At 33.8% G+C, this 282,568-nt stretch overlaps 9 protein-coding genes and 2 long non-coding RNA genes across 24 annotated transcripts; 1 reads left to right on the top strand and 10 right to left on the bottom strand.

Annotated features, from left to right (window-relative positions):
• Window positions 1-42,206: 42,206 nt before the first annotated feature.
• LOC127704622 (uncharacterized) lies at window positions 42,207-58,289 on the bottom strand. The gene is made up of 4 exons (XM_052208739.1): window positions 53,956-58,289; window positions 50,078-50,307; window positions 46,503-46,704; window positions 42,207-45,428 (listed from the first exon to the last, which is right to left on the bottom strand). Exons 1-4 carry the CDS (start codon window positions 54,176-54,178, stop codon window positions 42,475-42,477), a joined length of 3,609 nt encoding a protein of 1,202 aa, XP_052064699.1. The 5' UTR covers window positions 54,179-58,289; the 3' UTR covers window positions 42,207-42,474.
• An 18,479-nt stretch (window positions 58,290-76,768) lies between these two features.
• Window positions 76,769-218,155, bottom strand: LOC127705510 (titin homolog). Its single transcript, XM_052209837.1, has 9 exons — window positions 214,983-218,155; window positions 103,819-104,776; window positions 92,710-94,459; window positions 90,378-91,096; window positions 88,222-88,330; window positions 84,843-84,902; window positions 83,516-84,424; window positions 82,880-83,308; window positions 76,769-76,776 (listed from the first exon to the last, which is right to left on the bottom strand). Exons 3-9 carry the CDS (start codon window positions 93,986-93,988, stop codon window positions 76,769-76,771), a joined length of 3,513 nt encoding a protein of 1,170 aa, XP_052065797.1. The 5' UTR covers window positions 93,989-94,459; window positions 103,819-104,776; window positions 214,983-218,155.
• Window positions 84,855-183,994, bottom strand: LOC127706963 (uncharacterized). 9 transcript variants are annotated; one of them, XR_007984674.1, is made up of 5 exons: window positions 181,703-181,743; window positions 118,310-118,716; window positions 111,293-115,465; window positions 88,222-88,330; window positions 84,855-84,902 (listed from the first exon to the last, which is right to left on the bottom strand). XR_007984674.1 is itself a non-coding variant. In XM_052211702.1 (4 exons), exons 1-4 carry the CDS (start codon window positions 183,945-183,947, stop codon window positions 105,633-105,635), a joined length of 1,566 nt encoding a protein of 521 aa, XP_052067662.1. In that variant the 5' UTR covers window positions 183,948-183,994; the 3' UTR covers window positions 105,448-105,632. The 9 variants fall into 9 exon arrangements, 4 of the variants coding, with proteins under 4 accessions (XP_052067666.1, XP_052067662.1, XP_052067663.1 ...); XR_007984676.1 differs by lacking the exons at window positions 118,310-118,716; window positions 181,703-181,743 and adding exons at window positions 115,591-116,809; window positions 135,837-136,310 and having other exon boundaries at window positions 111,293-112,996; XR_007984677.1 differs by lacking the exons at window positions 84,855-84,902; window positions 88,222-88,330 and adding exons at window positions 102,184-102,856; window positions 183,588-183,994 and having other exon boundaries at window positions 114,625-115,465; window positions 181,703-181,811.
• On the bottom strand, window positions 135,324-140,830 carry LOC127706967 (splicing regulatory glutamine/lysine-rich protein 1-like). The gene is made up of 2 exons (XM_052211711.1): window positions 138,171-140,830; window positions 135,324-135,552 (listed from the first exon to the last, which is right to left on the bottom strand). Exon 1 carries the CDS (start codon window positions 139,443-139,445, stop codon window positions 138,747-138,749), a length of 699 nt encoding a protein of 232 aa, XP_052067671.1. The 5' UTR covers window positions 139,446-140,830; the 3' UTR covers window positions 135,324-135,552; window positions 138,171-138,746.
• LOC127705508 (putative uncharacterized protein DDB_G0271982) lies at window positions 187,385-191,844 on the bottom strand. The gene is made up of 4 exons (XM_052209835.1): window positions 191,478-191,844; window positions 189,490-189,894; window positions 188,836-189,081; window positions 187,385-188,109 (listed from the first exon to the last, which is right to left on the bottom strand). The coding sequence occupies exons 1-4, from the start codon at window positions 191,842-191,844 to the stop codon at window positions 187,385-187,387; spliced, it is 1,743 nt and encodes a 580-aa protein (XP_052065795.1).
• LOC127705506 (transcriptional regulator ATRX homolog) lies at window positions 198,805-199,728 on the bottom strand. Its single transcript, XM_052209834.1, has 2 exons — window positions 199,410-199,728; window positions 198,805-199,145 (listed from the first exon to the last, which is right to left on the bottom strand). The coding sequence occupies exons 1-2, from the start codon at window positions 199,726-199,728 to the stop codon at window positions 198,805-198,807; spliced, it is 660 nt and encodes a 219-aa protein (XP_052065794.1).
• Window positions 201,420-202,370, bottom strand: LOC127705505 (transcriptional regulator ATRX homolog). Its single transcript, XM_052209833.1, has 2 exons — window positions 202,052-202,370; window positions 201,420-201,787 (listed from the first exon to the last, which is right to left on the bottom strand). Exons 1-2 carry the CDS (start codon window positions 202,368-202,370, stop codon window positions 201,420-201,422), a joined length of 687 nt encoding a protein of 228 aa, XP_052065793.1.
• Window positions 204,222-238,194, bottom strand: LOC127706965 (uncharacterized). The gene is made up of 5 exons (XM_052211707.1): window positions 238,108-238,194; window positions 235,374-235,515; window positions 223,227-223,286; window positions 209,887-214,265; window positions 204,222-204,831 (listed from the first exon to the last, which is right to left on the bottom strand). The coding sequence occupies exons 2-4, from the start codon at window positions 235,384-235,386 to the stop codon at window positions 213,283-213,285; spliced, it is 1,056 nt and encodes a 351-aa protein (XP_052067667.1). The 5' UTR covers window positions 235,387-235,515; window positions 238,108-238,194; the 3' UTR covers window positions 204,222-204,831; window positions 209,887-213,282.
• On the bottom strand, window positions 204,294-205,016 carry LOC127705504 (DNA topoisomerase 1-like). Its single transcript, XM_052209832.1, has one exon. The coding sequence runs from the start codon at window positions 205,014-205,016 to the stop codon at window positions 204,294-204,296; it is 723 nt and encodes a 240-aa protein (XP_052065792.1).
• A 772-nt stretch (window positions 238,195-238,966) lies between the features above and the next one.
• On the bottom strand, window positions 238,967-240,745 carry LOC127706973 (uncharacterized). Its single transcript, XR_007984685.1, has 2 exons — window positions 240,673-240,745; window positions 238,967-239,841 (listed from the first exon to the last, which is right to left on the bottom strand). It is a non-coding gene; the product is annotated as an uncharacterized LOC127706973 (long non-coding RNA).
• A 4,426-nt stretch (window positions 240,746-245,171) lies between these two features.
• On the top strand, window positions 245,172-247,496 carry LOC127706970 (uncharacterized). Of its 6 annotated transcripts, none has more exons than XR_007984682.1 (4): window positions 245,172-245,461; window positions 245,797-245,964; window positions 246,133-246,586; window positions 246,922-247,065. It is a non-coding gene; the product is annotated as an uncharacterized LOC127706970 (long non-coding RNA). The 6 variants fall into 6 exon arrangements; XR_007984678.1 differs by lacking the exon at window positions 246,922-247,065 and adding an exon at window positions 247,140-247,496 and having other exon boundaries at window positions 245,173-245,461; window positions 246,133-246,468; XR_007984681.1 differs by lacking the exon at window positions 246,922-247,065 and adding an exon at window positions 247,258-247,496 and having other exon boundaries at window positions 245,173-245,461.
• Window positions 247,497-282,568: the final 35,072 nt, after the last annotated feature.

Genomic DNA, 282,568 nt, shown 5'->3' with positions numbered 1-282,568 from the left:
TCTATCGTAAAACGTGATAATTTATGTTTTAATTGTTTAGGTAATCATCATGCTAATGAGTGTCAATCGAAACGAACGTGTCGACACTGCAACCAGAGACATCATGCCAGCCTATGTAGTGCAAGTAGCAATGTTAACAGCGAAGGTTTAGCATTCATTACAAGCAATACAAATAAACAGATTCAATCTACACCCGTCAATCTTATAAATGACACTGAAAACGAGGAAGATACTAAAGTTTTGCATCCATCGACACAGATGCGTACAAATGTGCTACTGAAAACGGCTGTAGCTCCTGTATGGTCAGGTAATATATGTATGGATACGAATGTTTTATTTGATGAGGGTGCACAAAGATCTTTTTTAACAGATGATCTAGCGAAGAAATTGAATTTGAAAACTGAAGGAGCTGAAGTTGTACACCTATCGGCATTTGGAAAGGACAACACAAGCACGAGAGAACTACGCAAAACCACCGTATTTGTCGAAACCGAAAATAGTCGTAAATTTCCTATTGAAGTCATTATTGTTCCTACTATAGCAGTTCCAATACATAATCATATGCGGTACGTAAACCGAAATATGGATTATCTCAAAGGATTAACACTCGCTCATCCAGTTACTCAGGACGATTCTTTTGAGATATCGTTACTTATTGGTGCCGACTACTATTGGAACTTTATCGAAGACGAAGTAATAAGAGGAGATGGACCGATCGCGGTTAAGTCGAAGCTTGGATACTTACTATCAGGACCCTTACAACCAGAAAGGCTACGTTCGTCTACGACATCCAGCATCTTGAACGTACTGGTTTCGAATAAATCAGAGGAATTTGGCTTAAAAGAAATTATAAAGGAACAGACACGTCACGGATTTATCGAAAGAGATGAGGAAGCAGAACCGACAGGGAAAATATTAAAAGATGGACTGAATGATACATATCTAATGAACTGTTGTGACTTATTATGGACTGTTACGAAAATGTTTGATTTATTGACTTACTTTCAAATTCCTATAATATGATACTATTTCATCGAAAGAAGGAACAGGTGCGCGAAAAATATAGACACTGTTATCTGTGTACGTAATAGACTCATTGTGATTTAACTAGAAGATAACTAATCTGGAAGTTAGTGACTGTGCTAAAGTTATTAAGTTCAGGGGCGGATCCAGAACCTCGATGTCTGGGGGGGGGGCACCATGAAACCAAATTTAAAGATTTGTATAGAGATGTAGATATGGTGGTGGTGCCATGTATTGGGGATGATGGTGGTTTGTGGGGGGGGGGGGGGGTTCAGGTCTTCATTTCTATATCTTTTAATTAATTTTGGGTCCATTTCTTTCTACTCTTTTATTTGCTGCATAATGTCCTCTATTCTTTATAGTTCAACACCCTTAATCTGTTTTCTTTATTTTTTGGGCCCATTTTTTTTCTAGTCTTTACTTTTTGACCATTACTAGTATTCTCTAATCTGTAAACCCCATTCATACCCTCATTCACGGTAAACCATTCATACCCTCATTCACGGTAAACCATTCATACCCTCATACACGGTAATTGAAACAAGAAAAAATATACAAATATTACTGTACAATAAGTAGGTTTTCAAAAATACAATATAATTTTATTGATGATTATATATCAGGCACAGACCATTCATGTTTTGTGGAAGGGGATGTTTTTTTAAAGACAAATCGATGGTTTCCGTAAAAAATATGAGGAAAAGAAACACGACATTTGAGTTTAAATAAAAATGTTGTATGCATTGAAAAAATTGTTTGTTGTTTAATAAAGTTCGAAAAAGACTGTTCTGAGAAAGACACATTCCCCAGAAACCGTATACAATGTGAGTGTTTGGTAATAAAGACGTATATCTCATATCGATACTAACCTTCTTGACACTAAACATCTATTTTTACATATTCTTTTAAGACCGATTTTAGTTGGTAATTTCTTTCCTGATAAGAAGATTTCACTTGTTAATCGATATTGATCCTGTTAATATATTCGTATTAATTCCAACCAGCATGTACATGTACATGTAGTTTACATAAATGCTTTTGGATATAGACATTACACAAAGGTGTCAATATTTACACACCCATCGATAACTTGTCATAAATCACGCATGTTGAAGCTGGGGTTAATTAATGACCAGTTTAGGAAGTCAAATCAAGCTGTGTCTTGATTTTCTATCTAGATATCTAGATAAGCAGATACAGTAGCAATAAAACTATGTGAGAAAATTTTTTTGGTGACCTCGACTGGGGGGCACGTGCCCCCTGTGCCCCCCGGTAAATCCGCCACTGAAGTTTAAGTTTTGAATTTGAGAGACAGTAATTTTAATTCATTTTTACTTTATTGTAATTTAATTTTAATATTTACTTTTAGCGGCCCGGAGAATGTTGAGAATACCGCGGGAGTTAAGACGTCGCGTTTTACCAATTGTATCTAGGGTTGACGTCAATGCGGGACGTAGCCTTAGCAGCTCGGATATATATGAAGTAAACGTTAAACTGTATGGTTGTGTTCTTTCTGTATAACGATAGTTGAGTTAGCCCCGACAATACTATAGTCAGCAATCGGACTTCCAATTACAAAAAATCAAATCTGGAGCTGTGGACAGTAAACTGGTGCTTTTCAGTAATATTTTTGTTCCAAATTTTGTTCCCTTCTATCTTCAAACCAATCTTACCAAAAATATAAAAAGTAAAATTACACAACTACGTATCAGTGCTCATTGTTTAAATATAGAACGGGGTAGATATAATAAACTCAAAATTCCAAGAGAACAACGTTTTTGCAAATTTTGCACTGAAGTAGAGACTGAAGAACATTTTTTGATATCTTGTGATAAATATAAAGATATAAGGCAAACTTTTTTCCAATCTTATGGTTTAGATTTAAAAGATTTGTGTAATGATTATTTTTCAGTTTCTAAACTTTTAAATCCACAAAATATTACTGAATGTAATTATTTATACAAATTTATTAGAGATGCATTAGAAATAAGAAACAATTCTTAAAAATATGGGTACAATCAAGGATTTGTATAGTGAGACTCTCTATACAAATCCTTGGTACAATTGTATTATTTTATATATATATATTACATGTGAAACTTTGAAATGTTGTTTTGTATATTATTATATGATTTGTAATGGAGAACACTAATGTAATATATGTTATCTCAAGGAATTGTATATTTAAAAGGAATGGAAACGCGGCCGACTTCAAAGAAAATTGTATGATGCATCTCTGCCTTGGGTGGTGTGTTAATTACATCCCGTCGCTCTAACTGGCTAATTACTTATTTGGCAGTAGTTAAACTTGGTCATTTAATCATGAAATGAAACAAGGAATTGTCTATACTAAATCACCAGGCTGAAACTAGCGAACAATAACTAGCGAACAATAAGGCGATATACCTAAAAACCGAAAAATGAATAAGACAGCAACGGCCGTTAAATGGAAAATATTTAAACAGACAGAAATTCCGTCCAAATATTGCAATTTCAACTCTATCTTGAAATGGTATTTATCCCATCCATTGATAAAACAAGTCACTCCCTTTTTAGGCTAATATTCAGTTCCACAGTAAATCTGCATCTGTCAACGGATTATTTGTAGGTGTAAGACCACCAATGCACCCACTTCCATTTAGAACGTATGTAAAAGTAGTCCTTCCCTGTAAAATACAGCACCTTTGATGTCATTGTTTAATTGAACTAAGATACACATTTGCAGAAATGGGGATTGGCCTATTCCATAGCTTCTAGAGAAAAATAATGAGGGGTGTCGCGGGGTATGACTATATAGGTCTTGTAGAGGAGAAACAGGCGCATCTTTTGCGAAAGGTATCGAAGGGCGCTATGTTCAAAAACCTGAAACTAGAGCTCAAAATTTGAAAAAAATTGTTAAAAACAGGGGGTTGGCCTATTCCATGGCTTCTAGAGAAAACTAATGAGGAGTGTCACGGAGTATGACTAGTATAGGTTTTTGTAGAGGAGAAACAGGCGCATCTTTTGCGTAAGGTATCGAAGGGCGCTATGTTCAAAAATCTTAAACTAGAGCTCAAAATTTGAAAAAAATTGTTAAAAACAGGGGGGTTGGCCTATTCCATGGCTTCTAGAGAAAAATAATGAGGGGTGTCACGGGGTATGACTATGTAGGTCTTGTAGAGGAGAAACAGGCGCATCTTTTGCGCAAGGTATCGAAGGGCGCTATGTTCAAAAATCTGAAACTAGAGCTCAAAATTTGAAAAAAAAATGTTTTAAACAGGGGGTTTGGCCTATTCCATGGCTTCTAGAGAAAAATAATGGGGGTGTCATGTGTAATATACCTGACTCTATAGGTTTGGGGGACTAGAGACAAGTATAATATAAATAAAACGAAGAGCTTTCAAATTATGATCCTTTTACTTTGGAATCAAACACAAAAAGAGGCTGATACAAGTAATAATCACACCAATCACGGACAAGGCAATGCAACAGTTCCGGAAAGTACGGATTCAACATACAGATATACAACATCCCCGCCCAAAAATGAAAAATTCCCATATTTTTCGAAAATGTTGAATTCGTACCCCAACAAAAATCAAGTTTTCATTTATATATGACAATACAACATACAAAATAACAGGCACCTTTAAGCTTCATCATCTTTTACTATTACTAGTTTTATATATACATGTAAATAACTTCAACATACGTATGACCAAATGCTGGTTACTCTTTAACTTCAACATAAATATGATGTAGCGAAATCTTATAAAGTATAGCATATCATCATTTTACTGAATTTTAGTGTGCTTGTTAAAAAGTGGTAGATATACAGTACGAGATAAGATTCAGTGGAGTCCCTGCTCCTGGCTAATGGTTAGATACACCTTATAATGAACAAAATTTATAGGTTACACTATGAGAAAAAAAAATCTACTATTGCGCCAACTTTCACGGTATACCATCCCTATCATACACACATGCTCTCGAGTAAATAAAACAATAAAGTGAAACAAATAACTTTCAGCAGAACAAGACTATCAACCAGGGTTATTTCTGAGTCATCTTTTGCACCACTAACACACAAATCAGATTTCTTTTCTTACTGTACACAGACAGATTTAAAAATTTAATGCTCAGATTTCCATCCAATCAGTCATACATAACGTTCGTTATCATACCAAAACAAATCTTCATTAATATTTACTAACAAGTAAATTTAAGTATCTCCGTACTTCATTTCAAAACTTTAACTTCTACCTCTATGATTTTTCAAAATATTTCACATGTTGAGGTATACAAAAAAAAACTAACCATTAGAAACTCAACTACTTAAAAATACAACAAGAAATCCTATAATATAGCTGTCCTATCTAGTCTAATCAACATATGTACATGTGGACCAACAAAAAAATCATTAACATAGTGAACTTTGACGGTATTTTCGCACTCAGTGTATTTCAGAAAATAATTAACTGTTCCGTTTAAATCTTTAACAATTAAACAAATTAACTGTCTAAATGAGCCGAAACAGAAAGTTTTATGAAAATTGTAAAATGGAAGTTCTCAAAATGAAAATACTTTTCTCAAAACTTTATGTACCGTAATATTCAAATTAGAAGAAAAAAATAACAGTTCTGTGACAAAAAAAAAACATCTTTGAACATATGTTTGCAATAAATGGTATATACTAATCATAAAATTGTTAACACATAAATAAAATGTATCAATAAAATGTATCTTCAAAACAGTTCAGGTAACTTTCTAACAGTAATCAAATAGTAAATCGTGTTTTGTAACTTTCGATATGTCCGATATGCGTGAGATAAATCTCACAGCAAAATATTTCATATACAGCCTTCTTATTGCGATGTCATGAGATAAATCTCACAGACATAAATCTATGGTATAATTGGAGGTGGTCTTGACTTTAATAAGGCACGCGCCTTCGGTCCTAACTGATTTTCATCGATCCAGATAGCGTTCTGTGCCGGTTCCCCAATTAAATGTGCAAGGTAACGAATATTTCCATCGTGATTTTTCTTTGCTAAAAATCTTTTCACTTTCAATAATGTCCCGTCTGACGCAGAACTTGTATCGGTGCCTGATAAAGTAACGAAACTGTCATCTCTAAAGCGAACAGGTTTTTGTCTCTGTCTTGTTGGTCGCCGTAGATTTGGCACTTCTGGAGCTTCGTCGGTGTTTGTGCTAGATTTGTCACTTGTAGAATTATCACGACTTGTTGACGCAGTATCCACGGTGTCTTGTTTGCTTATGACACGATCTATAAAATATTCACATGGATTTGGTACACGAATATAAGCTGGCTTTAAACGGTTAATGTGAACTGGTTGTATAATAACTTTGTTTGTTTTGGGTTCCATTAACGAATAAAGATGAGGACTGTCTATGCGATGAATAATATACGGCCCTGCTTGTTTAAGCTTAAACTTCTGACCAGCCCCTCTGGGATCTTTTCCTAAATACACATAATCCCCTTTTTCTAGAGACAGATTATGAGCTGTCTGATTAGCCCGTTCAATCATTGATATTTTAGATTTTTCTGAATTTTCACGCACTTGATTTCGAATAAATTCAAGTTTGTCAGCAAACTCTCGAATATAATTGTGATAATCTTTTGGAATTTCTGAAAATGCGGTTTTTGTTACACACGATAAGGGAAATGATGGCCTTTGTCCATAGATAATCTCAAATGGTGAATATTTTGTTCCTTCATTCACGGAGTTGTTCATAGAAAAGACGATACTTGGAATAAAATCCTCCCAATTTGTATTGGTCAACAAATATGGTGTAAATCGCTCTGCTAAGGTTCTGTGTGAGCGTTCGCAAGTTCCCAAACAGTGATGTGTAAAACTTGGAGTGAATTGTTGTTTGATATCTAAAAGTCTACATATTTCTTTTGTGCATTTTCCTATCATCTCAGATCCATGATCGCTAATAAGAGTATCAAAAACACCAAACTGAGTGATTATTTTATAAAGTGCATGCGAAACAGTAATTGGGTCAGAATTTGGTATAGGCTCTGTAAAAATAAACTTGCTAAACATATCGACTGCAGTACACACGTAACTGTTGCCTGACTTAGACACTGGAACAGGACCAAAAAGGTCAATTTCCCAAACTTGAAAAGGACGAATTGGAGTCTGAAAAGCAACAATGCCGGCTTTAGTCTTTCTGGTAGTCATTTTACGACACTGGTAAGCATGACATGATTTTATGAAGTCGGACACTTTTCCTGCTAAATTTGAAAAATAATAATGTTCCCTTATCAAATCTACTGTATGCTGAATCCCGCCATGGCCTCCAAGTGGTGAATCGTGGTAAAGCGAAATAATTGTTTTTACGGCTATTTCAGGTAATGCAAGCTGATACTGACAAAATTGTTGTGTTCGCTTAGATCTTGCGACTCTAGTGTGAAAAAGCAAGCCATCGAATAAAGAAAAATCTCCTGTTTCAAGTAGAACTTTACGAGCTAGTTTTTGTGATTGTGGTAAATCACCTTTTTCTAAATATCGGAAAATATTGCAAAATTGCGGGTCATTAATTTGTAACTGTTTTATACTTTTCGGACTGAAATCACAATTTCTGAAAATTTGCAGCGATTCTATTTTCTGTTGGACAGTTTGCTCATCAGAAATAAAATTAACATCTGACAAATCGTCTACAGTTGCCGAAACTAGGCTATCACTATCGGGTATATCTGTTGAGCTTAATGCCGATTGGCTCTCCTCGACGGTATTTGTAATAAATTGATCATTACAAGGACTTTCGCCTGAAGTGTTCATCATAAGGTTCTCATCACTAGTCTGAGAAAATCTTATTTCCCCATTGGAAGATTGTATAGAATTTTCTTTTTCGGAAACTTTTGCAGTTGAGTCGGACATGTCAGACGCCACCGGTTTCTCGGCTATTGATAAGGGTTGATTCGTACGAACTCGTTTCTTTGTAAATTTGCGAGAAACACAATCATCGTTTTCCTCTGTATCGCCATCATATTCAAAGTCAGTTTGTTTGAAAGATTCACTTACTGGCCTACTAAACAAATTCTGCAAAATATCAATATTATTAAGCTGTAGCTCGTCGGTGTCACTTGATTTGTCACTACACAATAAGCTTGTAAAAGGCATTCCATTCGGTGTAATAATATTTCCGACATTTTCGGTGTGATAGGGGAAATATGGATCAAGCTGGTCCGGACTTTCAAATCCTGTTGTTGACGATTTGTTAGGCGCACGTGACAGAGCGTCGGCGACTTGCATGTCTTTACCCGGTTTATATCTCAATTCAAAATTAAACTGCTGTAATATGGCGATCCATCTTTCATAGATTGCTCCTTTTAACTGTTTTTGAAAAAGTGGCTTAAGTGCTTGGTGATCGCATTCAACTATGAATTTTTGTCCCCTTAATTACATTGGACAGTCTAATATTGCTGTTACCATACCAAGAAGCTCTAATTTCGTGGGACCGTAAGACCTCTGCCATTTACTTAGAGACTTAGAACCAAAACGAATAACGCGTAATTCTTCGCTAGTATCTTCCGTTGGGTGGTGTTGATATAACATATATCCTATTCCTTTACACGATGTGTCAACTGCAAGGTAAAACGGCAGGTTGTACTTCGGGAACGCAAGAACTGGAGAGTTCACTAGTAATGACTTAACTTTCTTAAAAGCCTGTTCCTGTTCGATTCCCCATTTAAATTTTACAGATTTTTTCAGTAACTTGGTCATTGGGTCAACTTCCGCACTAAAATTTTGAATGTACTTTCGAAACCAGTTGAAAAGTCCAATGGCTCGTCGTAAATCTTTAACTGATGTTGGCGATGGCATATCAAGTACTGCACTAACACGATCGGCGGGAGGTTGAATTCCGTCTTTTGATATCAAATGTCCAAGAAAAACACAAGAACTTTGTGCGAATGAACATTTCTTCGGTCCGAGTTTTAATCCGGCAGTGGCAAGACGATTGAAAACTTCATTTAAATCACCAATATCATCTTCAAATGTTTCAGAAACTATCAGTATATCGTCCAAGTAACATAAACAAGATCGAAATGTTAAGCCCTTCAAAACTTTGTCCATCAATAGCTGCATGGATGCTGGAGCAGAACTTAAACCCATTGGTAAACGGAGAAATTTATATGATCCAAAACAAGTGTTAAATGCAGTATATCTTTGACTTTCCTTTGAAATAGGTAATTGGAAAAATCCAGAGCTCAAATCTATAGATGTAAGAAAAACGGGTTTTCGGTCAGAAAAAGATTCGGTTCAGTCTTGTAAATCAGGAATTGAATACCGGAAGTCTTGACATTGACTATTTAAGTACCTAAAGTCACAACAAAATCTAAACTTTTAAGCAAATGTTATGTTTAACAAGTTCTGTATATCCTAACTTTGGATTTTCATCGGTTACAAACAAATCTTTATATTGAATTAAAAATTGTGATATTTGCCGCTGTTCATCGGTTGATAAATGTTTCGGCAATTCAAAGTGTGACAAAAACTTGGACTCAGTTCCTTCACCTGTAGTATGACTTTTATTATCTAATTGTACATTTTGAACAAAGTGTTTGTCCTTTTCATCTGCATTAATTAACATGTAGTCTTCCGTGAACGGTTCAAAATTAGCAATAACGTCTCCACGAGAGATACGAATTTGGTCATTAGTAGGATTTAATAACTTGATCGGAACAGTTTTATGGCTATTTACAGTAACTACGGCTTTCGAAATTAGAAGTCCGCTTTTCAACAAGTGAGAACTATTCTGACACATTCCTGTTTATTTATGAATAAATTGAGATTTGAAACTAGTTAAATTTTCATCAGTAAATTCGCAGTCTTCAGTATCAGTGCAATAATTAGCATAGTTTATTTCTTCACGTTGACGACTTTGAGGCGGACTCCTTTTTCTGGCACCTATGGATGAACGCCCGAGGGGGCGTGCCCTGTGACCCCCGGGTTCGACTGGTTTCCCGGATTACTATGATGGTGACACTGAAAAGCACCATGTCCAAATTGCTGACAAAGTTGACACTGCAGAGTTGGACTTATTTCACCGTGACCATTCCAGTTGCAATTTGCTCGAAAATGACCAGGAGCCTGACAATGAAAGCACGTTTTTGGTCGGTTATTTCCTACCTGACTTGAAAAGTTATTGTTGTAACGAGGGTTGTTGTAACGAGGGTTTTGATATTTTGGAGGCATTCCTGGTTTGATATCGTTACTTTGTGATTTTAATTCTGATAATGCTTTTGTGAGCTCTTTAACTAGGTTTTGTAACTCTTGAACCGGATTATTATCATTAACAACAATTGGCTTAGCAGCTGCAACACAAACTACATCGTCCTTCCTATACCCATAGGCTTCGCCCATTTTAGCTGCGGACAATGCACTAGCACTGTCTTTATATGTACCAGCCCTAACAAAAAACGCAAGCTGTTCCGGTAAACCCTTGATAAACTGAGAGAGAATTTCGTGGTCCTTCTTTTTCAAAATCTGAGCTTTCTCAACTATCTGTCCATAAAAATCTTCCAAAATTTGACCCCTACTTAATTTCATATTTTGAAAATTTTCGCTCTCAAGGAACACGGTCGGACTTTGCCAATCTAACGCTATATACTTTTCATCAAAAATTGCAAGAAATTGTCTCCATGTGCGTTTGCTTCCCGCATCTAGTGAATTAAACCATGTTAATGCAGGGCCTGTTAAGTTAAGGTGAAAAGCGGCAATCATTCTTTGATCATCGGCATGGTCAATTTTGTGAAGAGTTGCAAATGAAGTAAATTCTTTCATAAACACCGACGCATTTTCGTGGGGATAACCCCCAAATTTGCGACAAGCAGCCAATTTTTCCATTATTGCATCTGAATCTCGAATGAAAATACCTGGTTGATTTGCCAATGGCACAGAAATTTTGGGAGTGTTTATTGTAGGAACTAAAGAAAGTAATTCGTTAAATTCGGCATCCTCAGATTCGTAATTTTGTGGCATATAAGTGTCATGAAAAAGAGCTAGATTGTCGTCACTATCATATCGGTTCATGAGTAACACTCGATCTTCTTGTCATAGAAAGTTCAAATGTAATGAGATAAATCTCACATACATTAATAAACAGTTTTATTCAAATATACAGCCATTTTCTGCCCTCACGTAACGTTGTGAGTCAAACCACGTGTTTTGTACTGTTGACAATTATTTCAAGGCTTCATTTTAATGTTTCATATGTTCATTTTGTATATATCAGGTACCAATTGTTCGATTTTAGGGTTCTCCACCATGTAATATACCTGACTCTATAGGTTTGGGGGACTAGAGACAAGTATAATATAAATAAAACGAAGAGCTTTCAAATTATGATCCTTTTACTTTGGATTCAAACACAAAAAGAGGCTGATACAAGTAATAATCACACCAATCACGGACAAGGCAATACAACAGTTCCGGAAAGTACGGATTCAACATACAGATATACAACACACGGGGTATGACTATATAGGTCTTGTAGAGGAGAAACAGGCGCATCTTTTGCGCAATGTATCGAAGGGCGCTATGTTCAAAAATCTGAAACTAGAGCTCAAAATTTGAAAAAAAATTGTTTTAAACAGGGGGGTTGGCCTATTCCATGGCTTCTAGAGAAAAATAATTAGGAGTGTCACGGGGTATGACTATATAGGTCTTGTAGAGGAGAAACAGGCGCATCTTTTGCGCAAGGTATCGAAGGGCGCTATGTTCAAAAATCTGAAACTAGAGCTCAAAATTTGAAAATATTGTTAAAAACAGGGGGATTGGCCCATTCCATGGCTTCTAGAGAAAAATAATGAGGGGTGTCACGGGGTATGACTATATAGGTCTTGTAGAGGAGAAACATGCGCATCTTTTGCACAAGGTATCGAAGGGCGCTATGTTCAAAAATCTGAAACTAGAGCTCAAAATTTGAAAAAAAATTATTTTAAACAGGGGGGTTGGCCTATTCCATGGCTTCTAGAGAAAAATAATGAGGGGTGTCACGGGGTATGACTATATAGGTCTTGTAGAGGAGAAACAGGCGCATCTTTTGCGCAGTGTATCGAAGGGCGCTATGTTCAAAAATCTGAAACTAGAGCTCAAAATTTGAAAAAAATTGTTTAAAACAGGGGGTTGGCCTGTTCCATGGCTTCTAGAGAAAAATAATGAGGGGTGTCACGGGCTATGACTATATAGGTCTTGTAGAGGAGAAACAGGCGCATCTTTTGCGCAAGGTATCGAAGGGCGCAATGTTCAAAAATCTGAAACTAGAGCTAAAAATTTGAAAAAAAATTGTTTTAAACAGGGGGGTTGGCCTATTCCATGGCTTCTAGAGAAAAATAATGAGGGGTGTCACGGGGTATGACTATATAGGTCTTGTAGAGGAGAAACAGGCGCATCTTTTGCGCAAGGTATCGAAGGGCGCTATGTTCAAAAATCTGAAACTAGAGCTCAAAATTTGAAAAAAAATTGTTTTAAACAGGGGGTTTGGCCTATTCCATGGCTTCTAGAGAAAAATAATGAGGGGTGTCACGGGGTATGACTATATAGGTCTTGTAGAGGAGAAACAGGCGCATCTTTTGCGCAATGTATCGAAGGGCGCTATGTTAAACAATCTGAAACTAGAGCTCAAAATTTGAAAAAAAATTGTTAAAAACAGGGGGGTTGGCCTATTCCATGGCTTCTAGAGAAAAATAATGAGGGGTGTCACGGGGTATGACTATATAGGTTTTGTAGAGGAGAAACAGGCGCATCTTTTGTGCAAGGTATCGAAGGGCGCTATGTTCAAAAATCTGAAAGTAGAGCTCAAAATTTGAAAAAAAAATGTTTTCTACAGGGAGATTGGCCTATTCCATGGCTTCTAGAGAAAAATAACGAGGAGTGTCACGGGGTATGACTATATAGGTCTTGTAGAGGAGAAACAGGCGCATCATTTGCGCAATGTATCGAAGGGCGCTATGTTCAAAAATCTGAAACTAGAGCTCAAAATTTGAAAAAAAATGTTAAAAACAGGGGGGTTGGCCTATTCCATGGCTTCTAGAGAAAAATAATGAGGGGTGTCGCGGGGTATGACTATATAGGTTTTGTAGAGGAGAAACAGGCGCATCTTTTGTGCAAGGTATCGAAGGGCGCTATGTTCAAAAATCTGAAACTAGAGCTCAAAATTTGAAAAAAAATTGTTTTATACAGGGGGGGTTGGCCTATTCCATGGCTTCTAGAGAAAAATAACGAGGGGAGTCACGGGGTATGACTATATAGGTCTTGTAGAGGAGAAACAGGCGCATCTTTTGCGCAAGGTATCGAAGGGCGGTATGTTCAAAAATCTGAAACTAGAGCTCAAAATTTGAAAAAAAATTGTTTTAAACAGGGGGGTTGGCCTATTCCGTGGCTTCTAGAGAAAAATAATGAGGGGTGTCACGGGGTATGACTATATAGGTCTTGTAGAGGAGAAACAGGCGCATCTGTTGCGCAAGGTATCGAGTGGCGCTAAGCTGCATTTTTGTACAACCTATATTTTTTGCACTGGGTAAATGCAGCATTGAAGTAAATGACTGGATAGCGTTGAACGTTGACAGTTACGTGGATGTTTCGCAAACTCCAAGCTGAGATTTGGGTACTCCTGTGTACGATGTCCGAGAGTAGCACGTTTAGCTGCATCGAAATGTAATGTATCTGCAAATTAGGAAATTGAGGAGGCAGTGCAGATAGTGGTAAGACTACAAGGAGGTCTACATTCGACTTGGTTGACTAAGAAGCAGTTTTTTCTCTTACCCTTTTAAGACTGATTTAAAGACTCGTTTAGATCACGACTAAACCTTGTTTGTCAAGTAGTTATTGTAAGTTACTAGATTTGATGCTATGCTTTTCATCCTGGAATCCTGGAACTTCATGTGAAGTGTTTCATGCTGCTTGGAATAGGCAATAATTAGTATAACAAACGTCATTTTATGTAAAGCGTTTGCAAAAACTCCCATAAGCGTTTGAAAGCGTTTTAGAAAACATCATCTAGTGTTTAATACCGTAAAAAAATTTAGCGTTTAATGGTGACAAAGCCGTAATGCTCAGACCAGCATGAAGTTTTGACCAGGTGACCGAACGGTGAATGTGTCTGGAAACTCTGGTTGTATTTTTGAAAGAAATCTTGACAAAGTTGGATCGTCTTGCGCGAGAGTTTCAAGCAGTTTTCACAGAGATAGAATCAATCAGCGTTGTTGAGTCCTACTCGGACGTAGAAGTCTTCGCACTATTTTGCTTACTCAGCACCAATTCATCAAAAACCACCAAGATTTAAGCGTCGGCTTATAACGGCTTACGGCAGTCTGAAGTGTAAGTCGAATACAAAGACAAACAGCCGCTTCGAATTAACGACTAGCAAGGGGCGACGACGAAGGGTTGGATTGAGGATATTCCACTTTATGAGTACAACCAGTGGATGTTTCAGGAAGCTAAAAACCCGCCCCGATCGTTTGTTGCACAACTTCACGGGACCTGGTACTAAGCTGAAAAAACGATTACATACAGTAAGAACCCCAAACACCTTGGTCCATGAGTCGCTCAAGCTGTGTATCGTCATGATCTCTGCTTTTTGTACACTTCTTTGGTCCAACGGAAGATGTGTATTTCTTATCAAATGTACCTAAATTCTTTGTGATTCCAACCTTGTCATCCACGTTGCATACCAAACATTCATCACCTTGTCCTCTGCCATTTTATTTTCGTGAAGTTAACTAATCAAATGGTTCTGCATGTTTGAGTTTGTGGTCACACTTGTCCAGCTTGTCCATTATTTTTTTCTCATGTTCTTTGATTGCTGCATCATATTCTATCTTCATTCATTTTATATCCGTTTAAATCTGGTCGCACAAGGTTTCATACGTGCTGTCTTTTACTTTTTTAATGACCCACCATTTCATTACAGCATCCGAACTGGCCCTCGGAGCTTTCAGAATGGTGATATGGTTGTCGTTCATGTTCCAGTATTTGAAGAAACTACCCATGATCATCCCTCTTTATCAATGGCCCTTTGTGTTGTTCCATTCCCTGAAAAGTGCTATTCGGAGATGGGCGAGCAATTCCAATGGATTTGGGCTCTTTCTGATGGGTTGTCCAAGTTCGTCCCAAAGATGTTCCATTGCCGATAATCTGGAGACATTGCTGGCGACGGCAACACACGAATGTGATTATTCTCCAAAAGATCATTGAAATGTGTGCCACGTGACAACGGCCGTTGTCCTGCTGAAAAACTTGGTTAAAACGATGCTTTCGGAGAAACGGGAGAACGAGTGGAGCCAGAATTTCGTTCTTATACCTTTTTGCATTTAGGTTACCTTCAATAATTGTCAGATCGGTGCGTTCCTGGTAGGTTATTCCGTCCCATACCATAATTCCCCCACCCTCAAACCGATCCGTTTCCTGTACGCACGCATCAGAAAATCATGCATTGCACCTCCGGTAGACCCTGGCTTTGCCGTCGCTAAATGTCAAGTTGAATTTCTATTTTGATAGTTCTTTGACTTTTTTTTAGAAAAAAAAACAAAGTTTCGTCTTTCATGTGTCCATTGTCCTAGAACTCAATTTGATAGTTCTTTGACTTTTTTAGAAAAAAACAAACAGGATATGTTTTGTCATAAATACAAAAAGGAACGCATATATATAAAAGGGGGCGTCCCCTTGCCCACTCCCCCAGTAAATCCGTCTCTCGACTCTAGTTTAGCCCTTTTGTTTTTCTCAATTAGAATAACCAATAATTATCAAGTTCAAGGCCGAATCCGATACCGATACTAATAGTACATGTCATGTTACCTAATCTGTACGTTCCACCCCTTTCCGGCGCATCACCAAATGAATTATTTGGGATTTGCTATATTCACGGGCCGTAATCACATCTGAACTTCGTCAGTATACCGGGATTGACACTACTGAATTCAATCATTGAACAAAACATGTATCTACAAGTAGTTTCTGGTTGTAATAAGAAAACCTGAACGGACTCATACAGAAAGATTTTGAAAGCAGAGAAAATTGTGCACCTAATAATCAGCATGGCTTTATCAAATGACAATACGAATAATAAAAAACCAGGATGAAAATATGGCATAGGTACTTTCATTCAGTCACGGACCAGCGATGTCGCGGGTGCGTTCTATTGTAATAAATACAACAATACAAATACAAAGATTTTTATTGTCAATTATGACGCCCAATAATTTGAGCAGTACAATTAAGTTCAATTTCATACAAGTGATTACATATTGATTACATTGATTATTAACAATTAAACAAAATCAAGTCTTTCTCAGCAGAATAATTTCTACAGGAATAATATGTATAGTTTTACAATATAATATAGATGGACAAACTACCGATGACCAAACTGTATCTAGAATTAAATTTCTCTCTTTGAATAAAGTACACAATAATAAACTTACTTTCTTAATTATAACATTATCCTCAGATGACATTAACCATATTAATTTTGATTTATTTGGGAGGCTTTTAAAGTTTTAGTTAACCTTATTTAAGTAATTTATATATTCAGATCTTTTATTTTCTAAAACAGGACACTGAAGAAGAAAATGAAATACTAAAGAAATTTATCCTGTTGAACTTACTTTAAGGTAGCACAATACAAAGATTTTTTTACTTCCAATCTCCAACCTTTAAAATGATGTTACTTTCTTATGACTGCATACAAATTAATAAAAGAGGTATATATAGATAGATATAATCTTTTAAATGAAGGCAATATTGTTGTTATGCAATCATTATGTAATCAATTATTATGCAATTAATGGCAAAATCTTGGTCAGTTCACTTGAATGAATTTAGCTCTGACATCTCTATAACTACACAAGAAATTTTAACGTTATCTTAATCAACACAGCAGGAGCTACAAAAGGGTGTCTCAAATTATCGCTATCGTATTCCATTCTCTCATAAATCTGTAATTAGTATAAACATCCTTACCACATAAAAGTAGAGATTATTTGATTAGGTGTAAAATTTGATCTATACATTCTATCCAAAATCTGAGACACCCTTTTGTAGATAATGGCTCTAGGAACAACATATTATAAAATCAACCCTCTCGGGGTATCCATGAAGAAGCTAATTTCAATTGAAAGTGGAAATTTCTTGTAAAATTTTGTAGACACAGTTAAAATTATAATTAATTACATAATTGTTGTATAATACTAACATTGCATTAATTTGAAAGAGTAATCTATTAGCTATCCATAAATACCACTTTTATAAATTTTCAAGCATTATAAAGAAAGTTACAGCATTTTAAAACTGGGGAGTTGGAGGTATAAAATCTTTGTATTGTGCTACCTTAAATAAAGCTAATACTAACAATGACCACTGCCCTTTTCCTCGATCTTGATATCTATATCATTAACGGAAAGCTTAATACTAAAATATATGATAAAAGAGATGATTTTTCATTTCCTATCGTTAATTATCCATTTTTAGATGGTGACGTTCCCTTGTCACCATCTTACGGTGTTTATATATCTCAACTTGTACGATTCGCTCGTGTATGTAACAATGTATTAGATTTTAACGAGAGAAATTTATGTATTACTGAAAAATTATTACACCAGGGTTTTCGATATCACAAACTAGTCAAAACATTTACTAAATTTTATCATCGGTATACGGACATCATTCGTAAATATAGCTCAACATGCAGACTTCTTATACGTTCAGGTATTTCACATCCAATTTTTTATGGAAATATTCTTTATAAAGCACAAAAATGTCAGTATTCACCTCTGAAGCTAACAAAACCTTTAAATAGACTTATTAAGAAGGGATATAGTTACGATACTGTTGTCAGGTCATTAAAGATTGCATATTTTGGCGTTAATATTGATTCACTTATATGGTCTTTGCATCGGCACTAAACACATTTATTTAAAAACCAGTTGTTGGCATGACACGGGTTATGTTCTTCTCATATATGTTATGATGGTATGATACTAAACCCCTAACGGGAAGGATTGTGCCTGATATTCATATGATGAAGACATAATCTTTCAATCAGTTTAATTGAAGTCTGGAGCTGGCATGTCAGTTAACTGCTAGTAGTCTGTTGTTATTTATGTATTATTGTCATTTTGTTTATTTTCTTTGGTTACATCTTCTGACATCAGACTCGGACTTCTCTTGAACTGAATTTTAATGTGCGTATTGTTATACGTTTACTTTTCTACATTGGCTAGAGGTATAGGGGGAGGTTTGAGATCTCATAAACATGTTTAACCCCGCCGCATTTTTGCGCCTGTCCCAAGTCAGGAGCCTCTAGCCTTTGTCAGTCTTGTATTATTTTTAATTTTAGTTTCTTGTGTACAATTTGGAGTTTAGTATGGCGTTCATTATCACTGAACTAGTATATATATTTGTTTAGGGGCCAGCTGAAGGACGCCTCCGGGTGCGGGAATTTCTCGCTGCATTGAAGACCTGTTGGTGACCTTCTGCTGTTGTCTGTTCTATGGTCGGGTTGTTGTCTCTTTGACACATTCCCCATTTCCATTCTCAATTTTATTTTTTACAGAGTTTGTCTTTAGTGCCGTGTGGAGACAGTAGAGTGCCTCCCCGTGCTTCAGGTTTATGCTCTTATAATATACTAGATTATGGAGTGTGTGTCCGAGCGAGAACTTCTCTAGTTCATTACTTTAGGAATATTTATCAAAAAGTAGTATTTCAATATTCAGCCCCATTCTACTATTTTGTCAGACGTCAGTCGCTACCCTGATATACCCTTTCTTTTTCGGGTAATTAATACGGATAGCGTTTGACATCTTTAGCCGAACAGATTTATCATTTTTACCTAATTTAATTCATTGTATGCTGGTTCATATTCTGGACGCCAGTCTTTGCTCCTTTCTAATATAATTCACAAACAAAAAACAAATATGAAGCTTAGAAATGGAAAAATATTAAATACTAAACTCGTTCAAAGGGTATCTACACGTCTCAATCTTCAAAATCGCTTATCTAAAAATACTACCATCGCTAACATTTTTAACAATAAAAATCGTGGTTACCCTTCTATCGATAAGTGTCATGCCAAAAAATGACTTACATGTCCCCGTCTTTCCACCAACAATACGGTAAGGTCCACGTTTAATGGACGCACATTTTCTTTAAATTTTGAAACTGATATAACTTGAAAAACACACAGTATAATTTATTTACTCACATGAAACAAACCGGGATGCGGTATTCAGTACGTAGGTGAAACTGGACGATATTTATCTATACGCACTCAAGAACATTTGTATCGTTTTAAAAGACCCAATAAATTCAAAAATATCATTTATCAACACCTTAAGAAGCACAATCATCCTATTTAATATTTAGCAGTTCAACCTTTAGAAGTAGTAAATAAGCAGCCTGGTGAATCTTATTCAAAGTTTGTACGATCGCGGAAAATAATTGAATTAAATTGGATTAAAAAATTACAGACAGTCTACCCTCTCGGTCTTAATGATAATATCATGGGAATTGGTAATATATCAAGAACCGATTCTGTTAACATTTTGGATATAGTTTCTAAAACTGTTCGTAAAAACCGTTCTCATGGTCGTAGAAAAAATCGCAATCAAAGAAAATTTCGGACCAATCATACCAATATTTCGGACCTAATTTCTATTTCAAAAAACAACGGCAGACATTATCTGTTAACAAAGCTCTGTTCATTACCGGTTAATAAGTTGAATAAAATTTTAGAGGATTGCAACACAATTTCATATAGCAGTCCTAAGTATGAAATCGTTCAAATTATAACGGCATATTGTTATTCTAAACTGTTTCCCAGGAGATTTGGGTACTCCTGTGTACGATGTCCGAGAGTAGCACGTTTAGCTGCATCGAAAGGTAATGTATCTGCAAATTAGGAAATTGAGGAGGCAGTGCAGATAGTGGTAAGACTACAAGGAGGTCTACATTCCACTTGGTTGACTAAGAAGCAGTTTTTTCTCTTACCCTTTTAAGACTGATTTAAAGACTCGTTTAGATCACGACTAAACCTTGTTTGTCAAGTAGTTATTGTAAGTTACTAGATTTGATGCTATGCTTTTCATCCTGGAATCCTGGAACTTCATGTGAAGTGTTTCATGCTGCTTGGAATAGGCAATAATTAGTATAACAAACGTCATTTTATGTAAAGCGTTTGCAAAAACTCCCATAAGCGTTTGAAAGCGTTTTAGAAAACATCATCTAGTGTTTAATACCGTAAAAAAATTTAGCGTTTAATGGTGACAAAGCCGTAATGCTCAGACCAGCATGAAGTTTTGACCAGGTGACCGAACGGTGAATGTGTCTGGAAACTCTGGTTGTATTTTTGAAAGAGATCTTGACAAAGTTGGATCGTCTTGCGCGAGAGTTTCAAGCAGTTTTCACAGAGATAGAATCAATCAGCGTTGTTGAGTCCTACTCGGACGTAGAAGTCTTCGCACTATTTTGCTTACTCAGCACCAATTCATCAAAAACCACCAAGATTTAAGCGTCGGCTTATAACGGCTTACGGCAGTCTGAAGTGTAAGTCGAATACAAAGACAAACAGCCGCTTCGAATTAACGACTAGCAAGGGGCGACGACGAAGGGGTGGATTGAGGATATTCCACTTTATATCCTCATGTTCTTTGATTGCTGCATCATATTCTATCTTCATTCATTTTATATCCGTTTAAATCTGGTCGCACAAGGTTTCATACGTGCTGTCTTTTACTTTTTTAATGACCCACCATTTCATTACAGCATCCGAACTGGCCCTCGGAGCTTTCAGAATGGTGATATGGTTGTCGTTCATGTTCCAGTATTTGAAGAAACTACCCATGATCATCCCTCTTTATCAATGGCCCTTTGTGTTGTTCCATTCCCTGAAAAGTGCTATTCGGAGATGGGCGAGCAATTCCAATGGATTTGGGCTCTTTCTGATGGGTTGTCCAAGTTCGTCCCAAAGATGTTCCATTGCCGATAATCTGGAGACATTGCTGGCGACGGCAACACACGAATGTGATTATTCTCCAAAAAATCATTGAAATGTGTGCCACGTGACAACGGCCGTTGTCCTGCTGAAAAACGTGGTTAAAACGATGCCTTCGGAGAAACGGGAGAACGAGTGGAGCCAGAATTTCGTTCTTATACCTTTTTGCATTTAGGTTACCTTCAATAATTGTCAGATCGGTGCGTTCCTGGTAGGTTATTCCGTCCCATACCATAATTCCCCCACCCTCAAACCGATCCGTTTCCTGTACGCACGCATCAGAAAATCATGCATTGCACCTCCGGTAGACCCTGGCTTTGCCGTCGCTAAATGTCAAGTTGAATTTCTATTTTGATAGTTCTTTGACTTTTTTTTAGAAAAAAAAACAAAGTTTCGTCTTTCATGTGTCCATTGTCCTAGAACTCAATTTGATAGTTCTTTGACTTTTTTAGAAAAAAACAAACAGGATATGTTTTGTCATAAATACAAAAAGGAACGCATATATATAAAAGGGGGCGTCCCCTTGTCCACTCCCCCAGTAAATCCGTCTCTCGACTCTAGTTTAGCCCTTTTGTTTTTCTCAATTAGAATAACCAATAATTATCAAGTTCAAGGCCGAATCCGATACCGATACTAATAGTACATGTCATGTTACCTAATCTGTACGTTCCACCCCTTTCCGGCGCATCACCAAATGAATTATTTGGGATTTGCTATATTCACGGGCCGTAATCACATCTGAACTTCGTCAGTATACCGGGATTGACACTACTGAATTCAATCATTGAACAAAACAATATATCTACAAGTAGTTTCTGGTTGTAATAAGAAAACCTGAACGGACTCATACAGACAGATTTTGAAAGCAGAGAAAATTGTGCACCTAATAATCAGCATGGCTTTATCAAATGACAATACGAATAATAAAAAACCAGGATGAAAATATGGCATAGGTACTTTCATTCAGTCACGGACCAGCGATGTCGCGGGTGCGTTCTATTGTAATAAATACAACAATACAAATACAAAGATTTTTATTGTCAATTATGACGCCCAATAATTTGAGCAGTACAATTAAGTTCAATTTCATACAAGTGATTACATATTGATTACATTGATTATTAACAATTAAACAAAATCAAGTCTTTCTCAGCAGAATAATTTCTACAGGAATAATATGTATAGTTTTACAATATAATATAGATGGACAAACTACCGATGACCAAACTGTATCTAGAATTAAATTTCTCTCTTTGAATAAAGTACACAATAATAAACTTACTTTCTTAATTATAACATTATCCTCAGATGACATTAACCATATTAATTTTGATTTATTTGGGAGGCTTTTAAAGTTTTAGTTAACCTTATTTAAGTAATTTATATATTCAGATCTTTTATTTTCTAAAACAGGACACTGAAGAAGAAAATGAAATACTAAAGAAATTTATCCTGTTGAACTTACTTTAAGGTAGCACAATACAAAGATTTTTTTACTTCCAATCTCCAACCTTTAAAATGATGTTACTTTCTTATGACTGCATACAAATTAATAAAAGAGGTATATATAGATAGATATAATCTTTTAAATGAAGGCAATATTGTTGTTATGCAATCATTATGTAATCAATTATTATGCAATTAATGGCAAAATCTTGGTCAGTTCACTTGAATGAATTTAGCTCTGACATCTCTATAACTACACAAGAAATTTTAACGTTATCTTAATCAACACAGCAGGAGCTACAAAAGGGTGTCTCAAATTATCGCTATCGTATTCCATTCTCTCATAAATCTGTAATTAGTATAAACATCCTTACCACATAAAAGTAGAGATTATTTGATTAGGTGTAAAATTTGATCTATACATTCTATCCAAAATCTGAGACACCCTTTTGTAGATAATGGCTCTAGGAACAACATATTATAAAATCAACCCTCTCGGGGTATCCATGAAGAAGCTAATTTCAATTGAAAGTGGAAATTTCTTGTAAAATTTTGTAGACACAGTTAAAATTATAATTAATTACATAATTGTTGTATAATACTAACATTGCATTAATTTGAAAGAGTAATCTATTAGCTATCCATAAATACCACTTTTATAAATTTTCAAGCATTATAAAGAAAGTTACAGCATTTTAAAACTGGGGAGTTGGAGGTATAAAATCTTTGTATTGTGCTACCTTAAATAAAGCTAATACTAACAATGACCACTGCCCTTTTCCTCGATCTTGATATCTATATCATTAACGGAAAGCTTAATACTAAAATATATGATAAAAGAGATGATTTTTCATTTCCTATCGTTAATTATCCATTTTTAGATGGTGACGTTCCCTTGTCACCATCTTACGGTGTTTATATATCTCAACTTGTACGATTCGCTCGTGTATGTAACAATGTATTAGATTTTAACGAGAGAAATTTATGTATTACTGAAAAATTATTACACCAGGGTTTTCGATATCACAAACTAGTCAAAACATTTACTAAATTTTATCATCGGTATACGGACATCATTCGTAAATATAGCTCAACATGCAGACTTCTTATACGTTCAGGTATTTCACATCCAATTTTTTATGGAAATATTCTTTATAAAGCACAAAAATGTCAGTATTCACCTCTGAAGCTAACAAAACCTTTAAATAGACTTATTAAGAAGGGATATAGTTACGATACTGTTGTCAGGTCATTAAAGATTGCATATTTTGGCGTTAATATTGATTCACTTATAGGGTCTTTGCATCGGCACTAAACACATTTATTTAAAAACCAGTTGTTGGCATGACACGGGTTATGTTCTTCTCATATATGTTATGATGGTATGATACTAAACCCCCAACGGGAAGGATTGTGCCTGATATTCATATGATGAAGACATAATCTTTCAATCAGTTTAATTGAAGTCTGGAGCTGGCATGTCAGTTAACTGCTAGTAGTCTGTTGTTATTTATGTATTATTGTCATTTTGTTTATTTTCTTTGGTTACATCTTCTGACATCAGACTCGGACTTCTCTTGAACAGAATTTTAATGTGCGTATTGTTATACGTTTACTTTTCTACATTGGCTAGAGGTATAGGGGGAGGTTTGAGATCTCATAAACATGTTTAACCCCGCCGCATTTTTGCGCCTGTCCCAAGTCAGGAGCCTCTAGCCTTTGTCAGTCTTGTATTATTTTTAATTTTAGTTTCTTGTGTACAATTTGGAGTTTAGTATGGCGTTCATTATCACTGAACTAGTATATATATTTGTTTAGGGGCCAGCTGAAGGACGCCTCCGGGTGCGGGAATTTCTCGCTGCATTGAAGACCTGTTGGTGACCTTCTGCTGTTGTCTGTTCTATGGTCGGGTTGTTGTCTCTTTGACACATTCCCCATTTCCATTCTCAATTTTATTTTTTACAGAGTTTGTCTTTAGTGCCGTGTGGAGACAGTAGAGTGCCTCCCCGTGCTTCAGGTTTATGCTCTTATAATATACTAGATTATGGAGTGTGTGTCCGAGCGAGAACTTCTCTAGTTCATTACTTTAGGAATATTTATCAAAAAGTAGTATTTCAATATTCAGCCCCATTCTACTATTTTGTCAGACGTCAGTCGCTACCCTGATATACCCTTTCTTTTTCGGGTAATTAATACGGATAGCGTTTGACATCTTTAGCCGAACAGATTTATCATTTTTACCTAATTTAATTCATTGTATGCTGGTTCATATTCTGGACGCCAGTCTTTGCTCCTTTCTAATATAATTCACAAACAAAAAACAAATATGAAGCTTAGAAATGGAAAATATTAAATACTAAACTCGTTCAAAGGGTATCTACACGTCTCAATCTTCAAAATCGCTTATCTAAAAATACTACCATCGCTAACATTTTTAACAATAAAAATCGTGGTTACCCTTCTATCGATAAGTGTCATGCCAAAAAATGACTTACATGTCCCCGTCTTTCCACCAACAATACGGTAAGGTCCACGTTTAATGGACGCACATTTTCTTTAAATTTTGAAACTGATATAACTTGAAAAACAAACAGTATAATTTATTTACTCACATGAAACAAACCGGAATGCGGTATTCAGTACGTAGGTGAAACTGGACGATATTTATCTAAACGCACTCAAGAACATTTGTATCGTTTTAAAAGACCCAATAAATTCAAAAATATCATTTATCAACACCTTAAGAAGCACAATCATCCTATTAAATATTTAGCAGTTCAACCTTTAGAAGTAGTAAATAAGCAGCCTGCTGAATCTTATTCAAAGTTTGTACGATCGCGGAAAATAATTGAATTAAATTGGATTAAAAAATTACAGACAGTCTACCCTCTCGGTCTTAATGATAATATCATGGGAATTGGTAATATATCAAGAACCGATTCTGTTAACATTTTGGATATAGTTTCTAAAACTGTTCGTAAAAACCGTTCTCATGGTCGTAGAAAAAATCGCAATCAAAGAAAATTTCGGACCAATCATACCAATATTTCGGACCTAATTTCTATTTCAAAAAACAACGGCAGACATTATCTGTTAACAAAGCTCTGTTCATTACCGGTTAATAAGTTGAATAAAATTTTAGAGGATTGCAACACAATTTCATATAGCAGTCCTAAGTATGAAATCGTTCAAATTATAATGGCATATTGTTATTCTAAACTGTTTCCCAGGAGATTTGGGTACTCCTGTGTACGATGTCCGAGAGTAGCACGTTTAGCTTCATCGAAAGGTAATGTATCTGCAAATTAGGAGATGGAGGAGGCAGTGCAGATAGTGGTAAGACTACAAGGAGGTCTACATTCCACTTGGTTGACTAAGAAGCAGTTTTTTCTCTTACCCTTTTAAGACTGATTTAAAGACTCGTTTAGATCACGACTAAACCTTGTTTGTCAAGTAGTTATTGTAAGTTACTAGATTTGATGCTATGCTTTTCATCCGTGAATCCTGGAACTTCATGTGAAGTGTTTCATGCTGCTTGGAATAGGCAATAATTAGTATAACAAACGTCATTTTATGTAAAGCGTTTGCAAAAACTCCCATAAGCGTTTGAAAGCGTTTTAGAAAACATCATCTAGTGTTTAATACCGTAAAAAAATTTAGCGTTTAATGGTGACAAAGCCGTAATGCTCAGACCAGCATGAAGTTTTGACCAGGTGACCGAACGGTGAATGTGTCTGGAAACTCTGGTTGTATTTTTGAAAGAAATCTTGACAAAGTTGGATCGTCTTGCGCGAGAGTTTCAAGCAGTTTTCACAGAGATAGAATCAATCAGCGTTGTTGAGTCCTACTCGGACGTAGAAGTCTTCGCACTATTTTGCTTACTCAGCACCAATTCATCAAAAACCACCAAGATTTAAGCGTCGGCTTATAACGGCTTACGGCAGTCTGAAGTGTAAGTCGAATACAAAGACAAACAGCCGCTTCGAATTAACGACTAGCAAGGGGCGACGACGAAGGGGTGGATTGAGGATATTCCACTTTATGAGTACAACCAGTGGATGTTTCAGGAAGCTAAAAACCCGCCCCGATCGTTTGTTGCACAACTTCACGGGACCTGGTACTAAGCTGAAAAAACGATTACATACAATAAGAACCCCAAACACCTTGGTCCATGAGTCGCTCAAGCTGTGTATCGTCATGATCTCTGCTTTTTGTACACTTCTTTGGTCCAACGGAAGATGTGTATTTCTTATCAAATGTACCTAAATTCTTTGTGATTCCAACCTTGTCATCCACGTTGCATACCAAACATTCATCACCTTGTCCTCTGCCATTTTATTTTCGTGAAGTTAACTAATCAAATGGTTCTGCATGTTTGAGTTTGTGGTCACACTTGTCCAGCTTGTCCATTATTTTTTTCTCATGTTCTTTGATTGCTGCATCATATTCTATCTTCATTCATTTTATATCCGTTTAAATCTGGTCGCACAAGGTTTCATACGTGCTGTCTTTTACTTTTTTAATGACCCACCATTTCATTACAGCATCCGAACTGGCCCTCGGAGCTTTCAGAATGGTGATATGGTTGTCGTTCATGTTCCAGTATTTGAAGAAACTACCCATGATCATCCCTCTTTATCAATGGCCCTTTGTGTTGTTCCATTCCCTGAAAAGTGCTATTCGGAGATGGGCGAGCAATTCCAATGGATTTGGGCTCTTTCTGATGGGTTGTCCAAGTTCGTCCCAAAGATGTTCCATTGCCGATAATCTGGAGACATTGCTGGCGACGGCAACACACGAATGTGATTATTCTCCAAAAAATCATTGAAATGTGTGCCACGTGACAACGGCCGTTGTCCTGCTGAAAAACGTGGTTAAAACGATGCCTTCGGAGAAACGGGAGAACGAGTGGAGCCAGAATTTCGTTCTTATACCTTTTTGCATTTAGGTTACCTTCAATAATTGTCAGATCGGTGCGTTCCTGGTAGGTTATTCCGTCCCATACCATAATTCCCCCACCCTCAAACCGATCCGTTTCCTGTACGCACGCATCAGAAAATCATGCATTGCACCTCCGGTAGACCCTGGCTTTGCCGTCGCTAAATGTCAAGTTGAATTTCTATTTTGATAGTTCTTTGACTTTTTTTTAGAAAAAAAAACAAAGTTTCGTCTTTCATGTGTCCATTGTCCTAGAACTCAATTTGATAGTTCTTTGACTTTTTTAGAAAAAAACAAACAGGATATGTTTTGTCATAAATACAAAAAGGAACGCATATATATAAAAGGGGGCGTCCCCTTGCCCACTCCCCCAGTAAATCCGTCTCTCGACTCTAGTTTAGCCCTTTTGTTTTTCTCAATTAGAATAACCAATAATTATCAAGTTCAAGGCCGAATCCGATACCGATACTAATAGAACATGTCATGTTACCTAATCTGTACGTTCCACCCCTTTCCGGCGCATCACCAAATGCATTATTTGGGATTTGCTATATTCACGGGCCGTAATCACATCTGAACTTCGTCAGTATACCGGGATTGACACTACTGAATTCAATCATTGAACAAAACAATATATCTACAAGTAGTTTCTGGTTGTAATAAGAAAACCTGAACGAACTCATACAGAAAGATTTTGAAAGCAGAGAAAATTGTGCACCTAATAATCAGCATGGCTTTATCAAATGACAATACGAATAATAAAAAAACAGGATGAAAATATGGCATAGGTACTTTCATTCAGTCACGGACCAGCGATGTCGCGGGTGCGTTCTATTGTAATAAATACAACAATACAAATACAAAGATTTTTATTGTCAATTATGACGCCCAATAATTTGAGCAGTACAATTAAGTTCAATTTCATACAAGTGATTACATATTGATTACATTGATTATTAACAATTAAACAAAATCAAGTCTTTCTCAGCAGAATAATTTCTACAGGAATAATATGTATAGTTTTACAATATAATATAGATGGACAAACTACCGATGACCAAACTGTATCTAGAATTAAATTTCTCTCTTTGAATAAAGTACACAATAATAAACTTACTTTCTTAATTATAACATTATCCTCAGATGACATTAACCATATTAATTTTAATTTATTTGGGAGGCTTTTAAAGTTTTAGTTAACCTTATTTAAGTAATTTATATATTCAGATCTTTTATTTTCTAAAACAGGACACTGAAGAAGAAAATGAAATACTAAAGAAATTTATCCTGTTGAACTTACTTTAAGGTAGCACAATACAAAGATTTTTTTACTTCCAATCTCCAACCTTTAAAATGATGTTACTTTCTTATGACTGCATACAAATTAATAAAAGAGGTATATATAGATAGATATAATCTTTTAAATGAAGGCAATATTGTTGTTATGCAATCATTATGTAATCAATTATTATGCAATTAATGGCAAAATCTTGGTCAGTTCACTTGAATGAATTTAGCTCTGACATCTCTATAACTACACAAGAAATTTTAACGTTATCTTAATCAACACAGCAGGAGCTACAAAAGGGTGTCTCAAATTATCGCTATCGTATTCCATTCTCTCATAAATCTGTAATTAGTGTAAACATCCTTACCACATAAAAGTAGAGATTATTTGATTAGGTGTAAAATTTGATCTATACATTCTATCCAAAATCTGAGACACCCTTTTGTAGATAATGGCTCTAGGAACAACATATTATAAAATCAACCCTCTCGGGGTATCCATGAAGAAGCTAATTTCAATTGAAAGTGGAAATTTCTTGTAAAATTTTGTAGACACAGTTAAAATTATAATTAATTACATAATTGTTGTATAATACTAACATTGCATTAATTTGAAAGAGTAATCTATTAGCTATCCATAAATACCACTTTTATAAATTTTCAAGCATTATAAAGAAAGTTACAGCATTTTAAAACTGGGGAGTTGGAGGTATAAAATCTTTGTATTGTGCTACCTTAAATAAAGCTAATACTAACAATGACCACTGCCCTTTTCCTCGATCTTGATATCTATATCATTAACGGAAAGCTTAATACTAAAATATATGATAAAAGAGATGATTTTTCATTTCCTATCGTTAATTATCCATTTTTAGATGGTGACGTTCCCTTGTCACCATCTTACGGTGTTTATATATCTCAACTTGTACGATTCGCTCGTGTATGTAACAATGTATTAGATTTTAACGAGAGAAATTTATGTATTACTGAAAAATTATTACACCAGGGTTTTCGATATCACAAACTAGTCAAAACATTTACTAAATATTATCATCGGTATACGGACATCATTCGTAAATATAGCTCAACATGCAGACTTCTTATACGTTCAGGTATTTCACATCCAATTTTTTATGGAAATATTCTTTATAAAGCACAAAAATGTCAGTATTCACCTCTGAAGCTAACAAAACCTTTAAATAGACTTATTAAGAAGGGATATAGTTACGATACTGTTGTCAGGTCATTAAAGATTGCATATTTTGGCGTTAATATTGATTCACTTATAGGGTCTTTGCATCGGCACTAAACACATTTATTTAAAAACCAGTTGTTGGCATGACACGGGTTATGTTCTTCTCATATATGTTATGATGGTATGATACTAAACCCCTAACGGGAAGGATTGTGCCTGATATTCATATGATGAAGACATAATCTTTCAATCAGTTTAATTGAAGTCTGGAGCTGGCATGTCAGTTAACTGCTAGTAGTCTGTTGTTATTTATGTATTATTGTCATTTTGTTTATTTTCTTTGGTTACATCCTCTGACATCAGACTCGGACTTCTCTTGAACTGAATTTTAATGTGCGTATTGTTATACGTTTACTTTTCTACATTGGCTAGAGGTATAGGGGGAGGTTTGAGATCTCATAAACATGTTTAACCCCGCCGCATTTTTGCGCCTGTCCCAAGTCAGGAGCCTCTAGCCTTTGTCAGTCTTGTATTATTTTTAATTTTAGTTTCTTGTGTACAATTTGGAGTTTAGTATGGCGTTCATTATCACTGAACTAGTATATATATTTGTTTAGGGGCCAGCTGAAGGACGCCTCCGGGTGCGGGAATTTCTCGCTGCATTGAAGACCTGTTGGTGACCTTCTGCTGTTGTCTGTTCTATGGTCGGGTTGTTGTCTCTTTGACACATTCCCCATTTCCATTCTCAATTTTATTTTTTACAGAGTTTGTCTTTAGTGCCGTGTGGAGACAGTAGAGTGCCTCCCCGTGCTTCAGGTTTATGCTCTTATAATATACTAGATTATGGAGTGTGTGTCCGAGCGAGAACTTCTCTAGTTCATTACTTTAGGAATATTTATCAAAAAGTAGTATTTCAATATTCAGCCCCATTCTACTATTTTGTCAGACGTCAGTCGCTACCCTGATATACCCTTTCTTTTTCGGGTAATTAATACGGATAGCGTTTGACATCTTTAGCCGAACAGATTTATCATTTTTACCTAATTTAATTCATTGTATGCTGGTTCATATTCTGGACGCCAGTCTTTGCTCCTTTCTAATATAATTCACAAACAAAAAACAAATATGAAGCTTAGAAATGGAAAAATATTAAATACTAAACTCGTTCAAAGGGTATCTACACGTCTCAATCTTCAAAATCGCTTATCTAAAAATACTACCATCGCTAACATTTTTAACAATAAAAATCGTGGTTACCCTTCTATCGATAAGTGTCATGCCAAAAAATGACTTACATGTCCCCGTCTTTCCACCAACAATACGGTAAGGTCCACGTTTAATGGACGCACATTTTCTTTAAATTTTGAAACTGATATAACTTGAAAAACAAACAGTATAATTTATTTACTCACATGAAACAAACCGGGATGCGGTATTCAGTACGTAGGTGAAACTGGACGATATTTATCTAAACGCACTCAAGAACATTTGTATCGTTTTAAAAGACCCAATAAATTCAAAAATATCATTTATCAACACCTTAAGAAGCACAATCATCCTATTAAATATTTAGCAGTTCAACCTTTAGAAGTAGTAAATAAGCAGCCTGGTGAATCTTATTCAAAGTTTGTACGATCGCGGAAAATAATTGAATTAAATTGGATTAAAAAATTACAGACAGTCTACCCTCTCAGTCTTAATGATAATATCATGGGAATTGGTAATATATCAAGAACCGATTCTGTTAACATTTTGGATATAGTTTCTAAAACTGTTCGTAAAAACCGTTCTCATGGTCGTAGAAAAAATCGCAATCAAAGAAAATTTCGGACCAATCATACCAATATTTCGGACCTAATTTCTATTTCAAAAAACAACGGCAGACATTATCTGTTAACAAAGCTCTGTTCATTACCGGTTAATAAGTTGAATAAAATTTTAGAGGATTGCAACACAATTTCATATAGCAGTCCTAAGTATGAAATCGTTCAAATTATAATGGCATATTGTTATTCTAAACTGTTTCCCAAAATTGATCGCCCTGAAGATCATAAAAAACAGTTTATTAAAATAAAGTATGTCAATAAAGGTTTTGATTTTGTAAATATTGCCGGTATTTTTAATGACCATTCTGTTAAAGAACAAATTCCGGGATATTTTGATAATACTGAGCTCCCTCTTATTTGTTATATTTACAAGAAATCTACCCGGAAATTTGTGTTTAATTATAGCCAATTGTGTAAAGATGTTAATATCAGTGAAAATACACCTACTTCATGTAATTGCAGTAACTCCGAATACATTTATGGACCCATTTCCCATGTTATAACTGGAGATCTTAACATCGTTCAAGACCGAGAGTTAAAATCATTCCTCAGTAAAGGACCTAAATATAGTCCCCCGTCAATTATTAATTGGAATGAGTGTCGTAATATCATCCACGACTCACTCCATACTTACTGTTTGAAATGGATAAAATGGGAAAAAGCTGACAAAAAATCTTTGGACTCTTTTTTTAAATCAGTAATGAACATAGTTGATATACGTATTCAACATTTTAAAGAACATTTTACTCTTAACAATAACCACAATAAACCTATTTCTCGTATCAAACATAAACTAAAAGAACTAGCCAAGGAATTTGTTTTTGTCCCGGTCGATAAAGCTGCTAATAATATTATTATTGTTTGACGTAAATTTTACATTGAGATTCTGAAAAAAGAAATCACCAATTCACCAACATTCCAACTGACTCCATTTTCAGAAAACGACATCTGTAACAAACATAAACTTTTAGCTACCGCTTTACAAGCAGAACCAAATACAATGAAAGTCCCAACTATGTATTGGCTTCCGAAGCTACACAAAACACCTTACAAATATAGATTCATTTCGTCTTCAAGTCATTGTTCCACTACTAAATTGTCTATTCTTCTTACCAGTACACTTGGTAGAATCAAAAACCTGATAATAAATTGTTCAAATAAGGCCTTCGAAAATAGTGGAATTAATTACTTTTGGAGTGTCAAGAACTCGTTGGAAGTACTTGATAAATTGCATGCATATATTGGTGATTTTGAATCTGTTCAAAGTTTTGATTTTTCTACCCTATATACCACATTGCCTCACATTCTCATTAAGAAAAAATTCACACACCTAATTAAATGGGCATTTAAAAAGTCAGAATGTGAATATATATGTTCAAACTCTTTTAGGTCATTTTTTAGTAGCAATAAACAAAAAAACTATGTCAATTGGACATGCTTTGATACTATATATGCCCTTGAATTTTTACTAGATAACATTTTTGTTCGCTTTGGAGATTCCGTATATCGTCAGGTTATCGGAATCCCAATGGGAACTAACTGTGCACCACTTATTGCGGACCTTTTTTTGTATTGCTATGAGTTACAATTTATGACAAAAATCAGCAAAGACCCATCGAAACAACATCTGATACACAAATTTAATAATACTTTTAGATATTTGGATGATATTTTGGCTCTCAATAATGACGACTTCAGTATGTATACTAAAGAAATTTATCCTGTTGAACTTACTTTAAATAAAACTAATACTAACAATGACCACTGCCCTTTCCTCGATCTTGATATCTATGTCATTAACGGAAAGCTTAATACTAAAATATATGATAAAAGAGATGATTTTTCATTTCCTATCGTTAATTATCCATTTTTAGATGGTGACGTTCCCTTGTCACCATCTTACTGTGTTTATATATCTCAACTTGTACGATTCGCTCGTGTATGTAACAATGTATTAGATTTTAACGAGAGAAATTTATGTATTACTGAAAAATTATTACACCAGGGTTTTCGATATCACAAACTAGTCAAAACATTTACTAAATTTTATCATCGGTATAAGGACATCATTCGTAAATATAGCTCAACATGCAGACTTCTTATACGTTCAGGTATTTCACATCCAATTTTTTATGGAAATATTCTTTATAAAGCACAAAAATGTCAGTATTCACCTCTGAAGCTAACAAAACCTTTAAATAGACTTATTTAGAAGGGATATAGTTACGATACTGTTGTCAGGTCATTAAAGATTGCATATTTTGGCGTTAATATTGATTCACTTATAGGGTCTTTGCATCGGCACTAAACACATTTATTTAAAAACCAGTTGTTGGCATGACACGGGTTATGTTCTTCTCATATATGTTATGATGGTATGATACTAAACCCCTAACGGGAAGGATTGTGCCTGATATTCATATGATGAAGACATAATCTTTCAATCAGTTTAATTGAAGTCTGGAGCTGGCATGTCAGTTAACTGCTAGTAGTCTGTTGTTATTTATGTATTATTGTCATTTTGTTTATTTTCTTTGGTTACATCTTCTGACATCAGACTCGGACTTCTCTTGAACTGAATTTTAATGTGCGTATTGTTATACGTTTACTTTTCTACATTGGCTAGAGGTATAGGGGGAGGTTTGAGATCTCATAAACATGTTTAACCCCGCCGCATTTTTGCGCCTGTCCCAAGTCAGGAGCCTCTAGCCTTTGTCAGTCTTGTATTATTTTTAATTTTAGTTTCTTGTGTACAATTTGGAGTTTAGTATGGCGTTCATTATCACTGAACTAGTATATATATTTGTTTAGGGGCCAGCTGAAGGACGCCTCCGGGTGCGGGAATTTCTCGCTGCATTGAAGACCTGTTGGTGACCTTCTGCTGTTGTCTGTTCTATGGTCGGGTTGTTGTCTCTTTGACACATTCCCCATTTCCATTCTCAATTTTATTTTTTACAGAGTTTGTCTTTAGTGCCGTGTGGAGACAGTAGAGTGCCTCCCCGTGCTTCAGGTTTATGCTCTTATAATATACTAGATTATGGAGTGTGTGTCCGAGCGAGAACTTCTCTAGTTCATTACTTTAGGAATATTTATCAAAAAGTAGTATTTCAATATTCAGCCCCATTCTACTATTTTGTCAGACGTCAGTCGCTACCCTGATATACCCTTTCTTTTTCGGGTAATTAATACGGATAGCGTTTGACATCTTTAGCCGAACAGATTTATCATTTTTACCTAATTTAATTCATTGTATGCTGGTTCATATTCTGGACGCCAGTCTTTGCTCCTTTCTAATATAATTCACAAACAAAAAACAAATATGAAGCTTAGAAATGGAAAAATATTAAATACTAAACTCGTTCAAAGGGTATCTACACGTCTCAATCTTCAAAATCGCTTATCTAAAAATACTACCATCGCTAACATTTTTAACAATAAAAATCGTGGTTACCCTTCTATCGATAAGTGTCATGCCAAAAAATGACTTACATGTCCCCGTCTTTCCACCAACAATACGGTAAGGTCCACGTTTAATGGACGCACATTTTCTTTAAATTTTGAAACTGATATAACTTGAAAAACAAACAGTATAATTTATTTACTCACATGAAACAAACCGGGATGCGGTATTCAGTACGTAGGTGAAACTGGACGATATTTATCTAAACGCACTCAAGAACATTTGTATCGTTTTAAAAGACCCAATAAATTCAAAAATATCATTTATCAACACCTTAAGAAGCACAATCATCCTATTAAATATTTAGCAGTTCAACCTTTAGAAGTAGTAAATAAGCAGCCTGGTGAATCTTATTCAAAGTTTGTACGATCGCGGAAAATAATTGAATTAAATTGGATTAAAAAATTACAGACAGTCTACCCTCTCGGTCTTAATGATAATATCATGGGAATTGGTAATATATCAAGAACCGATTCTGTTAACATTTTGGATATAGTTTCTAAAACTGTTCGTAAAAACCGTTCTCATGGTCGTAGAAAAAATCGCAATCAAAGAAAATTTCGGACCAATCATACCAATATTTCGGACCTAATTTCTATTTCAAAAAACAACGGCAGACATTATCTGTTAACAAAGCTCTGTTCATTACCGGTTAATAAGTTGAATAAAATTTTAGAGGATTGCAACACAATTTCATATAGCAGTCCTAAGTATGAAATCGTTCAAATTATAATGGCATATTGTTATTCTAAACTGTTTCCCAAAATTGATCGCCCTGAAGATCATAAAAAACAGTTTATTAAAATAAAGTATGTCAATAAAGGTTTTGATTTTGTAAATATTGCCGGTATTTTTAATGACCATTCTGTTAAAGAACAAATTCCGGGATATTTTGATAATACTGAGCTCCCTCTTATTTGTTATATTTACAAGAAATCTACCCGGAAATTTGTGTTTAATTATAGCCAATTGTGTAAAGATGTTAATATCAGTGAAAATACACCTACTTCATGTAATTGCAGTAACTCCGAATACATTTATGGACCCATTTCCCATGTTATAACTGGAGATCTTAACATCGTTCAAGACCGAGAGTTAAAATCATTCCTCAGTAAAGGACCTAAATATAGTCCCCCGTCAATTATTAATTGGAATGAGTGTCGTAATATCATCCACGACTCACTCCATACTTACTGTTTGAAATGGATAAAATGGGAAAAAGCTGACAAAAAATCTTTGGACTCTTTTTTTAAATCAGTAATGAACATAGTTGATATACGTATTCAACATTTTAAAGAACATTTTACTCTTAACAATAACCACAATAAACCTATTTCTCGTATCAAACATAAACTAAAAGAACTAGCCAAGGAATTTGTTTTTGTCCCGGTCGATAAAGCTGCTAATAATATTATTATTGTTTGACGTAAATTTTACATTGAGATTCTGAAAAAAGAAATCACCAATTCACCAACATTCCAACTGACTCCATTTTCAGAAAACGACATCTGTAACAAACATAAACTTTTAGCTACCGCTTTACAAGCAGAACCAAATACAATGAAAGTCCCAACTATGTATTGGCTTCCGAAGCTACACAAAACACCTTACAAATATAGATTCATTTCGTCTTCAAGTCATTGTTCCACTACTAAATTGTCTATTCTTCTTACCAGTACACTTGGTAGAATCAAAAACCTGATAATAAATTGTTCAAATAAGGCCTTCGAAAATAGTGGAATTAATTACTTTTGGAGTGTCAAGAACTCGTTGGAAGTACTTGATAAATTGCATGCATATATTGGTGATTTTGAATCTGTTCAAAGTTTTGATTTTTCTACCCTATATACCACATTGCCTCACATTCTCATTAAGAAAAAATTCACACACCTAATTAAATGGGCATTTAAAAAGTCAGAATGTGAATATATATGTTCAAACTCTTTTAGGTCATTTTTTAGTAGCAATAAACAAAAAAACTATGTCAATTGGACATGCTTTGATACTATATATGCCCTTGAATTTTTACTAGATAACATTTTTGTTCGCTTTGGAGATTCCGTATATCGTCAGGTTATCGGAATCCCAATGGGAACTAACTGTGCACCACTTATTGCGGACCTTTTTTTGTATTGCTATGAGTTACAATTTATGACAAAAATCAGCAAAGACCCATCGAAACAACATCTGATACACAAATTTAATAATACTTTTAGATATTTGGATGATATTTTGGCTCTCAATAATGACGACTTCAGTATGTATACTAAAGAAATTTATCCTGTTGAACTTACTTTAAATAAAACTAATACTAACAATGACCACTGCCCTTTCCTCGATCTTGATATCTATGTCATTAACGGAAAGCTTAATACTAAAATATATGATAAAAGAGATGATTTTTCATTTCCTATCGTTAATTATCCATTTTTAGATGGTGACGTTCCCTTGTCACCATCTTACTGTGTTTATCTATCTCAACTTGTACGATTCGCTCGTGTATGTAACAATGTATTAGATTTTAACGAGAGAAATTTATGTATTACTGAAAAATTATTACACCAGGGTTTTCGATATCACAAACTAGTCAAAACATTTACTAAATTTTATCATCGGTATAAGGACATCATTCGTAAATATAGCTCAACATGCAGACTTCTTATACGTTCAGGTATTTCACATCCAATTTTTTATGGAAATATTCTTTATAAAGCACAAAAATGTCAGTATTCACCTCTGAAGCTAACAAAACCTTTAAATAGACTTATTTAGAAGGGATATAGTTACGATACTGTTGTCAGGTCATTAAAGATTGCATATTTTGGCGTTAATATTGATTCACTTATAGGGTCTTTGCATCGGCACTAAACACATTTATTTAAAAACCAGTTGTTGGCATGACACGGGTTATGTTCTTCTCATATATGTTATGATGGTATGATACTAAACCCCTAACGGGAAGGATTGTGCCTGATATTCATATGATGAAGACATAATCTTTCAATCAGTTTAATTGAAGTCTGGAGCTGGCATGTCAGTTAACTGCTAGTAGTCTGTTGTTATTTATGTATTATTGTCATTTTGTTTATTTTCTTTGGTTACATCTTCTGACATCAGACTCGGACTTCTCTTGAACTGAATTTTAATGTGCGTATTGTTATGCGTTTACTTTTCTACATTGGCTAGAGGTATAGGGGGAGGTTTGAGATCTCATAAACATGTTTAACCCCGCCGCATTTTTGCGCCTGTCCCAAGTCAGGAGCCTCTAGCCTTTGTCAGTCTTGTATTATTTTTAATTTTAGTTTCTTGTGTACAATTTGGAGTTTAGTATGGCGTTCATTATCACTGAACTAGTATATATATTTGTTTAGGGGCCAGCTGAAGGACGCCTCCGGGTGCGGGAATTTCTCGCTGCATTGAAGACCTGTTGGTGACCTTCTGCTGTTGTCTGTTCTATGGTCGGGTTGTTGTCTCTTTGACACATTCCCCATTTCCATTCTCAATTTTATTCATCTTCAACTTCAGTGTTACATAATTTACATATTCTATCCTCCACTCGAAGCCCAACATATCTGCCTCTTTCAATTTCTAATTTATGTGCACTGACTCTGAACTTAGTGAGCAGTCGCCTATCATCCTCATTCAAAATTAATAAGTATTTTTCCATACAAATATTTTCTTTAAATAATCTGTAAGTTCTTAGTTTATTTCCATGCTGTTTATTTTGTCTATCATTGTAAAGTTCAGATTTCCAAATACAAGGATATTTCTGTTTTAATTTCCGGTAAATTAGTGATTTTAAATCCATCTTTGAATTTTTAACAAGTTTAAGATCTATATCAAGATATTTCATAAGAATAACAATACAACTATACCAACTATTTTTGTTTAAACTATTTAGTGATCTAGAGACATTCAGAGCTTCAGAGAGAAGGATATCATCAGACTTTAATACATATTTATAATATCTAAACATATTTAAAATTACTTCAAGAAATAAGGGATATCTTTCCATTTCACCCAATACAGCTATATTTGTAGATTTCTTACCTAAACCCATAGAAAATTTACAGAATTTGACATGAATACTTTCTTGTTTCATGTCCTTGCATAGTTTAAATAGATTATGTTCATTTTTATTTAGTTTATTTATTACTGAAGCTCCCCATATTTCACTCCCATATAACAACACAGGTTTCACAGTACAATCAAATATATGTGAAAGTGTGTTAATTTTAGGTTTTTATAAGTTAAAACTTCTTTTATATTTCAATAAAAGCTTTTAAATCCCATTTTATATAAATCTTCTTTAGCCTCTGTAAAGCTTCCACTTGCACTTACATAAATTCCTAAATATTTATAACCCCTAGCCCTTTCAATAGGTACATTAGTAACATTAAATATTTTTTCATACAGTTTTCCTGTTTTATTAAATACTACTGATTTACTTTTCTTTATATTTATTTGGAGCCCCATTTATCACAGTAGTTATATAGTTTATCAATACACTTCTGTAAACCATCGCTGTTTCTGACATCAATACTTAGTCATCTGCATACAATAAGCAATTAAACTGTAAGGAATTTAAAATAGCAGGTTTACAGGTCTCTTCAAATGAGTCAAGAATATCATTTATAAACATTTTAAATAAAGTGGGACTTAAATTATCCCCTTGTTTGACTCCTATGTTAGATGTAAAGTTTTCAGTCATAGAATATTTGTATACCTTTACACAAAGTTCAATATTATTATACATATCTTTTAGAGTGTTATAAAATAAATCACTGACTCCAATATTTCTTAGTTTATAAAAAAGTCCATCATGACTAACAGTGTCAAAGGCTCTTCTTAGGTCAACATAGCATGTAAAGAATTTTTTATCGTCTTGTTGAGTATACTTTTCTATAAGAGTTCTCAAAACTAAATGATGATCACTGGTGCGCTTGCCTTTACAGAAACCAATTTGTTCCGGTTTAATAATATTTCTACTTGCCAAAAACTTCTTTAAACGAATATTTAAAATTTTCACAAATAACTTGCCTAAACAACTTCCAATGGTAATTCCTCTATAATTTGAAGGGTCGTCTTTTGAACCACTTTTAAATAAAGGAACTATATATCCTTTTGCCCAAATTTTGGGAAAATTTCCTGAGTTTAAGACACTATTAAACAATTTTTGAAAACAAGGAACTTAATATATTTGACTGGACTTTAACATTTCATTTAAAATTGAGTCAAAATCACTGGCTTTTTTATTTTTTAGTGTACTAATCGCCTTTTCTATTTCTGTTTTTGAAATCAAATTATCAAGTTCAGTAAATATTTTTTTCTCTTTCCATATCTTTTAGCTTATCTTTTAATTATTTACAGGACGCATTGGTCTCTTTTTCATTTAAATTTTTAAAATAAGAAAACCAAGCATCTGTTGACACATCAGATGTGGAATTCTCCCTATTTGTATCTGATAACTCATGAAGCAGTGCCCAATATTGACTTGGATTATCGTCTTTTTAATTATCTAATTTATCTATTAAATCTTGTCGAAAATCCCTTATTTTTTTCTTTCTTGTTTTTCTGTAATGTTTTAAAAGACTGAAAAAAGATGACCTTATTACTGGATCAAAAGGATATTTTTGTAACAATTTTTCTTTATCATTTAGGTTATTTTTTAATTTAGATAATGAAGCATCTCACCAATTGGGTTTTTTCTTTACATTTTGTTTTAACTTGCTTGTTGATTTTTTAGTAGGCTTTTGTTTTAGTGATAAATTTGCAGCTTCATAGAATATAGTATTAACACCTTTAATCATATTATTAATATCAGAATGGTAATCAGTTTTATTTAAATTCAAAATTTTTTGTTGCATACCGCCTGAAGATAATGCTTCCTGAAATAATTCAGTATAGTTCTCATTCCATTTATAACTTTTAAGAGACATCTGAGTGTGACATGTTTCTCCTTTTATTTTACACTGTATGTTCAATAACACAGAAGTCTGACAATGATCAGAGAGATCGCCCAATAAGTTATGGACTTTAAAAAAACATACCTTTGATAATAAATTTTCTGATACAATAAAATAGTCTACAACGCTACATCCATTTGGAGTATAGCATGTTAATAATATCCTTTGTTTCTATTTCTCATAAAAATCTATAGTCTTGATATTTATTGTACCCTTTACTTTTAAAACCATTTATATTCCAGCAACTGATATGTAATTTTGATTTCTTTGTGAATAAACACATTTTTTATACTTGACACCAAGTTTTTATACTATGTACAAAGAAAATTATATACCAATGGCTAACAAGAACAATTACAATTTTATACTACATGTAATAAGAAAGATAACTCTTGTAATCTTATATATTGACTTGTCTGAATGTACTGATAATTATCAAAGAAAAAATTTAAAACTTCTTACACTATACATCTAAGCTTTTCACTTTGTTTATGTACATACTTTCATAGACTTTCTATCTGATAATTAGGCTTTTATCAAATGTTTTAGATATAGTCTATACATGTATCACTTTACTTTAACTGACTTCTTATGAGTTATAACATTTATCATTATTATTACCAAACATGCTTAATTTTTAACATTTTTTGGCAAAAATTATGTTTTCAGTCAAGTGAATCTCCTTTATAAAAATAACAGTCAATCAGTACAGTCATGACATTTAATACCTCAAAAATATGCAAAACAACTAATCAAGAATAAAACTTAAATTCAACATGTGATTCTTTAAACACTGTATATTCATATTTAGTGTGTATAGTCATGACAGTATACCTTGTATATTAAACATAGAAAATGTACTATTTGTTCTATTCACGATTGTTCTACCCAGGCCTATTATACATGGAGCTTGAATATTGATAATAAAGATTTAAAGTCAGTTCTGTCGGTACATATTCATGGAATTTAATTTTATTATCGTTAGAAAGGTAACGCCTAACGGTCAGTGTTATTATTTTTTTCTGATTACCAGAATTATTAAAAACGGATATCTTCTGTGTATTTCTGTCTTCATGACTGGAACATGTCTGCATCATACTCATTCAAAAGTGAAATAATCTGTTTCAGGATATCATATTTGGAATTCAGATATCTCGCCTCATCCACATCACCCTTTTCTATATAATAGTTGCGTTGTTCCTCAATGGATTTCAAAGTTTCTGAAGATATAAGAAGAGACGAGTTTCCTTCGTTAACTTCTTCAATACTATCGACATGTATCCCATATATCTTGGTTATGTACTTGTGGCTGAATTTACAAGCTAAATGCAATGGTGTCTAACCAGCATTATTACGTAAATTGGGGTCTGATTTCTTCGAGGAAAGTATTGTTTTTACCAGTTCATAATCTCCATACCTACATGCTTTATGTAAAGGAGTTTCTCCTTCATTGTCTCGTGCATTCACATCTGCTCCATAACCAATTAGTAATTTGACTATCGACTTGCATTTCGTTGATATGTCCATGACAAACATAGGAGAGTTATTGATCTCGCGTTGGTTATATATCGAGAAGTTACATCTCTCACAAATTACATGAAGGGGAGTTTTTCCGGTGCTATCACACAATTTTAAGTTTGCTTTATTTTTAAGCAATATTTCAATGATATCGATATCTGGTCTAATTCTCCTCTCACAGGCGAAATGTAGAGGTGACCTGTTATGATAGTCTCGCATATTGACATTCGCTTTGTTGCTTATAAGAAATTCAATTAAAGAAAACGAAACATTTTGACAGGCTAAATGTAAAGGTGATACTCCATTATTGTCCGGTTTGGAGATGTCTAACTTATTTTGAATCAACAGACTTATAACAGATTTGTGATCTTCATTATCACGAGAAGATTCACAGGTTGCATGAAGTAATGATTGGCCAGTATCGGAGTATTGAAACACACCAATACCTTGAGACAGAAAATATTGAACTGTCTTTATATTTCCTCCTTTGCATGCTAAATACATAGACTCATTTATCAAACTATGGCCTTCTTCACCTAAAAGAAGATCTGCGTTTTTCATAAATATTTTTACAATGTCTGTGCAACCAAAAAACGAGGCCGTACGCATAGAAAACCACCTGTCAAAACAAGAAATTTGGTCGCTACATTTCTGTAATAACATCTGCATAATATTAACTTGGTTACTTGCGCAAGCAGCAGCCAAGGGTGAATTTACGCTTCTATCCCATTCATATATATCTGGATATATATCTGTATCGCTTTCCAGTAACATTTTCACAATCCCTGCATGTTCATTTTCACAAGCTATTAGCAGAGGCGATTTGCTGGGTATTGTTTTAAAAACCTCAACTTTGTTTTCTAGTAATACTCTAACTATATCAGCATAACCACCCTCGCATGCCAAACTCAAAGGAGTGTCATGGAATTTAGACCGACTGTTTACATCTGCATTGTTTTCAAGCAACAGTTTCACTACATCTAAATGGCCCGCTTTACATGCCATCTGGAGAGGACAATGATTCATCCAAATATCGGTGGCATTAACGTCAGCTTCATTCTGAAGTAGAAGTCTCACTATATTTATGTGTCCTTGCTCACATGCTATGCGTAACGGTGATACATAGTGTCGGTCAAATTTACAGACATCAACATTTTTAGCAAGAAGCAATTGCACAATAATATCATTTCCTGCTTGACATGCCATATGTAATGGAGATGATTCGTCTTCATGACACAAAGAAGGGTCGGCACCATGGTTTAATAAAATTTTGACAACATCATGAAATCCGCCTTTACAAGCTTTATATAAGGCTGATCTATCAAAGCTGTCTATATGATTTATATTACAATTCATTTTGATTAGGAAGTCAACAATATCAACATACCCCTCGGTAGCTGCTTCTATTAACGGAAACGTAATGTCCCTTACTCTACATTCATCGTTCGTATCGTCAATGTCAGATTCATCCCAAAAATGGACTTCCCCCACATCCAATTTTAAGCCATTCTTGTCAATTAGGTTGAACGAATCCTTCAAATCCTCGGCATTGTTGTTAAGATATCTTAGAAATTTTTCTCGAAATGATTTGTGGACTAATTGTTTATTATGTAGGGTGCTGTAGACATCCAGTTGTTTCAAATCGTCTACAAGTCTTTGAAAATAATCTTCTTCCATTTCTGCCGAAAGTACAACAAGGTCATCAGTGGGATTTGTTTCAATCGATTCAAATATATATCTATCGCCGATAAACTTTCCATTGGCAAATCTAATAAAACATTCTTTAAATGTCTGTGCGCATACAACGGATGCAATATCGTATATTTTGTCATGAATTATGCTGTACTTTGTTCCATTTTTCTTCAGAAACGTTCCCAATAATGTCGAAAATCCGTTTTCTAAAGATCGTCTTTCGAGTTCTCTTTCCAAATCAATGTTACAGTTTAAAGCGATAAGTTTTTTTCTTGATGTTATAGGACTCGTTTTCACTCTACTTTTAAGCCATTCCTCTTTAATTCCTTTCTCAAACAAAATACATAAAATTAAGGCACATAATTGGTAGTTTTTTCCCGATTCTATCATATATTCAATATCTTCTTTTATTGTTTTAATCGGTGATGTGAAGAGCAGTTTTAGTTTGTCAAATGACAAGTTTTTGGACATTTTACACAGTAGTGGGAAGAAGTCAAAATCGCACAAATGATCTATCACATGATTAATTTGTTCGCTTGTTAGATATTTCTGTATTATCAATTTTCTTTCATCTCCGAGAAGACAAAACGATTCAGATACAAGATTAACAGCATTTTCAGTAAATAGTGATAAACATTTGAACTGTGAGTCATTAAACACTTGAAGCCTACAGGAAATTAGAAGTTTTGCACTTATTGTTTCTTCTGTTTCGACGGAATATGATTGGAATACAGATTTTAACTTTTCTTTGAGGTCTTTCCATATATTTACAAACTGCACATTGATTGTTCCTTTACCACATATATCATCAATTACAAAAACCTGATTTCTAATTTTACTCTTATAACGAATTATATCCGAAGGCGCCGTTACAAATGATAAAGGTATTATATCAAAATTTTTCTGACGATGTAACTCTAAAGCAACATGGTGGATGAGAAATGATTTTCCTGTACCGGAACTCCCTGTTAAAACAGCTATATTACATTTTGAAAGCCACGACATTACATGTTCTGATGCTCTTGTTTCTACAAATGTCTCATCATCTCTTTCCCAGTCTCGAATGACATCTTCATGGTCATCTAAAAATTAAAAATATTACAAACAGATTAGAATAATGCAAATAATGGCATTTACTGTTTGACATTGCATTGGTGATACCATTAATGAATAATGTTGGAATTTGTTTCGTTTATCAAGATGTAATACATTAAATTGTCTTTGCTTGGGTTTCATATATAGGCACTAGCTACGATTACCCGCAAAAATGACAAATGACAAGGTTACAACCTAAAATCAAAGTATTAATCTTTAGTATTTAAGTTTAACCGACCTCTACAACCCCATTTTCATTTAAAAATTACATGATCTGTAAGTGTAAGCTTCTTACTTTTCAACAATACAAGTCATCTTCTTAATATTTTTCTAACATTAAAACAGAGCAATTTTTCCTCATTGGGTCTATTCAAAACTACTTGCCAATGCTTCAAAACTGTCTTTCACTTCCAACGCTACAAACACACCTTTCAATATTCTGATATCTAAATTCTACAACCTTAACTTCTAGTTTTATCTTTGGGACAAAGAACTTGAAATCTATGTCGCAATCCGATGCAACAACTTGACCTCCCATTATCAACCAATTCGTCAACACGACCTCCCTTTATTTACCATGATTACCATTCAAAATTGTACCCCTCAATACAATGAAACAGAAACTAGTTTTGCAGGTGTTCGAATTAAGCATTCAATGTTTTTACCTAGAAAAATCTTATGATACTGGATTTCCATTCGACAAAAAGCGTTTATTCATTTATCTTCATCGTTTATGCACAAGAACAAAAGATGTGAAAGCTAGATATATATATAAAAAAAAAATGCACCACAGTATAAATACTAAAAGGCATAAGGGGACTACACGTTTTAAGTTGTCAAATTTACTTTCAAATAGATGTCTTGCACATTCCAACATGACTTCCATGAATTGACATTCAAAAGTAAAATCCAGATCTCTTAGTTTGTATCTATCAACCTGGCCTCATTTATTCATTTATACAAATAACAGTTGCATATGCGTTCGCTGGAAATGCCTTTATCAGGACGCCAAAACCTAAACATTTGAAAGTGTTCCAAGGTACATAAATTACGATGTTTACCTCTCACATTCCCTAGTATCGTGACCTGCTGAGAAATTTCAATCTCTTTCTTTAGACTTTCCAAGGACTGTTTTAGGTCTCTGATTTCATCCTTTGAACTTTTGATTTCCAACATTATTTCGTGGCTGGTTTGATCTAGAGGTTTGGTTTTCAAGTTATCACATTCCAGCCGAAATTGATGCCCTCCTACTCGACCTATCGCCTGGAATGTATTTTATGTATTAAGAATTAAACAGGCAAGATTATAGAATAGAGGCATTAAGTTAAACTGTTTATGCAAATGCAAAAATGTAAGGGCTGCACTTAAAGACTTTCAAATAGTTCAGTTTTATAGAACATTCAACTGTAGAAATGAAAAAAATTGCGCAATCAGACTTTCCATGCTCAATGATAATCGTGAAGGAGTGAAGAAATGTTTGAACAAAATATTTGCCAATTCTGAAATATTATAAGGTTACCTTAAGCGATATGAATATGTTAAGTTAAGTCTGTTATCATTGTAACAGCATAAAAGCGGGAGGTTTGGCATGCCACAAAACCAGGTTCAACCCACCATTTTCTTTCTTAAAATGTCCTGTACAAAGTCAGGAAAATGGCCATTGTTATATTATAGTTCGTGTGAGTGTTACATTTTAATGTTGTGTTTTTGTTGTGTCGTTGTTCTCCTCTTATATTTGATGCGTTTCCCTCAGTTTTAGTTTGTAACCCGGATTTGTTTTCATCTCTATCGATTTATGAGTTTCGAACAGCGGTATACTACTGTTGCCTTTATTTAGTAACTTCTTATCTATATTGACATAAAAAATTAAACAATTAAACAAAACTCAGCTTCTTCCAGTTAATTATCGTAAGTATTAGTATAATTGATACATGAAAGTCATTTATTCTCATACTATAGAGCAACATGGACCCAAAGAATCTTCAGGAGTATTGTTCCAACAGACAAATATTTGTGAATTCGCAAAGGCATACATATTTGCTATGCATTATTAGTTGTCGTTGATACATCTCATTTCCCTGGAGATTATTTGGTGCACCCTCAGACATGGTCTATTGACTTTGAAATATTGCATACTAGTAATTTATATGTTTAAATTTACAATAACGTCAGTTTAAAGGGAACAGTTTGAGTGGTGATATTTAGTAAACAGTTGTGTTAGCATTGGTACATCTCCGCTCCATGAAGATAGTTTTCTCTTACACCTTCAGGTCAATCAATTCGTGTTGGTGCCTTAAAACTCTGTTGGATCAATTTTTTTGCAAGGAGAATACCCCTGTTAATGAAGTCAGGATAATGTTGAAATGCACGAGCTTAAAGTATCAACTGAGTTATGTAATACGATGAATGAAAGGGTATGCGACTGCTGAGAAATGGGAAGTTGACTTTTTGGATAGTTGAAATCTTTACGTTTGTCATAGATTCTACTTTGAAGTCGTCCATTCGTGTCAATGTCGAGGAAAAAAATCAAGATCATAAACGACCTTCTATTTTCAGTAGTCTTTTTAATCTTCATAGATATAAGAAGATGTGGTATGAGTGCCAATGAGACAACTCTCCATCCAAGTAAAAATTTATAAAAGTAAACCATTATAGGTCACAGTACGGTCTTCAACACGGAGCCTTGGCTCACACCGAACAGTAAGCTATAAAGGGTCCCAAAAAATTACTAGTGTAAAACCATTCAAACGGGAAAACCAACGGTCTAATCTATATAAAAAACGAGAAACGAGAAACACTTATGAACCACATCAACAAACGACAACTACTGGACATCAGATTCCTGACTTAGGACAGGTGCAAACAAATGCAGCTTAAGTTCACTAAGCTATATTAGAAGTAAGCACAGTGTCATTCATTAGAATGATGGTTATATTGGTTTACAGAACATCATCAAAATTCCTTTTGTCCTTGAGAAGGTTCTGTTTGGAATCTGCTTTGTATGAGTACAAAAACAACCTGGGCAGTAGTTCAAATTTTAAAACCGAATGTCTGCTGAAATGTCTTCAATTTAACAAATATGTTGTAGATCAAATAGATAGTAATTTTTCATTACGCTTCCCCATGATGTGAATGGCTTTGTTTAATGAGACGAAATAGTCTAATAAAAGTAGGACCATACACATATACATGCAGATAAGTTGTCAGAGATATTAAAAGATTTCTTTATAATAACCTTTTTCAATACCCTATCACTCAATTTTGAATTTCAATATTAGAAAAAGAAGTCGATGATGTTTCCATGGAATTAGTCAAAAGATATACCTTTATCATATGCATTATTTATTAATAACTCATTTGCCTGAGATTTAAACAGACTCCTTAATCAATTGTTTTCGAAATATATATAATAGATCAGACCTGAATCGCACAAAAATAAAATCTAACGATAGAATCGATCGTAAAGTCAGTTAGATGACAGGCAAATCTAATTTAAATTTGCCATTTGATTGGGGACTTTCCGTTTTGAATGTTCCCCGGAGTTCGTTATTTTTGTTATTTTACTTTTTTCAAAATAAACATCCTAATGATTGCTCTGCCAAGTAATGTCCTGTCGGGTTCAATGATTTTATTTGTGAGTAGTTTCGCTTACGCTTTAGTACTTCCGGGCATTGATAAGTATATTACATGAGAAAACTTCAAGTGGGCAAACAAACATAACAATGCGGGTATATTGGTTTTATTTATACAAGAGAACCATTTATATTGTAGTTCTATTTATAGGGGATAAATTTTGTCCCCGAGATGGTTTAAAATGAGAATTTGATACCAATTGATTCAATGATTTCAGAGGACTCAATTCTCAGTTTCTATATCAATGGACATGATCTATGAGATTATATATTCTGTTTTCAAAATCTTTAGACATTCATTTCCTAAGTGGTTTCAGAAGAGACATGGTAAATTTTATTATCTCCTAAAAGATGCTTTGTATTTATGTCAAGAGGTTCTTGGAAAATTTCTATTGTCGTAAAAAAATGTGGTTAAACAAAAAACCCTTCTCTCATAATAAACTCCTTAATGGAATAGAATGGTTGCACATAAGTTTTCTCCTGGACATTTGTCATCAAATTGTTTCTCGATAAAAAAAAAAGTATCAAAGACTTATAAATTTGTACACGTTTCGTCTATAGAGGACTAATCACTGGCAATATAAACAAGCCTGTCAGGACAATACTTCGCAGTGTTTATTTTCAAAACACTAAAATGTCAAGTCAAATACAAATTTCAAGTGCACTACAAAGCAGAAATGCCTTATACATTTGAACTGCTAATGGGTTCTTTGAGACTCACTGTCTTATATTTGAATTCGAGATTTGTATGAGTGCCATTTGAGTGATAAAGGCTCACTGGAACCACTTTAGTCAATCTTAAACGCAGTCCATAAAAATAGACATTGTCACTAATCTCAATTTTGATTTTCAACGATCCAAGAATTTTAAAAGGAAAATAATTTAAAAAAGGTAAACAAAGAACAGAAGTCAGATGTCTAATGATGAGATACATTTCTGGTCTATACATGTAGTTGATGTATATGATAATATGATAGATATATATACAGCATTACATTACATACATCCGTTACATCCTCCCAGTAAGTAATGAAGGAATCGTGGTCTATATTTGCATCATCCAGATGAGCCAGGCGATTTCTGTAAAACTTTATTCTAGCTAAATCAGCACCTAGTGTAGTCTCTGTAGCTGTTGGTAAACAATCAAAACCACCCATAGGAGGAATCATACGAGTCAGATTTCTAAGTAATGTTATCATCAAAGTGATGTCAAATGTTTTTGAATCAGGAACACCTAGAAATTATGACATATCGAAATAAATACTGCAGTATCCACTTTATATACTCACTTAAAGTTTTACTAAAGGGGCATTCATCGTAGATAAATTACTTACCATTACATAAATTAAATTCAAAAAATAAAAAAGCAATGAATGAGGTTGTTATATTTGATATATGCCTTTTTGTGCTTCTTTGTTAAATATTTGTTTGTTTTTATTATGATTAAATACTTGTGGTACTTGTACATCCTGTCATTATGTTATTGTTTATGATTATTCTCGTATACATCCCGTTATTGTGCTATTGTAAAACATGTATGTATGCTTGTCTTTCATTTTTGCTTTGTTTATATGCCTTTTTATGTTTCTTTGATACATATATGATGTGGCTCTGTACTTATATATCCCGTCATTGTGATATTGTACTATGGTAAATTTGTGTATTCTTGTCTTTAATAATTGCTAATATGCATGGTCTATATGCCATTTTGTGCTTCTTTGTTACATATTTGTTTGTTTTTTTTAGTGATTAAGATTATAACACAATGTTGACTGCTGTACCCCTGTTTTTGACATTTTTACCAATTATGTCTGTTTGTTTTGTTCACGCATCGTTGTCAATATAATGGAATTTGATGCGACTGTCATACAAGTGAGAGGTTTAGCTAGCTATAAAACCAGGTCCAATCCACCATTTTCTACATAAGAATATAACTGTACCAATTCAGGAATATGACAGTTGCTATCCATTCGTTTGATGTGTTTGTGCTTTTGATTTTGCCATTTGAGTAAGGACTTTCCTTTTTGAATTTTCCTAGGAGTTCAGTATTTTTGTGATTTTACTTTTTACTAGTTTAGCGTAATTACATCTTATTTATGTTTTTGCATTAACAAAATCATGGAAGTATATTACAAAACTAATCAAATTTAGCAATAAGGATAATATTTTGGTTATTGGAAACATAAAATGTAAATTCAGGCGCTCGTAGTTTACTGCTGTTAAAATCCGTAGATCCGATGAACGATTTGAATTAATGGTGGATAGACACATGTTTTACGAACGAAGTCTCTCCGAATATATATAAAGCGTGGAGACAGAAATGACAATATTGTTTAACTTGTGGAATTAACAGTTCATGCTGTCTGTTGGAAGTACCAAATATTTGTTTATTCCAGAAACAATATGAAGGTGTACAACTGTTGATTGTCAAAGTCCTGTATATGTGGTAGACTGTATTTTATAGGTTTTACAGTAATTGTGTATATTTTTATAGTTAGTTTATAGTGTTGTATTTTGTTTATTATATGACTTATATTGATTAATTGAAGGTATAAGTATATTTATTACAGATTGTAATTAATTGATATGTATATTTATTTGCTTAGTTTATTTTATTTGCTTATTTGACAGTTGGACTTATTGACAGACGACATTTTCTACTGGTTTGGGTAACTTTGGTTTCACTGTATTTTACTTCAAAGGATTTCTTTTCATGGTTCATTGGACCGCACACTTTCTTTATTTCTATTGGTCATTATGTTTTGGCGCTATATTTCTTTTGTTCTTTATGCTGGTCATCACGTTTTGATATAATGGTGGACATAGACATATGTGTTTGATATTGTTCTAAGTTTGAGTAATCTTTCTTAGTGTTCTATATTCTATAAACAGGTCAGTTATCTTTCTCTGTTACTAATTATATGTTAATAGTCCCGATATTTATTATTTTACCTAGAATGAATGTTAAGAATGAAAGGCCGATGCGTAAATGTTGAATGCAAGATGAATGCTTTAAAATGATATAAAATAGATAAAGTACATTAAAGTATTATCTGTTTGACTAAATTGTTTAAGAGACGTTATTTTCATATTTTCATAAATAAAGTACTTTTAACAAATTCGGTAAATAATTAATCTAATACACATAGTGACAGAATTCGAGTGTTCCGGAATGAATGCGTTAAATACTTTTAAAGGTGAAGATTAAACATAATAAAAGTTATGTGGTATTGATTGATTATTTTAACTAAGAGTACATATCGTAAACAGGTGGATTATTACAGTAAAGCATGGATTACAATTTGTTTATTTGTTATACGGTTATATTTTTAGTAATCCTGGGAAGATGTGATTAAATTCCAATTAGATAATTCAGGAGGCCTTTGCACCTCATGCGAGGTAAGATAAGTGTTATTTTTGTAATGTTCGTATATTTGTTCGTTGCTATTTTATGCCTACGGCATTTATACAGCATGCAGTTTTGCCTTTAGTTTTGTTGATTTGCTTATGTTAAAAATTGCGTTAACCGCTTTTGTCATTGTTCGTATATTAGACTTGTTTATATAATATGAGTCGTTAAGTGCATATGGACTAAACTTTGTCAGATACTTTCAACAATATAAGCATATTGTTGTAAATACATGCAGAACAGATTTATTTCTATTTCTATTAGTAAAACATTTGTTAATCATATTACATGGATAGAAACCTATGTACCAGATTATTTACTTGATAAACGGTCAGAATCTTACTATTGTATTCATTTTGCAGGGTATTGATTTAGTATTTGTTATTATCCTGATTTTATCAAGAAATAAAACGAATCCACCTCAGAAGAAAGTATTGTGTTTTATTAGCCCTAGAAAGTGCTACTACATATATGTACTTTTATCGCGAGTACTTATTTTCGCCAAATTAGTTTTGCTTATGAATGCACGTGAATCTAATTTTGCGATATTTCAAAAAATCTTAAAAAATTAAAAATTGGTTTAATATTTCAATGTTCAATAATCTAGTCTTTTTTTAAAAAAAAATATAAAAAATTTCTTACAAAGACTATTCAATGAAGTCTATTCATTAGAGGTTATTACCCGATTGATTTTTTTTGGATTTTTTTGTTATTGACTTTGGCTTGGGGCATTATCTATTACTGTTTATCTTTAAATAATTTTCTGAATGGATCACTGGTGTGATTTTAACAGTTGCACACTTTGATTCGGGTTATTGTAAGATAAACAAAGCAATCATGCATGTTCAGTTGAATATTCCGGTGATACGCATTCAATGGTATTTATTATGCATGTATAAACTGCATTTGTACTCGCGTGTTCTAATTTTCTCTCGAAAATATACCTGCCGCGACATTGTAGAAATAAAAACATGGCAAAAAAGTACATATACAGTAATTTTGTAGGGTAACATTAAAATCATGTATAAACAGTTATTGGATTCTGAGACAGTGATTACTTGCATTGACGAGTGTACTTTCTTTACAGGTAGATATTTGTAATTTCTGTATCTTTTCTTTAAATTGTTTCGTACGAGGGCGAGGTAGATCATAATAAATCATGTAGGAATTTGTTTAATTTTGTAAAAATACGCTTACCTTGTTTTGCATACCACTGCCACATAATCCTTTCTCTTATTTCAATATATCACACATCTTCACTTAAATGGTTTTTTTATACGGAAACACAAGCAGGGGAACAATTGTTTTCTATTAATTTCTCAACAATTTTTTAGCAAAGATACATGTATGAACATTCGATAAAGGATTCAGATGGACAATTGAATGTTCTCTTAGCACTAATTATACATCTATGTTATTACCTTAACGCATGGGGTTTAATTGTAAATTGATATCAAACAAGTCTGTGCTTACCTTGAGATGGCGGGAACAGAAGATCCCATTGTTTCTGACTAATTCTATGTTGCCTTTTAAGCTCATTTAGTTTGGTGTATTCTTTCTTCAATGAAGAATATAAACATTGCGGAGAAAATTCACGATCAAAACAGACTCTAACTGCACGTGGAGAAATTCCCGTAAGGAGCAGACTCATCCGTACATAATTTTCTTCCTCTACTGGCAGAATCGCAGTCGCCATTTTGTCGAGCTATCTTAATGAGGGATCGTAGCTGTATGTGTTCATGCATATAGTTCCGGATATATCGTCTGCATACAAAAAATCTTTGTCTTTAAACGATTGCAGTCATCATTTATTTCATTGTATTTTCCACATTTAAAAACATTCATTTGAAAGGTAGGTCAAAGTTATTCCTACGTACATATATTTTATTGTAACCTTGTACTTGTTTGCCAACATCAAACGGATGATTGGACAATCAAGTCTTGATATTTTTAAATTTTTAAATAGATCTGTATGTAGCTCTAAATTTAGCAACGATATTTAAACAAGTAGACCAATAATCAATAGAAAGACTTTGTTCTTCACTTTTTTGTCACACTGCTTTTGGTGTTCATATGAACAATTGGTTCGACATATCACTATAGAAGCCTTTATTACCCTTTTTATGTTTGAGGAATAAAAATTAAATCAGTATCATATTAAGATTTAAAAGTAGATATAATAGAAAAAGAGACAAAAACATTGGATTACAATTTCTCATAATGAAAAAAAAAAAAAAAAAAAAAAAAAAAAAAAAAAAAATCCGTCCTCGGTTTCATTTCAAACATATTTGTAAAGTTAAATATGACGTGTCCCCTTTTAACCATATTTGCTTGATTAACCAAAAAAAAAACAACAAAAAAACAATCAAACAACACTGTTATAATAGTACTTGTAAAACTTATAAGCACTGAGTCAATAGATTAGAAATCTATCCAAACTACTCTTGTCTGCATAGAGTCGCACATAATCGGTTTTAAAAAGTTAGTTCGATTCCAAGCGACGTGAAATAACAATTACGAAAATGAAAATACGTTTAAGATAATTCAGAAAAATACAAGAAGTAAATATGAACAGCAATGATCTACAATAGGCAAAAAAAAAAAAAAAAGGAAGAGCGAAATGGTTTGTTTACTCCTTATATGGATTAAATGAAAAAAAATTTGTTGCCATTTTTAGTGTTAACCTTAAATCTTTATAGTTATTATAGATATACCAAAAGTTTGAATAGCAATTAAAGACAAGACAAAGAAAAATATATATTTATTCCAAGTATAGGTATCCCGATGAGCAAAGTATTTTATAACAATGATATTTTCATAATTGAGAGATACAAATGATTTTGACAATCTTATATAAATATGAATATAATAAACTTTATTGTATGATCTTAAGCCTCGACCAGACCAGAGCCATACACATATGTGTTAAAACAGTAATTAAAAAGATTATGTAAAATGTTAACAGGAAAATTTTCCTACATGGGTTACAAATGAACATATCTGTATTATATGGATAGTTTTAGGAGCTCATAACATTATCAATATAAGTTCCAAAAAGTTTGAATACCACCAGGTTTCCCTGAACATGAAGTCAATTGAACTTAGCACTTTTGTTTTACACTTCATAATTTTTACAACTTATAAAAAACTTATCATAGAACTATTTTCTCAAAAGATTATAAAGGGGACGTTCACATATAAAATGTTGTTCATCTCCAACTTATCCAACATGCATGTTATACATAGCCTTTGTGATTTATCTATAAATCTTTTTACATATCAGAGTCTATGTTAGGAAGTATGCGCTTATTCTGATCTTGCATAGTGCTTACCTATTTTAAAATTACTTTTATTCAAAATATATTTATGAATTCATAGATATTTAATCAATAAATTAGGGGCCTCGGTGGCCAAGTGGTCTAATTAGTTTTACTACTGTAATCACTAGCCAGTCAACACTGAGGTTGTGAGTTCGAACCCCACTCCTGTGGGTGCACTCGACTCCAATCTTAATTGACTAGGATTGTCCGTTTTCCTTTCGAAGGTCGGTGGTTTTCTCCGGGCACTCAGGCTTCATCCACTAATACAAACTGGGCGCCACGAAATAGCCCAAAAGTGGCGCTTAAAAGTGGCGTTAAAACACCAACAATCAATCAATTAATAATTTAGCCAAGAATATTCAATCTAAACTCTTTCCAATGATCCAGAAAACATTCACAAAATGTGTCCTTAATTATTTTACATAATCGGCCAACACTGACATTTTAGTTTGATAAGCATAGTTCTTTCATTAACAAGAGTGCACACGCTGAAATGTCTCGCCTTCTTTACTAATCATTGATATTATGTTGATAGTCCTAAATATAAAGCTTTACTACAACTATCACATACACTTAACATGATCCAAGAAAATGAGGTCAAGGTCATATAAACCAAACAAGAAATACATGTACACCTTACAATCATTCAATACACTAAATATAGTTGACCTATTGTTTATAGTTTCTAAGATACAGACTTAACCAAGAAAACTAAACATTGACCAATGAACCAAGAAAATGAGGTCAAGGTCAGATGAACAATGCCAGGCAGACATGTACTACAGCTTGCAATCCTTCCATACAACAAATATAGTTGACCTATTGCTTATAGTATTAGAAAAACAGACCAAAACACAAAAACTTAACACTGAGCAATGAACCGTGAAAATGAGGTCAAGGTCAAATAAAACCTGCAAGACTGACAGGTACATAATAAAATATTTCCATACACCAAATATAGATGACCTATTGCATATAGTATTAGAAAAAAAGACCAAAACTCAAAAACTTAACTTTGACCACTGAACCATGAAAATGAGGTCAAGGTCAGAAGACACCTACCCGCTAGACATGTACACCTTACAATCATTCCATACACCAAATATAGTAGACCTATGGCATACTGTATAAGAAAAACAGACCAAAACACAAAAACTTAACAATAACCACTGAACCATGAAAATGAGGTCAAGGTCAGATGACACCTGCCAGTTGGACATGTACACCTTACAGTCCTTCCATACACCGAATATACTAAACCTATTGCTTATAGTATCTGAGATATGGACTTGACCACCAAAACTTAACCTTGTTCATTGATCCATGAAATGAGGTCGAGGTCAAGTGAAAACTGTGTGACGGGCATCAGGACCTTGCAAGGTACGCACATACCACATATAGTTGAACTATTGCATATAGTATTAGAAAAAAAGACCAAAACTCAAAAACTTAACTTTGACCACTGAACCATGAAAATGAGGTCAAGGTCAGATGACACCTGCCCGCTAGACATGTACACCTTACAATCATTCCATACACCAAATATAGTAGACCTATGGCATACTGTATAAGAAAAACAGACTAAAACACAAAAACTTAACAATAACCACTGAACCATGAAAATGAGGTCAAGGTCAGATGACACCTGCCAGTTGGACATGTACACCTTACAGTCCTTCCATACACCGAATATACTAGACCTATTGCTTATAGTATCTGAGATATGGACTTGACCACCAAAACTTAACCTTGTTCACTGATCCATGAAATGAGGTCGAGGTCAAGTGAAAACTGTCTGACGGGCATGAGGACCTTGCAAGGTACGCACATACCAAATATAGTTATCCTGTTACTTATAATAAGAGAGAATCTAACATTACAAAAAATCTTAACTTTTTTTCAAGTAGTCACTGAACCATGAAAATGAGGTCAAGGACATTGGACATGTGACTGACGGAAACTTCGTAACATGAGGCATCCATATACAAAGTATGAAGCATCCAGACCTTCCACCTTCTAAAATATAAAGCTTTTAAGAAGTTAGCTAACGCCGCCGCCGCCGCCGCCGCCGCCGCCGCCGCCGGATCACTATCCCTATGTCGAGCTTTCTGCGACAAAAGTCGCAGGCTCGACAAAAAGTTAAAACTTGAAAATCATATTGTAATGTTTTTCAGATGGAAATCGTTATTATAAATATATGCGTTACATAATAAACTTTTGTTTTATCCCACCTGTGAGCATATTTTAACACAGCCAATAAAATTATATATATATATATATATATATATAAGTAATCTTCAAAACTTTAGATAAATTAGCAGAATTAAGTGAGAGGTTTAGGCAGCTATAAATCCAGGTTTAATTCATCCTTTTCTACATAAGGAAACGACTGCACCAAGTCCGGAATATGATAGTTGTTTTACATTCGCTTGATGAGTCCGATATTTTTGTTGTTTTACTTTTTACTTGCATTTGTGTATTTCATAAAGTTGTTATGTGATATTTCCGATATGTAATTCGAGTAAAACTTTTCTAAAATGTAATCATTTTTCTATTAACATAAACATGAAGTAGTTGAAAATATTCCCATACATCACTGCTATACATTTAAAAAAAGGTTTAGTTATTTAAAACTATTTTAAAACTGGCATCTTGTTAGACATTTAGGCTTATAAACTGAGTTTTACTGTGCGTATTGCTGTGTGTTTGTATTTTCAATCTTGGCTAGAGGTATAGGTGGAAGGTTGAGATCTCAAAAACATGTTTAACCCCGCCACATTTATGCGCCTGTCCCAAGTCAGGAGCCTCTGGCCTTTGTTGCTCTTGTATGATTTTTAATTTTAGTTTCATTCATATATTTCGGAGTTATGTATGACGTCCTTTATCACTGAACTAGTACACATTTTTGTTTAGGGGCCAGCTGAAGCACGCTTCCGGATTCGGGATTTTCTCGCTGTATTGAAGACCCATCGGTTTCCTTCGGCTGTTTTCTGCTCTTTTTAGTCGGGTTGTTGTCTCTTTGACACATTCCCAATTTCTATTCTCAATTTCATGGTGACCCTATTTTTTACCACCAGTCATCCTTGAGGTATATAAATAAGGATATGCCATTACAATGATGAAACTAATTTTTAGGTAAAAATGTCGATTGATTCTAAAAAGACAAAAACATAACATGAATGAATTAATGAATACTTTATTTTCATTTTTTTTAAATGTTACAGATAACATTGTAACATAGGAACACGTGCAGACACATAATCGTTTTGTCCATTTTGTCTGATGGTCGATTGTTTATAATAACTTGTGAAGTAGAGGTTTTCATGGTGCCTATCTAATATTAGGAATATCGGACCATTGTTAATCTAAATAACGATATAATGCAAAACTGTCCCACTGTGACTGCAAAATAGACCCATCATTCATCCGATTCGAAACTTAGTATAATTCTATTGAATAATAATGTTAGTCGTTATCCCTTTCATTATCCTTTACAGTAACATTCATGCTGGAGCAGTTGTTAAGGACAATACATGTATATCTACAGATAAATCGCTAATATAAGTGCAATAGTATATCTTGGGTATGATAGGTCGTTGATACTAATTAGAACAAAAAAAACTAAATGAGCCTATAACACTCATGCTACGTACATTTATTTTCAAAGAGGAAATTGTGACAAAGTACTTATACTGTCCTACCCCCATGCAAATATATGCTTGTCTCTGCTGACAAACAATTAGGTTTTACAAAACATTATCTTTAAACACGTGTAAACATATATACATTCGTAGCAAATATATATAAAATTCGTAAAGGTTCCGCGGAACCCAGTGTCTCGCCTACTTTTGCTGTTAATCACAGGCTCAACAAAAATGAGGGAAAAAATTAATAAAAATATTCCTCTCTATACTATCTTTTGATTGTAAGTAGCTTCTGTCCAAGTTTGGTAAAAATCCAGGATAGTTTATGAATCTAATAAATGTTTTAAAAACTTAAACTGCAGACTGTATGTAATGTTAACTGGAAGAAAAACTAAGTCCATTTATAAGTAAAATACGGAAAAAATGGAACAAAATTTTAACAAAATTTCCTTCTAGATACTAGCTTTTGATCATAAACAAGCTACTGTCCAAGTTTGGTACAAATCCAGGATAGTTTAAGAAAGTTGTTAAAATTTTAAAAAACTTTAACCACAGAGTGAATGTAATGTAAACTGGCAGAAAAACTAAGTCCATTTATAAGTTAAATACAAATAAACTGGATTTTTTTTTTAAATTTACTTCTGGATACTATTTTATGATCATAAACCAGCTTCTGTCCAAGTTTGGTACAAATCCAGGATAGTTTAAGAAAGTTGTTAAAATTCTAAAAACTTTAACCACAGAGTGAATGTAATGTTAATTGGCAGAAAAACTAAGTCCATTTATAAGTAAAATACGGAAAAAATGGATTTTTTTTTTACAAATTTACTTCTGGATACTATCTTATGATCATAAACAAGCTTCTTTCCAAGTTTGGTAGAAATCCAGAATAGTTTAAGAAAGTTATTAAAAGTTCAAAAACTTTAACCACAGAGTGAATGTAATGTTTCCTGGCAGAAAAACTAAGTTCATTTATAAGTGAAATACGGAAAAAATGGATTTTTTTTTACAAAATTTACTTTTGAATATTATCTTATGATCATAAACAAGCTTCTGTCCAAGTTTGGTAGAAATCCAGGATAGTTTAAGAAAGTTATTAAAATTTCAAAAACTTTAACCACAGAGTGAATATTTGTGGACGCCGCCGACGACGACGCCGACGGAATGTAGGATCGCTATGTCTCGCTTTTTCGACAAAAGTCGAAGGCTCGACAATAACAATATTCTTTATATCTGAGAAAAACTGTCATGTATTATTTTTTTTCTGCCCTCGAATATAAAACTTTATCGTCTGTCGTAAAAACAATCTTTTGTCGTCAAATTTGTCGTACTAGGTTTCTTTATTTTCATTTCCACAAGCAACGTATATATATGATGGAATCTTCTTAGACTTGCAGTTTGTAACGGTGTCATTCTTTCCAAATCACAATAATCATAGTCAGCTCCTTTAGCTATCAACATCCTTACAATCTCAATACGACCGAAATGACAAGCAAAAAATATGGGTGACCGGCCCAAAATGTCAAAATAGTTATAATCTGCTCCTTGATCTAACAAACGCTTCACTATTTTTTCACTACCGTATGCACAAGCCATCATAAGCGGTGACATATCTTTATCGTCATATATATTAAAATTTGATCTATCTTTTACAAACAGTATAAAGTTATTTTCTATTATGTTCAACCTGAAAATGTAATCTGAAGGAACGCATATCATGAATTCGTTAAAAAATTTCCCTGAATTAAGCAATTTAAGTGATTTAACATTCCGTCCACATTTATTACAATCTGCTCCTTTGTTTAAAAGCACTCTAATTATTTCTTCATGTCTTTTTGCTCAGGAAATCCATACTGGTGACCTGCCATATTTGTCACATTTATTAAAATCTGCTCCTTTGTCTAACAACATCCTGATTATATCTGTACAACCATATTCACATGCAATTGATAGAGGTGACCTACCTTCTTTGTCGCATTTATTATAATCTGCCCCGCTGTATAACAATATCCTTACAATTTCTATATGACCATATGTACATGCAAGATATACTAGTGATCGGCCATAATTGTCATATTGGTAGCAATCGGCTTTTTTTTCTACAATCATCCTAACTATATCTGTATGCCCATGGGAAACAGAAACCCATAAAGGTGTCTGACCATCTTTATCACAGGTATAACAATCTGCTCCTTTGTCTAACATCATCCTGAATACTTCTGTATTACCTTGTTGGCATGCAAGGAATACAAGTGATTGGCCATTATTATCCCATTTATTATAATCTGCTCCCTTTTCTATCATTATTCTTACTATTTCTGTATGACCTTGTTTATAAGCCACCATTACCTGGGACTGACCATTTATGTCACATTTATCCAAATCTACTCCTTCGTTTAACAGCATAACATACTACTTCAACATAACCTTGTTCACATGCAACAAATAAAGGTGACTGATCAGTATTGTCACATATAGTAAAGTCTGCCCCGCTTTTTAAAAACATTCTTATTATTTCTGTGGGATAATATGTGAGTGCAAATATGAGGAGCGAATTGGTCATCTTTTCGCATTTAATATCTTCCACTGTTTTTTGTACTACCAATCCATCCCTTTTTCTATCAAAAATCTTACTAGTTCTGTGTGACTTTGTTCACAAGCAATTATAAACGGGGACTGACCATTTGGCCTACAGTGATTAATATCAGCACCGAGTTCACAACACCAATTGGTTAAAGAGATATCGCCATTTAAACAACATTGTAACAAGGGTGTATCTGTATTATATCTATCATTGGTATGCACCAATTGTTTCTGGTAAGATTTATCAAGGAAATTTAAATGACACAGGAACTGATCTTTGAATTCAGGAAGTTTCATATTGGTGTTACATACTACGCCTTGTACTTTTCCTTTTGACCAGTCATCAATTATCCTTCGGAAGTACAAATCGTAATATCTATTCGGTATAACGGTGATAAATTGGTCTATACATATGGCAAGCCGTTTATATATTTATTCAATTTCAAGATATCTTATAAAGTAAATAAGATATCTTATAAAGTAAATAAGATATCTTATAAAGTATATAAGATATCTTATAAAGTATATAAGATATCTTCTAATGTTTATAAGATATCTTCTTTAATTTGAATCTAATAAGATATCTTATTTATTTTATAAGATATCTTATTAACTTTTAAAGATATCTTGTATAGTTTATAAGATATCTTAAATCTTTTTAAAGATATATTTTAAGCAAATACTTTATAAGATATCTTTAAAAGGATATAAGATATCTTATTTACTTTATAAGATATCTTATTAACTATATCAGACATCTTATTAGTTATACAAGATATCTTATATGATTGATTTATCAGATATCTTATTTAGTTAATAAGATATCTTATTTAGTTAATAAGATATCTTTTTTAGTTTATCAGATATCTTATTAACTATATAAGATATCTTATTTAAAATAGCATTTGTAAATAAATTCGACAATGAACGCTCCCTCTTGAACTACGAGGCAGTAAATAGATCATGTGATCGCACTTTCAAAATGGCAGTTGAGAAGAGTCGGTTATTAATAAATATTCGAGATGTTAATATCCAGAAAGCATATGGGTGTATTAGAAATGACAAACTGCGACCTGAATTAATTCTTTGCATCGAGATTAATCACGCTACAGAAACGTTAGCTGTTTCAAAAAGTGTATATTTACTTTTGCAATCAGAATACAAACGATTTTTTGGCGTCCTAAAGTATGGTTCTTGAGCTCTCTTGTATAGTTTATGTTTTATGTGTTTGAGCTTTTGATTTTGCCATTTGATTAGGGACTTTCCGTTTTGAATTTTCCTCGGAGTTCGGTATTTTTGTGATTTGGCTTTTTTCAAGCTATTTGAAATATGACATATTATCTATAAAAAAAAACAAGTTACTGTATATAAAATCTGTTGACTTTGATACAAGTGATAATCAAGGAAAGATCGTGATGAAAAACACCATCAAAATATAATAACCGTAAGCTTACAAAACGTTTTTTGTCATATTTGGATAGAATAAAAGAGAGGTATGGTTAAAAGTATATAAAGTATGTTTATAAAAAATGTAGATCAAATATGACCATGCCAGCACAAGCGACTGCTTTAAAGAATTTGAAACATCCCCTAGTTTTTGTATCATGTCAGTTTGTGGACTAAGTCTCATTCCTGTTACTATTTCTGGCTGCCGAATTCTGAAAGGAAGAACATTTTGAATTTATCAAAGAAATCCCCCCCCCAAAAAAAAACCCAAATAAACAACTGGAATTTCATCAAATATTTTAATTCTTGATAATAATTTCGTAAATTCTTATTTCTAGATAAACAGAAAACAGATTGAAATGAGATTGGCAATACATTTTAAGTAAGACTTATATAGATATATTTCATTTTAAATAAAATATCTTTTACAGTAATTAAGATATCTTATATATTAAATAAGATATCTCATTCATTAAATAAGATATCTTAATTATTAAATAAGATATCTTTATTATTAAATAAGATATCTTTATTATTAATAAGATATCTTAATTATTAAATAAAATATCTTATATATTAAATAAGATATCTCATTTATTAAATAAGATATCTTAATTATTAAATAAGATATCTTTATTATTAAATAAGATATCTTAATTATTAAATAAGATATCATATTATTATATAAGATATCTTATATATTAAATAAGATATCTGATAAACTAAATAAGATATCTTATATATATTTCATTTATCAAATAAGAATCTACAAAACAATAAACAATTATAATTAACTCCTTTTGATATTTAAAGCAGGATTACCTAGAAAAAAGGACAAAAGAAATGTCCCTGTTTTCTTATTGGGATTTTCTTTGCTGGTAGTAAACTGTTATTTTCATATCATTGCAATTTTTCCTGCTTGAAGCACATTAAACAAATTTCATTCATATTGATAGGGAACAAGGAATTGTATGTCAACAACAAGCCCTTCCATTAAATACAGCCGTAAATAAATGTTTGCCAATAAAATTTAAGGCTTAATTGATAACAAAAATGGAGAAAACCAGTATTGAAATAAAGCTTAAGTGCACAGTAATTATTTTGACAGAATGCGGATGATCAGGGTTGGAATATCCACAGGTATCATCAGTTGTAGTCAAATCAAATAGACCGTTGTTAACCAATTAGAAATTTTGGTTATTATATGGGTGCAAGCGAATTAAAATGAAAGATAATTTTCTCTTTTTATTGTGAAATTAAATATTAATTTTACATAACGGTGGCGAAACAGAAGTCATTTTTATTGATTTATTATTGTCTATTGAGTGGTGAAGGACACTTAATTTTTTATTCTACTCCATTGGAGGTGTGCCTACACTGGCAGAATCTATAATACGGATACAGATACAAATTAGAAATCTCGATCTGAATTGCTATTGATTTTATGATTGGTCAATCATTTTTCAAAGATAAAGGGATACTTTATTTCAATTCTTAAAAAGAAAGGAAGATATCTTATTTAGTTAATAAGATATCTTATTCAGTTTAAAAGATATCTTATTAAGTTTATAAGATATCTTTATAAGAAACTATATATAAGATATCTTATATAGTTTATAAGATATCTTTTAAACTAAATAAGATATCTTATTAACTAAATAAGATATCTTATTAACTAAATAAGATATCTTATTAACTAAAAAAGATATCTTATATGTTAAATAAGATATCTTTATAACCTGTTCAATAAGATATCTTATTTAACTATCAAGATATCTCAATTCATTTATAAGATATCTTATTTAATTATAAAGATATCTGATTTAACTTAATAAGATATCTTGAAAGTGAATAAATATAAAAACGGCTTGCCATAGGTTCTTCATCAATATCTTCTGTCAATAATATCTTCAGGCATTCTGTTGTTGAATATGACACATAAAGCCAAGGCACAATATTTACCAAAATGTCCTTTCTTGTGTAGTTTTTCAACCTCTTCCTCATCAACCAAAATGGGATTCTGGAAGAGGTCTCTGATACTAAGTGTAGGATAAACATGATAACATTTACATAAAAGCGGAAAACAATCATATAAATCACAATCTCACATGCTTCTGATTCAAGTTATACCTCAGCTATCGATTGTTTTTCAGGTTTTAACAATCAAATGCTGTCAGACAACATATGACAAACACATGACTTAAATATAGAACAGATATCAAACTTGTTATATTGGCACACTTGTAATCTACATGCGACAATTATTTTTGGTTTTTTTATTCTCAATAACTTCTTCTATATCATCAATGACTGATTCCCAAGCATGAATGTTGGTCTGGTTTACAGAAAACTTTCCACAAAAATCATCAATAACAATCAATGTTTCCTTATTTGGATTGTGCAACTTGACAATATCACTAGAATCTGCCACTAGAAGTACTTCATATCCTTCCTCTGCCATGAGTAATGCTAGATGTCTGAGGGTGGCTGTCTTTCCTACACCAGAACTAGCAGTAATAGTTACACAACTTTGCATCTTTATACATTTAAGAACATGCCTGGCAGCTCTGGTGTTTATAAACATCTTATCTTGGTTTTTCCATTTCTCTAGTTTTTTTATAACTTGTGCTGAAATATAAATTATAAAATGTTCTTGAATGTACATTTTGTATCTGTGTCTCATTTTTACATAGTATTGTTGATGTATTTAAGTACAACAGATCATATAACTTCTTCTTCGTGTAGATCATATCAATTAGTTTATATCTATAGTTTAAAAAAGATAATAATAAGGAGATTTGGTATCATTGCCAATGAGACAACTATCTACTCACGTTCAAATGAAATGGATGTAAGCAATTATAGGAAACCGTATGACCTTAAACAATGAAAAAACCATACCGTATAACAAAACAGATTTGACAGACATGAACCTGAACTACAGGATCCTGATTTGGGACAGGCACAAAAAAGATGATGGCGAGGTTAAACATGTTTATGAGCGCTCAACCTCTCCTAACCTGGGACAGTGTAGTTACAGCCAGCATAACATAAGAACAAACTAAAAATAAGTTGAAAAAGGCTCAACTCATCAGATTAAAACAAATATGTTTACTTGAAAATATTCTATTTTATGTTCCTTATACTGAAAGCACAACTTCAAAAGTATCGTTTTAGCGCACTGCCTGGTGGCTGCAGCCAACATCTTTACAATAAAGGCTTCCAAAATATTTATTTTCTTAAAATAGAACTAGAGGCTCTAAAGAGCCTGTGTCGCTCACCTTGGTTTATGAGCATATTAAACAAAGGACACAGATGGATTCATGACAAAATTGTGTTTTGGTAATGGTGATGTGTTTGTAGATCTTACTTAACTGAACATTCTTGCTGCTTACAATTATCTCTATCTATAATGAACTTGGCCCAGTAGTTACAGTGGAAAATATTTTGTAAAAATTTACAAAAATTTACAAAATTTATGAAAATTTTAAAAAATTGACTATAAAGGGCAATAACTCCTTAAAAGGTCAATTGACAATTTTGGTCATGTTGACTTATTTGTAGATCTTACTTTGCTGTACATTATTGCTGTTTACAGTTTATCTCTATCTATAATAATATTCAAGATAATAACCAAAAGCTGCAAAATTTTCTTAAAATTACCAATTCAGGGGTAGCAACCCAACAACGTGTTGCCTGATTGGTCTGAAAATTTCAGGGCAGATAGATCTTGACCTAATGAACAATTTTATCCTGTCAGATTTGCTCTAAATGCTTTGGTTTCAGAGATATGAGCCAAAAACTGCATTTTACCCTATGTACTATTTTTTAGCCATGTCGGCCATCTTGGTTTGCGGGCGGGGTCATCGGACACATTTTTTAAACTAGATACCCTAATAATGATTGTGGACAAGTTTGGTTAAATTTGTCGTAGTAGTTTCTTCAGAGAAGATTTTTGTAAAAGATAACAAAAATTTACGAAAAATGGTTAAAAATTGACTATAAAGGGCAATAACTCCTGAAGGGGTCAACTGACCATTTTGGTCAAGTTGACTTATTTCTAGATCTTACTTTGCTGAACATTATTGGTGTTTACAGTTTATTTCTATCTATAATAATATTCAAGATAATAACCAAAAACGGCAAAATTTCCTTAAAATTACCAATTCAGGGGCAGCAACCCAACAATGGGTTGTCAGATTCATCTGAAAATTTCAGGGCAGATAGATCTTGACTGACCTGATAAACAATTTTACCCCATGTGAGATTTGCTCTAAATGCTTTGGTTTCAGAGATATAAGCCAAAATCTACATTTTACCCCTATGTTCTATTTTTTGCCATGGCGGCCATCTTGGTTGGTTGGCCGGGTCACCGGACACATTTTTTAAACTAGATACCCCAATGATGATTGTGGCCAAGTTTGGTCAAATTTGGCCCAGTAGTTTCAGAGAAGATTTTTGTAAAAGTTTACGGACGACGGACGCAGGACGCAGGACGACGGACGCCAAGTGATGAAAAAAGCTCACTTGGCTCTTTGGGCCAGGTGAGCTAATAAAAAAATTAAATGGAGAATCTGGTTAAGAATGTTAACTTCAACTCAAGACGTCTCTATATTTTAAAACATGATAAAAAAAAGTTTAAGTATCCCAAATCGTTCGCTATACCCGCGTCTGTAGGATGTTATAGATTTCAATTATTATAAGCTATGTATCATTGGTAAATTATTAAGTAAGGGATTTCGTTACCACGCATTACTTGAAACATATACTAAAATCTTTCATAAATACAAAGATTTAGTTTAGAAGTTTAATTGTCAAAGCAAATCACATCCTCATTTTTGCAGTGGTATTGTTTATAGAGTTGCAAATTTAGAAACGAGCCGTGCAAACTTGTCAATCAATTCTTTTAATTTGAAATATTTCAAAAGGTAATCGATGAAACCCTGTAATATGAGATCTAATTAAGAATATTGTTTTTATTGGTACAAAGATTAAAACCCCCTCATATTTACTGTGATGTTGTTTATAGAGGTCCTATGTTTAGATACGATCCGCATAAATTTATCAGTTCTTTGAATATACTTTTTTTAAAAGGTAACAAAGAAAAACATTGTAGTAAGATCTTTGAATATTGTTTTATAGGTACAAACATTAAATAAAATTGAGAATGGAAATGGGGAATATGTCAAAGAGACAACAACCCGACCAAAGAGCAGACAACAGCCAAAGGCCACCAATGGGTCTTCAACGCTATATAGATACGATTCGACATCCAATGTTCTGTGGATACTCTTCAACGCAATATAGATACGATTCGACATCCAATGTTCTGTGGATACTTTTGATTTGGCATTGCATAATAACGTGTGTTTCTCTTACTTTTTATGACGTCTTTCAATAAATAATTTTTTATGCACTGGTTGTTATATTAGTCTTGGGTATATGATTTTATAAACGTTATTGGCTTTGAAAACTAGATTTTAGTAACTGCATATACTCTCATGTCGGTACTTTGTACCTTAAATCTTGTTGTTAGTTGTTTTGTCTGCTTTATGTCAATCTGATGTGTTGAGCCTTTTTTCAAATCATTTGTAAAACTTATTCTTATGTTGTGCTTGTGTGCCGCTGTTCAAAATTAAGGTTCGTCGCCCATAAACATGTTCAACCCTGCCATATTCTGTCTCAAGCCAGGAGCTCAGCCTGTTATTCAGTAGTAGTCGTTTGTTGCTGTATATCATATTTGTTTAACATTTATTGTTTTGTACTCATATTGGGACTTTTATAGCTTGATATATCACCGTGGTATGGGGCTTGCTCATAATTGACGCAGTTGTCTCACTGGCAATCACAACACATCTTCTTATCATTATATCAATCGACAGTACTACTTTTATTAATATCAAATCAGAACAATGTACAGTTGTACCTTGAGTATTAACTTTTTCCGGCACGAAACTAACCTCATAGAAACACATGAAACAGATAACACATCGTCATGATTACATGTCAAATAACTCTAACTAGTATAAACTTCATCAGGATGTGTTTAGATGCTTAGTTTGGGAAGCCCAACTCAGGAGGACTAATTAAAATTTTCACAAATAGTAAGGCCAATCTGCTTCAGGCCAACGGTGCAACTTTCAGAAGTTTGGTATTATTCAGTAATTTATAACCTGCAAGTTTCGTCAATGTTTTAAATTATTAATATCAATTAAGAAATACTGGCAACTAAGCAGATGGCAGCAGCACCGACATAGTTGAAAAAAATGAGTTGGTATTCTCAGGAACAAAACATTCGGAAGTCACATTCGTTTTTATAAAATGTTCATAAAAATTGGGAAACTTATATTTTTTCTTCTCGAGAAATTATTGAAACGAAACTACACAGTTTGTATTGCTAATTTTCATCCACTCCATAAAGTTATCATTCAATTCCGGTGTGACATAATTTTCAATTTTTTACAGCACTGGGTCGATACCTCTGCTGGTGGACTATCAGTCCCCGAGGGTATCATCAGCTCAGTAGTCAGTACTTCGGTACTGACATGATTTATAACAAACCTTTCTAAAATTGTCCGTTTATAAATTTTGAAATTATAAAGAAACTAAGGTTTCAACTCCCTCAGGCAAAGTTGGCCTTAGATGAATTTGGCTATTTTTTTCAGGTATTTTTGTCATAAAGCTCTTCAACTGTTTCGGTACTTATACATCCTCGGATTTCAAATGTTTGGCTTTGAGCGTTCCTGATGAAGGTAAATCCAGAAAAGTGCTTCGGACGCATGAAATTATCAAACGTGTTGTTTTCAATTTTTTGAGATGACAAAGAGAACCATCAACCTTCAGTAGGAAAAATGACAAAAATCCTAGTCAATTAAGATTGGCGTATATTGCACCTGCCACGTGCTGGATTCCAAATCACAACCTGAGTGTTAACAGGCTAGGGATACAGTAGTTTGGCTATAAAAATTTCGAAAAACACAAACTAGAAAACTGAAGACTAAGCGACAGGAACCTAACCAAAATGTGAGAGGGAATAATTGATCTCATATGCCCTGGAAAGGTAAGCAGGTCTTGTTCCTCTTGTGTGGAATCCTATGATATTCCAAACGCACCAATCTTTCCTATGGTAAATTTGTCAACTTGATATTCATAGAAAGTGGATCCTGCTGAGAAATGTCAATCTGTTTCTTTAACCATTGCAAAGGCTGTTTCAGTTCTCTAATTTCATCATTCGAACTTTTGATTTCCAGCATCATTATTTTGTGGCTTGTTTGATCTAGATGTTTGTTTTTTTCTTCAAATTATCACATTCCAGCTGAAATTGATATCCTCCTATTCTTAAAAGTCCCTGGAATAGATATATGCAGATGTTTAAGTCCAGATTAATGGATGTACTAAACTAAACAGCATGTGTAAATTATAAGCTGTAAGGGTTGAACTTAAACATGTTTAGTATTTCAGAACATTCAACTGAAGAAAGAAAGTTCAATGTTTAATATTTTTTGGGAAATGTGTACTTTTCATTCAAAGTACAGCTAAATTTAACTTTCTCATAGCTTATAAATAGGTTTTCAATAAATAATGAATCTACTTTTCATTTGAACATATTTCTTTCTTTTTTGTTTGATGTCACTGGTCTGTTGTGAAAATTGGATATTAGGTTTTAATTCAGGATTCATATTCTCTGAAATTATCAAATCAACTGAAAAAAAACAAGAAGCTTTTTTTGGAAGAAATAATACAGTTATAACAGACAGCATTCTTAAAGCAGTCAAACTGAAAAAAAAACACACTTTGTCAAGTGAAACCAATTTCAATTTTGATTTAAAATATCAAAGTTCAAAGAAGATGTATTAAAAAAAATATCCAAACGGACAGAAAACGGATGCATAGTGATGATAATTTTAAAGTTCTCTCTGGTCATTTTGTACAGTTGATTTATATATTTTTCAGATAAATGAACAGCATAACATACACTAGTAACATCATTCCAGTCAGTTATGAAGGACACATAACCAATTTGGCATCGTCCAGATGAGCAAGGCGATTTCTGTAGAATTTTAATCTAGCCAAATCAGCTCCTGGTGTCGTCTCTGATCTTGTTGGTAAAGAGTCAAATCCAGCAGCAGGAGGAGTCAAGGGATCAGATTTCTAAGTAATGCTATCATCAAAGTGATGTCAAACTGTTTTGAATCAGGAACACCTGGAAATTATGAAATATCGAAATAGATTCGCAAGGGTGGAATTTGTTGACTCACTACGAATTAGTAAGACCTGTTTAAGGATAATCAAATCCGAATGAAAACTCAAAATAATTCATTTGTTTTATTTAGGATTACATGATGACAGTCTTTAGCTATTTAACATGTTTAACAACATCTGTAGATTGTCAGTCATATACATTATCCCTTTCACTGAAGATTATCGCATTGACAAATTTGATTTGTAGACGGCTTCTCTATACCGGAGGTAAAAAAAACTCGAATAAAACGAAAAGAAGATATTAATTTTACTAAAACACCAATTTTGGTGTGATAATATCATTTATGAACTATGATCGCTAGGCAATTTTAAATTGCCAAAATTGATCTTATGAAATTAAGTCAATGGTTCGTTTTCGGGAAATCTAAGAATGCAAATCTGCTGAAAGAGTTGAAGGTAAATCCAGAAAAGCGCTTCGGACGCATGAAATTATTAAACGTGTTGTTTTCAATTTTTTACATCACTGGGTCGATACCTCTGCTGGTGGACTATCAGTCCCCGAGGGTATCATCAGCTCAGCAGTCAGTACTTTGGTACTAACATGATTTATAACAAACCTTTCTAAAATTGTCTGTTTATAAATTTTGAAATTATAAAATTATAAAATTGACCTTAGATGAATTTGGTTATTTGTTTAAGGTATTTTTGTCATATAGCTCTTCAACTGTTTCGGTACTTATACATCCCTCGGATTTCAAATGTTTGGCTTTGAGCGTTCCTGATGAAGGTAAATCCAGAAAAGCGCTTCGGACGCATGAAATTATTAAACGTGTTGTTTTCAATTTTTGAAATAATTGTAGATGACGACACGTGACCGCGGCGTGTTGTAAATACAAAGTCTCTCAAAATATATAATGCGTAGATTCAATTATTTCTTACGTTGTGCATTTGCCTTCCTGTTGGGAGTACCAAATATCTGTTTAATCCAGAAACACTATAAAGTTGTAAAAGTTCTCATTGTGTGAACTAAGTATATCCAGTTAAATCTGGATTCTACCTAAACTGTAAGTGAAATTTAAGATCATTTAAGAAAGTAATTTTGGGCGTATACCTTGTTTCTGGTAGATATATCATACTCATTGAATTGTTTATTTATTGTGTTTTAAATTCCGAGGAAGATAAAGCCTTAAATATCACAGATGAATTTGTCTTTTCTAAGTGATTGTTAATCTGTATTTTCCTTTCTGTGTTGTTCGTTTGATCTCTGATTCAAATATATCTCGGACCTTCTTTTTGTTGTTTTTTCCTCCGAGAACATGAGCAGGTAAAACAAATGCTACCAAAATAAATTATAATATTTTGGATCAAATATAAATGTGTAGGAACACTTTAAAATAATCAATATTAAGTGGAGATACCATGAAGAGAAATTACCGTCAATGCTACTCGATCGAAGCACGTGGTTTTCACATCGTTGTTAATATAATGGAATTTTCAAGTTATGCGACTGTCATACAATTTAAAGGTTTAGCTAGCTATAAAACCAGGTTTAATCCACCAATTTTCTACATAAAAATAATTGTGTACCAAGTCAAAAACATGATAGTTGTTATCCATTCATTTGATGTGTTTGAGATTTTGATTTTGCCATTAGATTAGGGACTTTCCGTTTTGAATTAACCTCGGAGTTCGGTATTTTTGTTATTTTACTTTTCCCTAGGTAAATGATATCAATCACATCTGTACTTACCAGGAAATGGTGGGAGCAAGCGGTCCCACTGTGTGTGACTAATTATATGTTGCCTCTTAAGCTCTCTCAGTTTGTTATACTCCTTCTTCAAAGAAGAATATAGACATTTAGGAGCAAATTCACAATCAAACAAGACTCTTACTACACGTGGAGAAATTCCAGTCAGAAGCAGACTCATTCGAACACAATTTTCTTCCTCTAGTGACAGAAACTCAGACGCCATTTTGTCCTTCTATTTACAAGACGGATTTAGTTTTGTCTTTAATATTAGACAAAACACTCGTATATAAACAGAGGATCAGCAAAGTATCCTGGAATATAATATCAATTTATCAAAAGGGAGGCGAAAGATACCATAGGGAAATTCAAACTCCTATGGTAAAAATAAACTAGTTTAAATATCGCCCTAGCTTGGGTTTCTTTGTTCTGCCTGCTTTCCTTTGTTCAGTAACATTTTGGCGGGAATGTCAAATTTATACTAAAACTTAGAAATATTTATACGGAAAAGACTATAACTATCAAAATTTATGTTGAAAAATTCAGTGTCTATGCTTGGAATCGAACTCAAGACGTTCTAAACTAGATTTTATGAAGCGTAAATGGTTTTTTATCTAATCTAGAACAGCTAGGATGTAAAATAGTTATCCCATTCTGACTTGGTGTGTCAGTGTTAGATCACCCTCTGGCTTCCGGCCATCGGGACGATCTTGCACTGACACATCAAGTCCTCATGGGATAACTATTACGGAAAACCGTGATTTAAATATAGCACAATATACATTACAAAGATTCTTTATGAAACCAGTAGACCATGTTGGATAGTTTACAGTTTACGTGAATCGATAGGAAGTAGTAACTTTTCCCCGCTTCTGTTACCCTGCGTTTGGCGTCATGAATGAAACAATCGCCATATTAATACAGAAGCCTTTATTTCGATATTTTGTTTGAGGAATGAAAATTAATTCGAAAGCTTATAAAAAATATGAAGAGCTTATTATTAGATTAAGCAATATTTATATAGAAAAAGAGATAATAACATTGACAAAGTACAATTATGAATGTAATTAAAATATGAGATTCGAATCTAAGTTTTGAAAGAAGAGAAAAAAACTGTCCTAAATCCGGACCCGTCTTCCGAAAAGCAAGAGACATAGTATGATTGTCAATTAGACAACTATGCAACGAAGACTAAAGGACAATTATGTTAATATACCTGCAAGTCACTACAAGATTTTAGAAGCCTCGATTCTAAAAAAAGAAATCATGAAAATAAATAGACTGGCGGAACGGAAATTGCCCAACAATTTTTGATATATGTGTATATATATCCCGAATCAATTACCATATATTTCTGGCATAACAAACGTACAATCATTTGAAGACATCATCTATGAATATACTATATAAAAGAATAACATGGTTTATGAGTAATAAAACGGGTTACCTTATCTACTTTTCTTCAAATCTTTCGCACATACATTCCTCTTTAATTAGATTTTTGTTTTTTTTCTGTAGAGTTGTATTCATATATATAATGGTTTTATCATTTGCATATGTAATTTAGATCAACAGTATTCAACACCGAACAAAGTATGTTATTTGAACGTTTGTTTAATATTTGTCAACGAGACAGAAGTTTGCTTTGAGTTTGTTTGCATAAACCAGTTTATGGAAGAGTGACTTTTAATAAAACATTCATGCAATGTGAAAAATTTTCTATAAGACACTCAATGTGAAAGTTTTCTATAAGAAATATAAGCCCTCTAGCACATAGTTGCGGCAGCAGTAGGGCTTTTGCGGCTTTGTTGCCGCATCAATGCAGCTATAGCGTATTTCGTATGCAAACTGGTTTTCTGGTGCCATAACAGCGGCAATATTCTGGCATCATGTTGCGGCACCAGTATTTCGTATGCAAATTAGTTTTCTGGCACTATGTTTGCGGCACTATTACCGCTATATTGCGGCACTATAGCGGCTATATTCTGGTACCAGAACATATGCCATGATCTTTTCCACATCAGCATGCATGCAGCCATTCACCATACTTATAATGCGCTGGTTTGCAATTTGTGCAACCCGGCCAAAAATGAATTAAAATCATAAATAAACTAAACAAGTATTATATTACTACGAACTGAAGTTATGAACCGGACAAGATTGCAGTGATTTCTATATTGCTCGTTGTCATATTTTTCACAAAATTTTATAAAACAGGGTAGGGGTTCAAAACCATGAACGGATATAATGGTGAAATATTTATTTTGCGACACAAACAAATTTCAGTTTAGATATGATGAAAATCATTAAAGATAAACAAACATAATAAATTTTAATAAACTATTTTATATGTGAAGGTATTCAAAATACAATGCAAATAAATGTTCTCATAATTTATTTTTTTTACATTTTCAAAAATAAATGTATTTTATTTGATCTTTAAACTCTTAGTTTCATAGGTAAATTATATCTGCGATCAAATAACCCAAACTAAGTATGTTTAAAAACCACGAATAAAATCTTCCCGAGCACTTACAACTAAACAACTTCGATCATCTTTATGACCTTACAGGTTATTGCCATGTTCACTTTAAGACTAAATTATGTACTCAACGCTCATTAAATCAGCAATACTTTTTACTGCACCAGATGACATTTTGACAACTAGAGTCTTTTCAGTGATTATCTCGTTCTAAGTATTTTAAAATCCGAAACATAATAAAACGCTGGAAAGCTTTCAAACATGCGTGAGGGAGTTACATTCCTTAATTAATGATTCCCCGATTTGAATAATAGTAAATTTTAATTAAACAATATAAATTGCATTTGCAACAACAAAATATGTATTATGAAATTATGTTTTAGAACAAAGACAGCTTGGGATGCCACATGTGGAGCCTAACCCCCTTCCCCCCCCCCCCCCCCCCCCCCAAGTTTTTTGGTTGCGTTCGTGAAGTCTTTAGTTTTTCTATATTGTGTTTTGTATACTGTTGTTTGTCTTTAGGTCTTTTTCCCTTTTTTTGCCAAGGCGTTGTCAGTGAGATTGAGGTGTAATACCACCAAATCATCCGGTTGTTACGAAAACGGGTCGAAAAAAATATTCCCTTGAATTTCACAATTGTAGGAAATTAATCCTAAATTTCATTGCAGTAAAAAAATTTGGAGTCATAAACATATATCTTGGGTGTTTCAAAGCACCATTATGTTTTTATTTGGTGTTTCCAGAGACATATAATACAAGTAGAGTATTATATGTCTCTGGTGTTTCTATAGAATATTTTGGAAACGTGAGGGGTTACATGGTTACTATTTAGCTTGTACACAAGGGGTGAAAATTTGATTGGTTAACTTCCTGTGATGGTTATTTATATGCAATGAAATGTAATGTGAAATTTTGTCCATAGTACCGGACAAGATAAAACTTTACTCATGCCAAGTATTTCTTTATTTGAAATAAAGCTAAATTCTGCATAATTTTTTGAAAAGTGCAAATTTAACAAAGACTAATAGGGGAAAATCAAAGGTGGTATCACACCTTGAATGTTCCTTTGGTATCTTTCGTCTCTCTTTTATATCTGTAATGTGTACTAGTCTTTTGTCTTTTTGTGCTTTGTGCCAATCTATTGAATGAAGCAATCAATTTTCATATATATTTGTCATCGATTCTAGTTTGAAGTCGTCAATCTGTGTCAGTATTTAGGGAAAGATCAAGATATGAAGCAGACCTTGTTCTAGTTGTATCCTCAATATCAAGCTCACTAGGATATATGGGATGTAAGCACTGATTGAAATGTGGGTTATTGAGTGACTGAACATCAATACACTAAAATATATCTGAAAGTTATATTTAATAAAATTCTCCGCTGGGCGCAGCTTGATACGACCGCAGAGGTCGAACCCTGAACAGTTGAGGCAAGTATGGACACAACATTCAAGCTTGATACCCCCTTATGAATCATCACCCCCAAATTCAATCCCAGCCTTCCCTTTGTGGTATGGTACCTTGCAGTACAATTTCAGAGAGATCCATACACTTGAACACAAGTTATTGTCTGGGAACTAGAAAAATGATTACTTTTGGCCCCTTATTCCTTAACATTTTGGGTAATTACCCCCAAACTCAATTCCAGCTTTCCCTTTGTGATATGGAACCTTGTAGTACAATTTCAGAAAGACCCATACACTTACACACAAGTAATTGTAATGAAACTAAAAAAATGCTTGTTTTTTGCCCCTTTTTTGGCTCCTAATTCCTAAAATTTTGAGGCAATTACCCCTAAAATCAATCCCAGCATTTCCTTTGTGATATGGAACCTTGTGGTACAATGTCAGAGAGATCCATACACTAACACACAAGTTATTGTCTGGAAGTTACAAAAATGCTTATTTTTGGCCCCTAATTCCTTAACTGTGGGTACCATAACCCCCAAAATCAATCCCAACCTTCCTTTTGTGGTATTGAACCTTATGGTAAAATGTCATAGAGATCCATACACTTAAACTTAAGTTATTGTGCGAAAACCAATGCGTCTTCGGACGACGACGCCAACGTCATACCAATATACTACCACAAAATTTTTTTGCGGTCGTATAAAAACTTTGACAGACACTTTTTTCTTTTGTCTTAGAGAAGGTCCTGTATGAATTTCTGCTTCATGTGAGTACAGAAAAAATATGGTTTGTAGGTTGCACAGTTAGAACTCATTGTGAAACCGACATCCAGCTGAAATATTAATCCATCAACAACTCCACAAATATGTTGTCGATCAAAATTGGGGCTTTTGATTTTCTTGTTTGAGCTCTTTCACATTTTGGCATTCCGGAGTTGACAGTTGTACGGTGGTAACCTATAGTTATTTGACATCCACAGCATTTCGACTCTGATGGATAGATATCTCATTAACAATCATATCACATATAATTATTTAATATACAGTCTCAAACAATTAACGTGTGTCAACACTATATGTCATCCAATAAATTGGACTGACATTTGCCACTTTGTTGACCAATTTTTTTATCGTTTCTTGCCCATATGGCAAACAAACCTGATAAAAAGGCTATTAAATGGCAATAACCCCTATAGGGAGCCAATTGACAATGTCATGTATGTTGATCTATTTGTACATCTTGTCTTGCTGATCATTGTTGCTTTTTAAAGTTTCTATCTTTTACAGCTTTCAAGATGATTAGCAAAAACGCTAAAAATTGTGTTTTAATGACAAAACATATAAAAAGTCGACTTGTAACCATGACATCTTATTTGTGGATCCTTTTTTGTTGATTATTTTTGCTTTTTTAAATTTCGATCTATGTGTCATAATTTTCAAGTTGTAGGCAAAAATGCAAAATATCATTGTAAAATAAATGATGAAAACATAATCTTTCGATCAGTTTACTTGAGGTCTAAAGCTGGCCTGTCAGATACTGCTAGTAATCCTTTGATTTATGTTGATTGTTGTCATTTTGTTTAGTTTCTTCTGTAACTTATTCTTACATCGGACTCAGACTTCTTTTAAACTGAGTTTTACTGTGAGTATTGCTGTGTGTTTGTATATTCCACATTGGCTAGAGGTATTAGGGAAGGGTTGAGATCTCACATGATGTGTTTAACCCCGCCGCATGTTTGCGCCTGTCTCCAAGTCAGGAACCACTGGCCTCTGTTAGTCGTATGTTTTTTTCAATGTTGGTTCATTTATATGTTACAGAGTTTGGCGTGGTGTTCATTTTGCTGGACTAGTTTATATTTTTGTTTAGGGTCCAGCTGAAGCCGCCTCTGGGTGCGAAATTTTCTCATTGCGTTGAAGACCCATTGGTGCCTTGTGCTGTTTTCTGCTCTTTTTTCGGGTTGTTGTCTCTTTTTCCATTCTTAACTGTATCATCATTAAAGCGCGAAAACTTCAATTTGGGATCGGTTGACCATTTCAGCCATGTTGACCTATTTAACTGAGATCTTGTAATGCTGATAATTTTTGTTAACAAAAGTTTCAACCTTTCTATTCTAGTTCTCAAAATAATAGGTAGAAAATTTAAAGAAGAAAAAATTAACTGTAATTCAGCAATTGTCGTTGGTTCGTGTAGGCCCTTTTTTTTTTTTCTGAACATGTTTTGTTACTACTTAGCCAACACGGCCACAGAGCTCCTGTACATTTGGAACTATATGATATAGATCTTTATTTTCTAGCCACTTAAAAGATGGGCTTAGATGTGTTTTGTTTTTTTTTTGTTGTTTGCTTGCTGTCTAGCATATGTATATCCCACATCTCCTTTTATTTATATACAATAAAAGAACACTTTCGATATATAATGATTTAATATATTGCAAGTTTGAAATCCATACAACTGTATTTACAAATGACAAACTTGTCTGCATAGTTTGATCTAATAGGCTATTCAAGAAAGGAAGGGGGCTTTCATTAAATGAAATACAAATTTCCCATCCCTTATCCAACGAAACCTCAATAAACAATTTAGGTATTTCCCTTCTTAAATATTTGTTTAAGTAATGTGACCTCTCATCATCAATACATAATTCAGTTTTGAGTCTTTTAACGAACTCTGCCCTCACAAACTGTTTTTAAGGTAAATTGGGTGTCTTTTTCTTTGCATCCCTTCTGGGCATGTTGCAAAAATGCTATTTTGGTTTAAAAATGTTTTTCCCAATATCATTCAATATACAACAGAAACATCAAAATCTTGAAATTTTAAGATTATACTATCAAACAATTAAGGATGTTAGCTTCTCTGTTTCAAAATAACAAGCTTTTTAAAAAACTGTTATAAATTGATAGTATACAAATATATGAGCTAAAAAAGCATAAAAAAATGAAGGATGCGTGTGATTGTTTTCGAGATATAAACCTTTGAAAATTTGGCTGGTAATGATTCTCTCTAGAATTTCCCTACATTTAACATTGAGGCCTTTTTTCTTTCAAAAACTATGAAAAAATAACAAGGATTTTATAAGATTTTCAAATATGGCTTTTTAAACTATATGTAATAAAATCATGAAAAGAAAAGTAGGGTTAGCAGGCAAAATTTGTTAATGGCAGTACATGAATAAAACCAGAAGATTCCGAAAATCTGGCAAATAATTCAAAAACAAGAGGGGCAACATCCTTAAGTGTATCTAAATTTTCAGAAAAAAAATCAATTTAAAAATCAAGGGCATATAATAAAACTGAGTTTGAAAGAACAATTTGTGTTTCATCTTTTATTTTTTAAGATAATAATGCATGTGACTCCCTATTTTAATTTCATATCTGAAGTATTTATTGAAAGAAAATCTCTCATGGAATTTTAACCAATTCTATCGTTTAATGTTTCCTCATTAAGGAGAAATTAAGTTTCTTCTATATAACTGTGTCAGATACCTTTAATTTCAATGCATTTCAAAGAAAAAAAAAGGTCAGTAACCCCCTATTTTTATATTGAAATTTGAAAGTACACTGACCCAGAGGTCCTTTAAAGTCTAAAGCTAATGGTACAATGTATGTAAATGGTAGTCCAGTATTCATAGGAATATAATCTGAAGGTGAAAATGCTTGTTTCAGGTACCGGTAATATAACTATTGGTTTACTACAGTTCCATCTGAGCGATTCTATATTCAAACACGTGATATTTCTTAAAACATTCCTAAAAGGAAGATTTTATACACACAGAAGAAGAAGTATACTTAACAACAAAATTATTTTCATTTACCTGTGTATAATATGACGCAGGTTTTTTCAAAAGTGATGATTTTCTAAATATTGTTTAAAATTTCACAGTGGTATCATACTTGAACTTTGTTTAAACCTGTTTATTTACTTTTGACCTTTATCATTTATCCCTTATAATTTTTATTAACTATGTATTTGCATTCAGATATCACAGATCAAAGTTATTTGTTCATTGTGTGTTAATTAACGTTTTTTGATTGAGTTAAGCCTTCCAATTGATATTTTATGTCTTTCTATGTTGTGATGTTATACTATTGTTTCAGAAAAAGGGAGAAGGTTTGGTACCATTAAAACGTTTAATCCCGCTGCAAATGTTTGCACCTGTCCCAAGTCAGGAATCTGATGTACAGTAGTTGTCGTCTGTTTATGTAGTCCATACATGTTTCTTGTTTCTCGTTTTTATATAGATTAGACCGTTGGTTTTCCCGTTTGAATGGTTTTACACTAGTAATTTTTAGGGCCCTTTATAGCTTGCTGTTCGGTATGAGCCAATGCTCCGTGTTGAAGGCCGTACCTTGACCTATAATGGTTTACTTTTATAAATTGTTACTTGGATGGAGAGTTGTCTCATTGGCACTCATACCACATCTTCCTATATCTAAGTACTTAAGTTACAGTGGATTCATTTTTATTCATGGTGTTCCAATTTTCGTTGATTTCGTAGGTAAAGCAAGGTCAACCAGGATTTAAAATATTATGTACACTGATCATGTGCTTTTCTAATGCTGATTTAGAGCTATGAGCAACATTAACAACACTATCAATATCAAATTCACTGAAATTGCCCCACTGGTCACTATCTTCTAAACCTTTTTGCATTGCCATTTGCATCAAACCTTTAATAGGTGAACTATTAGGCTCCTTTTTAATGTTGACAACTGTTTTTTTTTTAACTGGGGAACCAGTCTGGGATCCAGTAATTTCTGTCATAATCATTTCTGTTTCAATGTCTCTGTACGACCTATTGAACTTCCTTGGACAAATCTCAGAGTTCCTATTAATAGTATGGACCAAGGAGTCAATGTCGAGGATGTCAGGATGTTCTGTCTTGATCTGGGATGGATCAATTGGCACGACTACTGATTCTTCGCTCTTTTTCCTTTCCTCCATTCTTTTACTTTTTCTAAAAATATCTCTTTCAGAGTTTTTGTTTACATCAGTATTTTCCACGGGAAATGTCGGAGTCATGATACCAGTAACTGAGCTTGTTTCACTGTTCAAGTCATCTTCAGATAGAAATTTTTGATGTCATCTGTGATTTTGGTTGTTCCTTCCTTTTTGTCACTTACATGACTTATTGCCAATTTTTCTCTCCTTATTTTAGATTCTACTGTTTCTATCTTTCCTTTATGTTCTCTTATTTTTGTTTCTGTCTTTCCTTTTTGTTCTCTTATTTTTGTTTCTATTGTTTCTGTCTTTCCTTTTTGTTCTCTTGTTTTTGTTTCTAATGTTTCTGTCTTTCCTTTTCCTTCTCTTTTATTTGTTTGGACTGTTTCTGTGTTTCCTTTTTCTTCACCACTTTTTTTTTCTTTCCTCTTTGTGCGATTTGATATGTTTGATCAAAATAGACGTTGTATCAAAAGATTGAGTACAAAGTTTACATCCAAATCTTTTACGGCTCAATTTGATATTATGTACACTGATCATGTGCTTTTCTAATGCTGATTTAGAGCTATGGATTTCTTTACAAAGTTTACATTTCATTGTCAATTCTATAGTATTAGAAGCATTACTTAAGCTTCCCTCCAATTTCTTCGATGGTTCATGCAGTTTTTTTTCCTTTTTATTTTCTTTCTTCTTTACCTCAACAGATATCATTTTAGTCTCAGGTCTTTTTATGGAATCTTTCTTTTTGTCGCAGTTTTCAGTTTTGTCATTGTGCTTTGACTTTTTACTGGCAATGTTTTCCTCTTCATTTGCTTTCCTCTTTAGATTTTTTGATGATTTTATTTGCTTGTCATCATCTCCTTTTTTGGAACCACTTTTATCAGGAAAATTCTTGTACTTTTCAGAATTTTCTCCTTTGACTTCTTTATGCTTTTCTGAATTTCCATGTTTATGCTTATCTGATTGTCCATGTTTAGATTTTTCTGAATATCCATGTTTATGCTTTTCTGAATTCCCAGGTTTATGCTTCTCTGATTGTCCATGTTTAGGTTTTTCTGAAATTCCATGCATATGTATTTCTGAATGCGGATGTTTAGGTTTTTCTGAATGTTTATGTTTGTCTGAATATTCCCAACTGTCATTTTCATGTTTTCTGTCCTGTTTTCTATTTCCATCTGTAGAAGATTTTATATGTCGACTCTCATTATCTGATCTTTCTTTTTCTTTATTCTCTACTTAAATTTTTGTCAGTTTACTTTCACTTTCAGATTTTTCTATTTGTTTAGGACGAGATTTCTCCTTTCTCCTTTCATTTTCAATTTCTAACTTTTTTGTCACTTCTTTGTCAATCTCTTTATCAGTCTCATTTGCTTCCAGATTTTTATCCAACCTTGATAAATTCAGTTTCAAAACTTTGGCTTTGTGGTCAATAACACATTTAGACTTTTTGTGATCTTTTACTTCATCTTTGTCTTGTCTTTTCATGCATTTTGGACCAATTTTGGGTTTCTTTGCAACATTTTTAAAATCAGAAATGTCTCCACTTCTCTTTAAATCATGTACACTACTGTTCATGTCTTCCTTTCCAGACTCTGCATTTTTCTGTAAATTCAGCAGTTTAGACTGAATGTCTTTATCAGTGTCCAAAACCACAGAACAGTCTTTTAATTTATAGTTCTTTTTCATTTTTGGTGATAATGATAAAGAGTAATCTCCCTTTTTATTTGGAGATTTACTTCCTTTGTTGTCATCTGTCAGTTGCAGGCCAACAATTGTTTTAGGTTTAGCTGACAATGATGGCTGTTGAGGAGCATTGTTCTTCGAAGTACTGACTGAATGCGATTTTCTATTTGTATAATGAACAAGAGCTTCAATATCATCCATCTGTAAATATGCCTCTTCCTCTAGTTGCCTCCCCTGTATTTCTTCTTTCACAATAGTGATATTACTATCTTCTAGTTCTCTCCCATGGTTTTCTCTATTCACAAAATTTACAATGCCATCTTCAAGTTGCCTTCCTTGGTCTTCTATTTTCACAATATTTACATGACAATCAGCCAGTTGCCTCCCCTGGTCTTCTACTTTCACAATATTTACATGACAGTCTGCCAGTTGTCTCCCCTCGTCTCTTCTATTGACAACATTAACAACACTATCAAATATCAAATTCACTGAAATTGCCCCACTGGTCACTATCTTCTAAACCTTTTTGCATTGCCATTTGCATCAAACCTTTGATAGGTGAACTATTAGGCTCCTTTTTAATGTTGACAACTGTTTCTTTTTGAACTGGGGAACCAGTCTGGGATCCAGTAATTTCTGTCATAATCATTTCTGTTTCAATGTCTCTGTACGACCTATTGAACTTCCTTGGACAAATCTCAGAGTTCCTATTAATAGTATGGACCAAGGAGTCAATGTCGAAGATGTCAGGATGTTCTGTCTTGATCTGGGATGGATCAATCCGCAGGACTACTGATTCTTAGCTCTTTTTCCTTTCCTCCATTCTTTTACTTTTTCTATAAATATCTCTTTCAGAGTTTTTGTTTACATTGGTATTTTCCACGGGAAATGTCGGAGTCATGATACCAGTAACTGAGCTTGTTTCACTGTTTAAGTCATCCTCAGATAGAAATTCTGTATCATCACCTGAAAAAATAAAAATAAAAATATATTTATTATTGTTCGTATATCAATAAATGATATATCAACTTACATTTGTTTATATAGTACGCCATTTTAAAAATCTTTATTTTTTATTCTGCACATTGCCAAACAAAAATTGTGAAAATTAAAGAACCTTAGTGAGCGCGCTCACATACCCCACATCCCCACATTGTCATTGGAGAAATAAAATATGTGTAAGAAAAAAAAATTGTATAAGAAAAAAAAATTGAATCATAATTTCCTGTCAATATGGAACCCCCCCTTTTTTTTGGACGATCAATGCATTTGAATGGGGACATATAGTTGGAACCCCCCCTTTATCCTGGGTTGGGAACCCCCCCTTTTAAAAATGGCTGGATCCGCCCCTCTGGTATAATAACCAATGAGACAACTCTCCAATAGAGACCATATGATATATAAGTTATTAAGTTCATGTCATCGTACAACATTCAACAGTGAGCAAAACCCATACTGCATAGCAAGCTTTAAAAGGCAGAAAAATAACAAATGTCTAACAATTTAAACAAGTAAAGAAACTGGCCTGATTTATGTACAAAACAATAAAAATATGATACTGTATATGAAACAACAAGCACACTGAATTACAGGTCCTAACTTGGAATAGGGACATACAGAATGTAAAAAGGTAAAACCACACTGAATTACAGGTCCTAACTTGGAACAGGCACATACAGAATGTAACAAGGTAAAACCACACTGAATTACAGGTCCTAACTTGGAACAGGCACATACAGAATGTAACAGGGTTAACATAAAAATAAGAAGATGTGGTATGATTCACAGATTGTCAATGAAACAACTCTCCACCAGAGACCAAATAAGGTGGAAGTTAAAAACTATAGGTCACTGTACAGCCTTCAACAATGAGCAATGAGCAAAACAAGTTTGCATGTAGCCTTCTCTCCCATCTAGTCTTAGACAGTGGTGTAACAGCAAACATAAAATCAAATGATAAAAATATGTAGAAAATGTGGATTGTGTCCACATGTGGACACAGATGATGCCCCCGCTTACAAATCATATAGTTATAAAGGGACATAACTGAAGAACGGTAAAAGTGATGCTACCCAAATTTGAACTTGATCTGAGTTTTGTGGTAATAAGCATTGTGTGTAAGTCTCATAACGTTTGGTTGAGGCTAACTTAAGAAGAGAACAGAAACTAAAAATTCAGCAATTTTTCTATTTGTAAATACGCATAACTCTAAAACGGTTGTGTATAAGTTTTATAACATTTGGTTGAGATAAACTAAAGTTAGAGAACGGAAACCAATAAACTGCTTCGCTGAGTGCAGCTAGATACGCCCGCAGAGGTCCAACCCTGAACAGTTGGGGCAAAAATGGACACAATATTCAAGCTTGATTCAGGTCTGAATTTGGATTGTAATTAAATATTTGACATATTATGGGTTTCTGAATAAATGTAGTCAAAGATCTTGAAATTGGTAATATGAATTGAATTTATATTCAATTAAAGATTTCTTGCTGTTGTGCAATACTTAGTAAATCTGTTGTCAGACTATAAACAAATAAAGTTCAATTAATTCTCAATGTCATATCAGAAATTTATGAAAATAAAAAGGGAGCTTACATCAATAGATATAAACAATTCACCAAAGTTTCATGAGAATTGGTGACAGCATTTTTGAGTTATTGTCTGAAATTTGGAAAATCACCCCTTTTTTTAATATATAAAACCCCATAACTCAGAAATGTAGAATGTAAAATTTATAAAACTCTAAAGGGAGCTTACATCAATACATAAAAACAATTCACCAAAGTTTCATAAGAATTGCTGAAAGCATTTTTGAATTTTTGTCCGAAAACTGGAAAATCCCCCCCTTTTTTATGAATAAAACCCTGTAACTCCGAAATGTAAAATCTAAAATTTATAAAAATCGAAAGGGAGCTCATGTCAATAGATATAAAAAATTCACCACAATTTCTTGCAAGTTGGGGAAAGCATTCTTGACTTATTGTCCGAAAACTGGAAATCCCTTTTTTTAATGAATAAAACCCCATAACTCAGAAACATAAAATCTCAATTTTATAAAAAACGAAAGGGAGCTCACGTCAATAGATATAAACAATTCACCAAAGTTTTATGCAAATTGGTTAAAGCATTTTTGAGTTAATGTCCGACATGTTGACGACGGACAGACAGACAGACGGACAACGGTATACCAAAATACGTCCCGTAAACGGACGTATAAAAATTCAGCAATTTTTATGTTTATAAAGGGACATAACTCAAGAATGGTAAAAGTGTCGCCACCAAATTTCATACTTAATTTGTATTATGTAGTAATAAGCATTGTGTATAAGTTTCACAACATTTGGTTGAGGCAAACTAAAGTTAGAAAACGAAAACAAAAAATTAAACTGAGTTTTTTGGTAAAAAGCATTATATATACATTTCATTACATTAATTTAAGACAAACTAAAGTTAGAGAACGGAAACGAAAAAGTCAGCAATTTTTTCATTTGTAAATAGGCATAATTCTAGAACAGTAATCAAAGTGCTTGTAAGCACTGAATGGTAAAGATTGCTTTAATTTATCAGTAGGAAGTAAAATTGAATATTGCATTGTATAAAGCATTGGTTGTAGTTGATTCAACTACAATTATGCACAAAGAAAGATAACTCCAATTTTCAAAAAAGACTTTAAAATATTTTTAGAAATGAAGGGTAAAAATGCTTTAATTTATCAGTGGAAGGTAAAATTAAATCATGGACAAAGAAAGATAACTCCAATTTAAAAAATACTTGATATTTAGAAAAAAAAAATGAAAAATTCTGGATTTTTTTTCATTTGTAAAGGGCATAACTCTAGAACAGTAAAAGTTACGTCACCAAAATTCCAACTTGATCTGTATATTGTGGTAATAAGCATTGTGTATAAGATTCATAACATTTGGTTGAGGCAAACTTTAGTTAGAGAACGGAAACGAAAAATTTAGCAATTTTTCCATCTGTAAAGGGGCATAACTCTAGAATGGTAAAAGTGACGCCACCAAAATTCAAACTTGATCTGTATTTAGTGGTAATAAGCACTGTGTATAAGTTTCATAACATTTGGTTAAGGCAAACTAAAGTTAGAGAACAGAAACCAACTTTGGGACGTACTGACGGAAGTAGACGGACAAGGGAAAAACTTAATGCCCCCTCCCCTACTGTGGGGGCATAAAAATATGCTATTTTGACATTTAACTACATTAAACCTACCTATATTTTCAAGCCCCCTTCTAACAGTCCCCTTTCACATAATAAAGCTACTCACAGTGTGTGATATATCTTGGTGTATTTTCAGGCAATTGCTGCAGACCTAAATCTTCCAGTTCGTCATCTGAATCTGGTGATGTTTTAGTTACCAAACAACTGCTAAAAATCTGTAAATACATTTATGTAAATTATGATCATAAAAAGGTCATATTTATATATATATTTATACACAAGGTAGGTCAGATGTCATAATCCCTGTCATTTTAAATGGCATCAACTAAAAGGTCAAGATTAGATCAACCAACATTTGTTGACAAAAACATAAACAAGTTTACGTGGTTGGACATATAACATAATTAAGAAATAATTTATGCAAGCCATAGATTTGTTGGAAAATTTCACACGGCCTGGCCATTATGTTTGGATTTTATCTCGAGCGTTAGCCACAGGCCATGTGGAAATGATAACAAATCTATAGCTTGCATGAATTATTTCGATTCTAACGGGACAAATATGGTTATTTGAAAAACTGAAGTGAAGGTAAGATTGCCTTGTGTATTGCAGTTCTATTTTACCCCCTGTAAGATAAAAGCTAAAAATTTCAAATAAATCCAAGGCTTGCATGAATTATTTCTTAAATAACCACTAGAAATAAACTGTTATCACAGAGATATGTCTCGCCTTTTTGTAATTTCGATAATGCAAATGTTGAAATTAAAATAGCAATACTTTAACATGTAAGTTATGCAAATATTCAAAGTCGATGAACCATGACTGAATGCACATGGTTAAACAATCTCCATGGAATGAGATGTGCCAATGCTAATACAACTGCATACCAAATACCATTGACTTATCATAAGTCATTCCTTTTAAACAAACCTAAACACAAACATTAACTTGTAAACTATGTAAAAGTTTCAAAGTCAATGAACCATGATCAGGGGTGGGGCTATATAATCTCCATGGAAACGATATGTGCAAATGCCAATACATTAGCATACCAAATATCACTGACTTAACATTAGCAGTTCATCTTAAACTGATCTAATCACAAACTAATACATGTAAACTAAGCAAAAGTTTCAAAGTAAATAGACCATGACTGAGGGGGCGGGGCCAAATATTCTCCATGGAAATGAGATGTGCTAATGCTTATACAACTGAACACCATTAACATCTGCCTACCACTAACATGACTAATGGTTCCCCTTGAACTGACCTAATCACAAACTAATACATGTTAACTTAGCAAAATTTTCAAAGTCTATAGACCATGACTAAGGGGGCGGAGCCAAATAATCTCCATGGAAATGAGATATGGCAATGCTTATACAACTGCATACCATATATCATTAACCTACCACTAGTGGTTCCCCATAAATTGACCTAATCACAAACTAATACATGTAAACTATGAAAAGTTTCAAAGTCAATAGACCTTGACTGAGGGGGCGGGGCCAAATAATCTCCATGGTAATGAGATGTGCCAATGTTAATACAACTGCATACCAAATATCATTGACCTACCACTAGTGGTTCACCATGAACTAGACCTTATCACAAACTAATACATTGTTGACGTCGCCGCCGCCGATTCCGGAAACATCATACCTATGTCTCGCTTTTTGACTCCGTCAAGGCAAGACAAAAATGTGTTCAATCCTTATAATTCTTAATCCAAATATTTTTTTCGTTGGCTATTTACTGTCAAATCCACAGTTGACATGTTGTAACTATGGAGTGACACGCCATGTTGAATTGCTGAAATCCAGGAATATAGGCAACAGTAGTATACCGCTGTTCAAAAGTCATAAATCAATTGAGAGAAAACAAATCCGGGTTACAACAGAAATACTGAAGTGCAACAAAAACAAACGCCAACATACATAGAAATGAACTACATGAATGTGTGAATGATGCAATAGAATAGAAAATGAAACAACACCTACCTCCAATTTCTTCGATGGTTCATGCAGTTTTTCTTCCTTTTTATTTTCTTTCTTCTTTATCTCAACAGATATTATTTTAGTCTCAGGTCTTTTTATGGAATCTTTCTTTTCGTCATAGTTTTCAGTTTTGTCATTGTGCTTTGAGATTTTACTGGCAATGTTTTCCTCTTCATTTGCTTTACTCTTTAGATTTTTTGGTGATTTTATTTGCTTGTCATCATCTCCTTTTTTGGAACCACTTTTATCAGGAAAATTCTTGTACTTTTTTAGAATTTTCTCCTTTGACTTCTTTATGCTTTTCTGAATTTCCATGTTTATGTTTATCTGATTGTCCATGTTTAGATTTTTCTGAATATCCATGTTTATGCTTTTCTGAATTCCCATGTTTATGCTTTTCTGAATTCCCATGTTTATGCTTCTCTGATTGTCCATGTTTAGGTTTTTCTGAAATTCCATGCGTATGGTTTTCTGAATGCGGATGTTTAGGTTTTTCTGAATGTTTATGTTTGTCTGAATATTCCCGACTGTAATTTTCATGTTTTCTGTCCTGTTTTCTATTTCCATCTGTAGAAGATTTTATATGACGACTCTCATTATCTGATCTTTCTTTTTCTCTATTCTCTACTGAAATTTTTGTCGGTTTACTTTCACTTTCAGATTTTTCCTTATGTTTAGGACGAGATTTCTCCTTTCTCCTTTCATTTTCAATTTCTAACTTTTTTGTCACTTCTTTGTCAATCTCTTTATCAGTCTCATTTGCTTCCAGATTTTTATCCAACCTTGATAAATTCAGTTTCAAAACTTTGGCTTTGTGGTCAATAACAAATTTAGACTTTTTGTGATCTTTTACTTCATCTTTGTCTTGTCTTTTCATGCATTTTGGACCAATTTTGGGTTTCTTTGCAACATTTTTAAAATCAGAAATGTCTCCACTTCTCTTTAAATCATGTACACAACTGTTCATGTCTTTCTTTCCAGACTCTGCATTTTTCTGTAAATTCAGCAGTTTAGACAGAATGTCTTTATCGGTGTCCAAAACCACAGAACAGTCTTTTAATTTATAGTTTTTTCATTTGAGGTGATAATGATAAAGAGTTATCTCCCTTTTTATTTGGAGATTCCTTTGTTGTCATCTGCCAATTGCAGGCCAACAATTGTTTTAGGTTAAGCTGACAATGATGGCTGTTGAGAAGCATTGTTCTTTGAAGGACTGACTGAATGCGATTTTCTATTTGTATAATGAACAAGAGCTTCAATATCATCCATCTGTAAATATGCCTCTTCCTCTAGTTGCCTCCCCTGTTTTTCTAGTTCTCTCCCATGGTTTCTCTATTCACAAAATTTACAATGCCATCTTCAAGTTGCCTTCCTTGGTCTTCTATTTTCACAATATTTACATGACAATCAGCCAGTTGCCTCCTCTGGTCTTCTACTTTCACAATATTTACATGACAATCTGCCAGTTGTCTCCCCTCGTATCTTCTATTGACAACATTAACAACACTATCAATATCAAATTCACTGAAATTGCCCCATTGGTCACTATCTTCTAAACCTTTTTGCATTGCCATTTGCATCAAACCTTTGATAGGTGAACTATTAGGCTCCTTTTTAATGTTGACAACTGTTTCTTTTTGAACTGGGGAACCAGTCTGGGATCCAGTAATTTCTGTCATAATCATTTCTGTTTCAATGTCTCTGTACGACCTATTGAACTTCCTTGGACAAATCTCAGAGTTCCTATTAATAGTATGGACCAAGGAGTCAATGTCGAAAGATGTCAGGATGTTCTGTCTTGATCTGGGATGGATCAATCGGCACGACTACTGATTCTTCGCTCTTTTTCCTTTCCTCCATTCTTTTACTTTTTCTATAAATATCTCTTTCAGAGTTTTTGTTTACATCGGTATTTTCCACGGGAAATGTCGGAGTCATGATACCAGTAACTGAGCTTGTTTCACTGTTCAAGTCATCTTCAGATAGAAATTTTGATGTCATCTGTGATTTGGTTGTTCCTTCCTTTTTGTCACTTACATGACATATTGCCAATTTTTCTCTCCTTATTTTTGATTCTACTGTTTCTATCTTTCCTTTATGTTCTCTTATTTTTGTTTCTGTCTTTCCTTTTTGTTCTCTTGTTTTTGTTTCTGTCTCTCCCTTTTGTTCTCTTGTTTTTATTTTCACTGTTTCTGTCTTTCCTTTTAGTTCTCTTGTTTTTGTTCCTTTTGTTTCTGTCTTTCCTTTTTGTTCTCTTATTTTTGTTTCTATTGTTTCTGTCTTTCCTTTTTGTTCTCTTGTTTTTGTTTCTAATGTTTCTGTCTTTCCTTTTCCTTCTCTTTTATTTGTTTGAACTGTTTCTGTGTTTCCTTCTTCTTCACCACTTTTTTTTCTTTCCTCTTTGTGTGATTCGATATGTTTGATCAATATAGACATTGTATCAAAAGATGGAGTACAAAGTTTACATCCAAATCTTTTACGGCCCAATTTGGTATTAGGTACACTGATCATGTGCTTTTCTAATGCTGATTTAGAGCTATGGATTTCTTTACAAAGTTTACATTTCATTGTCAATTCTATAGTATTAGAAGCATTACTTAAGCTTTCCTCCAATTTCTTCGATGGTTCATGCAGTTTTTCTTCCTTTTTATTTTCTTTCTTCTTTACCTCAACAGATATCATTTTAGTCTCAGGTGTTTTTATGGAATCTTTCTTTACTTCACAGTTTTCAGTTTTGTCATCGTGCTTTGACTTTTTACTGGCAATGTTTTCCTCTTCATTTGCTTTCCTCTTTAGATTTTTTGATGATTTTATTTGCTGGTCATCATCTCCTTTTTTGGAACCACTTTTATCAGGAAAATTCTTGTACTTTTCAGAATTTTCTCCTTTGACTTCTTTATGCTTTTCTGAATTTCCATGTTTATGCTTATCTGATTGTCCATGTTTAGATTTTTCTGAATATCCATGTTCAGATTTTTCTGAATATCCATGTTTATGCTTTTCTGAATTTCCATGTTTATGCTTCTCTGATTGTCCATGTTTAGGTTTTTCTGAAATTCCATGCGTATGCTTTTCTGAATGCGGATGTTTAGATTTTCTGAATGTTTGTTTGTCTGAATATTCCCGACTGTCATTTTCATGTTTTTTGTCCTGTTTTCTATTTCCATCTGAAGAAGATTTTATATGTCGACTCTCATTATCTGATCTTTCTTTTTCTTTATTCTCTACTGAAATTTTTGTCCGTTTACTCTCACTTTCAGATTTTTCCTTGTGTTTAGGACGAGATTTCTCCTTTCTACTTTCATTTTCAATTTCTAACTTTTTTGTCACTTCTTTGTCAATCTCTTTATCAGTCTCATTTGCTTCCAGATTTTTATCCAACCTTGATAAATTCAGTTTCAAAACTTTGGCTTTGTGGTCAATAACAAATTTAGACTTTTTGTGATCATTTACTTCATCTTTGTCTTGTCTTTTCATGCATTTTGGACCAATTTTGGGTTTCTTTGCAACATTTTTTAAATCAGAAATGTCTCCACTTCTCTTTAAATCATGTACACTACTGTTCATGTCTTCCTTTCCAGACTCTGCATTTTTCTGTAAATTCAGCAATTTAGACTGAATGTCTTTATCAGTGTCCAAAACCACAGAATAGTCTTTTAATTTATAGTTCTTTTTCATTTTTGGTGATAATGATAAAGAGTAATCTCCCTTTTTATTTGGAGATTTACTTCCTTTGTTGTCATCTGTCAGTCGCAGGCCAACAATTGTTTTAGGTTTAGCTGACAATGATGGCTGTTGAGAAGCATTGTTCTTCGAAGGACTGACTGAATGCGATTTTCTATTTGTATAATGAACAAGAGCTTCAATATCATCCATCTGTAAATATGCCTCTTCCTCTAGTTGCCTCCCCTGTATTTCTTCTTTCACAATAGTGATATTACTATCTTCTAGTTCTCTCCCATGGTTTCTCTATTCACAAAATTTACAATGCCATCTTCAAGTTGCCTTCCTTGGTCTTCTATTTTCACAATATTTACATGACAATCAGCCAGTTGCCTCCCCTGGTCTTCAATTTTCACAATATTTACATGACAATCTGCCAGTTGTTTCCCCTCGTCTCTACTATTGACAACATTAACAACACTATCAATATCAGATTCACTGTAATTGCCCCATTGGTCACTATCTTATAAACCTTTTTGCATTGCCATTTGCATCAAACTTTTGATAGGTGAACTATTAGGCTCCTTTTTAATGTTGACAACTGTTTCTTTTTGAACTGGGGAACCAGTCTGGGATCCAGTAATTTCTGTCATAATCATTTCTGTTTCAATGTCTCTGTACGACCTATTGAACTTCCTTGGACAAATCTCAGAGTTCCTATTAATAGTTTGGTCCAAAGAGTCAATGTTGAAGATGTCAGGATGTTCCGTCTTGATCTGGGATGGATCAATTGGCATGGTTACTGATTCTTCTTCCTTTTTCCTTTCCTCCATTCTTTTACTTTTTCTATAAATATCTCTTTCAGAGTTTTTGTTTACATTGGTATTTTCCACGGGAAATGTCGGAGTCATGATACCAGTAACTGAGCTTGTTTCACTGTTTAAGTCATCCTCAGATAGAAATTCTGTATCATCACCTGAAAAAAAAAAAAAAAAAAAAATTTATTATTGTTTGTTTATCAATTAATGATATATCAACTTACATTTGTTTATATAGTACGCCATTTTAAAAATCTTTATTTTTTGTTCTGCACATTGCCAAACAAAAATTGTGAAAAAACAGTAAACTGCTAATCTCATCCAACTTATCAATTTTAGGTCACAGTGACAGAGTTTTTAAGAAATTTACCTACAGTGATTGCTATTCTCTTAGCTCTGAGGTTGTGAGTTTAACAATGTCAAGGTTAATTGGACTTTGATGTTAATTGACAAGAATTGCCAATTATCCCGCCCACTGTCTACGGTACCATGATTTTAATTGACAAGGTTTTTCAACTCTCCTGCCCAGTCTGCATGTTCTTTCTGGGTACCAGGGTTCTCAAGCTATCAGCACCAACAAAAACCATGTTGAAACCAAACAGTGGCATTAAACACCAACAAACAAAATTGTAAAATCACTCATACAAAATTTTGGAAGATGATGATTTTTATCAAAAAATGATCGTCACCTCTCAATCAAACAATTACCCTAATTTGGACATTAAGTGGAAAATTGAAACTAAATATAAAAAAGAAGATGTGGTATGATTGCCAATGAGACAACTCTCCACAAGAGACCAAAATGACACAGAAATAAACAGGTATAGATCACCGTATGACCTTCAAAAATGAGCAAAGTCCATACTGCATAGTCAGCTATAAAAGGTCCCAAAATAACAATTGTAAAACAATTCAAACGAGAAAACTATACCCATATATGACTGGCCCATTTTAATTTTTTTTTAAAATGATTTAGATGAACACAATTTTTTTCAATGCAACTACCTCGTATTTAAAGCTGTGATACATGAATCAAAGGAGCTATGTAGATTTGTATAAATATATGATGTGGTACAGTGGCAGATCCAGAGGGGGGGTTCAGAACCCCCCCTTTATTTGGACAATCAATGCATTTGAATGGGGACATATAGTTGGAACCCCCCCTTTATCCTGGGTTGGGAACCCCCCCCCCCCCCCCCCCCCCCCCCCTCCCTTTTAAAAATGGCTGGATCCGCCCCTCTGGTATAATAACCAATGAGACAACTCTCTACCAGAGACCATATGATATATAGGTTATTAAGTTCATGTCACTGTACGACCTTCAACAGTGAGCAAAACCCATACTGCATAGCAAGCTTTAAAAGGCACAAAAATAACAAATGTCTAACAATTCAAACAAGTAAAGAAACTGGCCTGATTTATGTACAAAACAATAAAAATATGATACTGTATATGAAACAACAAGCACACTGAATTACAGGTCTTAACTTGGAACAGGCACATACAGAATGTAACAGGGTTAACATAAAAATAAGAAGATGTGGTATGATTCACAGATTGTCAATGAAACAACTCTCCACCAGAGACCAAATAAGGTAGAAGTTAAAAACTATAGGTCACTGTACAGCCTTCAACAATGAGCAATGAGCAAAACAAGTTTGCATGTAGCCTTCACTCCCATCTAGTCTTGGACAGTGGTGTAACAGCAAACATAAAATCAAATGATAATAAAATGCTCCACTGGGCCCAGCTTGATACGACCGCAGAGGTCGAACCCTGAAAAGTTGGGGCAAGTGGACACAACATTCAAGCTTGATACAGCTCTGAATTTGGATTGTGATTAAATATTTGACACAGCATAGGTTTCTGACACAGAATGAATGTGGTCTAAGAACTTAAAATTTTTTAATTTACCTATTATGGTCCAATATCCAAAATTTAAATACATGGTTAGATTCAGCATATCAAAGAATCCAAAGAATACAATTTTTGATGAAATCAAATAAAGTTTAATTTTGGACCCTTTTGACCTCAATGTGGACCAATTTGATAACGGGGCCCAAAAATCAAAATACATGGTTAGATTCAGCATATCAAAGAACCCCATATATTCAATTTTTGTTAAAATCAAACTAAGTTTAATTTTGGACCATTTGGACCTTAATGTAAACCAATTTGAAAACTGGACCCAAAATTTAAAGTCTAAATACATGTTTAGATTCAGCATATCTAAGAACCCCATATATTCAATTTTTGTTAAAATCAAACTAAGTTTAATTTTGGACCCTTTGGACCTTAATGTAAACCAATTTGAAAACTGGACCCAAAATTTAAAGTCTAAATACATGTTTAGATTCAGCATATCTAAGAACCCCATATATTCAATTTTTGTTAAAATCAAACTAAGTTTAATTTTGGACCATTTGGACCTTAATGTAAACCAATTTGAAAACTGGACCCAAAATTAAAAGTCTAAATACACGGTCTGATTCGGCATAACAAATAAATAAATGTGGTCAAATATTTTACAAATCTAATGCGCCATACTGTGCAATTAAAGATTACTTCTTGAAATTTTTCAATATTTGAAATTTGAAAAAAAATAAAATGCTCCGCTGGGCTCAGCTTGATACGACCGCAGAGGATGAACCCTGAACAGGTGGGGCAAGTATGGACACAACATTCAAGCTTGATACAGCACTGAATTTGGATTGTGATTAAATATTTGACACAGCATAGGTTTCTGACACAGAATGAATGTGGTCAAAGATCTTAGAAATTTTTAATTTACCTATTCAAACCATATCATTATTATTTGCTTTTATATATAAATCAGAAATAACCAATTTAAAATGGAAAATTTTAAAGAAAAAAAAGGGAAAAAAAAAATCCCCCCCCAAATTTTTTGAACCCCCTTATGATTCATCACCCCCAAACTCAATCCCAGCCTTCCCTGTGTGGTATGGTACCTTGCAGTACAATTTCAGAGAGATCCATACACTTGAACACAAGTTATTGTATGGAAACTAGAAAAATGCTTGTTTTTTGGCCCCTTTTTGGCCCCAAATTCCTAAACGTATAAGGCAATTACCTCCAAACTCAAACCCAGCTTTCCTTTTGTGATATGGAACCTTGTGGTACAATGTCAGAGAGATCCATACACTAACACACAAGTTATGTCTGGAAGTTACAGTAAAATGCTCCACAGGGCGCAGCTTGATACGACCGCAGAGGTCGAACCCTGAACAGTTCGGGCAAGTATGGACACAACATTCAAGCTTGATACAGCTTTGCATTTGGATTGTGATTAAATATTTGACACAGCATAGGTTTCTGACACAGAATGAATGTGGTCTAAGAACTTAAAAATTTTAAATTGGACATTCACCTATTATGGTCCAATATCCAAAATCTAAATACATGGTTAGATTCAGCATATCAAAGAACCACAAGAATTCAATTTTTGATGAAATCAAACAAAGTTTAATTTTGGACCCTTTTGACCTCAATGTGGACAAAGTTGATAACGGGGCCCAAAAATCAAAAATCTAAATACATGGTTAGATTCAGCATATCAAAGAACCCCATATATTCAATTTTTGTTGAAATCAAACAAAGTTTAATTTTGGACCCCGATTTGGACCAACTTGAAAACTGGGTCCATAATCAAAAATCTAAATACATGTTTAGATTCAGCATATCAAAGAACCCTAAGAATTCAATTTTTGTTAAAATCAAACTAAGTTTAATTTTGGACCCTTTGGACCTTAATGTAGACCAATTTGAAAACGGAACCAAAAATTAAGAATCTAAATACACGGTTAGATTCGGCATATCAAAGAACCCCAATAATTTAATTTTTGATGAAATCGAACAAAAAGTTTAATTTTGGACCCTTTGGACCTCAATGTGGACCAATTTAAAAACGGGGCCCAAAATCCAAAAACTAAATACACGGTTAGATTCAGCATATTAAAGAACCCCAAGAATTCAAGAATAAAACCCCATTGAAATTGGTCAAGAAATAAGCAATTTATACGAAGTATCTTCTTTTGCACAATACTGTGCAATTAAATATTTCTTGCTATTGCGCAATACTGTACAATTGACAATTTCTTGTTATTGCGCAATACTGTGCAATTGAAGATTTCTTGCTATTGCGCAATACTGTGCAATTGCAGATTTCTTGCTATTGCGCAATACTGTGCAATTGAAGATTTCTTGCTATTGTGCAATACTGTGCAATTGAAAATTTCTTGCTATTGCACAATACTTATTATATAATAATTTACACATCCTGTTTGGTGTGTATCTCCTACCATATCATTATTATTTGCTTTTAAATATAAATCAGAAATAACCAACTTAAAATGGAAAATTTTAAAAGAAAAAAAAAAAGGAAAAAAAGAAAAAAAAGGAAAAAAAAACAATCCCCTCCCCAAATTTTTTGAACTCCTTATGATTCATCACCACAAAACTCAATCCCAGCCTTTCCTTTGTGGTATGGTACCTTGCAGTACAATTTCAGAGAGATCCATACACTTGAACACAAGTTATTGTCTGGAAACTAGAAAAATGTGTTTTTTGGCCCCTTTTTGGCCCCCAATTCCTAAACGTTTCGGCAATTACCCCCAAACTCAATTCCAGCTTTCCCTTTGTGATATGGAACCTTGTAGTACAATTTCAGAAAGATCCATACACTTACACACAAGTTATTGTCATGAAACTAGAAAAATGCTTGTTTTTTGCCCCTTTTTTGGCCCCTAATTCCTAAAATTTTGAGGCAATTACCCCCAAAATCAATCTCAGCATTCCCTTTGTGATATGAAACCTTGTGGTACAATGTCGGAGAGATCCATACACTAACACACAAGTTATGTCTGGAAGTTACAAAAATGCTTATTTTTGGCCCTTTTTTGGCCCCTTATTCCTTAACTGTTGGTACCATAACCCCCAAAATCAATCCCAACCTTCCTTTTGTGGTATTGACCCATGTGGTAAAATTTCATAGAGATCCATTCACTTAAACTAAAGTTAGAGTGCGAAAAACAATGTGTCTTCGGACGACGACGACGACGTCATACCAATATACGACCACAAAAATATTTTTGCGGTCGTATAAAAATATTTGAAGAATAATTCTTTTTAATTTCTGAAATCTGAAATGAGAAAAAGTTGACACCCCACAATTTCTTTTTACCCCCCTCCCCTCCCCTTTTCACCCAAAAAAATTCTTTCCCTCAAGATATGGTCATAATCTCAATTCAAATTTCCAATTGAATTTGCAACCATAATTACCCATTTAAATTTACCATAGTGCTAACTTAATATATTTTATAATAGAATTTAAAATATGGTGTCAAATCTTTCATATGAATTTTTTTGTAAAACAAAAAAGATGCAACATTTGCAGATATTTTTACTGGTCTTCCTTTATAAATATGCATTTCTTTAAACATAATTTAATAGCAGTGTAAGGGAAGTAATCAAAACGTTGTATTTGGATTACCTCCCTTACACTGTTTTAAATTGTCTTAATTGTTCATTAACCATTACTTTATACATAATTTAAAAGCAGTGTAAGGGAGATTATTCAAATGATGTATTTGATTTATCTCCCTTACACTGCTTTAAATTATGTTTTGTACTAAAGTATTTGTCCATTAACCAGGAGAACCTTGTTTTTCCCCCTTTTTTGCCCCTAATTCCTAAACGGTTTGAGCCATAACCCCCCCCAAAGCAAATCCTAACCATCCCTTTGTGGTATGGAAACTTGTGGTATAATTTCAGAGAGATCCATACACCTTTCCACAAGTTATTGACTTGAAACTAGAAAATGCTTATTTTTGGCCCCTAATTTCTTGACTGTTGGTACCATAACCTCCAAAATCAATCCCAACCTTTCTTTTGTGGTATTTAACCTTATGGTAGAATATCAGAGATCCTTTCACTTAAACTAAAGTTATAGTGTGAAAACCAATGTGTCTTCAGACGACGACGTCATACCCATATACGACCGCAAAAAATGTTTGCAGTCGTATAAAAATATGTAGAAAATGTGGATTGTGTCCACATGTGGACACAGATGATGCCCCCGCTTGCATATCATATAGTTATAAAGGGACATAACTGAAGAACGGTAAAAGTGACGCTACCCAAATTTGATCTGAGTTTTGTGGTAATAAGCATTGTGTGTAAGTCTCATAACATTTGGTTGAGGCTAACTTAAGTAGAGAACAGAAACTAAAAATTCAGCAATTTTTCTATTTGTAAATACGCATAACTCTAGAACAGTTGTGTATAAGTTTTATAACGTTTGGTTGAGACAAAACTAAAGTTAAACTGAGTTTTGTGATAAAAAGCATTATATATACATTTCATTACATTAATTTAAGACAAACTCAAGTTAGAGAAGGGAAACGAAAAATTCAGCAATTTTTTCATTTGTAAATGGGCATAATTCTAGAACAGTAGTCAAAGTGCTTGTAAGCACTTAATGGTAAAGATTGCTTTAATTTATCAGTTGTAGTTGATTCAACTACCATTATGCACAAAGAAAGATAACTCCAATTTTCAAAGAAGACTTTAAATATTTTTAGAAATGAAGGGTAAAAATTGCTTTAATTTATCAGTGGAAGGTAAAATTAAACATTGCATTGTATAAAGCATTGATTGTAGTTGATTCAACTATAATCATGGACAAAGAAAGATAACTCCAATTTTAAAAATACTTGATATTTTTTTAAAATGAAAAATTCAGAAATTTTTCCATTTGTAAAAGGCATAACTCTAGAACAGTAAAAGTGACGTCACCAAAATTCAAACTTGATCTGTATATTGTGGTAATAAGCATTGTGTAAAAGATTCATAACATTTGGTTAAGGCAAACTAAAGTTAGAGAACGGAAACCAACTTTGGGACGTACGGACGGACAAGGGTAAAACTTTATAATGCCCCCTCCTCTACTGTGGGGGCATAAAAATATGCTATTTTGACATTTAACTACATTAAACCTCCCTACATTTTCAAGCCCCCTTTTAACAGTCCCCTTTCACATAATAAAGTTACTCACAGTCTTTCCTTTTTGTTCTATTATTTTTGTTTCTGTCTTTCCTTTTTGTTCTCTTGTTTTTGTTTCAGTCTCTCCCTTTTGTTCTCTTGTTTTTATTTTCAGTTTCTGTCTTTCCTTTTTCTTCTCTTGTTTTTGTTTCTTTTGTTTCTGTCTTTCCTTTTTGTTCTCTTGTTTTTGTTTCTACTGTTTCTGTCTTTCCTTTTTCTTCACCACTTTTTTTTCTTTCCTCTTTGTGCGATTCGATGTGTTTGATCAAAATAGACGTTGTATCAAAAGATTGAGTACAAAGTTTACATCCAAATCTTTTACGGCTCAATTGCGTATTATGTACACTGATCATGTGCTTTTCTAATGCTGATTTAGAGCTATGGATTTCTTTACAAAGTTTACATTTCATTGTCAATTCTATAGTATTAGAAGCATTACTTAAGCTTTCCTCCAATTTCTTCGATGGTTCATGCAGTTTTTCTTCCTTTCTATTTTCTTTTTTCTTTACAGATATCATTTTAGTTTCAGGTCTTTTTATGGAATCTTTCTTTTCGTCACAGTTTTCAGTTTTGTCGTCGTGCTTTGACTTTTTTACTGATAATATTTTCCTCTTCATTTGCTTTCCTCTTTAGATTTTTTGATGATTTTATATGCTTGTCATCATCTCCTTTTTTGGAACAACTTTTATCAGGAAAATTCTTGTACTTTTCAGAATTTTCTCCTTTGACTTTTTTCTGCTTTTCTGAATTTCCATAATTATGCTTATCTGATTGTCCATGTTTAGATTTTTCTGAATATTCATGTTTATGCTTTTCTGAATTTCCATGTTTATGCTTTTCTGAATTTTCATGTTTATCCTTTTCTGATTGTCCATGTTTAGGTTTTTCTGAATTTCCATGCTTATGCTTTTCTGAATGCGGAAGTTTATGTTTGTCTGAATATTCCCGACTGTCATTTTCATGTTTTCTGTCCTGTTTCCTATTTCCATCTGTAGAAGATTTTATATGTCAACTCTCATTATCTGATCTTTCTTTTTCTTTATTCCCTTCTGAAATTTTTGTCTGTTTACTTTCACTTTCAGATTTTTCCTATTGTTTAGGACGAGATTTCTCATTTCTCCTTTCATTTTCAATTTCTAACTTTTTTGTCACTTCTTTGTCAATCTCTTTATCAGTCTCATTTGCTTCAAGATTTTTATCCAACCTTGATAATTCAGTTTTTAAACTTTGGCTTTGTGGTCAATAACAAATTTAGACTTTTTGTGATCTTTTACTTCATCTTAGTCTTGTCTTTTCATGCATTTTGGACCAATTTTGGGTTTCTTTGCAACATTTTTTAAATCAGAAATGTCTCCACTTCTCTTTAAATCATGTACACTACTGTTCATGTCTTCCTTTCCAGACTCTGCATTTTTCTGTAAATTCAGCAGTTTAGACTGAATGTCTTTATCAGTGTCTAAAACCACAGAACAATCTTTTAATTTATAGTTCTTTTTCATTTGTGGTGATAATGATAAAGAGTTATCTCCCTTTTTATTTGGAGATTTACTTCCTTTGTTGTCATCTGTCAATCGCAGGCCAACAATTGTTTTAGGTTTAGCTGACAATGATGGCTGTTGAGAAGCATTGTTCTTCGAAGGACTGAATGAATGCGATTTTCTATTTGTATAATGAACAAGAGCTTCAATATCATCCATCTGTAAATATTCCTCTTCCTCTAGTTGCCTCCCCTGTATTTCTTCTTTCACAATAGTGATATTACTATCTTCTAGTTCTCTCCCATGGTTTTCTCTATTCACAAAATTTACAATGCCATCTTCAAAATGCCTTCCTTGGTCTTCTATTTTCACAATATTTACATGACAATCAGCCAGTTGCCTCCCCTGGTCTTCTACTTTCACAATATTTACATGACAATCTGCCAGTTGTCTCCACTCGTCTCTTCTCCTGACAACATTAACAACACTATCAATATCAAATTCACTGAAATTGCCCCACTGGTCACTATCTTCACCTTTTTGCATAGCCATTTGCATCAAACCTTTGATAGGTGAACTATTAGGCTCCTTTTTAATGTTGACAACTGTTTCTTTTTGAACTGGGGAACCAGTCTGGGATCCAGTAATTTCTGTCATAATCATTTCTGTTTCAATGTCTCAGTATGACCTATTGAACTTTCTTGGACAAATCTCAGAGTTCCTATTAATAGTATGGACCAAGGAGTCAATGTTGAAGATGTCAGGATGTTCTGTCTTGATCTGGGATGGATCAATCGGCACAACTACTGATTCTTCACTCTTTTTCCTTTCCTCCATTCTTTTACTTTTTCTATAAATATCTCTTTTAGAGTTTTTTTTACATCGGTATTTTCAACGGGAAATGTCGGAGTCATGATACCAGTAACTGAGCTTGTTTCACTGTTCAAGTCATCTTCAGATAGATATTTTTTATGTCATCTGTGATTTTGGTTGTTCCATCCTTTTTGTCACTTACATGACTTATTGCCAATTTTTCTCTCCTTATTTTAGATTCTACTGTTTCTATCTTTCCTTTTTGTTCTCTTATTTTTGTTTCTGTCTTTCCTTTTTGTTCTCTTATTTTTGTTTCTGTCTCTCCCTTTTGTTCTCTTGTTTTTATTTTCACTGTTTCTGTCTTTCCTTTTTCTTCTCTTGTTTTTGTTTCTTTTATTTCTGTCTTTCCTTTTTGTTCTCTTATTTTTGTTTCTATTGTTTCTGTCTTTCCTTTTTGTTCTCTTGTTTATGTTTCTACTGTTTCTGTCTCTCCTTTTCCTTCTCTTTTATTTGTTTGGACGGTTTCTGTGTTTCCTTTTACTTCACCACTTTTTTTTTCTTTCCTCTTTGTGCAATTCGATATGTTTGATCAAAATAGACGTTGTATCAAAAGAATGAGTACAAAGTTTACATCCAAATCTTTTACGGCCCAATTTGGTATTATGTACACTGATCATGTGCTTTTCTAATGCTGATTTAGAGCTATGGATTTCTTTACAAAGTTAACATTTCATTGTCAATTCTATAGTATTAGAAGCATTACATAAGCTTTCCACCAATTTCTTCGATGGTTCATGCAGTTTTTCTTCCTTTTTATTTTCTTTCTTCTTTACCTCAACAGAGATATCATTTTAGTCTCAGGTCTTTTTATGGAATCTTTCTTTTCGTCACAGTTTTCAGTTTTGTCATCGTGCTTTGACTTTTTACTGGCAATGTTTTCCTCTTCATTTGCTTTCCATTTTAAATTTTTTGATGATTTTATTTGCTTGTCATCATCTCCTTTTTTGGAACAACTTTTATCAGGAAAATTCTTGTACTCTTCAGAATTTTCTCCTTTGACTTCTTTCTGCTTTTCTGAATTCCCATAATTATGCTTATCTGATGTCCATGTTTAGATTTTTCTGATAATTCATGTTTATACTTTTCTGAATTTCCAGGTTTATGCTTCTCTGATTGTCCATGTTTAGGTTTTTCTGAAATTCCATACGTATGCTTTTCTGAATGCGGATGTTCAGGTTTTTCTGAATGCTTATGTTTGTATGAATATTCCCGACTGTCATTTTCATGTTTTCTGTCCTGTTTTCTATTTCCATCTGTAGAAGAATTTATATGTCAACTCTCATTATCTGATCTTTCTTTTTCTTTATTCTCTACTGAAATTTTTATCTGTTTACTTTCACTTTCAGATTTTTACTATGGTTTAGGACGAGATTTCTCATTTCTCCTTTCATTTTCAATTTCTAACTTTTTTGTCACTTCTTTGTCAATCTCTTTATCAGTCTCATTTGCTTCAAGATTTTTATCCAACCTTGATAAATTCAGTTTCAAAACTTTGGCTTTGTGGTCAATAACAAATTTAGACTTTTTGTGATCTTTTACTTCATCTTTGTCTTGTCTTTTCATGCATTTTGGACCAATTTTGGGTTTCTTTGCAACATTTTTAAAATCAGAAATGTCTCCACTTCTCTTTTAATCATGTACACTACTGTTCATGTCTTCCTTTCCAGACTCTGCATTTTTATGTAAATTCAGCAGTTTAGACTGAATGTCTTTATCGGTGTCCAAAACCACAGAACAGTCTTTTAATTTATAGTTCTTTTTCATTTTTGGTGATATTGATAAAGAGTAATCTCCCTTTTTATTTGGACATTTACTTCCTTTGTTGTCATCTGTCAATCGCAGGCCAACAATTGTTTTAGGTTTAGCTGACAATGATGGCTGTTGAGAAGCATTGTTCTTCGAAGGACTGACTGAATGCGATTTTCTATTTGTATAATGAACAAGAGCTTCAATATCGTCCATCTGTAAATATGCCTCTTCCTCTAGTTGCCTCCTCTGTATTTCTTCTTTCACAATAGTGATATTACTATCTTCTAGTTCTCTCCCATGGTTTTCTCTATTCACAAAATTTACAATGCCATCTTCAAGTTGCCTTCCTTGGTCTTCTATTTTCACAATATTTACATGACAATCAGCCAGTTGCCTCCCCTGGTCTTCAATTTTCACAATATTTACATGACAATCTGCCAGTTGTCTCCACTCGTCTCTACTATTGACAACATTAACAACACTATCAATATCAAATTCACTGTAATTGCCCCACTGGTCACTATCTTCCAAACCTTTTTGCATTGCCATTTGCATCAAACTTTTGATAGGTGAACTATTAGGCTCCTTTTTAATGTTGACAACTGTTTCTTTTTGAACTGGGGAACCAGTCTGGGATCCAGTAATTTCTGTCATAATCATTTCTGTTTCAATGTCTCTGTACGACCTATTGAACTTCCTTGGACAAATCTCAGAGTTCCTATTAATAGTTTGGACCAAGGAGTCAATGTCGAAGATGTCAGGATGTTCCGTCTTGATCTGGGATGGATCAATCGGCATGGTTACTGATTCTTCTTCCTTTTTCCTTTCCTCCATTCTTTTACTTTTTCTATAAATATCTCTTTCAGAGTTTTTGTTTACATCAGTATTTTCCACGGGAAATGTCGGAGTCATGATACCAGTAACTGAGCTTGTTTCACTGTTTAAGTCATCCTCAGGTAGAAATTCTGTATCATCACCTGAAAAAAAAAAAAAAAAAAATATATTTAATATTGTTCGTATATCAATTAATGATATATCAACTTACATTTGTTTATATAGTACGCCATTTTAAAAATCTTTATTTTTTATTCTGCACATTGCCAAACAAAAATTGTGAAAAAACAGTAAACTGCTAATCTCATCCAACAGATCAATTTTAGGTCACGGTGACAGAGTTTAAAAGTAATTTACCTACAGTGATTGCTATTGACTCTTTGAGGTTGTGAGTTTAACAATGGCAAGATTAATTGGACTTGATGTTAATTGACAAGAATTGCCAATTATCCTGCCCACTGTCTACGGTACCACGATTTTAATTGACAAGGTTTGCTAACTCTCCTGCCAAGTCTGCATTTTCTTTCTGGGTACCAGGGTTCTCAAGCTATCTGCACCAACAAAAACCATGTTGAAACCAAACAGTGGCATTAAACACCAACAAACAAAATGGTAAAATCACTCATACAAAATTTTGGTAGAGGATGATTTTTATCAAAAAATGATCGTCACCTCTCAATCAAACAATTACCTTTATTTGGACATTAAGTGGAAAATTTAAACTAAATATAAAAAAGAAGATGTGGTATGATTGGCAATGAGACAACTCTCCACAAGAGACCAAAATGACACAGAAATAAACAGGTGTAGGTCACTGTATGACCTTCAAAAATGAGCAAAGTCCATACTGCATAGTCAGCTATAAAAGGCCCCAAAATCACAATTGTAAAACAATTCAAACGAGAAAACTATACCCATATGACTGGCCAATTTTAATTTTTTTTTAAAATGAATCAGATGAACACAATTTTTTTCAATGCAACTACCCCGTATTTAAAGCTGTGATACATGAATCAAAGGGGCTATGTAGATTTGTATCATTTGTATAAATATATGATGTGGTACAGTGGTACATAGGGGGGGTTCCGGGGGTTGGAACCCCCCCTTTTTTTTGGACGATCAATGCATTTGAATGGGGACATATAGTTGGAACCTCCCTTTTATCCTGGGTTGGGAACCCCCCCTTTTAAAAATGGCTGGATCCTCCCCTGTGGTATAATAACCAATGAGACATCTCTCCATCAGAGACCATATGATATATAAGTTATTAAGTTCATGTTATCGTACGACCTTCAACAGTGAGCAAAACCCATACTGCATAGCAAGCTTTAAAAGGCACAAAAATAACAAATGTCTAACAATTCAAACAAGTAAAGAAACTGGCCTGATTTATGTACAAAACAATAAAAATATGATACTGTATTTGAAACAACAAACACACTGAATTACAGGTCCTAACTTGGAACAGGCACATACAGAATGTAACAGGGTTAACATAAAAATAAGAAGATGTGGTATGATTCACAGATTGTCAATGAAACAACTCTCCACCAGAGACCAAATAAGGTAGAAGTTAAAAAATATAGGTCACTGTACAGCCTTCAACAATGAGCAATGAGAAAAACACATTGGATGTAGCCTTCTCTCCCATCTAGTCTTGGACAGTGGTGTAACAGCAAACATAAAATCAAATGATAAAAATATGTAGAAAATGTGGATTGTGTCCACATGTGGACACAGATGATGCCCCCGCTTGCATATCATATAGTTATAAAGGGACATAACTGAAGAACGGTAAAAGTGACGCTACCCAAATTTGAAATTGATTTGAGTTTTGTGGTAATAAACATTGTGTGTAAGTCTCATAACATTTGGTTGAGGCTAACTTAAGTAGAGAACAGAAACTAAAAATTCCGCAATTTTTCTATTTGTAAATACGCATAACTCTAGAACAGTTGTGTATAAGTTTTATAACATTTGGTTGAGACAAACTAAAGTTAGAGAACGGAAACAAAAAATTCAGCAATTTTTATGTTTATAAAGGGATATATTAAACTCAAGAATGGTAAAAGTGTCGCCACCAAATTTCGTACTTAATCTGTATTATGTAGTAATAAGCATTGTGTATAAGTTTCACAACATTTGGTTGAGGCAAACTAAAGTTAGAAAATGGAAACAAAAAATTAAACTGAGTTTTGTGGTAAAAAGCATTATATATACATTTCATTACATTAATTTAAGACAAACTCAAGTTAGAGAACGTTAACGAAAAATTCAGCAGTTTTTTCATTTGTAAATGGGCATAATTCTAGAACAGTAATCAAAGTGCTTGTAAGCACTGAATGGTAAAGATTGCTTTAATTTATCAGTAGGAAGTAATATTGAATATTGCATTGTATAAAGCATTGGTTGTAGTTGATTCAACTACCATTATGCACAAAGAAAGATAACTCCCATTTTCAAAGAAGACTTTAAAATATTTTTAGAATTGAAGGGTAAAAATTGCTTTAATTTATCAGTGGAAGGTAAAATTAAACATTGCATTGTATAAAGCATTGATTGTAGTTGATTCAACTATAATCATGGACAAAGAAAGATAACTCCAATTTTAATAAACTGTTATCACAGAGATATGTCTAGCCTTTTTGTAATTTTGATAATGCAAATGTTGAAATTAAAATAGCAATACTTTAACATGTAAGTTATGCAAATATTCAAAGTCAATGAACCATGACTGAAGGTACATGGCTAAACAATCTCCATAAAATAAGATGTGCCAATGCTAATACAACTGCATACCAAATATCATTGACTTATTATAAGTGTTCCCTTTAAACAAACCTAAACACAAACATTAACTTGTAAACTATGTAAAAGTTTCAAAGTCAATGAACCATGATCAGGAGTGGGGCTATATAATCTCCATGGAAACGATACTTGCAAATGCCAATACATTTGCATACCAAATATCGTTGACTTAACATTAGCAGTTCATCTTAAACTGATCTAATTACAAACTAATACATGTAAACTAAGCAAAAGTTTCAAAGTCAATAGACCATGACTGAGGGGGTGGGGCTAAATATTCTCCATGGAAATGAGATGTGCTAATGCTTATACAACTGAACACCAATTAACATTGGCCTACCACTAATGGTTCCCCTTGAACTGACCTAATCACAAACTAATACATGTTAACTTAGCAAAATTTTCAGAGTCTATAGACCATGACTAAGGGGGCAGAGCCAAATAATCTCCATGGAAATGAGATATGTCAATGTTTATACAACTGCATACCAAATATCATTGACCTACCACTAGTGGTTCCCCATAAATTGACCTAATCACAAACTAATACATGTAAACTATGAAAAGTTTCAAAGTCAATAGACCTTGACTGAGGGGGCGGGGCCAAATAATTTCCATGGTAATGAGATGTGCCAATGCTAATGCAACTGCATACCAAATATCATTGACCTACCACTAGTGGTTCACCATAATCTAGACCTAATCACAAACTAATACATTGTTGACGCCGTCGCCGACACTGCAAACAGCATACCTATGTCTCACTTTTTGACTCCGTCAAGGCGAGACAAAAAAACTTGATATTTAGAAAAAAAAAAAAAAAAATCAGAAATGTTTCCATTTGTTAAGGGCATAACTCTAGAACAGTAAAAGTGACGTCACCAAAATTCAAACTTGATCTGTATATTGTGGTAATAAGCATTGTGTATAAGATTCATAACATTTGGTTCAGGCAAACTTAAGTTAGAGAACGGAAACGAAAAATTTAGCAATTTTTCCATTTGTAAAGGGGCATAACTCTAGATTGGTAAAAGTGACGCCACCAAAATTCTTACTTGATCTGTATTTAGTGGTAATAAGCACTGTGTATAAGTTTCATAACATTTGGTTAAGGCAAACTAAAGTTAGAGAACGGAAACCAACTTTGGGACGTACGAACGGACGTACGTACAGACGGACAAGGGTAAAACTTAATGCCCCCTCCCCTACTGTGGGGGCATAAAAATATGCTATTTTGACATTTAACTACATTAAACCTCCCTATATTTTCAAGCCCCCTTTTAACAGTCCCCTTTCACATAATAAAGCTACTCACAGTGTGTGATATATCTTGGTGTATTTTCAGGCAATTGCTGCACACCTAAATCTTCCAGTCTGTCATCTGAATCTGGTGATGTATTAGTTACCAAACAACTGCTAAAAATCTGTAAATACATTTATGTAAATTATGATCATAAAAAGGTCATATTTATATATATATTTATACACAGGGTAGGTCAGATGTCATAATCCCTGTCATTTTAAATGGCATCAACTAAAAGGTCAAGATTAGATCAACCATCATTTGTTGACAAAAACATAAACAAGTTTACGTGGTTGGACATATAATATAATTAAGAAATAATTCATGCAAGCCATAGATTTGTTGAAAATTTTCACACGGCCTGGCCGTTATGTTTGGATTTTATCTCGAACGTTAGCCACAGGCCATGTGAAAATGATAACAAATCTATAGCTTGCATGAATTATTTTGATTCTAACGGGACAAATATGGTTATTTGAAAAACTGAAGTGAAGGTAAGATTGCCTTGTGTATTGCAGTTCTACTTTTCCCCCTGTAAGATAAAAGCTAAAAATTTAAAAATAAATCTAAGAATAGAAAATGAAACAACACCTACCTCCAAATTCTTGGATGGTTCATGCAGTTTTTTTCCTTTCTATTTTCTTTCTTCTTTACCACAACAGATATCATTTCAGTCTCAGGTCTTTTTATGGGATCTTTCTTTTCGTCACAGTTTTCAGTTTTGTCATCGTGCTTTGACTTTTTACTGGCAATGTTTTCCTCTTTAGATTTTTTGATGATTTTATTTGCTTGTCATCATCTCCTTTTTTGGAACCACTTTTATCAGGAAAATTCTTGTACTTTTCAGAATTTTCTCCTTTGACTTCTTTATGCTTATCTGATAGTCCATGTTTAGATTTTTATGAATATCCATGTTCAGATTTTTCTAAATATCCATGTTTATGCTTTTCTGAATTCCCAGGTTTATGCTTCTCTGATTGTCCATGTTTAGGTTTTTCTGAAATTCCATGTGTATGCTTTTCTGAATGCGGATGTTTAGGTTTTTCTGAATGTTTATGTTTGTCTGAATATTCCCGACAGTCATTTTCATGTTTTCTGTACTGTTTTCTATTTCCATCTGTAGAAGATGTTATATGTCGACTCTCATTATCTGATCTTTCTTTTTCTTTATTCTCTACTGAAATTTTTGTCGGTTTACTTTCACTTTCAGATTTTTCCTTTATGTTTAGGACGAGATTTCTCCTTTCTCCTTTCATTTTCAATTTCTAACTTTTTTGTCACTTCTTTGTCAATCTCTTTATCAGTCTCATTTGCTTCCAGATTTTTATCCAACCTTGATAAATTCAGTTTCAAAACTTTGGCTTTGTGGTCAATAACAAATTTAGACTTTTTGTGATCTTTTACTTCATCTTTGTCTTGTCTTTTCATGCATTTTGGACCAATTTTGGGTTTCTTTGCAACATTTTTAAAATCAGAAATGTCTCCACTTCTCTTTAAATCAAGTACACTACTGTTCATGTCTTCCTTTCCAGACTCTGCATTTTTCTGTAAATTCAGCAGTTTAGACTGAATGTCTTTATCAGTGTCCAAAACCACAGAACAGTCTTTTAATTTATAGTTCTTTTTCATTTTTGGTGATATTGATAAAGAGTTATCTCCCTTTTTATTTGGAGATTTACTTCCTTTGTTGTCATCTGTCAATCGCAGGCCAACAATTGTTTTAGGTTTAGCTGACAATGATGGCTGTTGAGAAGCATTGTTCTTCGAAGGACTGAATGAATGCGATTTTCTATTTGTATAATGAACAAGAGCTTCAATATCATCCATCTGTAAATATGCCTCTTCCTCTAGTTGCCTCCCCTGTATTTCTTCTTTCACAATAGTGATATTACTATCTTCTAGTTCTCTCCCATGGTTTTCTCTATTCACAAAATTTACAATGCCATCTTCAAGTTGCCTTCCTTGGTCTTCTATTTTCACAATATTTACATGACAATCAGCCAGTTGCCTCCCCTGGTCTTCTACTTTCACAATATCTACATGACAATCTGCCAGTTGTCTCCCCTCGTCTCTTCTATTGACAACATTAACAACACTATCAATATCAAATTCACTGAAATTGCCCCACTGGTCACTATCTTCTAAACCTTTTTGCATTGCCATTTGCATCAAACCTTTGATAGGTGAACTATTAGGCTCCTTTTTAATGTTGACAACTGTTTCTTTTTGAACTGGGGAACCAGTCTGGGATCCAGTAATTTCTGTCATAATCATTTCTGTTTCAATGTCTCTGTACGACCTATTGAACTTCCTTGGACAAATCTCATAGTTCCTATTAATAGTAATGACCAAGGAGTCAATGTTGAAGATGTCAGGATGTTCTGTCTTGATCTGGGATGGATCAATCGGCACGACTACTGATTCTTCCCTCTTTTTCCTTTCCTCCATTCTTTTACTTTTTCTATAAATATCTCTTTCAGAGTTTTTGTTTACATCGGTATTTTCCACGGGAAATGTCGGAGTCATGATACCAGTAACTGAGCTTGTTTCACTGTTCAAGTCATCTTCAGATAGAAATTTTTGATGTCATCTGTGATTTTGGTTGTTCCTTCCTTTTTGTCACTTACATGACTTATTGCCAATTTTTCTCTCCTTATTTTAGATTCTACTGTTTCTATCTTTCCTTTATGTTCTCTTATTTTTGTTTCTGTCTTTCCTTTTTGTTCTCTTATTTTTGTTTCTGTCTCTCCCTTTTGTTCTCTTGTTTTTGTTTTCACTGTTTCTGTCATTCCTTTTTCTTCTCTTGTTTTTGTTTCTTTTGTTTCTGTCTTTCCTTTTTGTTCTCTTATTTTTGTTTCTATTGTTTCTGTCTTTCCTTTTTGTTCTCTTGTTTTTGTTTCTAATGTTTCTGTCTTTCCTTTTCCTTCTCTTTTATTTGTTTGGACTGTTTCTGTGTTTCCTTTTTCTTCACCACTTTTTTTTCTTTCCTCTTTGTGCGATTCGATATGTTTGATCAAAATAGACGTTGTATCAAAAGATTTAGTACAAAGTTTACATCCAAATCTTTTACGGCCCAATTTGGTATTATGTACACTGATCATGTGCTTTTCTAATGCTGATTTAGAGCTATGGATTTCTTTACAAAGTTTACATTTCATTGTCTATTCTATAGTATTAGGAGCATTACTTAAGCTTTCCTCCAATTTCTTCGATGGTTCATGCAGTTTTTCTTCCTTTTTATTTTCTTTCTTCTTGACCTCAACAGATATCATTTTAGTCTCAGGTCTTTTTATGGAATCTTTCTTTTCGTCACAGTTTTCAGTTTTGTCATCGTGCTTTGACTTTTTACTGGCAATGTTTTCCTCTTCATTTGCTTTCCTCTTTAGGTTTTTTGATGATTTTATTTGCTTGTCATCATCTCCTTTTTTGGAACCACTTTTATCAGGAAAATTCTTGTACTTTTCAGAATTTTCTCCTTTGACTTCTTTATGCTTTTCTGAATTTCCATGTTTATGCTTATCTGATTGTCCATGTTAAGATTTTTCTGAATATCCATGTGTATGCTTTTCTGAATTCCCAGGTTTATGCTTCTCTGATTGTCCATGTTTAGGTTTTTCTGAAATTCCATGCGTATGGTTTTCTGAATGCAGATGTTTAGGTTTTTCTGAATGTTTATGTTTGTCTGAATATTCCCGACTGTCATTTTCATGTTTTCTGTCCTGTTTTCTATTTCCATCTGTAGAAGATGTTATATGTCGACTCTCATTATCTGATCTTTCTTTTTCTTTATTCTCTACTGAAATTTTTGTCGGTTTACTTTTACTTTCAGATTTTTCCTTTCTCCTTTCATTTTCAATTTCTAACTTTTTTGTCACTTCTTTGTCAATCTCTTTATCAGTCTCATTTGCTTCCAGATTTTTATCCAACCTTGATAAATTCAGTTTCAAAACTTTGGCTTTGTGGTCAATAACAAATTAAGACTTTTTGTGATCTCTTACTTCATCTTTGTCTTGTTTTTTCATGCATTTTGGACCAATTTTGGGTTTCTTTGCAACATTTTTAAAATCAGAAATGTCTCCACTTCTCTTTAAATCATGTACACTACTGTTCATGTCTTCCTTTCCAGACTCTGCATTTTTCTGTAAATTCAGCAGTTTAGACTGAATGTCTTTATCAGTGTCCAAAACCACAGAACAGTCTTTTAATTTATAGTTCTTTTTCATTTGTGGTGATAATGATAAAGAGTTATCTCCCTTTTTATTTGGAGATTTACTTCCTTTGTTGTCATCTGTCAATGGCAGGCCAACAATTGTTTAAGGTTTAGCTGACAATGATGGCTGTTGAGAAGTATTGTTCTTCGAAGGACTGAATGAATGCGATTTTCTATTTGTATAATGAACAAGAGCTTCAATATCATCCATCTGTAAATATTCCTCTTTCTCTAGTTGCCTCCCCTGTATTTCTTCTTTCACAATAGTGATATTACTATCTTCTAGTTCTCTCCCATGGTTTTCTCTATTCACAAAATTTACAATGCCATCTTCAAGTTGCCTTCCTTGGTCTTCTATTTTCTCAATATTTACATGACAATCAGCCAGTTGCCTCCCCTGGTCTTCTACTTTCACAATATCTACATGACAATCTGCCAGTTGTCTCCCCTCGTCTCTTCTATTGACAACATTAACAACACTATCAATATCAAATTCACTGAAATTGCCCCACTGGTCACTATCTTCTAAACCTTTTTGCATTGCCATTTGCATCAAACCTTTGATAGGTGAACTATTAGGCTCCTTTTTAATGTTGACAACTGTTTCTTTTTGAACTGGGGAACCAGTCTGGGATCCAGTAATTTCTGTCATAATCATTTCTGTTTCAATGTTTCTGTATGACCTATTGAACTTCCTTGGACAAATCTCAGAGTTCCTATTAATAGTATGGACCAAGGAGTCAATGTTGAAGATGTCAGGATGTTCTGTCTCGATCTGGGATGGATCAATCGGCACGACTACTGATTCTTCCCTCTTTTTCCTTTCCTCCATTCTTTTACTTTTTCTATAAATATCTCTTTCAGAGTTTTTGTTTACATCGGTATTTTCCACGGGAAATGTCGGAGTCATGATACCAGTAACTGAGCTTGTTTCACTGTTCAAGTCATCTTCAGATAGAAATTTTTGATGTCATCTGTGATTTTGGTTGTTCCTTCCTTTTTGTCACTTACATGACTTATTGCCAATTTTTCTCTCCTTATTTTAGATTCTACTGTTTCTATCTTTCCTTTATGTTCTCTTATTTTTGTTTCTGTCTTTCCTTTTTGTTCTCTTATTTTTGTTTCTGTCTCTCCCTTTTGTTCTCTTGTTTTTGTTTTCACTGTTTCTGTCTTTCCTTTTTGTTCTCTTATTTTTGTTTCTATTGTTTCTGTCTTTCCTTTTTGTTCACTTATTTTTGTTTCTATTGTTTCTGTCTTTCCTTTTTGTTCTCTTGTTTTTGTTTCTAATGTTTCTGTCTTTCCTTTTTGTTCTCTTATTTTTGTTTCTATTGTTTCTGTCTTTCCTTTTTGTTCACTTATTTTTGTTTTTGTCTCTCCCTTTTGTTCTCTTGTTTTTATTTTCACTGTTTCTGTCTCTCCCTTTTGTTCTCTTGTTTTTATTTTCACTGTTTCTGTCTTTCCTTTTTCTTCTCTTGTTTTTGTTTCTTTTGTTTCTGTCTTTTCTTTTTGCTATTATTTTTGTTTCTATTGTTTCTGTCTTTCCTTTTTGTTCTCTTGTTTTTGTTTCTAATGTTTCTGTCTTTCCTTTTCCTTCTCTTTTATTTGTTTGGATTGTTTCTGTGTTTCCTTTTTCTTCACCACTTTTTTTTCTTTCCTCTTTGTGCGATATGTTTGATCAAAAGATTTAGTACAAAGTTTACATCCAAATCTTTTACGGCCCAATTTGGTATTATGTACACTGATCATGTGCTTTTCTAATGCTGATTTAGAGCTATGGATTTCTTTACAAAGTTTACATTTCATTGTCAATTCTTTAGTATTAGGAGCATTACTTAAGCTTTCCTCCAATTTCTTCGATGGTTCATGCAGTTTTTCATCCTTTTTATTTTCTTTCTTCTTGACCTCAACAGATATCATTTTAGTCTCGGGTCTTTTTAAGGAATCTTTCTTTTCGTCACAGTTTTCTGTTTTGTCATCGTGCTTTGACTTTTTACTGATAATGTTTTCCTCTTCATTTGCTTTCCTCTTTAGATTTTTTGATGATTTTATTTGCTTGTCATCATCTCCTTTTTTGGAACCACTTTTATCAGGAATATTCTTGTACTTTTCAGAATTTTCTCCTTTGACTTCTTTATGCTTTTCTGAATTTCCATGTTTATGCTTATCTGATTGTCCATGTTTAGATTTTTCTGAATATCCATGTTTATGCTTTTCTGAATTCCCATGTTTATGCTTCTCTGATTGTCCATGTTTAGGTTTTTCTGAAATTCCATGTGTATGCTTTTCTGAATGGGGATGTTTATGTTTTTCTGAATGTTTATGTTTGTCTGAATATTCCCGACTGTTATTTTCATGTTTTCTGTCCTGTTTTCTATTTCAATCTGTAGAAGATGTTATATGTCGACTCTCATTATCTGATCTTTCTTTTTCTTTATTCTCTACTGAAATTTTTGTCGGTTTACTTTTACTTTCAGATTTTTCCTCCTTTCATTTTCAATTTCTAACTTTTTTGTCACTTCTTTGTCAATCTCTTTATCAGTCTCATTTGCTTCCAGATTTTTATCCAACCTTGATAAATTCAGTTTCAAAACTTTGGCTTTGTGGTCAATAACAAATTTAGACTTTTTGTGATCTTTTACGTCATCTTTGTCTTGTCTTTTCATGCATTTTGGACCAATTTTGGGTTTCTTTGCAACATTTTTAAAATCAAAAATGTCTCCACTTCTCTTTAAATCATGTACACTACTGTTCATGTCTTCCTTTCCAGACTCTGCATTTTTCTGTAAATTCAGCAGTTTAGACTGATGTCTTTATCAGTGTCCAAAACCACAGAACAGTCTTTTAATTTATAGTTCTTTTTCATTTTTGGTGATAATGATAAAGAGTTATCTCCCTTTTTATTTGGAGATTTACTTCCTTTGTTGTCATCTGTCAATCGCAGGCCAACAATTGTTTTAGGTTTAGATGACAATGATGGCTATTGAGAAGCATTTTTTCTTCGAAGGACTGAATGAATGCGAATTTCTATTTATATAATGAACAAGAGCTTCAATATCATCCATCTGTAAATATGCCTCTTCCTCTAGTTGCCTCCCCTGTATTTCTTCTTTCACAATAGTGATATTACTATCTTCTTGTTCTCTCCCATGGTTTTCTCTATTCACAAAATTTACAATGCCATCTTCAAGTTGCCTAAGCTTCATTGGTCTTCTATTTTCACAATATTTACATGACAATCAGCCAGTTGTCTCCCCTGGTCTTCAATTTTCACAATATTTACATGACAATCTGCCAGTTGTCTCCCCTCGTCTCTACTATTGACAACATTAACAACACTATCAATATCAAGTTCACTGTAATTGCCCCACTGGTCACTATCTTCTAAACCTTTTTGCATCAAACTTTTGATAGGTGAACTATTAGGCTCCTTTTTAATGTTGACAACTGTTTCTTTTTGAACTGGGGAACCAGTCTGGGATCCAGTAATTTCTGTCATAATCATTTCTGTTTCAATGTCTCTGTATGACCTATTGAACTTCCTTGGACAAATCTCAGAGTTCCTATTAATAGTTTGGACCAATGTCGAAGATGTCAGGATGTTCTGTCTTGATCTGGGATGGATCAATCGGCATGGTTACTGATTCTTCTTCCTTTTTCCTTTCCTCCATTCTTTTACTTTTCTATAAATATCTCTTTCAGAGTTTTTGTTTACATCAGTATTTCCACGGGAAATGTCGGAGTCATGATACCAGTAACTGAGCTTGTTGCACTGTTTAAGTCATCCTTAGGTAGAAATTCTGTATCATCACCTGAAAAAATAAAAATAAAAATATATTTATTATTGTTTGTATATCAATTAATGATATATCAACTTACATTTGTTTATATAGTACGCCATTTTAAAAGTCTTTATTTTTTATTCTGCACATTGCCAAACAAAAATTGTGAAAAAAACAGTAAACTGCTAATCTCATCCAACAGATCAATTTTAGGTCACGGTGACAGAGTTTTAAAGTAATTTACCTACAGTGATTGCTATTCTCTTAGCTCTGAGGTTGTGAGTTTAACAATGGCAAGGTTAATTGGACTTTGATGTTAATTGACAAGAATTGCCAATTATCCCGCCCACTGTCTACGGTACCATGATTTTAATTGACAAGGTTTGTCAACTCTCCTGCCCAGTCTGCATGTTCTTTCTGGGTACCGGGGTTCTCAAGCTATCTGCACCAACAAAAACCATGTTGAAACCAAACAGTGGCATTAAACACCAACAAACAAAATTGTAAAATCACTCATACAAAATTTTGGTAGATGATGATTTTTATCAAAAAATGATCGTCACCTCTCAATCAAACAATTACCCTTATTTGGACATTAAGTGGAAAATTTAAACTAAATATAAACAAGCATTCTGAGAGTATTGCATGGCAATACATAGTCCCCTACCGGGTAAAAATTCATTTTACTGGAACAAAATGCTAACTTGTTCTATAACTTGCCATGGTGCAAACAAAAAGTAGATATCATGTCAATATCTTCAAACATGACTGATAAACTGCTTCGCTGAGCGCAGCTGGATACGCCCGCAGAGGTCTAACCCTGAACAGTTGGGGCAAAAATGGACACAATATTCAAGCTTGATACAGGTCTGAATTTGGATTGTAATTAAATATTTGACATACATCTATTATAGGTTTCTGAATAAATGTAGTCAAAGAACTTGAAGTTGGTTATATGAATTGAATTTATATTCAATTAAAGATTTCTTGCTGTTGTGCAATACACTGTGCTGTTGCGCAATACTTAGTAAATCTGTTGTCAGACTGTAAACAAATAAAATTTATAAAATTCTAAAGGGAGCTTACATCAATAGATATAAACAGTTCACCAAAGTTTCATACGAATTGCTGAAAGCATTTTTGAGTTTTTGTCTGAAAACTGGAAAATCACCCTTTTTTAATGAATAAACCCCATAATTCGGAAATGTAAAATCTAAAATTTATAAAATTCTAAAGGGAGCTTACATCAATAGATATCAACAATTCATCAAAGTTTCATGAGAACTGCTGAAAGCATTTTTGAGTTATCGTCCGAAAACTGGAAAATCCCCCTTTTTTTATGAATAAAACCCCATAACCCCATAACTCGGAAACGTAAAATCTAAAATTTATAAAAGTCCAAAGGGAGCTCATGTCAATAGATATAAACAATTAACCAAAATTTCTTGCAAGTTGGTGAAAGCATTCTTGAGTTATTGTCCCAAAACTGGAAAATCCCCCTTTTTTTAATGAATAAAACCCCATAACTCGGAAACGTAAAATCTAAAATTTATAAAAAACGAAAGGAGCTCACATCAATAGATATAAACAATTCACCCAAGTTTTAAGCCAATTGGTTAAAGCGTTGCTGTAAGCATTTTTGAGTTATTGTCTGAAAACAGGAAAATCCCCCTTTTTTTTATGAATAAAACCCCATAACTCGGAAACGTAAAATCTAAAATTTATAAAAATCCAAAGGGAGCTCATGTCAATAGATATAAACAATTCACCAAAGTTTTAAGCAAATTGGTTAAAGCGTTTTTGAGTTAATGTCCGACATGTTGACGACGGACAGACAGACGGACATACAACGGTATACCATAATACGTCCCGTAAACGGGCATATAAAAACAGTGTGGAAAACTGATTATATGAGTGAAAAAAACATAAGATATGATTAATAGTTCTCTAAAATTAGATATGATGTAATACAGTGTATATCTATTTTCAAATTATAATCAAATATAATTAATAGTTCCAAATATTTTTTCTTTCATTTGTCACACACTAATATAGATTTGTAACTTATCTATAAAATGTCAACAACTTTTATCTACACAATGTAATGTATTGAAATATATACATTAATAAAAATAGATTATTATCTAATTAAAGGATTTCTGTTCATAATTTTTTTTTTATATATATTGCATTCAGAAAATTAGCTTATACTAAATAACAAACAAACCTGCCAAAAAATTCTTCAAATAATTTAACAAAGAATGTCTTTCAAAAAATCATCAGACCGGAACAAAATTCGAACTTGATCTATAACTTGTCACGATAAAACTATATACCAAATATCAAATCAATATCTTCAAGAACAAAGAAAAAAAGTGTGGAAAGCTGATTTGCCGGACTGACGGATGGACAGAGGGACAGAAGGACCGAGTGCAAACCTAAAGTCCCCTTCGACTTCGTCGGTAGGGGACTAAAAATAAGATGTGGTATGATTGCCAATGAGACAACTCTCCACAAGAGACCAAAATGACACAGAAATAAACAGCTATAGGTCACCGTATGGCCTTCAAAAATGAGCAAAGTCCATACTGCATAGTCAGCTATAAAAGGCCCCAAAATCACAATTGTAAAACAATTCAAACGAGAAAACTATACCCATATGACTGGCCCATTTTAACTTTTCTTTAAAATGAATCAGATGAACACAATTTTTTTCAATGCAACTACCCCGTATTTAAAGCTGTGATACATGAATCAAAGGAGCTATGTAGATTTGTATCATTTGTATAAATATATGATGTGGTACAGTGGCGGATCCAGAGGGAGGGTTCTGGGGGTTGGAACCCCCCCTTTTTTTTTTGGACTATCAATGCATTTGAATGGGGACATATAGTTGGAACCCCCCTTTATCCTGGGTTGGGAACAAGGGTCCGGAAACGGTCATATATGCCAGACATGACCGATTTGGAAACTGAAAAGACCGAAATGATTTATTGGGATTTAGGTCTTTTTTTTTTTTTTACAGAAATAATTTCGGTCATTTCATTGAGATCAGGGTTTTATCAGTCGCCATTTTGAACTTATTTTTGTTTTCAGGTCATCAAGAAAAATAGATTTGTTTGAGACAAAATAAAAATTTTATTGATTTGTGTTAGTGATTTAATAATATTTATCATTAGTCTGTTGTTTATTCTATAATGTAAGTAAAAACAATGTACAGGACTCTGTCGAGTCACAGCGTGGGGTAAGTCTGGGTTCAAGCCACTAGGTTTGTTTACATAGTAATTATCACCACTTGAGGATAGTAATCAATGTCCAGGAAGTTTGAATTCGGCTTGGGTGTCGTTATTGTCTTGATTAAAGCCATAAAGGCCATGTACACAAATCTCACCTGTAAACACCTGTTAAGCAATAAAAACAATATGGCGATTTGCTGTGCATCAAATTTAACGTTTTAACCATTCTGACCTAGATTTTCCCAAAAAGATATTATTTTATTCATTAAAGAAGTCAAATAACACTGTTGACTCGAGAATCTGTCCATTTTTATCCAAATAAAACATATAATCCATTTATAATCGATCAGCTGATTTGGTCAACGTTTGTTAAATATAGATTTATGTTTACTGAGTTTGCGCATGGAAAATGGGGATCAACATGGGTTAATTGATGATCTTATTTGAAAGATCGATTTTACTGTTAACTTTTCGGTAGGAAATGGCAGATAAAGATATTAATAGATTTACAAAAGTGGTAAAGCGTATAATTTATAGGAATGCAGAATTAAAAAAAAATGTTCAAAAAAGGAATTAAAACTAAATAACGTAATTTAGATTTGAAGCCATACAGCCTATTTAAGAAATATACTCAGCGAATGAACAATCTCGATTTCTTTTTGTTTTTTTTGCACTTCCGATTTTTTGAAACCATCTTACTCACAGAATGTAATGGGCGTTATCCTTTCTTTTGTTTTCCTGGCTAAACTTCCGATTTTTACCCAAGTGAAGCCATACATTCTCTCTGGACTGTATTACAATGCAATTGTTTTTCATTGAACTGTTGTAATTGTGTTCAAACTTCTGTTCAGATAAATTATTTATTTATTTAAAATCATGAATTTTATTATTAAATTCAATTGTTATCACTATACCAGACTTGAGTTATTTATTCAAAGAAAAGTTGAATCATAGTTTCCCCTTTTTGATCCTCTTATCGTAAACCAGGTGAATACACATTATCTTGTTGTGTACTAGGTAATCACTTACACTCATCCAAACAGCAGCAATTTGAACAATACAAACGATATCTTGTACATGCAATAAGAAACTCAACACAGTTTATTAATTGGTTTACATAACTTTATTTCAAAATGATGAAACATGCCGTAATTATTCCTCTTTTAATTTATGCAAATTTAAAGGGTTATGCATACGACCTCAGTGATGCAATACACAACAACAAAACGTCTCCTCGTGTAGTTTCTAACTCAGAGACATCACTGTTACTGTTAGATCAGGGTACAGTTACACTTGTTTGACCCAATACTTCACAAAAAAGGACTTTACTTGTCCATGTGCAAGACTTGTCACCCTCAGAAAAATGCATTATTGTGCATCACGATATTATTACATCACAAAAAAAAATGACCGAAATGACTTGGGAAAATTTCCGGATCCTTGGTTGGGAACCCCCCTTTTAAAAATGGCTGGATCCACCCCTCTGGTATAATAACCAATGAGACAACTCTCCACCAGAGACCATATGATATATAGGTTATTAAGTTCATGTCACCGTACGACCTTCAACAGTGAGCAAAACCCATACTGCATAATAAGCAAGCTTTAAAAGGCACAAAAATAACAAATGTCTAACAATTCAAACAAGTAAAGAAACTGGCCTGATTTATGTACAAAACAATAAAAATATGATACTGTATATGAAACAACAACCACACTGAATAACAGGTCCTAACTTGGAACAGGCACATACAGAATGTAACAAGGTAAAACCACACTGAATTACAGGTCCTAACTTGGAACAGGCACATACAGAATGTAACATGGTAAAACCACACTGAATTACAGGTCCTAACTTGGAACAGGCACATACAGAATGTAACAGGGTAAAACCACACTGAATTATAGGTCCTAACTTGGAACAGGCACATACAGAATGTAACAGGGTTAACAGAAAAATAAGATGTGGTATGATTCACAGATTGTCAATGAAACAACTCTCCACCAGAGACCAAATAAGGTAGAAGTTAAAAACTATAGGTCACTGTACAGCCTTCAACAATGAGCAATGAGCAAAACAAGTTTGCATGTAGCCTTCTCTCCCATCTAGTCTTGGACAGTGGTGTAACAGCAAACATAAAATCAAACGATAAAAATATGTAGAAAATGTTGATTGTGTCCACGTTGACACAGATGATGCCCCCGCTTGCATATCATATAGTTATAAAGGGACATAACTGAAGAACGGTAAAAGTGACACTACCCAAATTTGAACTTGATCTGAGTTTTGTGGTAATAAGCATTGTGTGTAAGTCTCATAACATTTTTTCATTTGTAAATGGGCATAATTCTAGAACAGTAATCAAAGTGCTTGTAAGCTCTGAATGGTAAAGTTTGCTTTAATTTATCAGTAGGAAGTAAAATTGAAAATTGCATTGTATAAAGCAATGGTTGTAGTTGATTCAACTACCATTATGCACAAAGAAAGATAACTCCAATTTTTAAAGAAGACTTTAAAATAATTTTAGAAATGAAGGGTAAAAATTGCTTTAATTTATCAGTGGAAGGTAAAATTAAACATTGCAATGTATAAAGCATTGATTGTAGTTGATAGTCCTAAATATAAAGCTTTATTACAACTGTCACATAAACTTAACATTAACCAAGTAAACTAAACATTGACCAATGAACCATGAAAATGAGGTCAAGGTCAGATGAACCATGCTAGGCAGGCATGTACAGCTAACAATTCTTCCATACAACAAATATAGTTGACCTATTGCTTATAGTTTAAGAAAAACAGAAAAACTTAACACTGAGCAATGAACCTTGAAAATGAGGTCAAGGTCAAATAAAACCTGCAGTGACTGACATATAGATAATAAAATATTTCCATACACCAAATATAGTTGAACTATTGCATATAGTATAAGAAAAAAAGACCAAAACTCAAAAACTTAACTATAACCACTGAACCATGAAAATGAGGTCAAGGTCAGATGACACCTGCCAGTTTGACATGTACACCGAACAGTCCTTCCATACACCAAATATACTAAACCTATTGCTTATAGTATCTGAGATATGGACTTGACCACCAAAACTTAACCTTGTTCACTGATCCATGAAATGAGGTCGAGGTCAAGTGAAAACTATCTGACGGGCATGAGGACCTTGCAAGGTACGCACATACCAAATATAGTTATCCTATTACTTATAATAAGAGAGAATTTAACATTACAAAAAATCTTAACTTTTTTTTCAAGTAGTCACTGAACCATGAAAATGAGGTCAAGGGCTTTGGACATGTGACTGACGGAAACTTCGTAACATGAGGCATCCATATACAAAGTATGAAGCATCCAGGTCTTCCACCTTCTAAAATATAAAGCTTTTAAGAAGTTATCTAACGCCGCCGCCGCCGGATCACTATCCCTATGTCGAGCTTTCTGCGACAAAAGTCGCAGGCTCGACAAAAACAGTTCACTAAAGCATTTTTTTTTATTAATTTTCAAAATTTTAATTTGGAGCTACTTGCAAATTATGACCGAAACAGTTGAATGATTTGTTCAAATCAAAAAAATTTTTTTGACTGCTATGTTACTTCCATTTATAGTACAAGTACATACACTTGAATTTGAATTTTATAATTTTAAATTGAAATTTTCAATTTTTTTTAATTAAAAATTAAAAACTAAAAATGCTAAACCTAAAATTTTAAATTGAATTTATCAGAATTAAGATAAGAAAACTTCATTCAACTTCTCAGTGGGTGGTCTCAGGCCTCTACAATAACTTTTTTTTCAACTTGTCCAGTAGGACAAGTACATACCAAAACTTACTTGTCCGAATGAAATTGTAACTTGTCCAAAACAAATCTTAATAATAACCTTTTTTGCATTTTAAGTTGATTGAATTAAAACAATAGAACAGAATTTGATTTAACATATCTTTTGCAATACTTTACAAAAATATGAGTCGAGAACAACTGAATCTAGTCATGTCACAGGACTTAGGTTTTAGTTTTCATCAATGCCAAAGTCTCATCAGACTCTGCACATGAGGCACCGTCTGATAGGATTGCCAATGTACACTCATTGGATTTGTATCCTGGTTTTTGTTGAGCCTGCGACTTTTGTTGCAGAAAGCTCGACATAGGGATAGTGATCCGGCGGCGGCGGCGGCGTTAGCTAACTTCTTAAAAGCTTTATATTTTAGAAGGTGGAAGACCTGGATGCTTCATACTTTGTATATGGATGCCTCATGTTACGAAGTTTCTGTCAGTCACATGTCCAATATCCTTGACCTCATTTTCATGGTTCAGTGACTACTTGAAAAAAAAGTTCAGATTTTTTGTAATGTTAAATTCTCTCTTATTATAAGTAATAGGATAACTATATTTGGTATGTGCGTACCTTGCAAGGTCCTCATGCCCGTTAGACAGTTTTCACTTGACCTCGACCTCATTTCATGGATCAGTGAACAAGGTTAAGTTTTCGTGGTCAAGTCCATATCTCAGATACTATAAGCAATAGGTCTAGTATATTCGGTGTATGGAAGGACTGTAAGGTGTACATGTCCAACTGGCAGGTGTCATCTGACCTTGACCTCATTTCATGGTTCAGTGGTTAAAGTTAAGTTTTTGTGTTTTGGTCTGTTTTTCTTATACTGTATGCAATAGGTCTACTATATTTGGTGTATGGAACGATTGTAAGGTGTACATGTCTAGCTGGCAGGTGTCATCTGACCTTGACCTCATTTTCATGGTTCAGTGGTCAAAGTTAATTTTTTGAGTTTTGGTCTTTTTTTCTAATACTATATGCAATAGTTCAACTATATTTGGTGTATGGAAATATTTTTTGATCTATATGTCAATCACGCAGGTTTTATTTGACCTTGACATCATTTTCAAGGTTCATTGCTCAGTGTTAAGTTTTTGTGTTTTGGTCTGTTTTTCTTAAACTATAAGCAATAGGTCAACTATATTAGTTGTATGGAAGAATTGTTAGCTGTACATGCCTGCCTAGCATGGTTCATCTGACCTTGACCTCATTTTCATGGTTCATTGGTCAATGTTTAGTTTACTTGGTTAATGTTAAATTTATGCGACAGTTGTAATAAAGCTTTATATTTAGGACTATCAACATAATATCAATGATTAGTAAAGAAGGCCAGACATTTCAGCGTGTGCACTCTTGTTTAATTTGAAAAAAGTTTATTTAATGCAATCAATAAAAAAAGGAGATGAGGTATGATTGCCAATGAGACAACTCTCTGCAAGAGATCAAATGACACAGAAATTAACAACTATAGGTCACCGTATTGCAAGTATTGTTTTTTTCTACATACATGACATATGATCAAATATGATTTTGTGAATGTTATGGTCATTTTTGTCGAGCCTGCGACTTTTGTCGCAGAAAGCTCGACATAGGGATAGTGATCCGGCGGCGGCGGCGTTAGCTAACTTCTTAAAAGCTTTATATTTTAGAAGGTGGAAGGTCTGGATGCTTCATACTTTGTATATGGATGCCTCATGTTACGAAGTTTCCGTCAGTCACATGTCCAATGTCCTTGACCTCATTTTCATGGTTCAGTGACTACTTGAAAAAAAAGTTAAGATTTTTTGTAATGTTAGATTCTCTCTTATTATAAGTAATAGAATAACTCTATTTGGTATGTGCGTACCTTGCAAGGTCCTCATGCCCGTCAGACAGTTTTCACTTGACCTCGACCTCATTTCATGGATCAGTGAACAAGGTTAAGTTTTGGTGGTCAAGTCCATATCTCAGATACTATAAGCAATAGGTCTAGTATATTCGGTGTATGGAAGGACTGTAAGGTGTACATGTCCAACTGGCAGGTGTCATCTGACCTTGACCTCATTTTCATGGTTCAGTGGTTATAGTTAAGTTTTTGTGTTTTGGTCTGTTTTTCCTATACTGTATGCCATAGGTCTACTATATTTGGTGTATGGAATGATTGTAAGATGTACATGTCTAGCAGGCAGGTGTCATCTAACCTTGACCTCATTTTCATGGTTCAGTGGTCAAAGTTAAGTTTTTGAGTTTTGGTCTTTTTTTCTAATACTATATGCAATAGTTCAACTATATTTGGTATGTGCGTACCTTGCAAGGTCCTCATGCCCGTCAGACAGTTTTCACTTGACCTCGACCTCATTTCATGGATCAGTGAACAAGGTTAAGTTTTGGTGGTCAAGTCCATATCTCAGATACTATAAGCAATAGGTCTAGTATATTCGGTGTATGGAAGGACTGTAAGGTGTACATGTCCAACTGGCAGGTGTCATCTGACCTTGACCTCATTTTCATGGTTCAGTGGTTATAGTTAAGTTTTTGTGTTTTGGTCTGTTTTTCCTATACTGTATGCCATAGGTCTACTATATTTGGTGTATGGAATGATTGTAAGATGTACATGTCTAGCGGGCAGGTGTCATCTAACCTTGACCTCATTTTCATGGTTCAGTGGTCAAAGTTAAGTTTTTGAGTTTTGGTCTTTTTTTCTAATACTATATGCAATAGTTCAACTATATTTGGTATGTGCGTACCTTGCAAGGTCCTCATGCCCGTCAGACAGTTTTCACTTGACCTCGACCTCATTTCATGGATCAGTGAACAAGGTTAAGTTTTGGTGGTCAAGTCCATATCTCAGATACTATAAGCAATAGGTCTAGTATATTCGGTGTATGGAAGGACTGTTAGGTGTACATGTCCGACTGGCAGGTGTCATCTGACCTTGACCTCATTTTCATGGTTCAGTGGTTATAGTTAAGTTTTTGTGTTTTGGTCTGTTTTTCTTATACTGTATTCCATAGGCCTACTATAGTTGGTGTATGGAATGATTGTAAGGTGTACATGTCTAGCGGGCAGGTGGCATCTGACCTTGACCTCATTTTCATGGTTCAGTGGTCAAAGTTAAGTTTTTGAGTTTTGGTCTTTTTTTCTAATACTATATGCAATAGTTCAACTATATTTGGTGTATGGAAATATTTTATGATCTATTTGTCAGTCACACAGTTTTTTTTTTACCTTGACCTCATTTTCAAGGTTCATTGCTCAGTGTTAAGTTTTTGTGTTTTGGTCTGTTTTTCTTAAACTAAAAGCAATAGGTCAACTATATTTGTTGTATGGAAGAATTGTTAGCTGTACATGCCTGCCTAGCATGGTTCATCTGACCTTGACCTCATTTTCATGGTTCATTGGTCAATGTTTAGTTAACTTGGTTAATAATAAGTTTATGTGACAGTTGTAATAAAGCTTTATATTTAGGACTATCAACATAATATCAATGATAAGTAAAGAAGGCGAGACATTTCAGTGTGTGCACTCTTGTTATTTTAAAAATATTTTTGCTAAAAAAATTACCAGTATGGTATTTGTTATGAAGCAACAGAATAAGGTAGGAAAACGAGGTACTGATTTGTCTTGGTCCTGAAATGTCTCCTGCGTTACCAAACTGTCTATTAATTATGTTTATTGAATATGTCTCCTACGGTGCCAAACTGTCTATTAAACTTGGAGCCGAATCGCTTCCGAGCTGGTGATGAACTGTCTTGTAAAGTTACCTTATCTACAAAGCGCAGCATATTGGATCAGTAAGACTGGTTTCCGAGAACCTGTTAAAAAGTACCTGACAAAGAACCAGTTTTAAATTATCGATTGCAAGTAAACATGTCAAATTAATACTTGTTTTTATGTTCTTTTCTTGTTTTTTGTTTATAATTACTTTGTTCATCAAAGTTGGATTACATTTATTTTCTGCAGAATAATTTTACTTGTCCCGTCGGACAAGCTTGATATAGTTTTTACTTGTCCGACCTTTGTTTCCTCTGGTACCGGACAATCGGACAAGCGTTATTGTCGAGCCCTGGGTCTTTTCCAATATGCAGTTCAAAACACTAGAATAGGTGTGTGAATGTACACAAACTATGGTTTGTCTGGTTAAGACTAGCTAGAGTGCAAATTGGAAATACCACCAGAATAAGCAATTGCTTGGATGGATACACACTTTCATTTTATTTTTAACATGCAATAAACAATCTAATAGAAATCACTTCTAATTGAGAAATTTACAGATTAATATGCATAAGAAATAAATATACACTCTAAAATATTTATTATATATTTCAATAAAATGCTCCGCTGGGCGCAGCTTGATACGACCGCAGAGGTCCAACCCTGAACAGTTGGGGCAAGTATGGACACAACATTCAAGCTTGATACACACTGAATTTGGATTGTGATTAAATATTTGACACAGCATAGGTTTCTGACACAGAATGAATGTGGTCTAAGAACTTATAAATTTTTAATTTTCCTATTCAAACCATATCATTATTATTTGCTTTTATATATAATTCAGAAATAACCTATTTAAAATGGAAAATTTTAAAGAAAAAAAAGGAAAAAAAGAAAAAAAAATCCCTCCCCCAAAATTTTTTGAACCCCCTTATGATTCATCACCCCCAAACTCAATCCCAGCCTTCCCTCAGTGGTATGGTACCTTGCAGTACAATTTCAGAGAGATCCATACACTTGAACACAAGTAATTGTCTGGAAACTAGAAAAATGCTTGTTTTTTTGGCCCCTTTTTGGCCCCAAATTCCTAAACGTTTAGGGCAATTACCCCCAAACTCAAACCCAGCTTTCCCTTTGTGATATGGAACCTTGTAGTACAATTTCATAAAGATCCATACTTTTACACACAAGTTATTGTCCTGAAACTAGAAAAATGCTTGTTTTTTGCCCCTTTTTGGCCCCTAATTCCTAAAATTTTGAGGCAATTACCCCCAAAATCAATCCCAGCCTTCCCTTTGTGGTATGATACCTTGCAGTACAATTTCAGAGAGATCCATACACTTGAACACAAGTTATTGTCTGGAAACTAGAAAAATGCTTATTTTTGGCCCCTTATTCCTAAACCTTATGGGCAATTACCCCCAAACTTAATTCCAGCTTTCCCTTTGTGATATGGAACCTTGTAGTACAATTTCAGAAAGATCCATACACTTACACACAAGTTATTGTCATGAAACTAGAAAAATGATTGTTTTTTGCCCCTTTTTGGGCCCCTAATTCCTAAAATTTTGAGGCAATTACCCCAAAAATCAATCCCACCATTCCCTTTGTGATATGGAACCTTGTGGTACAATGTCAGAGAGATCCATACACTAACACACAAGTTATGTCTGGAAGTTACAAAAATGCTTATTTTTGGCCCCTAATTCCTTAACTGTTGGTACCATAACCCCCAAAATCAATCCCAACCTTCCTTTTGTGGTATTGAACCTTATGGTAAAAATTCATAGAGATCCATTCACTTAAACTAAAGTTAAGAGTGCGAAAACCAATGTGTCTTTGGACGATGACGACGACACCAACGTCATACCAATATACGACCACAAATTTTTTGCGGTCGTATAAAAATATGTAGAAAATGTGGATTGTGGACACAGATGATGCCCCCGCTTGCATATCATATAGTTGTAAAGGGATATAACTGAAGAACGGTAAATGTGACGCTACCCAAATTTGAACTGGATCTGAGTTTTGTGGTAATAAGCATTGTGTGTAAGTTTTATAACATTTGTTTGAGACAAACTAAAGTTAGAGAACGGAAACAAAAAATTCAGCAATTTCGAACTTAATCTGTATATGTAGTAATAAGCATTGTGTATTAGTTTCACAACATTTGGTTGAGGCAAACTAAAGTTAGCAAACGGAAACAAAAATTTAAACTGAGTTTTGTGGTAAAAAGCATTATATATACATTTCATTGCATTAATTTAAGACAAACTCAAGTTAGAGAACGGAAACGTAATTTTTTCATTTGTAAATGGGCATAATTCTTGAACAGTAATCAAAGTGCTTGTAAGCACTGAATGGTAAAGATTGCTTTAATTTATCAGTAGGAAGTAAAATTGAATATTGCATTGTATAAAGCATTGGTTGTAGTTGATTCAACTACCATTATGCACAAAGAAAGATAACTCCAATTTTCAAAGAAGACTTTAAAATATTTTTAGAAATGAAGGGTAAAAATTGCTTTAATTTATCAGTGGAAGGTAAAATCAAACATTACATTGTATAAAGCATTGATTGTAGTTGATTCAACTATAATCATGGACAAAGAAAGATAACTCCAATTTTAAAAATACTTGATATTTAGAAAAAAATATATGAAAAATTCAGAAATTTTTCCATTTGTAAAGAGCATAACTCTAGAACAGTAAAAGTGACATCACCAAAATTCAAACTTCATCTGTATATTGTGGTAATAAGCATTGTGTATAAGATTCATAACATTTGGTAGAGGCAAACTAAAGTTAGAGAACGGAAACCAACTTTGGGACGTACGGACGGACATACGGACAGACGTACAGATGGACAAGGGTAAAACTTAATGCTCCCTCCCCTACTGTGGGGGCATAAAAATATGCTATTTTGACATTTAACTACATTAAACCTCCCTATATTTTCAAGCCCCCTTTTAACAGTCCCCTTTCACATAATAAAGCTACTCACAGTGTGTGATGTACCTTGGTGTATTTTCAGGCAATTCCTGCAGACCTAAATCTCCCAGTTCGTCATCTGAATATGGTGATGTATTAGTTACCAAACAACTGCTAAAAATCTGTAAATACATTTATGTAAATTATGATCATAAAAAGGTCATATTTATATATATATTTATACACAAGGTAGGTCAGATGTCATAATCCCTGTCATTTTAAATGGCATCAACTAAAAGGTCAAGATTAGATCAACCATCATTTGTTGACAAAAACATAAACAAGTTTACGTGGTTGCACATATAATATAATTAAGAAATAATTCATGCAAGCCATAGATTTGTTGGAAATTTTCAAACGGCCTGGCCGTTATGTTTGAATTTTATCTCGAGCGTTAGCCACAGGCCATGTGAAAATGATAACAAATCTATAGCTTGCATGAATTATTTCGATTCTAACGGGACAAATATGGTTATTTGAAAAACTGAAGTGAAGGTAAGATTGCCTTGTGTATTGCAGTTCTATTTTACCCCCTGTAAGATAAAAGCTAAAAATTTCAAAAATATCTAAGGCTTGCATGAATTATTTCTTAAATAACCACTAGAAAAAATGTGTTCAATCCTTATAATTCTTAATCCAAATATTTTTTTCATTGGCTATTTACTGTCAAATCCACAATTGACATGTCGTAACTAAGGAGTGACACGCCATGTTGAATTGCTGAAATCCAGGAATAAAGGCAACAGTAGTAAACCACTGTTCAAAAGTCATAAATAGATTGAGAGAAAACAAATCCGGGTTACAACATAAATACTGAAGTGCAACAAAAACAAACGCCAACATACATAGAAACGAACTACATGAATGTGTGAATGATGCAATAGAATAAAAAATGAAACAACACCTACCTCCAATTTCTTCGATGGTTAATGCATCTCCTTTTGTGGAACCACTTTTATCAGGAAAATTCTTCTACTTTTCAGAATTTTCTCCTTCGACTTCTTTATGCTTTTCTGAATTTCCACGTTTATGCTTATCTGATAGTCCATGTTCAGATTTTTCTGAATATCCATTTTTATGCTTTTCTGAATTCCCAGGTGTATGCTTCTCTGATTGCCCATGTTTAGGTTTTTCTGAAATTCTATGCATATGCTTTCCTGAATGCGGATGTTTAGGTTTTTCTGAATGTTTATGTTTGTCTGAATATTCCCGACTGTCATTTTCATGTTTTCTGTCCTGTTTTCTATTTCCATCTGTAGAAGATTTTATATGTCAACTCTCATGATCTGATCTTTCTTTTTCTTTATTCTCTACTGAAATTTTTGTCGGTTTACTTTCACTTTTAGATTTTTCCTTTCATTTTCAATTTCTAACTTTTTTGTCACTTCTTTGTCAATCTCTTTATCAGTCTCATTTGCTTCCAGATTTTTATCCAACCTTGATAAATTCAAGGTTGGATAAAACTTGATAAAACAAAGTTTCAAAACTTTGGCTTTGTGGTCAATAACAAATTTAGACTTTTTGTGATCTTTTACTTCATCTTTGTCTTGTCTTTTCATGCATTTTGGACCAATTTTGGGTTTCTTTGCAACATTTTTAAAATCAGAAATGTCTCCACTTCTCTTTAAATCATGTACACTACTGTTCATGTCTTCCTTTCCAGACTCTGCATTTTTCTGTAAATTCAGCAGTTGACTGAATGTCTTTAGTGTCCAAAACCACAGAACAATCTTTTAATTTATAGTTCTTTTTTATTTTGGTGATAATTATAAAAGAGTAATCTCCCTTTTTATTTGGAGATTTACTTCCTTTGTTGTCATCTGTCAGTCGCAGGCCAACAATTGTTTTAGGTTTAGCTGACAATGATGGCTGTTGAGAAGCATTGTTCTTCGAAGGGCTGACTGAATGCGATTTTCTATTTGTATAATGAACAAGAGCTTCAATATCATCCATCTGTAAATATGCCTCTTCCTCTAGTTGCCTCCCCTGTATTTCTTCTTTCACAATAGTGATATTACTATCTTCTAGTTCTCTCCCATGATTTTCTCTATTCACAAAATTTACAATGCCATCTTCAAGTTGCCTTCCTTGGTCTTCTTTTTTCACAATATTAACATGACAATCAGCCAGTTGCCTCCCCTGGTCTTCTACTTTCACAATATTTACATGACAATCTGCCAGTTGTCTCCCATTGTCTCTTCTATTGACAACATTAACAACACTATCAATATCAAATTCACTGAAATTGCCCCACTGGTCACTATCTTCTAAACCTTTTTGCATTGCCATTTGCATCAAACCTTTGATAGGTGAACTATTAGGCTCCTTTTTAATGTTGACAACTGTTTCTTTTTGAACTGGGGAACCAGTCTGGGATCCAGTAATTTCTGTCATAATCATTTCTGTTTCAATGTCTCTGTATGACCTATTGAACTTCCTTGGACAAATCTCAGAGTTCCTATAAATAGTATGGACCAAGGAGTCAATGTCGAAGATGTCAGGATGTTCTGTCTTGATCTGGGATGGATTAATCGGCACGACTACTGATTCTTCGCTCTTTTTCCTTTCCTCCATTCTTTTACTTTTTCTATAAATATCTCTTTTACAGAGTTTTTGTTTACATCGGTATTTTCTACGGGAAATGTTAGAGTCATGATACCAGTAACTGAGCTTGTTTCACTGTTCAAGTCATCTTCAGATAGAAATTTTTGATGTCATCTGTGATTTTGGTTGTTCCTTCCTTTTTGTCACTTACATGACTTATTGCCAATTTTTCTCTCCTTATTTTAGATTCTACTGTTTCTGTCTTTCCTTTATGTTCTCTTATTTTTGTTTCTGTCTATCCTTTTTGTTCTCTTATTTTTGTTTCAGTCTCTCCATTTTGTTCTTTTGTTTTTATTTTCACTGTTTCTGTCTTTCCTTTTTCTTCTCTTGTTTTTGTTTCTTTTGTTTCTGTCTTTCCTTTTTGTTCTCTTATTTTTGTTTCTATTGTTTGTCTTTCCTTTTTGCTCTCTTGATTTTGTTTTTAATGTTTCTGTCTTTCCTTTTCCTTCTCTTTTATTTGTTTGGACTGTTTCTGTGTTTCCTTTTTCTTCACCACTTTTTTTTCTTTCCTCTTTGTGCGATTCGATATGTTTGATCAATATAGACATTGTATCAAAAGATGGAGTACAAAGTTTACATCCAAATATTTTACAGCCCAATTTGGTATTATGTACACTGATCATGTGCTTTTCTAATGCTGATTTAGAGCTATGGATTTCTTTACAAAGTTTACATTTCATTGTTAATTCTATAGTATTAGAAGCATTACTGAAGCTTTCCTCCAATTTCTTCGATGGTTCATGCAGTTTTTCTTCCTTTTTATTTTCTTTCTTCTTTACCTCAACAGATATCATTTTAGTCTCAGGTCTTTTTATGGAATCTTTCTTTTCGTCACAGTTTTCAGTTTTGTCATCGTGCTTTGACTTTTTACTGGCAATGTTTTCCTCTTCATTTGCTTTCCTCTTTAGATTTTTTGATGATTTTATTTGCTGGTCATCATCTCCTTTTTTGGAACCACTTTTATCAGGAAAATTCTTGTACTTTTCAGAATTTTCTCCTTTGACTTCTTTATGCTTTTCTGAATTTCCATGTTTATGCTTATCTGATTGTCCATGTTTAGATTTTTCTGAATATCCATGTTCAGATTTTTCTCAATATCCATGTTTATGCTTTTCTGAATTTCCATGTTTATGCTTCTCTGATTGTCCATGTTTAGGTTTTTCTGAAATTCCATGCATATGCTTTTCTGAATGCGGATGTTTAGGTTTTTCTGAATGTTTATGTTTGTCTGAATATTCCCGACTGTCATTTTCATGGTTTTGTCCTGTTTTCTATTTCCATCTGAAGAAGATTTTATATGTCGACTCTCATTATCTGATCTTTCTTTTTCTTTATTCTCTACTGAAATTTTTGTCGGTTTACTTTCATTTTCAGATTTTTCCTTATGTTTAGGACGAGATTTCTCCTTTCTCCTTTCATTTTCAATTGCTAACTTTTTTGTCAGTTCTTTGTCAATCTCTTTATCAGTCTCATTTGCTTCCAGATTTTTATCCCACCTTGATAAATTCAGTTTCAAAACTTTGGCTTTGTGGTCAATAACAAATTTAGACTTTTTGTGATCTTTTACTTCATCTTTGTCTTGTCTTTTCATGCATTTTGGACCAATTTTGGGTTTCTTTGCAACATTTTTAAAATCAGAAATGTCTCCACATCTCTTTAAATCATGTACACTACTGTTCATATCTTCCTTTCCAGACTCTGCATTTTTCTGTAAATTCAGCAGTTTAGACTGAATGTCTTTAGTGTCCAAAACCACAGAACAATCTATTAATTTATAGTTCTTTTTCATTTTTGGTGATAATTATAAAAGAGTAATCTCCCTTTTTATTTGGCGATTTACTTCCTTTGTTGTCATCTGTCAGTCGCAGGCCAACAATTGTTTTAGGTTTAGCTGACAATGATGGCTGTTGAGAAGCACTGTTCTTCGAAGGGCTGACTGAATGCGATTTTCTATTTGTATAATGAACAAGAGCTTCAATATCATCCATCTGTAAATATGCCTCTTCCTCTAGTTGCCTCCCCTGTATTTCTTCTTTCACAATAGTGATATTACTATATTCTAGTTCTCTCCGATGATTTTCTTTATTCACAAAATTTACAATGCCATCTTCAAGTTGCCTTCCTTGGTCTTCTATTTTCTCAATATTTACATGACAATCAGCCAGTTGCCTCCCCTGGTCTTCTACTTTCACAATATTTACATGACAATCTGCCAGTTGTCTCCCATTGTCTCTTCTATTGACAACATTAACAACACTATCAATATCAAATTCACTGAAATTGCCCCACTGGTCACTATCTTCTAAACCTTTTTGCATTGCCATTTGCATCAAACCTTTGATAGGTGAACTATTAGGCTCCTTTTTAATGTTGACAACTGTTTCTTTTTGAACTGGGGAACCAGTCTGGGATCCAGTAATTTCTGTCATAATCATTTCTGTTTCAATGTCTCTGTACGACCTATTGAACTTCCTTGGACAAATCTCACAGTTCCTATTAATAGTATGGACCAAGGAGTCAATGTCAAAGATGTCAGGATGTTCTGTCTTGATCTGGGATGGATCAATCGGCACAACTACTGATTCTCCTTTCCTCCATTCTTTTACTTTTTCTATAAATATCTCTTTCAGAGTTTTTGTTTACATCGGTATTTGCCACCGGAAATGTCGGAGTCATGATACCAGTAACTGAGCTTGTTTCACTGTTCAAGTCATCTTCAGATAGAAATTTTTGATGTCATCTGTGATTTTGGTTGTTCCTTCCTTTTTGTCACTTACATGACTTATTGCCAATTTTTCTCTCCTTATTTTAGATTCTACTGTTTCTGTCTTTCCTTTATGTTCTCTTATTTTTGTTTCTGTCTTTCTTTTTTGTTCTCTTAATTTTGTTTCAGTCTCTCCATTTTGTTCTTTTGTTTTTATTTTCACTGTTTCTGTCTTTCCTTTTTCTTCTCTTGTTTTTGTTTCTGTCTTTCCTTTTTGTTCTCTTATTTTTGTTTCTATTGTTTGTCTTTCCTTTTTGCTCTCTTGATTTTGTTTTTAATGTTTCTGTCTTTCCTTTTCCTTCTCTTTTATTTGTTTGGATTGTTTCTGTGTTTCCTTTTTCTTCACCACTTTTTTTTCTTTCCTCTTTGTGCGATTCGATATGTTTGATCAATATAGACATTGTATCAAAAGATGGAGTACAAAGTTTACATCCAAATATTTTACAGCCCAATTTGGTATTATGTACACTGATCATGTGCTTTTCTAATGCTGATTTAGAGCTATGGATTTCTTTACAAAGTTTACATTTCATTGTTAATTCTATAGTATTAGAAGCATTACTTAAGCTTTCCTCCAATTTCTTCGATGGTTCATGCAGTTTTTCTTCCTTTTTATTTTCTTTCTTCTTTACCTCAACAGATATCATTTTAGTCTCAGGTCTTTTTATGGAATCTTTCTTTTCGTCAGTTTTCAGTTTTGTCATCGTGCTTTGACTTTTTACTGGCAATGTTTTCCTCTTTAGATTTTTTGATGATTTTATTTGCTGGTCATCATCTCCTTTTTTGGAACCACTTTTATCAGGAAAATTCTTGTACTTTTCAGAATTTTCTCCTTTGACTTCTTTATGCTATCTGAATTTCCATGTTTATGCTTATCCGATTGTCCATGTTTAGATTTTTCTGAATATCCATGTTCAGATTTTTCTCAATATCCATGTTTATGCTTTTCTGAATTTCCATGTTTATGCTTCTCTGATTGTCCATGTTTAGGTTTTTCTGAAATTCCATGCGTATGCTTTTCTGAATGCGGATGTTTAGGTTTTTCTGAATGTTTATGTTTGTCTGAATATTCCCGACTGTCATTTTCATGTTTTTTGTCCTGTTTTCTATTTCCATCTGAAGAAGATTTTATATGTCGACTCTCATTATCTGATCTTTCTTTTTCTTTATTCTCTACTGAAATTTTTGTCGGTTTACTTTCATTTTCAGATTTTTCCTTATGTTTAGGACGAGATTTCTCCTTTCTCCTTTCATTTTCAATTTCTAACTTTTTTGTCACTTCTTTGTCAATCTCTTTATCAGTCTCATTTGCTTCCAGATTTTTATCCCACCTTGATAAATTCAGTTTCAAAACTTTGGCTTTGTGGTCAATAACAAATTTAGACTTTTTGTGATCTTTTACTTCATCTTTGTCTTGTCTTTTCATGCATTTTGGACCAATTTTGGGTTTCTTTGCAACATTTTTAAAATCAGAAATGTCTCCACTTCTCTTTAAATCATGTACACTACTGTTCATGTCTTCCTTTCCAGACTCTGCATTTTTCTGTAAATTCAGCAGTTTAGACTGAATGTCTTTAGTGTCCAAAACCACAGAACAATCTATTAATTTATAGTTCTTTTTCATTTTTGGTGATAATTATAAAAGAGTAATCTCCCTTTTTATTTGGAGATTTACTTCCTTTGTTGTCATCTGTCAGTTGCAGGCCAACAATTGTTTTAGGTTTAGCTGACAATGATGGCTGTTGAGAAGCACTGTTCTTCGAAGGGCTGACTGAATGCGATTTTCTATTTGTATAATGAACAAGAGCTTCAATATCATCCATCTGTAAATATGCCTCTTCCTCTAGTTGCCTCCCCTGTATTTCTTCTTTCACAATAGTGATATTACTATATTCTAGTTCTCTCCCATGATTTTCTCTATTCACAAAATTTACAATGCCATCTTCAAGTTGCCTTCCTTGGTCTTCTATTTTCTCAATATTTACATGACAATCAGCCAGTTGCCTCCCCTGGTCTTCTACTTTCACAATATTTACATGACAATCTGCCAGTTGTCTCCCATTGTCTCTTCTATTGACAACATTAACAACACTATCAATATCAAATTCACTGAAATTGCCCCACTGGTCACTATCTTCTAAACCTTTTTGCATTGCCATTTGCATCAAACCTTTGATAGGTGAACTATTAGGCTCCTTTTTAATGTTGACAACTGTTTCTTTTTGAACTGGGGAACCAGTCTGGGATCCAGTAATTTCTGTCATAATCATTTCTGTTTCAATGTCTCTGTACGACCTATTGAACTTCCTTGGACAAATCTCACAGTTCCTATTAATAGTATGGACCAAGGAGTCAATGTCAAAGATGTCAGGATGTTCTGTCTTGATCTGGGATGGATCAATCGGCACAACTACTGATTCTCCTTTCCTCCATTCTTTTACTTTTTCTATAAATATCTCTTTCAGAGTTTTTGTTTACATCGGTATTTGCCACCGGAATTGTCGGAGTCATGATACCAGTAACTGAGCTTGTTTCACTGTTCAAGTCATCTTCAGATAGAAATTTTTGATGTCATCTGTGATTTTGGTTGTTCCTTCCTTTTTGTCACTTACATGACTTATTGCCAATTTTTCTCTCCTTATTTTAGATTCTACTGTTTCTGTCTTTCCTTTATGTTCTCTTATTTTTGTTTCTGTCTTTCTTTTTTGTTCTCTTAATTTTGTTTCAGTCTCTCCATTTTGTTCTTTTGTTTTTATTTTCACTGTTTCTGTCTTTCCTTTTTCTTCTCTTGTTTTTGTTTCTGTCTTTCCTTTTTGTTCTCTTATTTTTGTTTCTATTGTTTGTCTTTCCTTTTTGCTCTCTTGATTTTGTTTTTAATGTTTCTGTCTTTCCTTTTCCTTCTCTTTTATTTGTTTGGATTGTTTCTGTGTTTCCTTTTTCTTCACCACTTTTTTTTCTTTCCTCTTTGTGCGATTCGATATGTTTGATCAATATAGACATTGTATCAAAAGATGGGAGTACAAAGTTTACATCCAAATATTTTACAGCCCAATTTGGTATTATGTACACTGATCATGTGCTTTTCTAATGCTGATTTAGAGCTATGGATTTCTTTACAAAGTTTACATTTCATTGTTAATTCTATAGTATTAGAAGCATTACTTAAGCTTTCCTCCAATTTCTTCGATGGTTCATGCAGTTTTTCTTCCTTTTTATTTTCTTTCTTCTTTACCTTAACAGATATCATTTTAGTCTCAGGTCTTTTTATGGAATCTTTCTTTTCGTCAGTTTTCAGTTTTGTCATCGTGCTTTGACTTTTTACTGGCAATGTTTTCCTCTTTAGATTTTTTGATGATTTTATTTGCTGGTCATCATCTCCTTTTTTGGAACCACTTTTATCAGGAAAATTCTTGTACTTTTCAGAATTTTCTCCTTTGACTTCTTTATGCTATCTGAATTTCCATGTTTATGCTTATCCGATTGTCCATGTTTAGATTTTTCTGAATATCCATGTTCAGATTTTTCTCAATATCCATTTTTATGCTTTTCTGAATTTCCATGTTTATGCTTCTCTGATTGTCCATGTTTAGGTTTTTCTGAAATTCCATGCGTATGCTTTTCTGAATGCGGATGTTTAGGTTTTTCTGAATGTTTATGTTTGTCTGAATATTCCCGACTGTCATTTTCATGTTTTTTGTCCTGTTTTCTATTTCCATCTGAAGAAGATTTTATATGTCGACTCTCATTATCTGATCTTTCTTTTTCTTTATTCTCTACTGAAATTTTTGTCGGTTTACTTTCATTTTCAGATTTTTCCTTATGTTTAGGACGAGATTTCTCCTTTCTCCTTTCATTTTCAATTTCTAACTTTTTTGTCACTTCTTTGTCAATCTCATTTGCTTCCAGATTTTTATCCCACCTTGATAAATTCAGTTTCAAAACTTTGGCTTTGTGGTCAATAACAAATTTAGACTTTTTGTGATCTTTTACTTCATCTTTGTCTTGTCTTTTCATGCATTTTGGATCAATTTTGGGTTTCTTTGCAACATTTTTAAAATCAGAAATGTCTCCACTTCTCTTTAAATCATGTACACTACTGTTCATGTCTTCCTTTCCAGACTCTGCATTTTTCTGTAAATTCAGCAGTTTAGACTGAATGTCTTTAGTGTCCAAAACCACAGAACAATCTATTAATTTATAGTTCTTTTTCATTTTTGGTGATAATCATAAAAGAGTAATCTCCCTTTTTATTTGGAGATTTACTTCCTTTGTTGTCATCTGTCAGTCGCAGGCCAACAATTGTTTTAGGTTTAGCTGACAATGATGGCTGTTGAGAAGTATTGTTCTTCGAAGGGCTGAATGAATGCAATTTTCTATTTGTATAATGAACAAGAGCTTCAATATCATCCATCTGTAAATATGCCTCTTCCTCTAGTTGCCTCCCCTGTATTTCTTCTTTCACAATAGTGATATTACTATCTTCTAGTTCTCTCCCATGGTTTTCTCTATTCACAAAATTTACAATGCCATCTTCAAGTTGCCTTCCTTGGTCTTCTATGTTCACAATATTTACATGACAATCAGCCAGTTGCCTCCCCTGGTCTTCTACTTTCACAATATTTACATGACAATCTGCCAGTTGTCTCCCCTCGTCTCTTCTATTGACAACATTAACAACACTATCAATATCAAATTCACTGAAATTGCCCCACTGGTCACTATCTTCTAAACCTTTTTGCATTGCCATTTGCATCAAACTTTTGATAGGTGAACTATTAGACTCCTTTTTAATGTTGACAACTTTTTCTTTTGAACTGGGGAACCAGTCTGGGATCCAGTAATTTCTGTCATAATCATTTCTGTTTCAATGTCTCTGTACGACCTATTGAACTTCCTTGGACAAATCTCAGAGTTCCTATTAATAGTTTGGACCAAGGAATCAATGTCGTAGATGTCAGGATGTTCCGTCTTGATCTGGGATGGATCAATCGGCACGACTACTGATTCTTCTTCCTTTTTCCTTTCCTCCATTCTTTTACTTTTTCTATAAATATCTCTTTCAGAGTTTTTGTTTACATCGGTATTTTCCACTGGAAATGTCAGAGTCATGATACCATTAACTGAGCTTGTTTCACTGTTTAAGTCATTCTCAGATAGAAATTCTGTATCATCACCTGAAAAAATAAAAATAAATATATTATTATTGTTTGTATATCAATTAATGATATATCAACTTACATTTGTTTATATAGTACGCCATTTTAAAAATCTTTATTTTTTATTCTGCACATTGCCAAACAAAAATTGTGAAAAAAACAGTAAACTGCTAATTTCATCCAACTTATCAATTTTAGGTCACGGTGACAAGAGTTTTAAAGAAATTTACCTACAGTGATTGCTATTCTATTAGCTCTGAGGTTGTGAGTTTAACAATGGCAAGGTTAATCAGACTTTGATGTTAATTGACAAGAATTGCCAATTATCCCGCCCACTGTCTACGATACCATGATTTTAATTGACAAGGTTTGTCAACTCTCCCGCCCACTCTCTACGGTACCATGATTTTAATTGACAAGGTTTGCCAACTCTCCTGCCCAGTCTGCATGTTCTTTCTGGGTACCGGGGTTCTCAAGCTATCAGCACCAACAAAAATCATGTTGAAACCAAACAGTGGCATTAAACACCAACAAATAAAATTGTAAGTTCACTTATACAAAATTTTGGTAGAGGATGATTTTTATCAAAAAATGATCGTCACCTCTCAATCAAACAATTACCCTAATTTGGACATTAAGTGGAAAATTTAAACTAAATATAAAAAAGAAGATGTGGTATGATTGGTAATGAGACAACTCTCCACAAGAGACCAAAATGGCACAGAAATAAACAGGTATAGGTCACCGTATGACCTTCAAAAATGAGCAAAGTCCATACTGCATAGTCAGCTATAAAAGGCCCCAAAATCACAATTGTAAAACAATTCAAACGAGAAAACTATACCCATATGACTGGCCCATTTAAATTTTTTTTTTAAATGAATCAGATGAACAGTTTTTTTCAATGCAACTACCCCATATTTAAAGCTGTGATACATGAATCAAAGGAGCTATGTAGATTTGTATCACTTGTATAAAAATATGATGTGTTCCGGGGGTTGGAACCCCCCCTTTTTTTTGGACGATCAATGCATTTTAATGGGGACATATAGTTGGAACCCCCCCTTTTAAAAATGGCTGGATCCGCCCCTCTGGTATAATAACCATTGAGACAACTCTCCACCAGAGACCATATGATATATAAGTTATAAAGTTCATGTCACTGTACGACCTTCAACAGTGAGTAAAACCCATACTGCATAGCAAGCTTTAAAAGGCACAAAAATATCAAATGTCTAACAATTCAAACAAGTAAAGAAACTGGCCTGATTTATGTACAAAACAATAAAAATATGATACTGTATATGAAACAAAAAACCACACTGAATTACAGGTCCTAACTTGGAACAGGCACATACAGAATGTAACAGGGTTAACAGAAAAATAAGAAGATGTGGTATGATTCACAGATTGTCAATGAAACAACTCTCCACCAGAGACCAAATAAGGTAGAAGTTAAAAACTATAGGTCACTGTACAGCCTTCAACAATGAGCAATGAGCAAAACAAGTTTGCATGTAGCCTTCTCTCCCATCTAGTCTTGGACAGTGGTGTAACAGCAAACATAAAATCAAATGATAATAAAATGCTTTGCTGGGTTGCAGCTTGATACGACCGCAGAGGTCGAACCCTGAACAGTTGGGGCAAGTATGGACACAACATTTAAGCTTGATACAGCTCTGAATTTGGATTGTGATTAAATATTTGACACAGCATAGATTTCTGACACAGAAAGAATGTGGTCTAAGAACTTGAATTTTATTAATTTACCTATTATGGTCCAATGTCCAAAATCAATACATGGTTAGTTTCAGCATATCAAAGAACCCCATATATTCAATTTTTGTTGAAATCAAACAAAGTTTAATTTTGGACCCCAACTTGGACAAACTTGAAAACTGGGCCCATAACCAAAAAAATCTAAACACATGTTTAGATTCAGCATATCAAAGAACCCCAAGAATTCAATTTTTGTTAAAATCAAACTAAGTTTAATTCTGGACCCTTTGGACCTTAATGTAGACCAATTTAAAAAACGGGACCCAAAATTAAAAATCTAAACACACGTTTATATTTGGAATATCAAAGAACCCCAATAATTCAATTTTTGATGAAATCAAACAAAGTTTAATTCTGGACCCTTTGGACCTTAATGTAGACCAATTTAAAAAACGGGACTAAAAATTAAAAATCTAAATACATGTTTATATTTGGAATATCAAAGAACCTTAATAATTCAATTTTTGATTAAATCAAACAAAGTTTAATTTTGGACCCTTTTGACCTCAATATGAACCAATTTGATAGCAGGGCCCACAAATAAAAAATCTAAATACATGGTTAGATTCAGCATATCAAAGAACCCCATATATTCAATTTTTGTTGAAATCAAAAAATGTTTAATTTTGGACCCCAACTTGGACCAACTTGTAAACTGGGCCCATAATCAAAAATCTAAACACATGTTTAGATTCAGCATATCAAAGAACCCCAAGAATTCAATTTTTGTTAAAATCAAACTAAGTTTAATTTTGGACCCTTTGGTCTTTAATGTAGACCAATTTAAAAAACGGGACCCAAAATTAAACATCTATAACACGGTTAGATTTGGCATATCAAAGAAACCCAATAATTCAATTTTTAATGAAATCAAATGAAGTTTAATTTTGGACCCTTTTGACCTCAATATGAACCAATTTGATAGCGGGGCCCACAAATAAAAAATCTAAATACATGGTTAGATTCAGCATATCAAAGAACCCCATATATTCAATTTTTGTTGAAATCAAACAAAGTTTAATTTTGGACCCCAATTTGGACCAACTAGAAAACTAGGCCAAAAATCTTAAATCTAAATACATGTTTGGATTCAGCATATCAAAGAACCCCATATATTCAATTTTTGTTGAAATCAAACAAAGTTTAATTTTTGTTCATTAACCATTACTTTATACATAATTTAAAAGCAGTGTAAGGGAGGTAATTTCAATGATGTATTTGATTTATCTCCCTTACGCTGCTTTAAATTATGTTTTGTACTAAAGAATTTGTCCATTAACCAGGACAACCTTGTTTTTCCTCCTTTTTTTGCCCCTAATTCCTAAACGGTTTGAGCCATAACCCCCCAAAGCAAATTCTAACCATCCCTTTGTGGTATGGAAACTTGTAGTATAATTTCAGAAAGATCCATACACCGTTCCACACTTATTGTCTGGAAACTAGAAAATGCTTATTTTTGGCCCCTAATTCCTTAACTGTTCGTACCATAACCCCCAAAATCAATCCCAACCTTCCTTATGTGGTATTTAACCTTATGGTAAAATTTCAAAGAGATCCATTCACTTAAACTATAAAAAAAAAAAGGGCCCAAAATTAAAAATCTTAATACACAGTTAGATTTGGCATATCAAAGAAACCCAATAATTCAATTTTTGATGAAATCAAACAAAGTTTAATTTTGGACCCTTTTGACCTCAATATGAACCAATTTGATAGCGGGGTCCACAAATAAAAAATCTAAATACATGGTTAGATTCAGCATATCAAAGAACCCCATATATTCAATTTTTGTTGAAATCAAACAAAGTTTAATTTTGGGCCCCAATTTGGACCAACTTAAAAACTGGGCCAAATAATCAAAAATCTAAATACATGTTTAGATTCAGCATATCAAAGAACCCCATATATTCAATTTTTGTTAAAATCAAACAAAGTTTAATTTTGGACCCTTTGGACCTTAATGTAGACCAATTTGAAAACTGGACCCAAAATTAAAAATCTAAATACACGGTTAGATTCAGCATAACAAATAAATAAATGTGGTCAAAGATTTTACAAATCTAATGCGCCATACTGTGCAATTAAAGATTACTTCTTGAAATTTTTCAATATTTGAAATTTGAAAAAAAAATAATATTTGAAGAATAATTCTTTTTAATTTCTGAAATCTGAAATGAGAAAAAATTGACCCCCCACAATTTCTTTTTACCCCCCCCCCCCCCTTTTTTTCCCCAAAAAATTCTTTCCCTCAAGATATGGTCATAATCTCAATTCAAATTTCCAATGGAGTTTTAAACCATAATTATCCATTTAAATTTACCATAGTGCTAACTTAATCTATTTTATAATAGAATTTAAAATATAGTGTCAAATCTTTCATATGGATTTTTTTGTAAAAAAAAAAAGATGCAACATTTGGAGATATTTTTACTGGTCTTCCTTTATAAATATGCATTTCTTTAAACATAATTCAAAAGCAGTGTAAGGGAAGTAACCAAAACGTTGTATTTGGATTACCTCCCTTACACTGTTTTAAATTATCTTAATTGTTCATTAACCATTACTTTATACATAATTTAAAAGCAGTGTAAGGGAGGTAATTTACAATGATGTATTTGATTTATCTCCCTTACGCTACTTTAAATTATGTTTTGTACTAAAGAATTTGTCCATTAACCAGGACAACCTTGTTTTTCCCCCTTTTTTGCCCCTAATTCCTAAACGGTTTGAGCCATAACCCCCCAAAGCAAATCCTAACCATCCCTTTGTGGTATGGAAACTTGTAGTATAATTTCAGAAAGATCCATACACCGTTCCACACCTATTGTCTGGAAACTAGAAAATGCTTATTTTTGGCCCCTAATTCCTTAACTGTTCGTACCATAACCCCCAAAATCAATCCCAACCTTCCTTTTGTGGTATTTAACCTTATGGTAAAATTTCAAAGAGATCCATTCACTTAAACTATAGTTCGAGTGCGAAAACCAATGTGTCTTCGGACGACTACGACGACGCAAACTTCATACCAATATACGACCGCAAAAATTTTTTGCGGTCGTATAAAAATATGCAGAAAATGTGGATTGTGTCCACATGTGGACACAGATGATGCCCCCGCCTGCATATCATATAGTTATAAAGGAACATAACTGAAGAACAGTAAAAGTGACGCTACCCAAATTTGAACTTGATCTGAGTTTTGTGGTAATAAGCATTGTGTGTAAGTCTCATAACATTTGGTTGAGGCTAACTTAAGTAGAGTACAGAAACTAAAAATTCAGCAATTTTTCTATTTGTAAATACGCATAACTCTAGAACGGTTGTGTATAAGTTTTATAACATTTGGTTGAGACAAACTAACGTTAGAGAACGGAAACAAAAAATTCAGCAATTTTTATGTTTATAAAGGGACATAACTCAAGAATGGTAAAAGTGTTGCCACCAAATTTCGTACTTTATCTGTATTATGTAGTAATAAGCATTGTGTATAAGTTTCACCACATTTGGTTGAGGCAAACTAAAGTTAGACAAGAGGCTGTCAGAGAGACAGCAAACCGGATTTTCCTGCAGAGGTCGATCCCTGAACAGTTGAGCAAGTATGGACACTACATTTAAACTTAAAACAGCTCTGAATTTGGATTGTGATTGAATATTTGACACATCATATGTTTGTGACACAAAATAAATGTAGTCAAAGAACTGATATATCTGAAATTGGACATTTAAATACCTATTATGGTCCAATATCCAAAATCTAAGTACATATTAGAATCAGCATATCAAAGAACCCCAAGATTTCAATTTTTTATGAAATCAGACAAAAGTTTAATCTAGGACCCTTTGGACCTCAATGTGGACCAATTTGATAAAGGAGCCCACAATCCAAAATCTCTCAATACATGGTTAGATTCAGCATTTCAAAGAACCCCATAAATTCAATTTTTGTTGAATCAAACAAAGTTTAATTTTGGACCCTGATTTGGACCAACTTGAAAACTGGGCCTAAAAATCTAATATTTAAATAGAGTTTAGATTCAGCATTTGAAAGAACCCTATATATATATTTAATTTATGTTGAAATGAAACACAGGTTAATTTTATCCATAATATTTTCTGTGCAAATGAAAATAACTCAAACTGGATAAATAGTTCTCTAAAATAAGATATGATGCAATTTTTCAAAGTATAATCAATAATATAATAACAACAACCAGTGATGACTAAGTTCTCTAAAATTAGATATGATTTAACACTCAAATATTGTAAGAAGCAGCATATCAAAGAACCAAAGAATATTTGATGAAATTAAACAAAAGTTTAATTTAGGACCCTTTGGACCTCAATGTGGTATTATCTTATTAATAACAAGAAATGATTGTAACAGGATGCTGTTACGAAGTCTCCCAAACGAAGCTCCCATAATTCATAATTCCCAGGGTCGTTTGATATTGGGCAAAGTCCAGTGAAAATTGGTTTGGTAAAGTTATATGCATTAGTGATGCCTGGGGACTAACCCTGTATATCATTCAAATCATCTTGTCATGGCAAACCAGAATATATATGGTTATGGGGTGGGGATCTCGACCACTTACAAGATACTAGAACATTGGTGGTGGGGGGAACCCCTGGGGACTGACCCTATACGTCATTCAAATGTTCGAGACATGACGAACAGGAATATATATGGTTTAGGGGTTGGGATCTCGACCATTTACAAGATATTAGAACATTGGGGTGGGGGGGAACCCCTGGGGACTGACCCTATACGTCATTCATATGTTCGAGACATGACGAACAGGAATATATATGGTTTAGGGGTAGGGATCTCAACCATTTACAAAATATTAGAACTTTCTTAAATGGCGGGGGTGGGGGATGACCCTGGGGACTAACCCTGTATATCATTCAAACCATATTTGCATGACAAACCAGAATATATATGGTTTAGGGGTGGGGATCTTGACCACTTAAAAGATATTTGAACTTTCTTAAATGGCAGGGGGTGGGGGTGACCCCTGGGGACTAACCCTGTATTTCATTTGATTTGCTTTATAATGACAAACCAGAATATATATGGTTTAGGGGTGGGGATCTTGACCACTTACAAGATATTAGAACTTTCTTAAATGGCAGGGGGTGGGGGTGACCCCTGGGGACTAACCCTGTATTTCATTTGATTTGCTTTATAATGACAAACAAGAATATATATGGTTTAGGGGTGGGGATCTCGACCATTTACAAGATATTAGAACTTTCTCAAATGGCAGGGGGTCGGGATGACCCCTAGGGACTAACCCTGTATATCATTCAAACCATCTTAGCATGACAAACCAGAATATATATGGTTTAGGGGTGGGGATCTTGACCACTTTCAAGGTATTAGAACTTTCTTAAATGGCAGGGGGTGGGGGTGACCCCTGGGGACTAACCCTGTATTTCATTTAATGTGCTTTATCATTTAAAACATTTTCAATTAAAAAGATTGTGTCTATCACAAACGGTTTTCAATTTATAATCATTTGAAATTTTAAAAAAATAAAATCCCATAGGGTTCTATAGTAAAACCCTCCTTTCTTTTCACTCCTCAAAGTACCCCTTTATAAACCCTATTGCACAAACAAAACCCTGATTGCACCACTAGACATGTTAGTCTAACATATTGTGAAACCCTAAGTTAATCTGACAAGCGGTTTTGGAGAACGGGTGCGGACAAGTTCAAATTTAAAAGCGGCGGAAGAGGAAGAGGAAGAGGAAGAAGAATAATAATAATAATAAGAACTGAGCAAAAACAATAAGTCTTCCCAAACTTCTTTTGGGAGACTTAATAAAAAGCTCAACCGTTTACAAGTTCTTAAATAGGAGGGGGGTGGGGTGACCCAAGGGGACTCACCTTATATTTCATTTGATTTGTTTTATTGTCCCATACAAGAATATATATGGTTTCGGGGTAAGGATCTTGACCATTTACAAGTACTCAAACAGGAGGGGTTTGGGGTGACCCAAGGGGACTCACCTTATATTTCATTCGATTTGTTTTATTGTCCCATACAAGAATATATATGGTTTAGGGATAAGGATCTCGACCGTTTACAAGTTTTCAAAAAGAAGGGGGGTGGGGGTTACCCCAGGGGACTTTCCCTCAATTTCATTTGATTTGTTTTATTGTCCCATTCAAGAATATATATGGTTAAGGGGTGCGGATCTCGACTGTTTACAAGTTATCAAAAAGAAGGGGGGTGGGGGTTACCCCCATGGACTTTCCCTATATTTCATTTGATTTGTTTTATTGTCCCATACAAGAATATATATGGATTAGGGGTGGGGATCTAGACCTTTTACAAGTTCTCAAACAGGAGGGGGTGGGGTGACCCCAGGGGACTCGCCTTTTATTTCATTTGATTTGTTTTATTGTCCCACACAAGAATATATATGGTTTTGGGGTGGGGATCTTGGCTGTTTACAAGTTTTCAAAAAAAAGGGGGGTGGGGGTGACCCCCCTGGACTTCCCCTATATTTCATTTGATTTGTTTTATTGTCCCATACAAGAATATATATGGTTTAGGGATAAGGATCTCGACCGTTTACAAGTTCTCAAACAGGAGGGGGGTGGGGGTGACCCAAGGGGACTCCCCTTATATTTCATTTGATTTGTTTTATTGTCCCATACAAGAATATATATGGTTTAGGGATAAGGATCTCGACCGTTTACAAGTTCTCAAACAGGAGGGGGGTGGGGGTGACCCAAGGGGACTCGCCTTATATTTCATTTGATTTGTTTTATTGTCCCATACAAGAAAATATATGGTTTCGGGGTGGGGATCTTGACTGTTATCAAGTTTTCAAAAAAAAAGGGGGTGGGGGTTTCCACAGGGGACTTCCCCTCAATTTCATTTGATTGGTTTTATTGTCCAATTCAAGAATATATATGGTTTAGGGGTGGGGATCTCAACCGTTTACAAGTTATCAAAAAGAAGGGGGGTGGGGGTTACCCCCATGGACTTCTTCCATGTTTCATTTGATTTGATTTATTGTCCCATACAAGAATATATATGGTTTAGGGGTTGGGATCTTGACTGTTTACAAGTTCTCAAAAAGAAGGGGGTGGGGGTGACCCCCATGGACTTCCCCTATATTTTCATTTGTTTTGTGTTATTGTCCCATACAAGAATATATATGGTTTAGGGGTGGGGATCTCTACCATTTACAAGTACTCAAACAGGAGGGGTTTGGGGTGACCCAAGGGGACTCGCCTTTTACTTCATTTGATTAGTTTTATTGTCCCATACAAGAATATATATGGTTTCAGGGTGAGGATCTTGACCATTTACAAGTTTTCAAAAAGAAGGGGGGGGGGGGGGGTGGGGGTTACCCCAGGGGACTTCCCCTCAATTTCATTTGATTTGTTTTAATGTCCCATTCAAGAATATGTATAGTTCAGGGATGGGGATCTCGACTGTTTACAAGTTATCAAAAAGAAGGGGGTGGGGGTTACCCCCCATGGACTTCCCCAATATTTCATTTGATTTGTTTTATTGACCCATACAAGAATATATATGGTTCAGGGGTGGGGATCTCAACCGTTTACAAGTTATCAATAAATTGCTTCTCCTAGCGCAGCTGGATACGACCGCAGAGGTCCAACCCTGAACAGTTGGGGCAAAAATGGACACAATATTCGCGCTTTAGATACAGGTTTTTTAAACTAGATACCCTAAGGATGATTAAGGCTAAGTTTGGTTCAAATTAGCCCAGTAGTTTCAGAGGAGAAGATTTTTGTAAAAGTTAACGGATGATGACAACGAACGACGGACATGATGAGAAAACTCACTTGACCCTTTTCAAAAAAGTACGAGAGGCTGTAGATAATTTAGTGATAATGGGTGCATAATGCTAATAAAGTAGATCAGTTTGTAATGGAACTTGAGGCTAATATTGCAAATTACCAATGCAGTCAATATTTCCCTTTTACAATCTAGTAGTCTTCTTAAATTAGTTGATAATGAATACATGTAAATACAACATCAAATGCAGTTTTGAGTGTCCTTATTTAGCACTGGTGCATGTATTTCATCACTGGGTGTTAATTTTTTTGTTCAGCTAAATTAATCAATGAATGATTGGCTTTTTTAATTTCCCATTGAATATCCTCAACAGAGAACAATAGCTATTGTATTTATTCAATGAGACAAATTTAAATGGACAGATAAACTTTAGCTGATTCTGTGGAAAGGTTTCATTTCTTTCCCTATAAAACTGTTGGTTTTTGACTATTACCACTACAATTATATTTTCATTTCTTTTACTTTATTCAATCTGTACTCAAGTTATCCTGATCCTGGTAAAAGTTTGTGAAGTTGTTAATCTTAACACTGAGGAGGCTGTGAATTGTCTTTGAGTCAATCAATGTATTTCTGCTGTCAGTTTGGATTTACTTTAGGATGTTGAATGTGCTTTTATGTCGACATTGGAGTGTGAAATAGTTAGTATTACTTTGCTGAGTTGAAAGTTTATCAAATGTTTTTTTTCTGCACCAAAACCTTCCAGTCGATGTTTTGAAAAAAACATTCCACTTTTCTATCAATGCTGGTATTTTCCTTTAATCATCTTTGGCGTGTGCCATATATAGAAGCCATATCGAGTAATAATAATATCCTATCACTTGATTGTTCAATCAAACTATTATCACTTGTTAATCAGCTGCAGGCAAGGTCAATGTCTATGTTGCTTAATCAGTTAATATCAGTTACACGGGATACATTCAAGTTTTTATGTCTTCAAAAATAAATATTTGTAAACAGCGTAGTAAAAAATGGTGTCTGAAAATTTTTGTTCTTGAAATTTTTTATACACAGTATTTTTTTCCCTTCAACAGGAAGACTGGAGGTGACCCCTGAAAACAGGATTATTGTACTCCCGTTGGAAGGTGCATGCATATGGTGTCATAGCAACTTGGTGGACAGACTCACCAATCAGAAGGTAAGTTTACAAAGTGAACAGAGTTCATGTCCCCCGTGTTGCACGTCTTATCTATCCAAGGTACAACGGCAATGACAATATCTTAGAGAAAATGAAGGCTTCAGAGAAAATGCAATGCCATTTCTGTTGTAATTAATATTTCCAAGAATTGTACACATGAGAGCGCTAACAATGCAATTTTCAATATAATCAATATTTCCAAGGGGCATAACTCTTTTAAAAATAATTGATCAGCACTGATTTTCGAACTCTTCCAAGACATTGCTGATATTAACCTAAGATATAAGTTTCATTAAATTCTGTTAAGAATTGTACACATGAGAGCGCTAACAATGCAATTTTCCATATAATTGATGTTTCCCAGGGGCATAACTCTTTTAAATAAAATGCTTCGCTTGACGCGACCTGATATGACAGCAGAGGTCGAACCCTGAACAGTTGGGGTAAGTTTGGACACAATATTCAAGCTTGATACTGTCTGTGATCAAATATTTAACATAATATAGGTTTCTAACACAAAATAAATGTGGTCAAAGATCTTAAAAATTTGAAATGGGACAATTAATTTACCTAGTATGGTCTGATATCCAAAATCTAACAACATGGTTAGATTCAGCATATAAAAAAACACCAAAAATTTAATTTTAGTTGAAATCAAACAAAGTTTAATTTTGGACCCTTCAAATCTTAATATGGACAATTTGAAAACAGGGCCCAAATAAAAAAACCTAAATGCACAATGAGATTCAGCATATCATAGAGCCGCAATAATACAGTTTTTGATGAATTCAAACAAAGTTGAATTTTGGACCCTTTGCACCTCAATGTAGACCAATTTGAAAATGGGGCCCAATATCCAAAATAGTAATACAAGGTTAGAACCCCCAAAAATTTAAGACTTTAAATTAATCCCATTGAAATTGTTTAAAAGATTTGTATTTATTTTCAATTGAAGATTTCTTGCTATTGCGCAATACTGTGCTATTTCGCAATACTGTGCTGTTGCACAATACTTAGTTAATCTGTTATATATATATAGATTCTACCACTGCATCGAGTGTGATACAATATTTATCCACTCGAGACAGTTAAATTTTCAAATTTAAAACACGAGGCTCGCCGAGCGTTTTAAATATTTAAAATTTAACTGTCGAGAGTGGATAAATATCGTATTACACGAGATTTGGTGGTGGAATCTGTTTCTCTAATGATTTTCAAACAATACGCAGGCAAATTTATTCCTTCTTTTCGAATGATCTGCAAAAAGATGTGTTCTTTCCATGTGACGTCATCAGGCATGGTCGCCTTTTTTCATGCCGTCACAATAGGAAATTCAGAGGAAAGCAAGAAAATTCGACGTCATAATCGGATTTTAACCAATGAAGAACTGAGATCAAACGAACCACACGTTGATTAAATTTTTTTTATACAACGGGTGCAGAAAGGGATAAATTGACGAAGAATTAGAGAAAATAATTTACACACCCTGTTTGGTGTGCATCTCCTGCCATATCAGTATTTGTTGCTTTTATATATAAATCAGAAATAATCTATGTAAAAATGGACAATTTTTAGAAAAAAAAACCCAAAAAATTATGAAAAAAAAGAGGAAAATATTTGAAATTTTGAAAAATCTTGATAAAAAAGTATGAACCTCCCCCTCAAAAAAAAATTTGAAAAAAAAAATCCCCCAAAAATAAATTTGCAAAAAATTTGAATTTCAAAAATTATGAAGAAAAATATATGAATCCCAAAAAAAAATTTGAAAAAAAAATCCCACCTTCCCAAATTTGTTTTCGAAATTTTGAAGATTATTTGCTTTTCAGGAAAAATGTACAATTTCAGAGAAATCCATAAACTTTAACTCAAGTTATTGTCTGGAAACTAGAAAAATGCTTGTTTTTGGCCCCTAATTTCTAAACGTTTGGGGCAATCACCCAAAAACTCAATCCAAGTCTTCCCTTTGTGGTATGGAACCTTGTAGTACAATTTCAGAGAGATCCATACACTTAAACACAAGTTATTGTCTGGAAACTAGAAAAATGCTTGTTTTTGGCCCTTTTTTGCCCCTAATTCCTGAACGTTTGGGGCAATTACCCCCAGACTCAATACTAGCCTTCCCTTTGTGATATGGAACCTTGTGGTACAATTTCAGAGAGATCCATACACTAACACAAGTTAGTCAGGAAACTACAAAAATGCTTGTTTTTGGTCCCTAATTCCTAAACAGTTGGTACCATAACCCCCAAAATCAATCCCAACCTTCTTTTTGTGGTATTGAACCTTCTGGTAAAATTTCATAGAGATCCATTCACTTAAACTAAAGTTATTTTCCTGAAACCAAATGTGTTTTCAGACGCCGACAACGACATGATAGCAATATATGAACGCAAATTTTTTGCAGTCGTATAAAAATTATTGATAGTCCAAGACATTGCTAATATAAACCTATAATATAAGTTTAATAAAAATCTGGCATGAATTGTACAAATGATAGCGCTAACATAATTGATCGACACTGATTTTCGAACTTGTCCAAGACATTGCTGATATAAACCTATGATATATATTTCATATATATTTCATAAAAATCTGGCAAGAATTGTACATGTGAGAGCGCTAACAAGACTGGACGGACACCCAGTATTTCTATGTCCCCCGCAACACGTTGAATGGGGAACAAGAAGAGCTTGGCATATCTTAGAGACAATATATTTGTTGAGTTTGGAGGATTTATATTTCAACAGACAGTCGGTATTCTAATGGGAACTAATTGTGCACTGCTACTGGCCGATTTGTTTTTGTACTCATATGAAGCAGAATTCATTCAGAACCTTCTAAAAGACAAAAAGAACAAGAAATGAATGTAACAGGATGCTGTTACGAAGTCTCCCAAACGAAGCTCCCATAATTCGTAATTCCCAGGGTCGCCTGACATTGGGCAACCTCCAGTGAAAATTGGTTTGGTCCAGTAAAGTTATATGCATTAGTGATGCCTGGGGACTAACCTTGTATATCATTCAAATCATCTTGGCATGACAAACCAGAATATATATGGTTTAGGGGTGGGGATCTCGACCATTTACAAGATACAAGAACATTGGGGGTGGGGAGGAACCCCTGGGGACTGGCCCTATACGTCATTCAAATGTTCATTACATGACGAACAGGAATATATATGGTTTAGGGGTGGGGATCTCAACCATTTACAAGATATTAGAACATTGGGGGTGGGGGGGGGGGGACCCCTGGGGACTGACCGTATACGTCATTCAAATGTTCGAGACATGACAAATAGGAATATATATGGTTTAGGGGTGGGGATCTCAACCATTTACAAGATATAAGAACTTTCTCAAATGGCAGGGGGTGGGGGTGACCCCTGGGGACTAACCCTGTATTTCATTTGATGTGCTTTATCATGACAAACCAGAATATATATGGTTTAGGGGTGGGGATCTCGACCATTTACAAGATATTAGAACTTTCTCAAATGGCAGGGGGTCAGGATGACCCCTGGGGACTAACCCTGTGTATCATTCAAACCATCTTAGCATGACAAACCAGAATATATATGGTTTAGGGGTGGGGATCTTGACCACTTACAAGGTATTAGAACTTTCTTAAATGGCAGGGGGTGGGGGTGACCCCTGGGGACTAACCCTGTATTTCATATGATGTGCTTTATCATGACAAACCAGAATATATATGGTTTAGGGGTGGGGATCTCGACCATTTACAAGATATTAGAACTTTCTCAAATGGCAGGGGGTCAGGATGACCCCTGGGGACTAACCCTGTATATCATTCAAACCATCTTAGCATGACAAACCAGAATATATATGGTTTAGGGGTGGGGATCTTGACCACTTACAAGATATTAGAACTTTCTTAATGGCAGGGGCTGGGGGTGACCTCTGGGGACTAACCCTGTATTTCATTTGAAGTGCTTTATCATGACAAACCAGAATATATATGGTTTAGGGGTGGGGATCTCGACCATTTACAAGATATTAGAACTTTCTCAAATGGCAGGGGGTCGGGATAACCCCTGGGGACTAACCCTGTATATCATTCAAACCATCTTAGCATGACAAACCAGAATATATATGGTTTAGGGGTGGGGATCTTGACCACTTAGATATTAGAACTTTCTTAAATGGCAGGGGTGGGGGTGACCCCTGGGGACTAACCCTGTATTTCATTTGATGTGCTTTGTCATGACAAACTAGAATATATATGGTTTAGGGGTGGGGATCTCGACCATTTACACGATATTAGAACTTTCTCAAATGGCAGGGGCTCGGGGTGACCCCTGGGGACTAACCCTGTATATCATTCAAACCATCTTAGCATAACAAACCAAAATATATATGGTTTAGGGGTGGGGATCTTGACCACTTACAAGGTATTAGAACTTTCTTAAATGGCAGGGGGTGGGGGTGACCCTTGGGACTAACCCTGTATTTCATTTAATGGGCTTTATCATTTAGAACATTTTCAATTAAAAAGATTGTGTCTATCACAAACGGTTTTCAATTTATAATCATTTGAAAATTTAAAAAAATAAAATCCCATAGGGTTCTATAGTAAAACCCTCTTTTCTTTTTGCCCCTCAAAGTACCCCTTTATAAACCCCATTGCACAAACAAAACCCTGATTTTAAAGTGGCGGAAGAAGAAGAAGAAGAAGAAGAAGAAGAAGAAGAAGAAGAAGAAGAATAATAATAATAAGAACTGAGCAAAAACAATAAGTCTTCCCAAACTTCGTTTGGGAGACTTAAAAAGCACCTTGCAAAATTCTTTAATTTTACTTTCCAATATATTGATGATGTTCTATCATTGAATAACCCATATTTCAGCCAATACTTACATCTCATATATCCCAGTGAACTTGAAATTAAGGATACTACTGATACTAGAAGGACTGCTTCATATCTTGATCTTTTCCTCAATATTGACACAGATGGACGACTTCACACGAAAATCTATGATAAACGGGACGATTTCAACTTCCCAATTATCAATTTCCCATTTCTCAGCAGTAACATACCCTCTGCCCCTTCGTATGGTGTTTACATATCTCAATTGATACGTTATTCTCGTGCTTGTTCACACTACACGGACTTCATATACAGGAGTGTGCTCCTTACGCAGAAACTGCTCCAACAAAGTTATGAGGAGGACAGATTAAAAATGACACTCCGTAAATATTACGGACACCATCACCAATTGGTTGATCCATACGATGTGTCTTTGTCCAAACTAACTAAGGACATTTTTACCACGTGTTAGATTGTGGTTTGTCATTACGTCGTCTGATCTTTTAATTACCGAATGTGACTTATTCCCGATTGTGACTGTTTTGCTGAGTGTGAAACCGCATTGCTATAAGACGTGTCACAGTACCTTTCTATCCCAAATTCATGTATTTAATTTTGATGTTATATTTGTTGTTCTCGTCGGATTTTGTCAAATGTCTTAACGTCTTTTCTGTTATATTCGTGTGTTATGGTAAAGATAATTAAACACCCCCTTCATTTATAAATTTTAGTTTGGTTCAACGAAATTTATACGATATATTTGGTTTACAGTTTGATTCAGAAGAAACACTGACATAGCTAGATAATACAATTAATTATCTATTTACTACCATTTGATATTAATAAGTATTGTAATTTTCATTGTTATTAATAAATGTAATGTCAGTATTACAAATCTAATCTTTAATCAATCCTAATCCTATCTTATTTTTGGGAAATATTTTTACAAATTCAAATGTGACGTCACTCTGTGTGTTTTTTAAGAATTTCAAATGTGACCTCACTTTGTGCGTTGAGGCGTTGGCCAACTCGGCTGTGTATTTTTTTATGTGTTTGATTAAGTTGTTTTATGTAATGTATCCATTTTTATTCTGTAGTTAGTCCCCACTTTGGTTTTATCATGTATATCTATTATATAGTCATTTTATAAAATTTACCGTTTGCAAAATTATAAATTATTCTAAATAATAAGGATGTTCTTGTCCCAGGCAGAAAATCCTGGCCGTGTTAGGCGCTACTTTTTGGAAGTTTTGGTCCTCGGTGCTCTTCAGCTTTGTATTTGTTTTGGCTTTCAAACTTTTTTCATCTGAGCGTCACTGGTTGGTCTTGTGTGGACGAGACGCATGTCTGATGTTTTGAATTTTAAGCCTAGTACCTTTTGTTAGCTATTATTCGTGTGTTTCTTTGTCCTATATGTTCTCCCATTTATTTGTATTGTGGTCCTGTCATGTGATGTTGTCGTTTTGGTGTTGTGTTTGACGTTGCCATAAAAGCGGGAGGTTTGGCATGCCACAAAACCAGGTTCAACCCACCATTTTTTTCTTAAAATGTCCTGTACCAAGTCAGGAAAATGGCCATTGTTATATTATAGTTCGTTTCTGTGTGTGTTACATTTTAATGTTGTGTTTTTGTTGTATCGTTGTTCTCCTCTTATATTTGATGCGTTTCCCTCAGTTTGAGTTTGTAACCCGGATTTGCTTTTATCTCTATCGATTTATGAGTTTTCGAACAGCGGTATACTACTGTTGCCTTTATTTTTGTTGTAGACTTGTATGTTGACCTCTAGATGAAGTTTGGTTACTTGTGTCATTGGGTTGCTGTCTAATTGATATATACCCTACATCTCTTTTTATTCATCATAAACATACAGTGACTTCATCACATACCTCTTCAAGTCAGTCTCGTGTCTAAATCGGCAGCCTTTCCTTGTACATGCCCTACCATAACGGCACATAACAGGCATCTGTGATGACATCATTGAGTATGACTGAGACGATCCCTCTTCCTCTCTCTTCTGTTTAATCAACTGTACATATATAACATAATGAAATATTATTATACAGTTATTTACTTGGTTTGAGGACAACAGTTGTTTTATTGAACAGAAATTTTGTTAACTAAAGCCTGACATTAAAGATAACAGTTAAGAGTCAAACAAATAGTTGCTTTTCAGTTAGAATTATTGTGATTAAAATGCAAATACTTTGCATAGTTTATCTTTATAAAATATAATATTCTTAACCACAGTTTCCTCCAAACCTTTTCTGCAATGAACTGTTTTATCACATATTTGTTAAGAAACATAGGGTTTTGCATATGCAATACCTGCAGATTTGCCCTTGTCATATTCCTGACCAGGGCAAATAACCGGTTATTGTGCCCTGTTATGACGTCATAAACATTCCTAATAACAATGAAGGATGGGGAATGTCAATTAAAAAGACAGCGGTATTTGTTAAAGAAATAAAGAAAAATCTGACATTGACATTTTAATATTCAAGGACTATAGTTTTGAAAATAACTTCGTTATAATAAAGTTATTTCAATGGAGGATAAAAAATGTATGATCTTCCTAGACAGAACAATAAAATTCTTCGTACTTTTTTTAAGCATTTGTATAATATGTGATAAATAGATTATAACACATGTTCTTTTCCATTTGGGCCCTGGTTTCATCCAGGTCCATTTTTATAGATATTGAAAACAAAGTAAAGGGAATTCTGACAGAAAAGTCTTGTGTTCATCACTGCTAACATATTCAATATTTAGTTTGACCTTTTACTTAAAGTGATTTAAGTCACAATGAGAGTGATCTTTATGTTAACAGTAACTAAAGGAAAGTGATGCCAGCCATCACAGAGGGCCCTGCTGCATGTAAATTATGATCAAAGTCCCATAACTCCTATAAAAATGGTCGAATCAAAAAATGACAGTACAATATTTTCAACTACACATCAAGGCAAACAATCCTAAGTATGAGATTTTTCTGTCAAACAGTCTCAAAAGAGTTGAGTTCACAAGGGTCATTGTGGTACAATAGTGCAAAAAAAAGGTTAAAGTCCCATAACTCAAGTAATAAACTGCTTTGCTGAGTGCAGCTGGATATGCCCGCAGAGGTCCAACCCTGAACAGTTGGGGCAAAAATGGACACAATATTCAAGCTTGATACAGGTCTGAATTTGGATTGTAATTTAATATTTGATATATTATAGGTTTCTGAATAAATGTAGTCAAAGAACATGAAATTGGTTATATGAAAGATTTCTTGCTGTTGTGCAATACACTGTGCTGTTGCGCAATACTTAGTAAATCTGTTGTCAGACTATAAACAAATAAAATCTTATAACTCGGAAACGTAAAATCGAAAATTTATAAAAATCAAAAGGGAGCTTAAAAAAATAGATATAATCAATTTACCAAAGTTTCATAAAAAATGATGAAAGCATTTTTGAGTTATTGTCCGAAAACTGGAAAATCCCCCTTTTTGTAATGAATAAAACCCCATAAATGGGAAACATATAGTCTGAAATTTATAAAAATCAAAAGGGAGCTCATGTCAATAGAAATAAACAATTCACCAAAGTTTCTTGCAAATTGGTGAAATTGTTTTTGAGTTATTGTCTGAAAACTGGAACATCCCCCCTTTTTTAATGAATAAAACCCCAAAACTCGGTAACGGTAACTCAGAAATTTATAAAAAATGAAAGAGAGCTCACGTCAATAGATATGAACAATTCACAAAAGTTTCATGCAAATTGGTGAAATTTTTTTGAGTTATTGTCCGAAAACTGGAAAATCCCCCCTTTTTTAATGAATAAAACCCCAAAACCCGGAAATGGTAAATCTGAAATTTATAAAAAACGAAAGGGAGCTCACGTCAATAGATATAAACAATTCACCAAAGTTTCATGCATATTGGTTAAAGCATTTTTGAATTAATGTTCGACATGTTGACGACGGACATACGGTATACCATAATACGTCCCGTAAACGGGCGTATAAAAATGATCGAATTAAAATAAAGGTACAATATGGCCAACTACACATAGCAAACAGTCAGTCCTATCAAGTATGAGACTTTGAGTCAAAATATGTCCGAGTTGTATTCACAAGGGTCATTGTGGTCTCATTACTCCTGTAATAAACAGCTGACACATAGATATGTCTGGCCTGTATGCTATTTTGAAAATATAATGCAAAGTATGAAATTAAAATTGCGATACTTTAATAAAGAGCTGTCCACAAAGCGGGCCTAATAGCCCCGTACATGCATTTTAGTTGCTGCTTTGAAATTCAGTAATGCATATCAAGTTTGATGAACAAAAGTTTTACAGCTAAAAGCAACTTCCAGGACACAGTTTTACTATCATAGGGGTCAAAGGTCAAAGTGATCTGACCCCCCCCCCCCCCCCCCCCTCCTCCACAGTACATGATGCAACTGCATACCAAGTTTAGTTAACCTAGACATAAATTAGACAAGGTTTTACTATCATAGGGGTCAAAGATAAAAACACCCTCAGCCCATGATGCAACTGCATACCAAGTTTGGTTAACTGAGTTTTAGGGTTCAATTGATATGTCCCCAGACACGATTTTACTGTCATAGGGGTCAAAGGTCAAAGTCAAAGCCAGCGTGACTTAGCTTTTGATATGACACACCCCAGCCCATGATGCAACTGCATACCAAGTTTGATAAACCTTAGTTTTACGGTTCAAAAGATTTGAATGTGCCAGACACAAAGCAGGACGGACTGACAGACAGATAGATGGACGGACAAACAGTTGGACATGGTAATTCCTATATACTCCCTCTTTGTTTGCAGGGGGGTATAACAAGTAACCTATGCAAATATTCAAGGTCAATGAACCATGACTGAATGTGCAGGGCAAACTAATCTCCCTCAAATGAGATATGCCTATATATGCTAATACAACTGCATACCAAATATCATTGACCTATTTTCAGTGGTTTCTCTTAAACTAGCCAAATCACAAACTTTAAATATCAAATATCATTGACTTACCATAAGCAGTTCAACTTAAACTGACCTAATCACAAAATTTTACATGTAAAATATGCAAAAGCTTCAAAGTAAATGTTCCACGACTGAGGGGACTGGGCATAATAATCTCCATGGATATGAGATGTGCAAATGCTAAAACAACTGCATAACAAATATCATTGACTTACCATTAGCTGTTCCCCCATAAAACTGACATAATCACAAATTTTGAAATGTAAACTAGACAAAAGTTTTTAAAGTCAATTGATCATGACTGGGGTTTGTGGCCAAACAATCTCAACGGAAATGCAATGTGCCAATGCCTATACAACTGCAAACCAAATATCATTAACTTTCAATTAGTGGTTGCCCTTATATTGACCATCACAACAAGTTGTCGAAGCAACCACTGCCGGCTACAGCATGCTTAGGTCTTGCCTCCATAACATGGTTGAGACAAAAATAGTCAAATCAAAATGGCAGTATAATATGGTCTTAACGCATTATGGCAAACAATCCTTCAAATAGTCTAAGAAGAACTCCATTCAAAAGGGGGGTGGACAATACTTGTAGGCCTTCTGCCGATTTTCAATAAAACATACTTTTAATCCTACGTATATATATACTAGACTTTAATTCCACTTCATTGTTATTTTGAAAATCTGTATTGTAAAGAGTAATCAGTAAGATGAGACATAATAATTTTTTGAATTGCTCAAGAAATGTCCAAATTTAATTGTTTGAATTATTTCTTCTTAAATGGAAGATGTTTTTCTATGCATGCTACAAAGCTTTCTTTAAATGAATATCTAAAATATTTGGTGAAATATATTCTCTTGAAATTTTAAAGGGAGACAAGATCAATATTTCAAAAGATCAATGATTTTAGATTATCTCTATTGGAAACTTATTAACAACATATTGTAATTTACAGTTTCGGGATTTTTTTGTTTATAATTTCATACAAAATTTCCTATTGCAAAAATTGACATGGTTTTCATATTTCTTCTAGTAGTTCTACAAGATTAATTAAGTTGATCTAAGATGGCTAAGTTACATTGCAGGTAGGAGAAATTGATTATGGGAAGGGCCTAAAATATTCGGGTTACGATCAATTAGCGATGTCAAAGAACACAAATTGCAGTACGTCACAAATTTCAGTGATTAGAAAACAGTGGATCCTTTATTAATACAATGACTTTGTGTCAGGAAATTTTTTAATCACAAACCTCCACAAATGATTTCTAAAGCGCAAAAAATCATTGCACACATTGGTGTGAAAAACATGACTGGTGTAAAGAAATCATGTTTACCCAATTACAACCTTGAGCAATGTATTACACTGTTTCATATAAAATTTTATTACAAAACGTTCGCCAACATATAACTAGATTTAATTTCCAAATTATACTTATATGTTGACAAAAATACGCTCCGCCTGGAGTAGCTGGATACGACTGCAGAGGTCGAACTCTGAACAGTTGGGGCAAGTATGGACACAATATTCAAGCTTGATACAGCTCTGAATTTTGATAGTGATTAAATATTTGACACATTATAGATTTCTGACACAGAATAAATGTGGTCAGATAACTTAAAAATTTGAAATGGGGCATTTAATCTACTTAATGATCCAATATCCAAGGTTAGATTCAGCATATAAAAAAAAACCATGAATTTGAACAAAGTTTAATTTTGGACCCTTTGGACTTTAATATGGACTAATTTGAAAACAGGGCCCAAAATTAAAAATCTGAATGCACAGTTAGATTCAGCATATCATGCATAGAACCACAAGAATTCAGTTTTTGATGAAGTCAAACAAAGTCTAATTTTGGAACACTTGGACCTCAATGTAGACCTATTTCAAAATGTCCAAATATCCAATATAGTAATACATGGTATCAACCTCAAACAATTCAAGACTTTAAATTGATCCTCATTGAAATTGGTTAAAAGATTTATATTTATTTTCTATTGAAGATTTCTTGCTGTTGTGCAATACTTTGCTGTTGCACAATACTTAGTAAATCTGTTTACAAACTAAATATAATAAAATGCTCCGCAGGGCACAGCTTGATACGACCACAGAGGTCGAACCCTGAACAGTTGGGGCAAGTATGGACACAACATTCAAGCTTGATACAGCTCTGAATTTGAATTGTGATTAAATATTTGACACAGCATAGGTTTCTGACACAGAATGAATGTGGTCTAAGAACTTAAAAATTTTAAATTGGACATTCACCTATTATGGTCCAATATCCAAAATCTAAATACATGGTTAGATTCAGCATATCAAAGAACCCCAAGAATTCAATTTTTGATGACATCAAACAAAGTTTAATTTTGGACCCTTTTGACCTCAATGTGGACAAAGTTGATAATGGGCCCAAAAATCAAAAATCTAAATACATGGTTAGATTCAGCATATCAAAGAACCCCATATATTCAATTTTTGTTGAAATCAAACAAAGTTTAATTTTGGACCCCGATTTGGACCAACTTGAAAACTGGGCCCATAATCAAAAATCTAAATACATGTTTAGATTCAGCATATCAAAGAACCCTAAGAATTCAATTTTTGTTAAAATCAAACTTAGTTTAATTTTGGACCCTTTGGACCTTAATGTAGACCAATTTGAAAACGGAACCAAAAATTAAGAATCTAAATACACGGTTAGATTCGGCATATCAAAGAACCCCAATAATTCAATTTTTGATGAAATCAAACAAAGTTTAATTTTGGACCCTTTGGACCTCAATGTGGACCAATTTAAAAACAGGGCCCAAAATCCAAAAACTTAATACACGGTTAGATTCAGCATATTAAAGAACCCCAAGAATTCAAGAATAAAACCCCATTGAAATTGGTCAAGAAATAAGCAATTTATACGAAGTATCTTCTTTTGCACAATACTGTGCAATTGAATATATCTTGCAATTGCGCAATACTGCACAATTGACAATTTCTTGCTATTGCGCAATATTGTGCTATTGGATTCTTGCTATTGCACAATACTGTGCAATTGAAGATTTCTTGCTATTGCACAATACTGTGCAATTGAAGATTTCTTGCTATTGTGCAATACTGTGCAATTGAAAATTTCTTGCTATTGCACAATACTTATTATATAATAATTAACACATCCTGTTTGGTGTGTATCTCCTACCATATCATTATTATTTGCTTTTAAATATAAATCAGAAATAACCAACTTAAAATGGAAAATTTTAAAAGAAAAAAAAAGGAAAAAAAAAAACAAAAAAAAACCCAATTTTTTTAACCCCCTTATGATTCATCACCCCCAAACTCAATCCCAGCCTACCCTTTGTGGTATGGTACCTTGCAGTACAATTTCAGAGAGATCCATACACTTGAACACAAGTTATTGTCTGGAAACTAGAAAAATGTGTTTTTTGGCCCCTTTTTGGCCCCCAATTCCTAAACGTTTAGATCAATTACCCCCAAACTCAATTCCAGTTTTCCCTTTGTGATATGGAACCTTGTAGTACAATTTCAGAAATATCCAAACACTAACACACAAGTTATTGTCATGAAACTAGAAAAATGCTTGTTGTTTGCCCCTTTTTTGGCCCCTAATTCCTAAAATTTCGAGGCAATTACCCCCAAAATCAATCCCAGCATTCCCTGTGTGATATGGAACCTTGTGGTACAATTTCAGAGAGATCCATACAATTGAACACAAGTTATTGTCTGGAAACTAGAAAAAATGCTTATTTTTTGCCCCTTTTTGGCCCCTTATTCCTCAACATTTTGGGCAATTACCCCCAAACTCAATTCCAGCTTTCCCTTTGTGATATGGAACCTTGTAGTACAATTTCAGAAAGATCCATACACTTACACACAAGTTATTGTCATGAAACTAGAAAAATGCTTGTTTTTTGCCCCTTTTTTGGCCCCTAATTCCTAATATTTTGAGGCAATTACCCCTAAAATCAATCCCAACATTCCCTTTGTGATATGGAACCTTTTGGTACAATGTCAGAGAGATCCATACACTAACACACAAGTTATGTCTGGAAGTTACAAAAATGCTTATTTTTGGCCCCCTAATTCCTTAACTGTTGGTACCATAACCCCCAAAATCAATCCCAGCCTTCCTTTTGTGGTATTGAACCTTATGGTAAAATTTCATAGAGAACCATTTACTTAAACTTAAGTTAGAGTGCGAAAACCAATGTGTCTTCGGACGACGACGACGATGCCGACGTCATACCAATATACGACCGCAAAAATTTTTGCGGTCGTATAAAAAGAAGGGGGTGGGTGTGGTCCCGGGGACTCCCCCAATATTTCATTTGATTTGTTTTATTGTCCCATACAAGAATATATATGGTTTAGGGGTGGGGATCTTGACCGTTTACAAGTTCTCAAACAGGATGGGGTGGGGGTGACCCCAAGGGACTCGCCTTATATTTCATTTGATTTGTTTTATCGTCCCATACAAGAATATATATGGTTTCAGGGTGGGGATCTTGACCGTTTACAAGTTTTCAAAAAGAAGGGGGTGGGGGTGGTCCCGGGGACTCCCCCAATATTTCGTTTGATTTGTTTTATTGTCCCATACAAGAATATATATGGTTTAGGGGTGGGGATCTCGACCGTTTACAAGATAAAACTCAAATTTATTTCCATGAACCAGTAACAAAACACCAAAATAATTCTCTAAATTTAGATGTGACTTAACCACTCATAAATCTCTAAAATTAGATATGATTTTATATCTATCAATTAAACACATCACTTTTCAAAACAAATAACTCAAACTTATTTCCATAAACCAGTAAAAAACCAGCAAAATACTTCTCTAAAATCAGATATGATGTTATATCTATCTCCATATTATAATCAAATTTAATTAATAGTTGCTAATATTGTTTCTTTCATCTGTAAAAAAATAATACAGATCTGCAACTTATCTATCAATGTCAAAAACTTTATCTCATAATAAAAATAGATTATTATCTAATTAAAAACAAGATCAGATTCAGCACTTGAAAGAACCCTATATATATTTAATCTATGTTCAAATATAACACACACAAACTGATTAATTTTCCAAGGGGACCTGCCCTTTATTTCATATGATTTGTTTTTTTGTCCCATACAAGGATATATACGGTTTAGGGGCGGGGATCTTGACCGTTTACAAGTTTTCAAAAAAAAAGGAGAGTAGGGGCTACCCCAGGGGACTTCCCCTAAATTTAATTTGCTTTATTTTATTGTCCCATACAAGAATATATATGGTTTAGGGGTGGGGATCTTAACCGTTTACAAGTTTTCAAAAAAGAAGGGGGTAGTGTTTACCCCCGTGGACTTCCCCTATATTTCATTTGATTTGATATATTGTTCCATACAAGAATATATATGGTTTCTGGGTGGGAATCTTGACCGTTTATAAGTTATCAAACAAGAGGCTCTCAAGAGCCTGAATCGCTCACCTGCATTTCAGAGGAGAAGACTTTTAAATGTTAGCAAACTTGATGAACAAATTGTGTAAAATTGTCTTTAAAGGGCAATAACTCCTTAAGGGGTCAATTGACAATTTTGGTCATATTAACTTTTTTGTAGATTTTACTTTGCTGAACATTATTGCTGCTTACAGTTTATATATATCTATAATAATATTCAAAATAATAACAAATAAATTGCTTCGCTGAGCGCAGCTGGATACGACCGCAGATGTCCAACCCTGAAAAGTTGGGCCAAAATGGACACAATATTCATGCTTGATACAGGTCTGAATTTGGATTGTAACTAAATTTTTGACACATAATAGGTTTCTGACACAGAATAACTGTAGTCAAAGAACTTCAAATTGGTTATATGATTTGAATTTATATTCAATTTATTGCTTTTGTGCAATACACTATGCTGTTGCGAATTGACCCCCCCCCCCCCCCCCACCTAACCAAAAAAAAATTATTTTACCCTGGTTTTTTGCTTTTGTGCAATACACTATGCTGTTGAATATTAACCCCCCAAAATAAATCTTTGAAGAAATTTTCTTTTAATTTCTGAAATCTGAAATGAGAAAAATTGTCCCCCCCCCCCTCCAATTTTTTTCACCTCCCTCCTTTCCCTTATTCCCAATCCCAACCTTCCTTTAGTGGTTATAAACCTTGTGTTAAAATTTTATTGATTTCTATTTACTTATACTAAAGTTATTATCTGGAAACCATCTGTCTTCGGAAGACGCTGACGACGACAACAACGTGATACCAATATACGACCAAAAAATTTTTAAGTTTTACGGTCATATATAAAAAATTTTAATTTTTGCGGTTGTATAAAAATCATAATAATAAATGCATGCAAAATGTCTTAATTAACAGCATCTGAATTTGGTTTCATAAACACCAACATTCAGTTCCTATAACTGCCTTTCAAATTTACTCTCTGATACTTTACCCTAGTTTGCTGACTTGCTACCGTAAATTCTAATTTGTACTCACTTTAGTTCTCTGGATTTTAAATCTTACTCCTGAGTAGTTTATTGAGTTGTCAAATGTTTTAAACACTGTGTTTGAGTAGATGGTGTTAATGGCATCAACATGGGATGCAAATGTTCCTACAATATCTTCTTTAGCTAACACATCATTCTGCAAAGATAAATGTTAATGTTGATACAACCACTTTTCTTTTATATATATTCTCTTTTACTTTCAGTTTTTTATATAAAAAGTATATTTGCTTAAAAAAATATAAGATCAGTTGATTGTGACTAATGATGTACATTTTTATCTGCAATTTTATTTAAGTGCACAGGCAATTTTAACATTTTGTGACAGTTTTCAATAAATTTTTCTCAAATACTGCGGATTCATTATTATTCCTTGGATACCAATTAATGTGGCTTTAGTGAATTTAAGTGAACCACAAATTTAAATGTTCAACAAATTACAAATTTTCTTTAGGCTTTGTATGCAGAACTTGGCAAAACTGTGAAATCAATTTTCAACTAACATGCAAGTTTTTCTCAATCCATGAAGATTGTTACTAACAAAAATAAATGAATCCTCAGTAGGCAAATATGTACTGATTTTGAGATTGCTTCAATGCATGGATTATTTGTTGCTGAAATAAAGGCTGCCCTTTAAGTTAAGCCAATTGCGCTAATGATGCCATCTGAGAAAACACACTGTTGTGCTCACTACAGGTTGCATTTCTGTAAATACAGACAATGCCATTTCCCATAGGAACTCCTTTTACAGCTAAAACTGTGCCACTTTTACTATAAAGTTTTGAAAAAAAGTATATCCTAGAATGGAAAGCTCATATGCACTACTACTTTTTCAAAGGTCAAAATAAAGGGCTGTGCGGCATATTTTCAACATTTATATGAACTTCTAAGAGTTTTAACTTGTATTTAAATTCTGTACAACCCCTACCTTCACTTTTGGTCTCCCTCAGAATTCAAGGCTGACGCTATATATATTTTTTTTATTTATACTGGTAACATTCCTAAGTTATGTCTATATGAGATAAAACATAGAGATCATATCTGGGATCCAGTATGTAAACAAAACAATTTATCTATGGATATTATATAACTCCCCAAAAGAGGTGTGGTTTGTGCAACCTACAGAACATAAGAAATAAGCAGGTGTCAAGTAGTGCATATTGACTGCTGGTTAGTTTTAATCCTCTTCTTCCTCTCCCCTTCCCCATCCCCACATAACCAAAAAAATCAAATCACCATATAGCATTTTACTTACATTATAAGCTGAAAAAACCTTGTTGTATAATTTAGGATCTGCCTGCATGAATAGGAAACATGCATTTTTACCAACAAGTGTTCCACGCTTCTGTCTGTTCAGAACTTCAGAATATTTGTTATGGTAGGAAAAGTCTTCTTTATCTTCAGAGTAGGACTGAAAAAAAAGTAAATCTCATATAACTACTTACTAAAGTTTACCTAATTATGTTTGCTGAAGATTTGCTTAAAGCATCATAGTACAGCAGTACTTTATTGTAATATTGACATGTGACTGTTGGTGACAAAGAATAAAAACAAAATATAACAAAGAAATAAAATTTTAATTGATAGTAACTGAAAACATGAACAATTATTTAACTTCTGCCCTCAGTTTTAATGACTGTTTTAAAAAGGAGCCAATAACTTTGTAAGTTCCATCGTAGAAGGGTTGAGAATTTCTTTCATCCTTTGTTCTTTAGTGAAAAACATAAAATTATTAGTAGGTAAGCAATTTTCCAATGAATTGTCCATATATGTTTTGTTGATTTTACATTCGAGGGAGTGTTTTCATCCCCCAGCAAGTGGCACAGCTTACTGAGTTTATCCTTTCTAGGAATTTTATAATAGCCACCCTTCTCTATTTCTAGATTATGGTCACAAATTCTCAATTTAGTAAAGCATTTTCATGAAAAGAAGTAATGAGAAGCCAAATAAAATTCTCTATCCAGACTAAGTTTTATTTTTTGTAAAGTATTATTTTCATCATAACTATTCATTTTATGTCGAACATTTTATTCTGCATTTCATATATTTTAGCAATAAAAGAACAGTTCAGCTCAAAACATTCTTTCTTTTCTTTATATAAACCTTTAAAATAAGGTATAACAGATGAAATATTTTCCTATGGATTTTCCCTAAAATTTTTAATGATTTTACATTCTAGGAGGAAGTGTTTTCATCCTCCAGCAAGTGGCACAGTTTACTGAATCTATCTTTTCTAGGAATTTTATAATATGGACAAAACTAATTGCAGTTACCCTTCTGACTCTGTAGTTTTCTGTGTCAGCTGAATTAGCAACAGTTTCCATCCATTCATGAACTTGCCTGTTACCATTTCCACAAGAAGCAACTGCATTTTCTGCTTCTCTTCTTAACCTATAATAATATAAATCGATGATGACATAACTAGTAAAGGATGGTATATCAGTAGAGTATGTACTGCAACAGACATAATTGGATATATTGTTGATTAGTCATTTATTTCAAAATGTGTCTTTCATGTCTTTGTTCATAATAGTGTTATTTTTTTTAATTTGCTATGCAGTATGGGTTTTGCTCATTGTTGAAGGCTGTACAGTGACCTATAATTGTTAACTTCTACGTCATTTGGTCTCTGGTGGAGAGTTGTCTCATTGGCAATCATACCACATTTTCTGCTTTTTATATTAAGTGGGGTTTTTTGTACTGATTTGTTTATTGCACATTGTTAAAAATGAATGTACCTTTTGTTATACCACAAGCTGAAATTCAGTTCAGTTCAATTAACATACCCTAAAGGGGGTGTTTTTTCGCGGGTGTAAAATTTCGCTATTTAGGGGCAAATAAGTATACGAAAAAATTTTGGCGGTTTTTATTTTTGGTGGATTCTTAATTGCCAATTAAATATTTTGGTGGATACTGAAATGGTTGCAGTAAACAAAAGTGAATCAAATATTGTAATGATAAAATATTTTTTCTACCTGATTGACGTCTTATTTATTGATTATATTCTGGTACAGTTAATCAAAAGAATACTGGTAACTTAGATATTTGTCACAGGTGTACAAACTACTTGTAAATGTTACAGTTGATTAGTTAAGAAATTGACCGTACCTTTGATGTACTGATTAGGTTATAAAATTATCAAGAGTGAACTGACAACTCTTTTATAATTTGACACTAATTAATAAGGGTAAAATACCTGACAGAGTACCTTGCACTATTTAATTATTTGACACTAATTAATAAGGGTTTACAGTTTAATTAGAACTCACGACCTCATTTTAGAAAATACATATATGAACAATACCCTTTGGCATGTTAGTTGTTAAAACTAACATATACAGTTATCAACCTGCCTACCAGAAAGAAATAGATTGTTCACAAAATGCTTTACCTATTAGGAAGTACTGAACGTATGCATATGTATATAAATTTTGGCAGAATTTATTTTTGCGATTTTCATTTAACCACCATAATAAGCGAAAATTACCCGCTATACGGTATTGAAAAATTCTAAGTATCCGCAAACAGGATGTAAATGTCTCGACAGATCTGAACAGTGCTCACACATTACAACTCATCACCTTGAAGCTGCTGACCAAATTTGATGGCTTTCTGTTAAGCAGTACTTGATAAAAGTGTGACAGAAATATTTGTAATGAAGCAGTAGAGCTTCCACTCCTAGAATGTAAAGGGTGAGGATTAGTGTGTAAAAAAAGCGACAAATCAAACCATGAGTAAGTATTGTTTTGTTTGGCCACAGTAGCTGGTATTCATATTACCTGTGTGGATCTAAATCTATATGTTCCTCCTTATAAATAATAGTATGTGATTTAGGAAGTAACTTGACTCTACCAATGAATCGTTTTACTGGTTCTATATGATATGTAGTGTCCTGTGGGATTCTGATGGTTCCACGGAAATGTCCGTCTACAATGTAACCAAATACACTGCTGCCTCCTGATCCTGAGAAAAATAAAAACAGAAATAAGTTGGCCTTGAAGTAAGAGGGATTTGAAGATACAGCCAGTCTGTGCACCTGTCATATATTTGATACCAAAATTTTCCAAATATTTTACTTATTGACAAAGTTACAGCTATGCATAGGAACAATTTTGTTTAAAATATGTACTTCTTTCATGCAATTTTTTGTTCCTTCTGACCGTCCCGAATTAGTGGTTCTATACCTATAATAGTAACAGCCATGAAATGGCAGTCAATTCAGTTAAATGGTGAAATTTTGAAAATCTTGACTATTTGACTTGTTCATGGTTAGAAATATATAGATTCCACCACTGCAACAAGTTTGTTACGATATTTCTCCACTCGAGACAGTTTAATTTTAATATTTAAAGCACAAGGCTTGCCGAGCTTTTTAAATAATCAAAATTTAACTGCTGAGAGTGGAGAAATATCGTAATTCACGATTTATAGTGGTAGAATCTGTTTCTCTAATGATTTTTATCCTTCCTTTTCAAAGATTTGCAGAATGTTGTGTTCTTTATATGTGACGTCATCAGGCATGGTCGCCTTTTTTCATGACGTCACGATAGGAAATTCAGAGGAAACCAAGAAAATTTTACATCATAATTAAATTTTGACCAATCATTTGCCGAGAACAGATATTTCACTAGTGAGGAGAAATATTTTTCTCACACCGATCAAGAAATGTGAAAATAGCACAAAAATTAGAGAAAATAAATAGCAAAACCGTCTCCAAAAAAGATATTTAAAAAGTTAGTTTACTTTGTGTTTAACTTTTCACTGGAACAAGATTATTTTGGGCAACATTTGTGCTCTAAGTTAAACTTAGCCAAAACATTCTTACTTTTTAGATAAGAATTTGACAAATCTCTCTTCTGACGTCACTTCAATCAAAGATGTCACAGTCAGTGTCACAAAGAATTAACTAATATTCACATTTTCTGAAAAACTTTTCTTATGATGTTTAAAAATTCGTAAGGGTTCAGAGGAACCCAGTGTCTCGCCTACTTTTTCTGTTAATCGCAGGCTCAACAAAAATGAGAAGGTAAATCAATAAAAATATTCCTCTCGATACTATCTTTTGATTGTAAGAAGCTTCTGTCCAAGTTTGGTAAAAATCCAGGATAGTTTATGAATCTAATAAATGTTTAAAAACTTTAACTGCAGACTGAATGTAATGTTAACTGGAAGAAAACAAAATTTCTTTCTAGATACTAGCATTTGATCATAAACAAGCTTCTGTCCAAGTTTGGTACAAATCCAAAATAGTATAAGAAAGTTATTAAAATTTTAAAAACTTTAACCACAGAGTGAATATGTTGTTTCCTGGCAGAAAATCTAAGTCCATTTAAAAGTAAAATACGGAAAAAACGGATTTATTTTTTTTACAAAATTTCCTTCTAGATACTAGCTTTTGATCATAAACAAGCTTCTGTCCAAGTTTGGTACAAATCCAAAATAGTATAAGAAAGTTATTAAAATTTTAATAAAATGCTCCGCAGGGCGCAGCTTGATACGACCGCAGAGGTCAAACCCTGAACAGTTGGGGCAAGTATGGACACAACATTCAAGCTTGATACAGCTCTGAATTTGTATTGTGATTAAATATTGGTCCAATAACCCAAATCTAAATACATGGTTAGATTCACCATATCAAAGAACCCCAAGAATTCAATTTTTGATGAAATCAAACAAAGTTTAATTTTAAACCCTTTTGACCTCAATGTGGACAAAGTTGATAACGGGGCCGAAAAAACAAAAATCTAAATACATGGTTAGATTCAGCATATCATAGAACCCCATATATTCAATTTTTGTTGAAATCAAACAAAGTTTAATTTTGGACCCCGATTTGGACCAACTTGAAAACTGGGCCCATAATCAAAAATCTAAATACATGTTTAGATTCAGCATATCAAAGAACCCTAAGAATTCAATTTTTGTTAAAATCAAACTAAGTTTAATTTTGGACCCTTTGGACCTTAATGTAGATCAATTTGAAAACGGAACCAAAAATTAAGAATCTTAATACATGGTTAGATTCGGCATATCAAAGAACCCCAATAATTCAATTTTTGATGAAATCAAACAAAGTTTAATTTTGAACCCTTTGGACCTCAATGTGGACCAATTTAAAAACGGGGCCCAAATTCCAAAAACTTAATACACGGTTAGATTCAGCATATTAAAGAACCCCAAGAATTCAAGAATAAAACCCCATTGAAATTGGTCAAGAAATAAGCAATTTATATGAAGTATCTTCTTTTGCACAATACTGTGCAATTGAATATTTCTTGGTATTGCGCAATACTGTACAATTTTGACAATTTCTTGCTATTGCGCAATATTGTGCTATTGGATATTTCTTGCTATTGCGCAATACTGTGCAATTGAAGATTTCTTGCTATTGCGCAATACTGTGCAATTGAAGATTTCTTGCTATTGTGCAATACTGTACAATTGAAAATTTCTTGCTATTGCACAATACTTATTATATAATAATTTACACATCCTGTTTGGTGTGTATCTCCTACCATATCATTATTATTTGCTTTTAAATATAAATCAGAAATAACCAACTTAAAATGGAAAATTTTAAAAGGAAAAAAAAAGAAAAAAAAGAAAAAAAAGGAAAAAAAAAAAATCCCCCCCCCAAATTTTTTCAACCCCCTTATGATTCATCACCCCAAACTCAATCCCAGCCTTCCCTTTGTGGTATGGTACCTTGCAGTATAATTTCAGAGAGATCCATACACTTGAACACAAGTTATTGTCTGGAAACTAGAAAAATGTGTTTTTTGGCCCCTTTTTGGCCCCAAATTCCTAAACATTTAGGGAAATTACCCCCAAACTCAAACCCAGCTTTCCCTTTGTGATATGGAACCTTGTAGTACAATTTCAGAAAGATCCATACACTTACACACAAGTTATTGTCCTGAAACTAGAACAAGAGTGCACAGGCTGAAATGTCTCGCCTTCTTTACTAATCATTGATATTATGTTGATAGTCCTAAATATAAAGCTTTACTACAACTATCACATACACTTAACATGATCCAAGAAAATGAGGTCAAGGTCATATAAACCAAACAAGAAATACATGTACACCTTACAATCATTCAATACACTAAATATAGTTGACCTATTGTTTATAGTTTCTAAGATACAGACTTAACCAAGAAAACTAAACATTGACCAATGAACCAATAAAATGAGGTCAAGGTCAGATGAACAATGCCAGGCAGACATGTAATACAGCTTGCAATCCTTCCATACAACAAATATAGTTGACCTATTGCTTATAGTATTAGAAAAACAGACCAAAATACAAAAACTTAACACTGAGCAATGAACCGTGAAAATGAGGTCAAGGTCAAATAAAACCTGCAAGACTGATAGGTACATCATAAAATATTTCCATACACCAAATATAGATGACCTATTGCATAAAGTATTAGAAAAAAAGACCAAAACTCAAAAACTTAACTTTGACCACTGAACCATGAAAATGAGGTCAAGGTCAGAAGACACCTGCCCGCTAGACATGTACACCTTGCAATCATTCCATACACCAAATATAGTAGACCTATGGCATACAGTATAAGAAAAACAGACCAAAACACAAAAACTTAACTATAACCACTGAACCATGAAAATGAGGTCAAGGTCAGATGACACCTGCCAGTTGGACATGTACACCTTACAGTCCTTCCATACACCGAATATACTAGACCTATTGCTTATAGTATCTGAGATATGGACTTGACCACCAAAACTTAACCTTGTTCATTGATCCATGAAATGAGGTCGAGGTCAAGTGAAAACTGTGTGACGGGCATGAGGACCTTGCAAGGTACGCACATACCAAATATAGTTGAACTATTGCATATAGTATTAGAAAAAAAGACCAAAACTCAAAAACTTAACTTTGACCACTGAACCATGAAAATGAGGTCAAGGTCAGATGACACCTGCCCGCTAGACATGTACACCTTACAATCATTCCATACACCAAATATAGAAGACCTATGGCATACAGTATAAGAAAAACAGACCAAAACACAAAAACTTAACTATAACCACTGAACCATGAAAATGAGGTCAAGGTCAGATGACACCTGCCAGTTGGACATGTACACCTTACAGTCCTTCCATACACCGAATATACTAGACCTATTGCTTATAGTATCTGAGATATGGACTTGACCACCAAAACTTAACCTTGTTCATTGATCCATGAAATGAGGTCGAGGTCAAGTGAAAACTGTCTGACGGGCATGAGGACCTTGCAAGGTACGCACATACCAAATATAGTTATCCTATTACTTATAATAAGAGAGAATCTAACATTACAAAAAATCTTAACTTTTTTTTCAAGTAGTCACTGAACCATGAAAATGAGGTCAAGGACATTGGACATGTGACTGACGGAAACTTCGTAACATGAGGCATCCATATACAAAGTATGAAGCATCCAGACCTCCCACCTTCTAAAATATAAAGCTTTTAAGAAGTTAGCTAACGCCGCCGCCGGATCACTATCCCTATGTCGAGCTTTCTGCGACAAAAGTCGCAGGCTCCACAAAAATGCTTGTTTTTTGCCCCTTTTTGGCCCCTAATTCCTAAAATAATGAGGCAATTACCCCCATCATCAATCCCAGCCTTCCCTTTGTGGTATGGTACCTTGCAGTACAATTTCAGAGAGATCCATACACTTGAACACAAGTTATTGTCATGAAACTAGAAAAATGCTTGTTTTTTGCCCCTTTTTTGGCCCCTAATTCCTAAAATTTTGAGGCAATTACCCCCAAAATCAATCCCAGCATTCCTTTTGTGATATGGAACCTTGTGGTACAATGTCAGAGAGATCCATACACTAACACACAAGTTATGTCTGGAAGTTACAAAAATGCTTATTTTTGGCCCCTTTTTCCTTTACTGTTGGTACCATAACCCCCAAAATCAATCCCTACCTTCCTTTTGTGGTAATGACCCATGTGGTAAAATTTCATAGAGATCCATTCACTTAAACTAAAGTTAGAGTGCGAAAACCAATGTGTCTTCGGACGACGCCGACGACGACGACGCCAATGTCATACCAATATACGACCACAAAAATTTTTTTGTGATCGTATAAAAACTGTAAAATTTTTGTTAAAACTACCAATTCGACGGCAGCAACCCAACAATGGGTTGTTCGATTTGTCTGAAAATTTCAGAGCTGATAGATCTTGACCAACTGAACAATTTTACCCCGCGTCACATTTGCTAAAAGATTTAGTTTTTGAGATATAAGCCAAAAACTGCATTTGACCCTTGTGTTCTATTTTTAGCCATAGCGGCCATGTTTGTTGATGGATACAAACTTCGGATACAATTTATAAACAAGATACCCTAAGGAACATTAAGTTAATGTTTGAAGGTAATTGGCCCAGTAGTTTCAGAGGAGAAGATTTTTAAATGTTAGCAAACTTGATGAACAAATTGTGTAAAATTGTCTTTAAAGGGCAATAACTCCTTAAGGGGTCAATTGACAATTATGGTCATATTAACTTTTTTGTAGATCTTACTTTGCTGAACATTATTGTTGCTTACAGTTTATATATATCTATAATAATATTCAAAATAATAACAAAAAACTGCAAAATTTTGTTAAAACTACCAATTCGGTGGCAGCAACCCAACAATGGGTTGTTTGATTCGTCTGAAAATTTCACAGCTGATAGATCTTGACCAACTGAACAATTTTATCCCATGCCAGATTTGCTCTAAAAGCTTTAGTTTTTGAGATATAAGCCAAAAACTGCATTTGACCCCTATGTTCTATTTATAGCCATGGCGGCCATATTTGTCGATGGATCAAAACTTCGGATACAATTTATAAACTAGATACCCTAAGGAACATTTAATTAAAGTTTGAAGGTATTTGGCCCAGTAGTTTCAGAGAAGAAGATTTTTGAAATAGTTTACGACGACAGACGACGGACGCCAAGTGATGGCATAAGCTCACATGGGGCCCTTTGGGCCCCGGTGAGCTAAAAAAAGGGGGGTAGGGGTTACCCCAATGGACTTCCCTATATGTCATTTGATTAGTTTTATTGTCCCATACAAGAATATTTATATTTTTGGGGTGGGGATCTCGACCGTTTACAAGTTCTTAAACAGAAAGAAGGTGGGGATGACCCCAGGGTACTTGATTTTTATTTCATTTGATTTGTTTTATTGTAACATACAAGAATATATATGGTTTAAGGGTGGGGATCTTGACTGTTTACAAGTTTTCAACAAAAAAAATCATTATCATATGCTGAAATATTTATAATATCTAATTTAACAGAACTATGGTTGTTTAACATAGTACTCTAACATAATTAATAATGTAATAATCTTCAAAATGTCTAATGATATAGCTTATAATCATTACCACTTAGGAAATAGATAATTTTCAAATAAATCTGTCACTCCAATTTTTATTCTGAGATAAGACAAATCATAAAAAGATAACAACAGTAAAATATTTAAAAATTCTACTTTTGGATATTAAAAATGAAGATAACTCACAAAGGAGATATACTAAAATCTTGAAAATTAATAGAGACCTTCATTAAGTCCCAGGAAACAACATATTTAAATTTGAAAAAAATTTGTTACAGCGTTTTCATGTTATTTGGCAGCCGCAAGAGCCGCCCAGCCGCCTGCCGTACATAACCATTTTAATAACCGATATTTCCTTTGAAAATCCGGTTAAAAATGGAAACAAAAAATTAAACTGAGTTTTGTGGTAAAAAGCATTATATATACATTTCATTACATTAATTTAAGACAAACTCAAGTTAGAGAACGGAAACGAAAAATTCAGCAATTTTTTCATTTGTAAATAGGCATACTTCTAGAACAGTAATCAAAGTGCTTGTAAGCACTGAATGGTGAAGATTGCTTTAATTTATCAGTAGGAAGTAAAATTGAATATTGCATTGCATAAAGCATTGTTTGTAGTTGATTCAACTACCATTATGCACAAAGAAAGATAAATCCAATTTTCAAAGAAGACTTTAAAATATTTTTAGAAATGAAGGGTAAAAATTGCTTTAATTTATCAGTGGAAGGTAAAATTATACATTGCATTGTATAAAGCATTGATTGTAGTTGATTCAACTATAATCATGGACAAAGAAAGATAACTCCAATTTAAAAAATACTTGATATTTAGAAATTTTTCCATTTGTAAAGGGCATAACTCTAGAACAGTAAAAGTGAAGTCACCAAAATTCAAACTTGATCTGTATATTATAATAAGCATTGTGTATAAGATTCATAACATTTGGTTGAAGCAAACTTAAGTTAGAGAACGGAAACAAAAAATTAGCAATTTTTCTATTTGTAAAGGGGCATAACTCTAGAACGGTAAAAGTGACGCCGCCAAAATTCAAACTTGATCTGTATTTAGTGGTAATAATCATTGTGTATAAGTTTCATAACATTTGGTTAAGGCAAACTAAAGTTAGAGAATGGAAACCAACTTTGGGACGTACGGACGGACAAGGGTAAAACTTAATGCCCCCTCCCCTACTGTGGGGGCATAAAAATATGCTATTTTGACATTTAACTACATTAAACCTTCCTATATTTTCAAGCCCCCTTTTAACAGTCCCCTTTCACATAATAAAGCTACTCACAGTGTGTGATATATCTTGGTGTATTTTCAGGCAATTCCTGCAGACCTAAATCTTCCAGTTCGTCATCTGAATCTGGTGATGTATTAGTTACCAAACAACTGCTAAAAATCTGTAAATACATTTATGTAAATTATGATCATAAAAAGGTCATATTTATATATATATTTATACACAAGGTAGGTTAGATGTCATAATCCCTGTCATTTTAAATGGCATCAACTAAAAGGTCAAGATTAGATCAACCATCATTTGTTGACAAAAACATAAACAAGTTTACGTGGTTGGACATATAATATAATTAAGAAATAATTCATGCAAGCCATAGATTTGTTGGAAATTTTCACACGGCCTGGCCGTTATGATTTAATTTTATCTCGAGCGTTAGCCACAGGCCATGTGAAAATGATAACAAATCTATAGCTTGCATGAATTATTTCGATTCTAACTAGACAAATATGGTTATTTGAAAAACTGAAGTGAAGGTAAGATTGCCTTGTGTATTGCAGTTCTATTTTACCCCCTGTAAGATAAAAGCTAAAAATTTCAAATAAATCCAAGGCTTGCATGAATTATTTCTTAAATAACCACTAGAAATAAACTGTTATCACAGAGATATGTCTCGCCTTTTTGTAATTTTGATAATGCAAATGTTGAAATTAAAATAGCAATACTTAAACATGTAAGTTATGCAAATATTCAAAGTCGATGAACCATGACTGAAGGTACATGGCTAAACAATCTCCATGGAATGAGATGTGCCAATGCTAATACAAGTGCATACCAAATAACATTGACTTATCATAAGTCGTTCCCTTTAAACAAACCTAAACACAAACATTAACTTGTAAACTATGTAAAAGTTTCAAAGTCAATGAACATGATGATCAGGGGTGGGGCTATATAATCTCCATGGAAACGATACTTGCAAATGCCAATAAATTTGCATACCAAATATCATTGACTTAACATTAGCAGTTCATCTTAAACTGATCTAATCACAAACTAATACATGTAAACTAAGCAAAAGTTTCAAAGTAAATAGACCATCACTGAAGGGGGCGGGGCCAAATATTCTCCCTGGAAATGAGATGTGCTAATGTTTATACAACTGAACACCAATTAACATCTGCCTACCACTAATGGTTCCCCTTGAACTAACCTAATTACAAACTAATACATGTTAACTTAGCAAAATTTTCAAAGTCTATAGACCATGACTAAGGGGCGGAGCCAAATAATCCCTATGGAAATGAGATATGGCAATGCTTATACAACTGCATACCATATATCATTAACCTACCACTAGTGGTTCCCCATAAATTGACCTAATCACAAACTAATACATGTAAACTATGAAAAGTTTAAAAGTCAATAGACCTTGACTGAGGGGGCGGGGCCAAATAATCTCCATGGTAATGAGATGTGCCAATGTTAATACAACTGCATACCAAATATCATTGACCTACCACTAGTGGTTCACCATGAACTAGACCTAATCACAAACTAATACATTGTTGATGCCGCCGCCGATGCCGGAAACAGCATACATATGTCTAGCTTTTTGACTCCGTCAAGGCGAGACAAAAATGTGTTCAATCCTTATAATTCTTAATCCAAATATTTTTTTCGTTGGCTATTTACTGTCAAATCCACAGTTGATATGTCGTAACTAAGGAGTGACACGCCATGTTAAATTGCTGAAATCCAGGAATATAGGCAACAGTAGTATACTGCTGTTCAAAAGTCATAAATTGATTGAGAGAAAACAAATCCGGGTTACAAAAGAAATACTGAAGTGCAACAAAAACAAACTCCAACTTACATAGAAACGAACTACATGAATGTGTGAATGATGCAATAGAATAGAAAATGAAACAACACCTACCTCCAATTTCTTCGATGGTTCATGCAGTTTTTCTTCCTTTTTATTTTCTTTCTTCTTTACCTCAACAGATATCATTTTAGTCTCAGGTCTTTTTATGGAATCTTTCTTTTCGTCACAGTTTTCAGTTTTGTCATCTTGCTTTGACTTTTTACTGGCAATGTTTTCCTCTTCATTTGCTTTCCTCTTTAGATTTTTTGGTGATTTTATTTGCTTGTCATCATCTCCTTTTTTGGAACCTCTTTTATCAGGAAAATTCTTGTACTTTTTTGGAATTTTCTCCTTTGACTTCTTTATGCTTTTCTGAATTTCCATGTTTATGCTTATCTGATTGTCCATGTTTAGATTTTTCTGAATATCCATGTTTAGATTTTTCTGAATATCTATGTTTATGCTTTTCTGAATTCCCAGGTTTATGCTTCTCTGATTGGCCTTGTTTAGGTTTTTCTGAAATTCCATGCGTATGCTTTTCTGAATGCGGATGTTTAGGTTTTTCTGAATGTTTATGTTTGTCTGAATATTCCCGACTGTCATTTTCATGTTTTCTGTCCTGTTTTCTATTTCCATCTGTAGAAGATTTTATATGTCGACTCTCATTATCTGATCTTTCTTTTTCTTTATTCTCTAGTGAAATTTTTGTCACTTACTTTCACTTTCAGATTTTTCCTTATGTTTAGGACGAGATTTCTCCTTTCTCCTTTCATTTATAATTTCTAACTTTTTTGTCACTTCTTTGTCAATCTCTTTATCAGTCTCATTTGCTTCCAGATTTTTATCCAACCTTGATAAATTCAGTTTCAAAACTTTGGCTTTATGGTCAATAACAAATTTAGACTTTTTGTGATCTTTTACTTCATCTTTGTCTTGTCTTTTCATGCATTTTGGACCAATTTTGGGTTTCTTTGCAACATTTTTAAAATAAGAAATGTCTCCACTTCTCTTTAAATCATGTACACTACTGTTCATGTCTTTCTTTCCAGACTCTGCATTTTTCTGTAAATTCAGCAGTTTAGACTGAATGTCTTTATCGGTGTCCAAAACCACAGAACAGTCTTTTAATTTTTAGTTTTTTCATTTTTGGTGATAATGATAAAGAGTTATCTCCCTTTTTATTTGGAGATTCACTTCCTTTGTTGTCATCTGTCAATCGCAGGCCAACAATTGTTTTAGGTTAAGCTGACAATGATGGCTGTTGAGAAGCATTGTTCTTCGAAGGACTGACTGAATGCGATTTTCTATTTGTATAATGAACAAGAGCTTCAATATCATCCATCTGTAAATATGCCTCTTCCTCTAGTTGCCTCCCCTGTATTTCTTCTTTCACAATAGTGATATTACTATCTTCTAGTTCTCTCCCATGGTTTTCTCTATTCACAAAATTTACAATGCCATCTTCAAGTTGTCTTCCTTGGTCTTCTATTTTCACAATATTTACATGACAATCAGCCAGTTGCCTCGCCTGGTCTTCTACTTTCACAATATTTACATGACAATCTGCCAGTTGTCTCCCCTCATCTCTTCTATTGACAACATTAACAACACTATCAATATCAAATTCACTGAAATTGCCCCACTGGTCACTATCTTCTAAACCTTTTTGCATTGCCATTTGCATCAAACCTTTGATAGGTGAACTATTAGGCTCCTTTTTAATGTTGACAACTGTTTCTTTTTGAACTGGGGAACCAGTCTGGGATCCAGTAATTTCTGTCATAATCATTTCTGTTTCAATGTCTCTGTACGACCTATTGAACTTCCTTGGACAAATCTCACAGTTCCTATTAATAGTATGGACCAAGGAGTCAATGTCAAAGATGTCAGGATGTTCTGTCTTGATCTGGGATGGATCAATCGGCACAACTACTGATTCTCCTTTCCTCCATTCTTTTACTTTTTCTATAAATATCTCTTTCAGAGTTTTTGTTTACATCGGTATTTGCCACCGGAAATGTCGGAGTCATGATACCAGTAACTGAGCTTGTTTCACTGTTCAAGTCATCTTCAGATAGAAATTTTTGATGTCATCTGTGATTTTGGTTGTTCCTTCCTTTTTGTCACTTACATGACTTATTGCCAATTTTTCTCTCCTTATTTTAGATTCTACTGTTTCTATCTTTCCTTTATGTTCTCTTATTTTTGTTTCTGTCTTTCCTTTATGTTCTCTTATTTTTGTTTCTGTCTCTCCCTTTTGTTCTCTTGTTTTTATTTTCACTGTTTCTGTCTTTCCTTTTTCTTCTCTTGTTTTTGTTTCTTTTGTTTCTGTCTTTCTTTTTTGTTCTCTTATTTTTGTTTCTATTGTTTCTGTCTTTCCTTTTTGTTCTCTTGTTTTTGTTTCTAATGTTTCTGTCTTTCCGTTTCCTTCTCTTTTATTTGTTTGGACTGTTTCTGTCTTTCCTTTTTCTTCACCACTTTTTTTTCTTTCCTCTTTGTGCGATTCGATATGTTTGATCAAAATAGACGTTGTATCAAAAGATTGAGTACAAAGTTTACATCCAAATCTTTTACGGCCCAATTTGGTATTATGTACACTGATCATGTGCTTTTCTAATGCTGATTTAGAGCTATGGATTTCTTTACAAAGTTTACATTTCATTGTCAATTCTATAGTATTAGAGGCATTACTTAAGCTTTCCTCCAATTTCTTCGATGGTTCATGCAGTTTTTCTTCCTTTTTATTTTCTTTCTTCTTTACCTCAACAGATATCATTTTAGTCTCAGGTCTTTTTATGGAATCTTTCTTTTCGTCACAGTTTTCAGTTTTGTCATCGTGCTTTGACTTTTTACTGGCAATGTTTTCCTCTTCATTTGCTTTCCTCTTTAGATTTTTTGGTGATTTTATTTGCTTGTCATCATCTCCTTTTTTGGAACCTCTTTTATCAGGAAAATTCTTGTACTTTTTTGGAATTTTCTCCTTTGACTTCTTTATGCTTTTCTGAATTTCCATGTTTATGCTTATCTGATTGTCCATGTTTAGATTTTTCTGAATATCCATGTTTAGATTTTTCTGAATATCTATGTTTATGCTTTTCTGAATTCCCAGGTTTATGCTTCTCTGATTGGCCATGTTAAGGTTTTTCTGAAATTCCATGCGTATGCTTTTCTGAATGCGGATGTTTAGGTTTTTCTGAATGTTTATGTTTGTCTGAATATTCCCGACTGTCATTTTCATGTTTTCTGTCCTGTTTTCTATTTCCATCTGTAGAAGATTTTATATGTCGACTCTCATTATCTGATCTTTCTTTTTCTTTATTCTCTACTGAAATTTTTGTCACTTACTTTCACTTTCAGATTTTTCCTTATGTTTAGGACGAGATTTCTCCTTTCTCCTTTCATTTATAATTTCTAACTTTTTTGTCACTTCTTTGTCAATCTCTTTATCAGTCTCATTTGCTTCCAGATTTTTATCCAACCTTGATAAATTCAGTTTCAAAACTTTGGCTTTATGGTCAATAACAAATTTAGACTTTTTGTGATCTTTTACTTCATCTTTGTCTTGTCTTTTCATGCATTTTGGACCAATTTTGGGTTTCTTTGCAACATTTTTAAAATAAGAAATGTCTCCACTTCTCTTTAAATCATGTCCACTACTGTTCATGTCTTTCTTTCCAGACTCTGCATTTTTCTGTAAATTCAGCAGTTTAGACTGAATGTCTTTATCGGTGTCCAAAACCACAGAACAGTCTTTTAATTTATAGTTTTTTCATTTTTGGTGATAATGATAAAGAGCTATCTCCCTTTTTATTTGGAGATTCACTTCCTTTGTTGTCATCTGTCAATCGCAGGCCAACAATTGTTTTAGGTTAAGCTGACAATGATGGCTGTTGAGAAGCATTGTTCTTCGAAGGACTGACTGAATGCGATTTTCTATTTGTATAATGAACAAGAGCTTCAATATCATCCATCTGTAAATATGCCTCTTCCTCTAGTTGCCTCCCCTGTATTTCTTCTTTCACAATAGTGATATTACTATCTTCTAGTTCTCTCCCATGGTTTTCTCTATTCACAAAATTTACAATGCCATCTTCAAGTTGTCTTCCTTGGTCTTCTATTTTCACAATATTTACATGACAATCAGCCAGTTGCCTCGCCTGGTCTTCTACTTTCACAATATTTACATGACAATCTGCCAGTTGTCTCCCCTCATCTCTTCTATTGACAACATTAACAACACTATCAATATCAAATTCACTGAAATTGCCCCACTGGTCACTATCTTCTAAACCTTTTTGCATTGCCATTTGCATCAAACCTTTGATAGGTGAACTATTAGGCTCCTTTTTAATGTTGACAACTGTTTCTTTTTGAACTGGGGAACCAGTCTGGGATCCAGTAATTTCTGTCATAATCATTTCTGTTTCAATGTCTCTGTACGACCTATTGAACTTCCTTGGACAAATCTCACAGTTCCTATTAATAGTATGGACCAAGGAGTCAATGTCAAAGATGTCAGGATGTTCTGTCTTGATCTGGGATGGATCAATCGGCACAACTACTGATTCTCCTTTCCTCCATTCTTTTACTTTTTCTATAAATATCTCTTTCAGAGTTTTTGTTTACATCGGTATTTGCCACCGGAAATGTCGGAGTCATGATACCAGTAACTGAGCTTGTTTCACTGTTCAAGTCATCTTCAGATAGAAATTTTTGATGTCATCTGTGATTTTGGTTGTTCCTTCCTTTTTGTCACTTACATGACTTATTGCCAATTTTTCTCTCCTTATTTTAGATTCTACTGTTTCTATCTTTCCTTTATGTTCTCTTATTTTTGTTTCTGTCTTTCCTTTATGTTCTCTTATTTTTGTTTCTGTCTCTCCCTTTTGTTCTCTTGTTTTTATTTTCACTGTTTCTGTCTTTCCTTTTTCTTCTCTTGTTTTTGTTTCTTTTGTTTCTGTCTTTCTTTTTTGTTCTCTTATTTTTGTTTCTATTGTTTCTGTCTTTCCTTTTTGTTCTCTTGTTTTTGTTTCTAATGTTTCTGTCTTTCCGTTTCCTTCTCTTTTATTTGTTTGGACTGTTTCTGTCTTTCCTTTTTCTTCACCACTTTTTTTTCTTTCCTCTTTGTGCGATTCGATATGTTTGATCAAAATAGACGTTGTATCAAAAGATTGAGTACAAAGTTTACATCCAAATCTTTTACGGCCCAATTTGGTATTATGTACACTGATCATGTGCTTTTCTAATGCTGATTTAGAGCTATGGATTTCTTTACAAAGTTTACATTTCATTGTCAATTCTATAGTATTAGAAGCATTACTTAAGCTTTCCTCCAATTTCTTCGATGGTTCATGCAGTTTTTCTTCCTTTTTATTTTCTTTCTTCTTTACCTCAACAGATATCATTTTAGTCTCAGGTCTTTTTATGGAATCTTTCTTTTCGTCACAGTTTTCAGTTTTGTCATCGTGCTTTGACTTTTTACTGGCAATGTTTTCCTCTTCATTTGCTTTCCTCTTTAGATTTTTTGGTGATTTTATTTGCTTGTCATCATCTCCTTTTTTGGAACCTCTTTTATCAGGAAAATTCTTCTACTTTTTTGGAATTTTCTCCTTTGACTTCTTTATGCTTTTCTGAATTTCCATGTTTATGCTTATCTGATTGTCCATGTTTAGATTTTTCTGAATATCCATGTTTAGATTTTTCTGAATATCTATGTTTATGCTTTTCTGAATTCCCAGGTTTATGCTTCTCTGATTGGCCATGTTAAGGTTTTTCTGAAATTCCATGCGTATGCTTTTCTGAATGCGGATGTTTAGGTTTTTCTGAATGTTTATGTTTGTCTGAATATTCCCGACTGTCATTTTCATGTTTTCTGTCCTGTTTTCTATTTCCATCTGTAGAAGATTTTATATGTCGACTCTCATTATCTGATCTTTCTTTTTCTTTATTCTCTACTGAAATTTTTGTCACTTACTTTCACTTTCAGATTTTTCCTTATGTTTAGGACGAGATTTCTCCTTTCTCCTTTCATTTATAATTTCTAACTTTTTTGTCACTTCTTTGTCAATCTCTTTATCAGTCTCATTTGCTTCCAGATTTTTATCCAACCTTGATAAATTCAGTTTCAAAACTTTGGCTTTATGGTCAATAACAAATTTAGACTTTTTGTGATCTTTTACTTCATCTTTGTCTTGTCTTTTCATGCATTTTGGACCAATTTTGGGTTTCTTTGCAACATTTTTAAAATAAGAAATGTCTCCACTTCTCTTTAAATCATGTCCACTACTGTTCATGTCTTTCTTTCCAGACTCTGCATTTTTCTGTAAATTCAGCAGTTTAGACTGAATGTCTTTATCGGTGTCCAAAACCACAGAACAGTCTTTTAATTTATAGTTTTTTCATTTTTGGTGATAATGATAAAGAGTTATCTCCCTTTTTATTTGGAGATTCACTTCCTTTGTTGTCATCTGTCAATCGCAGGCCAACAATTGTTTTAGGTTAAGCTGACAATGATGGCTGTTGAGAAGCATTGTTCTTCGAAGGACTCAGACTGAATGCGATTTTCTATTTGTATAATGAACAAGAGCTTCAATATCATCCATCTGTAAATATGCCTCTTCCTCTAGTTGCCTCCCCTGTATTTCTTCTTTCACAATAGTGATATTACTATCTTCTAGTTCTCTCCCATGGTTTTCTCTATTCACAAAATTTACAATGCCATCTTCAAGTTGTCTTCCTTGGTCTTCTATTTTCACAATATTTACATGACAATCAGCCAGTTGCCTCCCCTGGTCTTTTACTTTCACAATATTTACATGACAATCTGCCAGTTGTCTCCCCTCGTCTCTTCTATTGACAACATTAACAACACTATCAATATCAAATTCACTGAAATTGCCCCACTGGTCACTATCTTCTAAACCTTTTTGCATTGCCATTTGCATCAAACCTTTGATAGGTGAACTATTAGGCTCCTTTTTAATGTTGACAACTGTTTCTTTTTGAACTGGGGAACCAGTCTGGGATCCAGTAATTTCTGTCATAATCATTTCTGTTTCAATGTCTCTGTACGACCTATTGAACTTCCTTGGACAAATCTCACAGTTCCTATTAATAGTATAGACCAAGGAGTCAATGTCAAAGATGTCAGGATGTTCTGTCTTGATCTGGGATGGATCAATCGGCACAACTACTGATTCTTCGCTCTTTTTCCTTTCCTCCATTCTTTTACTTTTTCTATAAATATCTCTTTCAGAGTTTTTGTTTACATCGGTATTTGCCACCGGAAATGTCGGAGTCATGATACCAGTAACTGAGCTTGTTTCACTGTTCAAGTCATCTTCAGATAGAAATTTTTGATGTCATCTGTGATTTTGGTTGTTCCTTCCTTTTTGTCACTTACATGACTTATTGCCAATTTTTCTCTCCTTATTTTAGATTCTACTGTTTCTATCTTTCCTTTATGTTCTCTTATTTTTGTTTCTGTCTTTCCTTTATGTTCTCTTATTTTTGTTTCTGTCTCTCCCTTTTGTTCTCTTGTTTTTATTTTCACTGTTTCTGTCTTTCCTTTTTCTTCTCTTGTTTTTGTTTCTTTTGTTTCTGTCTTTCTTTTTTGTTCTCTTATTTTTGTTTCTATTGTTTCTGTCTTTCCTTTTTGTTCTCTTGTTTTTGTTTCTAATGTTTCTGTCTTTCCGTTTCCTTCTCTTTTATTTGTTTGGACTGTTTCTGTCTTTCCTTTTTCTTCACCCCTTTTTTTTCTTTCCTCTTTGTGCGATTCGATATGTTTGATCAAAATAGACGTTGTATCAAAAGATTGAGTACAAAGTTTACATCCAAATCTTTTACGGCCCAATTTGGTATTATGTACACTGATCATGTGCTTTTCTAATGCTGATTTAGAGCTATGGATTTCTTTACAAAGTTTACATTTCATTGTCAATTCTATAGTATTAGAAGCATTACTTAAGCTTTCCTCCAATTTCTTCGATGGTTCATGCAGTTTTTCTTCCTTTTTATTTTCTTTCTTCTTTACCTCAACAGATATCATTTTAGTCTCAGGTCTTTTTATGGAATCTTTCTTTTCGTCACAGTTTTCAGTTTTGTCATCGTGCTTTGACTTTTTACTGGCAATGTTTTCCTCTTCATTTGCTTTCCTCTTTAGATTTTTTGGTGATTTTATTTGCTTGTCATCATCTCCTTTTTTGGAACCTCTTTTATCAGGAAAATTCTTGTACTTTTTTGGAATTTTCTCCTTTTTCTTTATGCTTTTCTGAATTTCCATGTTTATGCTTATCTGATTGTCCATGTTTAGATTTTTCTGAATATCCATGTTTAGATTTTTCTGAATATCTATGTTTATGCTTTTCTGAATTCCCAGGTTTATGCTTCTCTGATTGTCCATGTTTAGGTTTTTCTGAAATTCCATGCGTATGCTTTTCTGAATGCGGATGTTTAGGTTTTTCTGAATGTTTATGTTTGTCTGAATATTCCCGACTGTCATTTTCATGTTTTCTGTCCTGTTTTCTATTTCCATCTGTAGAAGATTTTATATGTCGACTCTCATTATCTGATCTTTCTTTTTCTTTATTCTCTACTGAAATTTTTGTCACTTACTTTCACTTTCAGATTTTTATACGACCGCAAAAAAATTTTGTGGTCCTATATTGGTATGACGTTGGCGTCGTCGTCGTCGTTGTCCGGCGTCGCCGTCGTCGTCCGGCGTCGTCGTCCAGCGTCGTCGTCCGAATACACATTGGTTTTCGCACTCTAACTTTAGTTTAAGTGAATGGATCTTTTTGAAATTTGACCATAAGGTTAAATACCACAAAAGGAAGGTTGGGATTGATTTTGGGGGTTATGGTACCAACAGTTAAGGAATTAGGGGCCAAAAAGGGGCCAAAAATAAGCATTTTCTAGTTTCCAGACAATAACTGTGCAACGGTGTATGGATCTCTCTGAAATTATACTACAAGTTTCCATACCACAAAGGGATGGTAAGGATTTGCTTTGGGGGGTTATGGCTCAAACCGTTTAGGAATTTGGGGCAAAAAAGGGGGAAAAACAAGGTTGTCCTGGTTAATGGACAAATACTTTAGTACAAAACATAATTTAAAGCAGTGTAAGGGAGATAAATCAAATACATCATTGAAATTATCTCCCTTACACTGCTTTTAAATTATGTATAAAGTAATGGTTAATGAACAATAAAGATAATTTAAAACAGTGTAAGGGAGGTAATCCAAATACAACGTTTTAGTTACTTCCCTTACACTGCTTTTAAATTATGTTTAAAGAAATGCATATTTATAAAGGAAGACCAGTAAAAATATCTGCAAATGTTGCATCTTTTTTTTTGTTACAAAAAAATCCATATGAAAGATTTGACACTATATTTTTAATTCTATTATAAAATAGATTAAGTTAGCACTATGGTAAATTTAAATGGGTAATTATGGTTGCCAACTCCATTGGAAATTTGAATTGAGATTATGACTATATCTTGAGGGAAAGAATTTTTTGGGGGAAAAAAGGTGGGAGGGGGGGATAAAAAGAAATTGTGGGGGGTCAATTTTTTCTCATTTCAGATTTCAGAAATTAAAAAGAAATATTCTTCAAATACGTATTATTTTTTTTTCAAATTTCAAATATTGAAAAATTTCAAGAAGTAATCTTTAATTGCACAGTATGGCGCATTAGATTTGTAAAATCTTTGACCACATTTATTTATTTGTTATGCCGAATCTAACAGTGTATTTAGATTTTTAATTTTGGGTCCAGTTTTCAAATTGGTCTACATTAAGGTCCAAAGGGTCCAAAATTAAACTTTGTTTGATTTTAGCAAAAATTGAATATATGAGGTTCTTTGATATGCTGAATCTAAACATGTATTTAGATTTTTGATTTTTGGCCCAGTTTTCAAGTTGGTCCAAATTGGGGTCCAAAATTAAACTTTGTTTGATTTCTACAAAAATTGAATATATGGGGTTTTTTGATATGCTGAATCTAACCATGTATTTAGATTTTTTATTTGTGGACCCCGTTATCAAATTGGTTCATATTGAGGTCAAAAGGGTCCAAAATTAAACTTTGTTTGATTTCATCTAAAATTGAATTATTGGGGTTCTTTGATATTCTAAATCTAACCGTGTATTTAGATTTTTAATTTTGGGTCCTGTTTTTTAAATTGGTCTACATTAAGGTTCAAAGGGTCCAAAATTAAACTTAGTTTGATTCTAACAAAAATTGAATTCTTGGGGTTCTTTGATATGCTGAATCTAAACATGTGTTTAGATTTTTGATTATGGGCAAAGTTTTCATGTTTGTCCAAGTTGGGGTCCAAAATTAAACTTTGTTTGATTTTAACAAAAATTGAATATATGGGGTTCTTTGATATGCTGAATCTAACCATGTATTTTGATTTTGGACATTGGACCATAATAGGTAAATTAAAAAAATTGAAGTTCTTAGACCACATTCTTTCTGTGTCAGAAACCTATGCTGTGTCAAATATTTAATAACCATCCAAATTCAGAGCTGTATCAAGCTTGAATGTTGTGTCCATACTTGCCCCAACTGTTCAGGGTTCGACCTCTGCGGTCGTATCAAGCTGCGCCCCAGCGAAGCATTTTATTCCTTATGTTTAGGACGAGATTTCTCCTTTCTCCTTTCATTTATAATTTCTAACTTTTTTGTCACTTCTTTGTCAATCTCTTTATCAGTCTCATTTGCTTCCAGATTTTTATCCAACCTTGATAAATTCAGTTTCAAAACTTTGGCTTTATGGTCAATAACAAATTTAGACTTTTTGTGATCTTTTACTTCATCTTTGTCTTGTCTTTTCATGCATTTTGGACCAATTTTGGGTTTCTTTGCAACATTTTTAAAATAAGAAATGTCTCCACTTCTCTTTAAATCATGTACACTACTGTTCATGTCTTTCTTTCCAGACTGCATTTTTCTGTAAATTCAGCAGTTTAGACTGAATGTCTTTATCGGTGTCCAAAACCACAGAACAGTCTTTTAATTTATAGTTTTTTCATTTTTGGTGATAATGATAAAGAGTTATCTCCCTTTTTATTTGGAGATTCACTTCCTTTGTTGTCATCTGTCAATCGCAGGCCAACAATTGTTTTAGGTTAAGCTGACAATGATGGCTGTTGAGAAGCATTGTTCTTCGAAGGACTGACTGAATGCGATTTTCTATTTGTATAATGAACAAGAGCTTCAATATCATCCATCTGTAAATATGCCTCTTCCTCTAGTTGCCTCCCCTGTATTTCTTCTTTCACAATAGTGATATTACTATCTTCTAGTTCTCTCCCATGGTTTTCTCTATTCACAAAATTTACAATGCCATCTTCAAGTTGTCTTCCTTGGTCTTCTATTTTCACAATATTTACATGACAATCAGCCAGTTGCCTCCCCTGGTCTTCTACTTTCACAATATTTACATGACAATCTGCCAGTTGTCTCCCCTCGTCTCTTCTATTGACAACATTAACAACACTATCAATATCAAATTCACTGAAATTGCCCCACTGGTCACTATCTTCTAAACCTTTTTGCATTGCCATTTGCATCAAACCTTTGATAGGTGAACTATTAGGCTCCTTTTTAATGTTGACAACTGTTTCTTTTTGAACTGGGGAACCAGTCTGGGATCCAGTAATTTCTGTCATAATCATTTCTGTTTCAATGTCTCTGTACGACCTATTGAACTTCCTTGGACAAATCTCACAGTTCCTATTAATAGTATGGACCAAGGAGTCAATGTCAAAGATGTCAGGATGTTCTGTCTTGATCTGGGATGGATCAATCGGCACAACTACTGATTCTTCGCTCTTTTTCCTTTCCTCCAATCTTTTACTTTTTCTATAAATATCTCTTTCAGAGTTTTTGTTTACATCGGTATTTGCCACCGGAAATGTCGGAGTCATGATACCAGTAACTGAGCTTGTTTCACTGTTCAAGTCATCTTCAGATAGAAATTTTTTTGATGTCATCTGTGATTTTGGTTGTTCCTTCCTTTTTGTCACTTACATGACTTATTGCCAATTTTTCTCTCCTTATTTTAGATTCTACTGTTTCTATCTTTCCTTTATGTTCTCTTATTTTTGTTTCTGTCTTTCCTTTATGTTCTCTTATTTTTGTTTCTGTCTCTCCCTTTTGTTCTCTTGTTTTTATTTTCACTGTTTCGGTCTTTCCTTTTTCTTCTCTTGTTTTTGTTTCTTTTGTTTCTGTCTTTCTTTTTTGTTCTCTTATTTTTGTTTCTATTGTTTCTGTCTTTCCTTTTTGTTCTCTTGTTTTTGTTTCTAATGTTTCTGTCTTTCCGTTTCCTTCTCTTTTATTTGTTTGGACTGTTTCTGTCTTTCCTTTTTCTTCACCCCTTTTTTTTCTTTCCTCTTTGTGCGATTCGATATGTTTGATCAAAATAGACGTTGTATCAAAAGATTGAGTACAAAGTTTACATCCAAATCTTTTACGGCCCAATTTGGTATTATGTACACTGATCATGTGCTTTTCTAATGCTGATTTAGAGCTATGGATTTCTTTACAAAGTTTACATTTCATTGTCAATTCTATAGTATTAGAAGCATTACTTAAGCTTTCCTCCAATTTCTTCGATGGTTCATGCAGTTTTTCTTCCTTTTTATTTTCTTTCTTCTTTACCTCAACAGATATCATTTTAGTCTCAGGTCTTTTTATGGAATCTTTCTTTTCGTCACAGATTTCAGTTTTGTCATCGTGCTTTGACTTTTTACTGGCAATGTTTTCCTCTTCATTTGCTTTCCTCTTTAGATTTTTTGGTGATTTTATTTGCTTGTCATCATCTCCTTTTTTGGAACCTCTTTTATCAGGAAAATTCTTGTACTTTTTTGGAATTTTCTCCTTTGACTTCTTTATGCTTTTCTGAATTTCCATGTTTATGCTTATCTGATTGTCCATGTTTAGATTTTTCTGAATATCCATGTTTAGATTTTTCTGAATATCTATGTTTATGCTTTTCTGAATTCCCAGGTTTATGCTTCTCTGATTGTCCATGTTTAGGTTTTTCTGAAATTCCATGCGTATGCTTTTCTGAATGCGGATGTTTAGGTTTTTCTGAATGTTTATGTTTGTCTGAATATTCCCGACTGTCATTTTCATGTTTTCTGTCCTGTTTTCTATTTCCATCTGTAGAAGATTTTATATGTCGACTCTCATTATCTGATCTTTCTTTTTCTTTATTCTCTAGTGAAATTTTTGTCACTTACTTTCACTTTCAGATTTTTCCTTATGTTTAGGACGAGATTTCTCCTTTCTCCTTTCATTTATAATTTCTAACTTTTTTGTCACTTCTTTGTCAATCTCTTTATCAGTCTCATTTGCTTCCAGATTTTTATCCAACCTTGATAAATTCAGTTTCAAAACTTTGGCTTTATGGTCAATAACAAATTTAGACTTTTTGTGATCTTTTACTTCATCTTTGTCTTGTCTTTTCATGCATTTTGGACCAATTTTGGGTTTCTTTGCAACATTTTTAAAATAAGAAATGTCTCCACTTCTCTTTAAATCATGTACACTACTGTTCATGTCTTTCTTTCCAGACTCTGCATTTTTCTGTAAATTCAGCAGTTTAGACTGAATGTCTTTATCGGTGTCCAAAACCACAGAACAGTCTTTTAATTTATAGTTTTTTCATTTTTGGTGATAATGATAAAGAGTTATCTCCCTTTTTATTTGGAGATTCACTTCCTTTGTTGTCATCTGTCAATCGCAGGCCAACAATTGTTTTAGGTTAAGCTGACAATGATGGCTGTTGAGAAGCATTGTTCTTCGAAGGACTGACTGAATGCGATTTTCTATTTGTATAATGAACAAGAGCTTCAATATCATCCATCTGTAAATATGCCTCTTCCTCTAGTTGCCTCCCCTGTATTTCTTCTTTCACAATAGTGATATTACTATCTTCTAGTTCTCTCCCATGGTTTTCTCTATTCACAAAATTTACAATGCCATCTTCAAGTTGTCTTCCTTGGTCTTCTATTTTCACAATATTTACATGACAATCAGCCAGTTGCCTCCCCTGGTCTTCTACTTTCACAATATTTACATGACAATCTGCCAGTTGTCTCCCCTCGTCTCTTCTATTGACAACATTAACAACACTATCAATATCAAATTCACTGAAATTGCCCCACTGGTCACTATCTTCTAAACCTTTTTGCATTGCCATTTGCATCAAACCTTTGATAGGTGAACTATTAGGCTCCTTTTTAATGTTGACAACTGTTTCTTTTTGAACTGGGGAACCAGTCTGGGATCCAGTAATTTCTGTCATAATCATTTCTGTTTCAATGTCTCTGTACGACCTATTGAACTTCCTTGGACAAATCTCACAGTTCCTATTAATAGTATGGACCAAGGAGTCAATGTCAAAGATGTCAGGATGTTCTGTCTTGATCTGGGATGGATCAATCGGCACAACTACTGATTCTTCGCTCTTTTTCCTTTCCTCCAATCTTTTACTTTTTCTATAAATATCTCTTTCAGAGTTTTTGTTTACATCGGTATTTGCCACCGGAAATGTCGGAGTCATGATACCAGTAACTGAGCTTGTTTCACTGTTCAAGTCATCTTCAGATAGAAATTTTTGATGTCATCTGTGATTTTGGTTGTTCCTTCCTTTTTGTCACTTACATGACTTGTTGCCAATTTTTCTCTCCTTATTTTAGATTCTACTGTTTCTATCTTTCCTTTATGTTCTCTTATTTTTGTTTCTGTCTTTCCTTTATGTTCTCTTATTTTTGTTTCTGTCTCTCCCTTTTGTTCTCTTGTTTTTATTTTCACTGTTTCTGTCTTTCCTTTTTCTTCTCTTGTTTTTGTTTCTTTTGTTTCTGTCTTTCTTTTTTGTTCTCTTATTTTTGTTTCTATTGTTTCTGTCTTTCCTTTTTGTTCTCTTGTTTTTGTTTCTAATGTTTCTGTCTTTCCGTTTCCTTCTCTTTTATTTGTTTGGACTGTTTCTGTCTTTCCTTTTTCTTCACCACTTTTTTTTCTTTCCTCTTTGTGCGATTCGATATGTTTGATCAAAATAGACGTTGTATCAAAAGATTGAGTACAAAGTTTACATCCAAATCTTTTACGGCCCAATTTGGTATTATGTACACTGATCATGTGCTTTTCTAATGCTGATTTAGAGCTATGGATTTCTTTACAAAGTTTACATTTCATTGTCAATTCTATAGTATTAGAAGCATTACTTAAGCTTTCCTCCAATTTCTTCGATGGTTCATGCAGTTTTTCTTCCTTTTTATTTTTCTTTCTTCTTTACCTCAACAGATATCATTTTAGTCTCAGGTCTTTTTATGGAATCTTTCTTTTCGTCACAGTTTTCAGTTTTGTCATCTTGCTTTGACTTTTTACTGGCAATGTTTTCCTCTTCATTTGCTTTCCTCTTTAGATTTTTTGGTGATTTTATTTGCTTGTCATCATCTCCTTTTTTGGAACCTCTTTTATCAGGAAAATTCTTGTACTTTTTTGGAATTTTCTCCTTTGACTTCTTTATGCTTTTCTGAATTTCCATGTTTATGCTTATCTGATTGTCCATGTTTAGATTTTTCTGAATATCCATGTTTAGATTTTTCTGAATATCTATGTTTATGCTTTTCTGAATTCCCAGGTTTATGCTCCTCTGATTGTCCATGTTTAGGTTTTTCTGAAATTCCATGCGTATGCTTTTCTGAATGCGGATGTTTAGGTTTTTCTGAATGTTTATGTTTGTCTGAATATTCCCGACTGTCATTTTCATGTTTTCTGTCCTGTTTTCTATTTCCATCTGTAGAAGATTTTATATGTCGACTCTCATTATCTGATCTTTCTTTTTCTTTATTCTCTAGTGAAATTTTTGTCACTTACTTTCACTTTCAGATTTTTCCTTATGTTTAGGACGAGATTTCTCCTTTCTCCTTTCATTTATAATTTCTAACTTTTTTGTCACTTCTTTGTCAATCTCTTTATCAGTCTCATTTGCTTCCAGATTTTTATCCAACCTTGATAAATTCAGTTTCAAAACTTTGGCTTTATGGTCAATAACAAATTTAGACTTTTTGTGATCTTTTACTTCATCTTTGTCTTGTCTTTTCATGCATTTTGGACCAATTTTGGGTTTCTTTGCAACATTTTTAAAATAAGAAATGTCTCCACTTCTCTTTAAATCATGTCCACTACTGTTCATGTCTTTCTTTCCAGACTCTGCATTTTTCTGTAAATTCAGCAGTTTAGACTGAATGTCTTTATCGGTGTCCAAAACCACAGAACAGTCTTTTAATTTATAGTTTTTTCATTTTTGGTGATAATGATAAAGAGTTATCTCCCTTTTTATTTGGAGATTCACTTCCTTTGTTGTCATCTGTCAATCGCAGGCCAACAATTGTTTTAGGTTAAGCTGACAATGATGGCTGTTGAGAAGCATTGTTCTTCGAAGGACTGACTGAATGCGATTTTCTATTTGTATAATGAACAAGAGCTTCAATATCATCCATCTGTAAATAGGCCTCTTCCTCTAGTTGCCTCCCCTGTATTTCTTCTTTCACAATAGTGATATTACTATCTTCTAGTTCTCTCCCATGGTTTTCTCTATTCACAAAATTTACAATGCCATCTTCAAGTTGTCTTCCTTGGTCTTCTATTTTCACAATATTTACATGACAATCAGCCAGTTGCCTCCCCTGGTCTTCTACTTTCACAATATTTACATGACAATCTGCCAGTTGTCTCCCCTCGTCTCTTCTATTGACAACATTAACAACACTATCAATATCAAATTCACTGAAATTGCCCCACTGGTCACTATCTTCTAAACCTTTTTGCATTGCCATTTGCATCAAACCTTTGATAGGTGAACTATTAGGCTCCTTTTTAATGTTGACAACTGTTTCTTTTTGAACTGGGGAACCAGTCTGGGATCCAGTAATTTCTGTCATAATCATTTCTGTTTCAATGTCTCTGTACGACCTATTGAACTTCCTTGGACAAATCTCACAGTTCCTATTAATAGTATGGACCAAGGAGTCAATGTCAAAGATGTCAGGATGTTCTGTCTTGATCTGGGATGGATCAATCGGCACAACTACTGATTCTTCGCTCATTCTCCTTTCCTCCATTCTTTTACTTTTTCTATAAATATCTCTTTCAGAGTTTTTGTTTACATCGGTATTTGCCACCGGAAATGTCGGAGTCATGATACCAGTAACTGAGCTTGTTTCACTGTTCAAGTCATCTTCAGATAGAAATTTTTTTGATGTCATCTGTGATTTTGGTTGTTCCTTCCTTTTTGTCACTTACATGACTTATTGCCAATTTTTCTCTCCTTATTTTAGATTCTACTGTTTCTATCTTTCCTTTATGTTCTCTTATTTTTGTTTCTGTCTTTCCTTTATGTTCTCTTATTTTTGTTTCTGTCTCTCCCTTTTGTTCTCTTGTTTTTATTTTCACTGTTTCTGTCTTTCCTTTTTCTTCTCTTGTTTTTGTTTCTTTTGTTTCTGTCTTTCTTTTTTGTTCTCTTATTTTTGTTTCTATTGTTTCTGTCTTTCCTTTTTGTTCTCTTGTTTTTGTTTCTAATGTTTCTGTCTTTCCGTTTCCTTCTCTTTTATTTGTTTGGACTGTTTCTGTCTTTCCTTTTTCTTCACCACTTTTTTTTCTTTCCTCTTTGTGCGATTCGATATGTTTGATCAAAATAGACGTTGTATCAAAAGATTGAGTACAAAGTTTACATCCAAATCTTTTACGGCCCAATTTGGTATTATGTACACTGATCATGTGCTTTTCTAATGCTGATTTAGAGCTATGGATTTCTTTACAAAGTTTACATTTCATTGTCAATTCTATAGTATTAGAAGCATTACTTAAGCTTTCCTCCAATTTCTTCTATGGTTCATGCAGTTTTTCTTCCTTTTTATTTTCTTTCTTCTTTACCTCAACAGATATCATTTTAGTCTCAGGTCTTTTTATGGAATCTTTCTTTTCGTCACAGTTTTCAGTTTTGTCATCGTGCTTTGACTTTTTACTGGCAATGTTTTCCTCTTCATTTGCTTTCCTCTTTAGATTTTTTGGTGATTTTATTTGCTTGTCATCATCTCCTTTTTTGGAACCTCTTTTATCAGGAAAATTCTTGTACTTTTTTGGAATTTTCTCCTTTGACTTCTTTATGCTTTTCTGAATTTCCATGTTTATGCTTATCTGATTGTCCATGTTTAGATTTTTCTGAATATCCATGTTTAGATTTTTCTGAATATCTATGTTTATGCTTTTCTGAATTCCCAGGTTTATGCTCCTCTGATTGTCCATGTTTAGGTTTTTCTGAAATTCCATGCGTATGCTTTTCTGAATGCGGATGTTTAGGTTTTTCTGAATGTTTATGTTTGTCTGAATATTCCCGACTGTCATTTTCATGTTTTCTGTCCTGTTTTCTATTTCCATCTGTAGAAGATTTTATATGTCGACTCTCATTATCTGATCTTTCTTTTTCTTTATTCTCTAGTGAAATTTTTGTCACTTACTTTCACTTTCAGATTTTTCCTTATGTTTAGGACGAGATTTCTCCTTTCTCCTTTCATTTATAATTTCTAACTTTTTTGTCACTTCTTTGTCAATCTCTTTATCAGTCTCATTTGCTTCCAGATTTTTATCCAACCTTGATAAATTCAGTTTCAAAACTTTGGCTTTATGGTCAATAACAAATTTAGACTTTTTGTGATCTTTTACTTCATCTTTGTCTTGTCTTTTCATGCATTTTGGACCAATTTTGGGTTTCTTTGCAACATTTTTAAAATAAGAAATGTCTCCACTTCTCTTTAAATCATGTCCACTACTGTTCATGTCTTTCTTTCCAGACTCTGCATTTTTCTGTAAATTCAGCAGTTTAGACTGAATGTCTTTATCGGTGTCCAAAACCACAGAACAGTCTTTTAATTTATAGTTTTTTCATTTTTGGTGATAATGATAAAGAGTTATCTCCCTTTTTATTTGGAGATTCACTTCCTTTGTTGTCATCTGTCAATCGCAGGCCAACAATTGTTTTAGGTTAAGCTGACAATGATGGCTGTTGAGAAGCATTGTTCTTCGAAGGACTGACTGAATGCGATTTTCTATTTGTATAATGAACAAGAGCTTCAATATCATCCATCTGTAAATAGGCCTCTTCCTCTAGTTGCCTCCCCTGTATTTCTTCTTTCACAATAGTGATATTACTATCTTCTAGTTCTCTCCCATGGTTTTCTCTATTCACAAAATTTACAATGCCATCTTCAAGTTGTCTTCCTTGGTCTTCTATTTTCACAATATTTACATGACAATCAGCCAGTTGCCTCCCCTGGTCTTCTACTTTCACAATATTTACATGACAATCTGCCAGTTGTCTCCCCTCGTCTCTTCTATTGACAACATTAACAACACTATCAATATCAAATTCACTGAAATTGCCCCACTGGTCACTATCTTCTAAACCTTTTTGCATTGCCATTTGCATCAAACCTTTGATAGGTGAACTATTAGGCTCCTTTTTAATGTTGACAACTGTTTCTTTTTGAACTGGGGAACCAGTCTGGGATCCAGTAATTTCTGTCATAATCATTTCTGTTTCAATGTCTCTGTACGACCTATTGAACTTCCTTGGACAAATCTCACAGTTCCTATTAATAGTATGGACCAAGGAGTCAATGTCAAAGATGTCAGGATGTTCTGTCTTGATCTGGGATGGATCAATCGGCACAACTACTGATTCTTCGCTCATTCTCCTTTCCTCCATTCTTTTACTTTTTCTATAAATATCTCTTTCAGAGTTTTTGTTTACATCGGTATTTGCCACCGGAAATGTCGGAGTCATGATACCAGTAACTGAGCTTGTTTCACTGTTCAAGTCATCTTCAGATAGAAATTTTTTTGATGTCATCTGTGATTTTGGTTGTTCCTTCCTTTTTGTCACTTACATGACTTATTGCCAATTTTTCTCTCCTTATTTTAGATTCTACTGTTTCTATCTTTCCTTTATGTTCTCTTATTTTTGTTTCTGTCTTTCCTTTATGTTCTCTTATTTTTGTTTCTGTCTCTCCCTTTTGTTCTCTTGTTTTTATTTTCACTGTTTCTGTCTTTCCTTTTTCTTCTCTTGTTTTTGTTTCTTTTGTTTCTGTCTTTCTTTTTTGTTCTCTTATTTTTGTTTCTATTGTTTCTGTCTTTCCTTTTTGTTCTCTTGTTTTTGTTTCTAATGTTTCTGTCTTTCCGTTTCCTTCTCTTTTATTTGTTTGGACTGTTTCTGTCTTTCCTTTTTCTTCACCACTTTTTTTTCTTTCCTCTTTGTGCGATTCGATATGTTTGATCAAAATAGACGTTGTATCAAAAGATTGAGTACAAAGTTTACATCCAAATCTTTTACGGCCCAATTTGGTATTATGTACACTGATCATGTGCTTTTCTAATGCTGATTTAGAGCTATGGATTTCTTTACAAAGTTTACATTTCATTGTCAATTCTATAGTATTAGAAGCATTACTTAAGCTTTCCTCCAATTTCTTCTATGGTTCATGCAGTTTTTCTTCCTTTTTATTTTCTTTCTTCTTTACCTCAACAGATATCATTTTAGTCTCAGGTCTTTTTATGGAATCTTTCTTTTCGTCACAGTTTTCAGTTTTGTCATCGTGCTTTGACTTTTTACTGGCAATGTTTTCCTCTTCATTTGCTTTCCTCTTTAGATTTTTTGGTGATTTTATTTGCTTGTCATCATCTCCTTTTTTGGAACCTCTTTTATCAGGAAAATTCTTCTACTTTTTTGGAATTTTCTCCTTTGACTTCTTTATGCTTTTCTGAATTTCCATGTTTATGCTTATCTGATTGTCCATGTTTAGATTTTTCTGAATATCCATGTTTAGATTTTTCTGAATATCTATGTTTATGCTTTTCTGAATTCCCAGGTTTATGCTTCTCTGATTGTCCATGTTTAGGTTTTTCTGAAATTCCATGCGTATGCTTTTCTGAATGCGGATGTTTAGGTTTTTCTGAATGTTTATGTTTGTCTGAATATTCCCGACTGTCATTTTCATGTTTTCTGTCCTGTTTTCTATTTCCATCTGTAGAAGATTTTATATGTCGACTCTCATTATCTGATCTTTCTTTTTCTTTATTCTCTACTGAAATTTTTGGCGGTTTACTTTCACTTTCAGACTTTTTCCTTATGTTTATAGGACGAGATTTCTCCTTTCTCCTTTCATTTTCAATTTCTAACTTTTTTGTCACTTCTTTGTCAATCTCTTTATCAGTCTCATTTGCTTCCAGATTTTTATCCAACCTTGATAAATTCAGTTTCAAAACTTTGGCTTTATGGTCAATAACAAATTTAGACTTTTTGTGATCTTTTACTTTATCTTTGTCTTGTCTTTTCATGCATTTTGGACCAATTTTGGGTTTCTTTGCAACATTTTTAAAATAAGAAATGTCTCCACTTCTCTTTAAATCATGTCCACTACTGTTCATGTCTTTCTTTCCAGACTCTGCATTTTCCTGTAAATTCAGCAGTTTAGACTGAATGTCTTTATCGGTGTCCAAAACCACAGAACAGTCTTTTAATTTATAGTTTTTATACGACCGCAAAAATTAAAAATTTTTTGGTCGTATATTGGTATGACGTTGGCGTCGTCATCGTCTGGCGTCGTCCGGCATCGTCCGAAGACACATTGGTTTTCGCACTCTAACTTTAGTTTAAGTGAATGGATCTCCATGAAATTTTACCATGATGTTCAATACCACGAAAGGAAGGTTGGGATTGATTTTGGGGGTTATGGTACCAACAGTTAAGGAATAAGGGGCCAAAAAGGGGCCAAAAATGAGCATTTTTGTAACTTCCAGACAATAACTTGTGTGTAAGTGTATGGATCTCTCTGACATTGTACTACACGGTTCCATATCACAAAGGGAAGGCTGTAATTGATTTTGGGGGTAATTGCCTCAAAATTTTAGGAATTAGGGGCCAAAAAAGGGGCATAAAACAAGCATTTTTCTAGTTTCATGACAATAACTTGTGTGTAAGTGTTTGGATATTTCTGAAATTGTACTACAAGGTTCCATATCACAAAGGGAAAGCTGGAATTGAGTTTGGGGGGTAATTGCCCGAAACATTTAGGAATTGGGGGCCAAAAAGGGGCCAAAAATAAGCATTTTTCTAGTTTCCAGACAATAACTTGTGTTCAAGTGTATGGATCTCTCTGAAATTGTACTGCAAGGTACCATACCACAAAGGGAAGGCTGGGATTGAGTTTTGGGGTGATGAATCATAAGGGGTTTGGGGGGGGGGGGATTTTTTTTTTTCTTTTTTTTTCTTTTTTTTCCTTTTTTTTTTCTTTTAAAATTTTCCATTTTAAGTTGGTTATTTCTGATTAATATTTAAAAGTAAATAATAATGATATGGTAGGAGATACACACCAAACAGGATGTGTAAATTATTATATAATAAGTATTGTGCAATAGCAAGAAATTTTCAATTGCACAGTATTGCACAATAGCAAGAAATCTTCAATTGCACAGTATTGCGCAATAGCAAGAAATCTTCAATTGCACAGTATTGCGCAATAGCAAGAAATATCCAATAGCACAATATTGCGCAATAGCAAGAAATTGTCAATTGTACAGTATTGTGCAAAAGAAGATACTTCGTATAAATTGCTTATTTCTTGATCAATTTCAATGGGGTTTTATTCTTGAATTCTTGGGGTTCTTTAATATGCTGAATCTAATCGTGTATTAAGTTTTTGGATTTTGGGCCCCGTTTTTAAATTGGTCCACATTGAGGTCCAAAGGGTCCAAAATTAAACTTTGTTTGATTTCATCAAAAATTGAATTATTGGGGTTCTTTGATATGCCGAATCTAACCGTGTATTTAGATTCTTAATTTTTGGTTCCGTTTTCAAATTGGTCTACATTAAGGTCCAAAGGGTCCAAAATTAAACTTAGTTTGATTTTAACAAAAAATTGAATTATTAGGGTTCTTTGATATGCTGAATCTAAACATGTATTTAGATTTTTGATTATGGGCCCAGTTTTCAAGTTGGTCCAAATCGGGGTCCAAAATTAAACTTTGTTTGATTTCAACAAAAATTGAATATATGGGGTTCTTTGATATGCTGAATCTAACCATGTATTTAGATTTTTGATTTTTGGGCCCCGTTTTCAACTTTGTCCACATTGAGGTCAAAAGGGTCCAAAATTAAACTTTGTTTGATTTCATCAAAAATTGAATTCTTGGGGTTCTTTGATATGCTGAATCTTTCCATGTATTTAGATTTTGGATATTGGACCATAATAGGTGAATGTCCAATTTAAAAATTTTTAAGTTCTTAGACCACATTCATTCTGTGTCAGAAACCTATGCTGTGTCAAATATTTAATCACAATCCAAATTCAGAGCTGTATCAAGCTTGAATGTTGTGTCCATACTTGCCCCAACTGTTCAGGGTTCGACCTCTGCGGTCGTATCAAGCTGCGCCCTGCGGAGCATTTTATTTCATTTTTGGTGATAATGATAAAGAGTTTTCTCCCTTTTTATTTGGAGATTCACTTCCTTTGTTGTCATCTGTCAATCGCAGGCCAACAATTGTTTTAGGTTAAGCTGACAATGATGGCTGTTGAGAAGCATTGTTCTTCGAAGGACTGACTGAATGCGATTTTCTATTTGTATAATGAACAAGAGCTTCAATATCATCCATCTGTAAATATGCCTCTTCCTCTAGTTGCCTCCCCTGTATTTCTTCTTTCACAATAGTGATATTACTATCTTCTAGTTCTCTCCCATGGTTTTCTCTATTCACAAAATTTACAATGCCATCTTCAAGTTGTCTTCCTTGGTCTTCTATTTTCACAATATTTACATGACAATCAGCCAGTTGCCTCCCCTGGTCTTCTACTTTCACAATATTTACATGACAATCTGCCAGTTGTCTCCCCTCGTCTCTTCTATTGACAACATTAACAACACTATCAATATCAAATTCACTGAAATCGCCCCACTGGTCACTATCTTCTAAACCTTTTTGCATTGCCATTTGCATCAAACCTTTGATAGGTGAACTATTAGGCTCCTTTTTAATGTTGACAACTGTTTCTTTTTGAACTGGGGAACCAGTCTGGGATCCAGTAATTTCTGTCATAATCATTTCTGTTTCAATGTCTCTGTACGACCTATTGAACTTCCTTGGACAAATCTCACAGTTCCTATTAATAGTATGGACCAAGGAGTCAATGTCAAAGATGTCAGGATGTTCTGTCTTGATCTGGGATGGATCAATCGGCACAACTACTGATTCTCCTTTCCTCCATTCTTTTACTTTTTCTATAAATATCTCTTTCAGAGTTTTTGTTTACATCGGTATTTGCAACCGGAAATGTCGGAGTCATGATACCAGTAACTGAGCTTGTTTCACTGTTCAAGTCATCTTCAGATAGAAATTTTTTTGATGTCATCTGTGATTTTGGTTGTTCCTTCCTTTTTGTCACTTACATGACTTATTGCCAATTTTTCTCTCCTTATTTTAGATTCTACCGTTTCTATCTTTCCTTTATGTTCTCTTATTTTTGTTTCTGTCTTTCCTTTATGTTCTCTTATTTTTGTTTCTGTCTCTCCCTTTTGTTCTCTTGTTTTTATTTTCACTGTTTCTGTCTTTCCTTTTTCTTCTCTTGTTTATGTTTCTTTTGTTTCTGTCTTTCTTTTTTGTTCTCTTATTTTTGTTTCTATTGTTTCTGTCTTTCCTTTTTGTTCTCTTGTTTTTGTTTCTAATGTTTCTGTCTTTCCTTTTCCTTCTCTTTTATTTGTTTGGACTGTTTCTGTCTTTCCTTTTTCTTCACTTTTTTTTCTTTCCTCTTTGTGCGATTCGATATGTTTGATCAAAATAGACGTTGTATCAAAAGATTGAGTACAAAGTTTACATCCAAATCTTTTACGGCCCAATTTGGTATTATGTACACTGATCATGTGCTTTTCTAATGCTGATTTAGAGCTATGGATTTCTTTACAAAGTTTACATTTCATTGTCAATTCTATAGTATTAGAAGCATTACTTAAGCTTTCCTCCAATTTCTTCGATGGTTCATGCAGTTTTTCTTCCTTTTTATTTTCTTTCTTCTTTACCTCAACAGATATCATTTTAGTCTCAGGTCTTTTTATGGAATCTTTCTTTTTGTCACAGTTTTCAGTTTTGTCATCTTGCTTTGACTTTTTACTGGCAATGTTTTCCTCTTCATTTGCTTGTCATCATCTCCTTTTTTGGAACCACTTTTATCAGGAAAATTCTTGTACTTTTCAGAATTTTCTCCTTTGACTTCTTTATGCTTTTCTGAATTTCCATGTTTATGCTTATTTGATTGTCCATGTTAAGATTTTTCTGAATATCCATGTTTATGCTTTTCTGAATTCCCAGGTTTATGCTTCTCTGATTGTCCATGTTTAGGTTTTTCTGAAATTCCATGCGTATGCTTTCCTGAATGCGGATGTTTAGGTTTTTCTGAATGTTTATGTTTGTCTGAATATTCCCGACTGTCATTTTCATGTTTTCTGTCCTGTTTTCTATTTCCATCTGTAGAAGATTTTATATGTCGACTCTCATTATCTGATCTTTCCTTTTCTTTATTCTCTACTGAAATTTTTGTCGGTTTACTTTCACTTTCAGATTTTTCCTTATGTTTATAGGACGAGATTTCTCCTTTCTCCTTTCATTTTCAATTTCTAACTTTTTTGTCACTTCTTTGTCAATCTCTTTATCAGTCTCATTTGCTTTCCTCTTTACATTTTTTGATGATTTCATTTGCTTGTCATCATCTCCTTTTTTGGAACCACTTTTATCAGGAAAATTCTTGTACTTTTCAGAATTTTCTCCTTTGACTTCTTTATGCTTTTCTGAATTTCCATGTTTATGCTTATCTGATTGTCCATGTTTCATGTTCAGATTTTTCTGAATATCCATGTTTATGCTTTTCTGCATTCCCAGGTTTATGCTTCTCTGATTGTCCATGTTTAGGTTTTTCTGAAATTCCATGTGTATGCTTTCCTGAATGCGGATGTTTATGTTTTTCAGAATGTTTATGTTTGTCTGAATATTCCCGACTGTCATTTTCATGTTTTCTGTCCTATTTTCTATTTCCATCTGTAGAAGATTTTTTATGTCGACTCTCATTTTTTTATCTTTCTTTTTCTTTATTCTCTAGTGAAATTTTTGTCGGTTTACTTTCACTTTCAGATTTTTCCTCATGTTTAGGACGAGATTTCTCCTTTCTCCTTTCATTTTCAATTTCTAACTTTTTTGTCACTTCTTTTTCAATCTCTTTATCAGTCTCATTTGCTTCCAGATTTTTATCCAACCTTGATAAATTCAGTTTCAAAACTTTGGCTTTGTGGTCAATAACAAATTTAGACTTTTTGTGATCTTTTACTTCATCTTTGTCTTGTCTTTTCATGCATTTTGGACCAATTTTGGGTTTCTTTGCAACATTCTTAAAATAAGAAATGTCTCCACTTCTCTTTAAACATGTACACTACTGTTCATGTCTTCCTTTCCAGACTCTGCATTTTTCTGTTAATTCAGCAGTTTAGACTGAATGTCTTTATCGGTGTCCAAAACCACAGAACAGTCTTTTAATTTATAGTTCTTTTTCATTTGTGGTGATAATGATAAAGAGTAATCTCCCTTTTTATTTGGAGATTTACTTCCTTTGTTGTCATCTGTCAGTCGCAGGCCAACAATTGTTTTAGGTTTAGCTGACAATGATGGCTGTTGAGAAGCATTGTTCTTCGAAGGACTGACTGAATGCGATTTTCTATTTGTATAATGAACAAGAGCTTCAATATCATCCATCTGTAAATATTCCTCTTCCTCTAGTTGCCTCCCCTGTATTTCTTCTTTCACAATAGTGATATTACTATCTTCTAGTTCTCTCCCATGGTTTTCTCTATTCACAAAATTTACAATGCCATCTTCAAGTTGCCTTCCTTGGTCTTCTATTTTCACAATATTTACATGACAATCAGCCAGTTGCCTCCCCTGGTCTTCTACTTTCACAATATTTACATGACAATCTGCCAGTTGTCTCCCCTCGTCTCTTCTATTGACAACATTAACAACACTATCAATATCAAATTCACTGAAATTGCCCCACTGGTCACTATCTTCTAAACCTTTTTGCATTGCCATTTGCATCAAACCTTTGATAGGTGAACTATTAGGCTCCTTTTTAATGTTGACAACTGTTTCTTTTTGAACTGGGGAACCAGTCTGGGATCCAGTAATTTCTGTCATAATCATTTCTGTTTCAATGTCTCTGTACGACCTATTGAACTTCCTTGGACAAATCTCAGAGTTCCTATCAATAGTATGGACCAAGGAGTCAATGTCGAAGATGTCAGGATGTTCTGTCTTGATCTGGGATGGATCAATCGGCACGACTACTGACTCTTCGCTCTTTTTCCTTTCCTCCATTCTTTTACTTTTTCTATAAACATCTCTTTCAGAGTTTTTGTTTACATCGGTATTTTCCACGGGAAATGTCGGAGTCATGATAACTGAGCTTGTTTCACTGTTCAAGTCATCTTCAGATAGAAATTTATGATGTCATCTGTGATTTTGGTTGTTCCTTGCTTTTTGTAACTTACATGACTTATTGCCAATTTTTTTCTCCTTATTTTAGATTCTACTGTTTCTATCTTTCCTTTATGTTCTCTTATTTTTGTTTCTGTCTTTCCTTTATGTTCTCTTATTTTTGTTTCTGTCTCTCCCTTTTGTTCTCTTGTTTTTATTTTCACTGTTTCTGTCTTTCCTTTTTCTTCTCTTGTTTATGTTTCTTTTGTTTCTGTCTTTCTTTTTTGTTCTCTTATTTTTGTTTCTATTGTTTCTGTCTTTCCTTTTTGTTCTCTTGTTTTTGTTTCTAATGTTTCTGTCTTTCCTTTTCCTTCTCTTTTATTTGTTTGGACTGTTTCTGTCTTTCCTTTTTCTTCACTTTTTTTTCTTTCCTCTTTGTGCGATTCGATATGTTTGATCAAAATAGACGTTGTATCAAAAGATTGAGTACAAAGTTTACATCCAAATCTTTTACGGCCCAATTTGGTATTATGTACACTGATCATGTGCTTTTCTAATGCTGATTTAGAGCTATGGATTTCTTTACAAAGTTTACATTTCATTGTCAATTCTATAGTATTAGAAGCATTACTTAAGCTTTCCTCCAATTTCTTCGATGGTTCATGCAGTTTTTCTTCCTTTTTATTTTCTTTCTTCTTTACCTCAACAGATATCATTTCAGTCTCAGGTCTTTTTATGGAATCTTTCTTTTTGTCACAGTTTTCAGTTTTGTCATCTTGCTTTGACTTTTTACTGGCAATGTTTTCCTCTTCATTTGCTTGTCATCATCTCCTTTTTTGGAACAACTTTTATCAGGAAAATTCTTGTACTTTTCAGAATTTTCTCCTTTGACTTCTTTATGCTTTTCTGAATTTCCATGTTTATGCTTATTTGATTGTCCATGTTAAGATTTTTCTGAATATCCATGTTCAGATTTTTCTGAATATCCATGTTTATGCTTTTCTGAATTCCCAGGTTTATGCTTCTCTGATTGTCCATGTTTAGGTTTTTCTGAAATTCCATGCGTATGCTTTCCTGAATGCGGATGTTTAGGTTTTTCTGAATGTTTATGTTTGTCTGAATATTCCCGACTGTCATTTTCATGTTTTCTGTCCTGTTTTCTATTTCCATCTGTAGAAGATTTTATATGTCGACTCTCATTATCTGATCTTTCCTTTTCTTTATTCTCTACTGAAATTTTTGTCGGTTTACTTTCACTTTCAGATTTTTCCTTATGTTTATAGGACGAGATTTCTCCTTTCTCCTTTCATTTTCAATTTCTAACTTTTTTGTCACTTCTTTGTCAATCTCTTTATCAGTCTCATTTGCTTTCCTCTTTACATTTTTTGATGATTTCATTTGCTTGTCATCATCTCCTTTTTTGGAACCACTTTTATCAGGAAAATTCTTGTACTTTTCAGAATTTTCTCCTTTGACTTCTTTATGCTTTTCTGAATTTCCATGTTTATGCTTATCTGATTGTCCATGTTTAGATTTTTCTGAATATCCATGTTCAGATTTTTCTGAATATCCATGTTTATGCTTTTCTGCATTCCCAGGTTTATGCTTCTCTGATTGTCCATGTTTAGGTTTTTCTGAAATTCCATGTGTATGCTTTCCTGAATGCGGATGTTTATGTTTTTCAGAATGTTTATGTTTGTCTGAATATTCCTGACTGTCATTTTCATGTTTTTTGTCCTATTTTCTATTTCCATCTGTAGAAGATTTTTTATGTCGACTCTCATTTTTTTATCTTTCTTTTTCTTTATTCTCTAGTGAAATTTTTGTCGGTTTACTTTCACTTTCAGATTTTTCCTCATGTTTAGGACGAGATTTCTCCTTTCTCCTTTCATTTTCAATTTCTAACTTTTTTGTCACTTCTTTTTCAATCTCTTTATCAGTCTCATTTGCTTCCAGATTTTTATCCAACCTTGATAAATTCAGTTTCAAAACTTTGGCTTTGTGGTCAATAACAAATTTAGACTTTTTGTGATCTTTTACTTCATCTTTGTCTTGTCTTTTCATGCATTTTGGACCAATTTTGGGTTTCTTTGCAACATTCTTAAAATAAGAAATGTCTCCACTTCTCTTTAAACATGTACACTACTGTTCATGTCTTCCTTTCCAGACTCTGCATTTTTCTGTTAATTCAGCAGTTTAGACTGAATGTCTTTATCGGTGTCCAAAACCACAGAACAGTCTTTTAATTTATAGTTCTTTTTCATTTGTGGTGATAATGATAAAGAGTAATCTCCCTTTTTATTTGGAGATTTACTTCCTTTGTTGTCATCTGTCAGTCGCAGGCCAACAATTGTTTTAGGTTTAGCTGACAATGATGGCTGTTGAGAAGCATTGTTCTTCGAAGGACTGACTGAATGCGATTTTCTATTTGTATAATGAACAAGAGCTTCAATATCATCCATCTGTAAATATTCCTCTTCCTCTAGTTGCCTCCCCTGTATTTCTTCTTTCACAATAGTGATATTACTATCTTCTAGTTCTCTCCCATGGTTTTCTCTATTCACAAAATTTACAATGCCATCTTCAAGTTGCCTTCCTTGGTCTTCTATTTTCTCAATATTTACATGACAATCAGCCAGTTGCCTCCCCTGGTCTTCTACTTTCACAATATTTACATGACAATCTGCCAGTTGTCTCCCCTCGTCTCTTCTATTGACAACATTAACAACACTATCAATATCAAATTCACTGAAATTGCCCCACTGGTCACTATCTTCTAAACCTTTTTGCATTGCCATTTGCATCAAACCTTTGATAGGTGAACTATTAGGCTCCTTTTTAATGTTGACAACTGTTTCTTTTTGAACTGGGGAACCAGTCTGGGATCCAGTAATTTCTGTCATAATCATTTCTGTTTCAATGTCTCTGTACGACCTATTGAACTTCCTTGGACAAATCTCAGAGTTCCTATCAATAGTATGGACCAAGGAGTCAATGTCGAAGATGTCAGGATGTTCTGTCTTGATCTGGGATGGATCAATCGGCACGACTACTGACTCTTCGCTCTTTTTCCTTTCCTCCATTCTTTTACTTTTTCTATAAACATCTCTTTCAGAGTTTTTGTTTACATCGGTATTTTCCATGGGAAATGTCGGAGTCATGATAACTGAGCTTGTTTCACTGTTCAAGTCATCTTCAGATAGAAATTTATGATGTCATCTGTGATTTTGGTTGTTCCTTGCTTTTTGTAACTTACATGACTTATTGCCAATTTTTTTCTCCTTATTTTAGATTCTACTGTTTCTATCTTTCCTTTATGTTCTCTTATTTTTGTTTCTGTCTTTCCTTTATGTTCTCTTATTTTTGTTTCTGTCTCTCCCTTTTGTTCTCTTGTTTTTATTTTCACTGTTTCTGTCTTTCCTTTTTCTTCTCTTGTTTATGTTTCTTTTGTTTCTGTCTTTCTTTTTTGTTCTCTTATTTTTGTTTCTATTGTTTCTGTCTTTCCTTTTTGTTCTCTTGTTTTTGTTTCTAATGTTTCTGTCTTTCCTTTTCCTTCTCTTTTATTTGTTTGGACTGTTTCTGTCTTTCCTTTTTCTTCACTTTTTTTTCTTTCCTCTTTGTGCGATTCGATATGTTTGATCAAAATAGACGTTGTATCAAAAGATTGAGTACAAAGTTTACATCCAAATCTTTTACGGCCCAATTTGGTATTATGTACACTGATCATGTGCTTTTCTAATGCTGATTTAGAGCTATGGATTTCTTTACAAAGTTTACATTTCATTGTCAATTCTATAGTATTAGAAGCATTACTTAAGCTTTCCTCCAATTTCTTCGATGGTTCATGCAGTTTTTCTTCCTTTTCATTTTCTTTCTTCTTTACCTCAACAGATATCATTTCAGTCTCAGGTCTTTTTATGGAATCTTTCTTTTTGTCACAGTTTTCAGTTTTGTCATCTTGCTTTGACTTTTTACTGGCAATGTTTTCCTCTTCATTTGCTTGTCATCATCTCCTTTTTTGGAACCACTTTTATCAGGAAAATTCTTGTACTTTTCAGAATTTTCTCCTTTGACTTCTTTATGCTTTTCTGAATTTCCATGTTTATGCTTATTTGATTGTCCATGTTAAGATTTTTCTGAATATCCATGTTCAGATTTTTCTGAATATCCATGTTTATGCTTTTCTGAATTCCCAGGTTTATGCTTCTCTGATTGTCCATGTTTAGGTTTTTCTGAAATTCCATGCGTATGCTTTCCTGAATGCGGATGTTTAGGTTTTTCTGAATGTTTATGTTTGTCTGAATATTCCCGACTGTCATTTTCATGTTTTCTGTCCTGTTTTCTATTTCCATCTGTAGAAGATTTTATATGTCGACTCTCATTATCTGATCTTTCCTTTTCTTTATTCTCTACTGAAATTTTTGTCGGTTTACTTTCACTTTCAGATTTTTCCTTATGTTTATAGGACGAGATTTCTCCTTTCTCCTTTCATTTTCAATTTCTAACTTTTTTGTCACTTCTTTGTCAATCTCTTTATCAGTCTCATTTGCTTTCCTCTTTACATTTTTTGATGATTTCATTTGCTTGTCATCATCTCCTTTTTTGGAACCACTTTTATCAGGAAAATTCTTGTACTTTTCAGAATTTTCTCCTTTGACTTCTTTATGCTTTTCTGAATTTCCATGTTTATGCTTATCTGATTGTCCATGTTTAGATTTTTCTGAATATCCATGTTCAGATTTTTCTGAATATCCATGTTTATGCTTTTCTGCATTCCCAGGTTTATGCTTCTCTGATTGTCCATGTTTAGGTTTTTCTGAAATTCCATGTGTATGCTTTCCTGAATGCGGATGTTTATGTTTTTCAGAATGTTTATGTTTGTCTGAATATTCCTGACTGTCATTTTCATGTTTTTTGTCCTATTTTCTATTTCCATCTGTAGAAGATTTTTTATGTCGACTCTCATTTTTTTATCTTTCTTTTTCTTTATTCTCTAGTGAAATTTTTGTCGGTTTACTTTCACTTTCAGATTTTTCCTCATGTTTAGGACGAGATTTCTCCTTTCTCCTTTCATTTTCAATTTCTAACTTTTTTGTCACTTCTTTTTCAATCTCTTTATCAGTCTCATTTGCTTCCAGATTTTTATCCAACCTTGATAAATTCAGTTTCAAAACTTTGGCTTTGTGGTCAATAACATATTTAGACTTTTTGTGATCTTTTACTTCATCTTTGTCTTGTCTTTTCATGCATTTTGGACCAATTTTGGGTTTCTTTGCAACATTCTTAAAATAAGAAATGTCTCCACTTCTCTTTAAACATGTACACTACTGTTCATGTCTTCCTTTCCAGACTCTGCATTTTTCTGTTAATTCAGCAGTTTAGACTGAATGTCTTTATCGGTGTCCAAAACCACAGAACAGTCTTTTAATTTATAGTTCTTTTTCATTTGTGGTGATAATGATAAAGAGTAATCTCCCTTTTTATTTGGAGATTTACTTCCTTTGTTGTCATCTGTCAGTCGCAGGCCAACAATTGTTTTAGGTTTAGCTGACAATGATGGCTGTTGAGAAGCATTGTTCTTCGAAGGACTGACTGAATGCGATTTTCTATTTGTATAATGAACAAGAGCTTCAATATCATCCATCTGTAAATATTCCTCTTCCTCTAGTTGCCTCCCCTGTATTTCTTCTTTCACAATAGTGATATTACTATCTTCTAGTTCTCTCCCATGGTTTTCTCTATTCACAAAATTTACAATGCCATCTTCAAGTTGCCTTCCTTGGTCTTCTATTTTCACAATATTTACATGACAATCAGCCAGTTGCCTCCCCTGGTCTTCTACTTTCACAATATTTACATGACAATCTGCCAGTTGTCTCCCCTCGTCTCTTCTATTGACAACATTAACAACACTATCAATATCAAATTCACTGAAATTGCCCCACTGGTCACTATCTTCTAAACCTTTTTGCATTGCCATTTGCATCAAACCTTTGATAGGTGAACTATTAGGCTCCTTTTTAATGTTGACAACTGTTTCTTTTTGAACTGGGGAACCAGTCTGGGATCCAGTAATTTCTGTCATAATCATTTCTGTTTCAATGTCTCTGTACGACCTATTGAACTTCCTTGGACAAATCTCAGAGTTCCTATCAATAGTATGGACCAAGGAGTCAATGTCGAAGATGTCAGGATGTTCTGTCTTGATCTGGGATGGATCAATCGGCACGACTACTGACTCTTCGCTCTTTTTCCTTTCCTCCATTCTTTTACTTTTTCTATAAACATCTCTTTCAGAGTTTTTGTTTACATCGGTATTTTCCATGGGAAATGTCGGAGTCATGATAACTGAGCTTGTTTCACTGTTCAAGTCATCTTCAGATAGAAATTTATGATGTCATCTGTGATTTTGGTTGTTCCTTGCTTTTTGTAACTTACATGACTTATTGCCAATTTTTTTCTCCTTATTTTAGATTCTACTGTTTCTATCTTTCCTTTATGTTCTCTTATTTTTGTTTCTGTCTTTCCTTTATGTTCTCTTATTTTTGTTTCTGTCTCTCCCTTTTGTTCTCTTGTTTTTATTTTCACTGTTTCTGTCTTTCCTTTTTCTTCTCTTGTTTATGTTTCTTTTGTTTCTGTCTTTCTTTTTTGTTCTCTTATTTTTGTTTCTATTGTTTCTGTCTTTCCTTTTTGTTCTCTTGTTTTTGTTTCTAATGTTTCTGTCTTTCCTTTTCCTTCTCTTTTATTTGTTTGGACTGTTTCTGTCTTTCCTTTTTCTTCACTTTTTTTTCTTTCCTCTTTGTGCGATTCGATATGTTTGATCAAAATAGACGTTGTATCAAAAGATTGAGTACAAAGTTTACATCCAAATCTTTTACGGCCCAATTTGGTATTATGTACACTGATCATGTGCTTTTCTAATGCTGATTTAGAGCTATGGATTTCTTTACAAAGTTTACATTTCATTGTCAATTCTATAGTATTAGAAGCATTACTTAAGCTTTCCTCCAATTTCTTCGATGGTTCATGCAGTTTTTCTTCCTTTTCATTTTCTTTCTTCTTTACCTCAACAGATATCATTTCAGTCTCAGGTCTTTTTATGGAATCTTTCTTTTTGTCACAGTTTTCAGTTTTGTCATCTTGCTTTGACTTTTTACTGGCAATGTTTTCCTCTTCATTTGCTTGTCATCATCTCCTTTTTTGGAACCACTTTTATCAGGAAAATTCTTGTACTTTTCAGAATTTTCTCCTTTGACTTCTTTATGCTTTTCTGAATTTCCATGTTTATGCTTATTTGATTGTCCATGTTAAGATTTTTCTGAATATCCATGTTCAGATTTTTCTGAATATCCATGTTTATGCTTTTCTGAATTCCCAGGTTTATGCTTCTCTGATTGTCCATGTTTAGGTTTTTCTGAAATTCCATGCGTATGCTTTCCTGAATGCGGATGTTTAGGTTTTTCTGAATGTTTATGTTTGTCTGAATATTCCCGACTGTCATTTTCATGTTTTCTGTCCTGTTTTCTATTTCCATCTGTAGAAGATTTTATATGTCGACTCTCATTATCTGATCTTTCCTTTTCTTTATTCTCTACTGAAATTTTTGTCGGTTTACTTTCACTTTCAGATTTTTCCTTATGTTTATAGGACGAGATTTCTCCTTTCTCCTTTCATTTTCAATTTCTAACTTTTTTGTCACTTCTTTGTCAATCTCTTTATCAGTCTCATTTGCTTTCCTCTTTACATTTTTTGATGATTTCATTTGCTTGTCATCATCTCCTTTTTTGGAACCACTTTTATCAGGAAAATTCTTGTACTTTTCAGAATTTTCTCCTTTGACTTCTTTATGCTTTTCTGAATTTCCATGTTTATGCTTATCTGATTGTCCATGTTTAGATTTTTCTGAATATCCATGTTCAGATTTTTCTGAATATCCATGTTTATGCTTTTCTGCATTCCCAGGTTTATGCTTCTCTGATTGTCCATGTTTAGGTTTTTCTGAAATTCCATGTGTATGCTTTCCTGAATGCGGATGTTTATGTTTTTCAGAATGTTTATGTTTGTCTGAATATTCCTGACTGTCATTTTCATGTTTTTTGTCCTATTTTCTATTTCCATCTGTAGAAGATTTTTTATGTCGACTCTCATTTTTTTATCTTTCTTTTTCTTTATTCTCTAGTGAAATTTTTGTCGGTTTACTTTCACTTTCAGATTTTTCCTCATGTTTAGGACGAGATTTCTCCTTTCTCCTTTCATTTTCAATTTCTAACTTTTTTGTCACTTCTTTTTCAATCTCTTTATCAGTCTCATTTGCTTCCAGATTTTTATCCAACCTTGATAAATTCAGTTTCAAAACTTTGGCTTTGTGGTCAATAACATATTTAGACTTTTTGTGATCTTTTACTTCATCTTTGTCTTGTCTTTTCATGCATTTTGGACCAATTTTGGGTTTCTTTGCAACATTCTTAAAATAAGAAATGTCTCCACTTCTTTAAACATGTACACTACTGTTCATGTCTTCCTTTCCAGACTCTGCATTTTTCTGTTAATTCAGCAGTTTAGACTGAATGTCTTTATCGGTGTCCAAAACCACAGAACAGTCTTTTAATTTATAGTTCTTTTTCATTTGTGGTGATAATGATAAAGAGTAATCTCCCTTTTTATTTGGAGATTTACTTCCTTTGTTGTCATCTGTCAGTCGCAGGCCAACAATTGTTTTAGGTTTAGCTGACAATGATGGCTGTTGAGAAGCATTGTTCTTCGAAGGACTGACTGAATGCGATTTTCTATTTGTATAATGAACAAGAGCTTCAATATCATCCATCTGTAAATATTCCTCTTCCTCTAGTTGCCTCCCCTGTATTTCTTCTTTCACAATAGTGATATTACTATCTTCTAGTTCTCTCCCATGGTTTTCTCTATTCACAAAATTTACAATGCCATCTTCAAGTTGCCTTCCTTGGTCTTCTATTTTCACAATATTTACATGACAATCAGCCAGTTGCCTCCCCTGGTCTTCTACTTTCACAATATTTACATGACAATCTGCCAGTTGTCTCCCCTCGTCTCTTCTATTGACAACATTAACAACACTATCAATATCAAATTCACTGAAATTGCCCCACTGGTCACTATCTTCTAAACCTTTTTGCATTGCCATTTGCATCAAACCTTTGATAGGTGAACTATTAGGCTCCTTTTTAATGTTGACAACTGTTTCTTTTTGAACTGGGGAACCAGTCTGGGATCCAGTAATTTCTGTCATAATCATTTCTGTTTCAATGTCTCTGTACGACCTATTGAACTTCCTTGGACAAATCTCAGAGTTCCTATCAATAGTATGGACCAAGGAGTCAATGTCGAAGATGTCAGGATGTTCTGTCTTGATCTGGGATGGATCAATCGGCACGACTACTGACTCTTCGCTCTTTTTCCTTTCCTCCATTCTTTTACTTTTTCTATAAACATCTCTTTCAGAGTTTTTGTTTACATCGGTATTTTCCACGGGAAATGTCGGAGTCATGATAACTGAGCTTGTTTCACTGTTCAAGTCATCTTCAGATAGAAATTTATGATGTTATCTGTGATTTTGGTTGTTCCTTGCTTTTTGTAACTTACATGACTTATTGCCAATTTTTTTCTCCTTATTTTAGATTCTACTGTTTCTATCTTTCCTTTATGTTCTCTTATTTTTGTTTCTGTCTTTCCTTTATGTTCTCTTATTTTTGTTTCTGTCTCTCCCTTTTGATCTCTTGTTTTTATCTTCACTGTTTCTGTCTTTCCTTTTTGTTCTCTTGTTTTTGTTTCTTTTGTTTCTGTCTTTCCTTTTTGTTCTCTTATTTTTTTTTCTATTGCTTCTGTCTTTCCTTTTTGTTCTCTTGTTTTTGTTTCTAATGTTTCTGTCTTTCCTTTTCCTTCTCTTTTATTTGTTTGGACTGTTTCTGTCTTTCCTTTTTCTTCACTTTTTTTTCTTTCCTCTTTGTGCGATTCGATATGTTTGATCAAAATAGACGTTGTATCAAAAGATTGAGTACAAAGTTTACATCCAAATCTTTTACGGCCCAATTTGGTATTATGTACACTGATCATGTGCTTTTCTAATGCTGATTTAGAGCTATGGATTTCTTTACAAATTTTACATTTCATTGTCAATTCTATAGTATTAGAAGCATTACTTAAGCTTTCCTCCAATTTCTTCTATGGTTCATGCAGTTTTTCTTCCTTTTTATTTTCTTTCTTCTTTACCTCAACAGATATCATTTCAGTCTCATCTATTTTTATGGAATCTTTCTTTTTGTCACAGTTTTCAGTTTTGTCATCGTGCTTTGACTTTTTACTGGCAATGTTTTCCTCTTCATTTGCTTGTCATCATCTCCTTTTTTGGAACCACTTTTATCAGGAAAATTCTTGTACTTTTCAGAATTTTCTCCTTTGACTTCTTTATGCTTTTCTGAATTTCCATGTTTATGCTTATTTGATTGTCCATGTTAAGATTTTTCTGAATATCCATGTTCAGATTTTTCTGAATATCCATGTTTATGCTTTTCTGAATTCCCAGGTTTATGCCTCTCTGATTGTCCATGTTTAGGTTTTTCTGAAATTCCATGCGTATGCTTTTCTGAATGCGGATGTTTATGTTTTTCTGAATGTTTATATTTGTCTGAATATTCCCGACTGTCATTTTCATGTTTTATGTCCTGTTTTCTATTTCCATCTGTAGAAGATTTTATATGTCGACTCTCATTATCTGATCTTTCCTTTTCTTTATTCTCTACTGAAATTTTTGTCGGTTTACTTTCACTTTCAGATTTTTCCTTATGTTTAGGACGAGATTTCTCCTTTCTCCTTTCATTTATAATTTCTAACTTTTTTGTCACTTCTTTGTCAATCTCTTTATCAGTCTCATTTGCTTCCAGATTTTTATCCAACCTTGATAAATTCAGTTTCAAAACTTTGGCTTTGGGGTCAATAACAAATTTAGACTTTTTATGATCTTTTACTTCATCTTTGTCTTGTCTTTTCATGCATTTTGGACCAATTTTGGGTTTCTTTGCAACATTTTTAAAATAAGAAATGTCTCCACTTCTCTTTAAATCATGTACACTGCTGTTCATGTCTTCCTTTCCAGACTCTGCATTTTTCTGTAAATTCAGCAGTTTAGACTGAATGTCTTTATCGGTGTCCAAAACCACAGAACAGTCTTTTAATTTATAGTTCTTTTTCATTTTTGGTGATAATGATAAAGAGTAATCTCCCACTTTATTTGGAGATTTACTTCCTTTGTTGTCATCTGTCAGTCGCAGGTCAACAATTGTTTAAGGTTTAGCTGACAATGACGGCTGTTGAGAAGCATTGTTCTTCGAAGGACTGACTGAATGCGATTTTCTATTTGTATAATGAACAAGAGCTTCAATATCATCCATCTGTAAATATGCCTCTTCCTCTAGTTGCCTCCCCTGTATTTCTTCTTTCACAATAGTGATATTACTATCTTCTAGTTCTCTCCCATGGTTTTCTCTATTCACAAAATTTACAATGCCATCTTCAAGTTGCCTTCCTTGGTCTTCTATTTTCACAATATTTACATGACAATCAGCCAGTTGTCTCCCCTGGTCTTCAATTTTCACAATATTTACATGACAATCTGCCACTTGTCTCCCCTCATCTCTTCTATTGACAACATTAACAACACTATCAATATCAAATTCACTGAAATTGCCCAACTGGTCACTATCTTCTAAACCTTTTTGCATTGCCATTTGCATCAAACCTTTGATAGGTGAACTATTAGGCTCCTTTTTAATGTTGACAACTGTTTCTTTTTGAACTGGGGAACCAGTCTGGGATCCAGTAATTTCTGTCATAATCATTTCTGTTTCAATGTCTCTGTACGACCTATTGAACTTCCTTGGACACATCTCAGAGTTCCTATCAATAGTTTTGACCAAGGAGTCAATGTCGAAGATGTCAGTATGTTCCGTCTTGATCTGGGATGGATCAATCGGCATGGTTACTGATTCTTCTTCCTTTTTCCTTTCCTCCATTCTTTTACTTTTTCTATAAATATCTCTTTCAGAGATTTTGTTTACATCGGTATTTTCCACGGGAAATGTCGGAGTCATGATACCAGTAACTGAGCTTGTTTCACTGTTTAAGTCATCCTCAGATAGAAATTCTGTATCATCACCTGAAAAAATTAAAATAAAAATATATTTATTATTGTTCGTATATTAATAAATGATATATCAACTTACATTTGTTTATATAGTACGCCATTTTAAAAATCTTTTATTTTTTATTCTGCACATTGCCAAACAAAAATTGTGAAAAAAACAGTAAACTGCTAATCTCATCCAACAGATCAATTTTAGGTCACGGTGACAGAGTTTTAAAGTAATTTACCTACAGTGATTGCTATTCTATTAGACCTGAGGTTGTGAGTTTAACAATGGCAAGGTTAATTGGACTTTGATGTTGATTGACAAGAATTGCCAATTATCCCGCCCACTGTCTACGGTACCATGATTTTAATTGACAAGGTTTGCCAACTCTCCTGCCCAGTCTGCATGTTCTTTCTGGGTACTGGGGTTCTCAAGCTATCAGCACCAACAAAAACCATGTTGAAACCAAACAGTGGCATTAAACACCAACAAACAAAATTGTAAGTTCACTCATACAAAATTTTGGAAGATGATGATTTTTTTTTAAAAATGATCGTCACCTCTCAATCAAACAATTACCCTTATTTGGACATTAAGTGGAAAATTTAAACTAAATATAAAAAAGAAGATGTGGTATGATTGCCAATGAGACAACTCTCCACAGTATGATTGCCAATGAGACAACTCTCCACAAGAGACCAAAATGACACAGAAATAAACAGGTATAGGTCACCGTATGACCTTCAAAAATGAGCAAAGTCCATACTGCATAGTCAGCTATAAAAGGCCCCAAAATCACAATTGTAAAACAATTCAAACGAGAAAACTATACCCATATGACTGGCCCTTTTTAATTTTTTTTTAAAATGAATCAGATGACCACAATTTTTTTCAATGCAACTACCCCGTATCTAAAGCTGTGATACATGAATCAAAGGAGCTATGTAGATTTGTATCATTTTTTATAAAAATATGATGTGGTACAGTGGCGTATCCAGAGGGGGGGGGGGGGGGGGGGTTCCAAGGGTTGGAACCCCCCTTTTTTTGGGACGATCAATGCATTTGAATAGGGACATATAGTTGGAACCCCCCCCTTTATCCTGGGTTGGGAACCCCCCCTTTTAAAAATGGCTGGATCCGCCCCTCTGGTATAATAACCAATGAGTCAACTCTCCACCAGAGACCATATGATATATAAGTTAATAAGTTCATGCCACTGTACGACCTTCAACAGTGAGCAAAACCCATACTGCATAGCAAGCTTTAAAAGGCACAAAAATAACAAATGTCTAACAATTCAAACAAGTTAAGAAACTGGCCTGATTTATGTACAAAACAATAAAAATATGATACTGTATATGAAACAACAACCACACTGAATTACAGGTCCTAACTTGGAACAGGCACATACAGAATGTAACAGGGTAAAACCACACTGAATTACAGGTCCTAACTTGGAACAGGCACATACAGAGCAACAGGGTTAACATACAAATAAGAAGATGTGGTATGATTCACAGATTGTCAATGAAACAACTCTCCACCAGAGACCAAATAAGGTAGAAGTTAAAATCTATAGGTCACTGTACAGCCTTCAACAATGAGCAATGAGCAAAACAAGTTTGCATGTAGCCTTCTCTCCCATCTAGTCTTGGACAGTGGTGTAACAGCAAACATAAAATCAAACGATAAAAATATGACGAAAATGTGGATTGTGTCCACATGTGGACACAGATGAGGCCATAAAAAAGAATAGGTTGGTTTGCCCTAACCCGACCGACCCATAAAAAAGCACCCGAGTCAAAATCTTTTTTATTCAAAATTTGCGATGTTTTTTTTTTTTGCGGAGTTTTGTCGTATCCGTATCCATCTTGAGTTTGTTGCTTAGAATAACCTGATCCGATCTGACCGCGCTGTATCACAGGACAATTTGTGTTATGTATTAAAGCCTCCAATTGATACGGATGAAAAACAACATGTTACCGTCTAGTACAAATAAAGGTTGGATTAAAATCAAAACCGGTAGTTTCCAACAAATTCTCTTGTTTTGAAAACGCAAAAACATGGAAAGAGGTGTTTGATAAAGTGTGTGATGACAATTTCATACTAAGGAAACTGATGAAATTTGTGTGACTGTCTCTGACGGAAAGGGACACTTGTTTGACATTGTGAGCCCGATTTTGAGGAACCAATCCAAGTTGTTCAGGAATTTGATTAGGCATTAAAATTTGATTAAAATGATATTATTCTGACAGAAGTTCTGTCAATAGTGAAAAATTAAAACTGAATTACAGGTCCTAACTTGGAACAGGCACATACAGAATGTAACAGGGTTAACATAAAAATAAGAAGATGTGGTATGATTCACAGATTGTCAATGAAACAACTCTCCACCAGAGACCAAATAAGGTAGAATTTAAAAACTATAGGTCACTGTACAGCCTTCAACAATGAGTAATGAGCAAAACAAGTTGTGAGGGATGTACAAATACCCTGCCATGTCCAGTCTGTGTTTTTGTTAGATATTTTTCTGCTTTGTATCGATCTGATGAGTTAAGCCCTTTTAAAATGATTTTATAGTTTGATCTGATGTTGTGCTGTAACACCACTATCCCAGGTTAGGGAGGGTTGATTTCTTGATTGACAACATATTTGTTACGTTTGGAGGACGTGTTTTTCAACAGACTGTCGGAATTCCAATAGGAACCAATTGTGCCCCTCTTTTTGCCGACTTGTTTCTTTATTATTATGAGGCTGACTTCATACAGGAACTTCTTAGGAAGAAAGATAAGAAGTTAGCAATATCCTTTAACTCTACGTTCCGCTATATAGATGATGTTCTCTCACTAAATAACACAAAATTTGGTGACTATGTTGAACGAATCTATCCCATCGAACTAGAGATAAAGGATACTTCAGATACAGTTAAGTCTGCCTCATATCTTGACTTACATCTAGAAATTGACAATGAGGGTCGGTTGAAAACAAAACTTTACGACAAAAGAGATGATTTCAGCTTCCCAATTGTGAACTTTCCATTTCTATGTAGCAACATTCCAGCGGGGCCTGCATACGGAGTATATATCTCCCAATTGATACGATATTCCCGGGCTTGTGTTTCCTATCATGATTTCCTTGATAGAGGATTGCTTCTCACAAGGAAGCTATTAAACCAAGAGTTCCAAATGGTGAAGTTGAAGTCATCCCTTCGTAAATTTTACGGACGCCATCACGAGTTGGTTGATCGTTATGGAATAACCGTTTCACATATGATATCGGATATGTTCCTTATGTCTTAAATACAATACCCTCCCTTTTCACGAATGTGACTTACCGAATTAAGACTATTTACCGGATTTGTAATAACATAAGCAACACGACGGGTGCCACATGTGGAGCAGGATCTGCTTACCCTTCCGGAGCACCTGAGATCACACCGAGTTTTTGGTGGGGTTCGTGTTGGTTAGTCTTTGGTTTTCTATGTTGTGTCATCTGTACTATTATTTGCCTGTTTGTCTTTTTATTTTTGGCCATGGCGTTGTCAGTTTGTTTTCGATCTATGAGTCTGACTGTCCCTCTGGTATCTTTCGTCCCTCTTTTGATGCCTTCAAACATGTTTAACCCTCCACATTCTTTATGTGTCTGTCCAAAATCAGGTGCCTGTGGGTCAGTGTTTGTCTTTGGTTCATGTCTGTCATAATTGTTCTTCGTAATTTGTTTTTTTTCATAAAATAGGCCGTTAGTTTTCTATTTTCATGTCAGGGCCTTTTTATAGCTGACTATAAGATATGAGTTTTTCTCATTGTTGAAGGCTGTAGGGTTGCCTATAATTGCTTACTTCAACTTTGGTGGATAGTAATGTCTCATTGGCAATCATACCACATCTCCTTAATTTTATAAATAACTATCTGATTTCAGAAACAAATAAATTTCAAGACTTCAACATATTTGAATAAGGTGTAATCATGCCCTTTTTGAGATTAATACTTTGCAAATGTCAAATACTGACCTGATCAATGTCATGCCTGTTTTGAGATAAGCACTCTTCCATTGTCAAATCCTGACCTGAACAATGTAGGCATGTTACATGTTTTCATTCATAAAAATATTTCTAAAATAAAATGCTCCATGGGGCACAGCTTGATAAGGTCAAACCCAGAACAATTGGTGGAAGTATGGACACTACATTCAAGCTTGATACAGTTCTGAATTTGGATTGTGATTAAATATTTCACACAACATAGGTTTCTGACACAGAATGAATGTGGTCGAAGAACTGAAAAATTTACAATTGGACATTTACCTATTATGGTCCAATATCCAAAATCTAAATACTTGGTTAGATTCAGCATATCCAAGTACAACAAGAATTCAATTCATTTATTTATTAATGGACAATATCAGCTAAGTTTTTAAAATGCTCCATAAAGGAATTTAGTATAAGCTGTAATTGGTAGAAAATCTTTTAATAAATTAATAATTTTTTGGTGTGTGAATATTGCTACAAATGGGGTACAGATGAATTTGTATGGTAGTTGAAATTTATTTGTCATCAGGTAATGATTGAAGTTTTTAAACATGTTGTGACTTTGGCTGATGAGAAAGGGGAGGACATTTTTCTTGACATTGTTAAACTCAGTGTCTTCCCTAGAAAATTTTTCATGCATGGTGGGTCCATGGTGGATTTGCAATGCGGCGCGCGATGTTTCTTTTTCAGAATTAGTTACACTACATAATTTATATGTTTATAGCCATATACCAATCTAATTGTTTTATTATAGGTAAGTCATGGAACTTTAAAGTATTTATTACAGATGAGAGGAATTAATTAAATTAATTAAAGGTCTTATAAACAATAATAAAATGCTCCGCAGGGCACAGCTTGATACGACCGCAGAGGTCGAACCCTGAACTGTTGGGGCAAGTATGGACACAACATTCAAGCTTGATACAGCTTTGCATTTGGATTGTGATTAAATATTTGACACAGCATAGGTTTCTAACACAGAATGAATGTGGTCTAAGAACTTAAAAATTTTAAATTGGACATTCACCTATTATGGTCCAATATCCAAAATCTAAATACATGGTTAGATTCAGCATATCAAAGAACCCCATATATTCAATTTTTGTTGAAATCAAACAAAGTTTAATTTTGGACCCCGAATTGGACCAACTTGAAAACTGGGCCCATAATCAAAAATCTAAATACATGTTTAGATTCAGCATATCAAAGAACCCTATGAATTCAATTTTTGTTAAAATCAAACTAAGTTTAATTTTGGACCCTTTGGACCTTAATGTAGACCAATTTGAAAACGGAACCAAAAATTAAGAATCTAAATACACGGTTAGATTCGGCATATCAAAGAACCCCAATAATTCAATTTTTGATGAAATCAAACAAAGTTTAATTTTGGACCCTTTGGACCTCAATGTGGACCAATTTAAAAAAGGGGCCCAAAATCCAAAACTAAATACACGGTTAGATTCAGCATATTAAAAAACCCCAAGAATTCAAGAATAAAACCCATTGAAATTGGTCAAGAAATAAGCAATTTATACGAAGTATCTTCTTTTGCACAATACTGTGCAATTAAATATTTCTTGCTATTGCGCAATACTGCACAATTGACAATTTCTTGCTATTGCGCAATATTGTGCTATTGGATATTTCTTGCTATTGCGCAATACTGTGCAATTGAAGATTTCTTGCTATTGTGCAATACTGTGCAATTGAAAATTTCTTGCTATTGCACAATACTTATTATATAATAATTTACCAGAGCTCCAGATAAGCTGCGTATTTGCGTGATCACGCAATAAAAATAATTAAAAACCCAATGCAATTGCCCATTGCAGGGTTCAATAACCCAATTAATTCAAAGGAAAACCCAATTATATACCAAAAACATGGGTTCTTAACGCTTTTATTCGCTATCGTTTGCGTTATTTACCCTTACTTGATTACAGTCGTCGCGTAAATCTATTTTTATAATATTTATAATTGGAAATGTCCTTTCGTTCTAAAAATAGAGCCCTGCATCAAGTAGCTGCAATGGGTCCCTGTTGGAATTTTCCGTTGCTCAAAAGGTACACGTGTTTATCAAAACATTTCGATCTTCTCGGCGTTTATCCAATTAGCGTGTGACATGCTGTCATATTTTTTTCGAATTGCTCGGGACTTATCATAACACAATGAATTAAAACGAAAGTAAATGTCCGGTAAAAATATTGAATAGAAGCATGTTTTCGGCTTCTTTTTGATAGCTGAGGGAAAGTTATGATGATAACAAGACTCAGCTAGTGATTTTAGGAAGCAGCCATTGAACGCACGGGCGTGTTTGCGTACTATAACGAGAACATTGCTAGAGCGATAAACACGGGGTTCCGTCAAAAACGAAATCAGTTGGAAAAAGTGAAAGGCCAAATCAATTATGACATGATATGTAGTTGAAAGCATCGGAAACCAAAAGTTCTGATAAGGGACAACTTAACCCAGATTTATGTAAATTGAATTAAACGAAAACAGTTTATATATTATTTTTTTCATTTTAGTTGATGAGTGAATAAACATATATCCGTTTTTTACGTCAATGCAGCTTGACACTTTCTTTGTTTTGTTCTAGATGCTTAAGATAGTTGTCTTATTGGCAAGTGCAGTATAACATTGTCATTTATTTACTTGATGTTGCAGAATTATTTGTAAATTTAAGTTGAATGTGGTCTCCGTCATTATAAACCACCCTATAAACCTCAAGGTTTTGGGGTATATCTTAAATCTGGAAACTACTTTTTATTTTTATTAAAAAGTAGATCTGGCAAATAGGTGAAAGGACTGGCAAAACTTTCTTACAGCACCTAAATTTCACATATATTACACAAAAATCTAACACTTAGCCACACCAACCCCAACTATAATTAAACTGTAGGGTGATCATATGGGATCTAGAAAGGCAATTAGTTCCTGTCCAACTAGTGACACCAGCTGCAGTTTACATAAGTTTTGAGAAAATACAAAACTGACAGAACGTTTAAAACGGGACACAAATTAAATGTACAATTGCTCGTCAGTGAATAAAACAGCTAACACATATTTTACAAGGAAAGAAACACATTTAAGATGGAAACACATCTGGGGTTGATATAATGTGATTATAACATGCCTAAATATTCAATATTGTGTTGATGAAAAAACCCAATACATTAAGGAGCTTGGTGGTGAAAAACCCAATTTGATATTTGCTTGAGGGGTGAATTGGAATTGATAATGCAATTAAAAAACTTTATCACCCAATTACATAAAAAAATGGTGGGTAAAAACCCCAATTTGTGAATTCTTATCTGGAGCTCTGATTTACACATCCTGTTTGGTGTTTTTCTCCTACCATATCATTATTATTTGCTTTTAAATATAAATCAGAAATAACCAACTTAAAATGGAAAATTTTAAAAGAAAAAAAAAAGTAAAAAAAAAAAAATCCCCCCCCCAAATTTTTTGAACCCCCTTATGATTCATCACCCCCAAACTCAATTCAAGCCTTCCCTTTGTGGTATGGTACCTTGCAGTACAATTTCAGAGAGATCCATACACTTGAACACAAGTTATTGTCTGGAAACTAGAAAAATGTGTTTTTTGGCCCCTTTTTGGCCCCAAATTCCTAAACGTTTAGGCCAATTACCCCCAAACTCAAACCCAGCTTTCCCTTTGTGATATGGAACCTTGTAGTACAATTTCAGAAAGATCCATACACTTACACACAAGTTATTGTCATGAAACTAGAAAAATGCTTGTTTTTTGCCCCTTTTTTGCCCCTAATTCCTAAAATATTGAGCCAATTACCCCCATCATCAATCCCAGCCTTCCCTTTGTGGTATGGTACCTTGCAGTACAATTTCAGAGAGATCCATATACTTGAACACAAGTTATTGTCTGGAAACTAGAAAAATGCTTATTTTTGGCCCCCAATTCCTAAACGTTTCGGCAATTACCCCCAAACTCAATTCCAGCTTTCCCTTTTGTGATATGGAACCTTGTAGCACAATTTCAGAAAGATCCATACACTTACACACAAGTTATTGTCATGAAACTAGAAAAATGCTTGTTTTTTGCCCCTTTTTTGGCCCCTAATTCCTAAAATTTTGAGGCAATTACCCCCAAAATCAATCCCAGCATTCCTTTTGTGATATGGAACCTTGTGGTACAATGTCAGAGAGATCCATACACTAACACACAAGTTATGTCTGGAAGTTACAAAAATGCTAATTTTTGGCCCCTTTTTGGCCCCTAATTCCTTTACTGTTGGTACCATAACCCCCAAAATCAATCCCAACCTTCCTTTTGTGGTATTGAACCTTGTGGTAAAATTTCATAGAGATCCATTCACTTAAACTAAAGTTAGAGTGCGAAAACCAATGTGTCTTCGGACGACGACGACAACGACTACGACGACGACGATGCCAACGTCTTACCAATATACGACCACAAAAATTTTTTTGCGGTCATATGATAAAAATAATCCAGTCTGCACTAGTTATTTACAAATTAATGTCATGTACACATTATATTGTTGATATCTTCCTCTGTTTCAACTTTCCAAAGGTCCCCACACATTTTTCATAATCAAAATCTTCCTCCTTTGGTCCTTCAATTGATATCTATGCATTAAGCAATTCAGCACTTTTTGGCATAGTCTGTTTCTCAAAGGTGTTTTAAACATGAAAACCACCTTTTTACAATCAGCAGTTGAAACTGGCAAAGCAAGACAAATTGCTGCATACTTAAACAGACAAGGATACAAAGTTCCAAGACTGGCAACTTTGTTCATTGTCTGCCTAAATGTCATGTCTTTACATTCTTTCACTAACAGTGTCCTCAATTTGCTGATAGAATGGTTTCAGCAGCAACAGCAAGTTGTTAAATAAAACTTTGAATGTCATCATTGCTTCACAGAGATTTTACAGGAAACAATAAAAAAAAAAGTCTATTTGCGTTAATTACAGAAGTCGTCAATGAAGAATACTTGACATACGGATGACATATTTGACAATTACCTGTTTGGAAGCTAAGCTGACATTTTATTTCATGACAATTAACTATTTTTTTTTTAAATACATTCCTGTCCGATTTATTTATAACGCTTCATAATTGTAAAAATTCGTAAGGGTTCCGCGGAACCCAGTGTCTCGCCTACTTTTTGCTGTTAATCACAGGCTCAACAAAAATGAGGAAAAAAATTAATAAAAATATTCCTCTCTATACTATCTTTTGATTGTAAGTAGCTTCTGTCCAAGTTTGGTAAAAATCCAGGATAGTTTATGAATCTAATAAATGTTTTAAAAACTTAAACTGTAGACTGTATGTAATGTTAACTGGAAGAAAAACTAAGTCCATTTATAAGTAAAATACGGAAAAAATGGAACAAAATTTCCTTCTAGATACTAGCTTTTAATCATAAACAAGCTTCTGTCCAAGTTTGGTACAAATCCAGGATAGTTTAAGAAAGTTGTTAAAATTTTAACACTTTAACCACAGAGTGAATGTAATGTTAACTGGCAGAAAAACTAAGTCCATTTATAAGTAAAATACGGAAAAAAATGGATTTTTTTTTTACAAAATTTACTTGTTGATACTATCTTATGATCATAAACAAGCTTCTTTCCAAGTTTGGTAGAAATCCAGGATAGTTTAAGAAGGTTATTAAAATTTCAAAAACTTTAACCACAGAGTGAATGTAATGTTTCCTGGCAGAAAAACTAAGTCCATTTATAAGTAAAATACAGAAAAAATGGAATTTTTTTTTAACAAAATTTACTTTTTAATATTACCTTATGATCATAAACAAGCTTCTGTCCAAGTTTGGTAGAAATCCAGGATAGTTTAAGAAAGTTATTAAAATTTCAAAAACTTTAACCACAGAGTGAATGTAATGTTTCCTGGCAGAAAAACTAAGTCTATTTATAAGTAAAATACTGAAAAAATGGAATTTTTTTTTTACAAAATTTACTTTTGAATATTATCTTATGATCATAAACAAGCTTCTGTCCAAGTTTGGTAGAAATCCAGGATAGTTTTAAGAAAGTTATTAAAATTTCAAAAACTTTAACCACAGAGTGAATATTTGTGGATGCCGCCGACGACGCCGACGGAATGTAGGATCGCTATGTCTCGCTTTTTCGACAAAAGTCGAAGGCTCGACAAAAATCCTATCTTGCCGAAGTGAAAGAAATTTAGCCCCACTTGTGATAAAAACAGCTAATGAATCTGCTATGTGACCCATTGAATTAAAGATAGAACAACACTAGTTTATTAAAAACAATATTTCCGTAAATAACTACGTATGTTTTGAAAGTTTTTCCATCAAATGTTTTAAATATTTCATAATACACGTCTTTTTCTTGGCCCGGTTGCGGTGATGTGTATTCTTTGATATAATCAATCAACCGTGACTAATCTAAAAATAACTGATTGTTGTGACCAATCAAAAAATAATGCATCGATGTAAATATACATTGATATAGCTGATGGAAAAAACTGCGAAACTTTATTTAAAAAAAAAAAGTTTTGTCCATTCTCGGTGAAATTACGTTCATTTTATTTTATAATACCAGAGACTGTACCAATTTTTTTTAATTTACTTTTTAAAGATCACAGTAAAATAACGATGTCAAACACCGGCCGTTTTTTTTGGTGAAATTTATACTGGAAAAGGTTTAACTTTTTATTTAGCACAGAAAGATATGCATTGGAGATTAATCTTACTATTTATTTATCAGCTAACTGGCAACTTCTATTATGTAACCGAAGTCTCGATGTACAAATCAAACTAATCAAGAAGGTTGTAAAATCCAGGCACGTGCAACATGAGGCATCCAATTATCAGTCGGATGAGTTCAAAACACCTGTGGAGTGTTGTTACTTGTCACTTCACTTTCAAAATATCGATAATAAATATTATTCACACTATAATTTTCACACATAGCGGGATGCATTGCGGTAATGATGAAAGCATGGCGGTCGAAATTTATGCGTAGCACTACCGCAATGCTTGAATAGCCTAGGGAAAACACTGGTTAAACTATTAGCACAATTATTATTGATAATTTAGCAGTTTTAGGAATGAATGATGTAGTGGAATTGAATGTAGAATAAAATTATAAACAAGTTAAAATTGCAATAGAATTATATTATAATGAACTGAAGATTTTTTAAAATTTTTTTGTAAAATAGGATGATTATATGGGATAAAATTGCGACATGAAATTGGGCATGAATTGGTAATAGTGGTTTATGGGATTGTAATTCTAAGTGGTTGGGATGTTATTTTAATTAGATTTGTGAATTTGTGGTTAGAATTCTTCTGTTAAGTGATATCCAAAGGTGACATTAATGTTATGTGTTTTAGAGTGGATTATCATAAACTGTGGTTTGAGTTATTTCCCTTTGAACAGAAATGTCAACATTTAGGAAATTGTTTTAAGTATATATGGGAAATGTTTAAATTATTATTGAAGTTGATTGAAATATTTGAATGAGAATGCTGATAATTTAAAAATTTTGGTGATGCATCTTTTTGAAAAATGGGACTAAAATACAAAATCAAAAAACATTATTATATTCAGCATATTGAAATCAATCAAAGCACTCTTATTCCGACCCATTTAAAAATCAAATTTCTAAATACATGGTAAGATTAAGCTTATCAAAACATACAATTTCATACAAATCCATACATTTATACTCAATTTATTGTCCTGAAAACAGAAACATGTTTGCTTTTAACCCTTTTATGGCCCAAAATTCCTAAGCGAGTAAGGCCATTACCCCAAAATCAGTCCCAACCTTCCTTTTGTGGTATGGAACCTTGTGGTACAATTTCATAGAGATCCATACACTTATACTCAAGTTACTGTCTGGAAACCAAATGTCTTTTGATGACAACAACAATGCCATTCCATTATACGGCTGCAAAATTTTGAGGTTGTATAATAACATGTCTAACTAGGATCCCTTTTGATATGAAAACACGAACAAAATAAAGAGAATCATAAATATAAAACGCTGTGAAAACAGCTAAGCGAAAATAAATTGGTTTATGATATGACTGACTTACCGTCTCTTGACATGCCAACCTCTAAACATTTCTGTAACCTACAGAACTGACATCTGTTTCTGTTTACCCGGTCTATAACACAGTTTCTGTTCCTCGGACACTGATAGTTGACAGGTTCAGCCTGACTTCTTCTGAAGAAACCCTGAAATATAACTTATCAGCTAGATACTTCAGCATTTCTAAGACAAAAACAAAATAATTGCCTGCTGTCTCCAAATAATATAAGCGAAAGTGGAAAAGGCCATTTTTTTGTATGGAAAAGCTGAAAAACTGCTTCGCTGAGCGCAGCTGGATACGCCCTCAGAGGTCCAACCCTGAACAGTTGGGGCAAAAATGGACACAATATTCAAGCTTGATACAGGTCTGAATTTGGATGGTAATCAAATATTTGACATATTATAGGTTTCTGAATAAATGTAGTCAAAGAACTTGAAATTGGTTATATGAATTGAATTTATATTCAATTAAAGATTTCTTACTGTTGTGCAATACACTGTGCTGTTGCGCAATACTTAGTAAATCTTAACCCGAATAATTCAGTCTTTATATTCCACTGCTCTACAATGGCTACATTAACGCCTGAAGGCCTAGTCAATGAAAAATCGTCAAAAAATCATTCGGAATTAGCTCAGGATTTACCTATCTCGATAACATTTAGCTATTGGCTGATTGGCTCTCTCTCACAGAGAGCACCAATCAAAATCCTGGATTTGTGACACGTTTTTATCGTATAAAGAGTTCAGGCCCTCGTGAGTGGGAGAGTCGATCACGGGGAGGGACTGAATTATTCGGGTTAAGTAAATCTGTTGTCAGACTATAAACAAATAAAGTTCAATTAATTCTCGATGTCATATTAGAAATTTATGAAAATGTAAAGGGAGCTTAAGGGCATACGATACAGTTACAGGCGAGGTAATGTATTTTTCGACTGATTTTTATCATTCAAACTGATTTAACTTGAAAACGAGTTCATGGACCCCTCTTTTTTAAAATGACATTCGGTTTGATTACGTATGAAGATTATTTGTACCAATTTTCATGAAAAGGTCAATAATGCAATTTTTTTAAATTTGATAAATGTATAGCAAAAAATGACGTTTTTTTCTACATTCATGAACATTTGATGAATTTGAGTTATTTCTGAACAAAAGATTTCATAAATTTATAGGATACTTATATAAATCAGAAATTACAAATAATTTAACAAAAAACAGCTTGTGTTTATCTTTTAAAACAAAAAAGTTATGCATTTCTGTCGGAAGGAAAAATACGTCCACAAATCCGAATTTTGAGCAAATATCTGAAATTTCGAACTCATTTTACTCAAAAAGTAGCACATGAAGGTATATTTTTTATTACATATTTGATTTAATCAGGTAAAGAATAGCCTATTTGCAAATTTTCATCAAATTTTCATTATGGGATCAAAACTGTATCGTATGCCCTTAAATCAATAGACATAAACAATTCACCAAAGTTTCATGAGAATTGCTGACAGCATTTTTGAGTTATTGTCCGAAAACTGGAAAATGCCCCCTTTTTTAATGAATAAAACCCCATAACTCAGAAATGATAAATGAAAAATTAATAAAATTCTAAACAGAGCTTACATCAATAGATATAAACAATTCACCAAACTTTCATAAGAACTGCTGAAGTTATTGTCCTAAAACTGGAAAATCCCCCCTTTTTTAATGAATAAAACCCCACAACTCAGAAATAATAAATGAAAAATTTATAAAATTCTAAACGGAGCTTACATCAATAGATATAAACAATTCACCAAAGTTTCATAAGAACTGCTGAAAGCATTTTTGATTTTTTTGTCTGAAAACTGGAAAATCCCCCTTTTTTATGAATAAAACCCTGTAACTCGGAAACGTAAAATCTAAAATATATGAAAATCAAAAGGGAGCTCATGTCAATAGATATAAACAATTCACCACAATTTCTTGCAAGTTGGTGAAAGCATTCTCGAGTTATTGGCCGAAAACTGGAAAATCCCCCTTTTTTTAATGAATAAAACCCCATAACTTGGAAACGTAAAATCTAAAATAAAAAAAAAACGAAAGGGAGCTCATGTCAATAAATATAAACAATTCACCAAAGTCTTATGCAAATTGGTTAAAGTGTTTTTGAGTTAATGTCCGACATGTTGACGATGGACGGACGGACAGACAGACGGACGGACGGACAGACGGACAATGGTATACCATAATACGTCCCGTAAACGGGCGTATAAAAATCTCTCAGAACAAAAAATTAAAACTAGCAGGTGCACAACTGCATGTGCTGAAAAAAATCTGTGTAATGAATAAGTTCTCATATTATAACATGTCCAACTAGGATCTTTCCTGATATGAAAACCCCTTTCATGATTGTAAGATTTTTTGTGAATATCATTACTTTCACACTAATTTTTTTCACACAATTTCAATCATTTGACTCAAGTTGGTGTCCTTTTTTCTCATAGTTGAATTCATACTTGATTTTGGTAATTCCAACATCAACACATTCGTGTTGACGGTTTCAACGCCGTTACTTCAAGAAGTTTTATACCATTTACTAAATGCTACATAATTAACTCGAAAAGTAATTTCACAAAAATCCCAATTTTAACATTTTCCAAAAAAATCCCAATTTTCACTTGTCATATTTCAATACCGTGAATATCTTTATCAATAAGAGGAGCATTGCTAATTCTCTTCTGAATCCTTGTCAACAAAATAATTACCTTGCAACCTTCACACGTTATTACACCATATTGAACTCCAGATGACTTATCTCCACAGACTTTACATGGTATAACTTCAATGTTTGCTGTAATGATAGTTTAAACAATGTCATTTCTCATGTAGAGAAATTTTCATGTTTGAGTCATCCATTTTTAAATTATTTTTTCGTTGTATTGCTTTACTTTGCCATAATATTAATTTTCTATTTTTCAGGCTTTTGTTTTTGGGGCTGTTCTATTATAAAATGTATGGGGGCATATATGGGAGGCACTTTTTGTAGACCCCAACCACCCAAAATATGAAATTTTCCCTTTACTTAAATATCTTGCAAAATTTTAAGAAAAAAATGCAACCACTTATAATTAAATAATTTGAATGTCTCCAATCCCCCACCAGTACAATTTTGGAACAGCCTTGGCAAAATTGGTACCATAAACAAAAGCTTCCTGTGCACCAACAAAATCTGCTTATGCATTAAAATCTGAGGGCTTTCCAGAATGGAATTAAAGTGCCTTCCAACCCCCAACCCCATACATTAATCTATGGAATAGCCCTGATGTTAAGACACTATATGTGTATATTACGACTATTCCAGAAGAAAATAAATGGGGATGCCCCCGCTTGCATAGAATGTTATAAAGGGACATAACTCGAGAACGGTTAAAGTGACGCCACCAAAATTCAAACTTGATCTGTGTTTTGTGGTAATAAGCATTGTGTACAAGTTTCATAAAATTTGGTTGAGGCAAACTTAAGTTATAGAATGGAAATGAAAAATTCAGCATTTTTTTCATTTGTAAAGGGACATAACTCTAGAAAGGTTAAAGTGACACCACCCAAATTCACAAAAAAACAACAACATAAAACTAGAGGCTCTCAAGAGCCTGTGTCGCTCACCTGACTCTACTTTGGTTTTAGAAATCATGTAAAGATAGATAAAAATCATAACAGATATCCAAATAATGATTGAGGCCAAATTTTGATTAATATTGGTCCTGTTATCTAATAAAATATCCTGGTGGCCATCTTGAACAGTAAATCGGCAACAAAGTAGCAACACTTGGTCAGCACTTCATAAGGAACATTCATGCCATGTTTGGTTTCATTCCATTCAGTGGTACTCTAAAAGAAGACATGTGTATGTATTTCCCATAGGGTCCTATGTTAAACTAAGTCCCCCGCTGGCGGCCATCTTGGATGATGGATCCGCTACAAAGTAACAACACTTGGTGAGCACCTCATAAGGAACATTCATGCCATGTTTGGTTTCATTCCATTCAGTGGTTCTCTAAAAGAAGTCATTTGTATGCATTTCCCATAGGGTCCTATGTTAAACTAAGTCCCCTGCTGGCGGCCATCTTGGATGATGGATCGACTGCAAAGTAACAACACTTGGTCAGAAACTCATAAGGAACATTCATACCATGTTTGGTTCAATTCCATTCAGTGGTTCTCTAAAAGAAGACAATTGTATGTATTTCCCATAGGGTCCTATGTTAAACTAAGTCCCCGCTGTCGGCCATCTTGGATGATGGATCGGCTACAAAGTAACAACACTTGGTCAGCATCTCATAAGGAACATTCATGCCATGTTTGGTTTCATTCCATTCAGTGGTTCGCTAAAAGAAGACATTTGTATGTATTTCCCATAGGTCCTTTGTTAAACTAAGTCCCCTGCTGTCGGCCATCTTGGATGATGGACCGACTGCAAAGTAACAACACTTGGTCAGCACCTCATAAGGAACATTCATGCCATGTTTGGTTTCATTCTATTCAGTGGTTCTCTAAAAGAAGACATTTGTATGTATTTCCCATAGGGTCCTATGTTAAACTAAGTCCCCCGCTGGCGGCCATCTTGGATGATGGATCGGCTACAAAGTAACAACACTTGGTCAGAACCTCATAAGGAACATTCATGCCATGTTTGGTTTCATTCCATTCAGTGGTTCTTCTAAAAGAAGACATTTGTATGTATTTCCCATAGGGTCCTATGTTAAACTAAGTCCCCTGCTGGCGGCCATCTTGGATGATGGACCGACTGCAAAGTAACAACACTTGGTCAGCATCTCATAAGGAACATTCATGCCATGTTTGGTTCCATTCCATTCAGTGGTTCTCTAAAAGAAGACATTTGTATGTATTTCCCATAGGGTCCTATGTCAAACTAAGTCCCCCGCTGGCGGCCATCTTGGATGATGGATCGGCTACAAAGTAACAACACTTGGTCATCATCTCATAAGGAACATTCATGCCATGTTTGGTTTCATTCCATTCAGTGGTTCTCTAAAAGAAGTCATTTGTATGCATTTCCCACAGGGTCCTATGTTAAACTAAGTCCCCCGCTGGCGGCCATCTTGGATGATGGATCGGCTACAAAGTAACAACACTTGGTCAGCATCTCATAAGGAACATTCATGCCATGTTTGGTTTTATTCCATTCAGTGGTTCTCTAAAAGAAGTCATTTGTATGCATTTCCCATAGGGTCCTATGTTAAACTAAGTCCCCCGCTGGCGGCCATCTTGGATGATGGATCGGCTACAAAGTAACAACACTTGGTGAGCACCTCATAAGGAACATTCATGCCATGTTTGGTTTCATTCCATTCAGTGGTTCTCTAAAAGAAGTCATTTGTATGCATTTAATTCCCATAGGGTCCTATGTTAAACTAAGTCCCCCGCTGGCGGCCATCTTGGATGATGGATCGGCTACAAAGTAACAACACTTGGTCAGCACCTCATAAGGAACATTCATGCCATGTTTGGTTTCATTCCATTCAGTGGTTCTCTAGAAGAAGTTCAAAATGTAAAAAGTTAATGCCGACGACGGACGACGCCAGACGACGGACGACGGAAGCCAAGTGATGAGAAAAGCTCACTTGGCCCTTTGGGCCAGGTGAGCTAAAAAAGTTAACAGGAATAGCAAATAAATCCTTAGTCAGGAAATTATAAAATTGTGTTACCGAATGTATATCAAGACTTGACAATGTTGGCTGGATGACTGTTTAACATTCAGTGACAAACTGAATGCATATTCAGGACAAGAACATGATGTGATATGAATATAGACCATGCTTTGTACTAGACCTACACATGGAGCCAGAATAACAACCTGGTAGTTCACAAAGCAACAGTCAGTATGACTTTGTCTCAACCTACCAAGAGACATTATTCCAACCGTGATCAGACCAGTCTTTGCTCTTATTCTTAAATGTCATGTGATTGGCAGAGAAGCAAGAAATACAACTATTCAAGTCCTTGGTTTGCCTTGACCAGTGATTGAAACCCACAACCTCCTGCACTAGCTACAATGCCACAACCAGACCACCAAGGAAGTTATGTCAAGACATGTGAACTCAATTTCAGCTCTTACAATGTATAAGAAATAAATGGATTCTTTCTACATACCATGAAACAAGTTTTACAAAGTTATCATTAAGAGCGATGCCAGCTTTGGCATCAAAAATGCTGCTCCTGTTGTCACCACAGAAATCTTCAGAGACAACATCATTTTCTGTGTATCCCATAACACCCTTCATTTGACCCTCAGATGCTGCTTTGATGGCTGCCTTAATGTTATCATAAGATGCCTGAAATAAAATGTGAAATTTTGTCAATATGTCAATCTTGGATCTTCTACAAGAATACATCAACAAAGTTAGAAAAGTGGTGAAAAAACTAGAAAATATTTTGATACAAACAAGGCAATACATTTTATTTTATATTATTTTATTTCTTGTATTATTTTTAATTTTAGTTTCTTGTGTACAATTTGGAGTTTAGTATGGCGTTCATTATCACTGAACTAGTATATATATTTGTTAAGGGGCCAGCTGAAGGACGCCTCCGGGTGCGGGAATTTCTCGCTGCATTGAAGACCTGTTGGTGACCTTCTGCTGTTGTCTGTTCTATGGTCGGGTTGTTGTCTCTTTGACACATTCCCCATTTCCATTCTCAATTTTATTTAATAGGGTTATATAAAAATTTGAGCAGACTTTTAAAGGTTTTATGGCAGCCATCCCAAAAATGGTTGTCAAAAGATAATTTTTGACATGGGGAATCAATTTGGAATAGCATCTTATACCTATATATGAATTTTCATTGAAATTCTAGCACAAAAAGATGTTTCTCAAAATTTGTGATTTAAAAACTTCAAGTATGCAAAGTTATTAATTTGGATGCATTCTAGGAAAAATAGAGCTTTCTCAAAATTTGAGATTTATTAACAAAAACTATGTTCTCACTGCAAATTTAATACTGGGAATTCCTTTGGAATAGCATATCATTATACCTATACATAAATTTTCAATTTCAAATTTGAGTAGAATGTTATTACAAAAGGAATCAGTTTTCATTGAAATCCTAGCACAAAAATATGATCAACAAAATTTGTGATTTTTAAAAACAAGAATCCAAGTTTTTCTATGTAAACAAGCATTCTGTGAGTATTGGAGGCAATACATAGTCCACTACCGGTTAAAAATTCTTTGTATTGGAACAAAATTCTAACTTGATCTATAAGTTGTCATGGTGTAAACTATATACCAATTTTCAAATCAATATTGTCAAGCATGACGAAAAAAGTGCAGAAAACTATTATTTGAGTGAATTTTCTAAGTCTAAGACCATAACTCTGCACAAAATCATCAGACCAGAACAAAATTCATACTTGAACTGTAACTTGTCATGATAAAACAATACACCAAATATCAAATCAGTATCTTCAAGCATGAAGAAAAAAAGAGTGGAAAACTGATTTGCCGGACTGACGGATGGACAGACAGACAGACAGACGGACGGAGTGCAAACCTAAAGTCCCCTTAGACTTTGTCGGTAGGGGACTAATTAATGGGCCAATTTTCACCTAAAATATAACTGCACATTGACGTATAAAGAGGAATTATTTGAATTTGAAATAATTTTGAATTCTGGAAAATTGATAACAAATGTATAATGAAAAATAACCAAACTAAATAGGGTTAGCCACACATGGCTAAGGTTAATTCTACTTTCACTAATATTTCATTTAAGAAATAATTCATGGAAGCCATAGATTTGTTGGAAATTTACACATGGCCTGGGCCGTGATAACGCTCAGGATAAAATTAACGGTCCAGGTCATGTGTAAATTTACAACAAATCTATGGCTTCCATGAATTATTTCGATTCTAATAGGACAAATACGGTCATTAAAAAACTGAAGCGAGGGTGGATATGCCATGCGTGTGGCCATTCTAATTTACCCCCTGTTAGATAAAGCTAAAAAAGAATCTAATAAATCTATAGCTTGCATTTATTATTTCTTAAATAACCGCTAGAAAAAAATGTGTTTAATTCTTTTAATTCTCAACCAAACATTTGCCATTTTTAATTTACATTTTTTTCTTGTACGCTACTGTCAAATCCACTGTTACATTTCCTAACTAAGGAGCCGCCATGTTGACTTGCTGAAATCAGTAAATGTGCGAATAATGCAATAGAAAAGAAAATAAAACACCTACCTCAAAACTCCATTTTAATGCAATATTATCCGATTTAGGGGGTTAACGCAACGGAAAAACCTTCAGCTTTGGCGTCGTATGATGTCATGTTTTGAAATGACTTTAATGTGCCAAAAACATTAATGAAATTTTGCAGAATTTTATTTTATTTTGATTTTGTACATATCTCAGAGCTTTAATGCATTAGTTCATTTTGTTATGCCTCAGAATAAGAATAAAGGTTCTGTAGTTTTTTTCAATTGCAATTTTTAACACAGCGAAATTGGCATAGCGTTTGCACATAGATTACAATACAATTACATGTGGATTTACGTGGGAGGTACATTGTAACAGCCATTATTATGTACATCTTTGAGTCTGCGCTAAGTATAGATATATCGAAAATTTTACCACAGTGTTGTTTACAAAGCGAAAGAGGCATGTCATATTAGAATATGAACTAACCCCTCTAACCCTTCTAAATTATTCCAGATTCAAACAATTTCTTGCTATATGCATAACAAAATTTCATTGGCCATCTACCCATACAAAATATGCATAACAAAATTTCATAGGCCATCTACCCATACAAAAATAAGTTGAATACAGTATATATATTCAGACAGAATTCAGTAGCTTGAAGGTTATTCCTGTTAATTTATTCCTATAAAGACTTGATATAGAAAGGGAGATAACTACTATCTTTAGCTATAACTTACACCATTCTTTATTCTAACTGTTAGATCTACTACTGACACATCTGGTACTGGTACCCTGAAGGCCATTCCTATTAATTTACTGTAAATATACACAAAAAATAGGTTGTCAATTTACTTGAATAAATACCAATATGACCATTGCAAGAGAAAAAAGATAATGTTGCATGGGTTAAATTGAAAATAAAATGCTCCGCTGAGGCACAGCTGCATACGACCGCAGAGGTCGAACCCTGAACAGTTGGGGCAAGTATGGACACAACATTCAAGCTTGATACAGCTCTGAATTTGGATTGTGATTAAATATTTGACACAGCATAGGTTTCTGACACAGAATGAATGTGGTCTAAGAACTTAATTTTTTTAATTTACCTATTCAAACCACATCATTATTATTTGCTTTTATATATAAATCAGAAATAACCAATTTAAAATGGAAAATTTTAAAGAAAAAAAAAAGGAAAACTGGAGGCTCTCAAGAGCCTGTGTCGCTCACCTGTATTTACTGATGCTTTGGAAATCATGTAAAATTAGGTTAAAATCATAATTAATAGTATTAGATATTATAATGATATCTAAGATTATAACAAAAAACTGCAAAATTTTTGTAAAATTAAAGAACCGTAGTGAGCGCGCTCACATACCCCACGTCCCCACATTGTCATTGGAGAAATAAAATAAGTGAAAGAAAAAAAAATTGTATCAGAAAAAAAAATTGAATCATAATTTCCTGTCAATATGCACATCTACATAGTATGTCCTTATTATCTACACAGTTTCATGAAATTCTGTTGTGTGGTTTGAGAGGAGTTGCGATGACAAAAGGTTGCAGTAGTATATTGGGCAAATAAGTTCAAAGGGGCGTAACTCCTGGAAAAAAATTGAATCGTAATTTCCTGTCGATATGCACATCTACGTAGTATGTCCTTATTATCTGAAAAGGTTTCATGAAATTCTGTTGTGTGGTTTGAGAGGAGTTGCGATGACAAAAAGTTGCAGTAGTATATTTGGCAAATAAGTTCAAAGGGGCGTAACTCCTGGAAAAAAAATTGAATCGTAATTTCCTTTCGATATGCACATCTACGTTGTATGTCCTTATCATCTGAAAAGGTTTCATGAAATTCTGTTGTGTGGTTTGAGAGGAGTTGCGATGACAAAAGGTTGCAGTAGTACATTAAAGTAAATAAGTTCAAAGGAGCGTAACTCCTAGAAAAAAAATTGAATCGTAATTTCCTGTCAATATGCACAACTACATAGTATGTCCTTATTATCTACACAGTTTCATGAAATTCTGTTGTGTGGTTTGAGAGGAGTTGCGATGACAAAAGGTTGCAGTAGTATATTGGGCAAATAAGTTCAAAGGGGCGTAACTCCTGGAAAAAAATTGAATCGTAATTTCCTGTCGATATGCACATCTACGTAGTATGTCCTTATTATCTGAAAAGGTTTCATGAAATTCTGTTGTGTGGTTTGAGAGGAGTTGTGATGACAAAAGGTTGCAGTAGTATATTGGGCAAATAAGTTCAAAGGGGCATAACTCCTGGAAAAAAAAATGAATCTTAATTTTCTGTCGATATGCACATCTACGTAGTATGTCCTTATTATCTGAAAAGGTTTCATGAAATTCTGTTGTGTGGTTTGAGAGGAGTTGCGATGACAAAAAGTTGCAGTAGTATATTTGGCAAATAAGTTCAAAGGGGCGTAACTCCTGGAAAAAAAATTGAATCGTAATTTCCTGTCGATATGCACATCTACAACGTATTTCCTTATTATCTGAAACGGTTTCATGAAATTCTGTTGTGTGGTTTGAGAGGAGTTGTGATGACAAAAGGTTGCAGTAGTATATTGGGCAAATAAGTTCAAAGGGGCATAACTCCTGGAAAAAAAAATGAATCTTAATTTTCTGTCGATATGCACATCTACGTAGTATGTCCTTATTATCTGAAAAGGTTTCATGAAATTCTGTTGTGTGGTTTGAGAGGAGTTGCGATGACAAAAAGTTGCAGTAGTATATTTGGCAAATAAGTTCAAAGGGGCGTAACTCCTGGAAAAAAAATTGAATCGTAATTTCCTTTCGATATGCACATCTACGTTGTATGTCCTTATCATCTGAAAAGGTTTCATGAAATTCTGTTGTGTGGTTTGAGAGGAGTTGCGATGACAAAAGGTTGCAGTAGTACATTAAAGTAAATAAGTTCAAAGGAGCGTAACTCCTAGAAAAAAAATTGAATCGTAATTTCCTGTCAATATGCACAACTACATAGTATGTCCTTATTATCTACACAGTTTCATGAAATTCTGTTGTGTGGTTTGAGAGGAGTTGCGATGACAAAAGGTTGCAGTAGTATATTGGGCAAATAAGTTCAAAGGGGCGTAACTCCTGGAAAAAAATTGAATCGTAATTTCCTGTCGATATGCACATCTACGTAGTATGTCCTTATTATCTGAAAAGGTTTCATGAAATTCTGTTGTGTGGTTTGAGAGGAGTTGTGATGACAAAAGGTTGCAGTAGTATATTGGGCAAATAAGTTTAAAGGGGCATAACTCCTGGAAAAAAAAATGAATCTTAATTTTCTGTCGATATGCACATCTACGTAGTATGTCCTTATTATCTGAAAAGGTTTCATGAAATTCTGTTGTGTGGTTTGAGAGGAGTTGCGATGACAAAAAGTTGCAGTAGTATATTTGGCAAATAAGTTCAAAGGGGCGTAACTCCTGGAAAAAAAATTGAATCGTAATTTCCTGTCGATATGCACATCTACAACGTATGTCCTTATTATCTGAAACGGTTTCATGAAATTCTGTTGTGTGGTTTGAGAGGAGTTGTGATGACAAAAGGTTGCAGTAGTATATTGGGCAAATAAGTTCAAAGGGGCATAACTCCTGGAAAAAAAAATGAATCTTAATTTTCTGTCGATATGCACATCTACGTAGTATGTCCTTATTATCTGAAAAGGTTTCATGAAATTCTGTTGTGTGGTTTGAGAGGAGTTGCGATGACAAAAAGTTGCAGTAGTATATTTGGCAAATAAGTTCAAAGGGGCGTAACTCCTGGAAAAAAAATTGAATCGTAATTTCCTGTCAATATGCACAACTACATAGTATGTCCTTATTATCTAAAAAGTTTTCGTGAAATTCTGTTGTGTGGTTTGAGAGGAGTTGCGATGACAAGAAATAGGACTGATGGACGGACAGACAGACAGGTCAAAAATATTATACCCTCCGCAACTCGTTGCGTGGGGTATAATTACTAACTCATGGGCAGCAACCCAACAACGGGTTGTCGGATTCGTCTGAAATTTCAGGGCAGATAGATCTAAATCTGATGAACATTTTTGCCACCTGTCAGATTTGCTCTAAATGCTTTAGATTTAGAGATATAAACCAAAAACTGCATTTTACCCCTATGTTCTATTTTTAACCAAGTCGGCCATGATGGTTGGAAGGCGGGGTCATCGGACAAATTTTTTAAACAAGATACCCTTATAATGATTATGGCCAAGTATGGTTAAATTTGTCTCAGTAGTTTCAGAGAAGAAGATTTTTGTAAAAGATTACAAAAATTTACAAAAAATTGTTAAAAATTGACTATTAAGGGCAATAACTCCTAAAGGGGTCGACTGACAATTTTGGTCATAACAACTTATTTGTAGATCTTACTTTGCTGAACATTATTGCTGTTTACAGTTTATCTCTATCTATAATAATATTCAAGATAACCAAAAACTGCAAAATTTCCTTAAAATTACCAATTCTGGGGCAGCAACCCAACAACAGATTGTCAGATTTGTCTGAAAATTTCAGGGCAGATAGATCTTGACCTGATAATCAGTTTTATCTTTTGTCAGAATTACTCTTAATGCTTTGGTTTCAGAGATATAAGCCAAAATCTACATTTTACCCCTATGTTCTATTTTTAGCCATGGCGGCCATCTTGGTTGGTTGGCGGGGTCATCAGACACATTTTTTAAACTAAATACCCTAATGATGATTGTGGCCAAGTTTGGTTAAATTTGGCCCAGTGGTTTCAGAGGAGAAGATTTTTGTAAAAAGCTAGCGACGATGGACGACGACGACAACGGACGACAAGTGATGAGAAAAGCTCACTATGGAACCTTGTGGTATAATGTCAGAGAGATCCATACACTAACACACAAGTTATGTCTGGAAGTTACAATAAAATGCTCCGCAGGGTGCAGCTGGATACGACCGCAGAGGTCGAACCCTGAACAGTTGGGGCAAGTATGGACACAACATTCAAGCTTGATACAGCTCTGAATTTGGATTGTGATTAAATATTTGACACAGCATAGGTTACTGACACAGAATGAATGTGGTCTAAGAACTTAAAAATTTTAAATTGGACATTCACCTATTATGGTCCAATATCCAAAATCTAAATACATGGTTAGATTCAGCATATCAAAGAACCCCAAGAATTCAATTTTTGATGAAATCAAACAAAGTTTAATTTAGGACCCTTTTGACCTCAATGTGGACAAAGTTGATAACGGGGCCCAAAAATCAAAAATCTAAATACATGGTTAGATTCAGCATATCAAAGAACCCCATATATTGAATTTTTGTTGAAATCAAAGTAAGTTTAATTTTGGACCCCGATTTGGACCAACTTGAAAACTGGGCCCATAATCAAAAATCTAAATACATGTTTAGATTCAGCATATCAAAGAACCCTAAGAATTCAATTTTTGTTAAAATCAAACTAAGTTTAATTTTGGACCCTTTGGACCTTAATGTAGACCAATTTGAAAACGGAACCAAAAATTAAGAATCTAAATACACGGTTAGATTCGGCATATCAAAGAACCCCAATAATTCAATTTTTGATGAAATCAAACAAAGTTTAAATTTGGACCCTTTGGACCTCAATGTGGACCAATTTAAAAAACGGGGTCCAAAATCCAAAAACTTAATACACGGTTAGATTCAGCACATTAAAGAACCCCAAGAATTCAAGAATAAAACCCCATTGAAATTGGTCAAGAAATAAGCAATTTATACGAAGTATCTTCTTTTGCACAGTACTGTGCAATTGAATATTTCTTGCAATTGCGCAATACTGTACAATTGACAATTTCTTGCTATTGCACAATACTTATTATATAATAATTTACATATCCTGTTTGGTGTGTATCTCCTACCATATCATTATTATTTGCTTTTAAATATAAATCAGAAATAACCAACTTAAAATGGAAAATTTTAAAAGAAAAAAAAAAGGAAAAAAAAAAAATCCCCCCCCCCCAAATTTTTTGAAACCCCTTATGATTCATCACCCCAAAACTCAATCCCAGCCTTCCCTTTGTGGTATGGAACCTTGCAGTACAATTTCAGAGAGATCCATACACTTGAACACAAGTTATTGTCCTGAAACTAGAAAAATGCTTGTTTTTTTCCCCTTTTTGGCCCCTAATTCCTAAAATTTTGAGGCAATTACCCCCAAAATCAATCCCAGCCTTCCCTTTTCGGTATGGTACCTTGCAGTACAATTTCAGAGAGATCCATACACTTGAACACAAGTAATTGTCTGGAAACTAGAAAAATGCTATTTTTGGCCCCTTTTTGGCCCCTTATTCCTAAACGTTTTGGGCAATTACCCCCAAACTCAATTCCAGCTTTCCCTTTGTGATATGGAACCTTGTAGTTCAATTTCAGAAAGATCCATACACTTACACACAATTTATTATCATGAAACTAGAAAAATGCTTGTTTTTTGCTCCTTTTTTGGCCCCTAATTCCTAAAATTTTGAGGCAATTACCCCTAAAATCAATCCCAGCATTCCCTTTGTGATATGGAACCTTGTGGTACAATGTCAGAGAGATCCATACACTAACACACAAGTTATGTCTGGAAGTTACAAAAATGCTTATTTTTGGCCCCTAATTCCTTAACTGTTAGTACCATAACCCCCAAAATCAATCCCAACCTTCCTTTTGTGGTATTGAGCCTTATGGTAAAATTTCACGGAGATCCATTCACGTTAACTAAAGTTAGAGTGCGAAAACCAATGTGTCTTCGGACGACGCCAACGTCATACCAATATACGACCAAAAAATTTTTAATTTTTGCGGTCGTATAAAAATGCTTATTTTTGGCCCCTAATTCCTTAACTGTTGGTACCATAACCCCCAAAATCAATCCCAACCTTCCTTTTGTGGTATTGAACCTTATGGTAAAATTTCATAGAGATCCATTCACTTAAACTAAAGTTAGAGTGCGAAAACCCATGTGTCTTCGGACGACAACCGAAAAATTTCTTGCGGTCGTATAAAAACTGCTTATGCAATTATTTTGGAAAACCTAGAAAATCAAATCTATGGATTTGATGGATTTACAGTATGACACTTAACCATAAAATATTTACCCATTGAGTTCTGGAATGACTTTACCGACAGCTTTAGCTGCTCCTGTTGAGGATGGGATGATATTCTGTGATGCACCTCTGCCTCCTCTCCAGTCCTTCATGATTGGACCATCAACAGTCTTTTGTGTAGCTGTCATTGCGTGAACTGTGGTCATTAATCCTTCTAAGATACCAAATTTATCATTGATCATTTTGGCGAGAGGAGCCAAGCAGTTAGTGGTACAAGAAGCATTGCTGCAACAAATATGTATAGATATTATTTTAAAAGTCAGTGGCAAGTCCTGGTCATATCATTTAGACATTGGCAAGTCACACTTAACTCTCAAGCCTTTGAGTCCAATATTGTTGTGACAAAAGTGTTGCCAATGACTGATTGCCCAGCTTTTAGAGGTAGACCATGCTAAGAATCAAATTATGTTTACATAATTCAATTATTTGAAAACTGATGCATCAAGTCAATGTTTTGTATTCTACACATCTAATTTTTTTGTCATATTTTTAAGGACATAAATTTAAAGTAAGAATAAATGTAAACATAAAATTTCATTTTTCCTTTCAAGTGTGACAAAATGTTGCTTCTTAACACAAATAAAATACTGTTAATTCATTTATCCTAGAGGTCATATGTTGTGGGTCTCATTGGGGTCTAAGCGTGACCCGGGATTGCCGATTTTTTAAATTTTCTATTTCTATTTATTTCTGATATTTTCTTTTTACTTTTTTTCCTATTTGTTTTTATATTTACTAATGCTTTTTTTTTACTATCAATTTGTAATATCAATATATCACTCGAATAAAAAAAAATAATATATGTATAAAAACGTTAAAAATTGAATAAGAATGTGAAGTCATATGTTATAGGACTAACTCAATCCAAAATGCATGTCTAGTTTATTTAAAAAAAAAAAAGTTTTTCATTTTGGTTATTAATCCATAGGTGCTTGAGGACAGGACCCTATGTTGAGCCCCCATAGTCCCTCCCCCTTTATTATCATAAATCCCTGATTTTCTAAGATATATCATTTATTTATACCAATATACATGTATCATATTTTTACTCTTAATATACATGTTTACTATCAATGTGCCACTCGACTATTTGGAATAAAAATATGGTATATTGGTATACATATGGTACAAATAAATGATATCTATATTAGAAAATCGGGGATTTATGATAATAAAGGGGGAGGGACTATGTGGGCTCAACATAGGGTCCTGTCTTCAAGCACCTATGAACAATGAAGCCAATTAATGACCAGGGGCTTGTTCAGTGGGTCAGACGAGGTTTCACTGTCAATGGCGGTGGCTATCCTATATAAAATACCAACCGCCATTGACAGTAAAACCTCGTCTGACTATATATACAAGCCCCTGTGATAAATGAGCATCCTCATCTGGTTTATGATTATGCGATTACTTTGCCGCTTTAATAGTGATTATTTGATTACCAGACCAAATATTTCATGATTATTTGATTATTTGACAATCTAGGACTGTATTTTTGATTATTTGATTATCTTGTTTAAAAAAAATAATTAATGATTATGTGATTATATTGGCAAAATAATTGTGATTATGTGATTATTTGGACACCCCCATAGAAAAATTAACCATGCATATAAATATCTGAATAGGTTTATAAAACCTTAATACCTTAATATATAGCTTTTTTATATATATAAAAGAAGGGCAAACTTACCAAGGGCGAACGGACCAAGGGCGAAGATATCATTAGGGCGAACGTACCCGATACCGTAAGAAGGGACAAACTGGTCTGGTCACACAGCATTTTTGGATGAGGTCGTCAGTCATTGAAAACCTTTGTTTTATTGTTTTTGTAGTAATACAAATATTTAAAACTATCAAAAACTGATAAATGTTAAACCTTTTACCTACATTAAACATATTCAGAAGTCACAAACATTCTCATTTTGCACATTCCAAGAACCGGAAGGTGATCATTTATGGTCCTGCAACTGGTATCGCTAATTAACAAAGACCTGTCAGCAACGTACGCATATCAAATATATATATGGGCAATAATTTGGTATTGGGACCGTTTCCGATAACGATAGAAAAGTGATAAAATATTATATTTTGTTGAGAGAAGTTGTTGCTCCACCATCAAATGCTATTATTTCTATTAAAATTTAGGTGCTTTCTAATCTCCCCTAGAGAGAATTTGAAATAAACAAATGTTTAAGATTATTCGGCTACTTTTGTATGTCGTTTCTTACCGTTATTTTCGGTTCCGAAGTGCGTAACGCTGCCCGATTTAAAGATAAGTGTCGCCTGCAAAATCGTAACTTTTGCTTTCAAAAAATAAAGATCATCGATCAAAAAGAATAGTCAGAAGAAATTGCAGAGAACTGTAACTATTTTTGTAGCAGGTGTAAGAAAAGTAGCGTTACTTTGGTTTCCGATTTCGTAACGCAAATTTTAGATGGTGTAGTCTGTTTTATTGTACTTGAATTATTCATAACAATATGCAAATATGAACTCTCGCGAGATGTTCAATCGGGTAAATCAGTGATTATTTACATTCTAGTTTTGTTCTTCGTAATAATTAAGTTAGAAAATGACGTTATCGTTATGCGTTACATTTCACACGAAACAGAAGTCAAGTTATATACTTTTTTTTATTAAAATTGTTTTTGTCTTTCAGTCCAAATCATTTCCGGTCATACGTGAAACATGTGGCTAACATGTGATTAAGCGCTTACTGTCGGGAATATGAAATATTAGGTCTAAACATTGTTTTTGTTTCCAACAGGATAGTAGCAAGCATATTCTGTAGACTGTTTTCATATTGTTTAAAAAAGGAAAATACAATTTTCAAAGAGATCGCGCCAGGGGTCTATTATTTTTCCTACGTGCAAAATGATACATACAATCTTGAGTGAAAATAAATGCACAATGACTTGACAAGCTCCATTTCTTATTCGAGGGACGTTACAACACACTTTGTTTCCGGATAACGATGAAAAGGGTCCTTGGAAAATTCAATCAACATTACGTCTCTTAACATTCTGCCAATGCTCGTTGAATTGATTTTGCTTTAGCAGTAAATTGTACTTGATATTTTAGGTAAATAAAGATAATTTAAAAAAATATATGTTGATATACCGTTACACTTGGAATGTACAGAGTTGGTATCTTTGTCACAATTTTTTTTTTTTTAAATTTTAATCATATTCTGCAAACACTTTTCAAAAATGCAATAATATTGTCAAAGGAGAAGTAAGCTTTTACCATGCATGATTTGAAAGGAAGTACTTTATCTATTTTAGCCCACTAAAGAAGGTTAACATGTGGAAACCATGTAGATGGTGTACAGGTCACAAATATCACATGATGCCTATTATAAGATTTTAATTCCAAGTTAAAAGTTTTTTACTTTACTGGGTTAATAGGAATTTGACATTGGAATTAATTGTATAAAACTGGAATTTCATAACCAATAAATACTTTTTTTTGGCTAAAACATCAAGATACGACGATTATGGTATCCTGTATCAATAAAGAAAACGTGGAAATTTCTGAATAAATTGCACTAATTTTTTTCAAAACAAACACATATTTAGGAGTTTTATAGTAATACTATTACATTTAAGACAGATTTTAACCAGAGATGCAAATCTAAATGCATAAGTATGACAGTATTAAATCTGTAGCGTTGTCGTTTTTTAAGGATTCTTGTTTGTCGATGTGTTATTTTGAGGTAGCGTAAATTACGTAAAATCCATGTTCAAATGGCACAAAGAAAACAAACCACAACACAAAGTCTCAATTCAAATCACAATGTAATCTGTTAAATGTATAATATCAGTTTAACATAATTAAACAACTTAACAATAATCCTGATTTCACTAACTCAATATCACTGTCCTCTCGTTCTCTAACTATCCTCTCAACTCTTCTAACTAGCTATCTATCAATTTTTTTTCTGATCTCTCTCGCTTCCCCTTATATACATAACTACAGACGGTACCCCGACGGTTCCAAAGATGGGGTACCAGGCGGTTCTAAAGATACCGGGCGATACCCCGACGGTTCCAAAGATGGGGTACCGGGCGGTTCTAAAGATACCGGGCGGTGAATTTAAATAAGTATAGCCACCAATCAGATAAATAAAATAGCGGGCGGTGCCCTATTGAAATGTAATTTAACTCAAACTTATTAAAAGAAAGACATTTTGAATAATAACAAATTAAACTGTCAAACTAAAATCGCTACAATCCCCCCAACTAGCAATTGAAATTCCTATTTCAATGTAGTAAACAAAACTAGGCTACTCATTGTACAGTTACACATATATCCAAAACACAATTATCGATCGGTTTAAAAATAGATTTAACTGACCACTACACACGCTAAGTTAAATATAATCCAACTCCGGTAAATGTTTACGTACATACGCATAATTAAAGTTATATTCCTTCACATGTTGCCGATTGCTTTTGTTTTATATGTTCATTGATTTCTTTAGTAACAGCATCCACAACAATTGTAATATTAATATCCGCCGGGTTTAAATTGTTAGAATATTCAATAGACGTGTCTCTATTTACCACTGTACGGCCATCCGTTAGATTTACTGTTGTTGTTTCCAATTTTAGGATAATTGTTTGTTTATGACTGTCAATGACATTAGTGCTAGGGTTATTGTTTTCGTCCGGTTCTACTGTCACATTCTTTTTATCAGTGTATATGCGATTTTCATCACGTTCCGAGTCGTCCAATTCTGGTTCTGGGATAAATTCGTCCAAGGAAATGTCTTCTAGGAAATCTGGCATTTCACTGAATATCGGTTCATCAAAGGTTGGCGTATCGTGAAACATTGCTTCTTCTTCCATTAAATTTCCATGAACACCATAGCTGCTTTCGTTCTGTATAGTAACTTTTAGAGTGTCTCTTGTTTCAGTTTCCCTATGAAATTTTCTTGTGTGTCTTCTGAAATGGCTCTTTCTGCTAAATGTTTTATGGCAAATCAAACATTCAATCCGTTCTGTTTTATAATTTACAGAATGCACTTCCTTAATATGTCTTTTGTAAGATTTGTTACAACTATACCATTTATAACAATGTTCACACATAATCCTATTTTCTGTAACTTTTCTATCCATTGTTATTTAATAAATTATTTGTGTATAAATTTTGTTGTATTGTCTTATCGATAACGCATAGGTATTCTGACAATTCTCCCGCGCTTTGTCTTTATTATAGGTGGTGTCACTGAGTTCGAACGGTCCCCGGTACCGTCTGGGGGTTCCGGGGGTTCCGGGGGTTCCGATGTTTTATTCAAGGAACCGTTTGGGGGTTCCAATGTTTTATTCACAGAATTGTCCGGCGGTGTCAATGTTTTATTTAAAGAATTTTCCGGCGGTCCCAATGTTTTATTTAAAGAAGTGTCCGACGGTTCCAATGTTTTATCCACAGAATTTTCCGGCGGTCCCAATGTTTTATCCACAGCATTTTCCGGCGGTGTTAATGTTTTATTTGTTTGAAATTCATCGGATTGCATGAGGGTCGGCTCGGTGTCATGCGTATTTTCTGATGCATCATTTCTCCGTTTTTCATGTTCACTGTCGAAATAATTTATTACTGGTGGTTGGGCGTGTAAGTTTGTCTTCTCTGGTTTAAACCACGAAACAGACTTCTCTCCTTTATACTTTTTCAAATTGTCTGCATGCACAACCACATTAGGCGAATTCTTTGAATGCCTAATTTTAAACAGGACATCCGTTAATTTTTCGATAATTACCCATGGGCCAGTCCAGTTTCTGTACAACTTTTTCTTTCCACCTTTCACCACGTGAGGCTGCCATCTCCTTACTAATTCACCACTAGCATAATTGATTTCTTTTACATTTCTGTCATAATAATCCTTTTGGCGGATTGCAGTCCTTTTCAATTTTTCACGTGCTATCTCATGAGCCTTTTCTAACTCCTCTCTTATTTTAGCTACAAAGCTATGCTCAGTCTTACAATTAGTCTCCTCATCACCATCTGACGGTGATCCAGCAATCAAATCTAACGGCATTTTCATTTCATCACCAAACATCATTCTATACGGCGTTATACCAGTGCTGTCATGGGGTGTTGAGTTATATGCCATCACCATATAGTCGATGTATTTATCCCAATCGGACTGATTTCTGTCAATATACTTAGAAAGCATTTCTTTTATTGTTCTATTTCCTCTCTCCACCATACCATCAGATCTTGGGTGCATAGCTGTAGTCCGCGTCTTTGAAATATGCAAAAGTTTGCAAATACCTTGAAACAACTGACTCTCATATTGAGTACCTTGATCTGAATGGATCTCCACTGGACATCCGTATCTTTTAATCCATCCTTTTAGAAACACATTAGCTACGGTTTCTGCATTTATGTCACACAACGGATAAACTTCCGTAAACTTGGTAAAATAGTCTTGAATAACCAATATGTATCGATTTCCTTGTTCAGTAGTGGGAAGTGGGCCTGCAATATCACTTGCGAGTCTCTGGAATCTTGTACCCATAACATAACTTTTCATTTTCTGTCGTTTCGATCGTGCAGGTTGCTTTCTTTCTTCACAGATATCACAGGTTTCAACATAATCCTGAATACTTTGATTCATATGTGGCCAGAAAAATGGGCATAGTGCTGCTCGCTTTTTAGTTCTGTTGATACCTTGGTGTCCACCAGTTGGGGAATCATGTAGATGCCAAAGCACATATCCCTGTAAAGCTTTAGGTGTACAGATTTTCCATCTTTTAGTTCCGTTTTGGTCTTCCCAATAGTAACATAATATTTCATCCTGAACAGTTAAGAGTTCCCATTTTTGAATCCAATTCTTAAATAACGCACTTTTACCTATGAAATTCTCGAATGTAGGTTTCCCTACACTATCCAACTTTAGTTTCAATACATCACCTAGTTCTGTATCTTGGCTTTGCATTTCGTGTATCAATGGTGGCGTCAAAGTAATATCTGGTTGCTGCTTAGCTTTTGCACGTTTAGGAGTATTTGGCTTACGACCCCTCTTTATTGGCACATTAAATGAAGTGTCAACTTCTGTATTAATTTTATTTACTGGTGCAATAACAACTGGTTCTTCAGTTTCATCTTGTTTAGGCGGTGCCTCAAACTCATAGTCCCATGGTAATTCACACTGAGTACAAAAATCCTGCTCTTTTATCTTGATTCTTGATAGAGCGTCAGCGTTACTATGTTTCTTGCCAGGTCTATGCACTATCTTAAAGTCATAGGCGCTTATTTGTTGTATCCAGCGACTTATCTGACCGTCTGGTTCCCGGAATCGGTATAGCCATGTTAAGGAGCCATGGTCCGTCCTGATTGTAAATTTACGTCCCAATAGGTAATGCTTAAAATACTTCATAAAATACACAACTGCTAGTAATTCCTTTCTAGTAACACAATAGTTTATTTCCGGTTTATTCAAAGTCCTACTCCCATACGCTATAACGCGTTCTTGTCCTTGTTGAATTTGTGATAAAACGCAACCAATAGAAACGTTACTCGCGTCAGTGTCTAAAATAAATTCCCCGCCGTTGACATCAGGGTAAGACAGTATCGGTGACGTCACTAATCTATCCTTCAATGTATGGAACGCCGTATCACATTCTGTAGACCAGTTCCATGTCACACTAGGCTTTGTTAATTCAAATAGACTCTTCGCTATCAATGAGAAGTTCCTGATAAATTTTCTATAGTACGATACCAATCCTAGAAATGAACGAAGTTCTTTCACATTTTCTGGTGTCTTCATCTTACTAACTGCTTCTACTTTCTTTGGATCTGTTTTAACCCCATTGGATGACACTATATGGCCCAAAAACTGTATTTCATGTCTGAAGAACGTACATTTCTTTGGTTTCAACTTCAACCCAGCAAGTTTTAGTCTGTCTATAATTTTACATATATTGTTCAAATGTTCTTTAAACGTTTTCCCTATCACAATTATATCGTCCAGGTACAATACTGCTATATGCCATTGTAACCCATGTAAGGCAGATTCTATTATCCTTTGGAACGTTGAAGCAGCATTGCACAACCCGAAGGGCATGGCAGTATATTGGTATAATCCTCCCATTGGTGCGGCAAACGCAGTCTTTTCTTTATCACGCAGTTTCATTGGAATTTGATGATATGCCATGTCTAGGTCTAAAGACGAAAACCACTTCGAGCCGTTCAGTGCATCTAAATTGTCCTCTATTCTCGGAATCGGATATGCATCTTTAATTGTTCTATCATTTAACTTTCGATAGTCAACACATAGTCTCCATGATGAATCCTTTTTCTGTACTAAAACAATTGGTGCTGACCAAGGACTGCACGATTTTTCAATAATTCCTTTCTTTTCCAGCTTCTCAATCTCTTCTAATATTTTCCTCTTAAATAACGGGACTCTTCTTGGGGGTTCCTTGATTGGTATCTCTTTCTCCAGTTTAATTTCATGCATTCCCAATAATGTATGTCCAGTTTGTCCATCAGGGTCAGCAAACACACTACAATTTTGTAGCAATACCCTTTTAAATTCATCGGCTTCTTTAATTGATAGATTCTGTATACCGCTTTGGTACATCTTTTCCATATATTGAGGCAATATCTTATCAGATGAATTACCATGCTCTACAATATGACAAACGTCTTCATTTTCATCTTCTACCGCAACAGAATTGCCGATATTTAATACTGGTACAAACACAGCAATATGTGTTCCTTTGTACAATATAATGTCTGTACTAGTTGGGTTAAACAATCTTGCATACACCATACCTTGTGATGCATTAACTAGTACTCTTGCTAGCGCTAGTCCATATTTTGTCATGAAATTTCTATCAGGAGACAAGACACCATTTACATCTGCAGAACTTGTACTAACTTTCCTCGTTAATCCCGATCTTACAACTATTTCATGCTTAGCTGGTACTGTCACTGTTTCTAGTGAAACAACTCTACTAGAACGAACGCATTCATTTTGCTCGTGAAATGGAATATTTCTACCACTTATTTCTAGAGATAAGGAATCCCAGTCCCATTGACATCGAAAGGATTGGATAAAATTTTCACCAAGTAAATTATTTCTTACTCCTCCAACAATAATTGGAAATTGAACACAAAATTCATCAAATGATAATGTCATAACAGCAGTTCCTAACACTTTTAAATCACCACCACTAGCAGTGATGAATCTGGTATCCACTGGTCTTAGCATAGGTCTACTATCAGGCAAAATATTTCTGTAGCTTTCTTCTGTTATGAAAGTACATCTCGCACCGGTATCGATCTTCCACGTAATTGCTGATCCTTCTATTTGACCATCTACCATCATACCGACTTTTCCAGATATTTTCGTTAACACAGCTACGTTATTTTGTCCAATATCATCTGACAATAATTCATTGTCTATGTGTTCCTCTCGCAGATAAACAAACGCACCATCACTCAACTGTTTAGGTGTTATGTGATACTCCGAAGTTAAATCTTGGTCTATTATGTGATCCAAGTCAAGCTCCATATCACTCCCCTCAGTTTGAGTGGAACGTGTCGTCCTCCGTTTACCCAAGGTACACTCCTTTAAACTTCTGCTAGGCCACCAGGTACCATCGGTCGGAGCAGGGCCTATTGCTCCGACCGGTTGTTGTTTAACTGCTGGACGGTACCACCACTATTCTGGGCGGTGTTCTCATCTGGTACCGTCTGATTTGGAATGTTCTGATTGGTTGAATGTGTCTTACACCAACAGTACTCTCTTGTGTGTCCTCTTTTTCCACAATTCGTACACTGTCTATATCTTTTGTTTTTATATCCTTGGTTGTTCATATGACTCTCGGAATAACTGTTCTTCTTTAAATTCGGTTCATGGACATCACTTTCTTTTTCCACTGTATATACATTATTTCTCCTGCTAACCTTATTCACATTTCCTTCATTCATTCGTATACATTCTTCTTGCATGGCACTTGAGACAGCTTCCTGAAGTGTCTTAGGCTTAGTTCGCCGTATGAACATACGGAACTCCTCTGACTCGCCGCAAGCGTCAAGAAACGATCTGATACTATTTTCCTGGACAAGTTCTGGATGAGATGGGTATGCGCGCCTGTACAAATCCTCAATAGATTGACCCAAATCTCTAAACGATTCACCAGGTTTCCTTCTTCTTAGTTTTGCCTCTGCAAGGTAGCTTTCTTTCATGTTTGAATGTCCAAACCGTAACTCCATCTTATTTATTAAACTCTCCCATCTCATTTGGATATCTGAAGACAATCCGTGTACGTATGTTTCTGCCTGTCCTCGTAAGGTAGTAAAGAACACTAACCTTTTTCTTTCTTCATTCCACGCATTTAGTGTCGCAATGTTTTCAAAGTATCGTAAAAAGTCTGCTAGCACATCATCGTTACTGCCACTAAATGTTCTCTTCACCTGAACTTCGGATCGGTTAACTTGCAAAGGTGATGATGAGTTCACCGGTACAGTCTTTGCATTGTCTGTAATATGTGGAATGTTCTGGTCGAAGTTCAATTTCTGACATACGGTATCGGTTGGCCTTCTTCTGTCTTCATTTTGGTTGTCAAAGTGTTTTAAACGTCTTGAGGTTTCATCTATGAATAACTTCACAATTACTGAAACTAGAAATGTTATCAGTATAGTAACCACAAATAGTATAACATTTTGCTTCAGCCAACAAACAATGTCATGAAAAGGAAATGTTACAGAAAACCATCCGATCACAAGTATCAAACTTAAGATAAACCAAATCCATCTAAGAACGAATTTCTTCCATTTATGATCAGTTCCGGCTGTATAAGCATTTTGTTGTCTCTGGTTCATATCAGACATCGGTGTGCTCGAAATAAAAGATTCATCCTTCCAATTACTGCTACCGTCGAAACCACCCCACATGTTAGTTGTCGGCACCGTCGGCAATGTGGTTCCAGGGACCGTCCGGTGTGCGGTTCTGGAATCTCCCGGTGTCCTTGGAATGGAATCGGGTACCCCTTGGAATTCTTGAGATGGTGAAAATAATCCTGGTGAATAAGGCCTTCCGTTCATAAAGTTTTGTTCTCCAGAAACAGTCTGCTCTTCTCCAACGTTCGTAAAATCCATCGGATAAATATTATAGTCAGTTCTATTTCGATCCATCTCCATTAATAAGAAAACACAACTTGAACTGAAAATTCTAACCTGTAGCCAAATAGTTTAAATCTCGCTGATATTCCAACAATTATCCTCATTACGAATATATAAAACTTTGTGTATGGCGATCCCACCGCTGCCACCATTTGTAGCGTTGTCGTTTTTTAAGGATTCTTGTTTGTCGATGTGTTATTTTGAGGTAGCGTAAATTACGTAAAATCCATGTTCAAATGGCACAAAGAAAACAAACCACAACACAAAGTCTCAATTCAAATCACAATGTAATCTGTTAAATGTATAATATCAGTTTAACATAATTAAACAACTTAACAATAATCCTGATTTCACTAACTCAATATCACTGTCCTCTCGTTCTCTAACTATCCTCTCAACTCTTCTAACTAGCTATCTATCAATTTTTTTTCTGATCTCTCTCGCTTCCCCTTATATACATAACTACAGACGGTACCCCCGACGGTTCCAAAGATGGGGTACCAGGCGGTTCTAAAGATACCGGGCGATACCCCGACGGTTCCAAAGATGGGGTACCGGGCGGTTCTAAAGATACCGGGCGGTGAATTTAAATAAGTATAGCCACCAATCAGATAAATAAAATAGCGGGCGGTGCCCTATTGAAATGTAATTTAACTCAAACTTATTAAAAGAAAGACATTTTGAATAATAACAAATTAAACTGTCAAACTAAAATCGCTACAAATCAATACACGGAAACCGCCAATGTTGTATCCAGTTCAGTTGTATGCGTCACAATTTCATAGCTTTTCAAAAGTGTTATTTCCCTTCAGGTAAGTAGTGCCGGTTCACTGCCTGCATGGCCAATATATCAAAACACTTTTCTTTTCAACTTAAAAGTAACATTTTGCTTTGAAAATATGTTCACCTGTATCAAATTTGCTATAAAAGGTCCAGAAATCACAAATGTAAAACAATTCAAACTTTTATTGGATATAAGAAGATGTGGTATGAGTGCCAATGAGACAACTCTCCATCCCAAGTCAAAATTTATAAAAGTAAACCAATATAGGTCAAAGTATGGTCTTCAACACGGAGCCTTGGCTCACACCGAACAGCAAGCTATTAAGGGCCCCAAAAATTACGAGTGTAAAACCATTCAAACGGGAAAACCAATGGTCTAATCTATATAAAAAACGAGAAACACTTATGAACCACATCAACAAACGACAACTACTGAACATCAGATTCCTGACTTAGGACAGGTGCAAACAATTGCAGCGGGTTTAAATGTTTTAATGGTACCAAACCTTCACCCTTATCTGAAACAATAGTGTAACATCACAACATAGAAAGACACACTATAAAATATCAATTGAAATGGCTTAACTCAGTCAAAAGACATATTAACACCAGTGAACATACACTGAACAAATTAATTTGATATATGATACAATATTTAAGTACACTTAATAATAATATTCGACACCTCAAACAGAGATAAAGGTTACAACCATTCTAAAGTATGTATGTCTCTTTAATTTTTTTTTTATTGATTTTCTTTTTATGACCACCTATATGATTTGCAATTTAGTATGCAGCTACAGCATGTTTGGTTGTTGCAGTTGGGTCCCTTTCTGTTATATAATTAGGTGGGGCTATACTTTTAACACATATCTTCTACCTCATTTTTCAATATGAAATTTATTGTATCTAGCATATTATTTATACACAAACTGTTGTAATAAAGTATTTAAAGTTTTTCTCTCTTGTCCATACTAAGATTTGAACCTACATCTATCAAGCTGTAGAGTGCACACCACCTTTAATAATACTACAGTCCTTTAAGATGTGAAAAAATAGTTATATCAAAGTTTTCATTTCTAATTATTTGTTGTTTACTACTTTTGTCATCTATGATACATGCACCTTGTATATATGCATAACCATGATTATGATCATGATAACACATGCAAATTTATTAAATGGTTGATGTTTATAATCAAGTTTTGTAGCCAATAACTATTCAAGTGTTATTGTATTTGTATCTTTGAATTTTGTTTCATCTTCAGATCAAAGTTCAGTTTTGTTGTATATCATAGATAATAAGCTATGCCATCAGCCATTATCATTATTGTTGAGTTCACATTGCAGGTCACAAAATTTAAAAATCCATGGCTGTGGTTTCAATTTTTACAAAAAGCAAGGGACAGGGTGGACGTTACAAGATACTACTTATACTGTGGATAAAATGGACATCACTCACATATTGGATGTTCCAAACATTAATATGTTTGTTGGATCACGCTTTTTGTTTTGTGTTCATTCAAATTTAGATATTTAAAATGTCCTGCATCTTTCCAATTGAATCAAAAGTGAGAGCTGAGAATGTGCCTCCCAACACCCCATACATTCACTTCTGGAACAGCCCTTTATAGAAAAGTACATTATATAAGATAAGTAGCACTAGCTAGATTTCCCAGTTTTTACAGTGCTTGAATTTTCTGGTTAGTGACGCATAAGCACAAAGTGTAAACCATGCAATTGAGTTACAGGGCTAGCTGGCACACTGCATTAGGTTTCTAAGGGTTAGTAGGTACATGTGCTACATATAAAAGTGTATAAGAATAATAACAAAAAGCAAGAGAATTAAATACATTGGTAGTCAAAATCAGTAGATGCAAGTCGGCACCCAAAAATAATTTATTATAGTGACATCATAAAGTGCCCTTGTTTCTATATTCTCATAGTTTTTATTGTCTATTAGAAAAAAATTATCAAAAACAGTCCTAAATTTAAAAACCAAAGTTATAAGTAACATTATCAAGAAAAAGTTTACTGTTCAGATTATTTTAAGCTGATTTTCCAATAAAATAAATCTTAAGAAATGCTTTCGGTTTCTTATGGTTTCCTGTCGCGTTTAAAAAAAACCTTAATTTAACATTGAAAATAGATTTTTAAATATTAACATGAAGCAAGTAACACTAGTAATGGTGTTCATTTATGTCTTTTGAAATAAATTATGCAAAATAAAGAAAATAAAGTTTGGTTTCCTGTTTGGTTTCCTGTCACGAAAACGGTGAATCAAAATGGATTAATTTTTTCTCGAAAAACCCACTTGTTCCATTAATACCATTCTCACACCAACACAACCAAAAGAATAAAAGTTAAAGTTTTAGAACTTAAAAAAAAAGATACAAAAAGAAACCAAAGGCCGAATACCAAATTATTGCCCATATATCTTCGACCTGTTAGTCAAATGCGATTTGTTAAAATATACTTTTCACTTTTTTGGTCTTTTGGAAAATGTTGTTTGTGCTGTATTTAGACCCCTCTACCAAGAAATTTGTTTTACATGCACACGTATAAAAATTGCGGTTTTTATCCAACGCGGCAATCATAGGTTTGCACGTTGTTTTCAATTTAGACTTGTTTATATTTTTTCGTTTGGGTTTATATTATATTTTCCTTCGGGTTTATATGATCCGTTCATCCTATTTCGACTCTTTAAAATTCAAGTCTATCCTAAATTGAGGTAAGTTATATGGCTAAAAAATACTGTTTCGATCCCTAGAGGGTGTTCATGTTCCAAAACGTTGGAACCAATCAGATTATTATTTACTTTGTAAGCGTTGGTTTGATTCGATGGGGGTGTGTCTTATAAATGTATGACGAGTAGCCTCTATTTGAAGCATTGATCTCCTATGTGAAGGCATGGAAAGTGTACAATGGCGGTAACAACAAAAAATATTTTGTAGGCTTATAGGTTAATGCAGTCTGCACGCTTAACCTCAGGCCCAGCAGCCCAGTCTTGTAAAATGTCTTTCAGGCCTGTAAAAATCCATGGGGGGGTCTCTTCCTATATGAAGGTATATACATATGTGCCACTGGAATGGGTCCCTTTTTTAATACGTCAAATATATCAATGGGGTGCAATTTTACCTAGAAAATATATCAATAGGTAGTAATTGACCAATTGTGATATATCAATGGGTCATAATTTTTCAGTTTGTTGTGCAACGATCTTCACTGAATTTCCCAAACTCTTTGTCATTAAAATTTCCACATCTGCTGAAACTTATTGACACATATAGGTACTATTTGAGCTGATAAATATATGAATGGGTTATGATTTCGCTGTGAAATATATGTATAGGTAGGGATTTCACAATTATTCAATACATATGAATGGGGGGTGTTTTTTAAATCCCAGCTGCACAACTGTACCCAAAATCCCATGTTGATCCCCCCCCCCCCCCCCCCCCCCCCCCCCCCCCCCCCCCCCCGTGTAAAAATCATCTCTACAGGCCAACAGAATCTAACTAAATCTCACCGGCAGACTGACTTCATAGCGAAGTTATTATCCTTAAACTAGAAAGATGCTTGTTTTGGGCCACTAATTCCTAAACGGTTGGGACCATCATCCCCAAAATCAATCCCAACCTTCCTTTTGTGGTATTGAACCTTCTTAAAAAATTTCATAGAAATCCTCTAAAAAAATTGGAAACCCCCCCCCCCCCCCCCCCCCCCAACTTTTTGAAACCCCCCTTGGAGCAATAACCCCAAAACTCGATCCCAGCCTTTCCTTTGTAGTATGGAACATTGTAGTACAATTTCAGAGAGATCCATACACTTAAACACGAGTTATTCAACTTATTGTCTGGAAACTAGAAAAATGCTTGTTTTTGGCCCCTTATTCCTACATATTTGTGCAATTAACCCCAAACTCAATCCTAGCCTTCCCTTTGTGATATGGAACCTTGTGGAACAATGTCAGAGAGATCCATACACTTACACACAAGTTATTATCTGGAAACTAGACAAATGCTTGTTTTTGGCCCCTTTTAGGCCCTTAATTCCTAAACTGTTGGCCCTATAACCCCTAAAATAAATCCCAACCTTCTACTTGTGGTATTAAACATTGTCGTACAATTTCAGAGCAATCGAAATACTTATACACAAGTTATTATCCTTAAACTAGAAAAATGCTTGTTTTGGGCCACTAATTCCTAAACGGTTGGGACCATCATCCCCAAAATCGACGACGACATCATACCATTATACGATCCCAAATAATTTTTTGCGGTCGTATAAAAAGGTAAAAGTGATGCCACCTAAATTTGAACTTGATCTGTGCTTGATATTAAGCATTGTGTATAAGTTTAATAAAATATTTGACAATAACTTCAGGGGTCACCATTCAGAATTACAGGGGAGAAGTGACTTTTCCCTGGCAGCCAAAAAGAGAGACTTTATGTATGTATGTGCCAATCCCAAGTCAGGAGCCTGTAAATTGTAATTCAGTAGTTGTCGTTTGTTAATGTGTTACATATTTGTTTTTTGTTCATCATTTTTTGTACATAAATTAGGCTGTTAGATTTCTTGTTTGAATTGTTTTACATTTGTCCTTTCGGGGCCTTTTATAGCTGACTATGCGGTATGGGCTTTGCTCATTGTTGAATGACCTATAGCTGTTGTTCAGTGGTTGTCGTTTGTTGATGTGGTTCAGTAGTGATTCTTGTTTTTTAAATAGATTATGTTTCCAAGTTTGAATGGTTTTACACTAGTCTTTTTTGGGGCCCTTTATAGCTTGCTGTTCGGTGTGAGCCACGTCTCTGTGTTGAAGCCTGTACTTTGATCTATAATTGTTTGCTTTTACAAATTGTGACTTTTATATGGAGAGTTGTCTCATTGGCACTCATACCACATCTTCTTATATCTATCTATATCTTTTTATTTCTTTTAAAAGCATTTGCGTATGACAACTGCTAAGGAGGTATAACCCTGCCTTGCCATGCTTGTGGTCTGAATTACATTTGTATCTATGGACATATATTGTCAAAATATATCATAAGGACCATAATGATAAGTCTATAATAGCTATGTACAGTTGTGCAGCTAGATCTGAATGAATCGAAGATTTGACAATACCCAAATTTTGCTGTATCTTAATGATTTTTTAAACAAAAGTATGTTTAGAATTGCTTGAAATTGTGTATAGCACACAGTAAATAAAATGCTTCGCTGGGGCGCAGCTTGATACGACCGCAGAGGTCGAACCCTGAACAGTTGGGGCAAGTATGGACACAACATTCAAGCTTGATACAGCTCTGAATTTGGATTGTTATTAAATATTTGACACAGCATAGGTTTCTGACACAGAAAGAATGTGGTCTAAGAACTTGAATTTTTTTAATTTACCTATTATGGTCCAATGTCCAAAATCAAAATACATGGTTAGATTCAGCATATCAAAGAACCCCATATTTTCAATTTTTGTTGAAATCAAACAAAGTTTAATTTTGGACCCCAACTTGGACCAACTTGAAAACTGGGCCCATAATCAAAAATCTAAACACATGTTTAGATTCAGCATATCAAAGAACCCCAATAATTCAATTTTTGCTAAAATCAAACTAAGTTTAATTTTGGACCCTTTGGACCTTAATGTAGACCAATTTAAAAAACGGGACTTAAAATTAAAAATCTAAATACACGGTTAGATTTGGAATATCAAAGAACCCCAATAATTCAATTTTTGACGAAATCAAACAAAGTTTAATTTTGGACCCTTTTGACCTCAATATGAACCAATTTGATAGCAGGGCCCACAAATAAAAAATCTAAATTCATGGTTAGATTCAGCATATCAAAGAACCCCATATATTCAATTTTTGTTGAAATCAAAAAACAGAGTTCGCGAAAACTTATTTTGACCCGTCGGTCATGGGACCGACAAAGCATGATTATTTGTCAGTCCTACAAAATTTTAGCCAGTCCTACAAAATCTGTCAATTTTGTCCTGAAATAAAATTAATAACATATTTTATCGAAAAATAACTTTATTAATATTAGTTTTATTCTTCGCACCCACAGGCAAATTAACAATGAAGGACCAGTTCAGGTCTTCTGATTGTTCTTATTTAAAGTCATCTTCACTATCCATTTCATCATCTGAATCTCTTTCTCGGCTGTTACAGTATTTGTTTGCTCCATTGTAGGGTTCAATCGTAAATTGTTTGCCAGGGATGGCTCTATGAACAAATTTAGTAGGCCACGTGTAGATCGCCGCTTTGGTTTGTTTATAATAAATCCGTATCCCAGTACCGGAAATTGGCAGTGGGTACATCTGATAACCGATGTAAACACTTATTGGAAACAGTTGCGGTACATCTAATAACCGATGTAAAAAAGTGCCGAAATATGCACTACAACGGCCGTTTTTACATCGGTCATCCGGACCGGCACTAGCCTTCAAAATACTGGTCCGAGCCTCATTTTGACCGACAGGACCGACAGGACCGACCATTTTCGCGAACTCTGAAAAAAAGTTTAATTTTGGACCCCAACTTGGACCAACTTGAAAACTGGGCCCATAATCAAAAATCTAAATACATGTTTAGATTCAGCATATCAAAGAACCCCATATATTCAATTTTTGTTGAAATCAAACAAAGTTTAAATACTGGACCCTATCTTGGACCAACTTGAAAACTGGGCCCATAATCAAAAATCTAAACACATGTTTAGATTTAGCATATCAGAGAACCCCAAGAATTCAATTTTTGTTAAAATCAAACTAAGTTTAATTTTGGACCCTTTGGACCTCAATGAAGACCAATTTTAAAAAATGGGACCCAAATTAAAAATCTAAAAACACGGTTAGATTTGGCATATCAAAGAACCCCAATAATTCAATTTTTGATGAAATCAAACAAAGTTTAATTTTAGACCCTTTTGACCTCAATATGAACCAATTTGATAGCGGGGCCCACAAATAAAAAATCTAAATACATGGTTAGATTCAGCATATCAAAGAACCTCATATATTCAATTTTTGTTGAAATCAAACAAAGTTTAATTTTGGACCCCAATTTGGACCAACTTGAAAACTGGGCCCATAATCAAAAATCTAAATACATGTTTAGATTCAGCATATCAAAGAACCCCATATATTCAATTTTTGTTGAAATCAAACAAAGTTTAAATACTGGACCCTATCTTGGACCAACTTGAAAACTGGGCCCATAATCAAAAATCTAAACACATGTTTAGATTGAGCATATCAGAGAACCCCAAGAATTCAATTTTTGTTAAAATCAAACTAAGTTTAATTTTGGACCCTTTGGACCTCAATGAAGACCAATTTTAAAAAATGGGACCCAAATTAAAAATCTAAAAACACGGTTAGATTTGGCATATCAAAGAACCCCAATAATTCAATTTTTGATGAAATCAAACAAAGTTTAATTTTAGACCCTTTTGACCTCAATATGAACCAATTTGATAGCGGGGCCCACAAATAAAAAATCTAAATACATGGTTAGATTCAGCATATCAAAGAACCTCATATATTCAATTTTTGTTGAAATCAAACAAAGTTTAATTTTGGACCCCAATTTGGACCAACTTGAAAACTGGGCCCATAATCAAAAATCTAAATACATGTTTAGATTCAGCATATCAAAGAACCCCATATATTCAATTTTTGTTGAAATCAAACAAAGTTTAAATACTGGACCCTATCTTGGACCAACTTGAAAACTGGGCCCATAATCAAAAATCTAAACACATGTTTAGATTCAGCATATCAAAGAACCCCAAGAATTCAATTTTTGTTAAAATCAAACTAAGTTTAATTTTGGACCCTTTGGACCTTAATGTAGACCAATTTAAAAAACAGGACCCAAAATTAAAAATCTAAATACACGGTTAGATTTGGAATATCAAAGAACCCCAATAATTCAATTTTAGATGAAATCAAACAAAGTTTAATTTTGGACCCTTTTGACCTCAATATGAACCAATTTGATAACGGGGTCCACAAATAAAAAATCTTAATACATGGTTAGATTCAGCATATCAAAGAACCCCATATATTCAATTTTTGTTGAAATCAAACAAAGTTTAATTTTGGACCCCAATTTGGACCAACTTGAAAACTGGGCCAAAAATCAAAAATCTAAATACATGTTTAGATTCAGCATATCAAAGAACCTCATATTCAATTTTTGCTAAAATCAAACAAAGTTTAATTTTGGACCCTTTGGACCTTAATGTAGACCAATTTGAAAACTGGACCCAAAATTAAAAATCTAAATACACTGTTAGATTCGGCATAACAAATAAATAAATGTGATCAAAGATTTTACAAATCTAATGCGCCATACTGTGCAATTAAAGATTACTTCTTGAAATTTTTCAATATTTGAAATTTGAAAAAAAAATAATATTTGAAGAATAATTCTTTTTAATTTCTGAAATCTGAAATGAGAAAAAATTGACCCCCCACAATTTCTTTTTATCCCCCCCTCCCCCCTTTTTTCCCCAAAAAAATTCTTTCCCTCAAGATATGGTCATAATCTCAATTCAAATTTCCAATGGAGTTGGCAACCATAATTACCCATTTAAATTTACCATAGTGCTAACTTAATCTATTTTATAATAGAATTAAAAATATAGTGTCAAATCTTTCATATGGATTTTTTTGTAAAAAAAAAAGATGCAACATTTGCAGATATTTTTACTGGTCTTCCTTTATAAATATGTATTTCTTTAAACATAATTTAAAAGCAGTGTAAGGGAAGTAACCAAAACGTTGTATTTGGATTACCTCCCTTACACTGTTTTAAATTATCTTTATTGTTCATTAACCATTACTTTATACATAATTTAAAAGCAGTGTAAGGGAGATAATTTCAATGATGTATTTGATTTATCTCCCTTACACTGCTTTAAATTATGTTTTGTACTAAAGTATTTGTCCATTAACCAGGACAACCTTGTTTTTCCCCCTTTTTTGCCCCTAATTCCTAAACAGTTTGAGCCATAACACCCCCAAAGCAAATCCTAACCATCCCTTTGTGGTATGGAAACTTGTAGTATAATTTCAGAGAGATCCATACACCGTTCCACAGTTATTGTCTGGAAACTAGAAAAATGCTTATTTTTGGCCCCTTTTTGGCCCCTAATTCCTTAACTGTTGGTACCATAACCCCCAAAATCAATCCCAACCTTCCTTTTGTGGTATTTAACCTTATGGTCAAATTTCAAAAAGATCCATTCACTTAAACTAAAGTAAGAGTGCGAAAACCAATGTGTCTTCGGACGACGACGCCGGACGACGACGACGCCAACGTCATACCAATATACGACCACAAAATTTTTTTGCGGTCGTATAAAAAGGAAAGAACCCTAAAAAAAAATATATCAATATAAATCAATTGAAAACTAAGAAATGTTAACCTAAATACCTTGCATACAGTTTCACCGTCTTTCTTTGCCAAGATCATTATAAAAAAAAATGTTTTTTTTTAAATTATTTTTAATACGAACAAAAAAAAAACCATCCTTTTTGTCACTTGTCATGCTTGTTGAAAACATATATGATATTAACGTTGGGTCTAAAAAGCACATTGGCGGCAATGGCCTTGTTACAGGAGGTACATGTAAATAAATACAACCATAAAACCATTCTAATGAAACGAGAATTGGTACCTACGGAACATAAATTATTTCTAGACTATCCTGCCGAATGACAATCCTGAAGATGCTTGAACTGACATTTTGTGAAGTTAAGTGGTCAGTGTAAAAAGTTGTATTTGGCCAATGAACAGACATGGGGTAAATTACTTTTGAAAGTAATTAATTACATTCAATTACAATTACACCATCTTCAATTAAATTACACATTACATTTGACTTTTTTAGACACTGTAATTAATTACTTTCCAATTACTTGGCAAATGTAATTAATTACTTCAATTACTTTTGACAGGAAAATTTAGAACATGCATTTATTCTATCATATGTACATAATTATCATACATTGCTTTATAGTAATAACAAATGAGATCTACAGTGACTATTTTCAAATTCAGCCAGTATCAAAGTAGAGTAAAAGTTAAATATCTGGTGTGTTAATAAAGAAAAAACAAACATAAATCTGAAGTGCACATAATACTTTGTCTATCAGGAATCATTAGGACTAGATGTCTGGTTTAATTTAATGCACAAAATGATAAAAAGCCTTATTCAATATTTGGAAAATATTAAATTTTGTTTAATTACCTATTGAAATTTTATGTTTTAATGTATTTCATTGAAAATGATACAAGAAGAGAGCCCTATAGATAAAATTTTGTTTTTTTTATTTTGATCACAACTTATTAAAAATTATTTTTCCTAAAGAAATGATTTAGAAAGTCTGACTTTTTTAAAAATATAATGTAGTTTTAATCACAATTAATTAATTAAAAAAAAAAATCATGTACCTAGGGGTATATATATCTCTCTCTAATTGGCTTAACACCTGTTTAACATGCAAACATAACTGTTGTAAAAACAGTCATTATATAGTTTATGATAAATCAAATAGCCAGAGGTTATATTTATTGATTGACTTATGACCTTTCAAATTGATTATGTTAAATCAATGTCTAACAATATCCATCTGAATATACATGTAGGTAACAAGCTAATTAAGGTATAAGACAGTGACTTACTAATGGTTACTTTTAAACACAAATTATGGCATGTTTCTACAATATTTTTTTTCTTTTTAATTTTTTGTTCATTCATTACAAAATAATCTTCCATGGTTGTGTAATTACAGAAGGTATACTTGTAGGCTTTGATTTGTCAGCTAACTACATTTGCCAAGGTCATGGCTTTTCATAATTTTTTGAGAAAACACAAGAGTCAATCTTTCTGATCCCAAATTTCAAATGTAATTGAGTTGTAATTGAAAAGTAATTGTCAATTACAGACAATTTTGGCTTTGTAATTCATTACTTTCAATTACTTGTAATTGAAAAAATGATCAATTACACATTACATTCAATTACTTGAGAAATTGTAATTAATTACAGCCAATTACAATTACATATTTCAATTACCCCATGTCTGCCAATGAATGAAGGAATTTCTGAACATAGACTAGAATGATAATCTGGATTTCTTCGCCAATTGAAAAATCATATTCAGTTTAATATGTTAAAACATTGTCCACAATTGTTTCCTGCATTTTGTAGCAGATTATTCATCCTGTCCTGTGAAAGATCATTAACTTTTGGCTCTTACCAAATCTAGGTTATTCTTTTTTAAAATAATCTTCACCCCTCCCCCCCCCCCCCAAAAAAAAATAAATAAATGTCCACTAATTGATCCTAATTTTTAATAGACTTCGATCCTTTTGTTCTGCTCTTTAATGTAATTTTCAAAAGTTTTGGTCAAGTGCAAAACTTAGACTAAGAAGTTTATTCCAGTGTATGCTTTCGTTTTTACCAGGAACGACTCTTTTGAATGCACGTGCGGAGCATGGGACTTTATAAAAACCTGGGTAAATACTTCGCAGATTCATATTTTTGAAACCTTCAGTTGTTAAGTTTTTAAATACTTTTGTTTTAGGTATGACAAGCTATTGTACGCACATCTCGGTTGTATCTCGATGTTTTTTAAGGGGGGAGGGTCCATGTTATGCCTTATGGAGTTGAAAACCCGCAAGACACACTGTTAAAGCACGTATTGCTGCATTTCAGTTGGCAAGCTAACTTACTTTCACTGTATTAATCATAACCCTGCTTAAAATATTCTAATATTAAATAGAATCAACTGTAGAATTGTAGAAGCAACAATGGCCGACAAAGTTGCTCTGCAGCAGAAGCAATATCACATGATCCCAGCAGCCAATGGGACGTGCAGCACCAGACTTTTTTGTAATATATGATATGATTGGTTCCTACGTTTTGGTAGGTAATACTATGCTAACATCGCTGAAAAGGGGGGGTGGGGGGGTTAGGACCTTTATCGGGACTCCGGGATCGGGTGTTTTTAAGCTCGGGATTTCGGCATTGATCCTTTCGGGATCCGGGAATTCTTTTTTCGAATTTCGGGATGTCGGGATTAAAAATTTTTAAATTCGGGACCTCGGGATTCCATGTTTTTTTATTAAAAGCCCGGGATTTCGGGATCAGGACCCCTCCGACCCCCCCCCCCCCCCCCCTTCCTGAAGAGACATAATTGTCGAAATCTGGAAATGGTGTACAAATTTTTGCACCTCATGTTTGCGGTATATATCATCTTCTCCGCAAGTTTATTGTTTTCTGTTTGGTATTAAATTAATAATTAAGATCCATGTTACATCTCGTGATCAATGAGGGTGATAAAGGATTATTTTCGTGCAATGTGATCGCCGTTTTTTATTTCACGTTCAACGTGTTTTTACTTTTTTATTTAAGGTAACACGATACCGAATGGCATATCTCCCGATTTCTAAACATTTTGGCACACTTGTACTTTGAATCGAGTTACATCGGAATATGTAATAAAAAATGGGGGTCACCATTTTTGTTTTCTTGTAATTTTCATATGAAAACGTCAATTTTTGCGACAAATTTACATAGATATATTGGGGAAATGCCTTTTTTTCGACTTTTCTTTTTAGATTTTTTTAATGGATGGCTATGTTCTTATATACGGAGAAAAACTAAAAACTAACATAATCTGACGTTTATTCAATGTTGAATCAACGTTGTTGTGTCTGCTGGGATATCAAGGAGTGTATACGGAATCCATGCATGTATAAAAACTCATATGTCACCATCCTTGTTTTTTAGATAAATGGCTTCAAAGTTGATCGATACAATTAGAATTTGACCGAAAACGTGTGACGTTATTGAATACAGAATAACGTTATTCTTACTCAGAGGTATTGAAAAAAATATGTGTCGGGATATGAATGGTGTTTATTTTATTTTCATTTTCCTGTCGGATTTCGTAAATTTCCTGGTAATTCAATATAAAATTCTACTGATTTAATTTTATTTCGTCCTACACAGGGAAATTTCGCTCTCATGAATTAAAATTCACGCGAATCTCGTGTGATTTTCACCTAAACGAGCTTATACGTGAAACTTATGATAATTTCATGTATAAATAACATGAATTTTGTACACGTTAAATTTACGTGAATTTTCAAAATAATATCTAAATTTTCAAATAAAATTAAAGTTATGAAAAATACCTTTTTTTAGTACAGTTCACGTGAAAATCACATGAAAAATTTCCCGTGAGATTCATTAGAATAACTGAATCTTAAACCCTACCTTTCTGGACAATGGTGATGCCACCGCGGCAATAATGCTTCAGAAATTTGATTAAGTAAACAGTGATGTTGAAGTACAATTTGAATTGATTGCTATGATTGATGGGTGCTTAACGTTCAGTGGCAAATATTTCATGCATGTTCAGGACGATACAATACAATTTGAAACAGTTGTGTCTAAAAGACACATTTGATGCACCGGTCAAAAAAGATTAATCATTCTGTTAGTTGTGAAAATTATAAAGAAAATAAAGATCCTGATAAAATACGCATGTGTTCTGAAAAATAAAGTAACAAAAATACTGAACTCCAAAGAAAATTCAAAACGGAAAGTCCCTTATCAATTGCAAAATCAAAAGCTCAAACACATCAAACGAATGGACAACAACTGTCATATTCCTGATTTTGTACAGACATTAATATAGTATACTCTGTATGGTGTAAGTGTGAGTTGTCATAGGCGGATCCAGGGGGGGGGGGGCGCCTGGGGGGCCCGGGCCCCCCCTTTCGTGGGAAAAATTTGGTTGATTATATAGGGAATCACTGAAGCATGACTGTAGCGGGGCCCCCTTTAGGTCAGTCAGCGCCCCCCCCCCCCCCCTTATGAAAAGTTCTGGATCCGCCACTGGTTGTGTGTGTAGTAAGTCGGACAAACCTTGCAGACTGTATGCAAAATTTCACTTAAAAAGACAAAGTTCAACATATTTCTGTCATTCGTGGAAAATTATACAAAAAAAAATTCTGAGAATATATATATATATGCACCCTCTATATTTAATAAAACACTCTGCGCAATATAATGGTTCCAGCTTGAAATTGTACATGTAGGAGGAATAAGCTGGAGTCTGTACTCTGCGTGCCTTTATATATTATCAAAATGCCAAATCCAGCAACCTGTCATTTAAAAAAAAAATCTGACGATCTGTGCACCTTTAGTATATAAGTAGTAACACCAGGTACACAATTTTAAAGCTGATTCTAAAAAAAAACTGTAGTCCTAAAAAATTGTCGTATAAACCCTATATACCAAGTGCTGGATGGACGGTCGAACGGACACGGGTAAAACAATATGCTCCTGGCATTTTGTCGAGGGAGCAAAATATATATTGGCGTATATGATGGTGTTCTATTTTATAAGGCATTTGGTGAAAATTGATCTTTTTGAATATGCAATTCATGGTGGAAATGTGATTTTGGAGATCTCAAATGTAGCGATGTAAGCAAGATAACATCTACGTCATTTGGTCTTTGGTGGAAAATTGTCTCATTTGCAACCATAACACATCGGCTTATTTCATATTGGTTTGAGTTTTCTCCTGAAATACAAGAAGTTTAAAGACTTTAACGACTGAATATGTACTAGGAGACTGAAATATGCTACTGTGATAATCAAAAACTGGCTATTGTTGTGAACATGTGATGTTATAATTTGATAGATTTAATACTTGCTATACTAAATATACTTATTAACTTTCCAATTTAAGGGACCGACGATTATTTACTAAAACTACAAATTAGAAGTAAAAAGATACTCGTCCATCATTCATTAGTCACGATTATCTAGATGTCTTTGGTTTTGTTGTCGTTAATTGAAATTGAGAATGGACAAGGGGAATGTGTCAAAGAGACAACAATCCGACCATAGAGCAGACACCAGCCGAAGGCCACCAATGGGTCTTCAATGCAGCGAGAAACTCCCGCACCCGGAGGCGTCCTTCAGCTGGCCCCTAAACAAATATGTATACTAGTTCAGTGATAATGGACGTCATACTAAACTCCAAATTATACACAAGAAATTAAAATTAAAAATGATACAAGACTAACAAAGGCCAGAGGCTCCTGACTTGGGAAAGGCGCAAAAATGCGGCGGGGTTAAACATGTTTTTTGAGATCTCAACCCTCCCCCTATACCTCTAGCCAATGTAGAAAAAAACAAACGTACAACAGTACGCACAGTAAAACTCAGTTTAAGAGAAGTCCGAGTCCGATGTCAGAATAGGAAACAAAAGAAAATAAACAAAATGACAATAATACATAAATAACAACAGACTACTAGCAGTTACTGACATGCCAGCTCCAGACCTCAATTAAACTGATTGAAAGATTATGTCTTCATCATATGAATATCAGGCACAATCCCTCCTGTTAGGGATTTAGTATTATACCGTCATAAAATATATGAGAAGAACATAACCCGTGTCATGCCAACAACTGGTTTTAGAATAAATATGTTTAACTCCGATGCAAAGACCCTATAAGTGAATCAATATTAAAGCCGAAATATGCAATCTTTAATGACCTTACAACAGTATCGTAACTATATCCCTTCTTAATAAGTCTGTTTAAAGGTTTTGTTAGCTTTTGAGGTGAATACTGACATTTTTGTGCTTTGTAAAGAATATTACCATAAAAGATTGGATGTGAAATACCCGAACGAATAAGATGTCTGCATGTTGAGTTATATTTACGAATGATGTCCTTATACCGATGATAAAATTTAGTAAATGTTTTGACTAGTTTATGATAAAAAATGGATACTTAACGATAGGAAATGAAAAATCATCATTGTCCAGCTGTTGTTGTATTATTGTATATCCCACATCTCCATTTATTCACACAAAGAAATACCAACACTTCTTTTTTACGCACATACTTGTATACGTGTTGTAAAAACTCCTTATAAGACTGTGAATACCCTCGGGCTTTTCCCGACGCCTACGTTAGCAATATGCCCCTCCTCAAAATAGGCAATTTTGTTAATCGTCTTTCAGTCGTTTTGTCTCCCCACTTTATGAAATGGTGCGTTTTTCAACTTGTACATTATGTCCAACTCAAAACACCAAAAAATACACCAATCCCCAATACCTGAGCGTAAATTAACATGAATATAAAATCTAAATAATTTTAAGATCTCGCTGATTTTTTCAGTTTCTTGCTGCCGTTTGAGTAATATAGGTCAATGAAACTATCTCTTTATAATTTTTTTGCTTTCGAAGCGCTTTTCTGGATTTACTTTCATCAAAGCACCGATTAATCATTTATTGTGGAACCACGGATTTGTTTAATGAGTCGTTTGATTGTAAACTTTGATTTCGAGAAAATAATTTCAGAATGGAAATAAAAAAAAAATATGTAACGGGACTAGTCTTACTAAAGCCAGCCGCCACTATCCACTTGCGTTTGTAGACGCAAGTGGATACTGGGGGCTGGCTTTAGTCAGACTGTAACGGGACCTGAATTTTTCAATTTTATTTTGTCTTAACCAATTGCACATTTATTTCTGAGCCTTTGTTAACTTTCTCCTCATTCCGATGTTGTTGTCCTGTGTAGACTGCGCTCATACGATTACACAAAGCTATCACTTTATTTTCAAAATGTTTCCGAAACTATATCGGATTTCTTCTGTACAGTCCAATGAATTCCAGAGACAGTTTACACTTAAAACACAGGGAAATTTGTTCGGCCAAATAACCAAGTTCAACTATTCTTTTGTTTTCATTCCATGCCAACAAACTATTTTCGGTATGAGTTTCACCGTCTGCTTGTATGGTGCTTTTTCGCCTAATTCTCTCCCGGTATTCTTTTCCAAATAAATTTCCTTTTTCTATTTTGCTAGCGGCGTTTTTTTTTTTTGGCGACCATTTTAAAACGAATGGGTTTCTTAACGAAATTGCTTTAATAGTGGTACAATTCCCCGTATTTTCACACATCATCCTGCGTTTCTATTAATCGAATTTCTATTTCAAAATTTCAAAATAGCATCGGGATACGGCGTGCATCAAAAATAAGAATTTATTGCAAAAAAAAAAAAACCAACCAAGAATAAAAAACTCAGTCTGTTATGCATAAGAACATATATAGATAAATCGTATAAATGCTTACTTATCAATAGAAACAGAATATTTAAAAAGTATATTTTCAAAGGTAAAGAATGAGCAGAAGAATTGGCGGAAGTCGACGAAGCAATCATTGTCATATAATGTATTGCATTAATTCTCTCGGCACTCTGCATCTAGACAAAGTTACATTTAAAAATGTTTACCAAAAATAAAAGGATTTTTATTATGCCCCACCTAGAGGCATTATGTTTTTCGGTCTGTGTGTCCGTTCGTTCGTCCGTTCGTCCGTCCGTCTGTCACGCTTCATGTTAAATTTTTCAGGTTAAAGTTTTTGGTCAAGATAGTTTTTGATGAAGTTGAAGTCCAATCAACTTGAAACTTAGTACACATGTTCCCTATGATATGATCTTTCTAATTTTAGCCAAATTAGAGTTTTTACCCCAATTTCACGGTCCAATGAACATAGAAAATGATAGTGCGAGTGAGGCATCAGTGTACTATGGACACATTCTTGTTATTTGATCATTTCGAGATTAAAGTACAGCGTAGGGCCTACATGTATTGTGTGATGTGTTTTTGTTTTCTCGTTTGTTCTTTCATTTGAATCGCATCTATGTAAAGGTTTTGTTTTGTGATTGAATATGATACGTATATATATAGAAAGCGACGCTAAAATGAAGCGCGTATTCTTAATATATAATCATATGTATTCGCAAATTTGAAATAAAGAAACATTTATCTTTCAATTATTCTATACTAGACTGAGGCAGATTGTTTGTTTAATTCGTTCTAAGTTATTATAAAACATCAGGTTTTACGTTTGCCGTCAATATTTCATGGATGTCGACAACAGCAGGAACGATAACTCGTGGCGTAACGTCATTCGGTATCGTGTAACTGTAACGTTCAGTCGTGACGTTACGCACGATATTGCGTCTCAAATGGTAACGTCATTTTTTTTACATTTTACGGCGATGAATGATTATCATGATTATATTGGGGATATTTTTTTATTTCGCTTGCAATTTCTGTTTTGCACATCAATAGTGATACTTCTTAATGTTTGGTTGTACTGAATATGCATGAAATATTTCCCATTGAAAGTAACGTAAGCAACAAACAACAAAATATATCGTATTTGGGTAATGCATAAGTCTATATGAAAAAGAAGATATATACGGTATGATGAGTGCCAATGAGACAACTCTCTACCAGAGACCAATTGACATAAAACGTAATAAAATGCAATGTTTCCCCATTTTGATCCGAAAAGGAAGAAGATATATATTTTGATTTAATTGAAAAAATGTTTGTCGGGAATTACAAGTTAAACGGGTCTTGCTTATAAAATTCACTGTACTTTCTTTAATAACGGAACAATTAGATTAAGAGATGAAACGATTGTCAGAAAAAAAGTTAATTCTATTCATCTCATATGTTTACAAGCCTTGTATGATATGGAGAGGTATATAGCCACGCTTCAGGTCCAATTTTATTTTTACTTTCAAGTTCTATACATATGAATCTTATTGTAGAGAAATAAAAAATATCGCAGTTTTACGCTCCCCAAATTTGAAAATTTGAAAAAGATTATTTTTTATCCTCTCGTAATACACAATTTTTTCACAACTAAAGAACCTCATCTAAACGAACAACCCCAGCCATCGGATTTTTTTTTATACTTTGTGGTCTTTTTGATAGTATCTGACTATCAAGAAAATTCTATCTGAGGAAATATATACAGATGATCCACCATAAATAGCGTCCCGAATTTACAACGTTCAAAACGTATGAAAATCGTCCAGTGGACAAACTTGCAAGACATTTCATTTCTTTGAAAACGAAGTCGTTTTGACTACGCAAATTATCAAAAAGTATGTAGCTGTTTCGTAGAGTTAAAGTACAATCACGGAAAAGCAATATTAAGCACGCAACAAATCTCAATTTTCAACAATAACGTCGCAAATGACAGTTTATTTGTAAAAAGCGGCGAAATCCGACATTGGACATCTTGCAAGACATTTGCCAGAAGCCGTTGCCTTTTTATATGTGGTGTGAGTGCTGCAAAAATTCGATTTTGATATGGTTTATATATGTACTTTTGTGAGCATAATTTACACAAACGAAATTTCATATAATCTTACATTTTGAAACCTATAAATTTTGATAACTTAAGATTTTCCTAAATCTGATCATAATGGACACTTTTTGTTTTTGCCAAAAAAAAAAACGTTGGTTGTTACAGGAACGCATATTCAGTAATATTGTAATACTTTATATATAAAGCATATCATTCATTCGAATTTTCGCGGATATAACACTGTTTTGAAGAACACAAACACCCCTGCTAAAGTTATTATGCGTATAGTCTGTTACGTCTGACACGCATATTTTGCACGTTTTGTCAATATGTTGTCCTTATTTTAGACTATTGTAAAATATGATAAAACAGTTTGTAGTTTTTTTCGGAAAACATTTTACTAGTCTAGTCTATGGATAAAAAATTTATATAACTTCACGGTTATGGTTTTATAGAAAAGCTGTTTATTAGTGTGGACTGGTTGATTACACGTTATTGACGCAATAACGTGCGTAACGTCTCGTGCAAGACAGGTGCCTCGTTCAACGTGTTCTGCTTATTTAATTTTACGTGCATCGTGATTTTCAAATGCTTATTTTGCGTGCTCGGTATTTTTCAAATAAAATTCAAATACTTGGCAGGGATCGTCAAGAAATACTTTTTTAAAAGCCGTAAACCATTTACATCATAAATGTGTATACTAAATCGGGAATAACAAGTAAAACAGAGAGTTT

Source organism: Mytilus californianus, unplaced genomic scaffold (genome assembly GCF_021869535.1).
Source record: "Mytilus californianus isolate M0D057914Y unplaced genomic scaffold, xbMytCali1.0.p SCAF_6, whole genome shotgun sequence".
Taxonomy (NCBI): domain Eukaryota; kingdom Metazoa; phylum Mollusca; class Bivalvia; order Mytilida; family Mytilidae; genus Mytilus; species Mytilus californianus.
The sequence above is the reverse complement of the archived record's forward strand: the minus strand, read 5'-3'. Positions and strand labels throughout refer to the sequence as shown.

Bases quoted from the DNA above. Each gene is read 5' to 3' on its own strand.
- LOC127706967 (XM_052211711.1), bottom strand. From the start codon at position 139,445: ATGAAAAAGAACTATAAATTAATAGATTGTTCTGTGGTTTTGGACACT.
- LOC127705508 (XM_052209835.1), bottom strand. From the start codon at position 191,844: ATGGATATTCAGAAAAATCTAAACATGGACAATCAGATAAGCATAAAC. The intron at 189,895-191,477 runs GTAATGCTTCTA...ATAAATTAAAAG, and splicing joins GAAATTGGAGGAAAGCTTAA to ACTGTTCTGTGGTTTTGGAC. The intron at 189,082-189,489 runs GTAAGTGACAAA...CTGATAAAAGAG, and splicing joins GGAAAAATCTGAAAGTGAAA to GTTCCAAAAAAGGAGATGAT.
- LOC127704622 (XM_052208739.1), bottom strand. From the start codon at position 54,178: ATGGCGACTGCGATTCTGCCAGTAGAGGAAGAAAATTATGTACGGATG. The intron at 50,308-53,955 runs GTAAGCACAGAC...CATAATTTCTAG, and splicing joins TCTGTTCCCGCCATCTCAAG to GTGTTCCTGATTCAAAAACA. The intron at 46,705-50,077 runs GTATGTAATGTA...AATACATTCCAG, and splicing joins ACTGGGAGGATGTAACGGAT to GCGATAGGTCGAGTAGGAGG.
- LOC127705505 (XM_052209833.1), bottom strand. From the start codon at position 202,370: ATGAACAGTAGTGGACATGATTTAAAGAGAAGTGGAGACATTTCTTAT. The intron at 201,788-202,051 runs GTAAGTGACAAA...GCATAAACATAG, and splicing joins GGAAAAATCTGAAAGTGAAA to ATATTCAGAAAAATCTAAAC.
- LOC127706965 (XM_052211707.1), bottom strand. The intron at 214,266-223,226 runs GTATCATGACTC...AAACAAGCTCAG, and splicing joins TGAAACAAGCTCAGTTACTG to TTATCATGACTCCGACATTT.
- LOC127706963 (XM_052211703.1), bottom strand. From the start codon at position 183,947: ATGGATATTCAGAAAAATCTAAACATGGACAATCAGATAAGCATAAAC. The intron at 181,812-183,587 runs GTAGGTGTTGTT...ATGTATTTACAG, and splicing joins AACCATCGAAGAAATTGGAG to ATTTTTAGCAGTTGTTTGGT. The intron at 106,730-181,702 runs GTGAGTAGCTTT...TTTTTTTTTCAG, and splicing joins ACCAAGATATATCACACACT to GTGATGATACAGAATTTCTA.
- LOC127705506 (XM_052209834.1), bottom strand. From the start codon at position 199,728: ATGAACAGTAGTGGACATGATTTAAAGAGAAGTGGAGACATTTCTTAT. The intron at 199,146-199,409 runs GTAAGTGACAAA...GCATAAACATAG, and splicing joins GGAAAAATCTGAAAGTGAAA to ATATTCAGAAAAATCTAAAC.
- LOC127705504 (XM_052209832.1), bottom strand. From the start codon at position 205,016: ATGAACAGTAGTGGACATGATTTAAAGAGAAGTGGAGACATTTCTTAT.
- LOC127705510 (XM_052209837.1), bottom strand. From the start codon at position 93,988: ATGGATGATATTGAAGCTCTTGTTCATTATACAAATAGAAAATCGCAT. The intron at 84,903-88,221 runs GTGAGTAGCTTT...TTATTTTTTCAG, and splicing joins ACCAAGATATATCACACACT to GTGATGATACAGAATTTCTA. The intron at 83,309-83,515 runs GTGAAAGTAAAC...ATGGAATTTCAG, and splicing joins ACAAATAGAAAAATCTGAAA to AAAAACCTAAACATGGACAA.